This window comes from Grampus griseus (assembly GCF_964374135.1).
Source record: "Grampus griseus genome assembly, chromosome: 2".
Taxonomy (NCBI): Eukaryota; Metazoa; Chordata; class Mammalia; order Artiodactyla; family Delphinidae; genus Grampus; species Grampus griseus.
The window spans coordinates 144,693,535-144,980,510 of record NC_139018.1 but is presented as its reverse complement, the minus strand read 5'-3'; the positions used below and the strand labels follow the sequence as shown (position 1 = coordinate 144,980,510).

General features: G+C 49.2%; 3 protein-coding genes and 1 pseudogene across 7 annotated transcripts; 1 reads left to right on the top strand and 3 right to left on the bottom strand.

Annotated features, from left to right (window-relative positions):
• Positions 1-45,732: 45,732 nt before the first annotated feature.
• On the top strand, positions 45,733-68,265 carry MORF4L1 (mortality factor 4 like 1). Its single transcript, XM_082647365.1, has 12 exons — positions 45,733-45,971; positions 50,406-50,452; positions 52,182-52,249; positions 57,165-57,251; positions 58,056-58,136; positions 61,103-61,128; positions 61,613-61,701; positions 62,715-62,816; positions 63,990-64,078; positions 65,571-65,743; positions 66,024-66,108; positions 67,517-68,265. Exons 1-12 carry the CDS (start codon positions 45,932-45,934, stop codon positions 67,599-67,601), a joined length of 972 nt encoding a protein of 323 aa, XP_082503491.1. The 5' UTR covers positions 45,733-45,931; the 3' UTR covers positions 67,602-68,265.
• A 9,198-nt stretch (positions 68,266-77,463) lies between these two features.
• LOC309818409 (small ribosomal subunit protein uS10-like) lies at positions 77,464-80,150 on the bottom strand (annotated as a pseudogene). Its single transcript has one exon. The product of its transcript is annotated as a small ribosomal subunit protein uS10-like (transcript).
• A 237-nt stretch (positions 80,151-80,387) lies between these two features.
• On the bottom strand, positions 80,388-100,240 carry CTSH (cathepsin H). The gene is made up of 12 exons (XM_082647364.1): positions 100,108-100,240; positions 96,742-96,773; positions 95,958-96,063; positions 94,326-94,396; positions 93,640-93,744; positions 90,993-91,079; positions 90,174-90,229; positions 88,278-88,359; positions 86,931-86,999; positions 84,070-84,176; positions 82,133-82,258; positions 80,388-81,318 (listed from the first exon to the last, which is right to left on the bottom strand). Exons 1-12 carry the CDS (start codon positions 100,196-100,198, stop codon positions 81,243-81,245), a joined length of 1,008 nt encoding a protein of 335 aa, XP_082503490.1. The 5' UTR covers positions 100,199-100,240; the 3' UTR covers positions 80,388-81,242.
• A 9,358-nt stretch (positions 100,241-109,598) lies between these two features.
• Positions 109,599-212,947, bottom strand: RASGRF1 (Ras protein specific guanine nucleotide releasing factor 1; the record flags this gene model as incomplete). Of its 4 annotated transcripts, none has more annotated exons than XM_082647360.1 (27): positions 109,599-109,691; positions 112,349-112,417; positions 114,285-114,402; positions 120,563-120,642; positions 124,775-124,972; positions 128,097-128,181; positions 129,662-129,765; positions 133,452-133,512; positions 136,243-136,355; positions 136,777-136,883; positions 137,447-137,617; positions 139,262-139,387; positions 141,803-142,176; positions 144,664-144,912; positions 151,456-151,538; positions 153,916-154,052; positions 156,111-156,174; positions 160,125-160,285; positions 162,060-162,178; positions 166,128-166,237; positions 166,728-166,921; positions 169,431-169,510; positions 176,886-177,139; positions 179,695-179,787; positions 186,491-186,638; positions 194,892-194,998; positions 212,657-212,947. In XM_082647360.1, 27 exons carry the CDS (start codon positions 212,930-212,932, stop codon positions 109,599-109,601), a joined length of 3,774 nt encoding a protein of 1,257 aa, XP_082503486.1. The 4 variants fall into 4 exon arrangements, with proteins under 4 accessions (XP_082503486.1, XP_082503488.1, XP_082503489.1 ...); XM_082647362.1 differs by having other exon boundaries at positions 141,803-142,242; positions 212,657-212,932; XM_082647363.1 differs by having other exon boundaries at positions 139,262-139,450; positions 212,657-212,932.
• Positions 212,948-286,976: the final 74,029 nt, after the last annotated feature.

Below are 286,976 nucleotides of genomic sequence, written 5' to 3'. Positions count from 1 at the left end.
TGCTATACCACACAGTGTGTCAGACCCAGGCTCTGTCTGTGGCACCAGCCCATACTCAGCAGTGAATTCAGGAGTGGAGGGAGCTTGGCCTGAGTCATTGGGAGACAGGCTGGGACCTGGGACCTGGCACCCTTTGTTGCAATACTTGCGACAAATGTCTCCTCAAGCAACAAAATGCAAAGAAACTATAAGGGACTAAAAATAACTGCATGCATGTGCAGTTGGGCCAAATTATGGACAACAAGATACAAAGAGACCAAAAAACCCAACCACCACTTCTGAGGAGCAAAAGCAGGGCACTGTGCTTGCCCCCTGCACACAACACCACCAAAGGGGTGGGCAGACCACCTAAGCCAACCCTCCGGCCCAACCCCTGGACACACCCCTCTACCCTCACCCCATATAAGGAGCCAGCCCTTCCCCCGCCACCCCTGAGCAAGCAATGACACCTATTACTTGTTCCCGCTCCCCACGGCTGCAGTAGGGGTCCCAACAAAGCCTTGCCTGAATTCCTTGTCTGGCCTCTTATCAATTTCTATAGATTAAGGAGGCCAAGAACCCTGGTGGGTAACTATTCGGGAGGAGCCCACCCACAGGCCCCGAGACAGCAGAGGGCACTCTGGGTCCTGGCTGCAGGCTTCCGCTACCTTCTAGCTCTGCAGATGGGTCTCAGACCCCAATGGCCTAGGAATCCCATTCGTGGCCACCCGCCCGTCCTGGGTGCCTTGGCCTAGGCAGGGGTATAGAATGTGAGACACAGAAGACAGGGTCAGTCATGGGGCCAACTTTGGGAAGGATGAACCAGATCTCAAGGGGAAAAAGACCGAGGCTGAGCCTTCACGTTTGAACTGGGCTCCACATTGACCGTGCACAGCTTCTAAGCGCAGGAGAATTCCACTCTTCCCACCCTAGTCCCAGAGCAGCTTGCCCTCTCCGGCTGCCTCCTGTTCCTCGGGCCGGCGGGTCAGTAGGGAGATGGAAGCCGTGCCCCTTTCGGTCCCCTCAGCCTGGTCCTGGGTGGGGAGAGAGCAGTGGACGTCAGCACAGCCTCATCCAGGTGCTGAGTGTGTCTCCAGCAACCATCCCCCCAGGTGGTGTGGGTGCAGGCGGCCCTTGTCACCTCTCCTGGCACTCTGGCCCCGCTCCTCTGGTCCCTGCTGGGGTATGTGGCCGAGGTTGGTGGCTGCGTGGCTGGTACCCGGCCACTCCTGGCTCTGCCCATCTCCACGCCCCGCGGCACCAGCAGCATCATTCGCCATGTGTTTGCACGCACCTGACTCAGTGCTTCTGCCCCGAGGATTCTATCCCGCAAAGGCACTCAAAATCGGGGGAAGACAAATGACAAAGGTGTGCTTGTAACCAAAGAAACAACTACCGCTCGCTAAACAGCACAGGTTTCAGTCTAGGGTCGTCCACTCACACAACGGCCCGTGTCTGCCACCGGAAAGCAGGATTCTGCTTTTGATGTTGACTTTGATATGGGCAGAGTCAGCTCCCATGGGTGTCGAAGCGCTCGCCCGGGCATCCTTGTCCGGGCTCACGCGACCCCGACACCCGACAACACACGCTCTCTGCAGGCTGGTAGCTGCTGCCTCGGGGTATGGGTGTCCAGACCCCAACTCCCAGCATCACTGTTTTCTTTACCTAAATCAGGATTGCATCCCTTTTAAGTCTGCTTTCCACGTCCTTCTATCATACGTGTTTAAAATCCATTCACAACTTTCTCAAAACATCTCTTTGGGGAAAAGTGAGCCCAGGAAGAAAGTGTGAATGAGTCCTGTTTTTCCAAAAGACTCTGCATCTTCACCCTACAGGATGCAAAGTCATTTTCATGAGCTGCTTGGGAATTTCCTGTTTATTTACCCGGGCTTCCAGACAAACCCAGACTCCTGCCCCGCAAGGCAAGGCCAGCAGCCGATTTGGCCCGAGGAGCCGTCTGGGCCGGAGCTAAGAGTGACTCACCTCAAACCTTCCCACCCCAGTGACCCCTGCCCATGGCGGACCCCAGGCTGCTGCAGATGGAGGCGACGGGCACTCCTGGACCAGAAGGAAACCCCCGCAGGACGCCTTCCAGCAAGAGACGGGTGGCACCAGGATCTCAGCCTGCAACAGAGCAGGCCTGTTTCCCCCTCCTTAGGCCCCCGTGGGCAGAATTGTGGGGACAGCTCTGGAGGGAGAAAGGTTCCCCCGCCGCGGGCACGATGTGTGCACAGGAGACCCACAGACAGACCCACAGACACCTCCCCGATGCAGACACACTGCCAGGCACGGATAGGCACACACACACAGGCACTCGCTGTGCCCGGCCAAGGCCTCCTGTACACTCATTTCCTCTTCCTTCTGGGAGGCTGCATCAGAGCCCGGCTTGTGGCCGCCCTGCCGGGCCTGACACCGGCAGCGTTTGCTCTCGGGGGCCAGCAGGGCCGTCAAGATGCGCCAGCCTTACACCCACGTCCATGCTGTTCCCCACCTGCTGCTGCTCTCGTTGCAGAGGTCTCGGAGCCCTTTCTCAGACCCTGCTGCTCTGTTCTGCCCATCGGCCTATTTCTCAGACTTGAGTAGGCGAATTCCCACAGCTGGAAGGGAGTAGCCTCCGTGTTCCAGGGCTGCAGAGGCCAGGGAGGTCTGAGCGGTCAATGGTCCTTCTGAGCAGGGAGCCATGGGGCCCCTCAGCCAGTGCGGCCTGGGCTCCCCAAGCCTCCTGAGCCCCCAGCCCCGCCAAGCTTGCTCCGCCAGCAGGCCTGTCACCAGCCAAGCCCTCTGGTGATGGGTGACCAGGAGTGGTGGGTTCTCTGCCGTCCTTTCCTTTCTCCCTGATGTACTTCCCACTCAAGAGAAGGCCCCCGAATCAGGGCACTCGGGCACGAGGTCATGAAGTCTGGGTATGGAGTTTTCATGATGGTTTAACGTCAGCATAAGCGGGGAGAGCCCTTCTCCCACCTCTGTGCCCGGATAGTTGAAGGGGACACCTGTCCCTCAGGTCGCTAGGCTAGGGTTGCCAGAGAAACTCCTGGATGCCCACACCTCGCGCTGTGGACTCGATGTTTATGTAGCAACCCTGCCCCTCCCCCCACCCCCAATTCTTATGTTAAATCCTAATCTCCAAGGTGATGGTATGAGGAGGCGGGGCCTTTGGAAGGTGATTAGGTCATGAGGGTGGAGTCTTCATGAATGGGATTAGTGTCCTTTTAAAGAGACTCCAGAGAGCTAGGTGGCCCCTTCTGCCAGGTGAGGACCCAGGGAGAATTTGGCTGTCTATGAATCAGGAAGTGGGCTCTCACCACACAGGAATCTGCCAGCCCCTTGATGGTGGGGTTTCCCAGCCTCCAGAACTGTGAGAAATAAACGCCCGTTGTTTGTAAGCCACCCAGGCTATGGTACTCTCTTCTAGTAGCCTGAATGGACTCCTACACCAGTTGAATTTGAATGGAAAATCAATGGAAAATTGTTTTTAGTGTAAGTATGTTGTCAGTATTGCACAGGACATACTTATACTAAAAATTGTATTCATTGTTTATCAGAAATTCAAATTTAACTGGGCATCCTGTATTTTATTTTTTCTTTTGAAATCTGCCCACCCTACCCAGACCTTTCTGTCTGAGGCTCACTTTTCCTCCACGAAGCAGCTGACTGGGAGGTGTTGTGCGGGCCTCTTCCTGCAGGACCTCTGCCCTGCTGGGGGGTGGCTCTTGGTGGGTCCTCTCCCAGCATCAGTCCTCCCAGTCCTACTGGTCTTCATTCTGCCCAGCTTGCCTTCCCGCCCGCTCCCGCCCTGGGCTTCCTGGGCCTTGGCTCCAGTGCTCCTGAAAGGCACCCACCCCAGGTGTTCCATCTGCCCCTGGCCGGGCTTCTGGTTCCTTTACCCTCTCTGTGCTTCTCCCCCAGCAGAGGTTCACTGAGCACTTTCTCAGCTCCAGGCCAAGCCAAGGGGGAGAGCGGGGAGGGGAGTGGGGGGAGCAGGACCATAGGCCTTGCCCTCAGGAATCCGAGCGCCCGGGTTGAGTCTGGGCACCGGGAAGCCTTCCACGGCTGTGTTCCTGGTGATGAGCTGCCAGCAGATCTGGTTCCTGTTAAAGACCTGCTTCCGGGTTTGCAGACAGCTATCTATCTCCTTGCTGTGCCCCACAGGGCAGAGTGGGTGGGGGGGGGGGAAGAAGCAGCTCTCTGGCCTCTCCTTAAGGACACTAATCACATCACAAGCCTCCCCCCTCATGACCTAATCACCCCCAAAAGTGCCACCTCTAAACACCATCATATTGGGGCATAGAATTTCAACATATGAATTTTGAGGGGGATGCAAACATTCTGTCTATAACAGAAGGCAAAGACAAAGGATCCTTGCAACTATTAACCTGACCGCTTTTGGGGGACGGGGATCACCAACAAGCATTCCTCCCAGCCACGTTCTGCCCGGGGGCCCTCTGCCCTCTCCTTACCCACTGTTTTCACTGTCCACCATTCGGCATCCAGGGGTTCAGCACACCTGCAGCAGTGGGTGCCCGATGGCTTTCATCCATGGTCACAAAGCACTTGCCATGTGGCTACCAGAATCACAAACCGTGCAGCAGGGAATAATCACAAGCATTAACCAAGTGGGAAAGGGTCCTAGCTTTTTTGGAGGGTTCTTGGTGATGGAGAGGTGCCTTCAAAAAATATGCAAAGGGGGCTTCCCTGGTGGCGCAGTGGTTGAGAATCTGCCTGCCAATGCAGTGGACACAGGTTCGAGCCCTGGTCTGGGAAGATCCCACATGCCACGGAGCAACTGGGCCCGTGAGCCACAACTACTGAGCCTGCGCGTCTGGAGCCTGTGCTCCCAACAAGAGAGGCCGCGATAGTGAGAGGCCCGCGCACTGCGATGAAGAGTGGCCCCCGCTTGCCGCAACTAGAGAAAGCCCTTGCACAGAAACGAAGACCCAACACAGCCAAAAATAAATAAATAAATAAATTTAAAAATATATATATATATGCAAAGGGGCTCTAATCCTGAGACCATTAAAACCACTTTTAAAGCATTTTTCCTCTGGAGGCAGTGTTTTCTGATTATATCTATTGCATCTCTCTTTGAGGCATCCAGAAAGGGATTTTTTTCAACACATGGTATCAAAAAAATCTAACTGAAGGAGTGATTATTTTTAAATAACAAGTTGTTTTTGAAGTGGATGTGTTTGATATCATTATTCATTTCTATTTCTCAGCAGGGAATGAATGGATTAGGCATTTCCCTAACTGTTGTCGGTGGCAAAGAGACTGGGCTTTATTTCATCATAAACAAAATGTTGTGTTGAGTCCGAACTGCTGATTTAGTTACTGCTGGGTGCACCCTAGTCGGTTACATATTTCAGATCACGGATCACCAACTGTAGCAAAATCTAGACCTACAGAATCAATGGGTCAAGGCATTAGATTTGAAAGGAGAACTGGTTGGTTCACTAAAATCAATTTGCGGAGTATTTTGTCGTGTCCTCCCCCGCCCCACAGTGTAAAGGAAACAACACGATGAAAACCCTGTTGTGGAGCTCCTGACATCTCAGGAGAGCAGACTCTGCCTGGGGGACCATCCCTCACAGCCTGCCGGGAGCCTCAGGCCCCGCGTGGCGGCCCCGGCCACCAGGGGGCAGCGCTGGGCTGGCTGTGGCTCCAATGCACCCTGGCCTGGTCTGTCCCCGGAGAGGCAGGCGGGTTACCTTCCCTCTGCCCCAGAAGCAAACACAAAAATCACATGTAGTCTCCAGCTGGGCTGCGTATGAAGGGCAGGATTAATATGTTTACCACTGTAGAAGTTTAAAATGATTATTCAACAGATTAAGAGTTAGTCCCAGATCCAAAGGTCATGTTAGCCCCCGGTTTGGGTCAGTGTAATTTACATTTCCCAGGACCTTTAGTTTTCTTCTTTTACAGGCTTCAAATCTATCTACAGAAAACAAAAAGCAATTAAAAGCCCTCCAAGACTGAGTGGAAGGAAAAAAAATAACTCTCTGCATTTTCTTATCATAATATAGGTCTCTGTTTACAACTTAAAAGCAGCTTCGCCCACCCTAACTAAGGACAAAGCCAAAAGTCCTGCAAACGCAGCAAAGCCTTTTTTTATAAGCACAGGAGCCACCAACCATCAACCAAACACACCTCCAGACACAGTTTCCTTGACGTTAGTATTTGCTGTGACCAGAACATGTGGCATCCTCTGGCTCTGACATCCCGTTACTAACACTGCTGTTGGCCCACCTCACAGGGTGGACACAGTGACTGGACCTGTGTCGTGGTCATCACAGGACAGCAGACCTCTGACGGCACTGCACTTTATTGCATTTTTTGTTGAGCTAGTCCATACGCACTGTTTTCCCAACAGCATTTGCTAGCTTAGTGTCTCTGTCACATTTTGGTAATTCTGGCAATATTTCAAACTTTTTCATTATTATATTATTAGGATGACTTGTGGTCAGGGATCTTTGATGTTGCTATTGCTGAGGGCTCGGATTATGGTTAGCATTTTTTAGCAATAAAGTATATTTTTTTGTTTGTTTGTTTGTTTGTTTTGCTGTACGCGGGCCTCTCCCTGCTGTGGCCTCTCCCGTTGCAGATCACAGGCTCCGGACGCGCAGGCTCAGCAGCCATGGCTCACGGACCCAGCCGCTCCGCGGCATGTGGGATCTTCCCGGACCGGGGCACGAACCCGTGTCCCCTGCATCAGCAGGCGGACTCTCAACCACTGCGCCACCAGGGAAGCCCTAAAGTATTTTTTAAATTAAGGTATGTACATTGTTTTTTAAAGACACGTGCTATTGCACACTTAGTAGACTACAGTATATTGGGAACGTAACTTTTATTTTTTAATGATTTTTTAATTGAAGTATAGTTAATTACAACATTGTGTTAGTTTCAGGTGTACAACAAAGTGACTCAGTGTTTTATATATATACACATATATATATTCTCTCATATATTCATATATATGAATATATATTCATCTCGTATATATTCATATATATATCATATCTCATATATATTCATATATATATTCTCTCTCAGATTCTTTTCCATTATAGGTTATTACAAGATATTGAGTATAGTTCCCTGTGTTATACAGTAGGTCCTTGTTGTTTATTTATTTTACATATAGTAGTGTGTATATGTTAACCCCAAACTCCTAATTTATCCCTCCCCACTTTCCCCTTTGGTAATATTTCATTGTGTATATATATACCACTTCTTCTTTACCCATTCATCTGTCGATGGACATTTAGTTTGCTTCCATGACCTGGCTGTTGTAAATAGTGCTGCTATGAACATAGGGGTGCATGAATCTTTTCGAATTATGGTTTTCTCTGGACACATGTCCAGGAGTGGGATTGCTGGATCATACGGCAACTTTATTTTTAATTTTCTAAGGAACCTCCATACTGTATGGAGAACTCCATACTGTTCTCCATAATGACTGTATCAATTTACCTTCCCACCAACAGTGTAGGAGAGTTCCCTTTTCTCCACACCCTCTCCAGCATGGGAACATAACTTTGATATGCACTGGGAAACCAAAAAAATAATGTGACTCTCTTTGTTGCGATATTCACTTTTTTCTTTTTTTTGTGATGGTCGGGAACTGACCCCGCAATATCTCCGAGGTCTGCCTTAGACAGAAGCTTCCAGGTGGAGAAGGGAGAAACAGCAGGGGGACTCCAGGGCCAGCCATGGGTAACAGCAGCTGAGTGCTGCCCCTCAGGGTGGCAGCCTCCTCACCCACATTCACTTGTCCACACAACATCCTCTTGGGTCCAGCAACAAGATCTCTCCTTCCTCACAAATCCCAAAACCTCTGGAGCCTGCGGTGTAGACGAGCTGGCCCACCGGTCAGTGCCCGCTGGGTGCCCACCCCGGGAGGGTCCAGCGCTCACTCCAGCATTGCAGGCAGCAGCCTCTCTGCTCTTCCTGCTGTGCGTTGTGGTCCAGCCCTCCCCCAGGGGACCCTGTCTGCTCCAAAAGTGGACTTAGCTATCAGCTTTTGCGTTCACCTCCCCTGGCTGTGGTTCGGCCTGCACCATCCTGCCTGGGGATCTTTCCTTCTGTGGCGGGCATTAGGTGGCTTCCCCTCTTGTGTCACTGATCGTGGCTAGCTATTTTCCAAAAGAACAGGAGCCCCAATGGAAGCTAATCCTTGGACTGACAGGCAGGAAGCAGTTGGGCCCCTTGTGTGTTCACACCCATGCCGTCCTCTGAGTCGCTTGCTTGTCCTTGGGGCTCACTGTCCTCCCCTCCCCGGCCCCCTCCTCAGCCTGCCGGGCTCTCCAGAGGCAGAAGGCACGAGGCATGGCCACTCCCAACCCAGTTCCCGTAGTGAGCCCTCATCCCAGCAACTGCACTGCTTTTACTGAGATCTGGAAGTTCAAACATTCAGACCACACGTTTGGATCTGATGGATGTCGGGGCTCTGCCATGGTAGAGGGGGCCCCGGGAAGGCAGGACTGTCCCCATCCCTCTGCCAGAGTGCCTTGGCCACGACCCCAGGGCTCGTTCTAAGGCACCTGTCCTGCCAGAATGGGTCCGGGTGCCGGCCCTTGGTCGAAAGTGCAGACAGCACTGTACAAGTCATGTGTGTTCAGCTCGGACAGGAGGGGGACAGAGGGCAGGGACAGCTGAATGTAGTGCAGGGAGGGACATGCTGTCTTCCCGGGGGGCAGCCTGGGCCGGGGCGGGGACTTGCTTTTGGGGCCCACGTGCGGGGTGTGTGATTGACAGGTGGAGGTGAAGAGGCCAGAGAGGATAGTCTTCTTGGCCCCCTACCTCTAGGACTGACCAGCGCCACCAGCTGCTGGACACAGGCCTCCCTGAAACCCCCAGCTTCCCCTCTGTGGGCACGTCCGGGACAAGCACGGACCTTGGGGCCAATGGCGCTGTCTGCAGCCCCTGAGAGGTCCTCCTTACCCAGAGATCCCCGCTTGGAGCCGAGCTGAGCCCCAGTGCCGTGCTCCCAGCCGCTCCCTGGGAAATGCAGAGCACATAGTCACTCCCACGCCCTGGGAGGCTGCTTGCTGGGCTCACCTGGGCACACAGAGGGAGGCTCCTCTTCCATAAGGAGGGAAAAAGGGCCAGTCACACCCATGGACTGGGCCGCCTGGGCATCGAGGCAAATCAGACCAAAGTCCTGATGTCCAGGAGCCAAACACCCAAGCAAGGAGATGCACGTGCATGAGTCTGACCAGGGCAGAGGGCAGACGGAGCTCAGCCTCCAAGAGAAAGGGGGCAGGAGGTGGGGTCGAGAAGCAGGAGAGACAGATGGCTCGGGTCTGTACAAACACACCACGGGGCCTGCCCAGCCCCGCGCTTCTGCGCACGTGCCCGATGCAGGCTTGTAAAACCCTGTGTGCGCCGGGAGTCCACATCCACCCGGGCTGCTCCAGGGAGGGGCGTTGTTGGGAGGCCATGGGGGCTACTGCACGGGCTCCAGAAAAGATGGACAGGGTATGCTGGTGTCTCAGGTAACCAAAACCATTTGCTGGTGGGATTGGAAAACCATACGGCCTATTTGGAACACTGTTTGGAAATTTCTAATGAAGTGAAATATGCAGTCATTCTGTGAGCTGCCAATTTCGCTTCTTTTGTATGTAGCCAGAAGAAATGAAACCTTATGTCCACAAACTGCTCACAAAGGCTCATAGTGGCTTTACTCATAATAGCCCCAAACTGGAGGTAACCTGTCCATTAACAGGAAAATGGATACACAAGTCGTGGTACGGTCATACTGCCCTGCAATAAAAAGCTTACAAATGACTGATGCCCACACCAATATGGGTGAATCCCCAAAACCTGTGGAACAAATGAGAACTGGCACCAAACAGTACATCTTTTGATTCGCTTTGTACGTTTGTAAGGACAGAGCAAATCTAGAGCGGTCCGGATAAGAGCTGCTTTAGGGGGTGGGGTGCACTAGGTCGGGGGTGGGGTTTGCGTCTTTACTGTGCTGGTGGTGAGACTTCTGTCAAAACACACCCAACTGTATGTTTGATATTTGTGCCTTTGGCTGTACATAAAATACGTCTCACTAAAATTAATGTTATTAAAAATCACTTCTGGTTGGAAGGCAAAATTCCTTGCTTAAGTAGCCACACTATAGTTTCACAGCCGTTGATGGACTTGGCAGGTCTGAGCCACTTCACGGTTCTAGAGCCCCTTGGCTTGCCCTAGAAAGCCCTGCCGTGTCACCCAGCTGACACTGCACGTCCCCTGCAGACCTTCTCCAAGGGGCCTGAGACCTTTCCCAAGGGCCACTGTGACCGGGGACAGACAGACAGACGTGTTCTGACAAATGACTCTTCCCCTTTAACCACGGGGGATGGGGGATGGGGACACTTTGACAATTCAGGGTACTCAGCACTGGCTCTGGGTTATCACTCATTTCTGGTGACTTAAAAACAGCCCCGTGGGGCTTCCCTGGTGGCGCAGTGGTTGAGAGTCCGCCTGCCGATGCGGGGGACGTGGGTTCGTGCCCTGGTCCGGGAGGATCCCACATGCCGCGGAGCGGCTGGGCCCGTGAGCCATGGCTGCTGAGCCTGCGCGTCCGGAGCCTGTGCTCCGCAACGGGAGAGGCCACAACAGTGAGAGGCCCGCGTACCGCAAAAACAAACAAACAAACAGCCCTGTGGACCCACGGTCAAAGTGGGGGCTTGTGGAGGTCAGGGGATAAAAAGAGTTTTATCCCAAGTGTGGGTGTCCAGGGCACTGGTGGGTCTGTGGTCATCTCCCCAGTTCCCAATGCGCGGTTGGAGGGGTTATACTCGGCCGCTGGCTGAGCCTCCACGTCGGCTCTCCCCCCTTGGTGTGGACGCTACTTTGGTAGACATGGGACAAAAGTGAAAGTCCTGGCATTTCCCCTCCCTCCCAGGAGAATAAATCAAAGGTGATTAATTTTCATCCTGGGGGAATCGCAGCGATTCGTGGGGCTATCAATGACTTGAGTGCGTTCCTAAAGCATCCCCTTATCGTTCCACAGTGTGGGCGCTGATGGGCACCTTTGGTTCTCCCTGTCCATCTGCAAGGACCACCAGAAACAGTTTGTTCATGCCTGGGGGCGCCTGGGGCTTGTGCCACCTTCCTGCTGTCTGCCACAGCACAGCTGGCAGAGGCCTTGCAGAACGCCACGCTGGAGCCACCATTGACATCCTCGTGCAAATCACACCTGCCTTCCTGACACACAAAAGAGGGAGAAAACCCCCCACAAACATTCGGGGGCCCATCACCTTGACAAAGCTTCCGGGAGACCATGGAGTGTTTCAGGACAGCCCAATAAAGTGAAAGAGATGTCGTTATACCTAAAAAAGGAGGGACGACGTTTGCAGAAATTTTTTGGATTTCGAAGGCAACCTATCGGCCATTTGGCTGTGCCCTCCCAAAGCCTTTACCAACGAACCTGTAAGGCCACCAGGTATGAGTGGGGCTCCCGGACCTCATCTCCTAATAGACCCAGTGGCACTCAGTGTTCGTGACCAACAGCAATGCTGCAGAGAGCCCAGGGGGCAGACCATCGAGCCGAGTGCCAGGGTTCTGGACAAAGCCAGGCCCTCCTCTGCATGTGAGTATTCTCATCTCCAAGAAACAGCTCCTGGCTACCACTGGGTCCCGGTGGGGACTGAATGGCTGACGGGGACATCAGTGGACTGCAGACCTGAGCTCAGTGCATTATGGACTGGGTGTGATCTGTCCCGCCCTCCCGAGAAGTCGGGTCTACTCGGCTGCAAACTGTTAGCTCGTGGAGACGGTGCGTGAGAGCCTGAGACAACCCAGAAGGCGCACGTCAGTTGCATGAACAGATGGCTCAGACCCTGTGACACGTCCTCTTGCTTGTGGCCTCCTCTCTCCCTCAATCGACACCTTCTGGGAAGTTCCCAGTGACCAGATGGCCAAGGAGGCGTGCTTTCAGATGGTTCTCCATGATGCACTGGCTCCAGCTGAGAACAGGCTGAGGGCATGACAGCCCCAATGTCAAGTGTCCCTGGAAGACAGAGGGGAAGGGAAATCATCCCAGCGGACAGAGCTTGAGTAGAACAAATGGTTATCGCTTTTTTGGACTGAAAGGCAGCCGGAAGAATTAACCTACACCAGTGACTCTTCCCCTCCCCCCACCGCCTTGGGGATATTTGGCGATGTCTGGAGACGTTTTGATTGTCACATCTAGGGGGAGGGAGCTACTGGCATCCAGTGCATAGAGGTCAGCCAAGGACATTGCTGCACATCTTACAATACACACAGGACCGTCCCCTACAAAAAAGGATGATCTGGCCCTAAACTTCATTAGTGCCACAGTCAAGGAATCCCAATTCACACTGTTTTCCTTTGTCCATGGTACCAAGTAAACCGGGGAAACAAAGTAATGTATTTCATCCCCAAATCAGTCAACTGAACCAGTAAAAGAAAAAAAAAAGGGAAAGAAACAGAGGAACTACATTCACTTGCCAATGCATGTTGGAAGGAACCAAGCAAGTACACCTCAACACCCATCAGTTAAATGAGACCCACCGCTCAAAGCTGAGGGTTAGCAGGGTTCAGCCTCCGAGCGCAGACTCAGGGAAGTTCCCTGCAGCTCTAAGGGCTCCGTGGGTGGTGGAGCGTCTGGGGGCTTCCTCGGGGTGTTGAATGGTGACCGGCTCTGCCACGGCCCATCTCCAACCCTGCTCACGGTGGCTTTACTAGTTCTGATCATAAGTTAGTGGAGACAAACTGCTTGCTCCCACCCACCTGCCAAGTCATCACTCCAAGGCAGGTGTTTGGATTCCATTTCCGGCAAGTGGAAAGCACCGGACAGGCCGCAGGGCTCCTGCCTTGGAGAAAGGTATGCGAGGGCAAAGGGGATAGCCCTGGAAAGCCTGTCCTCTCCCCCACTGTCTGTCAGGGCAGCAATGAAAGGGACCTTGTTTATTTGGCAGTTCAAGCAAAGGGACACACACGTGTGGGCCCGCTCACTGTCTGCTGGGGGGTGCTACGAGGGAGCTCATATCCCCCTCCCCAAATGGGGAATCCTAAAACATGGCATCCAGAGAAATGATATCAAAGCCACGGAAGGGGGGCTTCCCTGGTGGCGCGTGGTTGAGAGTCCGCCTGCCGATGCAGGGGACACGGGTTCGTGCCCCGGTCCGGGAGGATCCCACGTGCCGCGGAGCGGCTGGGCCCGTGAGCCATGGCCGCTGAGCCTGCGTGTCCGGAGCCTGTGCTCCACAACGGGAGAGGCCACAACAGTGAGAGGCCCACGTACCGCAAAAAAAAAAAAAAAAAACCACGGAAGGGGATGAAGAGAAGGACAAAGGCTTTTAACCAGGCCACAGTAGGACAAGGGTTCTATAAGAAGCATGTAACAGTGTTTTGCCAACAACTCTTAGAGGAAAACACATTTGGCCAAATGATCTAGAAGTAAGGAGCAAGGTTAGGGAGTTGGGAAGGTCATCCCGCAAGGGCAGGAAGTCCAGAGGAGGAAGCGTCCCTCCCCCTTTGGTGGGCTGGAGGGTCTCCAGGTGCCCGGCGCTGAGGACGCTGTGTTGTTTGGCTCTGTGATGTCCAGGCTCTGCCCCTGCAGCACACACCCACCCATGACTGAGGGGGTGACCGGGGGCCTCCAACTTGGTCAATGCAGTCCCCTCTCACCTGTGTGACCAGCTCCCCTTCCCTGAAGGCCTGCTTTTGGTGACACAAGAACGGGTCCTGCTAGTGGTGACTCCCTTTTCTGGGCTGGGTCATCGGCGGCCACCGAGTTTGCTCTAGGAAGGAAGGCCTGTCTCCCTGGAGCCACTGCAAAGGCACAGCGTCCTCTCCAGAATGGTCCAGGCCCATGATGACCTCATGGAGGGGGCGTGATCACGAGAGCTGCCCTGGAGGAAACTGTCCCCACCTCAGCCTTTCCCAGAGGGCCCTCTGTAGACAGTGGAGTCCCTGTGACACCACTGTGAGGGAGGGCCCCGGGGCGGGCATTTACTGGGGAGACCTGCCACCATCAGGTCTGGTGCTCACTGCCACATCTGACTGCTGTGAACCACAGGCTGGAGAAGTAGCCAGGCTGCTGTATTAGCTACAATTCTCCCCATTTAGGGGTAAGAGTAGAATCTTGATTTGATAAAGGCTGAAACCGATATTTTTAGGCCTCTTAATAGCTATCAAATCATTGATTTCATTCTCTTTTTTCAACAAGTATTTATCCACCACCTAATATGTGTCAGGCGCTGTTGTAGGCACCAGGAGTACAGCAAAACATACCAAAATTCCTGCCTGAGTGGAGCTTACATTCTGTGGGGGCTGGAGGGAGGCATACAATGAATGAATAATTCACATGCGGCGTTCAGACGGTGATCAATGCACAAGAGGAACACGCACAGGGAGGCCGTGGGGAGGGTGGGATGTGTTGGCTTATTAAATAAAGAAGTCAGAGAGGGTCTCCTTGAGAGGTGACACTGGAACAGGTAGTGACTGGCAGGTAATGACGGATGAGCCACGTGGCTGAGGGTGTGTGTGTGTGTGGGTGGAGGACATTCCAGGCCAAAGGGCATGTGCAAAGGCCCTGAGGCAGGCCTGTGTGCCTGGGGCAGAGGTTGGAGAAGTACAGGGGTGGGAGTGCTCTTTGTAAGGAGCTGGCTCCACTAATTTAGCCTCTTTAAAATAAAGGGTTGCTTTGGTCTTGAGCATATTCAGCCTATTTTTAAAAAGCCGGTGGTACTCCTCATCTTATGTTAAAGAACTGTGTGTGTGTGTGTGTGTGTGTGTGTGTTCTTGAGATGCTCTCTTGGAGGAATAAAAAATGATCAGCAATGAACATCATTTTTTGTATACATAATTAGAGTTGGTGGGACTCCTTTTTTTTTTCAAGCATCAAAGAGCAAAAATGAAAATTTCAGCAAAATATTCTGCAAAATAAATGGAAACAGTAACATTGCTCACCTTGTTTGGAGATTCTGGCTTCCACGCTGTCCCTGTGGTGACATCTGTGTTAAGTCAGCGTGGGGGGGAGAGGGGGAGCATGGCATCTTGACACTGCACAGACTACACACGCACTTATTCCTGAGAGGTCCGTGCAGGGTAGCCCCCTCTCTCTTCTCTGCTGGGAGTGGAGTGCGGAGGAAGGACTGGTTTGGGGAAACAAAGCTACCCACATCACTGCAAACAGACCATTTCACACACTGCTGGGAGCAATCATGAAACTCTTCCCAAGCGGGGTGCCTAGGAGGTCTCCCTGCAGCCTCCGGGCCTCCTGGGGGGAGTATGGAGGCCCCTGGTCGTCATGAGTGCCCTGTGGGTCTCCCTGGGATGAAGCACCCTGGACACACCCCCGTGTCAGCAGACCCACTGGACCCTCGCTGGAGAGTGGACGTGGGGACGTGGCTGAAGCAAGAATGAAGCTGGGCACCCCTCACCGCCCTGGAGCCCCACACCAGAGCGGGCCAGTTCCAGCAGCAAAGAGTTTACAGTATAGTTAGGACTGAAGAGCAAGGTGGGACCCGGAGGTCTCCAGAGAGCCACCGCTTTAAGGCTTTTTGGAAGGGGGTGCCTGCTCCCTGGTGCCAGGGGTGCCAGCCACTGTGGGGCCCTTTCCCGGATGTGCCTGCGCTCAGGTGACAGCAGAACCAGACTCTGGACAGAGGCAGCATCCCAGTGGCCGAGGTCTGACAAGGCAGGGCCCGCTCGGCCACAGCACACGTTTTCTCCTTATTTATTAGAAGCATCGGGAGAAAAAAAAAAAAGAAGCACTCGAGGAACTTAATCTGTAAAGTCCACACCGCAAGGAGGAAAACCGAATCGTGTCCTAAAGAAAGAAACCCTCCGAAACGCACTTCGCTCTACTTCTCTTAGTAAACATAGAAAACACAGAGAATGGAACACATGGGTTTGACAAAGCCTTTTCTTTTCTTTCACAAATTTCCCACCACTGATGGATACAGCCCTTTTTTCTTAACTAACGTGAAATATATTTTCATCCGCTAAGTTTATTTCTGCAAAGTAGAGTAAATTGCAAAATAAGTTTGTTGTCGCTAAGGGAGGGGGTGAGAGCCACGTAACCACGACCCCACCCCACCCACCCCCGGAGACGGTGGGTGCTGCCCAGAGGATTTCACACCTCAAGGTGTGTCCCCTGCTATCTTGAGGCACTAAATTCCTGACTGTAAACTACCAGGATTAATAAATCAAATCGGTTTGGAAAACATGAAGTTTGTAAAGTAACAGATCCTAAATTTTCGGAACGCCACTGGAGCCACTGGGTGGTGATAGGGAAGAAAAAGTCCACAGTAACTTAGTGAATAGAAAGTATTCATTTAAGAGGAAAAATGGAGTACCCAAATCCAGGAACAGAAAACAAATCGAGCTTTCCACGGAAAAAGAAGAGACATTAACACTGTTCCACTTTCAGAGGGGATCTGAACCAACAGCACAAAGTGTTTCACCCCCACAGGCCAGCGGAGCCCCACTCCACCTAAAGGTAGCCCTCCAAGGAGACAACCCGGCGGCAATAAAAGGGTGCAAAATATTGCTCTGTGGCATATTCTGAAACTAATATAAAAATAATTTCTATAGTACAGTTTAAACTTGGCTTGTAAAATACCAACATAACAGCATAAAATCTACTAACACAATAACCTTAAAAACGCCTTCCTTTCACAATATATTATTTAAAAAAACATCATACACCCAGGTGACGCAGATGCAGGAAGTGTGAAGCAAATGACTGAAATAAACTCCACCGGAGTTTATAAGTATCTGGGATTCTTCTGGAAACTTGCTGTCACTTAGAGACATTCGACCTTCCCAGAAGGGGAAGTTTGGCCAGACCAGATTGGATGGGAAGGTCGCTCACAGGCAGGGCAGCTGCGCAGCCCACGTCCAGGACCTGCACCCTGGTGGGGCTCACAGCCTTTCTAGAATCGGGACTGGCCATCTTCCTTTTCCCCAGTGCCCCCAATCCACTTCCTTTACCCTGCTCCACAAAGGGCTCCACAAAGTCATAGAAGGACATTAGGGGACCTCTTGACCCACATGTGAAAAACACAGCAGTTTCTAATAGTTCTTGTGCAGCCTGATGAACTCATTTGGTCTGAGATGTCTGGCCAGGGACCAGGGCTAAAGAGCTCTTGTGAACATGCGGGGCCAGACCAGCATGTTTAACAGAACAGTGGGCTCGCTCAGTTTTTCACAGTGTTTAGAGGAAGGGTGGATCCAGACCTCTCGCAAGAGGAAACGGCTATTTGTAAACTACGTGGACGGAGGGCATCCTGTCTGATGGGAGCGACACCCACAGGCGCCCGCAGGTGAAGCAGCCAGTGACCAGGTGGAGAAACTGGGGCCCTTTCAGGCGGCCGGGGGAGGAGCCTGGTGGGGGCGGGGCCTGGATCTCAGGCCTTTATTTATGGCACATATGTCAGATGGGGGTGGGGCGGAGGTGACAAATTCAAGGCGCTAGAACAGGGCACTGTTGTTTTGTTTTGTTTTGACTTTATTTTTTGACTCTTTTTTTTTTTTTTGGCCGAGTGGCTTGTGGGATTTTAGTTCCCTGACCAGGGATTAAACCCCTGCCCTCAGCAGTGAGTGAGGAGTCCTAACCACTGGACCACCAGGGAATTCCCAGGTCACTGTTTTTTGATAATACCTAGGAGTTACACTGCCTGGTTTTGAAGGTTTTCCTTTTTCCTCTGGTACTACAAATGGACCATTTTTATTCTCAGTTTGCCTGCCTCCCTCCTTTCCTTCCTTCCTTCTTCCCTCCTTCCTTCCTTCCTTCCTCCCTCCCTCCCTTCCTTTCTTTTTTAACCTGGCAGAGAGCATGAGAAAGATAAATTTTGGAAATTTCTGCTTTCATGTTAAAAAATTAAAAAACACGAGATTACTTTCTGCCTCCTTGACTTCTTGTGCGTATGTGTTTGGCTTCTGAACGCACAGGGAAGCATTTTCCAGACTGGCCGTTGCACCTTCTGTGAGATGCAGGGCAGGAGCTGGAGTCTACACATGAAGCAGTATTTATTTCCTGTGACCTCACAGCTTTGGATGGCAAAGCAGTTGGTCAGCACGACGTGAAGAATCAGTCCAAAAAGCTGCCACAAACCGTCTTGAGGAGATATTTTTTAAAAACTACTTTTTTAAAACAGAAGAAACCCCAGTAATATGACGGACGTGAACGTTAGTAATTTCCACACATTGAAAGTATTATTTAGCATGAAAAGTAAAACTTTTGAAAAAATTTAAGATCCTATGTAATTAATAATTTTAAGGAAACACTTATGTAAAGCTTGAATAAATTACTGAAATAAATTACTGGAATAAATTACTAAAAACAAAAAGGAATTACTCACAGGAGATACTCAAATTAGTTTATTATAATTCTTCAAACAAGTAAAACAAAAAATCCCCTCCCCATTTTTTTGTTTGTTTTTGTTGTTTGTGTGTGTGTGTCTGTGTGTGTGTGTGTTTTCCATTTTTGCAGCTCTTTATGTCAGGGGGAAAGCATTCTTTCTGGAGAAGAAGCTGGCTCCAATGAAGACATGGTCTACCTCCTGTGTTTTCTGAAGATACAGCCACAGCGAAGCGAGGCGCCTTCTCCTCTCTTTCTTGGGATTATTAGAGGCAATTCTATGGTTTTAAACGATTCTTTTGCTAGTGAGGATTTTACCCATCGTATCTGTATTTCTTGGAAACAAGATCTTCCCTTAGTGAGGCAGGTTTAGCGCCTCAGTGCCCTTGGCCAAGAGCGGTGCTCTCCAGAGATAATCTTGGAAGGAAGACGCTGCATACTGCTGCTCAGAACAGAGTAACTAAGGACACTTTTTTTTTCTTAAGAAATGTAAGGAGGCAATAAAATAGGGACGTGATGGGGCTGCTCCTAATGTGTTCTGCAGCCACAGTCAGGGTTACCCCCACCCTGCGGAGGGGACCCCGATGGGAGCGGCGCCCCTCCACCTGGCTGATCCCAGACAGATGCGGATGGGGGGCGGGGTAGGGGTGGGCTTCCTTCCCGGGGGCCCTCAGCCCCTTCCCTCTGGAAAGAGGCGCAGGCCGGGTTTCAGGGAGGCCTAGTGGGGGATTACACAGTGACCGCAGGGTCAAGTTCTCGCCTCTCTCCTGGGGCTTCGATGGTCGCCTCCTACGGCGCGCTCCGGCCACGGTTCACTGCGGAAGTGTCTTTGAAGGGGAAATGTGAGAAGGGTGTCCTCTTTTCTCATATATGGGCAACTCCAAATAGTGAGTTGGGAACCTTGCCTTTGCGGCCCAAGGTGTCTTTGGAAAGCTTCTGTCGCCCGAGCTGCCCAGCACCGGGAGCGATCGCTACATCTCACCGCGCCCTGCGAGGTAGGTTGTCCGGTGCCCATCCCACAGACGCCCGCGGCTTTGAGGGCAGTGTGAATATCGCTCGAGCCGGGGGCTGTGGGAGGAGGTTGTGCTTATGAGGTGGAGCCGCGTATTCCTAAAGGGTCACAGAGACCACCAGGGCGCCAGCGGGCGGCCAAGAGTCCTGTCCTCCAGGGGCCCGGGAGGGGCACAGGTGGGAGGGAGCCCGAGGCAGAGCCGCCACCGCGGTCCCGGGGCCGCGCGTTCGCTTTGAAACCCTGGGTGGCACCGATCGCACGCAGGTGACCGCTACATGTAAGAGGTCAGTCGCCTGGTTAGAGAAAAAAGCCCCCGCCCCCCCCCCAAAGAGGCATGAAAAAAACCCACTCCCTTCTAAAAACAAAGGGGTGCAAATTTCCTTATTTCTCTTATTGAGGAACAAAAATACTCTTGCAATGGCAATTCAGTTTCCATAGGTACGAGGCAGGTGCTAGCTAGCACACCCACTTCCAACAGCATGGCTGTTTCCTATCCGTCTACTACCTGAGTGGCATCAGTGTAGGTTCAGGCACCATTAGGAACATTTGACCAAACACGTACACAGCACGTACTGAGGATCGCCAGCTTCCTGGTGGACCAGGGAGCGGAGGAGACACCTACAGCACTGAGAGGACAGCCCGGCCAGCGGGGCCGCGGCGCGCGCTCAGGGCCGGGCCGCGGGCGCCTAGCGCTGCCGCCGCCGCCGCTCCTCGCGGCAGCAGTACGAGCGGTAGTGCTCGGTCTCGGCGCGCCCGTAGAACGCGCACTTCTCTCGCTGGCGAGGCCGTCCGGGCCGCCCTCACCGTTCGAGCGCGCGGCCGGCGTGTCGGCGAACTCCAGGCCGTCGCGCGCCGAGCCGAAGCCGTTGGCGTAGGTCTAAGACTTGCACTCGGCAGCGCCCGCCGGCCCCGCCGCGCCGGGCAAGGCCCCTGGGAGGCGGGCGCCATCAACTCGATCGTGTTGACCGTGCGCAGGGCGGCGGCGCGCGCCGGGCTGTAGCTCAGCGACCACAGCTCGCGGCTCTGCCGCGGGTACAAGGCGCACGGCCGCAGCACGCCCACGGCCGCAGCACCCCTTGCCCCGCGCGCCTCACCGCCTCCACGTGGATAACGCTCTGGCGCCCCGGCGCCAGGGGGCTGCCCCCGGGGACCGGTCCGCTGGCGCCCGCGCGCCGCTGCTGCCGCCGCCGGGGCCCGTGGAGGCCGCGCCGCGCGGCGCCGCCCGTGCCCCCTCCGCCGACCGGGGTTCGGGCGCTCCTTGAGCTTGAGCACCAGCTGCGTGAGGGCCCGGCGAGGCGCGCTCGGGGCTCAGCCCGCCCTCGGCCTCAGGCCTCGGCCCCCTTGGCCGTGGAGGCGGCGGGGGCGTCGCGGCGCCGCTGCTCGGCGCTGAAGCGCTCCTGCGCGCTGGTCAGGTAGTAGCCGATCATCTCCTCGTGGAACTAGTGCCGGTGGCTGGTGAGCAGCTGGCCGGCTCAGATGAACTTGCGCTCGCCCTGCATGGCGGCGCGCAGGATGTGGAGGCTCAGCTTCACGTCCGTGCTGTACTTCCAGGCATCGCTGCGGGGCCCGCCGCCCTTGTCGGCTGGCGACGCGCCTGCTGCCTTGCCCGTGGGCGACGGCGTGGTGTTCTCCGAAGGCGACGTGGTGGCCGAGGCTCCCGACTCCTCGCTGCCCTTGCGCGCGCCTTGGCCGCCTTCTCCTTGCCGCGCTCGGGCGCGTCGCCGTGATTGCCGTTGGCTGACTTGGAGCGGCTCATCGGGCCGTGCACCAGGCCGCCCATGTTCTTCAGCTGGATGCCCACGGAGTCCGCGCGGGTCTTGTCCTTGTCCTTGCGCTGCTTCTCCTTCTCCTTGTCCTTGCCGTTCTTGCTGTTGGAGTTGCTGCACAGCTTGTCGCGGTCCGAGTCCAGCGAGTCGGTCAGGGACTACACGTCCTCCCCCGCCGAGGCCGTCGGGGACTCCGGCTGCGCCAGAGGGGCCAGCGAGGGAGAGGGAGGGCAGGGAAGGGAGGAGGTTAGAGCTGTCCCCTCGCGGCAGATGGAGGCAGACCCTGCCCCCGCAGTGTGGCCTCCGGCCTCACTGTCCCCAGCCCCAGTTGTGGCCCAGCCTGGGAGTCTCTTGATTCTCGAGCTAGAGCTGCTGCCTTCGGAGCCCTCGTGGAGGCTAGAAAAGAGCACCCACAGCCAAGTTATGACATACGCCACGCAGCTGGACTCTGGAGCCATCAGTAACAGAGGGTATCGGGACCTGCCTCAGGGAACCCTGTGAAGATTAAATACACGTAAAGGCTGAAGTCCGAAAGCACCCTGAGCAGTGCCAGCTTGTCCTGGGTACTGACTGTGTGCCGGGCACTGCCCTCCTTGCTTTCCTCGTGTCACTTAAAAAAATATTCGTTATGAGCCCCAGTTTATGGTTAAATAAACTGACGTCTGGGGAGGACCAATTATTTGTAAGTTGTTTTTTTTTTAAACAAATCCCTTTTCCTGGAACTTTACTACTGAGATCACAAAAAAATCAGTCCGATCCTTAGAGCGAATCCCTCTTAGCATCTGGAGGCAGGGCTCAGCATGGGTCCTCCCCGGGGGAGGGGGCCAAGTGGGGCACCAGCCCCTTTCTCACAGCCCTCCCTTCCTGGAGGGGAGAGAAGGAGAAGAGAAGGAGGGGGTGCCGAGGAGTCACGCCCTCGGTTCCCTGCCTTTTCCAAGGACCCACACACACTTTTATAATTAATTCCGCTCCGTGGCAGCACATCGTGTTCCGATCTCGGCAGAGAGAGTTTTGTGTTGTGACTTGCCTACGGTTTGTTTTCTGAGTGGGCGGGGTTTATTCCTCTCCTTCCCGAGAAAATAAGGGAAGAAAAACTCCCCTAGCCGGAGCGCGCGCCTACGTCCAGACTCGCAGGCACACGCGCACACAGGCCCGCGTTCCAGCCAGAGCCGGGGCGGCGGGGACCGCGGGCGGCGAGGACCGCGGGCGGGGCTGGGACCCGGCGCGGGGCGGCCCCCGTGAGGGAGGATGCACCCCGCCTGCCCGCCCCGAGCCGAGTGCGCCTGCCGGTCCGTCCTGGCGCGCTCCAGGCTCACCCGGGTCTCGGAGGGGATCCGGATCCACGTCACATTCATGTAGCTGTGCAGAAGGTTCAGCTTGGCTTCTAGCGACAGGATCAGGCTAGAGAGAGAGGAACACAGAGTGAGACGCGCCCCAGCTCGCCCGCGCGCACCCCGCCCGCCAGCGGCCGTCCTCGAGGAGCAGGGGCGCACGGCGCCCAGCCCCTTCCCGGGAAGCACGGGGACAGCCCGCCCCATAGGGCGTTGAGGGAGGGGGCACAGGGTAGGGTCTTATTGGGCCAGCTGGGCCCAATAAGTTATCGTTGTCGTCTTTCCCCCACTCCCAGCCCTTCCCTGGCGTCCACCGCAAAGTGCAGAGGCAGCAGCTTGTGCTCCGAATCCTTCAGGGGGATCACGGCTGGGACGCAAAAGAGAGAGACCCGTGCCAGGTGGCCCAAGGCGCGATGGGAGGCTCAAAGACCCCGCGACCCCCAGGGAGGACAGGAAAGGGCCCCTGAGACCAGGTGTCTCCGTGATTAAGGAAACCAAATGGGGGTGTACACAGGATATCTATGCCAGTAGGAACGTTAAGGCAAGAGGTTTCAAAACCATCACTAATAGTTTTTTTAAATTCCTCTTTATTGTGGACCCTGAAGAGCAGTTGGAGACATGACCTGGCCTAGACATGGGTCAAAAGGCAGGTGCCCTCCTTGGGCAGCAGACAAAACAAAGCTATTACTACTTCTGCCATTTCTGAGGAAGAATCCAGGCCAGACAGCACAGGGAGCAAGGTCACCTGGGAGGGGGCTTGGGGCCAGACCCACCCATCTCCTCCCAGAGGAGGAGAGCGAGGGCTGCCGGCCCATCTGCTCTTTCGGGAGTTCATGCAGCAAGTCTGTGTTGGTGTGGGACCCAGGGACCCCGTCGCCCTTGCCACAGAGAGCTCACATCCTGGACCAGACCAGGGACAGGATAAACAGGTGACATACAGCTCATGCCGTCAGGCGGTAATAGCGCCCTGAGGGTGAACAAGCAGGAGTCTGGCAAACCTTTCTGGGGTGGCCCAGTGAGCCTTCCGGGGAGGGAACGTGCAGGTAGACAAGGCGGTGAGGAGAGATGGGCCCCTCGCTGCACAGAGGGGTCGACTCATCAGAGTACCGCCTCTGCTCCGGGGAAGCCGGGACCACCGCAGAAAGGCTGAGGTGGAGGCGGGTGTCGACAGGTTTGTCTGGGATCTGCCGGGAGCTTCCGGGCCTGGTGGGATCGGCTCCCTGGTGACGTTGTTGATGTCAGGGGCAGAGAATGGGGAGACGGCTACCCCCCCATTTCTGCCCTCAGAGCAGCAGCCGCGTGGGGGCTGCACTAAGCACCCTTGCAGGCCCCACCTGAGGGTCAGGCCCCAGCAGAGCAGCACAGCCTGGGGCTCGGCCAGGCCAGCAGCTTGGTTGCTGGAGCCTGGCTTCCTGCCTCCGTGCCAGCGGCTGGTGGGGGGAGAATCGGGTGCTTCTGTGAGTGCTGCTGGGGCTGGTACGTGCGGGTGCAGGTCCTGGTGAGCCTCCACTCAGACCCTTCTGGGGCCTCCAGCAGGGGCTCTCGCCTCTGCTGTCCCTCCGGCTTAGGAGGGAGGTGTGGCCAGGCCCCCTTCTAGATGGGGAGGTAGGTTAGGAGCTGACAGCTCCCGGGTGGGCGCCTCCCTGTTTCAGGCCTATCCTTGACCCTGGAGTGCCTCTCTACTGTCCTGATCGAGCACGTGGGGCCTCCCACACGCTGTTTTCCTTTAGCACCAAGAGCCCCATCTTTGGGGACAGTGAGCCCCCAGGCACCAGTCCAGGATGCAGGGGGCCTTGCTCCTGCCCAAGGTTTACCTGACCTCCTCCTCACTCCTCCCCTGCCCCCACCTCCCAGGTGCTGGCTGTGAGGCTGGTGTCACTTCCCCATATTCATGGCAGGGGTACCATGGCAAAAACAGAAAGGCAGATCAATAAATAATAAATGCATAAAATCTAAGGTTGAATATCATTAAGAGTTGATTTTCTAATAAGAAATCAGAAACATTGACTCAGTGCTGCCCCCCAGTGTTGCTAAAGAGACACAAATAATCCTCTTCCTCCACCCCCGCTTTCCCAACGCCCCATACAAGGCAAATACAGCTTTGCTCAGGATTTTCCCTTTCATCTGGATGGGGCTGGGCGGCACTGTGCTCTGGTTTGAGAGGTCAGGGGCAGCTTGGTCTGCCTTGGCTTGCTCAGTCCTGCCTTTGTGTGGCTCTGACACACAGGCCACCCCTCCCAGGGCTGAGCTGCAGGGTAGTCATGCCCAGGGAGGGCTGCAGGATAGCTCAGGACCAGCCTCCCGTGGGCCATACCCAGGAGCTACTCCCATAGTTCCAAGAGTCACCACGACAACAGAGAGGGGTTGGCCCCGGCTTCCCACCCATGGGCGGGGGCAGGGGGTACAGGCTCCCTCTGTAGATAGGGCTTGGTAAAGGTGCTCACCCCAGGCCTCCAGGCACATGGCCAAACCAGAGTAACCAGGAAACGGACCCAAGGACTCTATTTTAAATAAGCATCCTCCGTGGGTCTTAAAATCAAGCAAATCTGGGAAACATTGTTCTAGAATAATGATCTGTTAGGGCCAGTTTCTGTGGGTGTAGTGATTTGGGGTCTGGCTCTCCACCTTCCCAGGGGACAGAGGCCTTAGGGGCGTCTGCCCAGGCCGGCTACATTTCCCAGTCCCCACCCTAGCGTTAGGAAAGAACACGTGCTGACTTGCGCCCGTGGGGCATGAGAGGAAGCCCTGGGCGAAGTGGTTAGGCGTGGGTGGCCCTTCTCCCCTACACCCCTTCCCACCGTGGTGGCTTCTGATGATGGTAGCCCTGGAAGGCATCAGGAGTGGGCTCCCGACCCCCCACTTGGAGGGGGCCTGCCTGTATTAGGAACACCCGTTTTAGACTTTATCTGCAGGAGAAGCAAACTTCTATCACATGAAGCCACTGTGATTTTGGTTTATTTGTTTCAGATAAACCAGCTAAAGTAGTACAGCTGTACAGCCCCCCTTAGCCTCCCTGCCAAAGGGCTGCTGGGAATTCCTACACTAAGTAGCTGGGCTGGAACGGACTTTCTGGGCTCCTCACCTGGACCCCCCCACCCCAATACACAAAGCCGAAGGCTGGAATCACCTGAAGGTGCTAGAGCCTGACCACCCAGCAGGCTCCTGGCAGCCTCTCAGCCTGGATGTCGGAAGGCATCTTGTATGCAGAGGGCACAGTTGTGGCCCGCTGGTCAGGGTTGAGGCTGCAGGGCCCAGGAGCCCCACCTGTAGCTGTACAACCTAGGGTGGCCTCGAGAACAGGCCCTCTGTGAGCCTCAGGTACTTCCGATGCTTCTGCCTGTCACTTTACACACTTACTTTTCCCTGTTGAAAACCTGGCCTCACCCAGTGAGAGGGGGAGTGATGCGGCGATTCGCCCTCTGGTGGCAAATGTCTGGAACAGCAAATGCTTTTCAAAATAAGCCTGCAAACTTTTTTCCCCCTTTGAAAAAACTCTCTCCTATCTTTTAACCTGGAAACATATAGGCATCATTTCAAACTAGCCTGGACAAGGGGTAACTGAAGCAGCATCCAGTTTTCAGTACTTATTTTCCAAAAAAGAATGGGGACCTCTGGTTTCTGTCTGGGATGTAGAAAGCTGAAGGAGCAACGTCCCACCGGTACAACAACAACAATCTAGACAAACTGCAGATTCACGACTCTCTTTTTTATTTAAATAAACTTATTTATTTATTTTGGCTGCGTTGGGTTTTCGTTGCTGCGTGCGGGCTTTTCTCTAGTTGCGGTGAGCGGGATCTACTCTTTGTTGCGGTGCGCGGGCTCTACGCGGGAGGGCCTCAGTAGTTGTGGCGTTTGGGTATCAGTAGTTGTAGCGCGCGGGCTCTAGAGTGCAGGCTCGGTAGTTGTGGCGCACGGGCTTAGTTGCTCCACAGCATGTGGGATCTTCCTGGACCAGGGCTCGAACCCGTGTCCCCTGAATTGGCAGGCGGATTCTTAACCACTGCGCCACCAGGGAAGTTCTGACAACTTTCCTTTAACCCATCCGAGAGCTGAAGTCACAGGCAACTGGCTAGCCCCAAATCGAAGGAAAAACAGGTGCCTTTGAGGAGGGATGGACATGAACTTAATAGGGGCAGACTCAGTTGGACCCCCTTAAGAAGAATTCAGCTAAAATTGGTAAAGGAAGGGTGTAGCCTAGTGAAAGAATACAGGACCCTGGGGGCCACAGACATAAGGGAAATTCACAAGCACTTACAGGCCCCTCTCCATGGGACCTGACCTGTGCTCACAAAAAGACTGGCCAGGGCTTCCCTGGTGGCACAGTGGTTGAGAGTCCGCCTGCCAATGCAGGGGACACGGGTTCGTGCCCCGGTCCGGGAAGATCCCACATGCCGCGGAGCGGCTGGGCCCGTGAGCCATGGCCGCTGAGCCTGCGCGTCCGGAGCCTGTGCTCCGCAACGGGAGAGGCCACAACAGTGAGAGGCCCGCGTACTGGGAAAAAAAAAAAAAATTGAAGTACAGTTAATTTACAATGTTTCAGGTGCACAGCAAAGAGATTCAGTTATACATACACATATATAGATCTATTCTTTTTCAGATGCTTTTCCACTATAGGTTATTGCAAGATATTGAACCTAGTAGTTCCCTGGGCTGTACAGTAGGGTCCTTGTCTTAGTTCTCATTTTTCAGAGGGGTAAGATGGCCTGATGCGTACTCTCTAAGAGTAGAATTTCACACCCACACCTGAAGTAGAGTAGAATTTCACACCCACACCTGATGTTCCCTCTGAAGTAGGTGACATACCTACTGCCCCGGCCTTAGATTCCCACATCCTGCAGAACCCTCCATGCCTCTGAAAACCAAGTCATACAGCTTACTCTCCGAGGGGAGCAAAACACAGACTTAAAAAAAAAAAAAAGAATGAAAAGAACTCCCACGTTTTCTCTGGGTTTCACTCAGTATTTCACCTTTTCCTTGAAGCTTAGTTTGGGGAGAGCAGAGGCTCCGGGGGGCTCGCTGTGTGCGAGCCTCAGTGGCAGGCGACCTCAGAACTCAGGCGCTGGATTGGGTGAGACCCCAGGCGGGACAGGTGTGCCCACCCCAGGCAGCACTTAGCGGGATGGGTGCTGGGGGTTTGCAGCACGAGGGGGAGCTGATGGGGGGCTGGAACTCGGTGTGGGGCCTCTAATCCCTGACTCTGAGACTTGGTGGACTTCTAACGGAAGGAAGGAGGCAGCACACACCACATCCGATTCCATTAGGCATCATGCGCTTTTTAAAGGCAAAGAATTAAAAGCTTGGCTTTAATTTTAAAGGGCAAATAAAATCTTACCCTCTCCCGATTAACTCTGAACTGCAGGTATTCACTATATGCACTAAAGATATGCTGAATTATGTGGTATAGACAATAGAATGAGCCTTCGAATGTCTAAAATAATATCTGAGCATCTCCCTCTGGTCTTTCTATTTTTTCCTGCAACAGACGTGATACTATCAACCAGAATGTTTAAATTCTATCACATGGATATTTACAATTTAATCATATTTTTTTCCTCCACAGTCAGCTAACAAAGACACCATAGAAGCATCTTTGCACATCTCAGTGGGAAAGAAAAACAAATGAAACCATCCGGGTTATTCTACAAAACCCCAGCAGGATCTGGGGGTGTTTTTGTAAGTGATGACAGGTGGGGACGTGGGTGGAAAGCAGCCCTGTTACTGTTAGTAGTTGTGTTGTGCAGGGTGGTAGCAATGACAGAGTCAGTTTAGGGGAACCAGTTGAAGCAGAAATGCAAGTGTGCACTTTCACTCTTACACGCAACTAACAATCACAGTGTACATACACTGCCTGTGTGACCACAAACGCACTTTCAAGTCTAAGTGCTGGTGTCTATCAAATGGGCACCCACGTCCTAGGGCACGGTCCAAGAACGGCAAGACAAGGCCCTGACTTTAGGGACATTATTCCTTAGCCGGGGTGATGACCTGGGTGGGCACCTTGTTCTAAAGCAGGGCCGAGAGTGGCAGGGGCCCCAGGGAGCGCTGAACCCATGTCCGGGAGGAAGGTCAAGGAGAGCCGAGGTGGAAGAGAGGCACACGGACCGTGATCCTATCACGAAATGCAGACACGTTAATACGGGAGTGCGTATTAACGATGACACCAGCACAACGGATCCTGGCTGGGAAGGGAAACAGCCCACGTGGAGCAGCTGGGTGGAGCCGGGGGTGTCATCATCCCCCAGCCCCACGGGGAACAGGCACTGTCCTGGTGCCTCACAAACAGAAAGTGAGCCTTAGAGGGTTGCTACACCATGGGGTTTGCATGTGAACCCTCCAATCCGGTCCTTTCCACCGAGCTGCGTCTCCCCTGCAGGGCTGCCCGTGGACACAAGACCCAGTCCTGGCAGATCTGTGGCCCCCCAGCTGCTGTTCCCAGGGGCCAGCCCACCATGCTTCTCCCATGTACGGGAAAGAGCCCGTCCTCCTGTTCCAGCCTGTTCCCTACAGGAGACCCTTCCAGAGCCCCCCATCCACATTCCCATCACAGGCAGTCAGGACCACAGTGATCACTCGTGGCCTCCGTGAACCACAGCTCCAGGGTGGGGGGAGAGGGTGTTCCCTCCACGTGCCTCTGTTAGAGCATCAGCTAGGGCGACGCCGGGAATCACGTGTCCAGCCATCAGCAAAGGCTGGTCCACTCTGCTCTCCCACCCAGGGACCTCTCACTCACTGGCTTTTCCACTTGCTCAGGCCTCTGTTGTCTTGTCCCATCACTGCCCTGGGCTCCTGCTTACTTCGCTACACACCTGCCCGTATCCCTAACCGGTGAGCATTCTGGTTCTAACCTGGGCTGTACCTTTTAGCAAACGGAGATCCAGTAAGTGTCAGGTGAGAGCGAAGTTGGAGGGGAGGAGGGGGCGGCACTGTCCACAAGGCCCAAATGCTTCCCAAATGCTCGCTTCCAAGATTTTAAAGAACTCCTCAAGGATCCAGGACGCGAGGGTCCGTGCACGTGGAAAGGGTCCAAGAGGCCACTGAGAGGGAAGAAAGCAAGACGGGTGGAAGACAGACACACTCATCAAACATTTAGGGGGTCAGAGCCCCTCAAGATCTGCTTCCTGCTCTGCACAATTCCAAAGACGGCAGCTCGGGACAAACAGGAATGCCAGTGGTGACTGACAGACGTGTGGATGGGGGATGCCCCAGGGATGAGCTTGACACTTGTGGTTGTACAGGTTGTCCTAAAAACAGGAAATCTAGAGGAGAGGGGCAGGACGAGGGCCCTGGTGGCCTGGGAGCAGGGTTTGGTGCTCAGAGAGCGTACATTTCAAGATCCCCTTTCATCTTCTCCACTGTAAGTCTTGAGAGTACCCACAGATGTCACACGGAGGGAAGATGAGGTGGAAGGGCACCGAGGCCCACCCTGGTGACAGCATCATAGTGGTGGAACCGGCGGAGGCCACACAGAATTCACAGCTGGGTGACTGGGGCGCCACAGGCTGTGAGCCCTGAAGCCAGCACACTCATTAGAGGGGGGGATCGGTCAGCAGCGCAGTCAAGACTCAGGCTCTGGGCCTGGCCCCACCTCCCAGCTACTTCTGTGACAGTGACTATACACATGCCACCACACGAAATCTCGGGATACGTTTCTGTGCAATTGGGATAATAAAATCCACCTAATGAAAGTTCTTAGGTGGGGTAAGTGAGGCAAGGAGACTACGTTTGTAAAGTTCTTATCACGCGGAAAGCTCTCAGTGTTAGGACCATTCGTGATAAGTTTTCGCTTACACCTAACTTTTATCACTTATGGTTGAAATCTAGATGGTAAGTGACACAACTGAGATTCAAAGCCAGGTCTGTCTTGATCAAAACCTAAGCTTCTGGGACCACAGCTCCCTTGAATCTGACCTTGTTTCAGCTCCTGGCTGCTGACCACCCTTGAAACCTCCCTCTCCCCTGCCCGCCCATCATGACATCATAACAGGACCTGCCCTCCTTCCTGGATCCCTCCATCCCCACCTCGCCAGTGTTTTCACCAGCTGGGTCCTCACTCTCTTCCCCACAGACTCTCCTGTGCTATGTGAAATTCTCATTCAGGTGTCACCCATGCCATCTCCTAAACACCAGCAGGCCACCAGGCCACAGAGAGGACACCAGAAGGCCTCTCTCCAATGTGACATCTTAACAGCCCCCTTGTCCTATGACTCTGAACACTCCATGTCCCCTCTTCTGGCTCCTTCACCTTTCCCTGCCCTTAAAGCACATGGATCCCCCCCACTTTGCTTCTTGTTCTCTTCTTCTCTTAATTTATACCCTCTTTTGAAGATTAAGTCCATCTCTATGGGAATACTCATCAATCTAGTTACAGTTTGTATCCTCAGCTTCCAGGCCAAATGTTCAACGATGACAGATGATAGTTGACTATCCAATCTCTATTCCCCTCTGATTCTAGATGCACAGAATTCTCACTGATTTGCAAGAGCAACTTGCACAGCTAGAAATACTCATGTTTCTCCTGCAGCCGACCTGAGTGTTTCCAGTGATGTCCCAGCAGTATTTCTCCAAGGATAGTATTTCTCGTAGGACAGTGTGACTGTCCGGAAGACCTCAACCCAAAGCCTTGAGAGATGGCGGCTGCCTGACAAATGTTTCCTTCCGGGCACTGCCTCGGTTCGTGACTGTCACACACAGCAGGTGACTGGGGTACCAGCAGGTACAGATTTTACCCTCTAGCACTGTTTACTGGTGACGTGCTTGTGCTTTAAACTTCTAATTTCATTTTATTTTTTATTGTCTTAAGGGGAACATCAAGTGGGGTTCAATTTCAAGTTAAACAGTGTATTTTGTTTTGTCTCTCGAAAGGGTATGTGGTGCTTTAGTTTAGCACTAAAGCATCCCATCCATGAAGGAAAATGACGAAGCAGTGATATTTGAGCCCACAGGAAGATGTGAAAGGGGAGCTGACTAAACTCAAGGGAAAAAAGAAAAAAAAAAAAGAGCTAAAATGATTTCAGAGATGAAGTTCAGTTATAAGGGAACAGAGAGAAAACAGGTACAGATGGCATAGTAAGGACCATAAAAATGAAAATTACTAAAGTGAGCAAAATGAAACAGAAATAAAGAAACAAAGGGTTATAGGGAAATGGTAGATAGAGCCTATAGGTGAAGCAATGCCACATACAGATCACTGGAGCCCCAAATAAGAAATCGAAAATAATGGAAAAGAAAAAAGAATTCAAAACTATGATTAACAATGAAAACTTTTTTAAAAAATAGGGAGGTGTTTTATTATTTCCTTATAATCAGGCAAGCTCCACAAAATAATACGCTAATGAAATTTGCGAAATGCCTTGGTAATAAAATTTCATGAAATTTTAAGACAAGGAAAAGCATTTGTCATGTGAAATCACATCACATTGGACAGGCACTGTGGTTCACATTTTGGGGGCTTGTGATTCCCTCTTCTGCTGATTCTCAAAAGAAGAAATTTAAAAAATACATAGTACGATGCACATATATTCCGCTTTATCTCATAATTTCAGAAAAAAATATGTGCACACAAATGGAAACACTAAAAACAATTAAAAATGAACAATCTCCTCATTATCCTTTCATTAATTAAGAAGAAACAAAAGGGCTTCCCTGGTGGCGCAGTGGTTGAGAGTCCGCCTGCCGATGCAGGGGACACGGGTTTGTGCTCCGGTCCGGGAAGATCCCACATGCCGCGGAGCGACTGGGCCCGTGAGCCATGGCCGCTGAGCCTGCGCGTCCGGAGCCTGTGCTCCGCAACGGGAGAGGCCACAACAGTGAGAGGCCCGCGTACCGCAAAAAAAAAAAAAAAAAAAAAAAGAAGAAGAAACAAAAATGGATAGCCATCACAGAGTGATCTTGGGTATCCAGTCAGGGAAAAGTGAGGGAAAGTCAGGAGCAGATGGGTTGGCAGTTTTAGGAGAGAAATCTAAGACCAGCAATAGAACTTCTGACATCAATACGTGATCCTACACATTGTGTATAAGGAAACTGTCCTAGTATAATCAATACCACGATATAGCCTTATAACATTATTATGTTTTAAAGATAAAGAGAATTATTTGACTATTTCAGCAAAAAGGAAAGACGATCAGGCTGGTAACATACTTCCTGGCAGCCCAATTCAATGCCTGAAGATAATGGGGCCATCTTTACAAGATACTGAAAGAATTAAAGAAGTGTGAGCTAAGAAATGTTTATACCCATCTAGGCTATTTCTTCATGAATAAGCTTACAGACAAACCACTTTAAATGTATATGAGCTTAGGAAATATTAGCCAAATGGATCTTTCTTGAGAAAACTACTAGATGAGTCCCAGCCGACCAAGAATGCATGGAGGTTTGGCAAAGGGAAATTAAGGCAGCAGTAAATGTATTTAACTGTACAGCTAGGCAAAAGCAAAGGTACAGATACAAATGACAGAGGAGAATGTCAGTATTCTGCCAAAACAAAAACGGTGCGATAAATGAAAATGGTAGAATGTAGAAAGTAGAATACACTTACAGATGCTTCGGCTGTACAAAATAGTATTTGAAGTTGGCAGATCAGATATAAATATGTGAACATATATAATAGTACAAAGGAAGACACTAAAAACGTATGAGTGATATACTACTAACTAAATTGGATGGTAGAAGAGAGAAAGGGGGGAAGAATAAGACATAAACTAGTTTTATTGAGGCAGATCATTGGAACCAACTCTAAGGAAAAGGGAAACAATGTTCATAGCAGCACTATTTACAATAGCCAAGACATGGAAGCAACCTATCCACTGACAGATGAATGGATAAAGATGTGGTATACATACACAATGGAATACTACTCAGCCATAGAAAAGAATGAAATAATGCCATTTGCAGCAATATGAATGGACCTAGAGATAGATTATTATACTAAGTGAAGTAAGTCAGACAAAGACAAATATGATATCCCTTATATGTGGAATCTAAAATATGACACAAATGAACTTATCTACGAAACAGAAATAGACTCACAGATACAGAAAACAAACTTATAGTTACCAAAGGGGAAAGGTGTGGGGGGGAGGGATAAATTAGTAGTTTCAGATTAACATATACACACTACTATATATGAAATAGATAAAAAACAAGGACCTACTGTATAGCACAGGGAAGTCTACTCAATATCTTGTAATAATGTATAATGGAAAAGAATCGGACAAAAATATATAATGTATTTATATATAATATAAATATATATAACTATTTATATATAAATATATATATATAACTGAATCACTTTCCTGTACACTTGAAACTAACACAATATTTTAAGTTAACTATACTTCAATAAAAATAGAAAGCTAATAAAATATAGTGAAAGTCATTTAAACGTTTATATATAAATAGAAAATATAATATGACAGAACTAAGACCAACCATATCTGTCATAGCAATAAATTTAAACGGGTTTCGTGCAGCTGTTTAAAAAACAAAGGATTTTCACACTACCTCAAAAAGCAAAGACCAACTTATGCTGTATATGGGAGATATATCTAGAGCAAAGTGATTCACAAAGGTTACAGCTAAAGGGGAGGAACCATGGTTCATCAGGTTTATTAGGCAAAGATAAAACTATAACAACAACAAAAGGCAATACAGGGGTAAAGATCTTATATTGAACAAAGCAGAATTTAAGGCAAAAGGCATTAAGTGAGATGAGGAGGCCATTTGATAATGCTGAAGGGTTCAGTCCACAGTGGAGATAGATTTATGCTTTTTATTTTCTGTATTTTTGAGGTCTTGCTGACATGGGAGAGATCGCCCTTCTCAGAACTCTGTCATCCTTAGTGATGGCAAGCATGGCTTTCATATGAAAAACAAGCCAATGCAGAGCCCACCCCCCCCAACCCCCTCCTCTGTCAGGCCCTCATGCTCTGGACCCATCACCCAAGGCCAGAGACAGCTCACTGCAGCCCTTCACGCTGGAGCCTGCTGCAGTGATTCATAGCAGCCAACCCTAAACCCACCTACCCTGCCTTGCCCACTCCTTCTTGCAGAAACCACAGTAAACCCTATGCCCTTGTGTCCCTCTCACTCCCTCTGCCTTCCGGCCAGAAGGTGCTTCTCTGGGTGGCCCTGTGTGCCATGCCTCCCGCCTCTAGGGAACTGGCGGTAAAACTTTCTTGCTTCATGACAGTCATTTCTGTGTGTGTGTCTTACCAGACCCGGTTAAAACAAATCCCAGGCACATATGAAAACAAGACATAAGAAATATGAATATACGCATATTAAATAAAAAGTAGAAACTTTATAAAGCAGAAATTACCACAAGATGCTAAGATAAACACACTGACATGGACATTCACAGAGGAATACCTGCTATGTATGGCAACAGACTCCAAACCCTTGAGGCCACCACAACAAAGGTTTGCTTTTTGCTCAGCCCACAACTCTGCTGTAGGTCAGCGAGCTCATGTCACACCTTCTCACTTCAGGATTCAGGCTGACAGAGCAGCTGCTCCTAAAACTGCCCATCAATGCAGCAGAGGCACAGAAAGCCCTGGAGCATCTCCCACTAAGGATCAAACAGTCTGGCTCAGAAGTGACACCTCATTTGTGTTCACAGCCCTGTGGCTGGAACTAGTCAAAGGGCCCATCCAACTGCAAGGGCCAGGACGGGCAATGCACCCATATCCCCACCAGGGGGAGGCAGAGAGCTGGACACAGTCTATGAACTGCATAAATACAACGGATGCAAAATTGACATACAGGAAAAACAGCCTTCATGTATAAACAAAAATAAGTTAAAAGACATAATGGAAGAGAATATTCCATTTAAAATGGCAACTAAAAGAAAAAAGCTTGGTGCTTTGTGACAGCCTGGAGGGGTGGGATAGGGAGGGGGGGAGGGAGGGAGACGCAAGAGGGAAGACATATGGGAACATATGTTTATGTATGACTGATTCACTTTGTTATAAAGCAGAAACTAACACACCATTGTAAAGCAATTATACCCCAATAAAGATGTTAAAAAAAAAGACACGTGCACCCCAATGTTCATTGCAGCACTATTTACAATAGCCAGGTCATGAAAGCAACCTAAATGCCCATTGACAGACGAATGGATAAAGAGGATGTGGTACATATATACAATGGAATATTACTCAGCCACGAAAAGGAACAAAATTGGGTCATTTGTAGAGAGGTGGATGGATCTAGACACTGTCATACAGAGTGAAGTAAGTCAGAAAGAGAAAAACAAATATCATATATTAACGCATATATGTGGAACCTAGAAAAATGGTACAGATGAATCGTTTTGCAGGGCAGAAATTGAGACACAGATGTAGAGAACAAACGTATGGACACCAAGGGGGGAAAGAGGTGGGTGGTGGTGGTGGTGGTGTGATGAATTGGGAGACTGGGATTGACATGCATACACTGATGTGTATAAAATGGATGACTAATAAGAGCCTGCTGTATAAAGAAATAAATTAAATTAAATTAAAAAAATTTTTTAAAAATGACTAACTTCTAACTTGAATGATCACCTATATTCTAGAAATACAATGTGAATGACTCAAATATCTACAAATGGGAAACACAGCTCTGGAGAATTATCTGGCAAGCCCTCCAGTGACTGGGAGCTATTTTTCTACACGAGAGCTGCAGGCTGTGACCAGAGAGGACCAAAATGATACTCTCAGGGGAGTGTAAGGAGTTTTAAAAATGCATAATTTGGGACTTCCCTGGTGGCACAGTGGTTAAGAATCCGCCTGCCAATGCAGGGGACACAGGTGCGATCCCTGGTCCAGGAAGATCCCACATGCTGCGAAGCACCTAAGCCCATGCACCGCAACTATTGAGCCTGTGCTCTAGAGCCCGTGAGCCACAGCTACTGAGTCCGCGCACCACAACTACAGAAGCCTGCGCACCTAGAGCCTGTGCTCCACAACAGGAGAAGCCACCGCAATGAGAAGCCCGCGCACCGCAGCAAAGAGTAGTCCCCACTCGCCACAACTAGAGAAAGCCTGAGCGCAGCAATGGAGACCCAACGCAGCCAAAAGTAAATAAATAAATAAATAAATTTATTAAAAAAAAAAAAAAAGTAGAATGGTGGTTACCAGGGGCTGAGGGGGAAAATAGGGAGTTGTTTAATGGGTACAGAGTTTCAATTTGGGAAGATGAAATAGTTCTGGGGATGGATGGTGGTGATGGTTGCACAACAGTGTGAATGTACTAATGCCACTGTACTGTGCACTTAAAAATGGTTAAAATAGTAAATTTTATGTTTATTTTACCATAATTAAAAAAAAAAGAAACACAGTATAGACTGGTATCCAATCCAGGATCGCCTATTGCATCTGATTATTATGGCCACTGTATCTCTTTTAATCTAGCAAAAGTCATTTTTTAAAAATACAGTGCTTACTTCTTAAGGATACAGGGCCGTTTGTCCTACAGAATTTCCCACTTTCTGATTTAGTGCTATTGCTTGCTTCCTTGCGCTGTCATTTGTCTAGTTCCTCATCCCTATTTCCTGTAAACTGGAAGTAATATCTAGTGGTTGATAGATCCACACAAAACATTTTTTGTCTAGAATAATAACCATTGATCTTGTGTACTTCAGGTTATGTCACCACTGAAGACACACAATCTTGTTGAAGATTAGTAAACCACTAGCAAAACTCAGATTAATTTCTCAGGATGATGACAGCCTGATACCTCCGTTTTACAGTTAGATGCCCACCCCTGCATCTAGGAAGTAACCATGTAGTGTTGCTTTGACCCTGTGTGACCCTTATCAACTATTAACGCAATGGTTTAACCTCGATGGCTAATCCTCGTTTTTTCGGTTCTTTTTCTTTTCTTATTTTTGGCCATGCCACGTGGCATGCGGGATCTTAGTTCCCCCACCAGGGCTGGAACCTGCAGCGGAAGTGCAGAATCTTAACCACTGGACCACCAGGGAAGTCCCCGGATAACCCTCGTTTATAATGGTTTGCCGATTTATGCTTTTTCTAATCCTACATTTTTTCCCCCACCCTATAAAGTAGAGCGCTCCCTCATCACCTGGGACTCTGGTTACTGGGAACTACAGTTCCTACTAGAAAAGCAGAATAAATCTTTAATTTTTTTTGTTTTGGTGGGGAAAGGTTTGAAATAATGGTCCCTTCCCACGCAGATGTGCTATCAGACTATGGGATAAATGTCTTTACCTTTTAGTTCTGTGTGTGAGCAAACGCCGTAATTAATTCAATTAATTTCTGAGACTGCTTTAGCTTTTTAATGATCTTCTATTATGTGAACAATGGGGCATGGATTGGTTCAACCACCGTCGTGTCACTGAAAAATGCCAGAAACCTCCAAGTCACGCGGGGGCCGCGGGAGGCCAGCCAGCTCTACAGCTGCGCTTTCGATTCGGATCTTCTGTAGAAGGGGGAGCGCGCTCTGCCAGCGGGGGTCTCGGGGTACACGGGAGGCACCCCAAGCCCACTGCCTTTCCCCCGGCTGGAGTGTGGGGTCGCCGGCATCAGCCTGCTTTACCGCTTGACCTCTAGAGGGCCATTGACACTATTAAACAGAAAGAGTTTTTGTGCACAGAATCAGAAGTGAAACACAGTTTTGAGAATAGTAAAAAACTTTCCCAAAAAATTATGAGAAAAAAATTAAATGCAAAATATGTCTTGGAACAAGTTTAAATAATCTTATTATTTGAAAAGACCTAGAAAAAGGATCATGTTTGACTGCCCAGCTAGCTTAGTCTGTAGAGCATGGGGCTTTTAATCTCAAGGTCCTGGGTTTGAGCCACCATTGGGTGGCAGCTCTTCATATCACCTGTAATAATTAACCTCAATTCAGAGAACCTTAGTTTTCAAGCAATTCAACACATAACTGACTTCAATCTGGAGTTTCGTATTTTCAAACAATTCAACACTTTAAAAACTACTAAGACTGAACAAGTTAAAAAAGGGAACAATAAAACTAGAAAACAATTTCATGTTATAATTACACAGTTAAAGGTTATCTGTGTAGAAAAATATCTGTTACTGAGTGGTCTATTTGAAGGGCAGTGGAATGCCAAAGGTTAGGATATATCAATAGAAGACATGAAAAATTAATGAAATTGTAGGGTTCATACATATTGCTGAAGTGATCTCTGATAAAATGTTTGAACTGTGTAATTTTAACTTTATGCTCTGCGATACTGAAAATTAGTTTGGAGATCAGCTCTGATTCACACTATACACATTAATTTCATATCCTTGAATTCCTCTAAGTAAATTAATTTACTTTGTGCCTTTGGGAAGGGCTAGTGATTATTACGGGCTGTTTAAACTACTGTAAGATTGTTTTAGTGATTAGCTAATCAGGTAGCTATTGTGAACAGACACAGGGCTTTCTTAATCCTTTTTTTCCTAAGTTAGTGATCCAGATTGAACATATTTCCTGCAGCAATTTTGGAGTCTCAAAACATATCTCATTCAATATCCTGTGATAAACCATAATGGAAAATAATATAAAAAAGAATGTATATATATGTATGTATAACTGAATCACTTTGCTGTACAGCAGAAATTAACACAACATTGTAAATCAACTATACTGCAATAAAAAAAAAAAACCATATCTCAAAGCAAGGGATTATCTTTTCCTTCATATGTTTTCCTAAATAAACTCAATTTCTTAGGGCAAAACTTTGCTTTTATGTTCACAGCTGCAAATTCTTTCCTTGTCTTAAATATTTTCCATCATTCCCAGCAATTCTCAAACATTCTCCAAATTACTGTATGTTATCACCATCAGTTCAAGATACAATTTCAGACTTTGGAAGAAACATATGGAAAAGTTTGCAATCGAAAATGAAGATTCTCTAAATACTGCTGTTATTACAAAGGAATACCTAATCTCTAGGTGATGGGAGGCGAAGTAGAATTTTTCAAAAGGCAAACTCTGTCAGAGAAAAAGCAAACTGGTAAATTGATGAGAAGTCAATGAAGATACATTTACTTTTAAATATACATCCATTTTAAGTTGAAGATCAGTGTTATGGGTTGAATTTACGACTCCCTGATATTCATATGTTGAAGTCTTAACCCCTAGTAATTCAGAATATGACCTTATTTGGAAGTAGTGTTGTTGCAGATGTAATTAATTAAGATGAGGTCATATCAGAGTAGAATGCACGCTTAATCCAACATGACTGGTGTCTTTATAAAAGAGGGAACTATGGACATAGGCATGCACCCAGAAATGTACATTTAGACACATGGGAGAATGCCATGTGAAACGAAGGCAGACATTGGGCTGATGAGTTTATAAGCCAAGGAGTGCTAAAGATTGCCAGCAAACAACCAAAAGCTAGGGGAAAATCCTAGAACAGATTCTCCCTTAGGGCCCTCAGAAAGAACCAACCCTACAAAAAGCTTGATCTTGGACTTCTACATTTGTTGTTTAAGCCACCCATTTTGTGGTATTTTGTTATGGTAGCCCCAGGAAACTAATGCAATCAGTGTTCTATTGGAGGTGATTTTTTTTTTTTTTTTTTTTTTTTTTGGTGGTACGCGGGCCTCTCACTGTTGTGGCTTCTCCCGTTGCGGAGCGCAGGCTCCAGACACGCAGCCCCAGCGGCCATGGCTCACAGGCCCAGCCGCTCCGAGGCATGTGGGATCTTCCCGGACCGGGGCACGAACCCGTGTCCCCTGCATCGGCAGGCGGACTCTCAACCACTGCGCCACCAGGGAAGCCCTGGAGGTGATTTTGATTTTAAATTTATTTTAGTATACCTATATTAAGTGTTGTCATCATCTTCCTTTCCTTTCCTACTTATATTAAGTGTTGTCATCATTTTCATTTCCTTTCCTTTCATTTCTGAAGCTGTAGGAAAAGCAATGGTTTGTTTACATGTGGACGTAAATTCAGCTCAAGTGAGGACATTATGATTACAGCTCCTTCAGATGTAACATTTAGAAATTAGCACAATCTCGAACTATATTTTCTTCTTATTGTTGGCTGGTGACTTATTATGTTGGCTACTGACTTATTACTATTTGTACTAAAAGAATATATTCAAAGATATACTAAGTTAAACACATTTTATTCTCCCATGGAACTCATATTTGGAGACTTTATATTCAACTATTCTATTAATAAATCATTTTAAGAAAGTGTGCTAATTCTCAGTCGTCCAGTTTCTTCAACAAGTAAATGGCAATAGAAAGAGGGAGACAGAGTGAACTCAATCAAATGAAATGCATGGACCGTGTTTGGATCCTGATTAGAATCAATCAATCATAAGATTACACTGTGACATAACACAATACAATCATGAGATTATATGAGACAACTCAGGGAATCTGAACACTGACTCAATACTTGAAGATACTACGGAATTATTTATTTTTAAATGTAATAATGGTACAGTGTTTTTAAAATGCCCTTATCTTTCAGAGATATGTACTCACTTGTTTAGAAATGAAATAGACATGATATTTGGAATTTGTGTGTATGTATTTTGGTGGGGAAGGAATAATTGGGTACCAAAGACACAAGACTGCCCATATGTTAGTAACTATGGAGGCTGAGTGTTGAGTACACACCATGATTCACTGTACAATTCACTTTGCTTTTGTATATAGTTTTAAGTTTCCATAAATTTAAATACTGTTTGATTATGCAAAATCCCAAAGTATCTTAACCTCCTTAGCCCAGTGATCAAATTTAGCATCACTAATGAGACAACCAGACATCATGTGCCTCCTGATGTGATGCAGTGAGAAGTGCAGAGCATCACCTATAAAATATTCTTGTCAAAAACATTCAACTTAGATCTAACCAAGTCTTTAGATGTGACTTAAGTTTATAGGAAATATAGGGAAAGAGAAATGAGTTAAGTAATACCACAAGTAAACAATCAGACAAATGCAGAATGTCAAAGATTCAAAAGAATCAGGGTTTTCAAAAAGCAAATGTAGCGAACGAATACTACCACCACTAACAATAAAGGGTATGTGTGTGGGTGGCCTGTTCTGTGCCAAGGGCTCCCCTCCCACTCCTGTGGCAGTCCAGTGAAGCCAATGAACTGTTTTTCCAGAATGTTTTTAAGTGTATAAAATAAAAAACAACAATATAGGATTATAAAGGAAAACAATTATATTGAAATACAGTTATCAAAATACCTTAAAATAGGGCTTCCCTGGTGGCGCAGTGGTTGAGAGTCTGCCTGCTGATGCAGGGGACACGGGTTCGTGCCCCGGTCCGGGAAGATCCCACGTGCCTCGGAGCGGCTGGGCCCGTGAGCCATGGCTGCTGAGCCTGCGCGTCTGGAGCCTGTGCTCCGCAACGGGAGAGGCCACAACAGTGAGAGGCCAGTGTACTGCAAAAAACAAAAACAAAACCAAAAAACTTTCAGATATACTATGGTCATGTACCTGCTTCATTTTTAAAAAAATAAATTTATTTTTTTATTTATGGCTGCATTGGGTCTTCATTGCTGCGTGCAGGCTTTCTTTAGTTGTGGCGAGTGGGGGCTACTCTTCGTTGCAGTGCGCGGGCTTCTCATTGCGGTCGCTTCTCTTATTGTGGCGCACAGGCTCTAGGCGTGCAGGCTTCAGTAGTTGTGGCACGTGGGTTCAGTAGTTGTGGCTCGCAGGCTCTAGAGCGCAGGCTCAGTAGTTGTGGCGCACAGGCTTAGTTGCTCCGCGGCATGTGGGATCTTCCTGGACCAGGGCCCGAATGTGTGTCCCCTGCATTGGCAGGCAGATTCTTAACCACTGTGCCACCAGGGAAGTCCCCATGCTTCATTTTTAATACATTAAATAAGATCTAGCAACAGGTCTAATAACTACAGTAATTTCAAAGTAATGACTGTAAATAATATCTCTAAGATATATGCAAGAACTAAAGTGATATGAAAACATCTTATTTTTATTGCGACAAAACCACAGGTGCTGCTGATATTTTCAAGGTTTGCTACCTTCATTTATAATGAAAGGAAATGCTAAATTTCACTTTGAATTTGATGAAACTAAAGATGTAATTTTTTTTCTCATCCAAGTTCATGGATCCTTTGATTGTATCCATGGACTCCTACCTTAAGAACTGCCTGTCTAGATTTTAAAAGACTTAAGAAATTTAACAACCAAACGCAATACATTGTCATTTAATGGATCCTATTTTGAAAAAACAATCAACAAGCAAACAAACATAAAAATATTTTAGGAACAAGTGAGGAAATGTGAAATGGGAATTATATGATTTTAGGGAATTATTGTTAATTGTGTTGGGTGTGATAATGGTATTGTGGTATGTAGGAGAATGACTTTCTATTTTGGAAGTACATACCGAAGAAATCAGGCATAATAGGTCCTGATGTCTTCACATACACACACACACAATACACACACATATATATGTATTATAAGGCAAATATGGGAAAATATTTACAATTGTTGAATCGAGATGATATGTAATATATTCTTTCTATTTTTCTATGTTTGAAGTTTTCATAAAATGCAAAATAAGGTGATTTTTAAAGATTTTTTTATGGTATAATATAGGTATGGTGAAGTGTATTACTCATAAGTGTACAACTTGATGAATTTTTACATTTGTAAACACCCAGGTAACCACACCAGATTAAGGTTATAGAACATTTCCAGCACCCTGAAGTTCCCTAATGCCCCTTTCCAGCCAATTCCCCCTTCTACCCCAGCAAACCACTATCTTGACTTCTGACACCATCGTTAAAGTATATTGTCTTTGGTGTCTGGCTTCCTTTGCACAACATGACTTCCTCTTATATTAAAACAAGTTTTTAGAGACTGATAATACCATGTTTGGCGTGGATACGGGAAAACAGGCCCTCTCTTTAATTGTTGGTTGAAATCTAAGTTGATGAAGCCTTTAATAAGTTTAAAATGCCCACAGTCTTTGACTCAGTAATTCTACATCTAGGGGCCTAAAAAAATAAAAACAATGGGCACAAAGGTTTAGTTTGAAAGACATACGTTTCTAACAGTATGAAAAACTGAAAGCAACCTAAATGTCCAGCAAGAATCAAGGTTAGGTAAATGTGGTCTATTTATACTGAAGTATGTCACGAACAATTAAAAATGTGAGGGCTTCCGTGGTGGTGCAGTGGTTGGGAGTCCGCCTGCCGATGCGGGGGACGTGGGTTCGTGCCCGGGTCCGGGAAGATTCCACATGCCGCGGAGCGGCTGGGCCGGTGAGCCATGGCCGCTGAGCCTGCGCGTCCGGAGCCTGTGCTCCGCAACGGGAGAGGCCACAACAGTGAGAGGCCCGTGTACCGCAAAAAACAAAACAAAAACAAAAACAGAAAAAAAAAAAAAGTGAGATAGACACATAAGTAATTGGAGTGACCTCTAAGCCATATTATGAAGTAAAAAAAGAAGACACAGAACAATATATACAGTCCATTTATAGTAAAAGGAAAAACAATTAGGGAGCATACAAAAATGTCCATGCAAAATGATGGGGAAGTAAATGAGGGAAAACAGAAGGATTCCTCAAGTTTTGCCCTGTATTTTATACCTCTGAATTGTTGCATCATCTACAACTCAAATATTCAGATATTACTTGCATAATTAAAACATAAAGGCAAAAAAATTAACTTTAATATAAATGGAGAAAGAACACAATGAGGGTGCTAGGATAAAGAAACTGCAAGGATACTCAAACAACTTACAATAGTAGTACCTTTGTGGGGGAAGGAGCAGATGAGGGACTGAAGTGGGAAAGGGACTTCTCACTATCTTCACTTTTTTTTGTTGTTGTTGTTAAAGCTTCATGCACACTATCTGATTCTTATCCTCAGAATAAGCCAATGAGGTACATTTTGCAGATAAGGAAAGAGCATAGAGAGATTAGCCAAGCCGTCCAATTTCTTTTGTTTGTTTTTGTTTTCTTTTTTTTTTTTTTTTCTGCACTGCACAGCATGCAGGATCTCAGTTCCCCCGACCACAGATCCAACTGGAGTCTTAACCACTGGACAGCCAGAGAAGTCTCACTATCTTCAGTTTTATATTAAAATTAATTTGAATTATTGAATTTTGAATTATTTAAAAATATTCTGTATTCAAAACGTTAAAAGAAGTATACTTCAGAGTTTTGGTGTGGTGATGGGGTCACAAAGAGGCCCTTGCCCCTTTCTTTGATATTCTAAGGAGTGGAACAGACCAGATGCTGTGCAGACAAATGAAGTGAGGGTTCTTTGTGGGTTTCTGTGGTCAAAGAAGGGCTTGTGTTCAGGCAAGACTGAAGGAGAAACTGGAGTCAGATAAATGGAGAGGGGTCTGGAATTCATGGGGTGCATAGCATGCTCAGGGGAGGGTTTAGAAAAGGCATGGAGACAAGCACAAAGCCTGGAGGACGGTGGGGGACTGTTTGTGGAAGGACTTCAAATGCCAAGCTAAGGACCTTGGGATTGATCATCCTTAACGTTTGCTGAGCGTCGATTCACTGTTCAGCGCTGCACTGAGCCTTTCCATGCAAGTCTCACAGTACACCGATGGAAAGGTGGTCTTATTCTCCCCATTTTGCAGGTGAGCAAACTACAGACTTTTTGAACAGGGGAACGACACGAGGAAATTCGTTTAAACTGTGTGTGTACTCAGTAACAGTTCAAAGACATCAGGTGACCAAAAAGTGCACACATAGGACAGGTGCAGAACCCCAGCGTGGGTATTACTTGGTATTATTCACGGTAGCCTCTTTGGGCGGCGGGCATAAGCACATCACCCCAAAAAGCCAGAGCTCGCCCCCACAGCCTGCCTAGTGTCTCCCTCTCCGTCCTCATTTCCGCAGGACCCAGGCTGGAGAAGGGGAGGTGCAGGACCCGACAGATGGCCGTCAGTCCCACCAAATAAACTGTCAGTGAGCTTGCTAAACAACGAAACTTCTAGACGCGGACTCCACTGCCTACCCCCCTTCTGGCCAGATTGCTGGCCGTGAAACTTTTCTAGGCGGAAACTACTCGAGATGCTACTGAAAGTAGGCTTCAGGAAGCAGCCTTTTCTCTCAGGCCATTTCAAAGCCCACATCATTGTGGCCCTGTACTGCCCGTGGGCCTCCGCAACTGGGCCTCTCCCATTCTTAAAGTGAGGCACTGCCTTCCCTTGCCCTCGCTCCAACAAACAAGCAAAATCAAATCCCGACTTTAAAAACCCCAGGCGGTCCTGGGGTAGGGGGTGGGAAGAGGCCGCCACCCCTCCCCCACACCGCGGCGCCTCAAGCGCCCGGGAACTACCAATCCCGGCGTGCCCCGGGGCGGCGCGGGCGCAGGGGCGCGTGCGCGGAGGGCAGCCGTTGGCTGGAGCGGCGGCTGCGCGGGTCGCGATGCTGTGAGGTCTGCGGCCGCTGGCAAATCGGGCCCAGGATGTAGAGTTGGCGGTGGCTGACGGCGCGTCTGACGCGCAGTTGGGTGGGGTAGAGAGTAGGGGGCGGTAGTCGGGGGTGGTGGGAGAAGGAGGAGGCGGCGGCGGCGGCGGCGGCGAATCACTTATAAATGGCGCCGAAGCAGGACCCGAAGCCTAAATTCCAGGAGGGTGAGTCTAAGCTCCTGGGGAAAAGGCATCTATCGGCGCAGGAGAGGGAGGCGGGCTCGGGGTGGTTGAGGTTTGGGGGCCGGGGGTGGCAAGGGCTGCGCCCAGAGGAGGCGGCGGACAGGGCTTTGTGCGGGGAAAGCGCATTGCGGCGGGTTATTTCGGTGCGTCATGAGGAGAAAATACCTTGTGAAGCGAAAGCGTTAGGCAGGCGTTAGAGTGGCAGAGGGAGCCATTGCCGCGTGGCAAAGCCTTAGTGCAGTGTTTGTTCTGAGGAAGAGGGCGCGGAGAAAGTAGCCTATTGTAGGGAGGCGACTGGAGCGCCATGGCGGCCGTCAGGGGAAGTGATGTGGCGTGGGGGAGGGGAGTCAGCGGCGGCGGTTTCGGGCGCCGGTGCGGAGCACCCCGGCCGCGTGGGCGGCCAACGCCTGGCGCTCTCGGGGGGCCTCGAGCCCGGAGGTGGTCGCGCTCGGTGGAGCCGCCGGGCTGCGGCTGGGGGGGTGGGCTTCGTGTCTCGGGGCGGGAGAACTGCGTTGTAAAATGGCTGCTGCAAGATGGCCGCGCCATCATGGCCGCCGGCGCCTGGGTCCCCGGCTCTCAGCCGCCGACGCCGCTTTAGGGCAGATACAGCGCCCCCTTCTTCGCCCGCTCCCGCGCGGGAACCGGTTCCCCGATGCTTACCCCAGGGAGGTGGGTGGGAACTGGAGAGAAAAAGCGCGAGCGTCTGGGTCGGCTTTGTGTTGCCGGCAGGCGTCTCTTTGCTTACCGAAAAGCCGAGTGCCAAGATCCTATGGGGATGTGACTGCGCTCTTGCTGTGCGGCTGCTTGTAAAGCAATAAATAAAAGCTACCTGAACGCGATATTATGTTTCCACCTAGAAGTCCCATTGCCTTGCTGTTATCTTTTAAGTACAGCAGTTGTTTGACCAATTGCAGCAATACTTGGTTAACTGATTTGAAAGTTGAGTTTTTATTGTCTTTGATCGACATGTCTCGGCCGACGGTAGAATCTGATTTCAACCGTCGAAGAAGACAGCTCTTTAATTTCCACAATTAACGTATCCAATCATTTATATTAAAGTGGAGGTTTAGGAGTAAACTAAAATAGAAGTAAAATTCTGTGAGGCAAGCAAGAACACTTTAAAATTCCCTTTCATTATTATGGATGTGTTAGTTACCGTAGATGTCGAGACGTCTGCAAAAAATTGTTGTAGCGATTTTCAAACTTTAATGTGCATTAGTCGTTTACACAAAACCCAAGTATATTGTAACTCTGTGGAATATTTAAGATGTTTCTAAACGTGTGTCTGCTGTGACTGACTCTTAATACCTGCTTTCTCTCACGCTGAGAAGCTGTGTGACTACCTTCTATGGATTGCCTTTTTCTTTTTTTAACCAGATATTTTGGAGCAGGGATTCTTAATCTAGGGTCAGTGTTTATAATTCAGAAGATCCGTGAACTTGAACGGGAAAAAGTGTTGGTTTCTATTGTCTAACTAAAATTTAGTATTTTTCCGTTGTGAATGTTAGAACCCCTCCCCCACAAAACAAGCAAAGCAAACAAAGAAACAAAAAACCGCAGTAGTATTAACTGGATGTTTTCATGTCCCAGCATTACAGTGGTGGGAGATACATTGAGACGAAATGTATGCTCGTCATTATTTCAGAGTTGTGGTAGTAATTGGATCAGTGGCTAAATGCTTATATCCATTAAGAAGCTCATATAAAACCATAGAACGTGATATTTTAAATGTTTTGGTAACTATTTCAATACAGTTGGTTTCTTTTGTAATACTGTTTTACGTGTTTGTAGAAAAATTCTGGGAATAGGCCCAAAGGCTTAACCAGACTGTGAAGGATCCATGGCACAAAAAATTAATCCCCACTGTAGGAAATGAAAGGAAGATCACCCAGGTGTGCGACAGTTAAGGTTGGCTTACTGGAGGAAGTGCTTTAGTTCTAAACTAGAGGGATGGTAAGAGTGATAACAGCGAAGGAGAATCCATGTGCTGCTATAGTGGTGAATTAGAGAAGAGTATGAACTAGTGTATCTGTAAGGTTTTGAAAGCTACCCAAGAGTCTCTGCACTTACCATTACCACCACTTTCCAGACATGTTTTCTACTCTTGTGTCGAAGTTGTAACCATCTTTAAGAAATTATAATTATTTATAAGACATTTTCAGAGAATATCTTGTAAGGAAAAACGAATATTCTGTTGGAACTCACAGAATTATAACACTGCAGAAGAATTGAGCTTCTGTAATGGTGGAAATACGAATGATCAGAAACAGTTTTTTTTCTAAATGGTTCTTTTAAACTTGGAAGTTATTTAATAATGGTGCAACATGTTATAAGCAGTTTTTAAGCACAGTGACTGTTTTGCACTCGACTTGGTCTTCCACTTGAAATGTTAAAGCATAAGGTAAAGAAAGCTATTGGGCAACTAGCCCATTGTCTGGGGGAGGACTTTTAGCTTGTTAGGAGACTGACTGATGCTGGAATTTGAGTAATGTTCCCAGTAAGCAAACGAGTGGGAGGATGGGGAATTGGAATCGCGTCACCCTTGGAATTTTAGAGCATTGGGCAAAATTACCTTTGTAGTTTGATACTAGAAAGGATTAAGAGTGAAGAAAGATTTAAAGAAAATACCTGAGACTGTGGTTTGCTCCTTACCCAATTAACAGTCCCCAGTTAACACTTCCATGAAAAAAATAGGCATTTGTTATCCTGGGTCATGCTCTTCAGCTTACTGTATATTTTTTCAACAGGATATTAGGGCCAGGTAGCTAGAATGGAGGTCAAAGGGTCTTAGCCTCAGTGCAATTGTCTTTGGAGGCAGCCACCAAAAGGAGGGAGAGGGGAGTGAGGCCATTTTCAGGGTGGCTTTAGAGAGTACCTGGAGTGTTAAATTTGGGTACACAGGTCTGATCTTTGGCGCTGCTCTTTAGGCCCTATACCTTATCTATATCCCCATGGTCTCATTCTTATCCACCGTATTCAGCAGTGGCTCCAGCCTGGCTTTCTGTTGCCCTCCAGACACATGTACTCAACTGCTTAGCAGATGGCTCCAGTTTGGATGTCCTGTAGGCACTGTAACTTACTCCAAAATTGATCAGAAACCTCTCCCCCCATTTCCTTTTCTCATTAATGCTCCCACCATGCTGGAAGTCAGTTTAAAGTGTTTCTACTTTGGCTTAGCTGTCCTCCTCACTGCTTTTGATTCATACCTATTTTCTGTTCTTATCCCTGACAGTTGGGAGAAGTCTTTGGTCTCCTTGTTTCTAGTCTCCACTTTTTCTGCATAGGCCTAGTAGCCTCAGGCAGTGGTTCCTCAGAGTGGACCACTGCACAAGAATTTGTCATGTTTCTTCTATGCTTTGGTACCAGTTGCTTTCCTCAGCATGGGCCCTTCCCTGTGACCTTCCCAAGTAGCTCATCAGTCACTCTTCTTACTGCTTATGAAGATAGTTAAAATAGGAAATCCAGTAAATTGTGCAAAACTGTTTGGTTACATGTCAGTGTCACCTATACTGCCCTGTAGTCTTTTCAGAAACGAGCTAGTAGGCTATTTTAATTTAATTTTAGAGCTGAAAGAGCTGACTCTGTTGGCATTTTTGTTACCTCTGGGCCTGTTGAAATCAAGTGGACCGAAAATAATGTGAGAAGTCTATTTCTTCTACAATCAAATGATATTTTAAGGTACTGCCAGGAATTGCCTGCCTGATTTGTCTGATGAGCAGGGGTGTCTTCCAGATCTTATTCCAGTCCCTAACATTTTATTTAGTCTTGCAAGTCTTAATGGTAGATGCAACACAGAGTGTAAGTTCCAAAGGTTAGAATTGTCTGGGTTTTTTTCTTTTCTTTTTTTTTTTTTTACTTTTTCCCATTGAAGCAGCCCAACACCCAGAACATCATTGAACACACTGAAGGCATGAACATAGTGGGACCTGTTTTTTTAAAAAAACAGCTGTGTCTGATGCATATAGAAATTTTTATGCACAGATTGTTTTTCTTAGTTTAATCAGTTTAAGACGGTTGGAAGCAGAGAAGGAATAGGTAGAGCATAAGGTCCTAAACTTAAGATGTCTTTAAATACCACATGTATCAGTACATTGAAAAATAAACCAATTCTGCCAGTAGATAGCTACAGTAGATTTAATTTGTTTAGCAGGTGATAGATGATTTGATGATTTAATAGATTGATATCCTGATTACTTTTTGTTGTTTACATCAGTTGCTAAGGTGTTTTTGTTGTATTGAAGTTTGATCTGAAGCGTTGATGGATGCATTGCCTTACCCACTTGCCTACTCTTTTGAGGAGTACCATGGTACAGGTGTGACGGCTCTCCATCACAACCAGATGTGCATATTCTTACATATGAAGATAAATCACAACTAACCCAGTACTTTTTTTTTTTGTCTTTTTTACTTTTACAGGTGAGAGAGTGCTGTGCTTCCATGGGCCTCTTCTTTATGAAGCAAAGGTATTAAACTTGTTTTCTCTTGAAAAGTTGGCTGAAATTACTGGTTGGATAATATCAGTTTTCAGTGGTTGGTAGCTTTAGTGAGAGCTACCTTTTTCATAGATTTTCATAGATTCATAGTTCCTCATCTTCTCCTTATGGATGTCTTACTGTTTTCTTAGTGGGTCTTATAAAGCATTGCTGTCTTGCCATTCATCTTACTGAGCTGCTAAAGGTCCAGTAGTTGGAAAGAGCATTTGAGGGGAAAGAGCATTTGAGTTGGAAAGAGCATTTGAGGGGAAAGATAGAATATTGACTATTTATGGGAGCAAAATAGCATTTTGTAGTTAATGACTTGTGAGAAAATACTGCCAAAGTTAACTTTATTTGCAAATATAATGTGCTGAGTAAGCACTGAGTAGTTACATTAAAGGTAAAAACTAACATTTAAGATGAGTACATTTAACTTACTTGTTGGATTGTTTGGCAAAGTCTGAATTGTGGAGGGGTTCCGGGGGGGTTCCCTTTCCCTTTTCTCTGTATCAGTGTTGTGCTCAGGTAATAAAAACTGATTTTCCATTTAGCCAAAGGTAAGTGGGATGATGCATTACGAAGTCAAAGGTGTTCTTAGTATTTTGTTTCTGGTAACTTTTTTAGCACAAATATTTAAGGTGTGTCAACTTCTTTTACAGTGGTAGTTTTTAAGAAATGAACAGTATGCTGAACAGTATAATATTTAAAGGCAATTTCAATGTATGTTCTAGGTGAATATGTCTCAGAAAATAAGACTAAAGTGTCAGTGTGACTAACCATTTTCACTACTTTTTACTTATTTTGAATACATAGTGGATGTATGTTTTTAAAGTTCTTAAATGGCTGAAACTGGATTCATGGAGATGGTCAAGAACTTTTTGTGTGTGCACGTATATCTTAATGGTATAATACCGCTGCAGCTTATAATATATTCTGAGTCCAAGTTTTTTTTTGTTGTATCAACTTCTGACAAACTACTGGACTGGCAGATTTTTCTGCTCTGGCAGCAGAAACACTCCAGTGAACAATTTTAAATGGTGATTGAAATAGCTTAAACTATTGTGGTTCTCTTGATTTGCATCTGATAAAAACTTAAATCCAGACAGCCCTCACTTTTTCATAGTTAATGACTTCTAATGATTGGATCCAATTTGTTTGGCTGCTTTTAAGAAGAACACAAGATGTTTTTCATCTGTCACTTTGCTAGTTGCTGATAATCTGCAGCAGAACAGCTATTGCCTTGTGTAAACTAATGAAATTTTTTAATGATTCAAATTATTCAAAATTATTTTTAATTCTTTAAAAGAATTTAATAATTCTTCAGCTGAATTTATTTTTGAAATAAATGTAGCTTTTGGCTAGTTGGACTTTGAGAAAGCACAAATACTGTTTTCATTAGCTGTTCTTGGATAGCTTATCTAGCCCAGTGATTTAAGGTTTTAGGGGGACCTTTTGTGCTTATGGTTCTTCAGATTTGTTGGACTGACTCCAACAAATTTTAAGACTGTTCGGCAGTTTTATAACTCTGAATACCTAAGTAGTCTGAAAGTTTAAATAATATTCTTTTAAAGAGTTGCATCTTATTATGTTCATTTTGGCCACCAGAGAGTTTAAGTGTAGAGTTTGTCTTTGAAAGATTGGTCACTTGAAAATTATCCGGGTAGTCTTTTTTATTTCCTTCAGTATTTCTAAGTGAACTTTTTCTTTTTTATTTCAGTGTGTAAAGGTTGCCATAAAGGATAAACAAGTGAAATACTTTATACATTACAGTGGTTGGAATAAAAAGTGAGTATTAGATCTTTAAAAGCAATGTTTTATTTATAATTAACAAGGTAGCTTTGTGTCGTAGACTGATAACAAGCATATGCTTCTTAATTTTTGCAGTTTTAATGTAAATACATGTTGAGGCAAAGGTGAACCATTTGTAGTGTGATGAAAATAGAATAGAAATTAGGGTATACAGCCTTTTTTTTTTTTTGCTGCACTGCGCAGCATGTGGAATCTTAGCTTAGTTCCCTGACCAGGGATCAAACCCACGCCGCCTGCACTGGAAGCTTGGAGTCTTAACTACTGGACCGCCAGGGAAGTCCCCTACAGCCATTTTATTTTACATTCTTGGAGTATTTCTTGTGTTCCGGTATAATGTCTAATAATAATTAGCCCAACTATTTTCTGGTTTTGGTACATTTTAAGACAGCTTGAGTTTTTTGCCTTAACACAAACTTAGTGATTACATATGGTATTTCAAGCAGTTATACTCAAAGCTAGTTGGCTTTTTCTACCTAGAAGCGGGGGGAGGAGGAAAAAGATTGCATGATTTGGAAGTATTAACCAGCTCATGTTTTGAACTTTAGAAGCATAATTAAATGCTAACAAAGTGAATTTGTGTGGTTCACTTTTTGGCATATGACCTAACAGAGGTACAGAAATTTAGTTACAGAACCTAATTTTGCACCCCAAAGAGTTAAAGCTTTTTTTTCTTTTTTAGAAGTGATATTGATGTTGCTGGGAGTGGACAGTGGTTATAGATTGAACACATTCTAGAATGTTTAGCCATTGGAGCTCTTTGTCAGTGATGGGTCCTTCTTCTTGGGGCCCATAAATATCACATTTGATAATTTAATTCATTTTTGGTGCTTGTAATTGAGTAGCGTATAATTTTTACTATGAGAGGATTTTAATTTTACTAATGGTGTTTTGTGCTTCAAAAATAGTACTGCCAGAAAGTGTAGTGCTTGAGGAGTTGTTTTCTAGCAGATTTTAAAGCTTTGTGTCACCTTAGCTATGGCTAAGTATGGCTACCTCTGGTAGCCATACTCTGGTAGCTCTCCAAGTGAGCACTGCCATCTGATTTGATGAATACTCTTGCTTTGGAAGGAGCTTTTCTCCTTGACATTTACTGACTCTGTGACTTTGTTCGTCTTTCATACAGTCCCATAGCCAGGTGACCAACCCAGTTAGTTTTATTTATTAGTTAGAAAATTTTATCACAAAATGGTTTTAGCTAAGAAGAAATACCAGACCCTTACATTTTCTTCCATTAGTATAATTGTAGAAAGGTAGAGATGTAAAAGGTGTAAAAGTGCATTCAACAAATGATTTTTTCCAGTTAATGATAATTAAAATATTTATAATAATAATATGTTGGTAATACAGTAACTCAGAGTGACCCTGTGGGCTTTTAATCCTTTGGTCTTTTTCTTTTTTTTTTTTTAATTTATTTTATTTATTTATCTTTGGCTGTGCTGGGTCTTTGTTGCTGTGCACGGGCCTTCCCTAGTTGTGGTGAGCGGGGGCCACTCTTCATTGTGGTGCACGGGCCTCCCACTGCAGTAGCCCCTCCTGCCGCAGAGCACGCGCTCCAGGCGTGCAGGCTTCAGTAGTTGCGGCGCATGGATCCAATTGCTCAGCGGCATTCGGGACCTTCCCGGACCAGGGCTCGAACCCGTGTTCCCTGCATTGGCAGGCGGATTGTTAACCACTGCGCCACCAGGGAAGTCCCTCCTTTGGTCTTAATAGAAGTAAATGTCTATGATTTTAAATGGGATTTCAGGATTAATGCTAAATTGAGGGTAATATCCAGGAAAGTTTATCTTCTGGATCCCAGTGTAGTTTATGGCTTTTTCTTCCCTGTTAAAAAAATGAAGTGTTTAAAACTGTATTGCAGTCTTTTACTAGACTTAATATGTTATATGTCAATATTCTGTTAACGTCAGGTAAAGTTGAGAGTATATCAAGATATAAAGAGAATCTCAGTTCTCTATAGGAAATAGAATATCTTATTTATGCATATCATGTATGGGAAGTCTATCCAGGAAATTAAAGAAAAGCAAATAGCAAATTCATGGAATAGATCTGACCCCATCCCCGTGTACACTGTAACTGTTTTAGGATTTCATCTTAATAGAGTGAAGACAGCTTTTGTGCTTAATTCTTTCATGTATAATATTTTCTATAAAATTACATGTAGGTATGTACAGTGTGAAGACTGGGTTTTAAGTGGCATTTGTAGCTTATAAGAAATTGTGGAAATACATAAAATGCTTGCATTTTCTGATAGTGTTGCTTGAAAATAAACCTTTGTTTCTTTTGTTACGTTATCTAGTAACAAATAAATGATAGGGTACACAGTTTTTTTGGTTTTTTGTTTGTCTCATTTTATATATTACTCCTTGTAAAAAGAATTAAGGAAAAAATAGCACTAAATATTGGAGATCTTTATATCTTTGTAGACATTGAGGAATATTAACAAGGATGTGTTTTTTGTAGTTGTTTTGGTGTATAGATGAATATAAGGAATTTTGAAATTTTTGATCTTTAATAAATATTTAGAGAAGCCTTTAAATCCATACAGAAAGGAGGAGGAGTTGCTCAAATACCCAGCAAGTATGTTATGTTTTTATTTAGTGCTGTGTAAGTAGTGCCATGGATCATTGTAACTTTGGGAATTAATGACAAGCTACCTTTAGAAAATTCTGAGATTCTTTTATGCTTGAGCTATGTGTAAAAATTTCTGGATATTTGGCCTTCAGTTACTACCCTAGTAGTGGTGTTCTTCAGAGCAAAAGATGTTGTCATTTCATTTTCATGTGGTTCAGCAAGGGTTTTCAGCTCCTGACATGTGAAGGAAACTCAAGAATTGGCTTTTAGATCAAGGTCCTTATTTAGATGCATTTTATATCGGGGGAAGGAATTTGCAAGGTTCTAAAATAGAACTTTGTGGTAAATAAAAATTTGCTAGCTCCCTTTAATTTAGAGAGAATTGCAACAGGTATAAGAATCAGATCCTCATTTTGAGTACAGTTCATAGGATACTGTACTTTCAGAAAAGCATACCACAAAAGCTCAATCTCCAAACTGGAATTTTCTTAAACTTCAGTAAATGTATACTTTTCAAAAGCACAATAGATAGTAAGATATTTCTAAATTCTCAAAAACCTTATTGGAATTTGTTGACACAGACATTTAAGTATTATATTTGTAAATAAATCTTAAAGCTTAAGCTAAATTCTACACCTAGTTACTGAGATTACTTTGTACTATGCTGTCTGTATCAGAAGTGCTGTGAGGCCCAGGCGCTCTGAAAAAACTTTGAAGACACGTGAGGATATTGTAGCACTTTTTCCTGTTCCTGAAGGAGCTCCCTCAGTACACCACCCCCTCCTGACCTCTAGGTAAATGCATGTTTTAAAGTTTTCTCTAGGAGATCATGTTGAGGATTGCTTTTTATTTTTTATTCTTCTTTTGGCTGTCTTACATAAGAGGTCAAAGGTGGGAAATTATTAAATAAAAGACTTTGAGGATACATCTTTTTGTGTCACTAAAGGAGCTCCATCAGCAGGAGGAAAAAATTTGCACAAAAAGTTCAGCATTCCCTAAGAAATACCTTATCTTTGTTTTCCCCTTTGGAAAAAAAGCCACATCAGAAATCCTGTTCTGAACAACAAGGTCCTACTATGGCACAGGGAACTATATTCAGTGTCCTCTGATAAACTATAATGGAAAAGAATAAGAAAGGAATGTAAATATACGTATTACTGGATCACTTTGCTGTATAGTAGAAGTGAACACAACATTGTAAATCAACTATACATCAATAAAATAAAATTTAAAAAAAGATCTTGTTTTGAAGGAGCTTTTCTAAGTGCCAGAAGGCCTTAGCAACTAGATATTTTAAGAGAGTGGTTGGTTCTATCTTTTGATGTTTAGAACACCAAGAATGGTTTTGCCTCGCAAGTTGGTGTATTCGTTTGTGAGTGATAACCATTGTAACACTTCAATTTACAGTCTTAGCTGAGCTGATCTAGATGGTATTCCGTATTGTAGACCTCCTAATATGTTTCTGACAGACCTTGAGTGTTTATTTTTTATGTCAAACTCTCAAGTGTTTTATATGTATTATTTAATTCTCATAACAATCCTACGAGATAGGTACTATTATCCTCATTTTACGGGTGAAACTAAGGCACAGAGAGTTCTGTAGTTCTGTATCCCAGGCAACCAGCCAGTTAGTTTTAGTTCTTTAAGAAGTCAGCTTATTATGGATTCCTGTGCCTCCTGGTTTTTTTGGAATTAAAGTTCTTTTAGGTACCTTTATTCTGTAAGGATAGTTGCTTAGGGGCTCTTATGTTAAATGCCATGCTTTTATGCCATTTAAAAAAACAATTTGAATAATCTCTTTTTGGACTCGCAGTTTAGATTTGGAATGTTGCTTCTGAGAATATGTTTATTGCCTTTAAAAAACTTTTATTTATTTATTCTTTGGCTGCACTGGATCTTAGTTGTGGCACATGGGATCTTTCATTGTGGCATGCGGGCTTCTCTAGTTGTGGTGCGTGGGCTCTGTAGTTGCAGCATGCGGGCTCTCTAGTTGTGGCGCACGTCTCAGTGGTTCTGGTGTGCAGACTTAGTTGCTGCGTGGCATGTGGGATCTTAGTTCCCTGACCAGGGATAGAACCTGCATCCCCTCCATTGGAAGGTGGTTTCTTAACTACTGGACCACGAGGGAAGTCCCTTTACTGCCTTTTCACAGAACAGATTTTCACTTTAGTTGAGAATGAACTTGTAATGCCAGTTCGTCAAATTAGTTCAGAGAAGTCTAAAGTCTTGCCTCTTGTATTTCTAAAAAAACATAGTGGGAGGACAGTCTGAGTAATAATGAAATAGTTTTGAATGATATTTTAACTTTTCTCTTTTTCAGTTGGGATGAATGGGTTCCAGAAAGCAGAGTACTCAAATACGTGGACACCAATTTGCAGAAACAACGAGAACTTCAAAAAGCCAATCAGTAAGTTTGTTTTGCAACATGAATATGAGGAGAAATGCCTGTAAGTTACTTTTTGGAAATGAAATCCACAATGGAAGTCATGTTGGCTGCCTGCCTTTAAAATGATCCTTGGGACCTGTCAGCTGCTGTGTTATGACTTTGACTTCAAGTGATCAGAAAAGCTTCTCCTGGGGAAAGGAAGTAGCATACATATCATTTCTGGAGTCTGTCCTTAGAGGTAGGTAGAAAATAGTGCAGGATGTTGTTGGAAATTTCTGAAGTTGCATACTCATTGTTACGGTCTTATCTCCTGGGCTGTTTGGAAGGTACACTTGGTGGGGGAGGAATAAGAAAGGAAGTGGGGGTTCCCCATTGTTATTCACCTCTGAAAGCACATTGAGAAAAGGAACCCTGAAAGACTGTGTGGTCTATAGAGTAATTGTTTTAATTTCAAAACTGAAATATTAAGAAAATGGAAATGATAAAATGGGATCAGATTAAAAAAACATTGGGATTGGTGAATTTTAAAACAAATGGAATTTTCAGTTATATGAGAATCTATTGTCACTTCTTACATTTATTTTAATTTTCGTAAGTATAGAAGAGCCGAATCTTAGGCCTTTTTACTGTTCTTCCTTTCTTGAATTGATTTTTGTAAATACATTATCTCTCTGTTGAACTCGTTAAATAAAAACTTTGTACCACAATATGTATAGGCTCGGGACTTCAATTTGAATATAAATTTCAGAATGGAATCAGGTGATCAATTTATTTTTCCACATAAATACTCATTTTAAGATGATTTTATTGAAATTATTTTTGAAGGGAGCAGTATGCAGAGGGGAAGATGAGAGGGGCTGCCCCTGGAAAGAAGACTTCTGGTCTGCAACAGAAAAATGTTGAAGTGTAAGAAGCTCTATCTTTGTTTTAATTTTACATACTGTTTGTGAAACTCAAACTTGACACACATTGTCTTCTGTTAGGATTTATTGAAAATGAAAACTGGAACATTGTTGTGATTGAAAAAATGCCAATGAGAACCCCCTTGGTGTTGGGTTGCTGAAAATACCTGTTAATTACATACTGATTCCTTAATTACATACTGAGTCCTTAGCAGTTTTTCTCCCCCCACCTTTCTTTTATTTAGTAAAGGAATATTTCCTTTATGTAGTAAAATATACATAACGTGAAAATTTACCACTTAACTCTTTTAAGTGTACAATTGGGTGGCATTAAGTACATTCACAACCCTCCTTCTTTTAAAATTTATTTATTTATTTATTTAGTTACTTACGTATTTACTTACTGCACCAGGCGGCATGTAGGATCTTAGTACCCTAACCAGGGATGAAACCCGCGCCCCCTGCAGTGGAAGTGTGAAGTTTTAACAGCTGGACCACCAGGGAAGTCCCTTACAATGCTTCTTTTAAGTTATATTAAATATGTATATATATAATGTGTTTTCTTTTACAAGTATAGTGTTGAATTATCAGGACACAAATTTTGAGATTGGAGGATAGATTGGCTTTTTCAGTAGTGCTAAATATGTGTATTAGTTTTAATTCCCCTTTTGAAACCCATGGTAACTGTGTGAGATGCTAAGGTTTCAAATCATCCCCTCTCCTCTCAACCCCCAAGAAAAAGAAAACCATTCCTTGTTAACGCTTAAGATTTAGAACATCTTGGTAATAAGCCTATGTGTGCAAGTCATATGCATACACACATTGGTGTGATAAGTTTATGTACCTGAAAGCCAGTGTGGGAATGGCAGCTTAATAAAAGAAAATAAAGAATCATAACTTTTATTAAAAGATCATTTTTTCTTGCCACTTGAATATTTTAAGAACAGATAGGTTTAATGAGTGGTCCGTCATGTGCTTCTTTTCAAAGGATCAAAAGTAACGTGCTCTAAAATATGATTTAAGAGAAGTATGTTTTCCTTGAGATTATATTCTGTTGCTTTTAGACCTAACTAGTCTGACTTTACTACCTAAAAATTAGGTGATAGTAATGAAGGTAATGATGCATTTTGAAATATTTGGGGTTTTAACCTTTTTGGGTGAGTCTTTTTCTCAAGGAGTCTTCCTTTTAATGGGAACGTTGACACTTTGATAAGATTGTAATCTGAGTACTTAGGAAGGCATCATGTAATTTTAAGTATTGTTTTGCCCTGGTAGAATAGAAGATCTATTTTAAAATAAAAATACTGAGTAATTAAACCTGGAGATTTATTTATTTTTAATTCTTGCATTTTGATTTGAGATTTTGATACAATTTTTAATATTTAATGTTTAGTTTTATACCTTACACCATCTTTAGTGTTTGGTAATTGTTCTGTAGCTTTCTCTGAATATACATAAACATGTATGCATCTGGTTGGAAAATATGAGAACCAGATTTACCTTTACTTTGTTGACATCTAGGTCCTTAAGGTTGGGCGCTTATTCTTTATAAACTAATAGTGAATATACGTGAATTTTGTTAGTGCTTTGGCTTCCAAGCATACTTTGGTTGTTCATTATTTAGTGGAATGACTTTTCTCAAGAATGACTTTGGGCTTGTTATTCTTTCAGGTACATTGAGTCTAACAGTTCATAATTTGATTATAACATTTAGCCCTGAGGCTTAGAAATAGGAAGTCAGACAACACCAGCAGTTTATTTATTGTATGAAATCCGTTGGCGTACTTTGAGAAAGTAGCTTGCATGTTTAATTAATACAAGCAAGAAGGTTGAAGCAAGAGTTTTTACACCACTGGTATTCATTGAAGTATAGTTTATAGATCTTTAGAGTTGAGCTCAGTTGTCAGTATTTTTTCTTTAATTCTTTGGTATAGACTGGGTAAGAGAGGAGTGTAAGGGCTCTTGGCTTCTCTTGGTCCGCACATGTTCTTGACATGTAAAAGTTCATGGTTTAATCTGACTCAGAAATACTGTCCAACAAATATTAGTGTTACAGAAGTTAACCTTAGAGAAGGAGGGAAAAACCTGTAATATCAGATGGCCAGATTTTTGTGTTTATAACCAAGATAAGTTAATTTTGAGTCATCAAATGAACCCCAAGCTCTAAATTAAATAACATTAATTAACATTCGTAAGTATTAAAGCTGTAGGTCGTTAACATTCGTAAGTATTAAAGCTGTAGAAAAGTAAAAATATTCAGGTGTTCTTTTATGGTCCCTCCAGGCAGAATCTATAATCGTGGGTTTGTAAACTGTTTTCCTTGTATTACAGAAATAATTATGTATACAATCAAAGTTAGTAATTTACTCTTTGTTAGTGTGTATATAAATAAACATGAGTTAAGTTGCTGTTAGAGATGATAACCAAGACATTAGCTTTGTTCTACGAATGGGAGAACAGAGTGTTTGGTGTGGTAGTGGAAGGAATATAGTTGAGACGAAATAAAGTGAAAGAATTTGGACCAGTGAGAGTGGAGTAATGGATTGGTCTGAAACATACAAATCTAAAATCAAATTATGCTGTACTAAAGTAATTGGGAGAAAATATTTTAACCTTTGGAGCTTTTTTTTGTTTGTGGAACTAATAATATTATCACGAAGTATATTTTTATCACTTAACATGCTATAAACTTACAAACGAATAACATAACCCTGGAAGGAAGTTTCCTGATGGGGTTTTGGTTTGGTTTTCTAGTATGTGGAGGGAGATATAGATTTAGCCAACTATCAGTAAAAGTCCTTGTGTCTGAGTAGTGAATGAGAATATGCAGGAAATAAGATCGCTGCCTGATCTTAGCAAACAAGGCAGTAGTATTTCTCTATGAACTTAACCTGGTAAAAGGAATTTAAACAGAGGCAATTTTACTAGCAATAATTATTTATCTTTCCTCTTTTTCTTCCCTCCTTTCAGGAAAACAAAAAAGAACAAACAGAAAAGTAAGAATATTAACTTTGTTTAAATTATTTTGCCTTTTATAACATTTGCATTTTGAATTCACTGTTAAATTTTTAAAGTTATGAAGTTTTAGAGTAAGCTTATGTTGATGGTCTCAAATATGAGTCACAGCAATGTTACAGAGTTAGGTACATAGTAGTAGAGAACTCATACTCTTTCTACCATGGAGAAGCCTGTAAGCGTTTATTATTTTCATGTTACTTAATGACTGATCCGGAGACAATAACATTTTAAAAATAAATGTAAGATGGTAATATTATTAAATGTCGCTTTGTACTAGATGTTTGGTAGAGCTGTTTATAAAAGTTGTATTTTTGGTAGGAATATGATTCTTTAATGTAGATTTAAGTAAAATCAATGTAATGGAAAAGTCAAAAGAGGGTATGTCATGAAACTAGTTTCCTTAACAGAGTTTCTCATTTATTAAGCTAAAAATACCCCTTCCTGACCCCCAAATTTTTATAGCACCTGGAAATGGAGATGGTGGCAGTACCAGTGAGACACCTCAGCCTCCTCGCAAGAAAAGGGCCCGCGTAGATCCTACTGTTGAAAACGTGAGTTTTTCCTTAAGTTTATGAATATATAGCATGTTAGAATTTTTAATCTTGTCATTTTACAACACAGTAAAAGTCATAGAACTTTGAGTGTCTCAAAAGCATTGCTAACATGGTTAACTACTGAAGTGAAAATACTTCCCTTTTTTGGATGAAGGATATATTTGTATACATCTTTATTTCACTTGTAGCACTAGATATGTTCCTGCTAGATTTTACCCCCAATTCATCATCAGGTGTTCATTGTGAAGCTCTGTGGTCACGTACACCACTAAATACTTCTTTGGTATTAGACTGAATAGACTTAGCTAGGTCACATTAAATGGTTTAGTGTGTCCCAAGATGATTTAGTAAAGCCACAAAAAGTGCCAGGAAAGCCTGTCAGTTCTGCATGTGTGTGTGGGTACAATAGTGTAGGATTCTTACATAAGTGATACAGTGTCTCGTTTCTAATTTAGTATGTTTATAATTTCCAAAGTTATGATTTTGAAAATAGGGGTTTTAAAACTTTAACCAATGTCGTTTACATTTCTGAAGCTGAGGTTAAAACAGTGGTATGTTCTAAAAATTAGGTATTTTTAGAAAGTTATTGAAGACAGATTAGAAGATAGTACATTTAATATTCTGTATTAAAGATGTAACTTTAAGATAGTCATGTTTGGGCTAGTCTTTGGAGGTATGACTATTCAAAATCAGTACATTTGAAAATACTAAGTTAAAATGCATCAAGTTGGAGTGGTCATTTATAGAGGAAAAGGAAATTTGCTAAAGAATATTTGTTTTCACATGAAAAGACATTGAATGGACTATCAAGATAAGATTCTTTCCTCCCAGGAGTTAGCTATATGATCTTTCCACTTATCAGTTTTGAAATGACAATTCCAGCAGTCCATTTGAGTAAATGATTATACCCAGAGGCTCTAAAGGTTCAGAAAAGCCTTTAGAAAACACTTGGAGCTGTTACGCAGCAAGAAAGGACAGATGTTTAATACTCTTCCTTTTTTTCTGTTTAGGAGGAAACATTCATGAACAGAGTTGAAGTTAAAGTAAAGATTCCTGAAGAACTAAAACCATGGCTTGTTGATGACTGGGACTTAATTACCCGGCAAAAACAGGTAATGAAAGCTACACAGATTGTAATCTATGTGATATGTTCTTGCTAGTGTAAAAAATTTTTTTCTAAAGGAAAAGCTTATAGACTTGAATATTGAAAGTATGATGAGTATTTTTTAACTCAGGGACAGAATAATTTGATCATCAGAAAGGACTTGGGATTAAAACGAAGTACATATATCAAAGTCCATGAGTTTATAATGATTTTTTTTTTAAAGGTCAAGATAACTCATTGTTGGCAGTTGCTAGGGCAGGAACACATTATTTTGAAAATCCATAAAAGCAAGCATGTTGTTTCCTGTCTTAACTATCATTGAAAATGGGATATTGTCTCATATGTTGCTGCTAATGGAATGTAATAGGAAGCACACAATACTGGCTGCATGGTATTTGTGACCTCTAAAAAGAACCTGAATCTGACAAGATCCTAGGTCTAATTACTTGTGTACAGGAGATAGGGACATTATGAGGTATGTATGTAACATCACAAGGGTAGTCATCAAAGTCCAGAATGAGGCACTCTACAGGACAAAAGAACCAATTTCTAAAATAGCACAAGCAGGGGTAGGGGAGAAGTAGGGACTGTGTGAGGATTACGAAACTTCATAGACATCAGTCATATACTGTACAGTAATGTGGACTTCGTTTGATTCTTGATTTGCCTCTGGAGCTAAACTGCTAAGTTTAGCTGAGTTTTACCACTTACTGAGTTGGGGCAAGTTACCCGGCCTTTTTGTGTTTTAGTGTTTACATTTAGTGGAATAATGGGTCCCAACCTCATAGTATTGATGTGAGGATGAAGAGAATATTCAGGTAAGTGCTTCAGACAGGATCTGGCACATAATACTATATAATACATGATGACTTGATAATATCACAGAGGTAAATTTATGTGCAAGTGTATTCCATATATAGTAATAGTGTAATGTGTCCAACAGATTGAGTCTTCAGAGCTGTGCTGTCCAGTATGGGAACCACTAGCCACTTTTGGCTATTGAAATTAAATAAAACTAAATTTTTAGTTAATCATATTAGCCATGCTTTAAGTGCTGAACAGTGCCCTTTTCTATTTTGTAATACTATTAGGTCATCTCTTATTGCGTTAAAGCTTTTCCAGTATACTTTTCCTTTGAAAAAGAAGATATTAGTATTCAAGTGTATTTTTGTTTTCATAGCTCTTTTATCTTCCTGCCAAGAAGAATGTGGATTCCATTCTAGAGGATTATGCAAATTACAAGAAATCTCGAGGAAACACAGATAATAAGTAAGAATATACATATCTTTGAAGTATACCCAAAGACATTTCAAACATTATTTCTAAATAAATTATCTGAAATGTGTACTTTAAAACAATACCATCAGGGGCTTCCCTGGTGGCGCAGTGGTTAAGAATACGCCTGCCAATGCAGGGGACACGGGTTTGATCCCTGGTCTGCGAAGATCCCACGTGCCACGGAGCAACTAGGCCCGTGCACCACAACTACTGAAGCCTGCGTGCCTAGAGCCCTGTGCTCCGCAACGAGAAGCCACAGCAATGAGAAGCCCGCGCACCACAACGGAGGGTAGGCCTCGCTCGCCTCAACTAGAGAAAGCCCGCGCGCAGCAACGAAGACACGACGCAGCCAAGAATAAAAAATAGAATAAATAAATTAAAAAAAAAAATCAGAAACTAGTGAAATAGAATTTCATTGCTTTAGGGAGTTTGGCTGGCAGATGTTTTCTTTTTTTGTTTTCTTTTTTTGAATCTTATTTTTTATACAGCAGGTTCTTATTAGTTATCTATTTTATACATAGTGGTGTATATATGTCAGTTCCAATCTCCCAATTCATCCCACCCCAGCCACTTCCCCCGCCTTGGTATCTATAGGTTTGTTCTCTACATCTGTGTCTCTGTTTCTGCCCTGCAAACCGGTTCATCTGTACCATTTTTCTAGGTTCCACATATATGTGTTAATATATTTGTATTTGACTTAACTTCACTCTGTATGACAGTCTCTAGATCCATCCACGTCTCTACAAGTGGCCCAATTTCGTTCGTTTTTATGGCCGAGTAATATTCCATTGTATATATGTACCACGTCCTCTTTATCCATTCGTCTGTTGATGGGCATTTAGGTTGCTTCCATGACTTGACTATTGTAAATAGTGCTGCAATGAACATTAGGGTGCATGTGTCTTTTTGAATTATGGTTTTCTCTGGGTATATGCCCAGTAGTGGGATTGCTGGATCATATGGTAGTTCTATTTTTAGTTTTTTAAGGAACCTCCATGCTGTTCTCCATAGTGGCTCTATCAATTTACATTCCCACCAATAGTGAAGAGGGTTCCCTTTTCTCCACACCCTCTCCAGCATTTGTTGTTTGTAGATTTTCTGATGATGCCCATTCTAACTGGTGTGAGGTGATAACCTTACTGTAGTTTGGTAAATGTTTTCTTAAAGGGCCAGATAAGTAAATGTTGCAGGTAAAATCGAAGCTATATCTAAGTACCTATATAACCATTTAAAATACAACTATTTGAAGATGTGAAAACCATCCCTAGCCTGAGGGCTATAGTTTGCTCACCACTGGTCTATTTTTGGAATTGATTTCTTGCCTTCTTATTAAATCTCTGTTTTAAAAATCTGTTCAGTAGAGGCTCAGGGTCATTAGTTTAACCTTTTAATTCGTTACCCTTAAGTTGGTTGACTTAATCTTCATCTCTCAATTCCTTTCAGTGACCTGCTTTGAAGGTAAATATTTTTATTCATTTATCAGGGAGTATGCTGTTAATGAAGTTGTGGCAGGGATCAAGGAATACTTCAATGTAATGTTGGGCACTCAGCTGCTCTACAAATTTGAGAGACCACAGTATGCTGAGATCCTCGCAGATCACCCTGATGCGCCCATGTCCCAGGTGTATGGAGCGCCACATCTACTGAGATTATTTGGTAATACTGCCATTTAGAAAACAATTTTACTTTTTTTCCTTTGAGCCTTTAATATTTTTGTCTTTCCTAATTTATATCAAGTGGTAACATAAAATAACATTTCAAAAATAATGATGTAATTCCAATTTGAACTTTTATGTAATACAGTAAAATCCAAAGTCGGTTTCTAAAATCATACTTTAAAGGAATCAGTGATTGTTGCATTTGCTCATGTAATTAAAATACATGCTTATAGTGCTACCTTGGATATAACTTTGACTAAATTCTTTTGTTTAAATAGTACGTATTGGAGCAATGTTGGCCTATACACCTCTGGATGAGAAGAGCCTTGCTTTATTACTGAATTATCTTCATGATTTTCTAAAGTAAGTCTAAAAATCAATGCTTGAAATAAAAACGTGAATTAGTCTACTGTACTGAAAATTACTCTGTGATAGATTGACATTATATAGATACTATTATAAAACTAAACAACAATGTGGTATTGGTACAAGAGTAGATACATTGTTAATGGAACAATGTAAGTGCAAATGTAAGCTCTTAAAGATGAAGGGAATGTATGTTACACATACATGTTAAAGGGCTGGTATCTTTAACACAAAGAAGAGTTCTTAATATGAAAAAGATGACCAAACCAGTGAAAAATAGACATTGGAAATTCACAGAAGTCTCAGTAAAAAGGCCATTAAAATGTGTTTAACATAATTAAAATATCTCTTGTCGGTTGGCTTATAATTTTGGAGAAATGGAGGAAAGGGCAATCCTGCTTTTTACAGCTTTTTGGAGGGCATTTTGGCAATGCATATAAAAATTTCAAATGTGCTTTTTACCCTTTGACCAGACAGTTAGGGTTCTGGGAACTTATCCTGTAGAAATACTTGAATGCACAAAGATTTCCAAGCATGTTTATTGCATTTGAAAAAGAAAATGGTGAAGAATTTTAAACCGTTATTAATAGATGAGGTAGGTCTAAATATATGAATCAAGAAAGATGTCCATGTTGTGTCAGTTTAAAAAAAATAAATTGCAGTAGAGTATGGTATGATTCCTCTGATTTGTAGAGAAACACTTTCAATCTTTGGAATAGATTTGGAAAAATAAGGATCATACTTAACAGTGAGTTGTTTCTTGGGCATAGTTTTGGGCGAGAAGGAGTTTTCCGTTGCTACTTTATATAGTTCTGTGTTTGAATTTTCTTAAAATGGCACCGTGTATTTTATAATAATTTTAAAACCAACGTGAACCTGGGAATCTAAACAGCTTTATAGTCTTTGCTTTACCAATGATGAATTAATATCCTTTCTCTACCCCCACTTCTTTATGAAATGAAAGTGCTCTACTACTGGACATTTCAGGTCCCTTTGATTTTTATGGTGTTAATTCCAAGTTTAAACTTGAGAAATACTGGTCAATTTCTGAATTTATATTTAATATGATTTCAGAGAGCTAAAGAAAACACCTAGATGTTATTCTTTTAGACTAACGACACCTGTTTCTTAAAGGTAGTCCAGGTGCTCAGGTTGGTATTCTGGTGACTCCTGTTCTTTGCTTATTTGAAATAAGGGGAGTAACTCTGGACTTCCATCCTTATTTGTGTTGTTGTCTGGTATATAACCCTATTTACCTGAGTTATAATTACATAGTTTTACTGTGAGGTTGTGATTATTTTAGTATATTTTAAAGTGCTTTGTGTGGCTTCTGTATATAATTAAGAAGAGATTAGTATCAAAATATGATTCTTTTTCATGCTTGTAATGAATATTTCATTTTTAGATACCTGGCAAAGAACTCTGCAACTTTGTTTAGTGCCAGCGATTATGAAGTGGCTCCTCCTGAGTACCATCGGAAAGCTGTGTGAGGCGCTTATACTCACTCTTGTTTGGATCTCTGTAAACACATTTTTGTTTCTTAGTCCTTCTCTTGTACAAATGATGTACTTTGGAAATGTTAGTGTATAACAGAAGTGATGTTTGTTTTCTGTTTGATTTTAAACAGAAAATAAAAGGGGTTACAGCTCCTTTTTTCTTTTCTTTTTTTTTTTTTTCATTTCATAGTTGCTACCAGTGTATTCAATGATGGACAACAGAGAGACGTACTGTAGAGTGTTTTATTGCTTAGTTGACAAAGCTGCTTTTGAATGCTGGTGGTTCTATTCCTTTGACACTACGCACTTTTATAATATGTGTTAATGCTATATGACAAAATGCTCTGATTCCTAGTGCCAAAGGTTCAATTCAGTGTGTATAACTGAACACACTCATCCATTTGTGCTCCCCCTTTTTTTTATGGTGCTTACAGTAAAGAGCCCATCCTTTGCAAGTCATCCATGTTGTTCCTTAGGCATTTTATCTTTGCTCAGATTGTCAAAGAATGGTGGCTTGTTTCATGGTTTTTGTATTTGTGTCTAATGCACGTTTTAACATGATAGACGCAATGCATTGTGTAGCTACAGTTTTCTGGAAAAGTCAATCTTTTAGAAATTGTTTTTCAGATCTTCAATAAATTTTTTCTTTAAATTTCAAGGAGCAGTGTGCTTGTGTGGATGCATCACAAAACATTTGTATGTTGTGTATTCCTTCTTGTATTTAGACAGTGATTTTTCAGGTGAGTGATTTTCTTGTTTGGCCTTTTATGGAATGAGAAGCTTGGCTTCATTATCTACCTTTAATCCACAGCAGCTTTGGTTTGCCCTCTTGAGTTCTGGCTAAAAAGTTAGAGGTTCACGTGACTATTTCTCTGCTTTTCATAGACTATTATTATTAATTTTGAGCATTGAGGGAGTTTTTTACCTGTGTGACAGCTAGCTTTCTGCTAATTGTTTACTTTGAGGTGTTTACCAACATTATTCACAATGCCTATAATTTGAGCTCCTTCCCCCAGTTTAAATGTAGGCCTCCTTGAGAGGTTTTGACCTGTGTTATCCCTCACCTTTGTACTGTGGAAGTTCTTGAAGTTAAAAGGCATCTCATCTCTGCTTCTAGGAGTACCCCCTGTGATTTCTTCTTTGTTCTCCCATACAGTCCATATATTCTTGTGAATGGTTATAAACATGAAATCGACTGGCCCAAGGCTGGGCTCAGATTTGGCTCTGTCCTCCCCTGGTCGTGACTGTCACTTCACTGTCTGAGCCTCGGTCTCTTCATCTGAGATAGGAAGGTTTGGTGATAGGTTGACACAACGTCTCAGACAATTGTTATGTGCTTTTTTTACAGATGAGTTGACATTGTGATCAGACAGAATAGCTCTCTGTTTACACTAGTTGTCGAGAGGAGAGACAGAAATCAGTCAGCTCTGGAATCTTCTTTCCTCCCCTTTTGTGGTTTGGCAAGAAGCTGGCTCAGCAGGTGTGACTTAGCTCAAAGAAAGAATAGGCTGAGACCGGAGGTTGAATTCCAGAGGTTCCCCCACTTGCTAACAAGGCCACCTTGTTGACCTGGAAGCACTGCTGTCACACAGATGCCTCGAGGTTCCTAGCCCCACCCCAAATACGTAGAGCATTATGGGGGCAGGTCCTGTGTCTGGCCCCGATGTGGCCACCCTCAGTGCCATTCCTGGTGGGTCAGGACAGCTTACAGGGTTGGCACCTCTGCTAGTTCTAGGTTTTCTCCCAGTAACTCGAGTGGGTTAGTGATGTGTGTGGGAGTCCAGAACCCATCTGTATGATGTGAGCTTTCTAACCGTTGCTTGCTCTCTAACCTCATATTTTCTTTTAGCCATTTGAGACTGCATTGTCCAGGGCAATGGTGAGATTCTCGGCCCTGCCCCCCAGAGATGTGGGTCAGCAGGCTCAACATGGGGTTCATAACTGCCGATTTTATTTATTTTAAAATTTTCTCAACTTTTTATTTCAAATTCAATCCCACAGAAAAGTTGCAAGAATAGTAGGATGAATACTTGGTTGTATACTCTTCACCTATAAGATTTACCTTTTGGGGCTCCTCTGGTGGTGCAGTGGTTGAGAGTCCGCCTGCTGATGCAGGGGACATGGGTTCATGCCCTGGTCCGGGAGGATCCCACATGCCACGGAGCGGCTGGGCCCGTGAGCCATGGCCGCTGGGCCTGTGCGTCCGGAGCCTGTGCTCCGCAACGGGAGAGGCCACAACAGTGAGAGGCCTGCGTACCGCAAAAAAAAAAAAAAAAAAAAAAAAGATTTACCTTTTGTTAATATTTTTGCCATATTTGTGTACACATGTTCTCTCTCTCTCCACACACTTTCATTTCTCTGAATCATTTGAAAGTAAGAATGTAATTGCATTTTTAACAATCTCAGTGCAAGATCCTATTTGAGAAAAACTAGACTAGAGATTCACTGTATAGTAATTTATTGGGGGCAGGGGAAGAGAAGGAGAGGGGTTAACAATATTTTCTGTCTGGAAATTAGGGCACTGTCACCTTTGAGAAAGATAAACCAGGTCAGGATCAAACTGATTTAGGAGCCAAATATTAAGCTAACTGATTGAACTCAAGAAAGGGTTTTCAATGGCTTGTTTGCAGTTAAGAATATTGAGAGCTTCCCTCCCTCCCTTATTCCTCTGTGGCAAACCCTAAGAATAAGTGAGAGGGGACAGATATATACACAGATAATTATGTAAATTTCTTAAACAGAGCTTTAAAAAAAAAACAAAACTCCTTGAATATGACTTTAAGGAGAAGCTTCCTTCTCCGGTTTGCTGTCTTTATCCATAGGATAGTAATAGGTGTTGCCAACTGGTTGACCCTCTTAAGGAGTTTGGGGAAGGAAAGTTGTTCCTCCCTCACCCCTCACTCACTTCCACATGACACAAGGTAGCTTCTTTCACATTTGTCTTGATTTGCTTAAAATGGCAAGAAGGTCGTTATTCCAGCTGGCTTTGGCCCTCTCTCAGACCCACCTGTAGAGTTCAGGTGGGTCTGAAGTTCACCATGTTCCCTGCTCCTGACCCCTGCTCCTCTGCATTTGTAGTGCAGGCTGGAATGTCCAGACTAGGGGTGCGGTGGGGCAGGCCAGTGGAGGTGGGGTGGCAAGAAGCGCCCTCCCTTGGCTGTGAGATCCAGCAATAAAGCAGAGGGATGTGATTAACAGCCCCAGATTAACAGCCCCAGAACTCTCATTACAAAAGATGTATGTGCTTTGTTGAAAGAAAGTCAAATAACCCAGAAGGCTGTTGGTGGTTCTTCCTCACATACATTCCAAGTTAAGTACTGTTAGCCTTGTGGTGCAGGTCCTTCCACACCTTTCCCTATGGACAGATGGACACGTCTTGAGTTCCACTGGGGCCAGGACAGAGGAAACAGAAACTCAGCCCCGTGGGGACCCAGAGGAAGGAGGACAGCACCTTCAACCGTCCTGCTGTCTTGATAAGCCAATTGTCAGATTGCCGTGCAGTGGGGTAGCCAGGCTGGGCTGGTCCCAGCAGCCTTTGGGGAGAATCAGATTGGGGAAAGCTGCAAAAACGAAACCGAAGTAAAATAGTCTCTATAAGTATTGCTTCTTTATATTGTAACATTTAGATACTGAGAATAATTAGAAAAGCAGGAATTGAAAATGAGGAAGAAATGAGAGATGAAGTGGGTGGTTTCAGAAGAACAGATGGATGTGTTTTGTGATGCAGCCTTGGGAGAGACTGGAGGGCAGCTGAGCCTGCGAGGATGTCTCCTGCCCTTGGGAGGGACTGGGGGATGGGATTCATGGGTGTTGTGCCTGGGAGTGATCAAAGTTAGACAGACCTCTTGAGGGTTTGGTGCTCCTTTATCTGATGTTCTCTGGCATGAAGTTATCCATGGGCAGAGCTGTGGCTCTGATCTGAGTTCATCCTGTGAGTCTAGCAGTGGTACCAGCATTGACGCCCTTACCCCACCCTACCCGCCTTGGTGAGCATGCACAGGAAAGACAACATACTCTCCACGATGTTCATGGCATAGGTGATAGCTCTGTGTTTTTATTCAAGGATGACATCATCCTACCTTTCCTGGTCCCAGAGCTGGAGACACAAAGATGCCCCCATGGGCGGGTTGGTCTGGGACCCTGGAGGTTCCTGGTATGACCTGTGTCACCAACTTGGGGCACACTCCTTCACTTTACTTTTCCAGGTGATGCTCAAAGCTTTATGTCCATAAGCAACAATTCTTATACCTCCCTCTAGATCACCCTTCCCCTGGATGTCAAAGAAATCCAGGGGTCAGTCCTTCCCAAGCTGGACTGGGACACCAGAAAATTAGATGTGCACACTAATTGACCGTGGTGACCACAGGTGTCGCTGGTGTAAGTGAAGGTTTCCTCATGGTCCATGGGCCTGCCCACTCTCTGGGGACACATGCACAGGGTTGTGAGAGCCCACTCTGGTGCCCTAGAACAACTTCTCTTGGCTGTCACATGTTCAGCCTTCCTTCCTCAGAGCAGGACATCTGCCAGGGTCCCTAAGTCCTCAGTGGCTTCCCTCAGCTGTTGCACGAACCTGTTGATTCTGAATTTGGGTCAGCCTCCAGGGCATCTGCCCTTCTCCAGGGGGAGTCACCTTAAGGGCCTTTCCTGCCAGGTGCCTGCTTCAGGGCCACCCCAGACTACCCCGATGGCTGCCCCAACTTCATCCTCTGGGTTCCTGTGCAAACGTCCGCCCTGAACTGTGGAATCCAGGGAGAGGCAATCTGCTGAACCACACACAGCAAGCCAGGTGGCTTGTTTATGTTTATCATCTTTCCCCAGAACAACTCGCTGCTTCTAGATTCACATAACCATGGAAGCCTAGTCAAAGGATTTTTCCCATAATAAACATCCATTCTCTGTTTCTAGCTTAAGACTCAAATTCTCTATCACTCTGCATTAGAATACTTAGTTTAAAATGTTTAAAAATATATATACCAAGAACTATAAAAAGAAAGTAAATATTACCCTTCAGATACCCCCTTGTATCAGCCAGGGTGCAAGAGAAAGGACACCTCAGTGGGGTAGTTTGAGGAGAGTTTAAGAAAGGGCTTATCTGCCAAGGAGGAGGGAAACCCCAGGCAGACATGGATAGTGCCCAGCTACCACCCATGGGCCCGCAGGGGCAAGGCCAGGTCTCTTAAGCGCATATTCAAATTACTTTCAAAGGTTTTAAGAATCCCAAGGATTCTAAATCCTCTTTGAAGAGGCGGCAGAGTGGAGGGGCTGAGAGCACAGACTTGCGTGCGAATGCTGACCTGGCCACTTACTGATTTTGTGATGTGCGGCACGTTGCTTAACCCGTCTTGTGCCTCAGTGTCCTCACCTGCATGTGGGGGTTATAGTAGTGTCTACTTCATAGGGGTGCTGTGAGGAGTGAATGCTGTACATGACCCAGGTGCATTGCCTGGCAAATGGAGCTTGTGAAATAAAACCAATAAAAAAATGTCACTGTATATGCAACAAGCTGATGTAACGTGCTGACTCCCAAGACGGGTGGGCCTTTTACCTTGCTCTTTGTTGCAGGCAGCAGACCAGTATTGTCCTTGGACTCTCAAGCCCCACAGGACTGTAGGGAAAGAATTCCTTTCTTACCACCTCTGCTCCCTTGGTGCCAGGCGCAGGTGCCTTGGACTTGGCAGGCCGGGGCGCCCTTGCTGGGCATCCCCTTAGGGGACTTGGCCTGCAGCCCTGACTCATTGGTAACGAGCCAGCAGAATCCCTCCCTCTCTGCCCTCCAGGGTGGCTGTTTCCTAGTCAGTCCCTGCAGACACAGCCTTCAGCTAAACTCATGTGCTTACTTGTTCTGTTGCCAGTTCATTTGCCTTTCTGAATGCTGTTTGAATGCTAAAAACAATTATTAAAAGTTTAAACTTCATTCTGAGTCAGAAAACTTCACTGAAGTAACTGCTGGTGGGAATCAGGTATACTTTCCATTCTGCTTAATTTTTAATACCAGCTTGGCATTTTTTTTTAATTTTTAGATTAAAAAATTAATTGAAGTATAGTTGATTTACAACATTTTGTTAGTTTCAGGTGTATAGCAAAGTGATTTGGCTATGCACATATATATATACATACATGTCTTTATTCTTTTTTTCTGATTCTTTTCCATTATAGTTTATTACAAGCTATTGAATATAGTTCCCTGTGCTGTCTTCAGAGAAGGCAGAAAGAAAACTCAGTTGGAAGCCTGTGAGTTTGTGAATGCAGCTCCTAGACCTGACTTGCCCCCCTGCCATGTGCCTTCCCTGCCTCCTAGGGCAGGACGGGGCAGATGTTGGGGGCTTTTTTTTTTTTTTTTAAGGCGTGCTGAGCAGCATGCGGGAACTTCCCTGATCAGGGATCAAACCCGTGCCACCTGCATTGGGAGTGCGTAGTCTTAACCACTGGACCGCCGGGGAAGTCCCACATGTTGTGGGCTTAATACACAATTGGTTCTGGACAAATGAGTAGAAGATAACCCTCTTTTCCTGAGCACTTTCTAAAGGCCAGATGTGGCACTGGCTCATACAAATGCCATGTAAGTTATGTCACTGTCACGAGCAGGCACGTTCTTGGGAGGAGATGCCTAGTTCACCTACAGTAATATTGATGGTGGCAAGGATAGGCCCTGATCTTCCACAATTAATGTGCCTTGATATTTTTAGGTCTTGAGTACAGACTTGTTTGTCTAAACATAGCCTACTGCATTCATCAGGATTGTTTTAGTTGCAACTCAAACTGGCTCAAATTAAAAAGGGAATTCATTGGCTCATGTAACTAAAAACTTTGTGGAAAAGCTTCAGGCATTAAGGTGCTTTGTGGTGCTTCAAAGCTTTAGGCATTGGTCCAGATGCTCAAGCAGTGTTCTCTGGAATAGCTCATCTCTTGACCCTACTTTCCTCCATTTTAGCTTCATTTCATTTTTGGCATTTCCACATTTCAGCAGAGTGGCCAAACAGAAGGCTACTGGTTATGTCTTACTAACTTAGCCACCCAGGGAAAGAGAGTCCCTTTTTTTTTTCTTTTCTCTTTTTTTTTAGCTTAAAACACCATACATTTATTACTGACAGTTTTGGAGGTCAGAAGTCACTCTCACTGAAACTATTGATAAAATCACTTGTCAGCAGGCTGCATTCATTCTGGAGCCCCAGGGGAGAATCTATGTCCACACCCTTTTTTAAAAAAATTGAAGTATAATTGACCTATGTTCTAACACCATGTTCCCAGTGTACAACATATTGATTTGATATTTCTATACATTACAAAATGATCACCAGAAGAGTCTTTTGATGCTTTCCACAAAATCCCTTGTTCATTGCCTCTGAGTGGCCCATCTTGAGCTATGTGCTGTTCCCTGGACCAATCACTGTGGCTGGGAGGATGAGGTGGTGTCACTGACAAGGCCTAGGTCACATGGTCCTGGGGGTGGGGGTGAGGGTATAGAGTCCCTCTAGTAAAACCTTAGGGATTAACGGGGGCAAGGTATGGCTTCCCAAAGAAAAACCCAATGCTTTACCCAAATAAAACATGATGGAGAGTTAGAGCTTACTAAACTGAAATTTTCTCTTTGGAATTTCTACAAATGTTTCTGTTTGATTTAAGCAAAACACACAGGAGCCTGTCACTCTCTGGGTTTCCCAGACTCACTGGTGTGGCATTTGCCTCCTCTTACCTCCCAGCCCCAACTTCCTGTCATACAGAGGCCCCTATACAGAGCTGTCCTGCAGTGCTCTTTGCCATTCCTGAGCTTTTGAACATGCTTTTGCCCTACGTGGATTGCCTTCCTTGTTCCTCATTAAGCCCATTCATCCCGTGAAACTTGGCTCAAAAGTCTCATCTGTGAAGCCCCTGGTTTCCTGGGGGCAGAGCCAGTGCCTAACTGTATGGGTAACATCCCATACCAATCCCTCACAACACACACACCTAGACTTTTAAAAAGGATATAATTTACATACCATAAAACTTAGCCTTTAAAAGTATACAACTGAATGAATTTCAGTATATTCACCAGGTTGTGCAAATATCACCACAATCTAATTCCAGAACATTTTTAAGACCCCCCAAAAGAAAGCCGAGACCCATAAGCAGTCACTCTCCATCCTCCCCTTCCTCAGCCAGTGGCAGTCACCAATCTACCTTCTGTTTCTGTTGATTTACCAGTTTGGGACATTTTGTGTAGATGGAATTACACAATACGTGATCTTTCATGTCCAGCTTCTTTCACTTGCACAATGTAATAGTGTTTCCGAAGTTTATACACGTCGTATCTCACCTTTTTATTGATATGTCTGAACAATATTCCACTGTATGAGTATACCACATTATCTTTTTGTCAGATGATGAACATGTGGTTATTTCCACACTTGGGTAATTATGCATAATGCTGCTATAAACATTAATGTACACGTTTCTGTGTGGACATATATTTTCAATTCTCTTGGGAGTGGAATTGCTGGGACATGATGGTAATACTGTTTTTAACTTTTGAGGAACCGCCAAACTATTCCAAAGTGACTGCAACATTTTACATTCTTGTCACTAGTGTATGAGGGCTCCAGTTTCTCCACATCCTCCAACACTTAATATTGTCCATCTCTTTGATTATAGCCATCCTAGTGGCTGTGAAGTGGTATCTCAGTGTGGTTTTGATTTGCATTTCCCTATTGAGTAATGACGTTGAATGTCTTTTCATGTACTTACTGGTGATTTGTACATCTTCTTTGGAGAAATGTCTATTCAAATCTTTTAACCATTTTAAAAATGGGTTATTTGTGTTCTTATTGTTGAGACGTAGTTTTTTAGTCTTAATACTCAATCCCTACCAGATACTTGATTTGCAAGTATTCTCTCCTATTCTGTGGGCTGTCTTTTCATTTTCTTCATGGTGTCCTTTGAAGCACAAAAGTCTTTAATAAAGTCCAGTTTATCTGTTTTTCCTTCTGTTGCCTGTGCTTTTAGTATCATATTTAAGAAACCATTGCCAAATCCAAGATCATGGAGATTTGCCCCTTGTAAGAGTTTTATAGTTTAGCTCCTACATTTAGGTCTATGAACCATTTTCAGTTCATTTTTATATGTGGTGTTAGGTAAGGGTCCAGCTTCATTCTTTTGCCTGAGGATATCCAGTTGTCCCCGCACCATTTGTTAAAAAGATTATTTTTTTCCCATTGAACTGTCTTGGCACCCTTGTTGAAAACTAACCACAAATGTATAGGTCTCTTTCTGGACTCTCAATTCTGTCCCATTGATCTGTGCCTATCCTTATGTCAGTACGACAATGTCTTTATTTTATTGTAGCTTTGTAGTAAGTTTCAAAATTGGGATAAGTGAGACCTCCAAATTTGCTTCTCCTTTTTGAGATTGTTTTGGCTATTCTGGGTCTCTAGCATTTCCATGGGAATTTTAGCTTGTCAATTTCTGCAAAGAAGCCAGGTGGGATTTTAATAGGGATTGTGTTGAATCTGTAGGTCAGTTTTGGGAGTATTGCCATCTGAACAATATTAAGTCTTTAAATCCACGAACATAGGATGTTTTTCAATTTATTTAGATCATTTTTAATTTCTTTCAATAATGTTTTATAGTTTTCATTGTACAAGTCTTACACATCTTTTGTTAAATCCTTTCCTAAGTTTTTTATTCTTGTTGATTCTGTTGTAAATTGGATTGTTCATTGCTAGTGTATAGAAATGCAGTTGGCTTTGTGTGTTCATCTTATATCCTTCAACATTGCTGAAGTTGTTTATTAACTTCAGTAGTTTCTGTGTTGTGTATGTGAATTCCATAGGATTTTTTTTTCTTCTTTTTTTAAACAACATAATTTCTCAAAATAATTGATTTAAGCATATGCAGTGGTGAGTTCAACCCTTGACTCCTGGCTCAGTACTGGTGAAAGTAATCAGCTTAACCATCTCAGAAGGACTGTGCCAAGTCAGTGAGCTGCTTGTGGATCCTCATCTGAAAACAGTCTCATATCTTAGAAACTTCACCACAAGGAGTTTTTCTTGTAGTGATGCTTAGAGTCTTGGTAGGCATCTGAACTGGTCCTTTCACTTTGAGATTCTTTGCCTTTGCACCACTGATGAAGACAGCACACACCTTCTCCAAAGATTTTACACTGTGACTGGTCAGGGTAATGCTAATTCGGTGAATTGCCACCTCTGGTTCCGTGGGTGTCTTTCCGGTATCTTTAAAAGCCGCGGCTGTGTCACGGCTTCCTGAAAGACTGTTCCTCAGGGAGATGGAACAGCACAGCTGTGAATCAGGAGCAGAAGTGGGCAGTCCAGGGCTCCACTGGGGCTGCGGCTGTGTCTGCATCTTCCTCCAAGAGCAGGATTTTCTAGATACAAGATCATGTCATCTGCAAACAGAGATGGTTTTACTTCTTCCTTTCCATTCTGGATGCTTTGATTTCTTTTTTTGCCTAAATGCCCCAGGTAGGACTTCTGATACAACCGTGCATAGGAGTGATGCTGTGGGTTTTTCATAGCTGCCCTTTATCAGGTTGAAGTTGTTCCCTTCTATTCCTAGTTTGTTGACTGTTTTGTCATGAAGGGGTAGTGGTGTTTCTTTTTCCAAATGCTTTTTCTGTGTCTGTTGAGATACAGTTTTTGTTCTTTATTAATATACCATATTCTATTAATATGGTATATTACATTGATTTTCTTATGTGGAACCAAATTTTTATTCCTGGGATAAACCCACGGTGTGTAGTCTTCGTTATATGTTGCTGGATTTGGTTTGCCTGCAGCATTGTATTGAGGATTTCTGCATCTATATTGATAAGGAACATTGATCTGTGGTTTTCCTGTGATACATTTCTTTTTCATCTTTGGACCTTATATTTTGTTGTTGTTGTTTTATTTTTTACTTTGTTGTTTTTTCCCCCAGCATGGGAGCTCCTTAGGGCCAAAGATGAGTACCGTAAACCTCAGACCTCTAGACCTCAGCACAGGGCCTATGTGGAGGGGTCAAGAGATGGTGACTGAGACAAATGAGGCAGCTTCTGCCCTGTACCAGACTGTCTTCTGGATCCTTGGAGTTCAAGTGCATTTGGAATGTTTTCATCCCAGTTGGATAGAACCTTGCCTGGATAGAACCTTAAATCCAAACAGCACCAAGGCATGGGTCATTTTTCCTGTTTCACAACAGTCATGCCCACGGGGATGCCAGGAGCATCTTTGTATTCTCCCAGGAGCCTGGTGTAAGAGGGGAGTTGCAAACAGCTGACACTCAGTAGTTGTTTGGTAACTGAAGGAGAGGGTGGGAATTGGCCTTTGCAAGCCCCCTTTGTAGGAGATCCATGATCACCTTGTGGGTTTGAGGGCTGCAGACATCCTGGGAGCTTGTGGAGAGAAAGCCTGCATCCAGGTCCAAGCCCATAATCTGTAATGAGCTAGGAAACCCCCCAGATGAGGTTAATTTTGAAAATGGTAATTTGAATTTCTCTGTAACCTCATCCAGAATCTTTCTCTAAAATGAATGACTTAATAAAAATATGATTATTAATAACACGGTTATATTGGTTCATTAATTTCAACAAATATTACGTACTATTGCAAGATAGTAATAATAGAGAAAACTGGGTGTGGGATATATGGAAACTCTTTGTATTATCTTCACAATAATTCTGTAAATCTAAAACTTAAAAAATTTTTAAACTTTACTTAAATGATATAATGCTGAGTGAAGATTCAGGTTAAGCTGTTTTTCCAAATACTGTCCAATTTCCTAGCTCCTTTTATTGAATAGTAGAAATTGATTTGTGTCTGCTACTTATGTATAGAATTCTCATAATCTGGGTGTTAGTCTACTCTTAACTGATACACTCTTTTAAGTGTTGACATTTTATACATTTTGATATGTGAAAAAATCCATTTTCATTACTCAGTTATAAAATCCATCTTGGGCTTTTTCTCCCCCAGGTAAATAGAAAGTATCAAAAAATTATATTGGGATTTTAGATGGAAATGTACCAAACCTGTATTTTTATTTTGGGCTAGAATCAATTTATTTATGTTAATCGTTCAAATTCAAGAATATGGTATGCTTCTCAATTTATTCAAGTCTTCCTTTACAGCTTTTAGTAATTTAATCATTTTATTCATGTAGGACGTGTGTGTGTGTGTGTGTGTGTGTGTGTGTGGTTATTCCTGGCTACTAGTTTTGTTGCTACAGTGTAAAATACTTTTCTTCTGAGTTTTGTTGAAGGATTTTGATTGTTTTGTGTCTGGTAAGCAGCCACTCTCTGAACTCTTTTCATTAGTTCTGAGTTTTGACGTATATCCTCTTGAATGTTTTCAGCCACATTAGTATACCGTCCGCACATATTAATGTGGTTTATTCCTCACCACAGCAGCCAGACCTTCCAGATTAATGTTAAGCAACTGTACTGATCTTGGGCCTATTTGTTCCCTGTCTGCCTTTAATGGAACTCCTTTTATACCACTGCCCCCGGGTTTGGGGATCTTTATTGTATTAAGGAATTATGCTTTTATTTCATTTAGTGTTTTTTAAAAATCTTGAGTAGATTAACTAGAATAAAATAGATTGAATTTCATCCGATTACTGTTTATTAAGGTGATTGGCTTTTGTCTTGACTTACTGTTGTGGTGTCTTATGTTACTAGACTTTTGTAACAGATTAAACCACACTTGCATTGTCTAAATAGGGCTTGTCATGAAAATAACAAGTCTCAAGCTGTTAGCTCTCCAGGAGGCCCAAATGACATGAAAGATTTTCTTATTAGGTACATCTGTGAACTGTAGGACCAACAGCACCAACTCGTGCCACAGACCCTACTCCCTGGAGCCCAGAGGCATCGGGAAGCAGCAGAGACTCCACGGCCACCCTCTGGATGGAGACCCCATTTTCTCAAGAGAAGGAATGGTGGAGGTGGCGGGAGCATCAGGGGAGGAAGAGATGGGGGCAGTCCCGGGCGGAGGGGCAGGGCAGTAGGAGCAGGAAGCTGGGATGGGGGAGGCCCCGTGGAGAAGTACAGGCTTCCTGGCTGGTGTCGTGGGTTTGAATCCTGGCTCTGCCAGGGCCTGGCACACTAGCTCCTCTTTCCCCATGTGGGGACGAAGAGTCAAGATCTCAAATGAAACCTGTTCTTCCTCCCGGGTCCCGCCTCTGGGAGACAGTGGCACCAGCACCCACGCCGTCCTCCCAGCCAGACAGCCGGCCACCCCTTGGTGCCTCCCTCTTAGGAGGCCAGGGCCCGGAGGCAGGCCCAGGCCCCAGCACACAGCCTGACTCGGGGAGGTGCTCACTGAAGGTTTATTCAATAAAGACCACAGAAAAGACTGTCAGTGGAGCTTCCTCCAAATGGGAAAAGCAGCCCTTCTGGGAAGAAAACATTCTTGGTCCATGTGGCGCTGAGTCAGTTAAAAATCATGCTTAAGGCACATGGCTGGTGGTGACCTCTGTGTCAGAAGACCTGCGTGGGCTTGTTGCTCCATGGAATTCTTCCTCGTCGTTTTCTTTGGGTTTCTAGGCTCAGGGCCCTGGTGGGGGGTCTCCCACCGCTCACTTCCTCCAGGGCAGGGTTTTAGGCCCCAGGCTGCCCGGTCCTCCCTCCATCCACCAACCAGTCGCTGCTGCTGCTGCAGCCCCGGCTCACACCAGGGGGATGGGGTAGGAGGCGCAGGCTGCCAGGCCGCACATGTTCTTCCCGCGCTCCAAGAGGAAGTACCTGCACAGAGGGAGGGGCTGAGGCGTGGCTGGCGGCTTCCTCTCCACAGGCCCTTCTGGAACCAAGGTCTGACTCCAGGGATTAGGCCCTCTGAACTTGCTCACAAAACAGCAGTACTGGGTTTATCTGACCACCAGGAAATCTCTGACCTGTGAGTAACTTCTCCTTCCCTCCACCTGGCTGCCCCCTGAACTCTCTTCCTTATTCTGTCCATATCTAACTTGTCCCAGAGTTTGCTGAGGGCCCCGTTCTTAGCTCTGCCTAGGCCCTCATGTAGTTATTTAATCACCACTGGGACCCCTCGGGTAACAGATGAAAACCCCCTTTTCAGGTGAGGACACGGAGTCTTAGAGAAGAGACAGGGACAAAGTCCCATCAAGGTATGTACCCAGGCCACCTGATTCCAGCCCCATTCTAGAAGGAGGGGCTGTCAGCCATCAGGTAAACTTGGTGCTTGGATTTCTCACCCACAGGCCCTCCCAGGTGCTGGCTTAGTCCCAGCAGCGTCCTGTGTTGTGAACTGTTTCCTAGTGGTGGTCATAGAACCTCCTGAGCCAAATGGACTCCTGTTCCGGACACAGAGTCATCAAAGTCTGGGGTCCAGGATGGGAGAGGGGCTGCTGGAGGCTTCTTGGGGGGTGTGAGGGTTACATCCTCACACTCCCCTCTTCCTGGCCTGGGCTAAAGGCTCTGTTTAGCAGCCCCTTCTTGGAAGCCACATTTGAGGTGGAGGAGACCCCCTGCACACTCCGAGGGCCCCCAGACCCGAGCAGTCATGCCCCGTCCCAGCACACGGGACCTGGAAGCTGCTTACCCCTTCATTCCCCACTGGGGACCCCAAGAGTTCTTCACGATCCAATAGGGTATCCCATTTTCTTCTCCATACCCAACAGCCAGGACTGCGTGGTTTACTTTATCTGGAGTTTTATGACAGGAAGTACTGGAAAGTGAAAATGAAAGAGGCTTGAAATATGGAAAATATGTGGGACTTCTGTGGCGGTCCAGGGGTTAGGACTCTGCTTCCACTGCAGGGGACGTGGGTTGGATCCCTGGTAGGGGAACTAAGATCCGGCCTGCCGTGCAGCACAGCCAAAGGAAAAAAAAAAAAAGGTGAGTCGATCACATCCAAGAAGTGAATTAGAGCAAGGTTTCCCAAAGCGGGGACTGGGAGGCAGTTAAGGTGGTGAATTAACTCTCGTTTAGTCACAGGGAAAGAGAAGTATTCTCTTCAGCCCCTTGGGTTCTTCTCACCCAAAGGAGCGAGATTTAGCGTGGTGCTGGCCCAGCTCTGACACCTGACGCTTTCCGATGCCTCTTTCATAACAAGGAGAGAGCAGCCCTCCTGCTGCACCTTCTGAGGGCAACAGTGTCCGGCTGGAGTTTCACATGGCATTGCTTTGTTGCCACTGTATGTAATTTTAAGATTACCTTGTATTTGGGACAATTACACAGGTTTCTCATTTTAGCTAGTGAACTGGTTCTCATGAGGAAATTCTGAAAATTTCAAGAGGACAAACTGCAGTGGTCGTGTGATCACTGAGCCGACGTGTAACTGAGTTGTTGGTACGTGCCAGGCCCAGGGACGAGGTGCGAGACACCAGCAGCGTGCAAAACTCTGCTCCTGGATTTAGGACGCCTCCTTCGACAGGGAGGATGGCAGAGAGGCTACTTCCATACAGTGGACCGAGGGCTGTGACGCCTGGGGGGCTGACAGGAGCCCGAGGAAGGGGATCCAACCAGGTGGGAACGGGGTGGGGCAGGGGCAAGGCTTCCCTGGGGAGGCAGGGGACTCGCATAAAACTATGAGCTCTTCAGTGGGGCAGGGGCACGGGGTGGAACAGGGAGGACGCGGGTGGCTTTGACGGGAGATGAGCTTGGAGAAAGAAGGACCAGATCACGAGGGTTTCCCTGGCCGAGCTAAGACACGAGATGGGGAGATGCTGGAGGATGGAAAAGTTGGAGTGGTGAGAAGGGTGTTCCCGAAGGCTGACTCTGGCTCCGAGTGGAGGACGGACCAGCGGTGAGGGCACAAGGACAGAGCAGGAAGGAGGCAACGGTGGGCACAGACACGGGGAGGGAGCGGAGGGCACGATTCTGAGCAGTGTTAATGGGGCAGCGTCTGGTGAGGGACGGAAACATGCAGGATCTCAGGTTTCCACGGGCCATCCAGCTTGATGCTGCGGCGAGGCCCTTAGATCTGTGGGTCTAACACCCGGCAGAGACCAGGCTGGCGGATGGAGACTTGGAATTTCTCAGCAAACAGCTGGCCGTGGAGTTCAAGGAGTGTGTGAGAAGAGGGCAGAGCGCTGAGGAGAAAGCCCTGGAGGACACCTGCACTTCGGAATGGCCAGATGACAAGGGGCCATGAAGGAGATGCTACCGGAAGTGGCCGAACTCATATTGCAAAACAGGCAAGAGGCCTGGGTGAGACGACACCAGTGTTAGAGAACTCGGGCTTCCTGAAAAACCCTGCGGTGGAGGCTTCAGCACGGGATTCTGGTGTCTGAGAGCAGCCATTTCCTATTTCACATCTTCAAATTTCTGAACACAGGTTTTCATCACGAGAGGCAGCTCTTCTGCTGAGGAAGGGTGAGCTCTGGGCTCAGATGAGGGCCGGGACCCCAGCCCTGACCAGCCATGTGACCGCCTCTCCTCCTCCCACTTGGGGACCGTGGATCCTGACCTTCAGGGCTGCAGGCTGATGCACTGGCGGAAGGTGCGAAATGCCCACCCAGCCCCTCCCCGGCTCACCTGGAGTAGACACCCTTTTTGTACATCAGAAAGTCATCAATCACCTCGAAGGCAAAGCTCACAGGGTTGTACAGGGCCACCGCCTCCACCATCGCCTCCTCGTCGTTCTGTGGACAGAGGGGCCGACAGGTGGACACACGTGGCCTCTGCCACCTCCCCACCCCACTTGTGAAATATGGCCCTTTGCCCCAAAGTAGGGGACAGAGGCTCAAAGCGATGATTCTGAGGAGGGAAGAGAAGTCTGTTTTAGGCCAAAAAGCTGCCGCCAAGGGGGAGCTGCCCTTCCTTACAGCAGAGCCAAGCCCTGGGTATTGGGGGCTGGTATGGGGGCCCCTGCCCTCTTGCGCCTGAATGGCCGGGATCCTTGGGGTTTTTTATTTGGCTTGTGGGCCCCTCCTCCCAAATCCTGGCTCCCCTGTGACCTCCCTCGGCTTTGCTGGGCTGGACCGTGCGCTCCTCTCTCTCCCCCTCCCTGCTCTGCTCCGAGGGAATCCTGCACCCTTCTGGGTCAGGCCCAGGGTACAGCATGGACTCATTCACTCGCTCACTCACAGCCACATGCCAAGGCCCTCCCATGGACCAGGGGGTGCAGAGATGGGTGTGACTCCCCCACTCCCACCCGCAGGAACCCCTGCACCCACAACGCCAGTCTAAGGAGCTTTTTTTGGTAGAACTCAGGGGTTAGAAGTCCATGAGCAGATAAGGCCCAGACGGTGGTAGAAATGTGTGTGTGTGCCCGAGGAGGATGCATCCCCATCCAGTGGGGAAGGTGGCATGAGGAAGTCAGAGGCTTCCTGGAGGCTGCGGCTTTGGAACAGAGCTGCAGAGACTGGGCGAGAGCAGCAGTTGCAATCACCGGGGGAGCTTTACAAAATCCCAGTGCCCAGGCTGCGCCCCAGACGATTACATCAGCATCTCCAGGGTGGGTCCCATGCAGCAGGATTTCTTAAAGCATCCCTGCTGGGACCCACTGGGTTAGCGTGAGCTGAGGCCATTCCCCTGGCTGGAGACTTAGGGAGTTGAAATGAGGGTGAGCTGAGGCCAGGGCTCTGCTGAGGGAGGGTCAGGCTGGAGGGGCTGGGGCACCAGCCCTTCCTCCGTCCTGCCTCCCTGGAGGGGCAGGCAGTGACACGGCTGCAAAGAGCAAACGGCTGCCTGATAAGCAAGCCGCTCCCTTCCCTGTGCTCAGAAAAGGCCTCGTGAGCACAGACAGGTCAGGGCAGATGAGACCAGGAAGGCACGGAGGCCTGCTCGCCTAGAGGGGGAGCATGTCGTGGAGTTGCCGTTCCTGTGGCCATCCCTCGGCCCTGCCAAGGAGGGCCAGACGCCAGTGCTGGCCTGCTCTTAGGGCCCTGCAGGTGCCATGGGCAAGGCTCTCCTGGGCACCAGGCAAAAGGGATACCTTTGAGCTCCCGGTTCACTGCCTAATGGGATACGAATGGGCCAGAGTCGGTCAGCCCTTGGTGAGTGTATCTAAGAGAAACTGGCTCTTGTTTTTTTTTTTTTGGTGGTACGCGCCCTCTCACTGTTGTGGCCTCTCCCGTTGCGGAGCACAGGCTCCGGACGCGCAGGCTCAGTGGCCATGGCTCACGGGCCCAGCCGCTCCGCGGCATGTGGGATCTTCCCGGACCGGTGCACGAACTCGCGTCCCCTGCATCGGCAGGCGGACTCTCAACCACTGCGCCACCAGGGAAGCCCACTGGCTCTTGTTTGAAGATAAATCTACCATAGTCAGAAATATCCCAAATACAGGGTGTAGATTTTGGAATGACATGGTTTCCGTTCAAATCCAGCTTCCACTTCTAGCTTTGTGGCCTTGGGCATGTTACTTAACCACTCTGAACCTTTCTTCACCTATAAAATGAAGGTGATAATGACATTTATCTCCTAGGGCTGTCTTGGTAATACATGCTAAGTGGTTGGTATAGCTCCTGTCAGCACTCCATAAATTTCATTACTGTTGCTGACTGCATGGCGCCTGCTTTAATTAAATGGTAGCTACTGTCATTACACAGTCATCATGTTTGTGATTTACGCACACATTTGTGGGCACACACCCTCAGCCTACTGCTCTCATCAGCACACGTCACACCTACACACACCCGTGGAAATATTCTTTCACTCTTTATGCATGTTCGCCCGTGCTTGCAAACATGCAAACAGTGGAGTCACGAGGGCTGTTCACACTTATTCCAGCTCCCTCTCGGACAGAGTACGGTTTGTACTGTACTGAAGTTATGGACTTCCCCGTCTACTTGAGGTTAGGTGTGGCTGTGTAACTTGTTTTGGCTTTAAGAGCCAATGCATAATTTACCACTCTTTCCGTCTGCCTGGGTCCTGGAGTGAAGCCAATGACACAGAGAACAGCCCTGCTTAAACCAAGGGACACGCCACACGAATGAGACATAAAATCTGATTGTTTTAAGCCATCCAGAGTCTGGAGCTGTTCCTGCAGCATAACCTGGTTTATCCTGACTGACACACATTCATACTCCGTGCATTCACATTCCATCTCTCACACACATACCCGACATCACACACATCCTCACATCCTCTTTGGTAGGATGGGGATTAAGTTTTGCATTTTACAGACAAGAAAACTGAAACACAAGATGGAAGAGTTGTACAGACCCAGGTCAGAACCAGAGCACCCGAATGCTAGTCTCTTGCTCTTTCCCTCCTGTCTTCCATCCTGCCCCCGTCATGGTGATTGAGATTCAAGGATAATCAAAACTCTTGAATCAAAGTGATGTGCTGCTCAGAAAGGCTGCCCTGCAGTGCCCATTGGCCATCTGACGGCAGTGGAGACTGGCCTCCTGAGCAGAACACATTCCCTATCCGAGAGAAGGATCAGTACTCACCATTGTGATGTTGGCCACATCCTTGACAAAAGCAATGGCCTTACTGGGCTGGAACTTGCACTCACCATCCTGTTCAGGGTGGCAAAGGTCATGGGACACAGGTTAGGGATGCTCGGCCCCGGGCTGAGACTTCAGGCCTCCCCTATGCAATTTGATAACATTTATAAAGCAAAAGCTACAGGTCCCAGGGCCTGGGTGATGAGGCCACTTGTGAGGGAACTAGAGGCCTCCTTGCCCTCAAGGACCTCACAGTCTAGTGGGAGGAAAGGGTCCTGTGCTGGCTTTGGCAGAGGTGGGCTCGCATGGCACCTGCTGGGAGCACAAGGAAGGGGCCAGTCTCAGCCCAAGGAACTTCACCTGCAAGAGGCAGGCACAGAGGACACACGGAGGGAAGATCAAACCCTTCTGAGGCGGGAGAGACGGTCAGGATGACAAGAAGGCAGGACCTGACGTTTAGGAACCAGCAAGTTGGGGGTGGGTGGGAGCATAAGGCTTGTGAAGGGGAGAGTGAAGTAAAAGCCAAGACTGGGAAGACAGATCTGTGCGACGTGGGGGGAGGGCAGGCCTCGAAAGACAGGCCGAAGAGTCTGGAGTTTCTCTTGCAGGCCCTGAGGAGCCTTTGAAGAGTTCTGAACAAGGCAGGGTGTGGTCAGAGCTGAGTCTCAGAGGCCACTCTGGCAGCCCCTGGGTGGGTGGGTGGGGGGCCAAGGAGAGGGCACCCACAGTGATCTAGGGTGAAGGGAAGCCAAGGTCCGAGTGCAGGCAGGGACACAGAATGGACCAAAGGAGCAGATGCGAGAAGGTCTAAGATGGTCAGAAGGCTGACTGAGGTGAGGTCTGGGTCAGGGAGCCGCCCCAAGAATGGACCACTGGCCGCCAAGACATTTTAGGGAAGGGTGGTCCTCCCATCGCCGAGAGGGGAGATACAGGAGGAATCCCGGGTTTGTGGGACAGTCGAGGTGCCCAGCCGTGCAAAGGCGGGGTTGAGGTGATGGCAGGGGAGGCCCTGGACAAAGTGGGTGTGGGCCCAGGAGTGCTGTCCGCACGAATGGGGAGGGAAGAAGCCAACAGACGGCGTCCCGGTGCACTCACGGCAGGGCGGGGCAGCCTGACGGTGCTGCCACACACAGGGCGGTAAGAGGCCCCCCCGGCTGGCTGACAGCTGGAGCTTGGGCAAGTAGAGGAGGGGAAAAAGTGAGCTGCAAGAGACAATTCTGAGAATCCGGGTGGAAGTGGGGAGTCCTCCAGGGGGGTGCAGGGGAAGAGATGTGTTCTGAGGCTGGGACAAGAACGGAGATGGGGAGCATTGCAGATCAAGAAGACGGAGCCCAGGCTGCCCAGAGTTACCTGGCCCTTGTAGGGGTAGGTGTCTTCACCCATGATGCCCTTGTTGTACCGGATGTACTCGAAGGCCTGGCTGGGGAGACCCCTGCAAGAAGCATACACAGCTGTGCCTACCTGAGACTGGCCCCGATGGAGGCGGGGCCTGCAGGGGCTGGAGCTTGGAGACGTTTGCCCTGGCAGGGCTGGGAGGCCGTGGTTGGGGCATGTCCCAGGGGCAGAGAAGTCTCCGAGGGGCTAGCAATGCCACCCTGTTTGCCCGGCCTCAGGATACAGCTCAACAGACTCAGAAGAGGCTATCAAGGAGGGTCCAAGGTCCAGCCACACGTGCTTCCGTGGGACAGAGACCTCTGGAAGCCAGGCCCCTCGCTCTGTCAGGAAAAGGACCCGACAGGATCTGCCCAGCTGTCGTTGCCACCACCGTGCCCACTGGGCCCCGCCTGGGCAGGTGCTCTGCAAACGTGACTTTCCAACCCCTCAGAACCCCGGGAGGTAGCTGCTGTTACTTCTTGAAGCTCAGACAGGCTGAACAACTTGCCCAGGGCCCCAGAGCTACAGCCAGGATCTGCTTCCAAAGGTGGATCTTCCACCTCGTGTTGCCTCCTGGAGTAAAGAAGACTCAACAGCTATCCAGCCACGACTCCCCATCAATCGCCTGTCCCTTCTGGGTTTTGTCCAGAGCATCTGTCACCACCCCACCTACGGCACAGCTAGAACATCAGCTGCTGTATCCCTCGTGCCTACATACAGGGCAGGTGCTGTCGTACTTGCTGAATGAACGAAAAAATGAAGTAAACCAAAGCAAACATCCCTCGGAAAAATGGTGGGGCCCCAGGATGCCCTTTCAGACCTGTGACGGGTGGTGTTTATAAGTTGCAAAGAGGAAAGAGACCAAAAAGCCATGAGGCTAACCATGATATGATGGTGGACCAGCAACTAGGCCGTGGCTTCACCCCCGACTCCCAGACGCAGCCCGAGCGTGGAGGCCCTCGTGCTGGCTCTGTCAGAGCAGGTGGAGCACCGGGCCTTCCCAGGACTCGCCCGAGAGAGGGATGGGCCGCAGGTAGGCGAGCGGAGGCGAGGCTGGGAGCGTGCCCTAGGGGAGCACGAGGGCCTGGCTTTACACACGTATGTTCTGGGAAAGCCGCTCATCCCGAGGAAAGGTCTCAGAGCACGTGAGGAGGAGATGAGGGCTGGAGACACAGAGAAACGTGGGTAAATCCCTAAGAACCCGTGGGTCGGGGGAATTCCCTGGCGGTCCAGTGGTTAAGACTCAGTGCTTTCACTGGACTCGGGTTTGATCCCTGGTCGGGGCACTAAGATCCTGCAAGCCATGTGGTATGGCCAAAAAAATAAATAATAATAAAAAAAGGGCCAGGAAAGCAGGCCCAGCAGAGACGCAGCCTTTATGCCTGAACCCTGCACCACATCTACAGGAAAGCTCCTCGACGCGGCCTGCCAAGCTGGGGTGGCTAGAGCTTTAGAGAACCTGTGGAAAGGCCAACCAGACACCTGTGTGTGGATCTTGGTTTTGGAGGATGATGTGCTTCTTATTCTATTAATTCTTTCGGCCACTCGCCAGAGGCCTTGGTGGCCAGTGAGGCCAAGTGTGCTGTGGGGTGAAATCCGGGTGACACCAGGGAACGAGGGTGGATCTTGGAACCAGCCAGGCCTGGGCTTGCATTACAGCTCTGCCCGTTCCAGCTGAGGGACCTTGGGCGTGTTAGGTGACCTTCCCCCTCCACAAGCGGGGCCGATTTTGCTCCCACCGAGGGCAGAGGCTGTGGCAGTGCCCGGCCCGTACGAGGCCCGACAGAAGTGACCCCGGGAAATGAGCAGGGGCTTTGCCCCCCCAACCCCCACCCCCCACCCCACCCCCCCCCACCCCGGTCAGGGCCGTACCCTTGGCAGCCGTGATTGTTGAAGTTCTGGGCGCAGTCCACCAGCTGCTGCTCGGCCTGGAGGGAGGAACGCACGCCCGGTGAGCTGGGTGCCTCCAGCGCCCTGCCTCCCGAGTGACCCACGCCTGCGGCCCCGCCCGCCCGGGGCCCAAGGGCACCAGATGCTAAGCTCCCGGAGAGCAAGGGCTGTCTCCCCAGCAGCCGGCCCCTGTCGGGGAGAAGCTCAGCGACGGCCTGGCAGCCAAGCGGGCAGGTGAGAGGACACGGGGGGCCCTGGAGGTGTGCACGTACGTGTGGCTCCTGGGGTCCCGTGGTGGCAGATGGGAGGGGGAGGGGACAGGCCTTCCCTCAAGCCGGTTCCTGGCGGCCCTCACCAGCCTTGCCGGCCCCTCTTCCCCACACAGGAGGCAGCGGCTGGGCAGTCACCCCTCACTCCAGGGGCTCAGGGGTCCCTGCTCGCTCTTCCCTGCCTGAAGGTGACCAGCTTGAGAGGGGCCACAGCTCCTACAGGGCTGCCTCCCAGGCAGGCTCTGCTCTCGGAAGGCCCCAGGTGGCCACACCGAGGAACACCCCGACCCACCCAGGGATGAGCCCTTGGGCCATCTCCTCAACAAGCCTCATTCCTTCTGAAGTGTCAGCTGAGGTCTGCACGCTGCATGTCCGTGAGGCTGGGACACCTGAAGTCCAACTGAAATGGCACTGTCAGCAAAAGCCACAAAGAAGCCTGACGGCCCAGGTCTGGTCCTCCGAATCAGGCCTTGGAGCGAAGCGGTGACCCCTCTCCCGCATCCCTCCCCCAGCACCATGGCTGATTGCTCACCAAAGAGGGCAGCCTCCCAGTTGCTATGGCGACAGCAGACTCCAGGGCCCCGGTGGTGGAGAAGGTCCAGCAACTGCCACAGCTGCCCTAGAGGCCAAGGGGAGGGGGAGGGAGGTCAGGGGCCAGGACCCCGCGGGCTCCCGTGACTTCAGCTGACAAAGCCCTGGCCCACACTGTCCACGCTGACCCTCACGAGGCCCGCTAGGCCGGCATCCTTCTCCCCGTGTTGCAGACGAGAAGGCCGAGGCTCGCACAGGGGAAGCAGCAGCCGCCACCGCTGATGAGTGCCCATGCACTCCCAGTCCTGGCCCCCCGCTACCAACCCCCACCGGCCTACACGCCAGAGCCCTCCCTCCCGACCCCACTCTGTGCTCTTCTGTTCCTCGGAATCTTTTTTTGGCATGCGGGATCTTAGTTCCTTGACCAGGGATGGAACCCACGCCCCGGCAGTGGAAGCGCAGGGTCTTAACCACTCGACCGCCAGGGAAGTCCCTCTACTTCTGAATCTTATGCTGATTCCTCTTCTTCCCACTGTCTTCCAACAGAAGGCCTCGCCAGAGTCCTGTTTCTAGAAGCTTCTCTATCACCTTTCCACCTCCAATCTCACCCACAGTCCCAACTGTTAAACTGACAACTCCCCAAACGCTCAGCCCTCACCTCCACCCAGGCCCAGACACCCTGTCTCCCAGATGATCCCACCCGTATACGCCCCAAACCCCTCAGACTCTGCGTGTCCTGACCCACCCGTCCATCTCCCCGTCCTCTGCCACGGTCACTGCCGCTGCCCAGCCACCTTCCTCCCGGCGCCTCCCGAGGGCTCAGAGTCGGGCGCTGGAACCTGCCAGCCTGGTTCAAATCATAGCTCTGCCCCACACCCACCGTGCGACCTGGGCGAGCTGCTGCCCACTCTGACCCTCGGTCTCATCATTTGTAACATGGGAACAGCCATGCTTCCCTCACAGGGCTGTTTGTCAGAGGGGTAGATGAGATCCTGCCCGTCGTGCAGTTACCCCACGGGCTCCGTAATATTAGCTGTTGTTTGTGTTTTTCTCTCAGCCGCATCTTGGTCTCTGTTCTGCCCCTTGCTGGTTCAGTCTTCCATATTTTACTTCTGAAACTTCTCCTAAGATTCCCGTCCTCGCTGTCCTTGTTGAGTCCTCACTGCTGTCTCCCTGGAAAGAGCCTTCACCCTACCCCGGGCTCCAGTTCTTCCTCTCAAAGCCTTCCCTCGGCAGGGAGGGAGGGCCTGGTCAGAGCGTCTCTGGCTGGTCAGAGGCTGGGCTTGGCCGCCACTGCAGGAGGCAGGGCAGGGCCGAGTGGCCAGCACTGGCCTTGAGCAGAGACCTGGATGGAAGGGCCCTCTGTCGTCTGCTTGCCTTGTACCTTCAGCGCTTCCTCCTCTGTAAAGTGAGAAACCCTCAAGGCTGCTGAGCTAATGTCAGATCCGGTCTCCGTATCTGTAACCGCATGGTGTCTACAGTGAGAGACCACACACACCCATGAGGGTAATCGCCTTGTTCTGGCCCCTCCACCCCGGGGCTCCGTCCTGCCCGAGGGTCAGTTAACACAAGGACCCGGAACGTTCTTGGCAGACTTCCCCTTCTCACCTGCCCACAGGGTGAGCAGGTTTCGGGCTTCCACATTTAACGCTTGTTGCTTTGAACGGTCGTGGAATTCTCAGATGGTCTAAAAGCTGCCTTTGGGGCTTGGGGCAGAGGGCTGACTTCATTCTACCCCTCCGACTGCTGGGAGGGGAGACTTGTCTCGGCTTCCGGATGCTGGTTTAAACGTCTAGATCACTAGGCAGGTTCTGGGAACCCAGTGAGCCTGGGAGGATTTGGAGCTATGCCATGTGGCTTTAAGGAAAGGGAGAAAATGTTTCTCATGGAGAGTTTCAGTGGAAAGCAAAGTGCTTCCAGGAGGGAAACCTTCACCTGTATTTCCTGGGATCGAGAGGTCGGCATCTTCCTGAAGAAGGCCAGTGCACTGTTACTTCCAGGGGACAGCAAGGGGTGGGTCCAGACTCTCCAGGACAGAGCAATGTGCTGGGACCCTCCAGCCAGCGGCCGGGTTCTCACCTCTGTAAGTGCAGGGAAGACGCCGCCACTCCCCTTGCCAGGCATGCTGTGCCCTGCGGGGGTGCTCCTGAGAACAGGTCTGAAACGCTGGGATCCATTCTGTTCACTAACCACCTGCAGCTCCCTTGTGGGAAAGCAGCCAGCCAGGGAGGAGCTGGGCCCTGGTGCCTCGTGCAGCGTATGGAGGACGGGGAAGAAAAGATGTGTGGGCAGTAGGAACGGGGTCCCGGTGTGCAGTTACTAAAGGGCACAGAGAACGTGATGTTTTGGGTGACTGTAGAAGAGACCTAGGGCCAACGGGGAACTTTACACAGTGGGGTGGAACAAGGGGGATGGGTAAACTTCAGCCCAGTGAAGAAATACACTTTTATCCCCCAGAGCCAGCCATAAAAACAATGACCTCCCAGCCTTTCAGAGGAAGGCAGCTAGAGAGATGATGAGAAAAAAAATAGAGTTGGGGATATACTCTCTGTGTTTTGGGATTCTTCTGAGTTTTTCTTCCTGGCATACTGCCTGAGAATGTGGCCATTTGGCGTGTGTGGGGGGAAAGGTGGGATTGTCATGCATACCTGATTTTTCACTGGTGAGACAAAATTTCCTTTTTTCCGCCAGTCCATGGAGGGTGGGTAGGGACCAGTACCCCGAAGGTAGTTACCTTTGGTGGCTGAGCAATTCTGAAACAACGAATTACATTTTTTTTCAGGGGGAAGAAGAGAAACCGTTTTGATGGAAAAGTATGTAATTAAAGTGGAATCACCAAGAGAGAATAAGAAAGACTGTAGCTGTCAGAACCATCCCACCTCCACCCATTGGTTCCAAACGCTAAATGACAGGTCCTTCTGGGAGCCCAGATTGGGGGTAGTTAGGACAGGGTAGGCGGATTTAGCAAATAAAAATACAGTTCACTCAGTTAAACTTGAATTTCAGGTAAATGACGAATAAGTCTGTAGTGTCTGTCCTGTGCAATGTTTAGGGTATACTTATGCTAAAATACTATTTGTTGTTTATCCGAAATTCAGTTTTAAGGGGCAACTATATTTTCTCCAGCAACTCTAAGTTTGGGGTCTGCATGAGGCCATGAGCATGGACTGACGAACTGCTGGGAGCTGACACGTCTGGATCCCCCAAGAACCTGGGGGCCCCCCAGCTGCAGCTGGGGAGGGGCCGAACCGCTCTGGAAGCAGAGCGGGCTATGAGCTGATTCCAAAGGTTTGAGCGAAAAGACTCAGACTTGGTCACAATGAATAACACCCACCTGAGGTTCTGACCAAAGATAATTGCGTTTTAATTCAGCAAAGCTCATGTCTGAAAACTGGTTCAGTCCCACTGAAAAAGAGAAGGAAAAACCATAAACGAACAAAAAAACACAACAAAAAAGAGGAGCTCAGTAAGTCACTAATAAAGAGAAAAAATAATGAAACCCCACATTCACATGTGTCCGATTTATAGCCCCCTGCAACTTGGCTCCTTTAAATTTTTAAATGTCATGTACAGTTGACCCTTTCAAAAAAATTTTTTTTTTAATTTATTTTTTAGTGAAGTATAGTTGATTTTACAGTTGACCCTTGAACCGCATGGTTTGAACTGGGCAGATGCACTTACACACAGATTTTTTTCAGTAGTAAATACTGCAGTGCAACATGATCCCAGGTTGGTTGGATCCTTGGATGCAGAACCGTGGAGACAGAGGAACTGGGTATACAGAGAAACCGTGTATATGGAGGGCAGACTGTAAATTATACTCAGATTCTCAGCGGTGCAGAGGGTCAGTGCCTCTAACCCCGCATTGTTCAACTGTAATTCAATATATCAAGGTCAACTTCACTTGCTTCAGAATTCCCTGGGGAGCTTGCCTTCTCTTTCTTTTTCTTTCCTTTTTTTTTGTAATATTTGTTTATTTATTTTGGCTGCGCCAGGTTTTAGCTGTGGCATACGGGATCATTGCTGCGGCATGTGGGATCTTTTAGTTGCAGCATGAGGACTCTTAGCTGTGGCATGCATGCGGGATCTAGTTCCCTGACTAGGGATTGAACCCGGGTCCCCTGCATTGGGAGCACAGAGTCTTACCCACTGGACCACCAGGGAAGTCCCATGGGGGAGTTTTTCCACAGTACAAATGTCTGGGCTGCACCCTGGAGATGCAGATGTAATGGGTCTGGGGTGGGGCCTGGGCACCCATATTTTTAGATACCCCATCAGTGAGTCTGGTGAATGGCAGGGTACAGAACCAGCACACCTGCGCCAACTGCCTGCCCACCTGCCACCTCCTTCAGTCTTCCTAACCCGCGAGGGGAGCGTTATCCTCTCTACTTTACAGTCAAGTAAAACTTCAGAGCGGGGTCACACGTCAATACTGGGCAGAAGTGAGATTCAAGCTGTGGTTTCCTTCCACCTCATGCTTTTGCCCACAACACCAACGTGGCTGACACTGCCGTCATTTCTGAGCCCTCAGTATACACGCAGTGTGTGTGTGTTTCTAGTGAAACTAACCCGGAGGGAAGGCAGATGTCCTAAGAGGCTGCTCGAGTCCAGGGCACATCTCTAAAGAGGCTGCCCCGACAGCAATCCAGGGGCTTAGCATCTGGGCTGGACCCACAGATGGCAGGAACAGGGCAGGGCTTCTGTACACCTCCCGTAAACTTCACAACCATCCAGGGGTACCAGCATCGTCCTAAAGCTACAACCCCTTGAATCTCAGAAAATAATGGCGGAGCCAGAATCTGAGGTCAGCCAAGCCCAGCTTCAGAGCCTGGCTTGCTGCTCCGTCCATCCCAAGCCCCTAGTGGGCCCTTTAATCAGTGGCGCCGCTCATTGATTTCCTTCCCCATCTGAGATGCTCCCTCCTGCCATGGGCGAGAAGCCCGCAGGAAAGGTGTCCCCACGGTACTTTTGAATGTGTGGTTCCCGGCGTTGTGGGCATTGATCTTCCTCCAGTTGCTGACAAACGCCTGCAGCCTGTGGTGGTACTCCTCCGAGCTGTATTTCTTTTGGTGCTGAAACAAAACACATGAGCAATAAGTCACAGAAACAGGATGCAGCTCACCAGAGGGAGACAGTTTTGTTTTCTAAAAGGAGGATTGCAGGTTTTCTTTCTGCCACGATTCTCAGGCCAAATCTGTATCACAGGCAGGACACTGCCCTGGGTCTCTGTGGTGAAAGTCAGGAAGTTACAAAGCAACCCCCCCCCCCAACCCCGCCCGCCCCGCTGCCTCTGGGGACCTGTGGCCAGAATGAAGCCCATGCAGCTGCCAGAGAGTCAGCCAAGAGACGAAGAGGCCCTGGTGAAGGACCTGCCAAGTGCAGGTCACCTCTGGACGCCGCAACTGGTACTAGGTCAAGTTAATGGCAGACATCACCATGTTTCAAAAATACGCACACTAGCGTTTTCCAACTGATTTTGCAGCAAACACACAATGTGACGTGAATACAAAATACAGAAATGAATCTCAAGGCTTGAAAGACTGCTAGCCAACTTCATCACTGGGGACCACTGTTTGGAAGGAATTCACTTAACTGAATCGTTCCCAGCGTTTGACCGATTCCCAGTTGGGAAAGACCCAGGGAGATGGGGTTGGAAAATCCCTCTTCATTATCTCAAATCAAGCACAGTTTCGTTTGATAACAGGAAACTTAGTGAAGTGAAGAACTTCAGAAAGAAGTTGGACACTGACCTGCAACATCCATGACTTAAAGTGAAACTTCTCTGCAAAAAGAAAAAAGAAAAAAAAAATTAGGCCTGGGTGTCTCGCAGTAATGTCTATAGCCAAGTAGGGCACATCAGAACTGATTTGCATTTTAGGGAACTGGGCTAAATTTAAGCAGCCAAAATGGTGTTATCTAATGCTGAACGTGAAGAGGAACTCAAACTCTTACCGCTTTTGTACTCCAAATTAATTTTGAAAAACTACATGCCATTAACCTATGGTATTAAAAGTCAGGATAAGTGGTGGTCCTTAGTGGGGGTACAGAGGGGGCTTCTGGGGTGCTGGTGATGTTCTATGTCTTCATCTGGGTGCTGGTTTCACGAGTATGTTTAGATTATGGAAATTCATTAAAATGCATATTTAATGATTTGTGCCTTTTTCTGCGCTATACTTCAGGAAGAAGTTAATTTCAAAACCTATATATCCCAAGTGTGGGCAAAATTTTGTTAAAGGGACAGATGGTAAATATGTTAGACTTCGCTGTCTCTACAGTCTGTTACAACTACTCAACTCTGCCCTTGTGTGTGAAAACGAAGGGGTGTGACTGTTTCAATAAAACTTTATTTACAAAAAACGGGCTGGCCAGTCATTTGTAGACCCCTGCTATATCCACCCTTGTACATTTTTAAGCTATCTAAAAACTGCACTTCAAATGTTCATAGCTGCAAAGGATGTATTCCAGCTTATTGTAAAGAATGACATATAAAAATAAGACTGTTACATCATTCTTTTAAAGCTGGCCAAAAAGATCCATGATACCATCATGATTTGATATCCACCATCAGTAACATGAACAAGCCCTGCTATAAGAGCTGGATATTTCAGATAGTTTCTTTTTCTCCTTGAACTCCCATCTCCACCCACATCTCACAGAATTTTACCCTAAGGGAGTATCTGTTTATACTTGGTCGCTCTAGCATCCTTTTATGCAACACCAAGAACAGAAAGTATAAATTTAAATTACTGTTACTCCCTGTGACCCATGTGCCTCTGACTATTATAAAAATTTATTCTGGATTAAGTCATCATCATCACCATCATTATTAACACTGATTAAAACATGTCAAATATACCTTATGAAAAGTATTTCTTAAACATAAAAAGTAAACTTGTATCGGAAAGGCATCTCTTAATGAGGTAAATTAAACTTTACTAACAACGCCCCTCTCCATGGATTTATATATTCATGGGTGAATATTACCGAGTTTCTTGAATGGGTTAGCATTAATTCTGGTCTTTGCCTCAGCCCTTTAAAAGGCTTGAGAAATTCTGCTCAAATAAACAGGATTGTTCATTGCTTATTGCTTCTGGGAACAGAAGGCAATTTTTAGAGCAATGTCACTCAATTCCTTGCACTCCTTCCTACGCCCCAAATCACATGGTGCTCTATTACGCAACATTACTTCTAGGACCCCAGCAGCTGATACTTTGGTGAGGTCCTCTCTTCTCTTGGAAGTAAAGGGTTTGGAAATCGATTCCCTGTCTGTGCCGGTATCACTTGGAACTTTTTTGTGTTTCCCCACTGATCCACACCCCACAGTCTGAAGATCACTGTTGTATGGAATTTAGGATCTCCCCTTGTGGGTCACAGATCTGTTCCGGAAAGCAAGTGATAGCCATTTTCCCTGGGGAAGAAATGCACATTTCCCCAATATATGCCCTGCGTGGGGTTTTAGAGGATTGCAAATCCTAGTTAAGGCCCTGCTACAGCGGATGGCTTCAGAGTAAGACAGATTTAAGGCAGATGGAGTTTGGGACAACTGACCAGTGTTTGCCTCCAGAGGTTTCAAAAGCAACAAGCAGCTGTGAAAACCCAGTATTAGTTCTCATTCGCTGGAGGTCAGCGGAAGAAAAAGCCAGAGATGATCTTGGGCGAGAAAGATCTCTGGTGACCCTTCACCCCAACCTCAGATAGATCCATTTCAATCCATTGTGACTTTTGGAAGAAAGCACACATCCTTTATGTACCGCCCTGTCTCGGGGACCACGTGGGAGTGTCTAGAACAGGGATTAGCCTGTTTTTGTATGGCCCACGAGCTAAAAGTGTTCACACTTTTGAATGGTTTTTTAAAAATGACATTTTGTAGCACCTTAAAATCATTTGAATTCAAATTTCAGTGTCCATAAGTAAAAGTTTCCGGGAATGCAACCCGCTTATTCATTTGCACACTGCCTAGGGCTGCTTTCAACACAGGTAGCTGCTACAGAGCCTGTGTGGTTCACAACGCCTGAAATATTTACTGTCTGGCCCTTTACCTAAGGAAAAGTTTGCCAAGCCCTGCTTTGGTGTTAAGACGGCTTCCAGCACCAGCCCTCCTCCTCCACGCAGGACACAGCCAGGGTAAAGCAAAGCCCTGGCTTGAGGGCAGCTGGGTTTTCCTTAGGTTGGGACTGAGCTGGAGCTGGGCGTCCTCCCAGGTCTGCAAGACTGGGGGACTTCCTTGGACAAATGGGTCGGGAGGAATAAGGCAAGATTCTGGTCGAAAAGATTCAGCCCCAGTGATCTCTGTCCCATCCCCAGGCTGCTCTTTGGCTACAATTCTTTGTCCTCAGGGTGAGGGGCTGGTGGTCTGCTGAGGTCAGAGCCTGTGGGCAGTGGGCAGAGGCTGAGGGTGGGGAGTGGCAGGGCAGGAGGGAGGCTGCAGGGGCGAGCCTTCAGCCGGGGGAGGTGGCTGGACCCCCAGCAATAGAAGGGGTGTAAGAGCAGCATGAAGCTGGGCCACTCACAGCCCACCTGGCCATAAAGGGGAGCCCTGGGGCTGGACCTTACCACCCTGAGCCCTTGGAACAAACACCCTCAGTCTTCAGGGGCTAAAACTGCTATTGCTCTAAGTGCAAGTCACTCCTCCAAACAGCCCGTCCAGCCCATTGTACAGACAGGCTCTCAAGGCACCTCTGGGGATCCCCTATGTGCAAGTCCCTGGAAGCTACTAGGAAAGGCTGGAAAGTCCCTGCTTGCCTCCGGCACGGGCAGATCAACGTCCTCTAAGTCTCCAGATGGCGGGTGGAGGGCAGAAGGGGCCGCAGACCGCTGTGGCGTACTAGTCTCTGCAGCGCCCCGAGCAAGGGGGACCCTGGGCACCTAGCCACCCGCTCCTCTGCTCACGCGAGACGCCCGCCCTCCAAACCTCCCCCTCCTCCCGCCCCCCTCCCCCCTCCCCGTCACACAGGTCACCCTGGCTGGATCCCCTGTTACCGACCCGCAGAGCTCTTGAGCCTCGGGCCTGGGAAATGCGCTGCCCGGCTGCTCCCGAGCCCAGAGTCACCACCCGCCCAAGGTCCCCAGAGTCTCCGACCTGCCGGGCCCCTTTCCGGGGGCGCTCGTCCCCGTACCTAGGGAGCTCACTGCCAGGTCGGCGGCGCCGCAGGAGGTGGGGCCCAGGAGCCAGGCTCCGGCGCAGAGCAGCGGCAGGATGGCCCACATCGTGGCGGTGGCTGCGACTCGGCCGGCGCACTGGCTCCGGAGGCCGCGGGGCAGGCAGCCAAAAGCCGCCTCGGGGCGGGGGAGGGCGCGAGGGGCGGGGCCGGGCGGGAGTGGGGGGGCGGGGGGAGGAGGCGGGAGGCGGGGGGAGGAGGCGGGAGGCGGGGGGAGGAGGCAGGAGGCGGCGGGACCCTGCAGGACTGCCCGGAGCGCCAGGCTCGTGGGAGTGGAGCACCTTCGACCTCCCGTCCTGGCCACATCACTCCCCTTTCTCCTTCTCTGCAAGGAAGGGCAGAGGAGAGTTGGGCCGCTCCGTGCGGCGGGGTCCTAGATCTGCCGGTCTGTCAGGACTGGCAGGCACTATGGGCGAGGGTGGTGCCTGTCCCCACCCCAGAGCCCCCATCTCCCATCCTCATTAATCACATTCCCCTGGTTGTCCCTTGAGCCTTGGGATGAACTTAAACTAGAGGAAGTAGATAGCAGTTTTTATGAGCTTGTTCCACCCCTAGCCCCACCCGCCCCCCAAGAAAGTCTAAAGTCTTTCTGCTGAGACAGTCCTATTAGTAGCTGTAGAGCCATTTTTTCTTTTTTGCAAATCTGAAAAAGGAAGAATATGATTTATAAGAGTCTGGGTGTGAGATAAATAAAACAATGAACATCTCCAATGAAGGAAACATGCACAGGGGTTGCTTCAAGGGAGAGGAGAGGATGATCAGACCTGCCTGCAGCACCCAGTGGGACCAGGTTCTTCACTTAGGTCATCACCCTGCCAAGTGGCAGGTTGTGGACCTGCCATTTTACAAATGGGGAAACTGAGGCTCCGAGAGTTGATGGTAACGTTCCCAGTAAGCGTGCAGAGGGAGTCTGAACCCAGGTTTGACCTACTGCACTTGCTCACCCTGCTCCTTTGCAGCCCGAGGCATTTCGGTGTGGTCAGAGCCTGTTAGGGCTGGCCTGTCAGATCTGAGCTGTCTTATGTCTCCCTCCCTCAGACAGGAGGAAACCTAGTTCTCACCCAGACTCTGCCTGTGAGGCTCCTGGGGAAGCAGATTCCTGGAGTTCTGTCTTGGGATTTGACTAGCAGGTCTGGGTATGGCTCTGGAATCGGCACTTACAGGGCTTCAGGGTGACCTCTCAGGGTGGGCCCTGAATCTGCATGAAGGTTAGCAGTGCCAGCAGACACTGTCTTTTCAGATAAAGCAGATCTTTGTCAGTTTATAAATCAGCCCCTGTCTGGATGCCCCTTGGGTGTGCTTTGAGGCAAATGTCTGAGAAAAGACCCTGCATGGTTGCTATTTGGAAAGTTAAGTCCCTGGCTTTGGGATAAAGGTGTCCAGCCTCTGTGATGGCCTATCCTTCAGGTGTGCAGGAACCACCTCATCTTTCTGCCCATCTGAGCCACCTGGAGAGTGGCAGGACCGAAGGCCCTAGTATTAGACCTCAGACCCCAAACTCATTCCCTGTGCTGGGTCTCCAGTGACCCTCCTTTGTGGTTCATTCCAAAAGGCCTGAGATATGAAAGGCACTGGCCTGGTCAGTTATAGACTAATGTTTGGTTCTAGTCCTACTACAGATTCACCATGTGACCTAAGCCAGTGGTTCGCCCCCACAGGACCTCAGTTTCCTCATCTGCAGAATGGGAGTAGGTTAATGCCTACCAGAGTGGTTAAACATAGTTTTACAGTTTAGTTATAGGTAAAACACTGGACCCAAGCACGGCACCGTAAGAGTGACTCACCCCAAATACGGGCTCAGCCTTGGGCTCTCTCTCCATCGTTTGCTCCCTGCAACCACTTTCTTGGTGAGTTCATCTACTCCTATGGCTCCAGCCGGGCGTCACCTCTGTGAGGGTTTCTTTGCGGTCTTGGTCCTCTGTATTCCCACAGAGGGGAGGTTGAGGACTGGTGCTGGACACAGAGTGCCGAGCCAGGAATGGTGGGCAGAATTCTAGTTTCCATCGCTCAGTTCTTTGATCGAACACAATCTACAGGCTGCTGGGCAGGGACTTTGCAGGTGGAATTAGGCTTCAAATCAGCTGATTTGGGGGGATTATCCTGTATTAGCTGAGAGGTCCTGATATAATCACAGTGGCCATTCAGAGCAGAAGAGGAAAGCGGGAGGCTCAGAGAGATGAGGCAGAGGGAGGTCAGAGCTCTTTGAACCACGAGAAGGACTCTACCCACCATGGCTGGCTTTGACGGGGACCCTGAGCCAAGGACTGTGAGTGGCCTCTGGAAGCTGAGAATGACCCCAGCCCACGGCCAGTAAGGAAACGGAGACCTCAACCCCACAACCACATGGAGCTGAATTCCGCCAACGACCTCAATCAGCTTGGAAGCAGATTCGTCCTGCGGCATCCGCCGGAAAGGAAGGCAGGCTTGCTGACCCCTTGCTTTCAGCTGTGTGAGACCTGGAGCAGAGGAACCAGCCAAATCCACGTGGACTTTTTTTTTTTTTCGGGCACACCACGTGGCAAACAGGATCTTAGCTCCCCGAGCAGGGGACGAACCTGTGCCCCCTGCAGTGGAAGCATGGGGGTCTTAACAGCTGGACTGCCGGGCAAGTCCCTCCACGTGGACTTCCGACCTCTCTACCTGTGAGGTAATAGATTTGCATTGTTTTAAGCCTCTTAAGTTTGTAGTAATCTGGTCGGCAGCAATAGCAAACCAGTACATCAGGTGAGATGCTCGAGCTGACTGGTGTCTCTGGTGATAGAGGGCCGGGCCTGGTCTCGGGCTCCTGTGCCCCATTTTTGCACTTCTGGAGTCTGGGGAGGGCAAGAGGGGAGAGCAGGTCTTATCCTCCACACCCAGGAGTCATTATCTCCTCTAGGGATGTGTTAGACTCAGTGCCGAGCGCTTTCCATGAATGAACTTTCTTAATTCTATTGATGTTTTCCCCCGTGACATAGATGAGGTGACTGAGACACTTAAGTAACTCATCTGTGTTCCCACAACTAATCAGTAAGAGAGCTGGGGTTTGAACCCCTGGCTAACTGAGTCCAGAGTTCTCCACAGGAGTGGGCAGCTGCTCCACGGAAGCAGGTGAATGAAGCTGAGCCTGGAGGCCTGCCTGCCTTCCTGATTGTCCAGGCCTAGAGTTCCCTGACACATCAGCAGAACTCAGGCATCCAACCAACCCCAACCGCAGCTCCTGGAATCCTCAGTCAGCACCTCCTTCTTACTGTTCTAGGAATTATTGCCCACCCCACCTCCACTGATCCTTTTTCTTTAGGCCAAATCTGCTGGTCATTCCCCTCTTCCCCTCAGAACGTTATCCCCTCCCCAGCTATTACCTACGGATTTAACTGGTTTCCCAGATCACTTGTCAGAGTCAGCATCCCGGCAGGAAAACTGGGCCCCTCACCAGACTTATTTTATTTCTGCCCTCTACCTCTAGCATCTTGTAATAATAATAATAATTGCCGTAATAATGTAAAATTTACAATAACTACCATTTACAGGGATTTTGTTCTTTAATGCTCATAACAGCCCTGTGAAGGTTCTTTGAGAATGCACACAGCCACGTTCTTGATAAAGAAATTAGATTTGGAGAAGTTAAGTAGGTCTGCTGGTAGGTGATGGAGCTCTTTTCACACCCACATGCTGATTTTACATAGTAGGTAAGCAGAGGTCTGGTTAAGTGGTTTGGGTGGATGACGGTCTGTAAGGATGCAGAAGTGGATGAATGGATGGAAGTAGGGATGGATGGATATACGGGAAAATGGCTTTATGGTTGAAAGACTAAATGGATGCTTGGTTGGAAAGAAGGAAGGATGGATGGATGGATGGATGAATGGGATGGATGGGTGGGGGCTTCCCTGGTGGCGCAGTGGTTGAGTCCACCTGCCGATGCAGGGGACACGGGTTCGCGCCCCGGTCCGGGAGGATCCCACATGCCGCGGAGCGGCTGGGCCCGTGAGCCGTGGCTGCTGGGCCTGCGTGTCCAGAGCCTGTGCTCCGCAACGGGAGAGGCCACAACAGTGAGAGGCCAGCGTACCGCAAAAAAATAATCATAATCATAATCATAATAATTAAAAAAAAATAAATGGAGGCAGGGTCAGAAGAAGCCTCACTGACGGATGGATGGATGGATTGGATGGATAGATGGGGATGGGTGGAAGGATGAATCAGTGGATATAGAGATGAGTGACCAGAGAGTTTGTAGAGTGGGAAAGGTAACGAATGCATGAGGTGTATGAGTCTGCATCAAAGAGCAACTTCGGTCGGATCGTAATATGAAGTTGGACCTCTTGCTAGCTCCGTTGCTGATGAGGAGACATCCTGTTTAGCTATCTTGATTATTTCCCTTGCCCTGAGTCAGAGAAGTCAGCCTGACAATGTCCTCCAACTGCATGAGAAGGCGTTGTTTGTCCCCTAAGAAGTCAGGGAACATGGGAACCACCACTGGTTTTGTTTTAAGCCCTGAAGATGCTGTATTCACATCCAAGAAAGTGTGAAGGCTTGCAGAAAAGTCCAGAAGCTGTGTTTCATTATGGCCAGGATTGGGGTGAAGCCAGTGAGGTTATGTTGAGCAAGTATAGGGTTTTATCCTGTCATTGTTTTGTTTCTTCATGTGTGATATTTTGTTCATCATAGGGTTTTGCATTAATTTTTGTTATTTTAAAATACTGCATTAAAATATTATGCAATAAAAATATCATGACTGAGTTTTTTGGCCCTCCCTTAAATGTTGCACCTGAGAGGGTATGTCTCATTTCTTTCACCCTCGTCCTGGCCCTATGACAGAGCACCAGTTTCTGGACTTTTCTGTAAGCCCCTGTACTCCTGTGCAGGGGAAACTTATCCCTGTTCGGTTTGCTTCACTCTTGCATCTGCGGGAGGCAGGAACTCAGGGGCTGGAGCCCAGAGCGTGTCTGCCTCCAGGGCCTCCTTCAGTCACTTGTTGTTCACACATTCTCCCCGTCTACACTCCTTTGTTTTCACTTAAGACCTTCTATGATATATCCCTACTCTGTTTGCAGCGTCCACTGCCACTGCACTCCTCACCAGTCCACAGGTGAGCTCCCTGTTCTGGGCACAGCCCTACCTCCACCCCCCTCCTCCTGCCTTGTCCTCTTGCCTCCACAGAAACCTCCTCTTCCTGATCTCCTGAATTAATCATCTGCATCACACACTGTTATGCTTCATCCTCTACTATTTTGGAGAGTGTTCTGCAGAGCTCGTTGATTTTCAGCAAGTTTGCACCCTTTTGGCCATTAGTCTGAGTGGTCAGTACTCATGCCATACTGGTGGTTAAATATTTTGAAAATCAGGTTTCCTGTATCTTGCCCTCCTCTGTGAAATGGAGGTAAAAATACCCAGGAGCTCGAGCTCAGACACAGAGCCTGACACGCTGCAAGTTGGACAGAAACGGTAGCAGTAGCAGTCGCTGTTGTTATTTATTGAGTCAGACGATAAAACGCTGGTGGCTTTAAAGGTGATATGTGAGGGGCTTTGGATCCTGGCTGAGAGAGGTTTGCAGGTGCTGTACTCCCCTCCTGATGAGGTTTCCGGGTGCCGTGAGAGGGCTGGAGAGAAGCAAGAATGGGTGTACGGGTTTGTGGGTGGACACGAGGCTTGGCGGGAACCAAAGAGAAAGCACAGCAGTTGGGGCCGTGGGGAGGCTCCAGAGCTGGAAGGCGAGCAGCCGGTTTGCCAGGACCCTGTCCTGTGTGAGCAGGACATACCTGACTTCCCTTGCCGGCAATAAGAAATGGGCCTGGACTGTCTCTGGGCCACGAGTCACTTGATCTGAGTGTGGGTAGTAATTGCACACTGAACATACATTATGGCGTATGCTGTGATCAGTGCCGATAAGGGGCTGTCTGAATGAAAATAGAGTCAGGTTGGGCCAGAGGGAGTCTGTCTGATTTCACCATCAAGCCCTGCTGTGGTACCTCTGGTGACTCCCCGGCCAGCCACTCAGGGACCCCGGCAGGCCCCTCCCACCTGCCACCTGCCTGGTCCCCTCTCTCCCTGGACGCCTCACCAGACTTGCTCAGCCATCGCTCGGACTGTCCCTCATCTGAGACACCCAGGCCCCCCACTCTTTGCTCAGCTAGAAACCTTGGGTTTCTAGCCCTTCAAGGCCCAGTTTGGGACAGTGCCTCTAAGAAGCTCTCTCTGAACAACCCCCTGCCCCCCTTTCTTTTTTTACTGTTTTTTTTTTTATTTCAAATGAAGTGAAATCAATATAGTATACAACTAACCATTTTAAAACATATAATTCAGAGTTATCCCGTTAACTGATATAATTTCTGATCATATCTGGAGCACTTTTTAATGAGCAGACAGTTACATTCAGTTCTTTCTGTCTTTTTTTTTTCTTTTGAGGTGAAATTCACATAACATGAATTAACTATTTTATTTATTTTTATTTTTTAATTTTTGGCCACACCACGTGGAATGCAGGATCTTAGTTCCCCAACCAGGGATGGAACCCGTGGCCCCTGCGGTGGAAGCGTGGAGTCTTAACCACTGGACCACCAGGGAAGTCCCATGAATTAACCATTTTAAAGTGTAGAATTCAGAGACATTTAATACCTACACAACACTGTGCAACATTGTGCAGTACCTCTCTCTAGTTTCAAAACTTTTTTTTTTTTTTGCGGTACGCGGGCCTCTCACCGTTGTGGCCTCTCCCGTTGCAGAGCACAGGCTCCGGACGCGCAGGCTCAGCGGCCATGGCTCAAGGGCTCAGTCGCTCCGTGGCATGTGGGATCTTCCCAGACCAGGGCACAAACCTGTGTCCCCTGCATCGGCAGGCGGACTCTCAACCACTGCGCCACCAGGGAAGCCCCACGCCAGATCTTTAGTTGCTGGTACGTGGGATCTTTTAGTTGTGGCATGTGGGATCTAGTTCCCTGACCAGGGATAGAACCCGGGCCTCCTGCATTGGGAGCACAGAGTCTTAACCACCAGGGAAGTCCCAAGGCAGGGACCTTGACTGCATTGTTCATGGCTAAGTCCACAGTGCCTAAGATGACCTGAAACAGTCAGGGCTCTACAGATAGCTCATGGTTAGCAAGTGCTTGTCCCGTGCTCATCACCTCAGGGTAGCAGCTTGTAGCAGCACACTGAATCCTCCCAGCAACCTTAACTGCTTTTCTGTGTCTGAAGAAAACAAGCAGTCATGGAGCCTGTTGGCTGCAGCTCCCAGGGAAAAGGGTCTTGCCTCCCAGCGGGCCTCATGCCCGTCACTGAGGGTCGTGTTCTGGGCCCACCCTTCATGGGTGGTTGTGAGGAGGGGTCTGGGGAGGACCAGGGTGCCTTCCCTGGGGCCACGCCTATACTAGCTCTTCCCCAAACAAGTGTATTCTTTCATGCTTCTGGGATTTCGCTGGTCTCCCTGCCCGGCATGTCCTCCCCGCCACCTTCTTCTGGAAAATCATCCCTACTTATCCCACACCATCTTTACACCTCTGTAGAGCTTTTTCCAATCCCCCCACCACTGTCCTTTCCTCCGTGGTGTCCCCAAGGCACTTCCTGCACCATCCCGTGACAGCGTGGCTCAAACGGTCTCTCTAGTAGCTTAAAGGTGGCTGCACATTCTTTGTGGCTCTTCCCATCAAGAGGAGGTGCTTGATTCTCTTCCCCTTGTGACCAGGCTGGCCTTGGTGACGTGCTTGTCCAATAGAACACTGTGGGTGTGGTGTTCTGGGAATTCTGAGCCTAGGTCAGAAGAAGCCTTGCAGCTTCTGCCTGAGTCTCTAGGAAGGCTGCTCTTCAGACCCAGCTGCCATACTGTGAGAAGCCCAAGCCACGTGGAGAGGACGCTCCGGTTGACAGCCCCAGCTCAGCCCCCAGCTAAGGGAGAGCACCATCTTGGACACCCCGTCCAGTCGAGCCTTCAGATGACTCCAGCCTCACCTGCTCTGTGACCGGCACCTCACAAGGGACTCCAAGCAAGAACCACCAGCTGGGCCCAGTCAACTCACAGAACTGTGAAAGATTGTTTTCAGCCATCACATTAAGTTTTGGAGGTATTTGTTCCTGCTGCAATAGAGAACATCAACAGTCTCCCTCATCAGATTCTGAGTACCCCCCAAAAGCAGGGATTCTGCCCGTATCGCTCCAGATCTCTGGTCTGAGCCCAGGGCCTGATAAGGACCAAGTGCTCAGCAAATATCCCTTGCGTGAATCAATGAAACCCGTCAAAATTCCGCCGTTCACCCTGAGATAGAATAGATTTATTAGCAAGAGGTAATCAGGAAACATATATTTTTACAAAAATGGAAATTTCTTTTTTTTTCCAAACAAGCTGTAAGTTGAAATATTGTAGGACTTGAAATAGAATTCTCATACCACTAGGTATTGCTTACAGCAAAAGTTGTCTGTTTGTCAGAGTGGAGCATGCCTGCCACTTCAGAGTTAACCTGTGTTTTCTATACTGTACAATGTAAAAAATAGATGGTAATATTCACAGAATAAGCACTACGGTACTATATTCCTGCTAGAAGGCATTTAGACAGGACTACAGTATATGCAATAAAAACACTTGGTTATTGATTTCCTAATTCTACAGTGTGGTACTATTTTTTTCACAAGGCATACAGACTTGGAGCAACTCAACGTAAGCTTGTAGTGACCGTTAGGCAGCTCATAGAGGAAAAGTGACATTTTTGTGTGTTCCCGACTCGCAGTGAATGCTGGGCAGCCGTCGGCAGAAGTCGACATGACTTTGTGTCGTGATTCTGTTTTCCTCAGGAAGTTCCAGGGCCTTGTCCAGGGTTATCGAGACTGCTAGTCACGCTACCTGGTTTTATTCTCAGAGCCAGGAGCGACGTAGTGCCTGAACGAGGTGGTGGCCTCAGTGTCGCAGGGCGTGGTTCTCAGCGGACAGGACTCCTTTCCCTCCAGGTCACTGAGAGACATGGAGTTTTGAGACCTGCGATTTTGGCTGAAAAAGCTGCTTTGGAAATTGGCATCACCGTCAGCGGGAAGATTTGTCGATGACTGGACTTCAGGGTACGGTTCCCCCTCCCGCCTCCCCCCTACCCCCCACCCTGTTATAACAGCTACATGGAACATGCCAGAGGATGCTGTGTGGCCAGCTCAACCCAGGGGCCTAGGCTGGGGACGGACAGAAGCAGGACTGGTGCCAAAGATTCGTGTATGCACGGATTCTGTTTTCCCTTTGGGGGAAAGTGAGGGGCTGGGAAGAACAGACTAAGAGTACAGTTGTTTCAAAGAAACAGGCACTGCAGGAAACGAGGGATGGGGTGCGTGGACCAAGTCCTAACCGGTGCAGAGATTCATATTTTGGTTCTACAGGAATCTAAGAACAAGAACGGATTTGTATTCTTGGAGAAGCACATACTAAAGAAGAAAACCCAGAGAAACCAAACGACTATGTACAGTATCATATAGCATGTGTCCATGGCGGTGGGCTGGGTACAGCTTCAGGTGGGGAGTTTTGGTTCTATTCGGAGAGAACACTTGTAGAGACTTTCTTCGTCCATTACAAAAGATTGGTCCAGTAAATATTGGGTTACCTGAGAAAAGGAAAAGAGAAAAAGGAATGGCAGGGCGATGGGACCTCCATAATACTACGTGGACGTCGGGTGTCTCCCGGGAATCAGGCACTAGGGTGGAGGCGGGGAGGGGTGTCAGGCTTGCACATGAGGCAAAGATGCATTAAGCAGTGTTGTTTCTTAGTATTATTTTTTGCCTTTTTTGTCTTCACAGTAATATAAAATCACATATAGTCAAAATTACTCTTGACCACCGTTTCTTTGGTTGAACATTAGGTGAAATATTTGGGGCTCATATTAAAAAAACATCTCTATCTACATATCTAAAACGTTAATTGTAGCATCTAGGTAGTGGATGTACGGGTGTTCACAATTCTTTCAATGTTTCTGTATGTTGGAAAAACGTAGTTAAACACCAGGTTTTGTAATACCGAGAGAGATTCACCCGAGAGAAGACAGTGGAAACTGAAGCCGTCTAAGGAGGCTTTCGTCTCATGAGGCTCACTCCAGGGCAAAATCTCAGAGTGGAAAATCAGGAACAGTCACCTCGTGGACTCAATCACTCTCCTTCCTCCTCCCTCCCCACCTCACACTGCTCTCAAGTGTTTTGCTGGATTCCTGTGTGTTCAGTGTACGATGAGAGATCAGAGCCCAGATCTCATAGGCAAACCCCACCCGCCCTTCGAAAAGCATCTTCCCAGGCTCATTGACTTGTCAGTTGTTTGGAGCCGGAGGTTCATGTTTTTCCACAGAAACTCAGAGCAGAAAGAAGAAAACACATTATATTTCTTAGCACGTAATTGGGAATCATCTGAGCTGCTTGAGAAAAATCAAGTCTTTGTTGCGAGCGTCTTTGCTAATGGACCCTCTGCTACTGTGAGGGACGGAACCGGCTTCCTGCGACGCTGATCACCAGTCACAGATGAAATGATTATTGTGTCTGATGAGTGGCTCTCGCCCAGCACCTCTAGGAAGACAATCTCAGCTACCACGGTCTAGATTAACTCATAGCCACTGATAAAGATGTGGCGATTTTATAGCCATGTGAAATAGACCAGACTTTTATAAATAGCTAGCAGCTTCCTGTGAACAGCCCTTTCTAGAGCACAAAATCTCAACCCTCCCAAACACTCTGGGAATCAGCAGACTGGTTAGTTAGTTTCCTCCGTCATGAGCATCTGTTTCCCTAAAAATTTTGCTTTAGCGGGAGACTGGCAGCAAATCCCACCACTGCAAAGCTGTTAAGGAAAAGAGTCTGAAGGGCAGTAACATGTATTTGTATTGCATATGGAGCTCGAGGGCTAGTTTAAGAAGGGGCCAAGGCCTAATACAGTGCCTGGCACACAGTACATGCTCAGTAAATACTTGAGCGAATGAGCGAACAAGGAAAAAGTGGCACCATTGGTTCACCCACTGATTTTTCTTCTCTTTGTGGCTGTCAGCTATAAGACAGATAGTGAGTTCTCGGAACATGGCAGGAACAGGGCAAGTCTATCACAAAGGAAGGTAGAAGGGAAAAGTACTAAGAGCTTGATTTTCTGGTATGTTCAGGAGTGTGTCTGGAGCTGGATATCTTTTGTGAACTTCAAACTAGGAGGTTAAGAAGCTGGATGGAAAGCAAGTACATCTCTGGGCAGCGTAAAAAAGTCATAGGATTCGGAGCCAGAGTCTGGATTAGCAAGTCCCAGTTATTTTAACTGTAAAATGGGGCTAACGGCACAGGGTTTGAGTAGTGAAATGAGACTAACATGCCAACCTCTCTCCATACAGCCCCACCACCTTTTAAAAAATGCGTATTAATCCAGTCCTGTAAGCTCCTTTCAGGGCTTCCCACTCTCCTTAGGACACGGCTCCAGATCCTTCTAGAAGCCCACAGTCTCACCTGGTTCAGGCTTGTCTGAGGCTACTCATAGCTGCTGTCTGCGGTCTCTGTGCTTCTCAGATGGGCCCTGTCCCCCAACCCCAGTACAGGCCCCTGGATTCACACTCTCACAGCACCCTCTGATTCCCGAATGTACAAGGTGTTTTCTCCCCCACCTTGCCTATAGCAACAAAAGACTGAAACAACCTAAATGTCCATCAGTATAGAGGATCGAATAAATACCTGAATTTCTCTGCAGCCGTAAGGAAGAAGGAGAATGCCTCTGCCTCAACAGGAAATATCTCCAAGATATGTTATTAAGGGAAAAAAGAATGATGCTGGAGCAATGTATAGTATGCTACAGTATACATTATAGTAAAAAAAAAGTTGGGGTGTGTTTGCATACACACACAAAAAATGGATGATACGGTTGGCTTTGGGAGGGGAACTTGGAGGCTGGGGGACTTTTTGCTGTGTGCCCTTTCTAGCTGTGAATTTTGAAACTGGTGAGCAGTTCGAAAAGATGTGATAAACACTGCCTCTCCTGCCTCAGGGGAGGTCAGACATGATTATAAACCATCCCATGGCAGGTAAAAATCAGACAGGAGCTGAAAGATTAGCACAAGCGCAGTCCAAAGGAGGGGGAACTCGGGGCGGGTCAGGGGACAGGGGACAAGAAGGGTTTCCTAAAAGAGAGGGCCCAGGGAACTCCGGGGCAGAAAGTGGTTGGGTGTGGAGCGGAAAAGGCAGGGAGGAAGGCAGTGCAGCCAGAGCCCTTGTGAAAAAGCGGAAGTGACCGAAAAAGCTGCCGGCTTACCTTTGCCTGGTGCTCTATCTTGTACGCAGTTTGTTGAAACTGGCGAATCTCTCGGATGATATGGGATATCTGCGGGAAGGAAGGAGGGGTTTGGAAGACAGTTTTCTCTTAGTACCCCCTCCCCCAACCCCCCCTCCCCCCAACCCATGCCACACAACAGAAGGGACATCCACAGACATGTCTGCAGTCAGTCTCTTAATTCACCTCCTGGGAGACCCCACTGAGGCAGCGAGAGTTTCTTTAAACCAGACACCTGCCTCAAAGGCTGACACTTGGTAAGAATCTATACATCTACAGGTTACAAGTTATGATATAGAGTATTTGTCCTTCTCTGACTTATTTCACTAAGTATAATACCCTCTAGGTCCATCCACGTTGTTGCAAATGGCAGAATTTCATGCAATTGATTTATTTATTGAACTATAGTTGATGTACAATATTATATGTTACCAGGTGCACAATATAGTGATTCACAATTTTTGAAGGTTATACTCCACTTATAGCTGTTATAAAATATTGGCTATATTCCCCGTGTTGTACAACATAACCTTGTATCTTATTTTATACATAATATTGGGTTGGCGAAAAAGTTCGTTAGGTTTCAAGTAAAGACACATTTTTCATTTTTACCAAGAACTTTACTGAACAACGTATTCAGTAACCGAACGAACTTTTTGGCCAAAGCAATAGTTTGTACCTCTTAGAATTTCCTTCTTTTTTATGGCTGAATAACATTCCTCTTTCTCCATGTGTGTGTGTGTGTGTGTGTGTGTGTGTGTGTGTGTGTGTGTGTATACACCACATCTTCTTTATGCAGTCACATAATCTATAAAAATACTGCATTACTATGTCATATACCTGAAACTATCACAATATTGTAAAGGAACTATACTTCAATAAAAAAGATGCATATTCTGAAAGGTAAAAAGTGTATTTAGTAGGGTCACATGATAGATGATGAAGAAAGAATTGTTTTAAAGACTCAGAGATAATACAGTAAAAGAAAATTACCCATCATTTTCTCTGAGTAATGAAAATAAATGAGTGATTTTTGTTGCTAAAAAAAAAAAAGAATCTATAGGTTAATTATACTATGTGATTAAGAGAAAAACATATCATTTGATCAGTGGTGCTGGCTTATCCAACATCCTAAAACAGCCCCCCTCAATTCCAGCAACAGCTAAAGGCCTCTGCCACTTTCTACGTGCCCACCACGTGCAAGACCACACCAAGGAGCTCCCCCATCCTGTTCCCAGGTCAGTGCTGCCAACTTGCCTTTGACAGAGAAACCTTACCTATTGAACAAAATCTCAGGAGGAACCCCATGACACAGAACCGATACAAATAGAGGCTCTCTAGTTGGAGTGAGAAGACGAGAAGGTTGGCTGGAAAGCAGGCTCCCTGCTGGAAGGATCCTCATCTCCCCTCTCAGGGTCTAGACTCCTCTGGGGAAACTGGAAACCTACTTGCTTAGGAGGTGCTGCAGAAATGACTTTGCTGCGGCCACATAACGCAAGTGCTTATCTGAACAGTAATGGATGGGGTGCGAATAAAGGGGCAGGCTTTGGAGTCTGACAGACTTGGGCCCCAGACCCGGCTCTGCCTTTTCCTTAGGGGTGACCTTGGGCTGGTCATTGATGACTCCAAGCCTCAGCCTGCTCACCTATAAGGTGGAGAATAATAAGAGCACCCACCCCTCAGACTGTGGGCGTTAAAGGAGGAGATGCAGGTAGAGCTGGCTCCGGGCCTGCCAGATGCTAGCTGCTCGTTTGAGGAAGTGACTGTTCTTACTGGAGAAGCTGGGTTCAGGCTCCCCAGTGCGTGTGCCGTGTCCAGTCGGCCAGGACTGCCGGGCACAGCTCGGGTGAGCCCGGGGCTTGGGTCTGGGTTTTGATGTTCCCCCCACCCCTGCCCCGCTCTGCTGTGGGGAACGCACCATTCTCATCTTGGAGAAGTTGACCAGGCCGTCCTCCGTGTAGTTGGGCGTCCCCTCTTCGATGAAGGCCAGGTCAGTGAGGTACATCCCCAGGTAAGGGACACAGGGTGGGTCACAACTTTGAAGCAAATGGCGTTAACAGAAGTTTTTCACTTAAAAGCTCGAGCCTCTACCAAGAACAGAACACCCCGCATGCATCTCTCGCTTTGCTGGAGGGAAAGGGATTTCTATTCGCCGAGAGTCATAGCAGCTCTTGGGGCTCGGACTGCCAGCTGGGTGTGAGGGTCAGTCCTCCGGGGTGGTGGGGGTGACATGGTGCCTGCTGGGGCCTGGGGCGTCTCAATCAATCACCCCTCCCACCCCAAGCCAGAAGGCCCTCCTCTACCTCTCCGCTCTCCCTCCCAGATGGAGCCCTGGGGCTTGGCCGCCAGCCCCCTCCCAGCTCGCCTTTCCTTTCTGTCTCTCCCCTGAAACTCTCCATCCCGATCCCGCCCTAGAATCACATCCTGGGGGGCTTCACAGCACCGTGCCCTTTCCTGCCAGTCACCACCAGCCACCCCACCGAGCCCCTTGTCTCTTTCTTTCCCCAAGACTTCTCTCCCTTTACTTCTTCCCCACTGGGATCTCTGCCCACCCAAGCACTGGGCTGCCAGCTCAGGGAACCCTTGCCCTCTGAGATCACCATCCTGGATTCGGCTTCTGGGCGGGGGCGCTGGGTGAGACGGCTCCCAGGACCGGTGGCTCCTGGGGGATGGCTTTCGTGGGGATGGTACTCAGCAGTATGGGCCGGACCTCTCTGATCTGTGGCTCTGAAGCAGGGGCTTCTGTTACTGTTCCTGCACAACTTGTTCTGGTGCCTCTGGGTGGGGTGCTAGGTTAAGGGGGTGACTCTGTGATGGGTCCAGTGGTCACTCTCCTCTGGCAGAGCTCCAGATAGTTCACCCAGGGGACTCCTCAAACAGTATTCCGGAGCCTTCTCTCAGCTCAGCACACAGGTACAGGGACCCGCCTTTCTAGCCCATCTCACCTTTGTCTCCTTGTGACAGTCCTGCCACTCCAGAGGAAGGGGAGGCAGGGAGGATGGTAGAGCAAGAACAGAAACCTGGCCTCTGTCCCTTGCCTGCTTGCTGTGTGACCCTAGGCCAGTTCTTTCCCTCTCTGGTCCTCAGGTTCCCCTCGTACCAGAGAACTGATGTTAGCTAAGACAAGTTTAAGTGATTTGAGAGTTGATTTTAGGTGATGCCCAGACACTGTTTAAATAAATTGATTCATATGATAAGAAACATTAGATTTTCACTCCCACCCCCGCCCCACTGCTCAAGGAGAGAGCTCATTTGGTGACAGCATAGCTTTGACACTTTCTAACACGTGCCGTTTTCCTCTTTTTTTCTTTTTGAACAAATAGTAACAGGTCTCACTCAGGAAACACCAGGATCTGGCCAGAATTTAATAATATTATTTTGATTTCACTGTATTTATTTTTTATGGTAACCTGTGTATTTATGGCAAATATGCTGGTTTCCCATTTGCTGTATAGAGTTTTCCTTCTTATTTAAATGTATTTCTGGGAAATAGTGAGTTAATTTAAAGGAGACCATTAAGTAAATGCAAATATAGCTGACACATGGATACGGCAAAGTCTTGAAGGAGGTGGATGCTTGGAGTTTGGGAAACAGTGAGCAGGAGAAATGTTTTTTGAACTGTCGGTCTTCACCCTTTCATGGGTGTTAAAACCAATTTGGTGAGTGTTGACCAGATTTTTTTTAAATTAAAAAAAAGAGAGAATAGATGATATCTGGGTTCATTTCATGGACTAAAATTGCTTTGTGAAATTTTTGTTGCTGTTATGCATATATGCATTTGTATATAGGGTCACACTGTCAAATGCAATTTTTTTTTTTTTTTTACTGTGAGTTGTGAAAAAGAAAAAAAAGCAAGAATCATACTGGTCACTGGCAGACCTCTCTGGGTCCTTCTGGCCATTATAGTCCATGACTTCTACATGCCTGGCTTTTCACTTCCTTTCCGTCAAACTCCAAGTCTGGAGCACAGGCTGGTGGATCTGACGGAGAAAGAGTTCAAAGGTCTGAGCAGCCGCTCTGGAGCTGGACGGCTGAGGCATTGTGCTGACCGGCAGGTTCTGGGGGGCGCCGCGCTCCCCCTGCCCTTAATGGGAACCAGGTAGCCCGCAGAGCTCAAAGGACCTCTTATCTCAGATAGAGGCAGAAGGGGAGACTGGGTGCTGCTCACTGCCTGTGAATGACTGAAGGACGCAGGGTGTTTCCGGATGCCTCACAGGGGCTCTGACCACCCAGACCAGTGAAAAAAGTCTGGGAGTCCTTTGGTCTCCCAGGGAGGTGGATCTCCCTGAGGTGTTTACTGGGGTTTCTGATCCAGTTGTGGAAAGGTGATGGACGGGCAATTTAGTCACGGCAAGTGGCACTGCCAGCCCCAGCACCAAACTCTGTTCCTGTTTCCTACCTTCACGGTGAGGGGTCCAGGGAACACCACTCTTAATTCAACCATGTACACACACACATGCACACACACGCACACCCAACCAACCCAAATCCAGAGCCACGTAGGTAAATATATGGGGCTGTCGGAGTGGCCAGTGTAGGGGGCGGTGGGGACAGGTGTGGGGCACACGGGGCTGGTGGAGGGCCCCCAAAAGGCCCCACTGCATGGAGACAGACCGTGCTGAGCATCTGAGCGAGCAGGGGAGCACGGTAGGGGCTTCGTGTAGACAAAACACCCAACCTATGGCTAGCTCTGAACTTTCCGTGTGGGCATCTGGCCCCTGTCAGGAGGGATCCAGCCTTGCCCTGGATCAGGGCGGGGCCAACAAGGCTGAAACTGTGTGTGGGGGAGCGCTTCCTCTTTCGGCAGAGCCCCGCCATGCCTGTGTCTGACGTTTCAGGGAGAGAAAGAAAAGTGCCCCGTCCCCCATCCTAAAAGCTGCTCCTGGCGTTCCGGGCAGGCCTAGACGGGGTGACACCTGACAGCTGGATCTTGTCTGTGGTTGTTTGGGGCCCCCGCACTTGATGTTTCTACCAAGAAATTCCTGCTGATGTCAAGGGGGATGAAAGAAATTAACTGGTACTGGCGACAAAGCGAGATGCAGCTGCCCGAGGGGCGCTCCACCTGACCCCAGGAAACGGGCGGTGACGGCACGGGTCAGCCCTCTCCTTCAGCCCGTCGCAGCCGTGGGACGGGCTGCCCTCCCTTACAGGTCTCAGTCTGGCATGGGGTGCAGGGAAATCAGGTACTCAGGTTATGGAAAAAAAAAATTTTTTTTTTCTTTTTTTTTTTTGGCAATGTGTGGGCAGTGTGGGTGGGACTCGGGGTCCAGTCTTGCTTTCTGCCTCCTGGATACTCCCTGCTCTGTTGTCTCATTAGCAAGAGACTGGGCTTTGCTCTGGGGCCACAGACAGAAAATAAAGATGGAGCCCCTGAGACTCTGGAACTCCAGGACTCTGGATCCATCATATCCACGTAGATAGACGGATGTTCCCCCCGTTTGGAGGTGGCTGCGTGGTGACCTGCTGGTCCGCTGGCAGACTCGCCCCTCCAGAGCTGTTCCCATCCTCCACTGACGGGAATAGACGGGAAGGGCTTTTATGGCAGCAGCTAGCAGTGAGAGCCCGGCCCCTGTGTTCCTTCCGTGGGCATCCTATTCAAGCTAAAGACAAAGGTGCAGATGAGCCCGTCAGAGACGGACGGGCAAAACTGGAACTGGCCCCCAAAGAGCTGGTGACCGCATTTTACTGCCGAACGTAGTTAGCCCTCAGCCACATGTTGTTGGCTGGAGCTGTGGGAAGGTTCTGGTCCCTGGGTGGCTGAGAGGAGGGGACAGTCTCATGGGTTGGACCAGGGTGTGGTTTGGGGAATGAGAAGGGTAGATAACGTTCATCTGGGGGCGCCCGGGCAGGGGACGGAAGCACTGTAGGTGGGCCAGGGGATATTTAAGAGAGTGGCTGGGGACGGGAGGCAGGATTTGGCGGTAAAGGGAAAAGGTCACGTGCTAGCCCGGCTGCTGGCACAGGCTGAATGATATAATGACAGGCGAAAAAGGATGCCCAAGACCTCATAATGGGTCTGAGGACTTACGCGGTGGGGTCCGTCACGGGCTCCTTGTCTGGGGGGGTCACCAGCTGTGCCCACCACCTCACTGCACTCCCTCCGGCCTGTCCCCTGCCTGGTGAGACGACCCCCAAACCCTGACACAACACCGCTCTAAGTATAAACCTTAGTGCCTCCGAAGAAAGAGTGCAGACTCGTTTGCCCCAATCTGTCCTTCCCCTGCCTGGCTTGGCCTATATCTCCATAAGGCAGGAACCCGGTTTGCATAAAGGTCTTAGCGCCCAGATGCCCAAAGGCCACCTCCGCCCCGTGTGGCAGGGAGCAGAGGCGTCTGGGAGAGGCACTTACATAGGCCCACGGGTAACCTGAAAGAGGGAAGACAGTCAGCATGGGGACTCGGACAGAATGGGGGACCACGGACGCAGTGGAGGCAGCGGCGGCGGTGGACGAGGAAGCCATGTGAAGGAGGCTGATGGAGCAGAGCACCCTGCGGGCGGACGGACAGGTTGGTGAATGCACGGGGGGGGCAGCTCCCCGCAAGCACAGTCCACGGGGGCTCCACAGAGCCCAGGCGGAGGAGAGACGGCCGGACAGCACAGATGGGTGGAACATCTGTCTGAGGACACAAATAAAGTGGAGATGGTCAAGGCAATGGCACACGGAGCCGGCACAAGGGACAGACCAGGTACGGCAGGAAGAAAACGAGAAAGGCAGACGGGGGCTGGCAGGGCAGGTGTGTGGTGTGTCAGAGCCACCGGTGAGGCTGGACGTGCTGGGTGGTCGCGGACTTCAGTGGCCTTGTACTGGCAGTGAGCACGTGATCCCTCGCGGAAGGGAGGAAAGGCATTCCCGGGCTCTATAAGGAGCCGGGACCCTAGGGGTCTCCCAGGGTCTCTCCAAAGTCCAGCAAGTAGCCAGCCAGGCAGGGAGAGAGAGGGTGAGGGCCAGCCCAACGGGGCACACGTTCAAGTGCCCGAGGGGAACACAGTGGCAGAGACTAGTGGAGAAACCCCAAGTGCGCGTCTAACCAGAGTGAGCAAACCCACGTTTCACGTGCGTACGTGGCCACAGCATGTACCAACGGGCCGAGTCACCGCTGCCCTGGGAGAGCTGGCCTGGACCCTCATGGGAGGTAACCTCGGGCAAACCGTGGAGCACTGGCCTGGGAGGCCAGCCTGGGTCGAGGCCCGGCTCTGTCACCATGGCCCCAAATCCTTGGGCCAGCCACTAGTTCCTGTGTCCTTGTCTGGAGAAACATCATGGGAGAATCTGTCTCACAACAGTGGTTCTCAACGGGGGCGATTTTGCCTCCCTGAGGATAGCTGACCATGTCTGGAGACCTTCTCAGTTGTCATAACGGGGGGGGGGGGGGGCGGGGGCGGGGCGGACACTGGCATTTCACGGGTAGAGGCCAGGGATGCTGCGAAACACCCTTCTATGCACAGGATAGTCCCCACGACAAAAACTGTCCTGGTCTAGGGACCTCCCTGGTGGTCCAGTGGTTAAGACTCTGCACTTTCACTGCAGCGGGCGCAGGCTTGAACCCTAGCTGGGGAACTAAGATCCCACATTCCGCGTGGTGTGGCAAAAAAACCCCCCACAAAATCCTGGTCTAAAGGACAAGAAGGCCGAGGTTGAGAAGGCCCACCTCCCAGGCAGTGTTAATGGGGCTGCACACACCATGGCCAGGCAGGGCACAAACTTTGCAAACTGTAAGGTGTAAATTACTGGTAAAACCGTATTTCTTCGATTCCAAGATGCCATTGTGTGTAAAAGGCACTCTTGTCTTGATGACTAATTATCCAGTACAAAAAGGAAACACAATCATACGAAATAAATACACTGACTGTGAGATGTATCCTGATGTCAGAAATGGTAAAATGTAAAAGAAAACGTGCATTTTGGAATCAAGGAATCCGGCACCACTATTATCATCATCCCAGCTACCGCACGTCTCAAGACTGTTCCTGTGCCTCTCCTGGGAAATGCCCTGACACCTTGGAATTTCTCTGGTAGAAGATGGAGGACAAAGCTGACCTGCCCTGGGGGTCTGGGATGTGTAGGGGTCGGTCTTGTGGGTAGACAGATGGACAGACAGACAGACCTCCTGCTCCAGCCAGGGGTGGCACGTGAATGCCTCTGCAGTGTGGTTCTCCAATTTAAAAAATAACGGTGACAAAATGACACACACTTACTTTTTCAGAGCTTCTCTCAGATTCTTAAATCTGCCCTCTGACGACACAAGCTTTTGGAGCTTATCAATCAAAGTTTTTGTCTAGAAGGAATTAGAAGCATTTACTAGCACACAGCACACAGCAAGCCCCGCGACTCTGGCCCACACTCCGGGGCTTTGCTTTGCCTCCTCGAGATAGGGCACGGGGATCTGGGGACTTCCTGGGTCTGGGGACTTGACCCTGGACTCCTGAGGAGGCAGACACGGATTTTTGTTTTGCTTGCCCGTGTTCATGCATCTTTCAGAAACATGGGAGTAGGGTCAGGAGGGTCCCAGTGTCAGGGTCCTGAGAGCTGGGTGGTTGGGAAGGACTTGGCGGGGGTAACTCCAGGGACCTGGACCCGATACAGTGCATGGCCGATGCATCATCATCACGATCTTTCTAATGACTGTCCCCAAAAGATGTGACCATCTTCTCATACCTTCACTTTGCTATATCAGGAGCACCACCCAGATTTAAGAATCAAGAAAAAAAGATGGCAGGTGAACTGATCATCAAAGGAGAAAAGACTTTGATGGAGAAGAGGAAACCCTGCAGCAAAGGGTCCCATCCGCCAAATGACCAGGCCAGGCCCTGCCGACGTGTCAGGCCGGAGCAACTTGGGTGGCTGGAGTTTGTCTTAAGGGACCAGCTGTGTGCCACAGAGCATGTCCTGGGTGGAGCCTGGCTCTGTGCTTCTCCTGCATGACCTGGGGAAACCCCTTCACCTCTAGGTCCTCAGCGCCCTCATTCATAAAACGGGGAGATGACTAGTGACCACCTTTCCAGCTCTAATCCTCAGAATCCAGAATGTGGTTGAGAAACCGGGCCAGAGACCAGCTGTGCATCTTATTACCAGAGGGGCTAGTCAGCCTGGAGGGGACGCTGGCCACAGAGGCCAAGTACACCCCTGATCGTCGGGTCTAATTTTTATCTGAGAAACCTGCCTGCGGAAGACGACAAGCTAAATCTTCCTTCTGATGGAAGAAGAGGTTGGTGTGCACTCTTCAAGGAGAAAGGATGGCGGAGCACACCCATCTGCTCGGTCCCTCCTATCAATCCAAAGTCTTGCCGCCTGGTTTGGACTGACCCCGCTCAAAGCAAACATTTATTCTGGATCTGGTGAAAGAGCCGCAGGCCAGGATGGAACGAGCCCCACCAAGCCAAGGGCAGGTGATTCTGCTTTCACCTGCGATGACCCTTCTCAGACGCCCAGGCCAACCTCCACCCCAGGCTCTCAACGGCCCTCCTGCACTTCATCTCTTTCCAGAGCTGTGCTCTTGCCTCCTCTTCTTTCCCCTCCACCTGCAGAGACATGAGATGCTGCAGCTTGAGGCCAGATGTGGGGTCTGAGTGACCAGAGCCCTCAGTGGACTCTGTCGCCCACCCTCAGCACGCCCGTGGGCAAGGTAGCGCTCCACTCACTTTGCTAGGTTTTGACCTTCGTATCTGGAAAACGGGAGGGTAGGTCCAGGTGTTCCTTAAGGGCAATACTTGTTCAGACAGTCCAGAATTGTGGGTGACATAAAAGCTACACAGCCACGTAGCATCACCACGCTTAGAGACCATGAAAAGGTACAAAGGATATTCTGGTGGGTGGGGTTTTTGCATACACTTGGGGCCAATTCGTGGCTCTGAGGTGGGCACACTTTGATTTCTTCCGCACCTGCATGCTTACTTGAGGTGTGTGTCTGCTCCTCTTCCGGTTATTGCTCTCTGTCCAGGAAGGAGATGTGTATCCTGGGAGGCCACTGGATTTTCCCAGCTGCTGCTTAGAAAGTGTGTTCTGACTTGAAGCAGCTCAAGCACCTTCTGGTCATGCCAGGAGCTTCCATCCTTTGAGGCTCACTGGGCTAGCAGGCCCCCTGGGGCCTTGGGCATCTCTGCTGGAGTATGGACACCAGGGAGCCGAAATATGGGAGCACTTGGAACACGTCTCTGAAACCAGAGACCAAGCAAGGAGCCTGCCTTGGAAATAGTGTCAGGACGAAAGATGATTATATATGGCCTCGTAAATACCATCCTTTCCTGTTCACCAAACAAGACTTCTGGATGGCCAAGGCTGCTCCTTCCAAAGAAGCCAAAAAGTATAGTTAGTCAAAGAGAGGCTTATGTCTCTACTGAAATCCAACCATTCCAGGGAGAGGAAGCACATATAACTGCATTAGTCATCTGCATCATCCTATAGAGATGCATCATCTGATCCTTTCCCGAGGGAAAGTTTTTATTTTCAAAGAGGATGGGAAGAGAGGTTGGAAGAAGAAAGGGGAGGCACCGGACATCCCAAACTAATTCTGACTCTTGCCGAGGCTAGACTGGACTTGGACACAGGCTCTTCTGCTTTGGGCTGGCACATGGAAGGGAATGATAAAAAAAAAAAACTAGCTGCAGAAATGTGGCCATCTTGGCCTATGGGATACCTGCAGAGGGACAGTGAACTGTTCCTGGTTGGTGTTGACCAGGCCACGGCCATGGCTACCCAGAAGCTCTTGGAGCCGGGCACTATGCACACGGACAACTATAGCGCAAACTGAAGGGCTGGGGGAAGCCAGTGTGGTCCAGTCTGCCATAGAGGGTGCAGGCCTAGATGTGTTTTCAGAGGCATCTTTGATTTTTGGACCAGGCTGGCTGGCCCTAGGTCTTGAATGACATCCCGGAAGGCAGGACAGATCACACACCTTGACCTCTAACTGCTCTCCATTTGCACTCTCCTCAGAGAATGGAAGACTTCAGGATGGTCAAGGCAGTTCCCTGCCAACTCTATGACAAGGGTGACGCTGGGGAATGAAGCCAAGAAATTCCCACACCCCCAGAAATGGGGTAGGAAAATGGAGCCTGGTCTGTGGGCTTCTAGAAAAGATGACATCATTCTGATGGAATAGGGCAGGAGAAGAAAGATGCTGACCTGAAATGGGTCCCTCAGACTCTGCCCATAGCCACGTCTGAACCTCGACAGGCCGACCAGCCTAGATGACTTAGAGGTTCTGTGGCAGCCTTGCTCAACCCGACTTCAGGAGTTTATGACACTGTGTGCCACGTGTGGCCAGATGTGCCTGCTCACCTGAGCTCCCGCACTTCCAGCCTCTGTTCTTTCTAGAAGCCGGCTCACAAGAGAGACATCTTCTGGTTTTCGTCCTGACCTTGGCATCTCTGTGTGCTAAGCAAGAGGCCCAGCCTCATTGGATGGAAGGGGTACTTTGCAGTCCTGCTGGAATCTGGAGCTGCAGTGATTGGCTGGCAGAGGAAGGGCAGCAGAGATGTCCCAGGGCTGTCCTGAGATTGGCTGCTTATCTAAGTAGGAGGGACTTATGGACCTGCTGCCTGCCTGGGGAGTAGAATCATGCCCTGCCATTGGCACGAGGAGAGTAGTGAGGGGCAGGGGAGAAACAGAACAATGAGGGGGGTAAGTCCAGAACGGTCCAGATGGGACAGGCCCCTTGGAGACCCTGGGCCCCACACAGCCCACCTGGCTGTAGGACCAGAGACACTATAACCAAGTTACTGGTGCCTTTGGAGGTTTACCCTGTCCCTTGGTGGTCACTGTCCAGCTTTCTGCCAACATGCAGGCTGGGGCAGGGACATCCAGTGTACCCAGAAAGGAGGTGGCCTAAGTGTCCCGTTGTGCTCTCCTTTCAGGAGATCTGCCTCCTCGTGACCCCAGGGCAAGGAGCTTTGTTCCTGAGGAAGATTCCACCTTATGGTTTTTCAGAATCAGGTTCTGAGTGAATAAAGATCAAGCCCATATTTAAGATCACACACTATCTAATGGGTAACAGGGACAAGTTAACCCTCTGGGGGCCAGAAGGGCTGGTGAAATCAACATCCGAGGAAAGGACTTGCAGGATCATCTGGCCACCATCTCGGTAACCTGCAGATCTGGACTGAGATCCCCAAGAAGTCACCAGTCTTTTGTCCCAACTCAAGGAAAAGAGTGTTGGGACCAATAATCATTGTCCTATATCCCACTTTGGCATATTGATTATTCCAGTGGGAATTAAAGTCCCACAAGGTCCTAGTGCCACATCCGTTGGCCTCACATCTGGTCCCAGGTGAAATAGGAGGAGAGGTTCTCTGTTTTACCTGGGAGTACTGGCCCTCACCCTGTCCTTCATCCACCTATGGATGGTGGCCCTCTGGTCTCTCCGCCCCAGCCCCAGCCCAGACCATCAGGCCAAGCTGGCTTCCTGCCCGCACCTGCTTAGAGACTTTGAGCCATGTCTTTTTCAGCCGGAAGATTGCGCTCCGGTTCATGGATGAGGTGATCTCCAGAACAGCATTGTAGTTGTGTAAGCATCGGCATATGTCAGCCACGGCCACCCACTTCTCAATGGCGCTCACCCTCGCATTGATGTCCTCATTGCGGATGATTTCTGAAGCAATCAAGTTACTGATCTTTAAGCCCATGCAATAAGATAAGAAAAAAGTAAAAGGAGTAAGTATTGTTAAGATGATAAATCACCATTATTTGCAGATTAAATGATTGTCTGTTTGAAAATTCCTGGAAGAATGAATTGGAAAACTGCCAGAACAACCAACAGAGCTCATTAGGGTAGCTGGTTAAAGACTCAATATACAAAAATAATTTTTTTTTTATATATTAGCAATACCAATTAGAAAATACAATGAAAAAAGATACCATCTTCAAAATACCAGTGGGAATCTGTAAATTACCTGGGACCTGTAATGAGAACTATGTAGGATGCTACATGAAAAATAAATAAAAATACCTTTTATTACCAAAGGTAATAAAAGAATTGATTAATGAAGGAAAAGATTAGATTCCAAAATGGAAAGGTAAATATGTCTTTTTTCAAAACTAATGTACAAGTTTAATGCAATCCAATAAAACACGCAATGGGAGTTATCTTGAAAACTTGACAAAGTAATTCTGAAGTTTATCCAGAAGAACAGAGAGTTAAGAAGAGCCAAGCTCTGAGGGAAACTCCCACCATACAACTAAAGCTTGGATAGGACACACACTTTGGGGCATCCCTGGTCTCACATATCCAAGGACTACTCTACCCCTGCACAGCAAACAATCACATACACACAAACAAACTAAATGTGGACTGGACCTGGAGCAGCCAGGGGGTAGGAAGCTGGGGCCAAAACATCAGGGAGCTACAACCACAAGGAACTGGGGCAGCAGGAAATACTGGACCTCCCTGTACATTTCTTTGCAATTTCCTATGAATCAATAATTTTTTAAAAATAAAAAGTACAAAAAACACGACTTGTTATTAAAAAAAATAAAGGTGATTAAAGGACAGTTACCAATGAATATAAATTGTAGGGCTTTACCACCCAGAAATATTCTTCTTTAGAAAAATTTCTAAGGGATGCATATAAAGAAGAATGAATTATAAAACTATTTAAGAAGGGAAAACTACTGAAGAGAATTCGGGAGGAATGGTAGTACAAATTAGCACACATATTATAAACCTTAATTAAATTGAAGTAGTATTTTTTTTTCCATAAAGAAAACACTGAATTCAAAACAGTTTTACATATGTTATATAACTTTTTTAAAGGAATAGAGTAGTCAAATCTTCCAGAGAAGAGAGAAAAAAGGAATACCTGTCAACTTATTCTATGAAGCCAGTACAATCTTGATACCAAATCCAGATACAGAAAATACAAGAAGGAAAAATTACACATCCATTTGTTTAATATAACATGAATATTTTAGATTTGTCCATGGAACACAAGAATGGTTGAATATTAGAGAAAACTCTGTAACTGTCATTCATCACATCAACAGATTTAAAGGAGAAAAATCATACGACCATCTCAATAGATGCAGAAAAATTTTTGATAAAATGCAGTATTCATTTATAGTAAAAACCACTATGAGCAAACAAGGAATAAGAAAAAGAATTTCTTTAACTTGATAAAGAAACAAACATTATCCTAAGCAGGGAAATATTAGAAGCATTCTCTTTAAAACCAAGAACAAGATTCACTGTCACCATTTCTGTTGAACACTGTCATAAAGGGCCAGGTCTGGAGGCACCCAGGATGCAAGCGCATGCACTCAAGGGTGAACAGTCCCTTAAATTTTGCCCCCTGAGCACCTCGTTCAACTTACCCTAGTTCTAGCACTGATACTGGAGATCCTAGCCGGTACCAATCAATAAGATAAAGAATTAAAGACAACAGGACTGGGAAACAGCAAAAACAAAAGCAAACCAAACCCTGTGTCAGGGAGAGATTAAGAAACAGAGTTTCAGGCCGTGAATATCACCTTCAAAGAGGTACACATGCTGTGTACCTGAAAACAAAGGAAGGTGGATTTTAACAGAGATGGCCAAATACCAGGTAGTGATGAGGGTAGCCCTCTGGAGGTGGGTTGTGGGGGTTCAAAGCAGGCTCTCCTGCTGATGACTGGGGGTGAACTTTAACTTCCTTGAGCCTCGGTTTCTTCATCCATAACAGAGAATTAAACAAAAATGAGAATAACAGGATTAAATGAGATGATGCTTACGAAACCCTTGGCGTAGTGCTTGGCACATGGTCAACATTCAATAAATGCTCACTTCATATTCTCACCTTTTACTTACGTGATTCCTGGGCACACACTGGGGGAGGGGGTGGGGGGGGGGAGAGGGAGGGACTTTTTATTTTTGGCCGCGCGGTGCAGCATGTGGGATCTTAGCTCCCCGACCGGGGATGGAACCCACGTCCCCTGCATTGGAAGTGTGGAGTCCTAACCACTGGACCACCAGGGAAGTCCCCGGAGAGGGACTGTTTTTGCTGCCTGGTGCTGTGGTTGGACTTTTGGGTCAGGCGTCGTCCGACTCAGGCCTTGTGTGTGTTTCCTGGGGCCTCGCCCACATCCATCGCTTCCTCTCTCCTGCTATACATCCTGCTCTCCATTCTACGGCTGTGTTCCCTGTCGGGCTCCTCCCCTGAGCTGCAATACCTGGGTCCTCCTTGTTTCCTCCAGGCTGCCGAGGACCTTCCCAGGATGAAGGTCCACCCCCGGCTGTGCGTGACATGATGCGGCCTTGACCAGGCGGTCAGGACAAGTGGACTCATATGCCTCCACTTCCGGCCGTCAAAAGCTTTTGTGTTGATGGTTAAATTCATCAACAGAGGAATGAAGATGCTGAGTGCAAATGCCCTCAAGGCTGTCACAAGGCTGGGGGTAGACGGGTCCCTGCGGCTGCAGGGGTTGGAGCTTGGGCAAATGCGGGGAAGTTGCCGGGAGAGATTTCTTCCTTCTGGCTGGGGCCGTAGAGCAGAGGAAGGCCACGAGCTACCAGACACTGGTCAGGAGACCTCAGGTGTCTGCCCTGCAGAGGCTCGGTTTCTTTGTATCTAAAGTGTGATAACAGCCTCCATCTTTTAGGATGGGCGTGAGCTTTAAATGAAATTATCATGCCCATGAATCACAGAGCTGGAGAGGACCCAGGTGGTCTGGTTCTAGCCAGGTGTACAGCCCGTTCAGAGGGTCTCACCGAAGAGAAACCTGCAGAGAAAGGCACTGCACCCGCTCCCCCACCCCCATACTCACATCATTGAAATGCTTAGTGGTTTTCATGATATAAGGGGTCCTTTCATTCTTTTCCAGTTTCATCCATCCTTGTCCGAAGAACTCCCTGTAGGAAGAAAGGGAGAAACCCAGGGTGGATGAGGTTAGGTTTGCCTTGCTGATTTCTTTGCTTTGAGTTCTCTGCTTTTTGAAGTTGTCATTTCTGGGGAGTAACTTTCTGCAGAGCCCTCGAGTGGAAGGGACCCTGGGGTCAGGTCTAGCTCTGCCTCGTACCAGCTGTGTGGCTTTGGGTAAGCCCTTGATATCTCAGGGCCTCAGTGTCCTCATCTGTGAAACGGGAATAGTGACAATACTTTTCTTACAGGGTTATTGTGAGGCTGAAATGAGATATGGTGCGATGGGCACATCAGATCTTGTTTTGGATCTTGTTTCTGAATGGGAGAGCTCCCGTTTTAAAGTCCCCTTGCAGAAGCTGGTCTGTAGAACAGGGAGGACAGAAGCCCACAAAAAAGGGCCAGATGGAAGTACAAAGGAGCTTGCAAGCCAAGCCAGCAGCGTGCTCTGGTAATGGTGACCTCATGGGACCATAGACCATCCAGGCCTCCAGGAGAAGCTCCTTATTTGATAGTGACTGTGAGAGTGACCTGGACAGTTCCATGGGCAGGAGGGAGCAATAACTACTGTCAGAAATAACTGCTGTCTCTACATGCAGGAGATGCGGCAGGTTTCTAAACTGTCGACACTCTCTGTCTCGGTGAGGTAGTGCCCCAGTCAGTGGGGGCCTCTGTGTGTGCCAGGTGGGGCTACCTTTCTGGAAAGCAGAGATCAAAAGTCCTACAATGATTCATAACCTCAGAAGCGGTGATTCCAATTTCAGGAAACTATTCTAGGACAATTGTCAGAAATTCAGAGACATATTTAGTTACAGGGAGGTTTACCCCAGCTTTAAATATAAAAGTGAAAACTGGGAACAAGCCCATGGCTTAGTGCACTGCTGGAGAATACTGTGCACTTATTAAAAACGGTGTCTTTACAGATACCATTTTGGTGTACCGTTAGGCGAATAAAGGGTGGTACAAAATTATGTAGGTGGTATAGTTACAATGAACAGCTGGGGGTGATTGACTACAGGCCAGAGCAGGTAACAACCAGGCCTTGGGGCTGCTTCAAAGTCCAGAGAGTCCCCCCAGAGTCTGCTCCTGCACATGCATACACACCGACACACACTCATGCGTGTGTGCACATTTGCTCACATGTACGTGTGTGCACATACGTGAACACATACTCCTTTTCTAGACCTCCAGGAAAGGAGCACCGAATTAGAGACGCTTCTGGAAAAGTGTGTGTGTGTGTGCGCGTGCACGCGGGCACGCGCGTGTAGCTGGCAGGTAAGGACGGAACTTGGGGACAGGAAAGGGGATGGGATCCTCTCTCATCCCTGCCGGCACATGCATTTTTGTTGCAAGCTGTGGAGGATCGATCCATGCAGCTCTGGAAATCTACTGCGCATGCTTCAGGGATGGGAATTCAGCCAAAGACGGTGCCCGAGGAGGAAGGGTGGGGTGTCTGAACCTGCACCCACTCACTCATAAGGGATCTTCTTGAAGACCAGGTGGTCCAACAGGGTCAGCTGCTCCGCGATCTCCAGGGCTGAGTGGTTTTCAAAGGGCTCGGCCTTCACGCCTTCAGCCTGAGAGGAGCAAGGTCCCAGTTAGGCCCATGAGGGACACCTTCTGGCTTTTTGGCCACTTCTTGGAGGGCATCTCCACCTCGATTCTGGTGAGTGGGTGGGTGGGGCGTGACTGGGGAGGCCCCCCGCCGGCAGACCTGCCGAGGGGAGATGAGGACGGGATGGAGGGGACTGGGAGTCACTGTCTGTGGTGCCCCATGTGTGTGTGTGTATACGTGCACGTGCAGGCCTGTGCTGTGCTTCAGGGTCACTCGTTTGGTCATCACTTGCCCCCAGAGCATGGACGAGACGACAGAGGCACCCAGAGACTAATAACTAGCCCACGGCAATCAGCCAGAAACAGGCCGACTGAGACCCGAACCCAGGCCGTCCGACTCCAGGCTGTGATCCGTCTCTCCCTTCAGGTCCTGTCTGGGTCCACAACTGGCTCCGTAAAATTTCTTTTTTTTTCTTTTTTTTTTTTTTTGGCTATGCTGCATGGTGTGAAGCTTGTAGGATTTGTGGGATCTTAGTTCCCCAAGTGGGATTGAACCTGGGCCCTCGGCAGTGAGAGCGTGTAGCCCTAACCACTGGACCGCCAGGGAATTCCCCATAAAATTTCCTTTTAACCTTCATTAGCAGAGAAGAACTCACCGGTGTGAGTGCCTCCTGGGACAGTGCCCCCGTCCTGCGCCCAGAAGACAACTGTCTGCCTTAGCCCTGGGTACCATGCCGCCGCCCCCAGGGCCACCATGGACACCACCTTTAAAGGTGACCACTACCTGAGCCCCCAATCAGGGGAAATCCTCAGCAAGCACTGGCGAGGGGGCCGGTGTCCCCACGGCAGGGATTAGACAAGAGGAGGCCCAGGGCACAAAGGCCTCTGGAAAGTCTGCTGGATCTGGGAGAGGCTGGAGGGAGCTAGAGAAAATAGGGGGAGGGGACAACTGTGCAGTCTTGGGAAGAGAGTCAGGACCAAGGACGCCCCTGTTCTCCCCCTTGGGGCCAACAGGGCTGCGAGGGAGGAGAGGGGCCAGCTACCCTGCCCAGAGCGCCCGGCCAGCCGGCGGAGCCCCTGGAAGCTGCACTGATCACAAGGAAAGTGGGGTGACCCCGAATCAAGGGAACAAGCCCCCCCCTCCTGGACGGAGTCTCTCCCTCCCACTTCTCGGCAAACAGTCATCCAGAACTGCCCTGCCAGGTCCCCGCGAGACACCAGAGACAGAAAGACCAGAAAACACGTCCCTGGCTTCAGGAGCTCCAGTCACAGGACCAGAGCAGGGACAGAGTGTGGGAAAGCCGAGGAAAGGGCTCCTACTCCAGCCTCTGCGTGGTGTGTGTGTGTGGTGTGTGTGTGTGGTGTGTGTGTGGTGGTGTGTGGTGTGTGTGGTGTGTGTGTGGTGTGTGTGTGTGGTGTGTGTGGTGTGTGTGTGGTGTGTGTGTGTGTGGTGTGTGTGTGTGGTGGTGTGTGGTGGTGTGTGGTGTGTGTGTGGTGTGTGTGTGTTGGTGTGTGGTGGTGTGTGGTGTGTGTGGTGTGTGTGTGTGGTGTGTGTGCATGTGTGTGTGTGTGGTGAGGGTCCATGCATCCCCCGACACAGTCACCCTGGGCCAGGAATGCTCTGTGCAGAAGCCCAGATGCAGGAGCCCGGGTGTGAGGGACACGATGCCAACAGGGGAGGACAAGTTCTCAGGAAGGCAGCGGGGACGTGGGGACGAGAGCAGCAGGTGCCTCCTGGGACACCGTGTTGGGGGTCAGGAGGCTCATGGGGAGGAGCCCCCAGCCTCTGAAGCAGGGGCGGCAGGCGGGGAGCTCAGCCCGCTCCTGAAGGCCCAGGATGGCTGAACTGTCAGGACCAAGGGCCAGGCTGGGCCTGGGGAGTGGCCTGCAAGCCAGGGTGGGGTGGCCCAGTGGCCGGGGGCACTGAGCGTTGTGGAGAGGCACAGAGGAGGAGCGCTGGGCAAGGAGGAGGGGCGGCTCCCCCTGCTTCCTCCTGGCGTGGCCAGGTGAGGGCTGAGCCTGGCAGCAGAGGCTTGGAAAGTTGTCACAGCAGGAAGCCTTCTGCTCTCTGGTGAGGCCGTGGGGCCTCCTCCACACTGGACGTGCCCCTTGCAGGCCCTCTGGCCTCTGCGAACCAGGTCAGGGCCGGGGGCTGTTCGGCGGGCAGTGCTTTGTTCTGGAAGAGCCTCAGCTCTTCATGAAGGAACAAGAGGCCCTCAGGCTCTTGAGGGGCAAACATTCCAGTCGGGCCCCTACTGGGAAACAAGAGCAGAGTGTAGCTGCTCCCCTGAGCTTCCCTGCGGGGGGCACATGTGGCTTCCTGGGGTGCCAGTCCTGCAGTGCTGCTCTCAGGGGCCAGGGGCAGGCAGGGTGCCAGTGTTCCATGGATGGCCTCACCCGACCCCGAGCAGGGAGAACGAGCTCCAGGAGTCAGGAGAGGGGACAAGAGGGGAGCAGCGGGCTCAGAACCCAGAGGCCCAAGTCCTCACGCTGGCTACTTGGGACAGAATGGACGTCACTCGTCCAGCTTGAGAAGCAAGCCAGCGGGGGCCGAGGGGCCCGCACGGGCTCCACCTCCGGGGAGGTTGGAGTTGGCTTTGAGCTTCGTTGGCTGCAGTGGTGGATGGCAGGGGCCTGGGGCTCTGGGGCGGCTCGTGGTGGCACGTCATCAACCTGGAAATAAAAGTGGGCCCAGCCAGGCCCTGGAAGCCCACAGACCATCGTCCCCTTCCACCGCATGGAACGCTACTGTGAGCTCTGCCCAGGGTCATTTCTAGGCAGGTGGCCAACTGCATCCTGTCCCCTCCAGGTGAGGCAGTGTGGCGTGTGCAGTGAGTTCTGAGTGCGAACACCAGCTCCGTCACTTAGCATAACCTGGGCTGGGTCGCTCCCCCTACCCCTGCCTCAGCTGCCTCCTCCGGAAGGTGGGGATAATGATATAAACTTGCAGCACTATTGATAAGCGTGTTTAAGGCACTAGCACAGCTCCAGCGCAGAGGGGCAGCTCATACACTGAAGGCTTGACTTCCTACCCTCCTCCTTCCAGGGACAATGCGACCAGAGAGAGTTGAGGGGTCAGGGGAGGGATGGGAGACAGAGGATGAAGAAAATGGAGGTGGTGGTGTTATGGGTTGAATTCCCCACCACCCAAAAAAAGATATGCTGAAGTCCTAAACCCTGGTACCTGTGACTGTGACCTTATTCGGAAATAAGGTCTTTATAGATGTGCTCAGGTAAGATGAGGTCATTAAGAGTGGGCCTAATCCAGTATGACTGGTGTCTTTATAAGAAGGGGAAGTTTGGACACAGGGACAGACATACACGGAGGGAAGAGGATGCAGGGACACCCAGGGAGAAGATGGTCATGTGATTATGGAGACAGAGATGGGAGATTCACTGCCACAAGCCAAGCAATGACCAGGGCTACCAGACGCCGGAAGAGGCCCAGAAGGGTCCTTCCCTAGAACCTTTGGATGGAGCACGGCCCCAGCGACACCTTAATTTCAGACTTCGGGCCTCCAGCACTATGAGAGAATAAAATTCTGTTATTTTAAGTCACCAGTCTGGGGTATTTGTTAGGGCAGCTCTAGGAAACCAATACAGGGGGTGACTGAACTCCATCAAGGGGTCGTTGGGTGGGGATCCCGGGAGCCGGAAGGCCAGGGAAGGACAGACTTGGCCAGCGAGCAAGGGGGCAGGCCTGGCTCACCGTCTGTGTGAGCTCCTCCAGCGTGATCTGGCTGTCCCCCGGGTCATCCTGGGTCAGAGTCCTATGGGACGAGAAAGCACAATGAGCCCCATGTGCTCAGTCCCCCCAGCCTTTGGGGCAGCACCACCCCCACCCTATCGTGCAAGGCCCCACGGTCTCGGCGCCCCCCATCTCTCTGTCTGTGCTCTGCCATTTCGTGCGCCAGGAGCCCCCTTTCCCCTTTCTTGTCACTGACTTCTTCTTTTTTTTTTTTGCAGTACGCGGGCCTCCCACTGTTGTGGCCTCTCCCGTCGTGGAGCACAGGCTCCGGACGCGCAGGCTCAGCGGCCATGGCTCACGGGCCCAGCCGCTCCGCGGCATGCAGGATCCTCCCGGACGGGGGCACAAACCCACATCCCCCGCATCGGCAGGCGGACCCCCAACCACTGCGCCACCAGGGAAGCCCGTCACTGACTTCCTGATGGGCTGTCTTCAGGATTCAGCTCCCTGGCTGGGCAAGGTCCCCACCTAGGGCTCCCTCAGCCCCGGGACTTCCTGTGGTCTCAGCCTCAGGCTCCCCATGTTGAAACGGCTGTGTATGTGCCTGTCCCCCCCCCCCCCCGCCACCTCTAGACCCGCCAGGAGCCCCTGAGGGCAGAGTGATGTCCGATTTGTCCCTGTAGCTCTGGTACCCGGCACGGGGCTGGGCATGTGGTCCGTGCTCCTGCGTGCCTGTGGGATGATGGGGGGAAGGAGGGGAAGGAGCTTCAGGACTGGAGGATCAGAGAGGCCAGGAGGGGCTGGGAAGCCGCCCAAACGGGAGAGACGGAGGATGGTGGGAGACAGCAGTGTGGGGGCCAAAGGCCCGGAGGTGGGACGCCGCTGATGGGCTGCTGAGTACAGTCGAGTGGGTCCCAAGCAGTGGTGGGGAATGAGGGTGGACCCTCGGAGTCAGGTCAAAGTGCTGCGCCCTCGTTCCGACAGCAATCGTGAATCCCAGGGATGGGCCTGAGAGCCAAGCTGGGGCTGGGGGTACGCTCAGGAGGCTGCGGGGCCTGGTTGAGTCACTGGCGCTCTCCCTCCAAGGAAGCAGTGGCTCAGAGGAATCTCACCTGCAGACCTACAGCTGGGGCTCGGTGGGTCCACCGTCCACACCAGGGCTGCACAGCCGGCTCGTTCCCCTGCACCCCGGCAGCATCCCACACAAGCTCCCTGACCGAGGGGGACTTTGGCCGATAGGCTCAGGGTCCTGGCACAGCCCTGCAAGCCTCCCGGGAACCAGGAAGAGGTGCCTGGGGGACCTGGTGGCTGACTCTGTGCATGTGTGTGTGCGCGTATGCATACGTGTGTGTGCGTGTGTGTCTAGGGGGCAGGTACTGAAGGCAGGGAGGTGTGGAAGAGATTCTAGGACGCTGAGCCTGCAGGAACGACGGGGCCTGCAGCACGGGCCTTGGGAAAGCAAAGCGGATGGTCTGGCTGGAGGAAGACTGCAGACTGGGTTGTCGGCAGGAAAGTGGCTGCAAGTCTGGGTCAGAGACCGTGACGGCAGGACAGAGAGGGGCAGCCGGAGCCAGGCAAGAGGTGGGGAGGTGAGGCCTGACCGCGAGCCCATGCACCTGGGCAGGGCCGGAGGGCAGCCTGAGTCAGCAGGATGGGAGCGGAGGGTGGACTGGGGCCTGCGCCCGACACCCCTGAAAGACCTGCAGAGGCATCAGCATGACCTCACCACAGCCTCACCACAGCCCTGGAAGTGGGTGTTGTTCGTCCATTTTATTTTTTTTTTCTGCGGTACGCGGACCTCTCATTGCTGTGGCCTCTCCCGTTGCGGAGTAACAGGCTCCGGACGCGCAGGCTCAGCGGCCATGGCTCACGGGCCCAGCTGCTCCCCGGCATGTGGGATCTTCCCGGACCGGGGCACGAACCCGTGTCCCCTGCATTGGCAGGTGGACTCTCAACTACTGTGCCACCAGGGAAGCCCTGTTTGCCCATTTTACAGAGGAGAAAAACGAGGTTCAGAGAAGGGGCTTGCCCAAGGTCACACAGCGAGTCACTGTCTGAGCCAGCAGGGCTTGGATGTGGGGCCACCTGACCCCTGACCTCCATCAGGAGAGGCAGTCTGGGGCAGGAGGAAAAAGGACAGGTTTGGGGACAATTTAACTCAATTCAACAGACATTCCCTGAGCACCTAGAAACAGGGGCTTGCCGGTGCTGTTCAACAGAACCCTCCTCAACGATGGGAATGTTCTTTATGCTGCCCAGTACGGAGGTACCAGCCACCTGTGGCTCGTGTGACCAAGGAGCTGAATTTTATTAATTTATTTTTTTTTAATGATATTCTTTTTTTTTTTTTTTTTTTGGTCTGGGTGGCATGTGGGATCTTCCCTGACAAGGGTTGGAACCCAAGTCCCCTGCAGTGAAAGTTTGGAGTCCTAACCACTGGACCGCCAGAAAGTCCCAGAACTGAATGTTAAATTTTATTTAATTTTAATTAATTGAGATTTCACACCTATATGTCGCTAGTGGCTACCACGCAGGACGGCAATGGGCTAGACAGGTGTTCGCAGTGGGTGTGGATGGAGAAGCAGACACCCTTCTTGCCTCAAGGGGCTCAAGGCCTGACGGGGGCAGGCAGAGGGGAGAACTGCACATGGATAGCCCACTCGAGAGCCTGGCTGCCCCGAGATCCTCCCAGCACACCTGCCTGAGGCAGTCCTTCGGCCTGGGACTGTCCCTCCTCGCCTCCCTGCCTCTGGCCAGCCGTCCGGAGGCCGAGCGCAGGGCCGCATCCCAGCAGGCCGACCTCAGCCCTTACCTGATGATGTTGGCTGCAGCCTTCCGCTCCTGGGTCAGGAGCTCCGGGTCGTGCATGACCTCCTCCAGGAAGCTGATCACCTTGCATTTGAGCTCGTCGTTGGTCTCAAAGTCCTGGGGGGAAGAAGGGAGGGCGGCTGTGGCTACTGTTCCCGCTGCCCTGGGGTGGTCCCAGCCCGGCCACAGGAGGAGACTGAGGGTTCGGCTCCTGCCCACGGCAGGCTGCCCGCCTCACTCCCCTCTTCCCTAGCTGCCTGGCCGGGCGTCAGTGGAACCTCCAGACCCAGAGGTAGAAGGCACTGGGCAAGATCAAGGACCATCCCTTGATCTTGACCGCTACACCCCTGGGCCAGGCTCTGGGAGGTATCCCTGCTGTAGACAGAGGTGGAGAGCAGAGGCCCCTCGTCCCCTGGAATGTCCTAGGTCCCCCTGTAGGGGATCTGAGCAGGCCCTCCCGAGAACATCAGGGTGGCTGGCTCCTGGGGTCAGTGGCCTCCGGTTCCCAGCAGCCCGCCCCGGGGTTAGTCCCACCCACCTGAGAGTGCTTGGAGACCCAGTGGCGGAGCACATTCAGGACGCGATTGGTGGCCGCTCTGCGGATCACAAACTCCTTGTCTCCGTTCCTCTGGTCGGGGGGAAAGCCTGGCGGCACATGTGGCAGAGGCAAGAGTGGGGACGCGAGGATAAGAAACAGCACTGGCCTCTAGTCCAGACTCAGACCCCAGATCTGGGGAAGTCGGGCTGCCCCGCATGGCTGCTGGCGGGTGGGCTATGGGCAGGGGATGAGAAAATATGCGACAACCATCCCAGGTTCTGACCGGTGAGACTGGATGTCACGACTTCTCTGTGGACGCAGTCCGTACACACCCGCCCCTCCCGGACCTTGGCACCTTTCAGGGGCTGCTGGAGGCGTCTGGCAGCCTTTCCAGACAGGGCCACACTGGATCAGAGCCCTCCGGGACCCCTTCTCTGCAGGACCAATGTCGTGGCAGTGGGAGGCGGTGGGGATGGCCGAGCTTCCCGTGGGCAGTGGGCTTGACTCCGAGCAGAGGTTTGGAGTAGCAGAGGGGGTGGGTGGGGAGGAAGGGGCCTCCAGACAGGAGGCTCGGCACACAACAAGCCTGGGGCAGCAGTCGCTCCACATTCGAAGGCGGACAAGCCCCTGGGGCCACGCTGTTGTCACCAGCCGTGAGCGATCCCCGTACCTGCGCTAGCCAGGGACATCCTCCGGTACTTCTCCTTGTTTGGGGCGCCCTCATTGGCGCCTGCAGTTGCTATAGCAAAGGCAGAGGCTGCTGACAGGGCGCTGCGGTTACTGTCCAGCTCGCGACAGGAGGTCATGACAACTCCATTGTTATAAGAGAAGAGTGGGAACTCTGTGGAGAGCACGGAACCACTCGTCAGTTCTTCCTGGTCCAGCCCTCGGCTCAGGAAACCAGGGGTCCTGAGGCTAGAAGGGGCCCAAGACGGGCTGGCTGTGCTCACTGCACCCACGGCTTGTCAGGCGGTGGCAGCGGGGTCTGTTCCCCTGCTGGGGTCCCCGGGAAGGGACACGCTCATGCCATGCCATGTCACCCCAGGGCTGCCTCAGAGTAGGGAAAGCCCCTGCCCCCCTCTGTTTCTCCTGCTGAGTTGAGAAGGTCCCACCAACCGTCCACCCCTTCCATCCCTCTGCAGCTCCAAACCCTTTACCTCTTAGGCCCAGCTGGGCACAGCCCTGCTTGAGGACAGCATTGTGAGTTTTCTTCCCTTTCAGTCTATTTGGAATGAACACATAACCTGTCCAGTGTCTGACATGGATAACTCATACTGACGGTCTCCCTGGCACGGTGGGGTGGAAAGAGCACCGCACTCTGAGTCTTCGCCCCCTGTACTAGCTGTGTGGCCTTGGGTAAATTACCTAACCTCTCTGAGTCAAAATAATCTCTGGATAATAGGGATATTAACACCTGCTTCAAAAGATGGATGTAAAGATGAAAGGAGTTAACACAGATGAAAGTACTTAGTATTGTGTGAAAAGCTGTATCTTATGGAAAAACCCAAATGAATTTTTTGGCCGACCCAATATATATGCCATGGAATATCAATGCAATTAATAATAATCATTATTTTTTTAGCAGTAATAGTAGCAGAATCTCACTCCAGAAACCTTAAGCTTCAGCTTGTAAGTCTCTGGAGAGCAATCCATCCTTAGGAGAAAGTAACAGCACTTATGCAGTGAGGCGCAAATGACTGACTTTAAAACTCAAAGCTGATTTCTGGAATCTGGCTGTCTGTGAGATCTGCTTCCGTGTACCTGAGGGGCTGTGGTAGGCCTGCAGTGTGTCTGGGCAGTTTCTCTCTGCAGGTGGGTGACCCTGTGACTTACTGGGTCTCCTCAGAGGGCCTGGGGGGTTGGGGGAGTTCGGGGTTCAGGCTGCACCTTGTATGTGGGACCAGGGGCTTCCATAAGCTTATGCCTCACCTTTGGGTACCTCAGAGCCCCCCTGTATGTGGGGAAGTGCTTAACGGGAACCAGAGACCCAGCGGCTCCCCGAGAACCCTCCAGGGTCATGAGTCTGAGACTTGGGTGGGCATCACCACAACCTCTCGGAGACTTTCCCCTTAGATGAAAAAACAGGAATGTCCCGGCCCCGCTGCAAGGTGTCGGATGTTATTAAAGAGTCTGGCCCAGAGCCTGACATGTAGCAGCAGCTCAGGAAACACCTTCTGAACCTGGATCTTTCCATGAATGAGGCCAAATGCTGGGCCTTCCTGCCCATCTGCGTTGGGTGGGTTAGGTAGTCTTGTCTGAGGTCAGGGGAGTGATTCTGCTGAGTTGAAAAGCAGGATTTACCAGCCAGTGTTGCAGCCCCCCGGGGTCGTGAAGTGCAGCTGGGTTCCTGCACTTAGGAGTCACTCATAAAACAGCAGGCGTGACCCCCACTGGCCTTTCCTCAGCCTGACCCGCCACCTTCTCCCCACCTGGATGGTACATGTCCTCTGGAATTGACCTGTGGTTTCGGGTCGGTGGATTGTACCTGAGGAATTTTTGCTTTTGACCGATTTTGGTGTTGTTGGCGATTTGGTTGGTGATGTCTCAGTGTCACCTTCGTCACTCTGGTTTTGATCGTTATCTGACTCTTCCCTCATGGAGACTTCTGAGCCTGGGAGAAAAGAAGGAAACAATTTGATGTTTCTCAAATCGTCCATGACTTTTACATGCCGGTCTAGAATCTAATGAGGCAAACGGAGTAGGTTTGGCATATACCTGTTGAGGACAGTTTAACATCTTCATTTGCCACGGGGCCCCATCAGACCTTTTACTTGCTGATGGACCTGTCAATCTCCAAGGTGGCTTTTGCTCTGCCAGGGCTCCTCAAACCTTAATGGGCACACCTGGGGATCTTGTTAGAATACAGATTCTGGTTCAGAGGTCTGGGGTGGGGCCCGGGAGGGGTGATGCCCGCGAGGCTGGTCCACGGACCACACTTTGGGTAGCAAGGTACTACCCCACGCCCCGCTTTTTTGGTGTCCGTGTGAAGCATCTTAGTTAGGGTGACCGTCCAGGATATAAAATCCTGCTTTATACCTCTTGTCCCACGCACCCGGTCACTATCAAAAGTGTCCTGGCTTGGACAGTCCCCCTGAATCTTCGGAGACTCATGGTTTTCACACTTCGGGGAAAGCAGATGAATTATATCAAAAGTCCAGCTCTGGCGTGGTGAGATCTTGGTCGAAAACTCTTCACCTCTCTGGTCCTCAGTTTCCCCAACTAGAAAGTAAGTGGAGTTACACCTGACCTTTGTGAGAAGCCAAAGAAAGCTATAGGTCTCCTGTTTAGAAAAGAATGTCCATATGTGTGCATGCACACACACACACACACACACACACACACACACACACACACACACACACAAACTCTGGTGCACAGTTAGACAGGTTCAGGGTCACCTGGATCACTGGTCAAGAAGCCCGGTACGAGGGGCTTCCCTGGTGGCACAGTGGTTAAAAATCCACCTGCCAATGCAAGGGACACGGGTTCGATCCCTGGTCTGGGAAGATCCTACATGCCGCGGAGCAACTAAGCCTGTGCACCACAACTACTGAGTCTGCGCTCTAGAGCCCGCAAGCCACAACTACTGAGCCTGTGCCCTAGAGCCCACGAGCCACAACTACTGAGCCCGTGTGCCACAACTACTGAAGCCCGCACGCCTAGAGCCTGTGCTCCGCAACAAGAGAAGCCATGACAATGAGAAGCCCGTGCACCGCAACGAAGAGTAGCCCCTGCTCGCCGCAACTGGAGAAAGCCCAAGTGCAGCAACGAAGACTCAGTGCAGCCAAAAAATCAATAAATAAAATAAATAAATTTTTTTTAAAAAAAGAAAAAAGTGTGAGATGAGATGAGATGACTTCTCAGGACCGTCTCACATCACATCTTGTCACGCATCAGGCCTGGACTCACTGCAGGCTGTGGCAGATGGAGTTCTGGCCCCTTGACGTTGCCCTGCCAGGGGCTCCGTCCTCCGCTCCTGCGGGACGGCATCTGGGGCTCTCTGGTCGGCTGTTACACTGGTTACTGACTTTCGGCTGCGCCTGTCCCCTATTTACTGTATGCGCCACAGTAAATGTCACTTGGTACCGGAAGCTCCTGGGGGCTTGACCCCTCCCCGGCTTTGCCGTCTGCTGGTCGTCCTGCTGACTTCCCTCTTCTCAACTCAGAGGACAGAACTTCCGACCATCTTAAAATGTTTTTCAAAGGCCTCCTCCTCGAAGGCTGGGGCTTCCATCCAGCCCAGGGTTGTGTGTTCGTGTGTGTACACGCCTGTGTGTATGTATGCACATGTGTGCTAACCAAGACAAGGCTGGCGTCACCCAGGATGTGGGCTGACCCAGCCTAAGACACAGTCAGACAAGCCTCCCAGCAAATGCCATTCTAGAATGGGTGGGCTTCTGAGAGCAGGGAGGGCCGAGCCTGCCCGGCACCACCTCCGGCCACTGCCCCACACCCGGTGTTCCAGGTGTGCTGAGTTTCCCGGTGTTGCCTGAACACACAACACTTTTCCTTGCTTCTCAGTCTTGCCCACTCCATTCCCTTTGTCTAGAATGTTCTCCCTTCCTCCTGGTGACAAATCTAGATCTAACAGGTCCTCCAGGAAGCCTTCTCAGGCTCTCCCGACGGCGTCCCCACTCCGTGCTCGGGGTTCCTCAAGCACCCCTCTAACACCACATGCGTCAGGCGCCCCTGTTTCCGTGTCTGGTCCTGTTCCTCAGCCACACCGTGAACCCCGGCCTGCAGGAGCCCCATCTGATGCCCTCTTCTCTCCTAGGCCCTGACTGGGGCCTGGCCCAGGACACGTCCACTGCAGAGACGGACAGATACAAGGATGCAAGAGGAAGCTGTCATCAGGGCAGCGGGAGGGACACTCATCCCACTTCCTGGGCATCTCTGCCTGCCCCTCCCCGACCCAGGCTCTGCACTGCCACCACCATCTGGCCAGGACCCCCCAGCCTCCCGGTGGGGCTGGGCCGGCTCAGTGGGCCCGTGAGCAAGGGGCGGCTTGGCCCTCACATCCACTCACTCTGTTTGCTGGGAGCGGAGGATTCTTCGGGCTTCTCAGTGCTCATATCGCCCTCATCTGGAATCTTGCTGGCGAAGCTGCTGGACACGTACAGCTTGCTGGTGTCCAGTGTGGCCTTGCTGAAGGGCGACATGGCCGAGTACATGCTGGTGTAGCCGTTGGAGTTGCAGCTGAGGGCGGCCAGGTCCAGGGCCTTGCCGCCCGTGATGATGGGGATGTTTAGGGAGAGCTTCCGCCGGCGGCTCGGGGATGATGTCTTGGTGATGGACAGGGGTGGGGGTGAGGAGAACTTGCGGGTGGCGCGTGGCGACTTGGGGGGGTCGCCGTACAGGAGCTTGTTGTTCTGGCCACTGGCGAACAAGAGCTCCAATGACCTGGGGGGAGGGCCAGGGAGGGGATGAAAACAAACGGTCAGTGTAGGCCTGGCTGCCGGTCCAGGCCTGGGGGTCCCCCGTCTCCTGGGGGGTCAGCGGGGCAGCAACGGCTCCCTCATCCTCATGCTCCCTGACCGCCGGGCTGGTCCTCTGAGTGGGCAGGTTTGAGAGGAGGCCACGCCAAAGGGGCCGGGTAGTTCAATGGGCTGTGGCCAGGTGTCTATAGGCCCAAGTGTCCTGTTCCGGGAGGGGGGCAGGGACTGTGGTGGCGCGGTAGGCCTGCCTGATGCTCCCTCTTTGTATCCCTCTGGCCAGCAGCAGCAGCTGACCCGTGACGCTGCGGGTCTTCCTGACCTGCAGGCTTCTGAGAAACCTCTCTCTGTCCCCCGCACGGGCTCGGTGTCACCAGCACCTCTGACGTCCTCCTCACCCAGGTCCAGAGAGTTTATGGATGAAGCTGAGACTCAGAGATGGGAAATGACTCATTTGATGCCTCCTGACGCTAAACCCAGTGTCCTTTCCACCCCACCTGGGCGCTTGGTCAGCCTCAGGTGTAAACTTGGGGGGCGGGAGGCTCCCAGCAGCCCTGACCACGCTCCTACCGCCTGCAGGCAGGGCCCACAGCTCAGGGCCGGGTTGGGAACAGGTGATATATACATGATAACACAAACAGCAGCTCGTGTGCATGGAATGCATTCAGCATGGGACAGACCTCATCTCTTAATCCTCACGGTTGCCCCAGGGGGAAGGTGCTGGTGTTCCCATTTCACAGACAGGAAACAGGCTCAGAGAGGTGAAGGGGTTTGGTCAAGGCGGTACGGCTGAACCTGCCTCTTCCCACTACAGGCTCTGCCTGCTGGGTGGAATCCCAGGGGGTTCCCAGGTTCCGGCGGGGGGGGGGGGGGCGGGGCGGGTGACCTGCTGGATCCCTCAGGAATGACCTCGATTGCTTTTCAGGCGTGACTCCATCCCGGATGGGGCAGTTTTTCCTGCTCTCTCAGAGCCCTGGGAAGACGGCTGCTGAGGTTTAGCAGGTGAACTGCAGCACTGGGGGGGAGGGGGACACGGAGGGGCTGGGGGAGGGGACGGAGGTGTACTCTGGGCAGCTGGCCTGCGCGGGCAGCAGAAGCGTGGGGCAGGGCGGGGCGGGGGGATGGTTGCCCGGCCCCCAGGCGGCCCTGGGAGTTGGTGTTGTAGAGACGAGGACCCAGCCCCAGTCTCACCCGCGGGGGTGGGTGGGTGGGGGGTGGGGGAGGACTTAGCGGCATCCAGGCAGAAAAGGAAAGCACCAGTTGGCCTTCCTCCTTTCCTGGCAGGCCCCTCCTGGAGCGGTGAGGTTGATCAGGGTCCCTGAACTTGACCAACTGCTGGGTAGCCTCAGACAGGTCCTTCATTCCTCTGTGCCTCACTTTCCCCTCTGCTGGGTGAGAATTGAAAGCTACCTTCCTCACCCATCTCAAACTGGGCTGCGGGTTTGACCTGCCCCCGTGGTGCCTCGCTGGTACTACCCTTGGCTGGGCAATCATCTGGCGAGATGGGGGTAAAGGTCTTTGTTCACTAAGCTGGGTCCCCAGCAGCTGGACTGGTAAATGTTAAAGTTCTGAGGCTGGCTCTTTGGGCTGGCCCCGGGTCTCGGCCAGTCTAGCACCTGACCCTGTCGTGTGGGATGTGCCTGCCCTTAGAATTCTAACCTGGCAGGGACCCTGGGTTCACAGTGACCCCACCAGGCCCCTCAAAGCTTGGCCGGGCTGGGGGTGGGCAGCTGAAGGCTGGTTAAAGCTGGGATGTGAGGAGGACAGGTGGGAAAGGAATGCAAGGGGGGCACCTCCGCCCTGCCTGTCACCCAGACTCAGACAGGGGTGGCCGTGTGGGCTCAACGAGACCAGGGCCCTGGGTTCAAGTCCCCACTTTGCCACAGACTTCCAGGAGCCCTGGGGCAAGCCTCTTGACCTTTCTGGTCCCAGTTGGCCCCCCACAGGGCTGAGCTGTGACAACACAGATGGAAAAGATGGTCTTGAAGCCAAGGCTCAGGTGGCCAGCCCTCCACAGGTGGAAAACCACCCCAAGTGTGCAAAAAGTGACTCTCTTCTTCAGAGCAGGACGTGGTCGCAGCAGAGAGGGGATAAGATTCTCTCTCTGTCTCTTTCTCTCTCTCCCTTCTTCCCTTGACTCCGCCCCTCCTCTTTTTTTCCTTTCTTAAATGGGGAAGGTGGGGAAACCCTGTCCTGTGGAGGAGACGACCCTCCCCCCCCCAAACTCTACCCCACCCCAGGAGCCGGGGGTGGGAGATGGAGAAAGCTGGGTTCGAGAAGCAGCGTCAGGCAGGTCAGCCCTCCCCGACCTCTTTGCAAACGGCGGGCTTGGTTCCTGGGGCAGGGGGGCGGGGCCTCATCCCCCCAGCTCAGGTTCCAGCCCGCTGCCGAGCTCGATCTCCCTCCTGGGCCCAGAAGCTGTGCGGGTCGGCCTGGGAGGAGGAGGCCTGCCCACCTGGCGGGGATGGCACTGATGGGTTTCCTGTAGATGGTGATGAGCTTATCCAGGACCACGACGGCGGTGGTGAAGACGCGATAGGAGTGCAGGAAGGTGTTGAGGAAGTCGATGCTCAGGAAGCGCAGGTCCGTCAGCCTCTCCAACAGCCGCTCCACGCTGGCGTACCGGATCTGCAGCACTTTGCAGGAGTTCATGGTTTTGCTGAAGCGAATGTCCACGTCATCACAATATAAGGAGGCGTCGGACCTGAGGAGGGAGGAGGGACCGAGAAGGCACTTGGGTCTGAAGGTGTCTGAGTCCGTGGCTGTCTCCCCGACCGGGCTGCGAGCTCCCCGAGGGCTGGACCACGGCACACCCATCACTGTCTCCCCAGCGCACCAACAGCCAAGGATGGAGGGACGGATGAAGGACGGGGTGGCTTGTGACGGGAACAAGGAAAGCTCTGGAAGACTGACGTTGAGGAAAAATGGGCTGCAACTTCTTTTTCCCAGTAATACCTGAAGACCTGACATTATAAAACTCTTAGAAATGCTGGATGAAATATAACAAACTTAAAAATAATGTGCTGCCACGTTCACAAGCTATGAAGAAAGTCCGTTCACACAAAAGCATGGACACACATATTCAGAGCAGCATTATTCATAATTGCCCCAAAGTGGAAACAACCCAAATGTCTATGAACGGATGAAAGGATAAACAGAATGTGATCTACCCATACAATGGAATACTATTCAGCCATAAAAAGGGATGGAATACTGATATATGCTACAACATGGATGACTCCTGAGAACATGCTAGGTGAAAGAACCTAGTCACAAAGGTCCACACATTGTAGGATTTCATTTATATGAAATATCCGGAAGAGCCAAATCTATAGACACAGAAAGTAGAGTGGTGGGTGCCAGGGGGTAGAAATAGGGGGGAACTGGAAGTGGCTGCTAATACGCATGGGTTTCTTTTTGGGGTGATGGAAATATTCTGGAATTAGACAGTGGTGATGGTTGCACAACACAGTGAATATAGTAAAATCCACTGAATGGTACACTTTCAAATTGGTGAGTTTTATGTTATATGAATTATATCTCAATAAAAAAAAACAACAATTAGGGGCAAAAAATATACGGGAAATTTCCAGGGGCCAAAAATGAAGAGAAATTTGGAAACCAGTTGATGCTTTAGCTGCCTCTAGGGCATCTGTTGCTCTTGGAAACCAAGCGCCTTGGTTTCAACAGAGTAGACCAGGCCTGGGCCTGCGGGTGGAGGGAGTTGGAGTGAGACCCCCATGGAAAGCTGGGACCCTTGAAGGGTTATAGGCTCAGTGAAAGGGGGCCTAGAAAAATCTACCCACCAGGAAAGGAAGATTGCAAGTTTTCTGTTTTAGCCCAGGCTGTGAGGGGGGAAGCATGGGGAGAGTGTCAAGCTCCCTTGAGAGTGTATTATTTGCCCTTCCAGTGGTTTTGGAAGACAAATACCTACTATCTTTGTGGTCTGGGAAGCCCAAAGAGTATTAGTGTAGTCACAGGATGTAATGCTCCTGGGGCAACTGGTGGAAAAAATGCAAGACCTTTCAGGAAGAGCATCTGTCAACCAGGCTCTACAAGACATTCAAAGATAAACCCCCCACTGAAAATGAGCTCACAATCCAAAATTAAAAACTACATGAGCAAGTGTCAGCAGATATGATGAATAGCTTAATTCAATCCCCAAAGGTCTAATTTTTTTTCTAAGTCTAAAAGTCTTACACATTTTTGTTACTAGTGGCTCCTGCTGCCAGCAATCTGCTGACATCTCTCCTCCCTTAGTTATGAAGAGCTACACCTCCGGCCCCTGTGCCAAGGCAGGGCAGAATCCTTAGCAGTTTATTCAACCTTCTCAGTCTTTGTAGAGGGAGGTCATCTCCTCCTTGACCTCACCTCGGCTGCTTCTTAAAGTATTAGGTCAATTAACATAGCCTGCGTCACATCAGCTGGACTAAAAGGGAAACCCTCAGGGCTGAGCAGTCATCCTGGATTAGATCTATCAAAGTCCTTCATCTCTGGCCAAAGTGATTTTTGCATCGGGTGAGGGTATAACCCAAGCCAGAGCAATCCAAGTCCTTTTCTGGGACCTTCTAAATTGGATCTGGTGGCAGCAAGTCCCATTCCTCTCAGGCTGCCAACACGTGAGGACAGGCGTCTGGTGGTCAACCAGACCATAGTGGGCTGAGGACCTGAGGGCTGAGCTGGATCTAAACATCCACAGGTCTCTCTTCTTTCAGTTTGAAAAGAGACAATCCTGAAGAAACAGGAATGATTCCTTCTAAGGTAGCTTTGCTGCAAGACACAGAACATTTTAGAAAACACCTGTTTTATTTTTCACCAAGATTCAGGAGAATATATATTGCATTGACCGAACCACAAGAAGCAACCAGGAAGAGGAAATCATCTGAGACCGGAAAGATTTCTTGGAAACGAAAGACAAGAGTGTTGAATCAGAGGACATGAATGCAAGTAACAGCAGATGAGAGACTCAGAAAATCAAATGAGTGACACAAGAAGCCAACTTGAGAAATTTTCCCAGAATGCAGAGAAGGTGGAGAGGTTCAAGTGAGGAGAGAGAATGTAAGCGGCATGGAATAGACAGACAGGGATCCAGCCAGTTGACTACAAACCTCTAAAGGAAGAAGAAAAGTTGCAGAGAAGCAAAACTGAAAGACAGTGGGCAGGAGAAAGTACTTGCAGATGGGAAGGACACAGTGGCATCATCCCTGGAGAGCTGCCCTCGGCCCTTGGGTGAAAGGACTCCCTTAACTCAAGCCAGGTCCCCACCATGGGACTGCACCTTCTAGAAGGACAGTGCAACTCCTCACACACCATGGATCCCGAAGCGTCCAGCCTAGACCTGACATCCTCAGTGGTGATTATTGGACCCCTCTGGCAAGGGTTTGCTCCTAGCACCTTCTTTTTGGGCTCCTTCTGCCGCTGGAGTGGAGTAGAGAAAGTGAGAAAAGCCCTACCTTTCCTTTTTTTTCCAAGGGTTAATGGAATTTTTTAAAAAGATTTATTTTTATTTAATTTATTTATTTATTGTTTTTTTTTTTTGTTGTTTTTTTCAGTACCATGTAGCATGCGGGATCTTAGTTTTCCGACCGGGGATCGAACCCGAGCCCCCTTGCATTGGGAGTGGGGAGTCTTAACCACTGGACCACCAGGGAAGTCCCAAGCCCTCCTTTTTCTATCAACCTCCCTTGCCCCCTTCTTCTCTGTCGCAAGCCTCACAATCATTGTTGGTGATGGTGCCTCTGGCAACTCCAATGTTACGTAAACCTATTCTGGACTTTAGTTGCCCTATCTGTAAAATGGGACGGCACAATAAAGCAGTGATAAAAACAGCTTTCATCCTGGATACCAGTTCTGCCAGACTGGGAGTAACTGCCTGGGGCTGTGTTGACCATTACAGGCTCAGCCTTAAAGACTGCCGTGACCCATTAGTAATGTCTGCCACGGATTCCGGATTCTGATCCAAATGGCTGGCTCGTGTGTTAGATATTTACCAGCCCTGCTAGAAGGAGTTTTCGGTCCCTCACAACACAAGCATCTCTTGACTGTAAATTCAGGCCTGCCTCTCTCTTTGCTCTCCCAATAATTTTTTTTTTTTTGAGATTTTTTTTTTTTTGACGTGGACCATTTTTAAAGTCTTTATTAAAATTTGTTACAATATTGCTTCTGTTTTACGTTTTGGTTTTTTGGCTGCGAGGCATGTGGGATCTTAGCTCCCTGACCAGGGATCGAACCCATATCCGCTGCACTGGAAGGCGAAGTCTTAACCACTGGACCTCCAGGGAAGCCCCCCAATACTTCTTGATGAAACTCCAAGCGGCATTCCTGTCTCCCAGGCATCGAGAGGCCTGGGCTTGATTGGAAAGGGCTTCCCTCTTCTTCCTTCTGCAGGGGGAGTGCCCCGCCTTCAGTCTACCTGTCCTTGAGGTCACATGTTGGGGCAGAGCCTCAGGACCCAGGGCAGATGGAATGAGACTTCTTGGATCTTTGGGCTGCTGGTGGTTGATGACCTTCATTCTCTGGGACCTTCCTTTCAAACGCTGCCACTAGCATCTACCCACCAGAGGGCCAGGATGCAGTGTGTCGGGAGGGTAGCAGGAATACTCAGGGTGCATGGGACTAAATGTTTCTTTGTATTGCAAACCAAAAATCAGGACGCTCTTAATTCAGTCTGACAACAGGGTGGGGTATCTGAAATGGGAACCATGCCAGAAACTCAGAGGCTTACGGGGAACACATCTAGGGAATGTCCCCCCAGCCACAGACCCTCCAGCTATACCACTGATGCCTTTTTCCAGGCAGGCTCTCTGTTGCCACTCTATCCCTGGCCACCAGGGGGCGCCCGTCACCGCCTTGGGTGCAACGCTAACACCTACAGACGAAAACCCCACTCCTCACCTGTCACGTTACTATTATCTGACTCCTGCCCACCTCTTCAGCCCGCTGTATTGTTTAAGAAAATACAGGTGTGCTATAAAAAATAAGAGAAACAAAAAAGGAGGACAGACGAAGGAGCAAACAGCTTGTGAGCCATGGCAGGCATATATATACACTAAGGAAAGCATTCATGCGCCAGATGTAAATAGGAGGGGTGGAAGGACCAAGCGTGCACTTAATATATTCAAGCTACACTTAATATTCATGAGGCATAGCGTACACTCAATATTCATGTCTTAAGTCAGCCACCCGCTGGCGACATCCATTCTGACCCTCTACCCTCTGTCCCAGAACTATAGATAAACCTGTAGCTCTTCTTCAGTCTAACTGGTGAGCTGCCACTGTGGCCAGACATACTTGCCCCGACTTCTCAGACAGAGCAAGCGTGTGCCCTTGGATCCACTGATCAAGCTTCAACTCTGGTCCTTGTAGCTGCTCTATCAGCAAGGAAGGTAGATGGGGCAGGGAGAGAGGCTGGACAATGGCCACGGTGAAACTAGCTCATGCAACTACGTGTAACAGGCACTAACCTACTATCCCTTCTCTTTCCCCTGGTTTCTCACTAAGTGTTTAAAATTGATTCACTAGACTGTGTGGTTAAGCATCTTAATTGGGTCTGCGAGTCTTTCTGTTCCAAGACCTCTGGGAGGGTTTATCTGGTAGTGAACTTGGAGGCCACAATTGCATTAAGGTTATTTCCCACAGGACATACCACTCTCCCAACCCTGCAGCCCCATGGAACGTTTTATCATTCCCCAAACACACCATGTGCTTCGCTGCCTCTGTGTCTTTGCACATGCTGTTCCCTCTTCCCAGGATGCCCTTCCAGCTCCTCCATTTAGCAAACCCTAACTTATCCTTTGAGGTCAGTTCTGATATCCTCTTCTTGGGAAAGTCTTCCCCAGTTGTGCCAGGTGAACGAGTCACTCATTCTCTGAACCCTCGTTCGTAGCATCATACAAATTCTATTCTGTAGCACCCGCTAGCGTTTTACGAGTTCTATGTGTCTCTTTCTCTCACTAAATGGAGAACTCCCTGAGGACGGAGGCCACGTCTGCTCATCTCTGCTCCCTGGCGCCCTCGCAGTGGGACGCTGCCCATGGGCTACTCCTGCCAAGGAGGCCACGCTTAAGTCTGGGAGCCGACAGGTCCTTGGAGTTGTCACTTTGACCTGGATATTCCATTCCCTTTATCACCATCATAGTTTAAAATGCTGTTATTTTTTCTTTCACGGGTGAGTTTATTTTGGTTTCATCTGCTCACTTTTACTGCCTCAATACGCACTCTTTGCAGAAGATAAGTAGGTACCCACTATACATTTAACCATCATTCTACATGTGGTTTTTTAAATTCATCGTTGAAACAAATCCAGGAGGTAGGCAGGTGGGTGTTATCATCTCCCAATAACAGGTGAGAGACCCAAGCTCAGACATGTTAAGTGACTTGTCCATAGTCATACACAGAGCAGAAGCTGTGGGCCAGGGCTCGTGCCTTCAAGTCCAGACCTTCCTTCTGGGCTCCAGCACCTTCGGCTGTTAAACAATGTAGCCATGGGGTGGGGTGGGGCTACTCCTCATAAACTCAGCCGGATGCTTGAAAGCTCTGGCGTACACGACCCTGCCTGGGCTAGCTCCTAGCTGCTGGCGTGCTCGCTTCATCAGGCCTGCTGTCGAAACGGGGTGGGTGGGACCTTTCACACCCTCACTACATAACGGCCTGCAGTTCCCCCGAGTGTGCACTTCAAGTAGCAAAGAGGCAGTGGGTCCCCAAGGTTTGCTTTGGGCAGGACAACACGCCTGGGGTCGGTTAGCTGGGTCCTGGCGTATGCCAGGTGGGCAGAGCAGCTGGGAATTCAGCGGTTCACATGGAGGCCAGGGAACCAGAGGGCCACCTGGGGGGCACCGTGAGGGGGTCAGGCGAGCAGATGCTGGAGGAGAAGCAGGGCTGGTGCAGGCCAGCAGGCTGCGCTGCCCGGCGGGGCTCAGAGAGCTGAGCTCAGCAGGATGGCAGCCCCCTCGCCCTTCCTCCCTGGCATTGCCCAAACAAAAGAAAAATAGTTATTAAAAAAAACAGAGTGCATGAAATGTCATTCCTGATGTTCTACTTTAAACAGCCTAATACGAAAATCCACATTTTCAAGACAAACAACTACAAAAGCTAAACCAAAGCCATCAACCAAATAGAAGTTAACTGAACTCAAACACCTAACGCGCCCCAGAGATGAACCCCGGCATCTTCCGAGCCCCTCGTGGTCACTGTGTGGCCCTCGGTCTCTGGAGCTCAGCCCGGACAAGAGGGGGCTCAGGGCACTTACTTGATCATCTGCGGCACAGTGACCTTGGAATTTTCCTCAAATGCGTTCATCATGAGGCCATTGCACCGGATGTTATCCACGCACTGGAATCAGAGAGAAGACCCCCAGGTCAGAGCCTCCGTCTCCGTTCCGAGACCCAGGCCCAGCGGGGGTTCTGCCGAGCGAGGCTTCGCAGGCCCCGGCCTGACGCAGGGTCAAAGGGCGTTGTCCAGGCAAGGGCAGGGTCAACGCACAGCATCCCTCGGGTTCTGATGCGAAGTCAAGTCCCCAGCTCGGTGACCTTTTGGGGATGTACTCGACTTCCCTGGGCCTTAGTTTCCCTACCTGCGAAATGGGGATAATCATTCCTACCTCCTCGGGGTGTTTGCAAAAATGGAAGTGTCCGACCCTGGCCACTCTGTGGCTGACCTCTGAGGTCCAGCACGGAGGACAAGATCAGATCCACAGTGACCTGGGGCCTCTGTCCTGGGAGGCCGGCTCAGCGGGTGCCGTCCTGCCCACCCCCGTCCTCTGCTCACCACAGTGCCCACATCCTGAAGCCACAGACGGTTTTCCATAGTAAAAATCCTGCCTGGGGGTGGCAAGGCTGCCAGCACTAAGGGAGGAGATTGTACATTTTACTCAGCCTCTGAAAAAAATTCAAAATCCAAATCTTTCTTTGAATAAACAGTATACACCCAAACAAAAAGAAAAGACTCAGAGATACATCACTTTTTCCTTCTCATTGCCCCCTGCTCCAAGCTCTCACATTTCTGCCAAGTGAGGGTCTCTCCTTGGCCCGGGCTACGGGGTCACATCACAGTATCTTCTGGTTTTGAGGATATGTACGTGCGGGCAGGGGCCAAGGTCACCGGGAAGTGAGAGCAGAGAGGCGGGCACAGTGGGTCAGGGCCAGGACCCCTAGTTTTTCGCAGGCCCCAGAGGAAGGCTTGTGTCAGTGGCCCTTCCCAGCCCACTTTCTCCAGCTGCACACTCTGAGACTCTCTTTAGCTCTGGTTCCATTGGCAACCCTGCAACGCAGGGTGCCTGGCCACCGATCAGAGCTGCCTGGAGGCATCAGTGGGCCTGGGGGGCCCTGACGCCTGGTGGTATCAGCAATGCAGCCCTCAAGAGGACACAGGCCCGGGGGGTACCCTCCAGGCGAGCAGCCCTGAGCCTTTGATGGCTCCCTGAGGACTAGAAAAGGCCATGCTCGAGGCTTCCAGTTTTTCGGTTTTCTCCGGGGCACGCTGGTTGTTTGTTTTTATTTTGTTTTTTGTTTTTTTTTTGTGGTACGCGGGCCTCTCACTGTTGTGGCCTCTCCCGTTGCGGAGCACAGGCTTCGGACGTGCAGGCTCAGCGGCCATGGCTCACGGGCCCAGCTGCTCCGCGGCATGTGGGATCCCCCAGGAGCCGGGGCACGAACCCGTGTCCCCTGCATCGGCAGGCGGACTCTCAACCACTGCGCCACCAGGGAAGCCCTCAGGCTGGTTGCTTGAAGCTGGGAGGGCAAGACTGAGAAAGAGCAGACGTCTGCTACTAGTTGTCCTCACCCTGCCACACTGCGGGGCGGCGCGCTGGGCAGGCAGGGCAGCCCAGGTGTGAGGCCTAAAAATGAGGGGCAGGGAGTGAGTGGGGGGACTGCCCTGAAATACAGTAAAGGCTCTGCCCCCCAGTTCTCCATAAACACAGCTCCCAGGCCCCCTCCCCCGAAAGGGGGACATCTCCAGCCTCGCTGCCCCCTTCCTCCCGCCATCAGCTGCTCTCCTAATACTCTCCTCCACTGTGCAGAGAGCAGGCGGTCCGGAGAGGTTCCTGTGCTCCTGGGACGGGGCTGGGCTGACCCATTGCAGGCCCTGGCTGGGCCCAAGGAGAGGCCTGTCCTGGGCCAGCAGCCCGGTGCTGCCGACAGCCTCTTTCCAGACTCAGACCTCTGCCCTGGTCCTGCAAGTGACCTCAGCCCTCTGGGTCTGCTTTCTGGTCCCTGGGAGGTCTGTGCTTCCTGTGACTCTCCCAGTGGGGCCCTAACGCTGGTGCAGGCAAACCTTCCCTCCTGCAGAGCGGACTCCGGGCTTTGCGGGCCCTTTGCTTTCTCTCCTGGCTCTGCTACATCCAGCACCCTTGGGTCACGGTGCTCAGACTTTTCTGTGGTACCAATGGCCTGGGGCGTGTGCCGAAACGTAGGTTCCCAGGCCTCGTGCCAGAGACTTGGATGTAGTAAATCTGCAGGGGACCAGAGGGGAGCCCAGGAATCTGGAGTTTTAAAAACTGCCCTAGGGATGATCCAGATGCAAGGGGCTCCCAGACCACACTCTACGGGGGGCCCAGGGGACTCTGCGAGCTGGACAGCTAGCTGGGCTCAGCCTTGGTTGGCAGAGATACTCACGTCTTTTCCATTAGAACCCTGTAGCTGCCTCCCGCCCCCCACCAGCTTCGGCATGAAGGGACCACCTGCTTTCAAGGACAAGTGATGCCGCTCACCTGGCTGATGTCACTGGTCCACGCCGCCTTCTCCTGTCTGGATGAGGCCACGAGGATGACTGTGAAGGGCGGGGAATCCTTTGGTTCCACCCCGATCTTAAAATCCAAGTGGTCTATGTCTTGGCCGGATCCTTTGGCTTCCAGGTGCAAAACACGGAGTTAGTCGAATGAGTGTGGGCCTTTCTGAGTTGGAAAATGACTGCACGATACCTGCCTCGCCCCACTGGTGACAGCAGCAGTAGGGCACCAGGCCACTTGCTAGTTTCAGAACATCTTTTTTTTTTCTTAAGGTGAGGAATCCCCACTTCAAAGATGGAGAAACTAAGACCTAGAGCGCAGAATAGCTTACAACCACACAGGGACAGCTCCGATGCCGCGTTGGAAGAGCCTTTCGGAATCACCAGTCGGCTCTACCCTCATTAGGCCAACGGGGAGCTGAGGTCTCCGGGGAGGACTTTATAAGACCCCCAGCCGGGCAGCGGCTAAGCAAGGTCTAGAACTGGCCTCACAGCTGGGCCCTCCAGCTACGCCAAGGTGATACAGGGGCCAGGAGGAGAACTTTAGATCCTAAGCTTTTATGGACCCAGCTGGACATTTAGCTCAGTTGAGAGCTCCCCAAAGCCAAAGTAAATTCTAGGTATTTTTATTACTGCTCTTAACCCGAAGGATTCCTTGAACTCTTTATTTGGCAAGACTAAGATCACAGTTCAGAGATTCCTTGCAACATGGCCACATTCATCAGGGGTCCCCTGAATAGGGTGGAATGTTGTGGAAGGCCTGCTACAGCTCTGGTCTCTGCTTGCTGGCTGTGTGACCTTGGGGTGATACCCTTCCCGCTCTGGGCTTCAGACGTCCTCCTGTACAAGCAGAGTGGGACGTGACGGCTCTGAGGTCCCCGACCCTTCCAGTGCTGACACTCGAGAATGTGAGGGCACTGGAGAGCCCGCTCCGTGTGGTGACTCGAGGATGGGATGACGCTGGCTCCTCGTAAGTGGGGTGTCTGTGTGTTGAGTGGGGGATGCATGGGGCCACGCCTCTCTCCCTTTCCTGGCCCTGGCGGGAAAAGGGCTTTGGGGACTGACAGTTCCACTTGAATCGGGACCAGCTGTGGCCAAGACTGAAGATCATGCTGGTAAGAGCTCCAGGTAAATTGCTGCACATGTATTTTTGCCTTGGTGGGGGAGGTGGGGGGGCGCTTGGCTCCGTCCCCAGTGGAGGGTCACGAAGGGTGCGCGCGCGCACGTGTGTGTGTGTGTGTGTGTGTGTGTGTGTGTGTGTGTGTGTGTGTGTGTGTGTGTGTGTGTGTGTGTGTGTGTGTACTACGCTCCCAGCCCCCAGCAAACCCTGAGCCCGAGCCCAAGCCATGCTGGGACTGGGATCTGGGGTCCTTCAGACACAGCCCTGCTTCGAGGAGCCCCACCTTGGGGAAAGGCAAGGACGGACAGTCCAGCTGGTGCACCCCCAGGGGAGGGCCTCCAGAGCCTTGCTGGGGGGCCAGTGAAGGAGGGAGACGAGGGCCAACTTTGGTCCAATCAAGAGACAGTAGTGACCCTACCCCTTCACCTAAAATAATAAGCCCATCCCCCAATTCTGATTCCCCGGGGAGAGAGATCCCATGGACACCCCTACACGGCGGCTTTCCGAGCACCTGGGCACCACCTTCCCCCAGCTCCCCGCCCAGCCCCTTCTGGTTTGCTGGGGCCCCACTCACATGCTCCCTTCTCCCCAAGTCTTGCCTCCGGTCCTGGTCACTCCAACACCACTGCGGGGGACCGTTCCCCTGCACTCCCTCTGGTGGTGGCACGTGTGTCCCTGCACACCCTACCCGTTTCCACTGGAGGACAGAGACAGGCCCGGTGCCTCCCCGGCCTCTTCCTCGTGGCCCAGTGAGCCACTGTGCATGTAGCAAATTGATGCGTGAAGGAGGGGTGCTCACTGAGAAGTGTGACCGCCAAACCCAACGGCACCGAGTCCAGGGACCCAAGGAGCTTGGAAGGAACCAGGAAGGGGGAGGAGGCTGTCACCTGCAGGGCCAGAGAGCTCCTTCTCTAAAGACCCAGGACCAGCCTCTCCGGGTCCAGCATCCTCCCTCTCTCCCAAGAAAAAAAACCAATGCCCGGGTCCAACCTTTCAGGGGGGAGTGTGTGCGCGTCTGTGTGAGCACACGCAGGCTTGCACGTGACTTGCACACTTACCTTCTTCCTCCGTGCTTTCTGGCTCCTCCAATAAAGTGCAGTCAATGAGGGATATGACTCCATTCTGAAAAAGAGCAGGGGCCACCTTGAATCAAAGCGAGAGATGTGCTAGTTTCGGAGTTCCAGAATATCGGGGTGAGGAGTGAGCACCCACATAGGCGCACATATGTGTGTGGACATTACATGCCAAGTGGCTATTTTGGTTTTCAAGTTGAAGAACTTTATCTCCATATAGGAAGCCCAGTGAAGTGGCTCAAATGGGATTGCTCAGAGACGCCTTCCCCAAAGGAGGGCCAAGGTCGGGCTGGGGGTGGAGGGGCTAGAACCTGGCTTGCACGGCCTTTTCTTGCCCTACAGCGGCTCTGAGGCATCACCTGGTAGCCCTAAGTCTGAAGTTTGAACTCCCTCATTCTAGGCTAAACCCTGCATGTTACCAGTAGGGAAACAGGACCAATTCACAGACCTGTCTCAGGTATTATTCCGCTTTTACAGATGAAGAAATGAAATCAGGGAGTTAAGCGTCTTGCCCAAGGTCACCTGGTAGGTAAGTGGCAGAGTCTGGAAAGAGCCTCATGGGCCTGTTCCCAGCTCAAGGTCAGTGGCTGGCTTTTAATTATTAGGAATGTCTGGAAAAACGCCTCTTAGCCTTGAGTGTCTGAGCATCTTTTAGGTGTGAGATCCCTTGGTCCTGTAGTGAGAAATGAAAGTTACCACCACTGTGCTGGTTGCAAAGCATGTGCACGAATTCTCTGATACCCCATCCTTCAAAAGGTGAAGGCTACTTCCCTTCCTCTTGCGTGTTAACTGGACTTAGTGACTTGCTTCTCATTAAGAGAATAAAGCAGGAGTGATGGTGTTCAGCTTTGGGGTCTGCAGCCTCCTGCTTGCTCTCTTGTTGTTTCTTGGACCACTTGTTCTGGGGGAAGCCAGCTGCCGTGTCATGAGGAGAGGGCTACAGATGAGGGACGAGGCCTCCTGCCAACAGCCATGTGTGGGAGCCACGCTGGAAAAGGATCCCGGCCCCAGTCGAGCCTCAGATGACTGCAGCCCCAGCTGCCACCTTGACTGCAACCTCATAAGAAACCCTGGGCCACATATGTCCACCCAGCTAAGTTGTCCTGACTTCCTAACGTGCAGAAACTGTTTGAGACAACAAATGTTTGTTTTAAGCCACTCCAGGGGACTTCCCTGGTGGTCCAGTGGTTAAGACTCCACACTTCCACTGCAGGGGGCGTGGGTTCAATCCCTGGTCCGGGAACTAAGATCCCACATGCTGTATGTGGTGCGGCCAAAAAAAAAAAAAAGGCACTCCATTTGGGGGACAGCAACAGATAAATAACATAATAACTGACAATAACAGAAACCTGCCCAGGTGGCTAATCTATACATGAAAATGTCTGCAAGGCAGGCTGCCACCTGGAAGGCAGAGGGGGACCTGGAGAAAGTATCAAGAGTGGGCCCCCGAATCCTGCATTCTGCTTCTTGTTTGGTTCTTTGGTGGCCCTGGGGGAGCCCCCCAGGCCTTGTTGGGCCTTAACCTGACCACTGATGTCACTGGGCTGGGTAATCTCCAAAGCCCATCTAGCTCTAACCTTCTCTTACTTTAAGTCCCAAAAAATTCTTACGGTAGTTTTAGATCTTGGGGAGTTGTAGCAGGTCCCTTTTAGGAGGACTGAAGGCATTCGATTTCCAACGGCAGTATTTAACAAGAAGTGGTTTGAATTTTAGCTTTGGTTTCAGAACACAGACTCTGGAGTCAGACTGCCTGGGTTCAAATCCCTGCTCTGCCACTTGTTGGCTGTTTCTAGAAGCCTCAGTTCCCTTATTTATACAATAGGGAAAGTAACAGTTATCTGCCTCCGTGGGTTGTTCTGTGAATTAAATATACATGATGTATTTGGGCTAGTGCCTGGCTCATAGTAACCATCATGCAAAGGCTTGCTATTATTATTATTAGTACAAGTTCATACTACATAATTAAGAGTGACAACGACTATTACCTGTTGAGCACTTACTATGTACCAGGCATGGGGCCATGTGTTTTGCATCCAATTCCTCACTTAAGTCTCATAGCACTCCCATGAAGTAGGTATTTTCACTCCCATTTAAAAAAAATAAATTTATTTATTTATTTTATTTTTGGCTATGTTGGGTCTTCGTTGCTGCATGCGGGCTTTCTCTAGTTGCGGCGAGCGGGGGCTACTCTTCGTTGCGGTGTGCAGGCTTCTCATTGCGGTGGCTTCTCGTGTTGTGGAGCACGGGCTCTAGACACGTGGGCTTCAGTAGTTGTGGCATGCAGGCTCAGGACTTGTGGCTCGCGGGCTCTAGAGTGCAGGCTCAGTTGTTGCGGCGCACGGGCTTAGTTGCTCCGTGGCACGTGGGATCTTCCTGGACCAGGGCTCGAACCCGTGTCCCCTGCATTGGCAGGCAGATTCTTAAGCACTGCGCCACCAGGGAAGCCGTTCACTCCCATTTTGCAGGTAAGTAAACTGAGGCTTGGTGAGGTCACCCACTGGTAAGTGGCAGGGCTAGAATTTGAGTAGCTCTCAGATTCCATGCTCTTTACCAATATGCTAAGAGACTTTGAAAACTCAAACAAACAAATAAACAACCCCCCAAACCAAAAGAAGATAAAACTAACAAACATAAAAGCACGTGCTTTCAGACTAAAAAGCCGTCTTGAAGTCTCCAGTTCAACCTGCCCCTACTGACCCCCACCTGCTGGGGCAACTGTCCCCCCAGCCTAGACAGAGATCTTCCCAGGAGAAACTCCAGAGCTAGTAAATAATGAAGGCTTTCCTTGATACATAATTTGGTTGAAACTGGAGTCTTCAGTGTTTGTAAATTAATTGCCCCTTGTGCAGCCGACCAACTAATGCGTTGACATGTTAACATAAGCAGTATATTCCCTGAAGCCACTGCCTGATCAATTAGCTCTGCAGGAGGTTACGGGCCAGGCATCCAGGGTCTGGAAGAATGGTTTCCCTGATGCTCTGGCTTAATTAAGGGCACCTTCTGGCCCTTTCCAGGCCACAGCGCGTTCAGATTTAAAATCTTCAGCAGCGAGCTTCCACGGGATGGACGCAGTGCCGGGGAGACTGTCGCTTACAGAGGCAAGGGCTTCATACTTCCCAGAGCAGATTTACCGGCACCTGCCTGCATCTGTGCACGCCTCTGCTGAGGACAGTCATCCCTGTTTTGCAGATGAGGAAGTGAGGTGTGAACAGGCGCGGGATGTTTCCAGGGTCACACATATGTAGCAGACAGAGGTGGGACCGGATCGTGAGCTCACAGCAGCGGGATAAGCCGTGTGCTGTGCCGGGGAGCAGGAGATTCTGCCGGGGGTGCAGAGTCTTGTGCTGGCAGAGTGAGTGCCCAAAGGCGTCAAGAGGGGGCGCTGTCTGAGCTCTGTTTTTTTTTTTGTTTTGTTTTGTTTTTTGCGGTACGCGGGCCTCTCCCGTTGCGGAGCACAGGCTCCGGACGCGCAGGCTCAGCGGCCATGGCTCACGGGCCCAGCCGCTCTGCGGCATGTGGGATCTTCCCGGACCGGGGCACAAACCCGTGTCCCCTGCATCGGCAGGCGGACTCCCAACCACTGTGCCACCAGGGAAGCCCTCTGAGCTCTTTTTGGCTGGAAATGAGACAAAGGCTCTGGCTGCTGCTCTGCCCTCAGCCAGGTGCCACCATCCTCCCCGGCCCCTTAGATACACGTACACGGGCCTTTGAAGGTCTTGTCTGGACCCCCTGGCTCCTCTGCCCCAGCCTCCAACTCTGGGGGCTCCTTGAGGGGTCTTCGTGCTCGCTTTCCCATTTCCCACGATTTCTCCAGTAGAAAATCCGTCAGTGGCCTTCTCATTCCAAGCCGCCAGTCAGACCGGGGCGCGTGCGTGCACACTCACGCGTCTCTGACACCCTGGTCCACCCTGGGCCCCGCGGTCAGGGTCAGTCGGGACCCCTAGGGTAAAGGCGGTGTCTGACCTCCAGCCCCAGCAGCTTCGCTCCCGCCGCCCCTACCTTGGTCAGGTGAAGCTTCCCACCAGAGCCTCTGGTACAGATGATCAGATGCTTAGAAAACAGGAAGCACTGTCGCTCACCCTCTTTCTTTAGGGACAGAGACCCCAGGCGCCCCCTGGTGATCTTGCCCTTTTCAGACATGGGCACCTGGATGAGGGAGCCTGCGGATGGAGGAGAGAGAGCCTGAGTGCATCCACCGGAATGACCCTCCGCCTCTGACCTGGCTTTGAGGCTGCAGGTGGGGTTGCGATGCCAGCAGCCAGGGCAGTGGGACAAGGCAATCCTAGTTCTTGGTAGCAAACACGCACCTTGGACCCTCCCTCCAGCCCCTCCTCAGGGCCGGGTGGTGGGGTTTGGGGGGTGGAGAATGACGAGAGAAGCTCCATGCAGGACCTTTGACCTCCCAGCCAGGGCCAGTGTCTTGGAAAGCAAAGGAACCCCAAAGGACATGGCCCATGAGGTGAGAATGCAGGGCTGGGCTGAGGTCTGGGGGTGGCAGGAGGTTGAACAAGCAGGGAGCTGGCTCTGGCCCAGAGGGATGAACAAGATCCACTGGGCACCTGCTGTCACATGCAGCCACCGCAGACGTGACCGACTGGTCACAGCACGCTCTGCTGCAGAGCCCAGTGCCGCCTCTTCGGGAAGCCCTCCCTGACTCTCCCCAGCCCTGCTCTGGGCCACCATCTGCCTCCTGCCCACGTTCATCACTGCACAGAACCCTTTCCTGTATCCTGACTCCCTCTCCCCTGCACAGTCAATTCTGGAGGGCGGGGCAGAGTCTATTCTCTGGGCGTCCCTGGAGACCTGAATTGGCCTGGCATGAATAGGGCAGGTGTCCTTGGTGGTGGCAGCACGACTGAATAAATGAGAAAGGGCTTGCTGGGTTCCCCTGTCTGATCTTCCCCACCCTCAGGAGGGGAAGAACTGCTTTGGCTCAGGGTGGTGGAGCAGATTCCTGGTCTCTGGGGACACTGCTGACCCCAAGATAGGTCATTCTTCCGGCCACCTCCAGCTTGGGCACAGCACAGCTCAGGGGGGCTGGGAGTCAGGCTAGGCTGGCTCTGGGCTCAGCAGGTCCCAGGGTGGGCCTGTGGGAAGGACACAGGGGCTCAGAACAAACTCCACATTGAGGATACCCAGGCCAAGGGCAGCGGGGGCCAGAGGCAGCTGCACAGGCCAGCAGGAGGTGCTGGGAAGCTCTTCATCTAGTCAGAGAACCCCAACTCGACGGAAGGAAGGCGGGAGGTCCATCCCGAGGTGGAGTCACCTCTAGGGCACGCGAGCACAAGCTGAGTTTCCCATAGGACATGGAATCTGAACCTTCAAGGCATCGCAGCTCTGACATCCCCGAGTTGGACGTCAGTCCCCTGGGCCACAGAGAGCCTCTCCTGCCCCTCTCAATAGGGCTGTGACCCTCAAAACTGTCCCCAAGGTCAGCTGAGGCCCAAGGGTGAAGGGAACCCTACCCAGGACCACTGGGACCACGGCCTCCCCCAAGAGGCGCAGGATGCCGAGCAAAGGACAGAGGGACTGACCCACGCCAGCTCCATCTCGGACCCTGAAAATGCGTGTGATTCATGGGGCCAATTGGAATCTGTCCTCATCCTCCGCCCCCTACTCCCTCCCCAAAAGGACATGTCAATGTTTTACTATGATGTACAATAGACAAACCAAGACCATCTGGGAAGAATTATGTTTACATCTGGAGAGAAGGAAACTGTGAAAACCAATAATACCAGCATCGATATCTATAGATACCGACATGCACATGTAGCTGTCGCATTCCCCCCGCAGGCCCGGAATACTCTGCGATCACGCTTGCAGGTTTTGGCACGCAGCGGCCCAACCCACTGGTGGCGTCCTGAGTGCCGCGTGCCTCTCGCTGCTGGGGCCAGCCTGGTGGTGGGTGGGAGAGGCGGGGCACACGGGCCATACCTTGTCTCACAAAGGTCTGGCTGGTGTCCAGGAGGATTTCACAGCCTTCAATGATCATGCGCTCAATGGCCAGGTTTTTCCGGATGTTCTCTGTCTCACTCACTTCGTCGTGCATTATCCTGTGGGGACAGGAAACGACAATCAGAGACAGGCTACCCTCACCTCCCAGGGTGCAGGGAATGCTGGGTCTCTGGCTAGACCTCGGAAGAAAGCCTGGATTCTCACGGGGAACCTGTTGTCATGAAAGGGGAGAGAGCGCCGCATCTCTTGAGTGCCCGCTGTGTGTGTGCACTTTACAGGCGTGATCTCATTTTACCCTCTGACAGCCCAAGGAGGCTGAGAAGCAGGTCTGTCTGATTTTAAAAAGGCTGAACCGGGGACTTCCCTGGTGGCGCAGTGGTTAAGACTCCACGCTCCCAAGGCAGAGGGTCCCGGGTTCAATCCCTAGTTGGGAAACTAGATCCCACATGCGTGCTGCAGCTAATACCCAACCAAATAAATAAATAAATAAAATAAAAACTTTTAAAAAATTGGCACGTGATTACCAATAATGATTGTGAAGCTGAAATAAACTTAAAAAAAAAAGTCTGGGGCTTCCCTGGTGGCGCAGTGGTTGAGGGTCCGCCTGCCAATGCAGGGGGACACGGGTTCGTGCTCCGGTCCGGGAAGATCCCCCATGCCGTGGAGCGGCTGGGCCCATGAGCCATGGCCATTGAGCCTGCGCGCCCGGAGCCTGTGCTCCGCAACGGGAGAGGCCACAACAGTGAGAGGCCCGCGTACCGCAAAAAAAAAAAAAAAAAAAAAAAAAAGTCTGAACCACATGGAAGAGAGACAGCAGAACTGGAGGAAGATAGGAGTAGAGGGGACAACCTTTGTTCATTACCCTGCCCCTCATCCCACTATTGGCCTTATTTCCATCCAAAGTACGAACCAAGCTCATTCCTGCCTCGGGGCAATTAGTACTTGCTGTTTCTTCCCCCTACACACTCTTTAAAGGGTTGTTTCCTTAATGTTTGGGTTCTGGAATGGCTTATTTTCGGAGCACCTGGCAATCCAGCTGGCTCAGGGGAAGACTGACTTCAGTTTACTTCTATAGGCTCTGGCACGACCGGGAAGTAAGCAGGACACAGCTTGCCCCTTCATCTGAGAATACAGACAACTTTTTGTCCTTGTTCTGACTGCTGCAACACCTCTCCTCTCCAGGAGGTGGCACTGTTTAACTGTTTTTGTTTTTGTTTTTGTTTTAAAGAGCGTTGGTGGGAAAAGGTAGGTGTGAACTGCCAACTTTGCTAAGACCCTGGATGGGTCTCCAGGAGTCTTAGGAAAGTTGTGAATCTTTTTTTTTTTTTTTTGGAGAGGGTCTGGAAAAAGTACCCCAGCTACTCTAAGGAAAGCACAAAGCCTCCTATTTGTCTGCTGATGCATGAAATTCCACAATTAAGACCACTAAGAGAGCTGATTAATGTGTGTGTGGCTTACAGAGTTCTCTCACAGTCATTATCCAGTTTAAACCCTCCAACAATGAGAGATGACACTGGTGGAGCTGGAGCTGTGATTACTGGAATCAACACGATGCTGAACAAATTACTCAATCCTTCTAATCCTTACTTTCCCCATCTGTAGACTGTTGGGGTGAGGATGGAAAATAATGCATTTCATGGGCTGACCTCATGCCTGGCACATGACAGGGGCTGGAATAAAGGGTGGTGATCATTGCCATTATCAGGGCTGCAAAAATGGTATTGTTAAAAAAACATAGGTGGTATACTGTAACTCGTTATTTCTTCTGGGTATCAGACTGGGGCATCGAGATGCGGTCTCTGCTTAGGAGCCACGGCTCTCCACCCACATGCCCCTCCTCCCACCCAGGCCCCAGCGATGCTCTTCTCAGAAGCCCAGGCCTTAGCCTTCTTCTGGAAAAGACATGGGACAGGGAGGCACCTTTCAGGGCATCTGCAGTTCCACGGATAGGGATTCATTTTTGGAAGTAGTCCAAGGCAATCAGGACCCTCTCTCTTGATGAGGGTGGGGACTTTGCTGAGGCTAGATTTGCTAAAATAGAAGGGGGTGATTCCAAAGTAGCAAAACTAGTTTTGCCGTTAGACATGGATAAACTTCAGCTGCTCAGGGTCAGTGGCCCCAGGCTGGGATTTGTGCTGGAGGGGCCGCCACTGCACACGCGGCCGGGGGTGCTGGGCGGGGCTCCAGGAAGGCAGCCCGGGGTTCCGGGGCCTGAGGCTCCTGGGGGAACCGGAAGTGAGGACCTGGGTTATCAGTGAGCCCAGGAGTTAGGGGCTCCGGAGACAAAGTGGGACAAAGGCCAGTCCCGAGGGGAGAGGGGTGCAGGGTTCTGAGCACTGCCAGGGAGGGCTTGGTTGCTGGCTTCCTGTCAGGGCTGGAGTTTTCCTCAGGGCCCAGGGGAGGGCGCCAGGAGGAAGAAAGGGCCCTTGTCACGTGATGGGAAAACCCTTTTCTGTGCCGCTCGGGCTGGGTTCAGGGCCAGGTGCAGGTGATCAGGGGGACAAAAGAAAAGCAGGCTGTACACCCAGGACCCGGGGTGGGGGAGGGGAGGGGATTGGGGTGCTGCCTGCACACCTGCCTGCACTGGGACAGGGCATCCCGCGGTGTCGAGGAACTCACAGCCTCATGGGGGTCCCAAGTCTTCTGCTTGGGGAAGAGTAAGCAGGATCTGGCTCCCTGGGGTATGAGAGAACTGGGGTCTACGCCCTGTGATGGTTTTGTTTGTCTGCAGTCACGCCCTGATTACATCTCCTCCCTAATCCTGCGCTCTGGGGCCTGTGCCCTGCCCTGGTCCTCCCTCTGTCCAGCCGGGAGCCATGGCCTCACCGGCTGCCACTCGTTGGACCTGGGCAGCCTTTTAGGGCTCTGAATGGCCGCAGGGCCCCGGGCAGGGCTGAGGGCTGAACCCCACACCCTGCAGACCCATCCTCCTTTGCAGCTCCTGGCCTCCTCTCTCTGACCACAAGGCCCCTCCTTACCTCTTGGCCTGCACCGGTGGAGGCCCCAGGCTCAGCCCTTGGTTCATACCTCATTCCCACCTAAACTCACTCCCTTGGTGATCTCACCAGCCTTGTGACTCTAAATACCATCTCCAAGCTGATGATCTGGTATATCTTGGCTCCCTGAACTCCAGACTCAAACACCGACTCCCTTTTTGTCATTTCCACCGCTGTTGGCCATCTCAGGTCCAACACACTCCCAAGTAAAACTCCAACGCGGCGAGGAAGACGCCCGCCTCCAAACCTGCCCCTCTGGCGCCTTCTCCATCTTGCACAATGGCAATGCATCCTTCTGGCTGCTCGGCAGAAAACTCTGGAATCACCCTCGACTCTCATTTTCTCTCTCTCTCCTCACCTCTCATCCATCAGAAACTCTTGGAGGTTCCACCTTCAGAAAACTCCAGAGTCCTCACCTCCACGGCCACCCCCTGGTGTGGCCGTGTCCCCTGTTGCCTGGACTGTGGCAGTGCCTCCCTCCAGTCCTTTAGCTCCTGCCCGTGCAGCGAGGAATTCCTTGGGCTTCGGGGAGTGAGGGAGGACAGGGGAGGGCCTTGACTAGGGGGGGCTGCGGCCTCTGACGGTGGCCCAACCATGGCCTGTCCCCCGACGGACACTGCCTGCTGCTGAACGGAGCCTGGGGCACATGAAAGCCCGACACCCAGGACCCCTGGGGCTCCTAAAGCCACCGGTTTTGACACATGGACACTGGAGAACCGAGGAAATGGGCAGAGAGTGCCTGCGAGTCCTGGGCAGATCCCTGACCTGGGAGATGGGCCCACTAAGTGCCCAGGGCCCTTCCTCGGACCCCATCTGTACGAGGGACAGCGTACATCGCATCCTGTCTCACTGGGTGCCCACCTGGGCTGGAGCTGTAAACCCCTCAGACTGCTCCTGGGGACCCGGCTTCCAGGTGGGACAAGCTGTGGGTGCCCCCACCTCGGAATCCTAACCGGAGCACGAGCTTTTCCCATCTGGGGCTCGGCAAACCCCGGGTGGGGGCACCCTCAGCCTGGGCCTGCCCACCGGCTGGGACCCCCGCGGGGCTCACCTGGACAGCTCCTCCAGTTTGGACTTGGCGTAGTCCAGGCTGTTGCGCTCCACGTGCTCGTGAGGGGTGTGGGCCAGGAGCTCGTGCAGCGTCAGGATGTACCTGGGGATCTGCAGTGGGGAGAGGCGGGGACAGGGCCAGAGGGCCAGAGAGACAGAGGCAGGGAGAGAGAGACAGCGATGAAGCAAGAGAGACGGAGAGACAGAGCAGGGTAGACAGATGGGGGGGTGGGGGGGCAGAGAAGGGGGCTCTCAGCTCCGAGGACCCCCATGAGCGGGGCTGAGGAAGGACACCCACTGCACTTCTGATCCCAGACTCTCTCAACTTGGAGGCTCTTCCAGGGTCTTGTCTGGGACGAGAGCCCAGAGCTTGAGGTTCTGCCCCGCAGAAGGCAGGACCTGGAGATGGACTCAGGACCAGGAGCTGCCCCTCACTTCCTGCACAGCCTCCCCCAGCCAGGGTCGGCGGAGGGTCCTAACCCCGTTCGTTCTCCAGGCCACCGGAGGTTTGCACGGCCGTGGCCCTCGGCACTCCGCGCCCCGGCCCCCAGTCGGCCGCAGCCCTCCCGCGCATGCGCCCTGGCAGGCGGGGCGGGCACACCTGGAACATGGGGTAGGTGAGGAAGGTCTCCAGCGTCCTCTCCTCGCAGTCGGGCTTGGCCTCGTAGTGCTTCAGCAGCTTGTCGAAGTCGCGGTTCTGCTTGCAGTGCGCCAGGATCTGCAGGCTGTACTGGTGGTTGCGGACGAACTCCTGGTAGATGTTGAGCATGGGCAGCAGGATGTCGAACAGGTCGGCTGGAAGGAGGCGGGACTCAGCGGGCAGCGGGGGCGCCCTCGGCTCCCCCAGCCCCACCCGGGGAGGTCGGGGCGCGGCTCAAAGCCCCACCGGAGTCGTCGGAGATGACTCTGGCACCACTGCCCTCTCCTAGGCCAGACAGGGTGGCCCCAGGCATTGAGACCACAGCAGATTCACAGGTTTTTGAGGTTTTTCTGTCTAGTCTGACACCTGTGTACCGGAGGTCAGAGAAAGGAGGTATAGAGGGTGCTGCGGTGTGTCCCCCGGAACCCCTGGTGGACCCAGGCACTTGCTCCCCAGCTGCCACCAGTGCGGGTGGCTCTCAGCTGGGTTCGCCCTTGCTGGGAACTGCTCTCAGCTGAAGGAAGCTGCCTTGCACAAGCTGGAGCCCAATGACAGGTCCAGGTCGGGGGGTGAAGGCCGGCCCCTGCCTCGATGGGGGACGTCCCTGAAGGGCCACCTCAGTTCCCGAGCTTCCCTGGGGCTGGCTGAGACCCCTGTTGCAAATGCTTTGTAGTCCGCTCCCCCCAGTGCCCTGGCTCTGCCAGGCTGTTATGCTGAGGGGTCCCCAGGGGCCCCCCTCCCAGAGTGTCCCACCTGTGACTGTGACCTGTCAGAGTCAGGAGCTGGCCTGGAACCAGGCTTTCCAACTCCCCCATTCCAGCGCTTTCCACCCCATGATATGCTTTCCTGAGTCTCTGTCCCTTCACCTGTTGTCCCCTTTGTCCCTCTGTCCCTGTCTTTCCAGACCTCCCCAGCTCTGCAGCCCCTGGCTCAGTGAGGTGGACCCCCTGCTCAACCCTCCGTCTGTCTCAACCTCCTGGGTATCTAACATCCTGTCCTTCTAGCTCCCCAAAGCCCAAACCTGCCTTTCAACACTTGATGGGATGGGATGGACCCTCTAAAACCTCTGCTTAGTAACCCCATTAAAAAGAAAGACAATGCAACTAGAAATGATCATACAAAGTGAAGGAAGTCAGAAAGAGGAGACAAATACCATATGATATCACTTATATGTGGAATCTAAAACACGACACAAAGGAACTTATCTACGAAACAGAAACAGACTCACAGACATAGAGAACAGAATTCTGGTTGCCAAGGGGGAGGGGAGGTGGGGGAGGGATGAAGGGGAGGTTGGGGTCAGCAGATGTAAGCTTTTGTATATAGAACGGATAAACAACAAGGTCCTACTGTATAGCACAGAGAACTATATTCAGTATCCTATGATAAACCGTAATGGAAAAGAATATTAAAAAAAAGAATGTATATGTATGTATAACTGAATCACTTTGCTATACAGCAGAAATTAACACAACATTGTAAATCAACCATACTTCAATAAAATTAAATTAAAAAAAAAGAAAGACAAGCTTTCCTTGGAACAAACTCTAAGTGGGAGCTCTTACGTAGGGCATCCAACTACCCAGTGGACAACCTCTTTAGCTGTATGACTACAGAAAGTGCAGCCTGTGTCTTTCTAGGGCTGCTTCTTATTTTGACCTTGGAGAAAAACAAAATGGTGCCACTGCCCCTGGAAGTCTCCTGGCCCGTGGGCAGAGGAGCCTTTTCAGCCTCAGCTGTCCTTTCACCTCCCTGAGCCTGTTCTCTCGACCCCAGAGTGGAAGTGACACCAACACTCACCTTTTCCCATTGAATTAAGTGAAAGGAAGATGGTACCCAGTGTGGGAGGGGTGGGATGTGGGACGCACTCCTGTACATTGCTCCCAGGAGTGAGGGCTTGGAGAGCAAGGTGACGACGTGTACACGGCGGGGAGTCCATCCCCATTGTTTCAGTAATTCTACTTCTGGGCACCTGTCTCAGGGGAATGCTCTCTAACATGGAGACAACTTCACACGCAGGGATGATTATTTTTAGTAGCAAAAGGTAGAACAACTTTAAGAGTCGACGAAGGGAGATGGCTACACAGATGGTGGCAGACTCACGGGGCACTGGAACATTATACAGCCATCAAAAAGCATACTTTCAGCTTGAGAAAACACTTATGCAATTATGTTAAGTAAAAAAAAAAGAAAAACCCACAGCAAGATTCAAATTCTATATTCAGTATGTTTGCAATTATGTAAAATGGAAAAAAAAAAAAACAACCCCAAGATCTATGCATAGGAAAAAAAATTGGAAGGAAACACACCGGAGTGTTTACAGTAGTTATCTTTGGGAAGCAGAAACGTTGATATTTTTAAATGTTTCCTACTTTTCTGGATTCTCAGATTTTCTCAGATGGGTACCTATATATTATTTTTAAAAGGGAAAAGCAGATAAGAAACTAAAAATATATCACTTCCTCCTAGAAATGTAGCTTTTGCCAACTTCTCTTTCCTCTTCTGCTCCCTCTGAGGGATTCTGTGAGTTTTTAAGGGGCCGCTCTGTTACATTCGGGAAGGACAAAAGTACCACCAGCCAGGAGGTGTGGCCCCTGCACAGGGACTTCTCAGGTGGGGATGGGGGCGGAGGGGCAGGAGACCTCTGCCAGGGCTGCTACTCACCGAGGACCAGAGTGGGCCAGCTGGAGATGCGGGCCTTCAGGCCTTGGTAAAAGATCTGGTGCAAAAACATGATGGTCTCGCTGGAAGAGAAAGCACAGGGTAAGCTCCGGCCAGGAGTTCCTCTCCTTCCAGGTGTCCCCTCCCCCAAAGTTCAGTAGAGCTGAGGGGCACCAGGGGAGAGGGCAGGGGCTGTCACTGCCTGTGGGACTATAGCAGCAAACCTTCTCAGGTGAGACCCCACGAGAAACCTCATCAGTGGGATGGACCCTACAGTCTACGGGGCCTAACGCAAAACAAACACGCCGGCCCCTGGTTAACCAATGATTAGGAATTTCAGGATGGTGACAGCAGAGCCTCAAATTAAGCACGGTTTTTCTAAGCATGCAGTCAAATGCCCGTGAAGCTGGCCGAGGAGGGGGCACTCCGGCTGCTGGCTTCCCTGGCCCCCTCAAGTCCCCACTGGCTCTGTCATTGGGTGCTGTCCCCTCTCCCAGGAGTTCGTGTCCTGAAGGCAAACCCCCATCCTGGGGTCTCACACTCTCAGGACAAGGGCAGGGAGTGGAAGGCGCTGGGTGGGCGCAGAGACGCCCCTGAGCTGTGAGACACAGGAAGCCAATGGGGGCCTGGGACCTCATGTTCACGGTGGGCCTGGGAGGCACGGGGCTCCCTGACCCCAGAGGAGTTTGAAACGCCCTGAGCACCCCACTCTGCAGAGAAAACAGGGTGGGTGGGGAGAAAAAGGGTGTGAAAAAGAAAAGAAGGGAGGGCTGCAAGAGAGAAAGGGGTGAGGGAGGTGAGAGGTGGTGGTGCGGAGAGAGAACAGAACACGGCACCTACGGCTGAAGAGCAGAGCCTATAACCCCATCACACCCGCAGGATGTGCAGAAGGGCTGGAACCGGTAGGGCCTTTAACAAGTATCTAAGTAGCAGAAACACTCCCGAGTTCTCATTCCTGAGAGTGGCTCCTCTCATTACTGTGAATTAACTGTCATCTCCCTAAAGTCCCAAAAGAACAGGCCCCCCGAGGTGTGGTGACACCGTGATTTCTGGACTAGGGGCCCTGCCTGATGGCTGAAGTCATTTGCAGTTTTCAGGTAACAAGTCTGTGACAGATTCACCCTTGACGGGGCTGGTTTCTTCCTGTCTGTGGCCCCTGAACTAGTTACTGAATAGATAAACAGGTACTGTACCAATGTGAAGAACTTTAGTCGCCCACACGGGAAGACCCTTAGAAAACTTCAAAAGAGACCCGTCCAGGGGTGCGTGAAAGTGCACAGAAGGGAGAACGTGGGCCCTGATGCGGGGCAGGGTGGAGGTAGGAGGACTTTCAGGGGCTCCTGGGGAGCTGAGAGGCTCCGGATGCCCCCGAGCACCGGCCACAGCAAGACTCAGGGCCCCGTTCCCGGGCAGCTCCCACAGACGGCTGCAGGATGCACTGTGCAGGGTTCACGGCATGGACTTGTAGGGTAGCACGTTAGGAACATCATAAGCTGGGACTATAAAAATATAACAGATGAAACCTCCGTTTTTAAAGTGCTATAAACTGTGAGGATTTCACTTGTCCTCCTACTACGCAGAAACGACCACTGTTACCTATCTGATAAGAAAAAAAGAATCTCATTTTGATTCGATTTGCTTTACAAAATCATTGTGAGTGGGTTGGTTGAACATTTCTCCTTTGTACTGGCCATTTGAATTGCTTCTTTGGGGAACTGCCAAGTCATGTCCATTTACTAGTTTCACTTTTATTAATTTAAAATAACTCTCCATATTAAGTGTATAATCTTAACATATACATTGCAGATATTTTTTTGCTCAGCTACTTGCCCAACTATTTGTGTTTGGTGTTTTTGGAAGGTTTTCCATTTTGCCCTGTGAGATTTTCTTTCTGTGTTTTTGCTTCAGGCATCATGTCTTTTCCCACTCTTAGACTGCATGCACACTCACCTATATTTTATTTTACTCTTTCATTTTTACACATAAATACTTACCTAGAGTTTACTTTGGTGTAGGATGTGAGTCAGGGATATAAACGTTAATCTTTCTTTCAGTTTGTAGCCAATTGCCCCATTTTATTTATCAGATACTGCAGCTGCTTCCACTGCTTTGCTAAGCTGCCTTTTTTGTTACTAAATTCTCATACATGCGTTAGTCTGTTTCTGGACTCTGTATTTTATTTTGATGGACTACTGGCCTGTTCTGGCAATAGTCTCACGCTGTTTTCATTACTTTTAATATATTTATGGGCCTATAATACATTTTAATTAATGTAGGAAATGTTTCTTTCATTGTTTTTTTCAGAACATTATTATCTATTTACATGCATTTTACTCCTTCAGTTGAACATTAAAATCACTCTGCTAGGCTGCACTTCGATTGGAATTATATTGAGTGTATAGCATGATTTGGCTGAAATGACGTCTTTACGACATGGAATCTTGCCATATAGAATACTGGCCCACTTTCTGTTTCTGTACAGCCTGTAAGCTTAGAAGGACTTTTTATAATTTTAAACAGTTGAAAAAAAATCCAAAGAATATTTTACGATAAGTAAAAATTAGATGAAATTCACACTTTAGTGTCCATAAGTCAAGGTTTATTGGAACACAGCAACACCCATTCATTTAGGATTGCCTAAGACCACCTAGTTTTGACAGAGACCCTCTGGCCCACAAGGCCTAAAATATTTACTATCTGACCCTTGACAGAAGAAGTTTGCTGATCCCTAGTCTATGTGAATGTTGTCCCTGAGTTGTGCAGTGCACAGCCGGGGCAACTATATTCTATGGCCCCGCACACTTATAGTCCAGCAGGGAATCTATGCACAGAAGAAATCATTATTTAAGTGCAATGAATGCTACAAAAGGGGCAGCACGGGGGCCCTGGAAGCACACAACAAGGGAACATAAGCCAGCGGTGACAAGGGGCACGGGGGTGGTCAGGGACATCCAAGGAAAGACATGAAAAAAAGAGTAGGAGACAGCTGTCATAAGGAAAATAGGAATGACAGTAGGGTGGGAAGAATTCTAGGGAGAGGAAGTGACTTGTCTGCTTTGGGAAGTGCTCATTTTGCCTGGTTCCCTTCTTGAGCCCAGAAAGGAGTGTGACTTGCCCAAGGCTGGTCCTAGGTACACAGGGCTTGGCCCGTGGAGGGCAGAACCAGGCCTCTTTACTCCAGCCTCACCCTGTGCCTGTCCCTCCTCACTCCCCGGGCCATGCAGACAAGACGAATCGATGGCAGCACACGCCCCCACTGAGCCTCATCATTCTTCTCCACCCAGGACTCCAGGCAACCTCTGCCAATCAGTCAGAGCGGGCATCAAGATAGGAACCATCTGTCCCCCAGGCGGGATGCCGCTCATCACGGGGCAGTGCCTGTGGTTCCCAGCACACGTTGCTGGCTGGGCATGGTTTTTATTAAAGGGAAATAGCCCAAGAGTATATGCTCATTGTTTCAGTTAAACATAACCTGGTGCACACGTTTCCTTCAAAGATTCCCCCCGCAGCATTCAGGAAGCACACAATTAACCCCCTCCCCAGCTCTGCAGCGTCCTCCGTGAATCTGCCAACCTGGAGAGAGGCCTCTCTCTTCTCAAGGACTTCTTTTAAAGAACGCCAGCAAATGAAATCACCAAATTGGCATCAGGTGTCTAATGTGACTGTACGTTTCAGCCTAAATGCAAATCCAAGGGAAAGCTATATGCAGAAATGCCTTCTAGTGAGTGGGCTGGCAGCCTCCGCCCTTGACCTGTGACACATACAGACTCTGTGCTGTGGTCCGAGGCAGGGAGACCTGGACGGTTCATGTCCCGGATCCGGCCTCCACAGCACCTACACGGTAAGAGGGAAGGCTGGGCTCACGTACAATCGAAAGTTCTCGACAGTGCAGGCGTGGGCAGGAGTACGTGCTGAGACCTGGGCTGTGATGAGCAGGCATGGGGGTAAGGAGGATGGGGGTCGGTGAAGATTCCAGCCCATTATTTAACAGGGCAGCAGGGGGGAAGCACAGGCCTTCACATAAAACAGAACTGGGTTGAAATCACAGCCCACCCGAACCCTGAGCACACCCCGTCACCTCTCTGATCTCTGGTACCGGCCTCATGGGGCGTCTCTGAGGATTGGAAATTACGTAGGCCAAGTGCTTACAGAGAGCCTGGCACCAAGCAGGCCCCATAAAACACCGTCTTAACGTGGTGAGTGTAGTCCGAAACATTCAGTCACGCAAAGTGCTGTGCAGGGTTGCTATACAGTTAATGAAAAAAAAATTTCAGCCGTTCTTTGTGTTCACAAAAAGCACAGAGGTTAAGACAGTGAAGCTTATGCTCTTATGTACCCAGTGGATCATATAGTGAGGGGTGAATGATTAGAAGGCAGTAATTTTCTAGCTCTTCCTGCCCCACCCTGGGCCCCGGGGGAAGGAAAGAATTCTGACCTGCTCCCGATTGAGAACAGGGGCCAGGGGGTGGAGAGAAGCCAGTCACCTCAGATTGGCATCCATTGGTAGGATCATTGGTTCTTCTTACTTAATATTGTAAGAAAATACGGTAAAACATATTTGATTAATTTTCAATGTTGAACCAATCTTGCATTCCTGGGATAAATTCCACTTGGTCATGATGTATTATCCTTTTCATATATTTCTGGATTCGATTTTATAATATTTTGCATCTATGATCACGAGCAATAGGGGTCTGTAGTGTTCTTTCCCCATAATGTCTTTTTCTGATTTCGGTATTAGAGTCATGCTGGCCTCACAGAATGAGTTGAGAAGTGCTCCCTCCACATTAGATTTGAATTCAGTTTCTCACAGGGTGCATCATAGTGAAGCTTTCTTGTTGTAATAATGTCTAGCTCTTATGAGCACTTGGGCTATGCTGGGCTCTGTACTAGATGCTTTACGTGAGCTCTCATCTGATTCTCCAACACCTACAAGAGGCAGGTCCCATTCCCTGGTCAGTGTTTCCGAGGACCGCTAGAGTCCATATTCTGGAGGCCTTAAAGATTGATCAGGCTGGGGCTATTTTGACCAGGATCAATGAGACTGCTAAGATGGGAAACAGTCAACCTTGGGCACATTGTGGAAAAGGAGAAACAGGGCTTGCAGGGGCTTAGAAGGACACCAGCAAAAGAGGGGACTTTCTTCCCTCCTGTTTATTCTGTTAAAGGCATCTGATCTGATCCATGCAGTGACTAACAGACAAAAATATAAAACCACGTTGTGATTTTCTTCAAACAACTTTTGAACACATTCTGTGAGTTGGTCTGAATACTCTTAACCAAAGATTACAGGCGAAAAGAATTCCATTGAATGCAGTGTAACACAATGATGCAAAGATTAAATAAATACAAAAGGGCACCTTTATCTCTTAGTGGTTATGATACACGGTCACCAAAAGTTTGCAACTGTGGCCTAAAATGCAAGGAAAGCACAAACAACCTAGAACTATTACAATGCTTGCTGAAGTATTTCTCAGGCAGGTCCGTGGCCGAGCCTCCAATACAGGCAGTCCCCTGCGGTTACCTCAAGCCTCTCATTTCCGTGTGCTCTGGGACCTGCAGCAGCAGTTGCCCCTACAGACTTGCTGGAAATGCAATCCCTATGCTCTACTCCAGACCTACAGACTGAGAAGCTCGGGGTGAGGCCCAGCGTTCACGCTCGAGAAGCTGTGACTCCAGCTGAGCTGTCTGGAGTTTATTCAGGAAGAAACAGCCAAATTCCAGGTCATTGAGTTTAAAAGACCCAACTGTAGTTTCTGGAGAAAATCTTACCTGACTTCACAAAACAATAATACCTATTTTCTTTGTTTTAATAAAGAAATCAAAGCATTTATTTACTCTCTAAAAACTGTGTTTGAAATGTATATTAAAAAGCAACCTTGGGCTTCCCTGCTGGCGCAGTGGTTGAGAGTCCGCCTGCCGATGCAGGGGACACGGGTTCGTGCCCTGGTCCGGGAAGATCCCACATGCCGCGGAGCGGCTGGGCCCGTGGGCCATGGCCGCTGAGCCTGCGCGTCTGGAGCCTGTGCTCCGCAACGGGAGAGGCCACAACAGTGAGAGGCCCGCGTACCGCAAAAAAAAAAAAAAAAAAAAAGCAACCTTGTAAGGCCCAGTGATTCAGTTTCTAGAAGGTCTAATGAGGCTGAAAGCCACTCCCCTCCCCCTGCTCCTCACCTCCACCATGTCCCCATACTCCGACACCTCATCCACATCCATGGTGTCAGCATCCCAATGTCCCTGTCCTTGTCCTTCTCCCAGTGACTTTCAGCATCTCCGGCTCAACCTCTCAGAATCAGACCCACGTCCACTGCCTCTACCCCATCTCCTTCCGGGTGTCCCACAGGTCCCTAAACCCGTCACAGCACACTGGCAGGTAAAGGGGAAGAGCAGGGCACAGGGGAGGTGACCCTGGGTCCCAAACACCTCTGCAGAGGGCGTGGATGAGGGCCAGCTGCAATTAGTGAAATGACTGGAATGATGGATACTTTAAAAGAAATGCAGCTGAATGAACAACCTGGAGCACACAGTGATTTACTTTAATTCCTGATCGAGAATCATTTGTAACTAGCACTCTGTTGATAGGTTTTCATATTTGTTGCTTTTACCTAGTTTACCCAATTTTCATGCCTACCAAAAAGCTCATTTAAACCATTTCCTAAGACTTTTAAAAAGAGGTTGACAGCAGAAGGGCAGCCATCAGCTCAGCCTTGCTTTCGTAAGATATGTGGGTAGTGTGATACACAGCCCCACGCTAAGGGGACTCAGGATTCTAAAACTTTAGCCCTGGCTTCTAGATCGTTACGACGGTGATATGAAGGTAGAAGAGTGGAACCCATGTGGTTTTCTGTAGCTTGATTTATAACTTGTAAACATTTAAACCAGGGTTTCTCAACCTTGGCACGATTAGTTTTGGTGGAAGAATTCTCTGCTGTGGGAGACTGCTCTGCGCACGGTAGGATGTTCAGCAGCTTCCCTGACTTCTACCCACCAGATGCCAGTTGCAAACCCTCCCCTGCAGCCCCGCCAAGTTTCGACAATCAAAAATGTCTCCCGTATATACACTAATATGTATACAATGGATAACTCATAAAAACCTGCTGTATAAAAAAGTAAATAAAATAAAATTCAAAAAAAAATTTGCCTCCCAGGGATTGATCCTTCTGAAGCAAAAAATAAATTAAAAAAAAAACATGTCTCCCAGCATTGCCCCAGTTGAACCGCTAGTTTAGACATACACTACGTGGGCCTCTGTCTGTATTCCCGCCTGCAGTAGCTGGGGCACTGGCTTCTCGTCATGGGACCTCGGGCAGCTTCCTTCCTCTCTGGGTCTCAGTTTCCTCCTCTGCATTTGGTGGGGACTAGTCAAGGGCTCGTGTCCAAGTTCAGCGCCGGCTAGGCTCCCTCTTCCCGCCCCAGCCAAGGGCTCCGGGAGGGGGCGCTGAGCTTCAGGGTGCTCACCTGTTCAGGAAGATGCTGCTGACGTCGTCGTGCGTGATGGGAGGCTTCTTGGAGCTGGCGGCCATCCGCAGGGGGCGCAGGAAGTTGTTGACAAGGATGTGCAGCTGCTGCACGTACTCGGCCTCGGCCTCCAGCATGCTGAACACTACCTGGTTCCTCTTCCGCATGCTGTCGGCGTGCGGCGACCGGATGTAGTCCTGGATGATGGTCTTCCACTTGCGCCGGCACAGCCAGCCCCGCAGGAAGCTCTGCACCTGGGCGCCGAGACCAGCGGGAGGGTCTCCCGTTAGCCTCAGCTGCTCTGGTCCTTCCAGGCTGTGAGCGCCCCAAGGGCAGGGGCCAAGGCCCTGCTGTCCCCCACGCCGGGCACGTAGGGAAAAGAGCTGAGGCAAAAGATCAGGCCTGGTGCTTCTGCCTGCGTGGTGCTGGGCAAGCCCTCTGGTTCCTCTAAGCCCGTTTCCCATCTGTGCCACGGGGCTAATGAGATGACGGCTGGACTCAAAGTGAGGTCCCTGCACGGGAGCATCAGCATCTCCCCAGAACTTGTTCGAAATGCAAACCCCCAGGTCCTGCCCCGGCCCTCTGCATTTAAACCACATCCCCCAGGTTGCTTTGGCAACATCCTCCGAAGGAGGAAAAGTGTGGCCCTGAGTCCCCATCACGGGAGGGGGCTTGAGCACAGAGGGTTGCCAGGCTGTGCTGGGCATGGCTCACACCTCTTCTTGCCTAATGACTGGCCTGAAAGCCCAGAAGTTTCAATGAAAGCTCGTCTGGATAGAGGGCGATTATCAAATTCAGTGCGGCAAATTAGTTAATCTCATGCTTGGGCCTCATCGGCGCCCGCCTGGAGCCTCTCCTCTACCTCCGCGGGGAAATGAACACAGACACTTGACTTGCCCAACTTGGAGTCGGGCTGCTTGGCCTGGCCTCGTTCTGGCAAGAACTTGGGAAGGGCCTCAATTCACAGACACAGAGAACTGTTTTAAGATATGCACGCTTCCCACCAAGGCACCATGCAGCTCCCCACCATCCCTGCTGCTGAGCTGTGTGCAAGCTCAGGGGCTGCACAGGGAGGGCCCCAGGGCCCCAGGAGCAAGGGTGCTGGGCGGTGCTGGGGTGGGGGCACCTGGAGATCCAGGGGCCACCTGCCAAGGCACTCATCAAAATATTATCGGCTGCAAAGGGCACTGGCCATGCACAGCAGATGCAACCATCCGGGTGCAGACCTTTGGCCAGGGACGTCTGCCCTGGGGAGGAGAGGCCTGGCCTCAGCATGACAGATCTCCTTGAAGAGAGAAACCTCTTCCGGATAAAGGAGGGCCTTGCTCTGAGGCCCCAGGAGGGTGAAAACAAAAGGAGGGAGGTGCATTTCAAGTGGTACTTAAAAAAATGTTCCAACCAGAATGGCTTTGCAAAACGGGCCGGGAAGCCCAGTGGGGCCATGGCAGAGAAGGCAGGCCAGTGCATCCCTGCCTGGGCGGGACTTGGCTCAGACCCCAGGTGACACTGGTGGCAAATCCCAGTGTCCATGGGGGCCTGGCAGGTCCTATAGATCCTGAAGCCGGCTGGGTGGGCACTAATGGGAGAGCACCTGGCCTAGGGCCAGCAGTCACCATGTGCAGGAGGTGGGCCCGGGCTGTGAGACCTTCTGCTTTTCCAAGAGATCGTGTGTCCCAGTGACCAAGGATGTGGGCTCTGGAGCTTGGTGGCCAAGGTTTAAATGTCACTCTGCAAATACTTAGCTGTGTGACCTGGGGAAGTCACTTTGCCTTTCTGTGCCTCAGCAACCCCACATGTGAAACGCAGATAATAATAAAACCTCAGAGGGCTTTTAGTTAGGAACAGATTAATCTGCATAAATCTCCTAGAATAGTGTCTGGCACATGGAAAGTGCGTAATGAATGTTAGCTCTTCCTATTTTTGAGAAACCAGAAATACATATTTTTATGTGAAATGTTTAGCTTTTAAAGCACTGGCAACAAATTAAAAAGGGAAAAAAGAAACACCGTGTGGGCTAAGAACCCCAAACATGCTGGTAGGCTGAACTTGGCCTGTGGGATGCCAGTTTGCAGTTTTCTGGTCTGGATGGCGCTGGTGTCCTTTTACGCTCTCAACAAGGAGGATTTTCTGGTTTCGTGTGTTTTTCTTACGGTGAGTCAGGCTCCCCTGCTTCAAGTCTGGCAAGCTGCACACACAGACCATACTCTTCCTCTCCACATGCCCCTCCATGGGGTGGCCTATGGTGCTGGTCATTCTCTCTGCCACCGGGCAGCTTTCTCATACCTTCTGAGATGTTCCTCCTAGCCTCTAATAGTGTAAAACCAGTGGGGCCAGCTAAGGGGTGTCACAGAGGCCGGCTCCCATGCTGACGTCTGCCGGGGATGAAAGGAGGAGGTGTTTGCAGGACAGTAGCTGGGGGGAGGGCGGGCATGCAGGGCTGTGACAGTGGACGTGTGGCCTGGGGTCTCATTGAGGCTGCCCAGGGTTGTGAGGAAAGCTCTCGGCTGTGAGTCTCACAGCCTGGGTTCCTGCCCTGGCTCTATCTACTCTTTCATCTCTTGAGCCTTAGTTCTCCTATCTGTCAAATGGGCTGAACCACCCTACCTCACAGAGACAACCAGAAAACATGGCTCGACGAGGTGCTGGTCTGGGGCGAGGGGCTGTTGATTCTGCCTTTGGAGCGGAGGTGGGAGTGGCACGCCCGGGAGCAGTGGGACAGTAGGTGGACACTGCAGACCCTGGGCTGTGCCAGGGGGCTCTCTAAAAGAGGACCAAGGCAGATTTGCCAGCCCCGAGAGATGGTACAGACCTTCTTGATTTTCTTGATGTCACTGTCTTCGTCGTTGGGTGTGACAGTCTGGGTGGACTGGATGCGCTCATTGTCCTTGAGCAGGGATGCGATCTGCAATGGAAACACAGGTCAGCTGCAGGGGCCGAGCGGCACCAGCTGGTGGAAGCCCCACCCCTCCGGCTGCCACCAGGCGTGGTGTGGTGAGTGAGCGCCCTGCCACGTGCTCCCCAAGGACCAGTGGTACTGCAGCTCATGTCCTTTGCTCTGTGGGAGGTTTCGAGCCAGAAGTCGGTGAGTGAGCACCGGACTGGGACCCTGTCCACCCGGGTCCAGGGCAGCTGGGCTCTGACTCCGAGTGACCCTGGGCGAGGTACTCTCTGGGCTGCAGGCAACCCATCTGTAATCTAGGAGCTTTGGTCCAAATCTGTGATTCTCTTCCTTATTCCCTAAACCATCAGTCCCTTTACTTTCGAATTTTTACTGTGGTAAAATATATATAACATAAAATTTACCATTTTAACCAATTTTAAGTGCATAGTTCAGTGGCGTCAAGTACATTCACATTGTTGTGCAACCGTCACCACCATCCGTCTCCAGAACTTTCTCAACTCCCCGAGCTCTGTACTCATTAAACAATAATGAGTTTAATGAGTTTAATAATGAGTTTAATGACTTCTCTGGCGGTCCGTTGGTGAAGGCTCTGCGCTTCCACTGCAGGGGGTGTGGGTCTGATCCCTGGTCAGGGAACTAAGATCCCGCATGCCACACAGTGCAGCCTAAACAAAACAAAACACACTGACTCCCCATCCCTCCTCCCTCAGCCCCTGGCACCCGCCCTTCTACTTTCTGTCTCTATGAATTTGACTCCTCTAGGGACCTCGCCTAAGTGGAATCAGACAGTATTTGTCTTTCTGTGGCTGGCTTATTTCACCAGCATAACATCCTCAAGGTTCACCCATGTCACAGCATGTGTCAGACTTTCCTTCTTTTTTAAGGCTGAGTAACATCCATTGTATGTACAGACCCCATGTTGCCGTCCATTCATCCATCAGTGGGCACTTGGGTAGTCCCATTATTTTTTTCAAACAAAACCATCCTGGAGCCCCAGCAGGACTTCAGATGAAAGCGCTGCTGGCTTGGCTGTCCTGTCCTGGGACAGCCCTGAAGCACTTCTCTGACTTGGAGCCCTCTTTGGAGCACAACCTGGAAACTGCTGGCCTAGAAAAATGGAAGAGCCCTGGAAACGAACGTTTGAGCTGATCTAAGAATCTCCATTTGCCAGATCTCGGGATCAGAGAGGTCGGCCCAGCTGCAAGAATAAGACCAACGGGGTGGTGACCGGGAGAAGGGGTGCCTTTAGCCATACTGTGGCTGGAGCCTCTGGCACTGCTCAGGTGGACGGGCCTGTGGTGTAGCCCCTGGGTGGGTTCCTTCCTGCCACCCCCGAGTCCGCAAGTCTCTGCTGGGGGTCCTCCACAAGGCTCCCACGGCCTGCGGACTTTCCCGGGAAAATGCAGGCAATGCCTATGTATTCCATCGCGGCTGTGAGCTCTGTGGGCGAAGGACCACCCCGTTTCATTCATTCCTGGGCTCCCGGTCCTTAGCATTCGGCTGGCACTCAACGTATATTTGTTGGCTACGTAAGTAAGTAAGTTAAAGAAGGATCAGAGCAGGGACCCCCCTGGCTGGGAGTCCAGTGGTTGGGACTCCACGCTTCCATTTCAGGGGGCACGAGTTCCCTCCCTGGTCAGGGAACTAAGATCCCACGTGCCGCATAGCTCGGCAAAAAAATAAATAAATAAAAAATAATAAAAGAGGTTTCATTAAAAAAATTTTTTCCCAAAAGGATCAGAAAAGCAGCAGCAACAAAAACTTCAACCACAGGAAAACACTGCAGTCATCAAGCCCCACACGTCTAAAGATAGCAGCTCAGGGGAATCCACAAACACTGCCACAAAGCCAGAGCCCCTCGATCCTCTTCAGAGCACGTGGCTTTGTCCCCTCAAGGCCACTTGCTGAAGTGCAGAATGAATGGGCTCTCACAATTGAGCGAATTGAGCACTTTGAAAGCAAGATGGAAGAGTTACCCACTCTCCACTTGCGGGTTGCTAAAATTACCCTGGCCTGTGCTTGGAGAGCGGCTGAAAATATCTGAGAAATATTCAGCACCGACATGGGCTTTTCTTTTTTCTCTCCCCCCCACCTTTTCTCTCCATTCTCTGGGAACATCTGCACATTAAAATAAAGGCTGATTCTTTGATCTGTATTCTAAAGGCCTAAGGAACGTGCGCGCGCGCGCACACACACACACACACACACACACACACAGGCAGGCTACTGGAGAGCTCAGAGATGCAAGGATGCCCAGTCAATGCCCACCTTTGGTCTGATGTTGTCACCTCCTTGCCAGTCTGCTTTCTTTGCCAGTTTTGAGATTTGCACACGGAAACCTTTTTTTTCTTTTGGATGGCAGTGTGTGTGTGTGTGTGTGTGTGTGTGTGTGTGTGTGTGTGTGTGGTCTGTATTTAAAACTGGCGCTTGTCTCAGAGAGAGGCATTCCAGGACATCTACTCAGCAGGGACCAGGGCAAAAAATAGATGCAATTAGGTCAGGTACTATGCTACGTGCACAGGCAGTGCCAGCAGCCTTGGAGTCTTTGTTTAAGGATCAGGCTTGGTGGGCAAAGCTCTAGAGGGTTGTGAGCCTGGGGACCCTGCAGAAGTCTTGGGCTACAGCCCATCCCTGCCAGGAGCCAGTGTCAGGTGAGCTCACGGAGGCAGCCTTTCTCTTACCCTGGCAGGTCTCTTCTGGAGATGGATTTGACTTGGACCCTGGTTTGCTTGCTGGATGTTCAGGGTCTGCTCAGCTGACCCCTGTCAATGAAGGCCATACAGAGTGGGGACTTTGGCTCACACCCAACTTGCCAGCTAGAGTCCAGCTCCAGCTGTCTGACCTGGCTCAAAGCCTGGTGTCTCCGCTGGCCCCCGCCCACTGGCCACCCATGGTCTGGCCCCCTTGACCCATCAGAGGAAAACCCTGCTTGCCACACCCCTTTGAGGCATAGCGCCTGGGCTTCTGCCCCATCCTACTCCCCCCTCTGGAGACAGTGTCTTTCATCCAGAATGCATTTCGTCAGTGCAGTCATTGATAGTGGAATTAATCCAGGTTCTTTCCTTTTTGTTAGCCTCCAAGGTTTTACTAACGATCTCCGTAGCTCTTGCTTTTCCTGCAGGTCTCTGTAGCTCTTGCCATGCAGCTCAGTTCTTTCTCCCTCCTTCTTGATCTCTTCTGGTCTCCTCCAAGCCCAGTGGGTGCCCATCTCTGTCTGCCTTTGTGCCAACACCGCCACCAGATCCAGATGCAGTCTTTGGGTTGGGTACTGGTGAGACACTGTCTACCTTTGTGCCAACACCGCCAGCGGATCCTGATGCAGTCTTTGGGTTGGGTACTGGTGAGACACTGTCTGCCTTTGTGCCAACACCGCCAGCGGGTCCTGATGCAGTCTTTGGGTTGGGTACTGGTGAGACACTGTCTACCTTTGTGCCAACACCGCCAGCGGATCCTGATGCAGGCTTTGGGTTGGGTACTGGTGAGACACAGCTCGCCACTGGGTAAGGTGGATGAGTCAGATCCCTTCCCGGGAGTATCTTCCAGCCTGAGAAGGGGGTCAGACCCCCAGAGAGGCAATTTATAATCGGACGAGGAGAGGCCAGAAGCGAGGTATGTACCTACTGCAATGGGAAGGTCTCACCATGAAAGCGGCAAGGGCTACCTGGAAGGAGTTTTGAAGGACAAAGAGTCCAACAGGTGGGCTACAGGATGGAGGGAATTTGAGAGGGGGTGTGTGAACAAAGGCACAGGTATGACAGGGTGTTGTGTGCCAGGGCGGCGGGGGTGAGGATGGCAAGGGGGAGATGGGAAGCGGGACTCAAGGCATGCAGGGTGGGCCCTGGAGAGGGGGCCTGGGGAGGGGCTGCATGGGAGGGGTCACGGCCGTCCTTTCTTACTTCTCCCAGAGTAGTCCCCTCACTGACCTAGTTTATGAAGTGGGGTACCATGTTGAAGTTTGTTTGCAAAACCAATCCCATGGCTAAATTTTTTTTTCAATGTTTTTAGTTCTTTTATTTATTTATTTATTTATTTAATTTCTTTTTGGCTGTGTTGGGTCTTTGCTGCTGCATGTGGGCTTTCTCTAATTGTGGCTAGCGGGGGCTACTCTTTTTTGCAGTGTGCGGGCTTCTCATCGCGGTGGCTTCTCTCGTTGCGGAGCACAGGCTCTAGAGCGCAGGTTCAGTAGTTGTGGCACACAGACTTAGCTGCTCCACGACATGTGGGATCTTCCCAGACCAGGGCTCGAACCCGTGTCCCCTGCATCGGCAGGCGGATTCTTAACCCCTGCGCCACCAGGGAAGCCCTAAATTTTTATTTAAACCCTGAACTAAAGATCTTTTCCATTTCTTCCAGTGTCAGCCGCCCAGGATCCTGAGTGCTTCCAAGCCAATAAAATATTACGACTACCTCTAAACTCCTATTTTGCCCTTTAGGGCCTGTCTTCACTCTCCAAATTTACTTCCCATCATAAATGGGAGGAAAACAGCTATTAAAACAATGAAATGGGGGAATTCCCTGGCGGTCCAGCGGTTAGGACTCCGCGTTTCCACTGCAGGGGTCGCTGGTTCCGTCCCTGGCCGGGGAACTAAGATCCCGCAAGCCGCATAAAGCGGCCAAAAAAACCCCAACCAACCAACCAACAAAACAATGAAATGGTCCAAACTGAGCATTCTAGAGGTGGGGGGGGGGATTCTTCTCAGAGGTAGACATTCCCTTTGTTTTAGATGGTCGTTAGAGCCTCTGGGTTGTGAAAGATGAAGCCTAACGGGGCTGTTTAGATGGGAGAAAAGAGACTAAGACAGAGGTGGATAGTTACGCCTGGTAACGCTTTCTGCAGACTTTTGTTTGGATGTGCTCTCCTGTCACTTCCAGGGCTAGGGGTGGGGGCTACAGGGTTGGGAGTAGAAACAGGGCTGGATTCCTGGATGTGTGACCCGTACAGGGCTCCAGGCTTAGAAGGGACCAATGCTTGCTTTAAAGCTCTGCTGCCGCTGCTTTGAGATTCTTAAGGGCCCTGCATTTTTATTTTGCACCAGGTCCTGCACATTAGGAAAAAAGATGTAGACAATGGGGTATCGGTAAATGCTTCATGACCAGCTCTCTGAAAGAAAACCTCTGACTGGTAGCACCTGCCAGTTTCCATGGTGTGGGCATTCCTACCTCAGCCCATTTGAAGCTACCAAAGGTTGAATAACTAGCTTGCAAAATTCTTGAAAACGTAACAATTGGTTCTTGCAAAGGTGATAGACAGCTGTTGCTGTCTTGAAATTCTTAAGAATCTTCTCTTTGAATTTGCGTTTTATGAGTGAGTCTGATGGGACCATGGGGCACACCCCAGGGGCTTGGAGCCTCAGCTCATGCGTGTTCCTGTCTCCCTGCCTATTCCTTATACCCCGGCATCCTGGGACCCAGGCCTCTGCAACCCTCTGTCTGGGTGACAACGGGTCAAGTCAGCCCAGCAGACACATCTCACTGTCCGCCTCCACCCTCTGCAGGGCCTGGTGTAGGTACAGAGAAGGTGGGTCCTGTGCATACCTGTGGTGTCACAGGGCAGGGCGAGGAGACAACTGTGCTGCCCGGGCTGATACTGCCTGGGGCATTAAGTGGGTCCCTTGCCCACCTGAATCTAGGTACTGAGTGTATCATGGCACAGAGGTTAGGGGGGTTGGCGGTTGAAGTCGTCGGTGGCCTGCCCACGATGGGCGGAGGCCGTGGCGAGTGGGAAGGGGAGACTGACTTCCCCCACCCTGGCCGGGGCCTTGCATTTTCACCTTGCATCGGGCCCTGCAAAGTATGCAGCTAACTCCGATTGCAGGGATCTGTGTTTTCATATGCCCCTCCTCGGCTCAGAGTCGCAGACCTTGTGTGAGGGAGCCAGATGGTTCTGAGCGCGCTGGTGAAGTGAGGGGGTGAGAGGCGATCAGATCACTGCGTGGCGGCGTGCACAGCTGGGAAGGCGTGTCTAAGGGCTGACAGCCAGCGCTTCCCATGCTTTAATGTATTGGGTTGGCCGAAGAGTTTGTTCGGGATTTTCCGCCGATGTTATGGAAAAACCTGAACGAACTCTTTGGCCAACCCATAAATGAGAATCTCCCGGGATGTGGTTAAAGTGCAGGTTCTGATTTGGGAGATCTGGGTGGGGCCCTAGGTTCTGCATTTCTAATGGGCTGCTGTTTCATGGACCACACTTTGAGTGGTGAAGTTCTGGAAGGCTTAACCTAGCAACGGCTCAGCCTCCGGACAGTTGTGACAGGCAGAGGGAAGGGACCGCCTTGGAGCTGAGCCCAAGCCACAGTCTAAGGACCTACCAGCCACCCTCTGGCCCTGCCCTCACCCCCTCCGCCCATGTGGCTGTCAGCAGAGTAACCAGGAACTCGCCCATAAATGATCTCACTTGATCCTCACAACCTCGTCAGCTAGGGAGAAACAGCCTGTTTTAAGGATGGAGGTGCAGAGAGGCTGGAGGACTTGCTCCAGGTTGCAGTTGGTAAGTGGCAGAGGTGGGCTTCGACCCCAGATCTGACCCCAGGACCTTCCCACTCTGCCAGCATCACTGACTTTAAGTTTGGAAGCTGGCACAGCCGTGGCTGGAGCGGGTCCCTCTTGCCCATCACGTGTCTCCCTGACCCTGCGGGAGCCCGGGTTTGAGGTCTGAGGCCCGGGCCCCCCGCCAGCCTCCTCCGCTCCCCAGGTGGTCGGTCACCTCTGCCTTCAGCCGTTCAATCTCAATCTCCCCATCCTCGATCTGCTGCCGCAGCTGCTTGGCCACCGTCTTCTCGGTCTCCACGATCTGCAGCAGGTGCAAGTACTTCTGCATCAATGCCTCGTGCTCCGTGGCCAGGGTCCGGTAGCTGTGGACAGAGGAACACGGCAGGTAAGCCACGGCCTCCTGGCCCCCTGGAGATCCAACCAGAAGTGGGGCTCCCCACAGACTGCACTTAGGAGAAGGTCCTGACTGCCAGACACAGTGCCCGAGGCCTTAACCTGGCCGCTGTGCTGCTACTGATGGCTCTGGCCCCTTCCCCAGCTCCCGGCTCACACTCTGACGTCTGGTTCCTCCACCTGGTCTTGTTCTCACCTTGCCCGACCGCCCTCACCCTCTGGGCCTTTGCGCAGACAGATCTTCTGTCTGAAACATGCCTCCTCCCTCCTCTCCCTGGGCTAGCTCCATCCTCTTTCCCAGAGTAGGTCCTAGTTGAAATGTCATTTCCCAGAAGTCTTCCCTCCCCTCTCCCGCCATAATGTGTAGGGTGTTCCTGCAGTACTCCCGGGGTGCTATTACCATAGCGCTGGCCAGACTGATTGGGGGTGTCCGGTTATTTTTGTTTCCTCAGGAGACCCTGCCTTCTCTGATGGCAGGGACTATGCCTGTGCTGCTTACTCCTGTCTGCCCAGGGCCTAGCCCAGTGAACATTTATTGCATGGATGCAACTGAGTGAATGGACGACACACAGAGGCGAGTCAGGCACAGACATTGCACTGGCTGGGAGACATCTGAAGAACCTGTGCAGTATACCTGGGTGCCAACTCATGCACCAAAGGCTGTTAGTGCTGTAGGAATCAGAAGAGGGGCCAGGCCAGCAACAAGGACCTGTAATCAGGGAAGACTTCCTGGAGGCGGAGCACTCTCTCCCACCAGAATCGGAATCTAGGTCTTTGGATTCCAAACCCAGTGCTCTGGGCGCATGCCCATCCAAGGGCAGCCTCAGGTGGAAGGCCTGTGCTGGGGGTAATTAGCAATGGGGCTGGGTGTTTAGGTGGGGCCAGATCAGAGAGTACCCCAAAGGATCAGAGGGTAGAAGACGTGGTCCCAGCCTTTGTGTAAATGAACACATCTCAGATTTGCAGAGCATCACGACGAGGGGGAGGGCAGGCAGGTGGGACTTGGAAGATGAGCTGGGCCGGGGGCTGCCCAAGGTCACAGGCCTGGCTTCTCCCTGATACCCACAACACCTGCATTTGAAGGTGTCAGAGCTGGGGAGAAACCCGATTCTATAAATGGGGTCCAGTCTCAGAGGGCAGAGAGGCTGTGAAAGGGAAGCTCACCATTCCAGGGAGGGGTGCCCACCGGGGCAGGGGCAGGAGACTTGCAAGGCACAGATTCGGAGGGCAGGGTTATTGGTCTCTGGGAGCGTCTGCAACGAAGTCTGGGGGCCGAGGTCTCCAGTCCTCCCTCTCCCTGGCCCCCATCTTTCCTCTCCCTTTTTGCTTCAGCCCAGGACCACCAGATAGGATCTCATAAGATTCCCCTCTGCCCGCATCCTGGGCTCCTCCTCGCGCTCACCCTCGTCTTCCTTCCTGTGTCCCCCTCTCGGCAGTGGGCAGCCCCCTGTTTCCCACCTTCCAACCTCAGCGGGGCCTTGAAACATTTCTGGTGTCCCTGCCAGCTCCCCACCCACCCCAGAGCTTCGGCCCCCTTCAACCTCATTCCTCACCACCCCCCACCCCCACCCCCAGTCCTCTGCAGGCGGTCCTGCTCTGACATCACAGCCTGCATGATGTGCAGTGCTGTTCCGTCACTTCCCGCCAGACCCACGGCACGCCCACCCCCATCCTGTCTCAAGGGCAGCATCCCTGCTCGGACCTAATCTGCCTGGCTCAGCCCCAGCTCCCACACCCACTAGCTGAGGAACCTCGGAGAGGTCACGCAGCCTCTCTGTGCCTCAGTTTGCTCATCCATACAATGGGGATGATGACAGTCCACACCCTGCAGAGTTGCCGTGAGGATGAAATCTGTGGACACACACGAAGCTCTGTGCGGTGTGCCAGTGCCGTGGTAACTACCATCTCCCTCCCCACCACATCCCTAGCCCCTGACCCCTCCTCAGGATTTCTGTGCATCAGATTCTGCCTAACAGCTCCACTGGCTTTTTCTCCTCAGCATATGCGAAGCCTCAAGTCACTCCCCACTTAGGATGAGGATGTGCCCTCGCCCTCCTCCACCCTCCCCTGAACTCCTGCCCCTCTTTTCCACCTTCAAGGTGAGGCTTGTTGGAAGAGCAGCCGCACCCATCATCCCCATGTTCCCTCTTCCCCATTCACCCCTCAGCCCTCTGCGGGCTGGCGTTTGGCCCCAGCACCCACAGGAACTGGGTCCCTCTCTGGGGTCACCAACCATCTCCCACTTAAATGGAGGGGACACTTTTCAGTCTGGAATCTACTGACATGACCTTCCAGGTACCCTGGATGTGGCTAGTCAGGGGGGTGCCAGTTTAGGGACACTGGCTCTCGTCACAGACTCAGAAGCTGTGTTACACAAGTTCTTTAAGTCCCTGTGACCCTCATGGCAAAATGGGACAAGGATAGCTTCCCTACAAACCCCCAGGTTTGAGGTGAAGAGGTCAGGAGGCAGAGGGTGGGAAACAGCTTTGCTCTATGAAAGGGGCTGTGTAGCAAAGTGGTAGGCAGTGGTCCCCTGATGGTGTCAGAGAAGGAGGCTGCCCAGCTGTGCCCCGAAGGTGGGAGGGTGCGGCAGGGCAGGGAGAGAATTCTTCGGTCTGCAGTACTACTTGGTTAAAATGAGGATTTTTGTGCATCTCTTATTATAATGAATTTAAACCAGAATGATCAGGTTTTAATGTCTTCCCAACTTCCCAAGAGGCTTAATTGTCTTTACTTGCAAAGGAACTTCAACCGAGAGCATGAAGGAATCCATTTTCACACCACCTCGTCTCTCCTCGCTCCAGGGGGTATGAAAATGCAGAGCCTTCAGTAGCTTGTGTTTAGCGATGGCACTCGCCCTGGTGCTTCAAAATGGGGAGCCAGAGTCTCATCTGCAGGACAATTTGGTCTGTTTGCACCTCCCTTTCTTCCCTTCACCGGCCCTCTCTGCCTGCCTCCCTCCCTCCCCACTCCGGCTCCCCCTGTTCTTCCTTCTTCTCCTTCCCCTCCCCCCTCTCATCAATACACCTCTTTGTGCAGCACTGTCTCTTTTTTAAATTTTTATTGAGTACAGTTGCTTTACAATGTTGTGTTAGTTTCTTGCTCAACAGCAAAGTGAATCAGCTATACGTATACATAGATCCCCACTTTTTTAGAGTTCCTTCCCATGTAGGTCGCCACAGAGAATTGAGTAGAGTTCCCTGTGCTCTATAGCAGGTCCTCATTAGTTATCTATTTTATACGTAGTATCAATAGTGTATATGTGTCAATCCCAATCTCCCGGTTCTTCCTACCCCCCTTCTCCCCTTGGTATCCATACATTCGTTCTCTACGTCTGTGTCTATTCCTGCCTTGCAAAGAGGTTCATCTGTACCATTTTTCTAGATTCCACATATATGCGTTCATATACGATATTTGTTTTTCTCTGTCTGACTTACTTCACTCTGTATGACAGTCTCTAGGTCCATCCACATCTCTGTGCAACACTGTCTTTATAGATGCACAGATTCGCAGGGCTGGAAGGATACTCAGGAATCACGAAAGGCCAACCGCCTCATTTTATAAATGAAGAAACTGAGGCCCAGAGCGGGGAAGTGAGTTGCCCCCAAATAACAGTCAAGGAGCGTCATAGGTGGAGTCGGAATCGGGCTCCAGTCCCTGAAGAGGACTCCCACGTGGCTGTCTGGTTTGCATCTAGTTCTCCTCGCTGAGATGCAGGCCACAAGCCACACTCGGTGTTACATTTTATACATTGCTGTACATACGCATACCACAGGGGCATCCCAGAATACTAGACTATTATGCATATGGTGGGAGAGTACATTGTGTCTCTATACCTATTCATACGCTACAGTGCTTATTTTTGTATATACCATGTATCTACTATGTATATGGAAATAAAAACTAAATTAGGTACATGCAAGCATACCTACTACTCAACATTGCTGTGGAAGAGAGCCGGTCTCTCCCTTGACACACACACGTGCACACACTCTCATGGTGCACACGATCTGAGGTTAAATAACGCTCAGAGCATATCGTCTGTCCTTTGGTCACACAGCCGGCTGCCTAGGGAAGGGCCTGTGGCTTCTGTTGGCCCAGGAGGTGCCTGACAAGCTGCACCTGAGCCAGACTGGCTGGTGACAACTATTCTAGGGAAGGGGACTCTGTTTCCCTAATTGGTGACCATCACTGTGACCCCCGTCCCAGCCCTATAGGCCCAAAGGAGGACGTTCCTCTGAGGCCAGTGGGTTGACTCAGACCCCTGGGCTTGACCAGGGAAGACAAACCATGTCCAACTGGCACGTCCCCCTGGCTTCCTAAAGGATGGTGAGTTCCGAGAGGTTTTTGTTCAAAGGTAGGTGGTGTCGGGCTTCCCTGGTGGCGCAGTGGTTGGGAGTCCGCCTGCCGATGCCGGGGACGCGGGTTCGTGCCCCGGTCCGGGAAGATCCCACATGCCGCGGAGCTGCTGGGCCCGTGAGCCACGGCCGCTGAGCCTGCACGTCCGGAGCCTGTACTCCACAGCGGGAGAGGCCGCAACAGTGAGAGGCCTGCGTACCGCAAAAAAAAAAAAAACCCAAAAAACCCCCATATGATTAGGATTTTATGGGCTACTTGGAACCAATTTCCAGTTCAGTGAGTTGCTTAAAGAATCATTGTCCCCTCTCTGTGGCAGACAGAATTCTAAGGTAGCCCCAAGTTTCCTGCCCTGGTTTCGAAGCCCTGCATAATCTCTGGGATGATGACTACGATGCGTTTTATTCCTCTTACTGGGCTATACTATACGGCATAGCTGACCTTAACACAGGGAGATTCTCTAGGTGGGCCTGACCCAATCACACGAGCCTTTGAAAATGGAGAGTTTTCTCTGGCTGGTTACAGAAGGGGAGGTCAGAGATTTGGGGCTGGAGAAGGGTTTGGTGAGCCGTTGTTGGCTTAAGGATGGCGGGGACCACAGGGCAAGGAAGGCAGGACCTCGTGGAGCTGAGAGCCATCCCTAGCTGACGGCTAGCAGGGAAACAGGGACACCAGTCCTACAAGGAACTGACTTTTGCCAACGACAGGAGTGAGCTTGGAAGCAGAGATTTCTCCAGAACCTCGAGGTAAGAGCCCCGCTTGACTGACTCCTTGATTTCAGCCCATGGGCCTCTGTGCAGAGACCACAGCCGAGCCCAGACTTCCGACCTACAAAACTGAGCAATGGGTGTGGTTTTAAGCTGCTAAGTTTGTGGGTTTTTTTTTTCGGCCGCACCACAATGGCGTGTGGGATTTTAGTTCCCTGACCGGGGACTGAACCCACGCCCCCTGCAGTGGGAGCATGGAGTCTTAACCCCTGGACCTCCAGGGAAGTCCCTTAAGCTGCTAAGTTTGTCATCATTTGTTCTGTAGCAGCAGAGAACTAAAACACTCTAATAGATAGAATCTATTTTAAAAATTTGAGGATTAATGCCCATATAATGGAAAGCACAGACCTTAAATAAACAGTTTGATCCGTGTAGATAAATGCATACACCCTAATCGAGATAAAGGAAATTCCCACCACCCCAGGGAGCTCCCTCGTGCCCCTTCCCTGTCAACCCCCATCCCACAAGCAGCTACTGTTTTGATTTCTATCACCACAGTTGAGTTCTGCCTGTTTTAGACTTTCATATAACAGGAATCAGGCAGCATGTGCTACTTTGTGTCTGGCTCTTTTTACGCAGCCTATCGACTTTGAAATTCATCTGTTTTGTTACATTATTTATGTATATATATATATATATATAATATATATTTTAATAGATCTTTATTGGAGTATAATTGCTTCACAATACTGTGTTAGTTTCTGTTGTACAGCAAAGTGAACCAGCCATATGCATACATATGTCCCCATATCCCCTCCCTCTTGAGCCTCCCTCCCATTGGGTTCCTTTTTATTACTGAGCGGCATTCCATCGCATGGATGTATTAAGATTCCTTTCTACATCTGTCTGTTGATAGACACCTTGGTTATTTCTAGTTTTGGGACTATTGTGCAAAAAGCTGCTAAGGACATTTGCATACACGATTTTTTGTAGATGTTTTTCGTTTCTCTTAGATGAATACTAAGAAGTGTAACTGCTGGGTCACAGAGTAGGTGTATGTTTCACTTTTAAAGGAAATGCCTAACAATTTTTCAAAGTGGTTGAACCACTTTATGCTCCCACTAGCATCATGTGATTTATGGTTACTCCACCCCCTCTCCAATTTTGCTACTGTCATTTTTTTTCAATTCAGCCCTTGTAGATTCTACAGGTAGTGGTATCTCATTGTCTCTAGAAAATTTTGGTGTGAATTGATTTTCGAAGTCAAGGTAGTCCTGGTTATCCAGAATATACACCAAAGTAGAATTCTATAATACCTCAACACTTACAAAGCCCCGCCACATAAATCATTTCATTTGCTTCTCAAAACAGCCCTGCTATTGGTTCTAGTTTAGTGCTGGGAGCCTGAGGTCCAGCTGCTTTCCCTGAATCTGGGTTCTTCCTGCTTGATTCCATTCTCCACAATGCCAGCAATTTCCACTCCAAATCACAGCTCTGATCATCCTGGTGTAAAAGCTTTGATGGCCTCCCACGGTTCACAGAGGAGAGCTCAAACATCTCAGCTGGGTATTCAAGATCGTTCTGATCTGGTTCCAGTCCAATGTCCAACCTCACCAACCTTCTGACACCCGAACTTTGTCTCTTCATTTTTCTTGGAATTGTCTTTCCTAGATCACTGCCTTTATTTAAGGCTTTTTGGGGGCTGGTGGAGGGGCTGACGTGCCCATAGCATGACATGCCCTATTTCCAGATCCCCCAGATTCCCCCATTTCCCTGAAGATGTCTCCTGTGGTGCCTTGTACTTAACACGGCCTTCATGCACCGGAGCTGTTTGTACATCTGTCTAGTGTCTTCCTGACTAGGCTGGGGTAGCCCTGGGGGAATACCTGTGTTGCATCCATCCCTGTCTGCCCAGTACCACACTCAGAGCCTGACTCTGTTGCTTCATAGGTGAGAACCTAGTCTCCATTAGCTAGACTGGACACTCCTTGAGGATAGGGATGGAGGTGGCTTGACCTCAGGGTCAAGGTCAGTGCTATAGCCATAATAAATGGTTTCTGGTCAGCTGGCTTGATCCAAGGCTCAAGGAAGGGCTCTGGCATCCATCTAGCTATATCCATCTTCACCTGATGGATCCATCATCTACCCATCAACATTCACCTACCCATCATTGATTTCTCATCCATCCATCCATCCGTCCTTCACATATACTTTCAACACTCATCCATTTATCATTCATTTACCCTCTACTGATCCATCATTCACCTTCCACATATAAACTCAACATCCAACCTCTATCCATTCATTCATCTTTGCATTCTTCCCATCTACACTGCTGAGAACTTGTCTATACCTTTATAAGGCCCTGGGGATGCAAAGAATCCTACTTAGTCCCTGCCCCGAGGAGCTTACACTTTACTGGAGAGTAGACACAGGAACACACCATTATCCACTCAGCCAGAAAGATCTACTGCTCAAAGGGGTGAGTCTGGGTGTCTGGGTGTCCATCCCACCTGACAGTACTTAGCTTTGCCAGGGGATTGTTAGCTTGGGGGCCACACCCTAGCCCACAAGCCCATCATTTCCCCAAGACCCAGGAAGACTCAATGCAGCTTGGAGCCCCCATTTCCTCTGCAGCATACACTCTCCTTTTGCTTTTCTCCCCACCTGGCCCAGTGAATCCCTCCAGAGAGGGGTACACATCGTTGGGAATGAAGGGACGAGCAGGTCTAGAATCCCTGAACATCCGAGCTCAGAGAGGTTTACAGAATTTCAGTTTACAGATGAGAAAACCAAGGCCCAGAGAAAAGACAGGACTAGTCCATTCCTGCAGCATCCGGGCTAGAACCCTGGTGGTCTTAGCCTTTGGTGGCTATAAAGCCCTGTAATCCCACCAAATTGTACTCAGTTCTCCTAGTATGAAAAAAAGGAGCTCATCTGGTTGAAGGGGGCAGGAGGCTATAACGCTGCACCTCAGGGCCCTTGGTTCCCTGTGCACCCCAGGGAGGCACGTCCCAGAGCTCCGGGGCTCTAAGGGCGGGCCTGTCAAGATGCCCTTCTTACAGCTTCCATCCTCCCCCCATCTCCTCCTCCTCCATGCCTTCCCCTCCTGGGGTTTGAGTCTGCTCAGGACGGGGCCTTTGGGTGGGCGAGACATACCTGGCGTGAGCGATGGCTGCCACCCACTCGTCACAATCCCTGGCGTCCTCTGTCCTCAGCTCCAAGGCTTTCTGGTTCTCGTGGCTGAAGTTAACCGTGAAATAGTGCTGCACCAAGAAGAAGACAGCTCCGATTACCAGGGCGATCGGCACGGAACCGGCAGCGTCTCCCATTAACGCTCTGGCTGTTCTGCAAAGTGCTCATTGCCACATCTGCTAGGCAAGGATTCATTATTTGTGATCATCGGAACGCCATTCTGTTTAGCGGTTTCAAACTCTCTATTAAGGCAGGCTTTGTACCATGTAACAGAACCTACGCTTAGGCTATTGTAAGAAGGAAGCAAACCCCACAAAGTCCTATTTACCAACAAACTGCAAAAAAGCCACTTTTAAACCATCAGGTATGCCGGGAGAAAGGCAGAGAAAACACACCAAGAGAACATCCCCTTTTGGGACCTGGTATCAATTCAGGGCAGCATGCATTTAATTCACTCCACACAAATGTTTCAACACACTCTTCTAGGTCCTGGAGTTAGAGCAATGAACAGATAGACCCGAGCAGAGCCCACTGGAAGCCAGCTCGTGTTGGGTGCAGTGACCGACTTAGAGCTGCTCAAACGTGGGGTCTGCTGCCCGAGCTCCCAGGGAAGCAGAGGAGCCAACGAGAGACACACATCTGTAATATCGTTCTATGAATGAATACGTGTAAAGCTCTTAGAACAATGCCCGAAATCTAGTAAGTACAAGTGTTTGCTATAATGAACACAGTGCAACGATCATTACTGTCATGGAGGTAAGAAAAAAGGGCCCAGAGAGAGCCAGCCACTGATTCAGCCCAGGGAAAGCAGAAGGCCTTCCCAGAGGATGAGGCGTTGGTTGGTCCAGGTTTTATTTCAGTTGATGGAATCGAGAGCGCACGGCGTGCTTGCGGGTAGGAGGGGCCGTGCGGTGGGGTTAAGGATGCCAGGGAGGAGGCTGGGCAGGGGGCGGGGCCTGGGTGGTGGAGCTGAGTGGCGGGATGGGGTGGAGGAGAGTAGAAAGCCCAGGTTTCCGGCTGGAGCAACTAGGTGGGTGGGGATGCCATAGACTGGGGGAGGCATGGGCAGGATAAAGGGCAGGTGTCGGGGGTCAGGGGTGGGGGGTGGACATGCAGACCCTGTGTGCCTGTAGGCCACGTCTCTGCGGGCTGCAGACAGGGGTCGGGGGTGTCAGCCTCGGGGCGGAGAGGAAAGCTGGCTCAGCCAGAGAGAAGGGTGCACAGGCAAAGTGCTGGGGGCCCCACCTGCGGAGGCCTCTGGGTCTGGTCCTGGTGAAACTAGGAGGAGAGAGGCAGGCAGTGAGGTGCAGAGAGGGCCCCCGAGGCCTGCCCATTCAGAAGATGCACCGCAGGCCGCGGTGCGGTCTTGTGTCAGTGGGCGCTGTCCCTTGTCCCTCCGTCCCTCGGGGCCCAGGCAGCAGGGAACAGCAGGATGGAGCACGTAAACTTGTTTTTAGCTTCCGCTGACATGACTGTCTTTCTGTTAATTGTCGTTCTTGGTGGCAGCCAGAAGTGTGTGTGTGTGTGTGTGTGTGTGTGTGTGTGTGTGTTTTGCAGAGTCAATGTCTTTCACTTCTTTCCTAGGAAGCAGGTAACTGGCTGTCCGCCCCCTGCGAGGGAGCAGGTGAAAGCCCGAGCTGCCGTGGCCACCTATGCACTTTCCCCATCTCTCGAGAGGTGGTGAACACGCAGATGCTTGTTTCCCATGATCTCATTTATTCCCATATTCACCAGGTGGAACAGGTCTTATTACCTGTTTACTGCAGAGAAACCTGAGGTGCAGAAAAGTGAAGCCGCTTGCCTGAGCCCACATGGCTGGAAAGAAGAGAAGCCGGAATAACACACCTTCCCTGGGTACCTACTGTCCACTCAGATCTTGGAGCTCCACTGCCAGCAACTGCCTGAGGATCTCACAAGGCTGGTGGTCTAGCAGGTGAATGGGGTGTTTCTGGGGGTTCTGGGGAAATGCTATCAATAGCCATCATTTCTAGGGATGAACAGTGACCCTGGGTACCATCAGAGCTCTTGAGACAGCCCCATCACCTCAGCTGGTGTTGGATCAGAGCTCTGACAGACCCCAGGTCACCCTTGAAAGCTGAACCACCCCTGGGCTTTCCCAGAGTTACAAGGATGTGCCGAGGCCAGAGGTGAACCACTGCAGAGCGGCAGAGTGGACACCGGGCTCAAACTGGGGCCACTAGAGCGGCTGTGATGAGACCAGGACCACACCTTGGGCATTCTGCCCCAACCAGAACCCCCTCAAAGCTTCTCGGAGTCTGGCGGACTCACTGACAACAATACGTGGGCCTCAGCATGACCATGGGACAAGAGCTTAGCCATGTTTGCCAAAACGATGTGACCATATGGGTTCATGTGGGTGCTGGCTGGACCCCTCTGCAGAACAGAAGCACTGTTCTGGAGTCAGCCCTGGGGCACTCTAGAACTCTCCAGTCAAGACAGAGCCACATCTGAGGCCTCCCTGGGACATTGATCAGGACTCACACACTATATGTGATCAAGGATGTGGGATAAATTCAGAAATAAACCCAGGGGCCTCCTCCAGGAACCCACATTTCAAATGTGGAATCCTGACAGGCCCAACTAGAGTTGTTGGAACATATCTGGAAATCCAACAGAAGCAGAAACCACCAATGGACCATCCCTGGCTTCATTAAAGAAGAAGCAAGACTTGGTGAAATTACTCCTGGAGCCTCACCAGGGCTGCAGGGATGGGCCCAGAGCTCCACCTGGGGCCTCCACAGAGCTTCCCTGGACCTGAAGTGAGAGATGGATACCTTGACTTGGGGCTCCACCAGGAGTCCCAAGATGGACCCCGAAACCCTCTAAGCATCAAAATCAGACCCCTAGAACGATCCCAAACGACTCCAGGAGCCGTACCAGGTTCAGGGCAGAGCCTGGGGCTTCACCTGGGCTGTTAAGTATCTCCGCCAGCGGGTCTCAACCCTGACTATACATTGGGCTCTGCTGTCACTAGTCTGGGTGTGGCCTGTGCGCCCCTTGGTGATCCTAATGTGTGGTCAAGGTGGAGAGCCACTCGCTGGTCTAGACCTTCACCTGAGGCCTCAGCAGGTTAAGAGGGATTGATCCAGAAACTACACCTGGGACTACCAAACTCCTAGGAAGGGACTCAGACATCACACCTGGGGTTGTGCCGAGACCAGAGTCATGTTCAGGTCCTTATCTTGGCTGGAGGAAACGTTCTAGAAGCATACCTGTGGCCTCATCTGGGTTCGAGGTACTAGACTTAGAACTGGGGCCTCACCAGGCTGCGATCCTGGGCTTCAGCTCATGCCTGGTCCCCAGGATGCCCTCTCTCTGCCCTGTATCACCTGACCACTAACTGAATGCTGCTGCCCCATGCCTGCGTGGGCTGGATCTATGCCCCCTCCTGCCTCAGGATGGGCCTTTGTTTCCAAAGTCCCAAGTGCCTGTATGGTAATAAACTTCTATCTAGCACAGCTAAAGCAGACCTGAGCCTCTGCGGGCTGGGGAGGTAGGCTTGGAACCCTGCCTGCTTGGCCTTCCCCTTGCCTCCTGCCTGTCCCAGTCGGCTGGCCGGGCTGCGGCACCTCCACAGGACAGAGAACATTGGGAAACCACTGACAGGTACGGTGACCAACCATCCCAGTTTGCCTGGGACCGAGGTGTTTCCGCGGGTACAGGACTTTCAGCGCTAAGACCAAGGCAGTTCCGAGCAAACCGGTGTGCTTGGTCACCCTACAAAAGGTGGAGGAGGTGGAAGTCCCAGCAGCCGGGTCTGGGTCTGGCTCTGTTGCTCAGAGCCAGGGATTCTGGGCAACCTCTGCATCTCCCTCTGGCCAATGGGCATGACACTAACTCTCGCCTTGGTCAGCTACACACAATTGGCCTCAATCATGAAAAATCAAGTTCTCTCCACCTTTAACTCTCTACCTGAATGATATCTCATTCGTGAATTCAACCCATATTTTTCAGTCCCCACTGTAACCCAGACACTGTCCACCTCATGGTAATCAATGACACACACGAAAGCCCACGATGCTGAATGCTTTCTGCAAGGCACGGGCACTCCACACCATCGGGTCTTAGCGTATCTCTTTCCTGCTCCTTCTAGACTGTCAAATGTGCTGCCCCCGTCCTTCCCCATCAAAGCCATTATCAGCTTGTAGTGATTTTTTTTTCCCGCTTTTGGGACGTCATGTGGCATGCGGGATCTTCATGCCCCGACCAGGGATGGAACCTGCGCCCCCTGCAATGGAAGCTCAGAGTCTTAACCACTGGACCGTCAAGGAAGTCCTGTAATGCCTTTCTACTGTCTTTCCTACCACAGCAGAGAGTCTCAATCTGGGGTGCACATTAGGGATACCTGGGAATCTAAGAAAACACGGATGCTTGAGCCCCCTACTCAGACACATTAAAGCAGATTGTGGGAGAAGGGGAACAGGGAGAGGACACGGTTCAGGCACTGGTATTTTTCAAAGCCCCCCAGTTGGTTGCAATGTTCACCCAGTGCTGGGAACCCCTAAGAGGGAGCAATGTCTGCAGCAGAAGCACCTCTTCCCCTCCCCCCATCCCCCCATGTTCTCCTAGAGATGCACGGTCCTGGAGCCGATACCTGGCGCAGCCATAGACACTATGCAGCCAGGAGTTCCCAGTTATTTGGAAGTGACGCAGACAGACCAAATGAATGAGCTGTGTGTGCTGAACTCTAAGTACAAATGACAAAGAAGGCAGTGGAAGTGTCTCAGAGAAAAGCGGAGATGGGAGACCTGGTAACTAGAGTGGGAGTTGGGGAAGGTGGGGCGGAGAGACATGGTTCCTGGTCCAGGCCTTGGAGACCCAGACACATGGTTTCTCCTTGGGTTCCATTAATTATCACTGTAACTATTCCAAGAGTCCTCCTTAAGCAAAAACCTTAAGCTGCTTTGAATAGGCTCCTGTTCCTTTCAAATAAATGATTCCTGACCAGGAATATCCCCAGAGCCTGGCACTGTTCCTCGGCCTGGGCATGGAATAGCCTTCATTCCTTGAATGGGTGACTGAATGCATTTTTCAGCATGGCATGGGAGCCCGGCTTATTCATTAATTGATTAACAGCAAAAGCCGTAAAGCAGGTGGCATTGAATCTGCTTCTCAGGCCTGGGCAGTGAGCTGGCTGGAAGGGTGTGGGCACTGGCTTTTCATGAACGAGGCTTATATCTCTTCAGGGAGAGGAGGCCCACTCACCTCATAAAGGCACTGAACAGTCCTGCAATGTAGGACCTTCTTCCAGAACTTATCCCACCACGGAACCCTTTTGTTTTCATTTTTGGGAAGATCTACCAACATTCCAGAAAACCAGTGTTCCGGGGACTTTGGGACCCTGGAGTTGTGGCACATACCAGGCTTTGGAGTCGCCTGGGTTTAAATTTATTATTTAGCTTCGGTGTCTCCAGCGTGTCTCTTCACTTCTGTGGACTTGTTTTCTCTTTCACAAAAAGGGGAGGCTCTTACCCATCTCACAGGGTTCTGTAAACAGATGATGTTGTCAAAGCTCCTGGTTCATAAAAGGGCTCATGATGGTTTTTAAAGTAACTGAATCATTTGCAAAGTCCAAGAGATGGGTCTAATCAACCTATCAGTGGACAATTACTAGGAAAACCACATACATGTGCATTCACATGCCCGTGTACAAACAGCGTTCCCCCTAACATTCATGTTCGTCGGAATCTGTCAAGAAGACCTTAGGTGAAAATACGTGGAATCTAAAAAAAATGGTATAAATGAACCTATTTACAAAACAGAAACAGAGTCACAGATGTAGGAAACAAACTTACGGTTACAAGGGGGGACAGGTTGCGGGGGGGATAAATTGGGAGACTGGGATTGACATATACACACTACTATGTATAAAACAGATAACCAACAAGGACCTACTGTATAGCACAGGGAACTCTACCCAATACTCTGTAATGACCTATAAGGAAAAAGAATCTAAAAAAGAGTGGATATATGTATATGTGTAACTGACTCACTTTGCTGTACACCTGAAACTAACACAACATTGTAAATGAATTCTACTCGAACACAAATTTAAGAAAAAGACCTTCTTTGAAAATAGGGTCTTTACAGATGTAATCCAGGTAAGATGAAGTCATACCAGATTCATAAGAAGAGGCCTTAATATATAAAAAGAGGGAAATGTGGACACAGGCACACAGGGGAGAAAGCCATGTGAAGAGGGAGGCAGAGACTGGAGAGATGCGTCTACAAGGCGAGGAACACCGAGGACTGCTGGCAGCCATCAGGAGCTACAAGAGGCAAGGAAAGATTCTTCCCTCCAGACTTCAGAGGGACCAGGGCCCTGCAGGCATCTTGGTTTCAGACTTCTAGCCTCTGGAGCTGTGACAGAATAAATTCCTGTTGTTTTAAACTAACCCCCCTCAAAAAAACAAAACCAAACCAGTCCATATGCACGTGCACACACCCAGGAGGCATGGGAGAGGCTTAGGAACTGGAGTCATAGCTGTGCCAAGATCAAAGGATGACGGCGAATCAGCAATTCGGGGCATTCCTTCCATCACCTTCGGCTCCCATTTCTTTCTCATTTCTGATATTCAGTTGGTCACCAGGGTCTCTGCTCTGGATATCTCTGGAACTCTGCCTTCTGCCAAACTCACTGCTTGCTTCCAGGCTCCCTCATCTCCCACCCGGGCCATTGTCCCCTGTGGTCTCCCTGCCCCCGGTCTTGCCCCCTTCTGATTCATCCTGTTTGACCAGAATCCAGACCCACTGTCCTGTCTGGCCCCCTGCTTGCTGTCTCCTCCAAGAGGGAGGTGGGCTGGGGTCAGCTGCAGGATGGATGCCATCACTCTCAGTCAACCCCACCCCTTCCACTTAGTAGGTCCACTCTGGTGGCCTGGTCAGGCAGGGTCAGCTTCTCCCCCACTGGGTCCTGGCTCCTTCCTCCTGGTCCATCTTTGGGACCACAGTCCCAGCTGGTCCTGGCCTGGCAGTCCTCTCTGCCCGACGCTCCCGAAGTCCCAGTGCAGAGGGGACGGTGCCAGAACCTGAAGGGGCCTCAGCGGTGTGTGTGTGTGTGTGTGTGTGTGTGTGTGTGTGTGTGTGTGTGTGTGTGTGTGTGTGTGTGTGTGTGTGTGTGTGTGTGTGTGTGTGTATGCTCTGGCTGGAGTCCATCTCTCCCACTATAAGGGGCTATCCATCCAGGCTCCCCATCACCTGAGGTCCCTGTCCACCTCTCACCGCTGAGATCCCAGGGGAAGCCTGTCTGCTCTCTGGCTCTCGCAGGAGAGATCCCGCTCTTACCTGGGCCAGGCCACCCTGGGAGTGTGTTCTGCCCTCTCTCAGGGCTTCTGCAGCACCGTGCACAGTTCTCAGCGTTGCTCCCTCCCCGCTCTGGCTGCACCAGCCTCATGCTGGCCACACAGCGGGGCTTCACTGGGCACAGTATGTCCCAAATGGCCCTGCTCAACAGAAGTGTTGGCTTCGAGCAGCCCCACTGGTGCTCCCACACCAATCCAGAAAAGACCCACCTATCCTGCCCTATGGCTGTGGCCCCACCTATCCTGCCCTATGGCTGTGGCTCAGCTGGTATGGCTCCGCACAGGGTCTGGACACCCCACTTCATGACATTCTTGCCCCCTGCTCTGAGTGGCCTCGCTTCACCGACCTCTGCCTCTGGGTTCTCAAGTCTTGGCCTTCCCAGGGCCTGGTTACTGCACCGTGACCTCTGCTCTGACCCGGGGATGAGCGCCTGTCTCAGACCCCCATCTCCTATGGGCTCCTGAGAGTCCCAGGGCTGAGAGCTGCTGCCGGGGACCGACCTCCTAGACACCTTATCACTCGCTTGCTTCTACTCCCTGCCTGCCCCCTGGGGACAGGAACAGAGGTGGGAGGAGAGACAGGAATGTCAGAGCTGAAGAGCCCAGTGAAAGTCCCTCCCTCCCAGAGTCAGCCTTGAACTAGGCAGTGCTTGACCGGTGGCCTGGGGGACTGTGTCATCCTCCAAGCTTCTGCGGCTGAATGGTCTGTGTTTCCATGTACATTACTCCAGACCCCATGAGCCACAGCCACAGATGTCATGCTTGGCTGGTCCTGCACGAACACCATTCAATCTGTCATCACAAGTCAACAAGCCTGCCCTTCCCCCTCCCACCAACAGCCTCTCTAGACGTTTGCTGAAAGAAGGAATGAATTCCAGTCTGGACATGTCTGCCTTTCACCTTCTGTTAGAAATGACCTATGCACAAAGGTGTTTATTAATTGCAGCTCTGTTTGTAATTAAAAAAAGACTATAAATTACCCAAATGTCCCTCGAGAGATTAGCTAAATAAACTATAGCACATCCACACAGTGGAATACTATGCAGCTGTAAAAAAGATGAGGACAATCCATATACTTATAGAGAACGATCTCCACAACATAGTGAGAAAAACAGGTGTAGAATAGTGTTTGTAGTATGCTACCACTTGTACAATTATACAGATGTGCATATATATGGCCATAGAGCTATACATCTTTGCATATATTTGCATATATAATGCATACATTTGCATATATAATGTCTCTGGAAGAATGCATAAGCAACTGGTAACATCAAAATCCTTTGGAGAGGAGAACTGGATTGCCGGGGTCAGTAGCAGAAACGAGCATTGTCAACGTACACTTCTTTGTAACTTCTGAATGTCGAACCATGGTAATATATTACCAATTCTAAAATTTTATCTACCTACTTATTTATTTTTGGCCATGCCACGTGGCATGTGGGGATCTTAGTTCCCTGACCAGGGATCAAACCTGTGCCCCTGGCATTGACAGCATGGAGTTTTAAACACTGGATCTCCAAGGAAGTCCCAATTCTAAAATTTTAAAATAAAAGGCAGTGGCTGTTTGAGAGGCCCAGCCGGCCATCCACTCCCCAGGTTCTCCAACCTGCACCCTGCACTCCTGGTCACCAGGACACTCCTCTTTCGGACCCCAGCGGTCCAGCGTACCGGAGAGTGATCTCCACCAAACATGCTTAGCCTGCCCTGAGAGCCCACGGGAGCCACTGATGGGGTGGGCCCCTGTTCTTGCAGTGATTCTGCCCTGGAGATCGTCATCACTTCCCCACTGGTCCCCCTTATGAAAGCCCCTGGATATACAAGTGCTCATGCTTGAGGAACTGCACCATGTCTTTCCAGGAGGCAATGGGTGTCCCATAACCAGCTTGTTTCCCTTTTCTGTCCAGGCTACCAGGAAGTTCTCAGATGTAATTACTTACTTGCCTCTCCTCACCTGTGCCCACACCGTACGGGCTCTCCTTTTGGAACACCAGCCCTTCCCCCAGGTCCCCAAAGCCTGTGGATCTGACCAGAGGTGAGGGGAGCCCAGGTGACAACCAGTGTGGCCGGAGGGCAGGTAAGGCCCCTTGCGGGAGAAAGAGGATAGAAGGGCAGCGGCAGGCTCGGGGCAAGGTGAGTGGGCACGCAGAGAATGCTGCATGATTGCCTAGGTGCTTCCAAACTACTTCACTCATTTCTTGAGTGTGGCTAAGAGTCTAAGAGAATTAAATAAAGTTGGTTATATTTTATTCATATAGTCTGACAGAGGAAAAGTCAATCTAGATCAAGCTTGTCTGAATTTCTAGATGGGTTTCTGGAATACTGGCTAAGCTTGCTAAAAATTCATTCATTCACTCTTCTAAAATGAATTTTATTTTAAGGTCTGAGTTAGATTTTCCAAGTTGAAAAAAAAATCAAAATTCAACTAGGAAGTATCTTCTTGAAAATAATTCTCTCTTTTTTTCAGGGCAAAGAGGTTGCATTAGCCTTGCTGGATTAGTAAGATCTGGTCTTTAAGTATAAATTGCTGAATTTAAAGTCGGCCTGGATGTCCACTGACCTGAACAATCTAGAACAAGGAGGACTGACATTTATTAGCAGTGACAGCTCGGGGTCTGGCACAACAGACACTCAGGTATCTGTTGGGAGATAAGCTCCCTCTATCTGAGCTTCATCTGCCAAAGGGGGATTCTCTCTCCCCTGTGTAGAACTGCAGTAACAGCAGCGTTACTTTGGTGGTTACCGGAAATGCTAAGCCTGAAAAGGACTTTGTAAGCTGCAAAGGTGCTCTATCTGAGCGGTGGCTGGAGGAGAAGGTATGGTAGGACAGCACCTGGTGCTTTCACAGGATGAGAACTTGACACTCCCTGCCGTTGCCCACCGAGCCCGGGAGGTGGGAAGCCCCAGAGGCTGTGGGGTGCATCCTGGGATGGTTTTTGTAGCACAGCGCAAGCCCAGGTTTCAGTGACATGGTGACGCAGTGACCGGCTGGGATGGGAGTGGAGGGGGGACCTTCAGTGCTCGGCACTCCCCAGATTCAGGCCTCTTTTACTGCTCAGTTCCACAGCCTCCTCTGACCTGACCTCCTGCCTCCAGATGGGTCGTCCTTCTGTCTCTTCTCACCCTGCCGTGATCTCTCCAGCACAGAGATCACAGCAGTTCGTCTCTAGCGGAGAGACCTGTGCTGGCTCCCCACTGCGCTCTGTAGCCTGCACACAGGCTTTAGGGGCCAGCTCTGCCTACCCTGCAACCTACATTTCCTGTCCTACTTGTCCCTTTCTTGGCGGAGTCTCCCTGATGCCCCCAGGCGGGAAGGAGATGCCCCTGTAAGCGTGAGCACAGATTCTGCTTTCTGTCATTAAACCCATCAAGACGGCGCCTTTGCCTTTCTCCTCAGTTACTCGAGTGTGTGTGTGTGTGTGTGTGTGTGTGTGTGTGTGTGTGTGTGTGTGTGTGTGTGTGTGTGAGTGATCAGATCTGCATTTTGGAAAGTGGTCTGGCTGCGGAGAGGCACGGGGATGGCGGGACGCAGCGGATGTAGGGAGACGGTTCTCCCAGCATCTCTAGAGCCCTGCTTTCAGGCACGTGGTGGGTCTGCACGTCCCCACCACCGCTGAACTGAAGCCACATGACCTGCCTTGTGGTCACGTGGTCAGCATGGGTCACTTCCGGGGGGCACTTTAAGAGCCAGGGAGAGATCTGCCGCATTCTCTGCCCTTGGCTGTGGTGACTGTGGAGGCAAGTGTCAGGATGAATCTCCATCAGGCTGGGTCCCTGAGTGATCACAATGAGCAGTGCCCTCCTGCCAACCGCATGGGACCTAAAGCATGAGCAAGAAATAAGCCTCTGTCATGTTCATGGAGATCTGGGGCTTGGTTGTTACTGCAGCATGACGCCACTCATGCTGACCAGTACACCTGTTAGGAGGCCCCCACCTAAGTCCAGACAAGAGATGATGGCTGTCTGGACTAGAGCCTTGGAGGAAGAGAGGGACAAGAGTGGATGGTCTGAGAGAGATTTAGGAGGTGAAATCCATGGGGCTGGGTGAAGGTGTGGCTGCCAGGGTTGAAGGAAACTCCTGCAGCCATTTTTTCTCTTTCAGGGGCATGCTTGCTCAGACATTCTCAGAAACCCATAGGCTATTTGAGATAAGATTTACCATCCTACTTTTATATCCAGGGTCAGGGCTCCGTGTTGACTCACTTCAAACCTGCCAGAGACCCAGGTGATCTGGGTCATTGCTTCATGCAGAAGGAACCTTGTCCTAAAGGTGAAAGCTGAAGCCACAACAGCTACCATGAATTGATCGGACCTACGGCGCTACGCTAGGGCTTTCCAAATAGCATCAAGTACCACACTCAGAACAGGGCTGCCGGGTAGGCTGTGTTACGGTTTCCACCTCACAGATGGGGAAACTGACGCTCAGAGAGCAATAAGACCTTCCCTAGGTAGGAGGTGACAGAGCCAGGATCCAAAGCCAGTCTGTGTGGCTCGAAACCCACAACTTTTACCTAAGGCTGCGTCATTGCCAGAGACAGAGAAACCCCTCAGTGAATGAGCTGGGAGTCGAGGCTGCGCCCTCCTCTCCGAGCAGCGGATGATGGGCAGTGGGGGAGTCCGAGGCTCCCAGCTGCTCCCTGCACGACAGCCGCCTTTACGGAGGTGTTTGGGCGTTGGCAGTGTTCTGGGCCCCCCTCAAGTGCACGCGTCACCAACTCTCCTGCATAAACATCGGGGGCTGAGTCCTGTTCTTGGCTCTGTACACATGGGCGCCGGCTCCAGGCTCCCACGGATTCCAGGGAAACGGGACTGCAGGGTGTGGATGCCTGCCTTGGGGTGTTTATCCTTGACTCCTGGGATTCGAGGTGCAAGGTTCCAACCCAAGCAGAAACAAAAGCTGCTTCACAGATGTCACCAGAGAGGCAGTGGCATCATTTCGCTTGCTGCTAATTCTCTCTCTCCCTCATTTGTCATTTATCTCGGCAGAGGATGGTAAACTCACACAGTCCCTCAGCCCAAGTCTTTATGCTGTGCTTGTGCCTGGAAAGCTCAGGTTTTAGAGTCAGGTAGACCTGGGTTCACATGCCAGCTTTGCCACGTATGCTCTCCGTAACCTTGAACAAGTTGCTTGCCATCTCTGAGCCTCAGTTTGGTCATCTCAAAAATGGGTTACCAGGTATAACCTCACAGGGCTGTTGGGACGATGAGGGGAGGTATTGTACGTAAAACATGTACTCTGACTCTTACTTCTAAGGGGAAGGAAGACCCTTCACAAACCACCAGCCAAATACATCAATTAATCCCGACCTGATGAGCGATGTGGATGAAGGAGAGAGGGTTGTCCCTGCCTGTGATGGGGGACCTGGGGCTCCTCTAGCTCCTGCGGTGAGGGGAGGCCCTCAGGAGGTGACTTTTAGGCTAAGACCTAAAGGGAGGTCTTAGGAGGAGGAGAAGTTGGTCACTAAAGGCTGGGGGGAGTCGGGGATCATTCCAGGCACAGGGAGCAGCTGCTGCAGAAGCCTTGAGGTGGGAAAGAGGAGGCAGGTGTAGGGTGAGGAAGGAGGGGGATGGGAGGATGGGGCAGAGTTAGCAAGGCAGGCAGAGGCCGGAGCCCGCTGGCTCCTCCAGGTCATGTTGGAGAATCTGCATTTTTTCCTAAAGGCAGTGAGAGCCAGTGACACTTTCAGTGGCTTAGCACATGGTCAGGTGTGCCCTTTAGAAGCTCACTCTGGTGGCTTGCTGTGTGGCAGGGGACTGGCGTGGGGCGAGATGGGACCATGTGAGCGAGTTCAGCACATCAACCCTGACGCTGTGAGCTCCTGAACCAAGGCAGGGGCAGGGAGAGAGTCCGGACTCCTTAGGATGGAGAATTCCTCGCACTTGGTGTTTACTGCGGGAGTGAGTCTAGGGAGAGTGCCCTACTCCACCGTGAGCCCTTTGAAGACAAGGATTAAGTTTGATTTTTCTCTGTATCCACAAGACCCAGCATGGGCTTCACACCGAGAGCCAAAATGTTTACGGCACGCACAAATGGCAGTGAGATTTTAGGGTAGGCTTGTGTGTGTACCGTCTGCTTCTGACCTTCATCCCACTGTCGCCAAGCAGAGGGGCAGGGACCTGGTACTTCCTTGTCCCAATTAAGGTGTCCTTACTGAGCTGCTTCAACCTCATTTCAGTGCTAGAAATATCTGGGGGCTGGGGTGGGGAGATGGGCACCCCACACACTTACCCCTGGGGTCCCACACCTGCCGGGCTGGGCCTGGTCTGGAACCGTGGGGCAGCCCTGCTGGCCCTTCCATAGGTGCAAGGATCGTGGGCTGAGTTGCTGGTACCACGTGTGTGCATGACGTCCCTGTGTCCCTGTGTCTGGGGCGGGGGTTGCTTTTCGAGTACACTTATTCCCCTACATTCACGTTTGTGTTTTTCTGATTGGCCCAGAGGGCTGAACGTGCTACAGCAACAGGCAGGCAGGCTTTGTGGTGAAGACGGCGCAGCTGCACAGAAAGCCAGAGAGCCTTTCAGTGGCTGCCTTGCTGGGTGGCGCTGGTGAGATTGTTTCCTCATCTGTAAACCGGGCACACTCATGGCTTTAGGGCTGTTGTGAACAGGTATCCACCAGGCCAACCAGAAATGTGTCCTGTGAATGAGGACCAGGAGAGGGACTTCCTCTTGTCTCCAGGGAAAGCCACCCACTGGGTGGATAACAGGTGCTAATGGGCACCGCCAGCTTCCGGAACCTCTGCCCACATCAGTGCTGAGGTTCCGGCTGAAGGGATCTGTGTCCCTTCTGTTTTACAGGAATCAGGAAGAGTCTGGGCGGGGTGGGGGGGGGGCGGTAAGGGGAGTGCTGGGGTTGGTTTGGTCAAGTCCACCACTGAGAAGCTGGGTCTGGAAGCTCTGTTTCGGGGGGCTGGGAGTGAGGGTGGGAAAAGCCAGTGTGGGGTGACTCCATGCCTGAGCAGAGCAAGAACCCCAAGGGTCAATCTCTGAACCCAAATTCGAAGTCCAGGGCCTCTGGGCCTTCAGTGTGTGGGCTGTAGGGTCAGAGGTGAGGAGGTCAGGGCTGAGCAAGCAGGGCTCAGGCCAGCGTGTAGAGGGGTGCTTGCAACTGTCAGTCAGCACAGGAGCGCGGCTGTGCCCCTCCGATCTCAGGAGGACTCGGGATTCCAGGCCAGAGCTACCACAGACGCCGTCAGAGCAGTGTAGAAGCAGCCAGAGGATAGCACATCACGTTAGGATGGGCCTGGGCTCCCAGAGCACCCTGAGAGCCCTTCCTATTACAGCATCTTCACAGTGTAAGGTGACCATCCTATCCTACTAGAGCCTCTTCACGGTGTAAGGTACCATCTTTATCTGTGTTCATCTTCCCTGGGGGCCGGGGACTGTGACATCCAGCTTCCTGGGCCTATGACCCCACGCTGGGCCTGGACTGGTACACAGTCAGTCCTCAGGACATGAAATGTGGAATTGACAAGCGACACCAGTAAATTCAGCTCAATTAGTCTCCTGAGCACATACTGTGTGCTTCGTCCCTGACTCATCCCTGTCATTCGGGTGGTTCCCAGCCAAAACCTGGTTTCTATTTCTTGAGAAACCATCTCTGGCCCCTCCAGATGGAAGCTGCCTGCTCAGGCCTGGATAAAAATGACATCCTGCTAAAACCAAGTCTTCACTAGATGTTGGCCAGTCCAAACTGATAGCCTCTTTGAGGCCTCCTAACATGGGTTCTCTGCCACATGCCCAGCAGGTTTTGAATCAAGGTTTCCTGTGGTTTACAAGGCAAACCCAGTCACAGAATGGCTTGGAGCTGGGCCTCTCATGAGGGTGCTCTGTGGGTGCTACGGGGGCTCCCCCTCAAGGAGAAACATGGAGCAGCTGCAGAGGCCGTCAATTTTACTCAAAGGTTTAGAAAAGAAAAAGATAGAAGTTTTTATAGACACGTGCAGACCAAAGGAACGGGATCTACTTTTCCATACGAGCCAAACTCTCGGTCTGGAGTCAAATGGAACATCTCTATAAGTGTACGGAACAAAGCACACATCTTTAACAGAAATTTGCACCTGAGCTGGGCAGCACCAGACCATCCCCTATTATTCCCAACCCTCTGCTGTTCTCTTGTGCCAGGAGGGCTACTCTTGGGACCACATTTGAGGATCTCTGACTGTTGGTGTTCTGGGGAAACGGCTCAGACCACACGTGCACATGGTCAAGTGGTTTTGCACTCCTGTCCCTCCCCTAATCCACTGCTAGCAAGATTCAACACCCAAGCCAAGAGGTGAATGATCTGGAATCAACGCTAAGATCTCATTTTCAGGAATTCTTAGACATTGGGTGAATTCTAGGTCTGACTCTGCCACTGAATCAGAAACAGGTAGGTAGTTTCTTCCCAACCTGCTCTTCAGTTTCCCTATCTGTAAAATGGGAGTGGGCTGTACAATCTCTCTGAGGTTCCTTTCAGCTTCAACATTTTATGTCAGACCTCTATTCCTTGTCCAGGTGGGTATAATTCAGATTCAATTAACATTTATCATGTCAAACTAAAATGGACTGTGAGCACACTTCCATAAATATTATTTGTGTTCTCAAAACCCCAGAAACATAGGTGTTATTACCTCCATTTCGCTTACAAAACAGCGGCTCAGAGAAGTTTAGTGTGTTAACTGAGGTCACACAGCCAGGAAGTTGCAGAGCTGTGATTCAGTCTCAGGCCTGTTTCTGGCTTTGCGTCCAAGGGGCTGAGAGCACACACTGTGTGCCCAACAACTCAGCTTCCTTCAGCCCTCTCTCCCTGCCTGCCCGGGAGCTCAGCTCTGTGCTCTGGGGTAGGGGGCCGAGGATGGGCGCCAGTTGGGGCTATAGGCCACTGGTAGTACAGGTGGACTTTGGCCAACAGGTGTTGATAATGTGCCGGAAGGCTGGCAAAGGGCAGGTTATCAAGGGCTGAGAGGGCATCTCTGGCCTAGCCTGGGTCTGGGTCTCCCAGGTGTCTTCCAGGCCCCATTTGTGCCTTTAACTTAAGAAGCTGCCTACTCTTTGCTTTGCTTTGCCATCTGGGAGCCCCTACCTGCCACATGGCTTGCCATCCCCAGAGACCCACCCTCACATATTCCTGTCCACCTTTCTCAGCCTTCGAAATCATCTCACAGTACCTCTGGGCTGAGGGCAGGGAAGGAAGAGATGTGCTGCGGGGACTGAGCTCAGATCTGTCTCGACCATTAGGAGGGCGACTTCAAGGATGCTTTTATTTCAGCCAATTCAATCACCACCAGTCTGCCTGCAGTAATGGCTTTTGAGCCCTCGGTTATCTTCTCAGAACCTTAAGGTGGCCTCAACTCCTGGCATGACACTGGGCAAGTAAATTCCTCTCTTTTGGCCTCAGTGACCTCATCTAGGCAATAACCAGCTGGTTGGGTCCCCATGGATCGCAGGTCCTCCCAGCGGTGACATGTTAGCATCCACTATCTTTGACTTTACCTTCCCAGAGGAGGGGAACAGACTAGATGCCTTTGGAGAGTGCATCAAGCTTAAAAATTGCACTCGCGCTGTCTGGTGCTCTCACTCGGCACCCGCAGGTGCCAATCCATCCCTCCACACCAAAGGCACACCCGCGCCCCGCCCAGGCCCCCCGGTAGATCCGAGCCTGGCCTTTTAGCCTCGCAACTCCGGAAACGCTAGAGCAGCGCTAGAGCCGCGACTGCGGCGGTGGCGGAGGCGCAGGGGGCGGAGGAGGAGAGATGCGCCCACTTGTCCCGCGGCCTCCGCAGCGGCCCTGGCGCCAGCCCCGGCGCATCAGAAAGGTCCCTGGAACCCTTCGGTTTGTTGCTTGCGCCCGGGGCCGGCTGGGAGTGCGCCACCGGTCGATGGCACCTCACCGACCCCTGCGGCCTCGCAGCCTCCCAACTTGGCAGAGAGAGCGCAGGCTCTTCTTCGCTCCCAGCCGCGGTGAGGTAGGGGCCGCGGCGCTCGCACGCCTCCGTCTCGCCCTTCCCGTGCCTAAGCGCGGGGAATTACACCTCCCCGGTCCGGGGCTCTCCCGGGTGGGAGTGGAGGTGGGAGCACCATTTCTGGCTGGATGTGGGTCTACATTCATTGCTTACGTCTCCCGCGGGAGCCCATCTCTCTCCGCGCCTCATCCCCTTCCGCGTCTCCGCGTCTTGCCCGCTCTGCGCCCGCCTCCCACCGAGCTCGCCGGGTGAAGGGCAGCCGCAGCCCACACCCGCTCCCTGTCCGCAGTCCCTGCCCCCTCTGGCCACCGCGGGGTCACCGCCCGCTTAGGCCAACCCTCCCTTCTCGCCGAGGGCGCCGAGTAGAGGGACTAAAGTTCGGGCGCCTTCGGCCGGCGTAAGGGCCTGCGCCCCGAGGGCCGCGGCCCGGGCGCTGGGAGGTCAGACGCGGCGCTGGCCTCACCTGTTTCTCCAGAGGCTCCTTGGCCGAGAGCGTAGGCTTGGGGGAGGGCGCGCGGTCGCAGACGCAGCCCTCCAGCAGGTAGAGCCCCGAGGGCCGCGAGCTCGAGTCGCTCTCGAAGTAGAAGAGCAGGTTCTGCAGCAGCGCGAACCACTTGGTTTGCCATTTTGTGTTGTCCGAACTCCGCTTGCTCAGGTAGCCCTTGCGCGTGCCGTCCTTGCGCGCCAGCAGTCCCAGGGACGCGACGTGGCCATCGTTCAGCCGGATCCCCTTCTGCATGGTGCTCGGAGGCCAGCTAGACTCCACGCGCTTACATTTTCTCCGCGCGGCACCCGGCAGCCCCTGTCCGTGCGGCGCGCTGCCTCTCTCAGGCGCTCGCTCGCTCCTTCTCGCTCTCCCCTCCCCCCAAATTTCTACAGTCCGGGATCTGGCGCCGAGCCGCGGCTGCTGGAATCCAGATGTACCATTCCCCTCCAGAACCTCTTCCCCGTTTCGCAGAGCCCCCGGGCCCTGGAGATGCTTCCCGACCCTCCCCTGGCGCCGGGCAAACTGAGGGACTGGCGAGCTGCGCGCTGGCGAGGGGCAGGCGGAGTCATGTGACGCCGATCCCTCGAAGAGCCCGCTTTAGCAGCGCGGACAGGGACACACGCACGCAGCCCGCCGAGGCGCAGAGCCGCGAGCAGGCTGCACCTTGGCGCCTCCTCCCCCTCCCCGGACACACAGACGCACACGCATAAACAAATCCTGTCCTCCCTCCCCTGATATCCTCTTCTCCCCTTCAGGTGTTAAAAAGCAAATCGGATCAATTTTCGTTTAACCCAGTGGAACACCAGAGGCTCGCCATCCCGGGAGTTTGCGTCTTTGCGCCCCGCCGCGGCGCACTGTAGACCTTGGGTTAAGTCCCATTTGTCATTTTCTCCTCCAAAGGCTTCCTCCTGGTACTTTATTTTTCTAATCCGTGGTGGATGGAGGAAGGTGGATGGCGAAACAGAGCTGAAAGAGCTTTCAGTTCTAATATTTGCGTAATCGGCCAGGTCACATTCATTTCAGCATCCAGCCCCACTTCTGGTGGCTTCCCCAGCGACCTAAGGACAATACAGACGGAGATGTGGAGGGGGAGGTGAGCGTTTATTTTATTTTATTTTGAATGTTGCCATAATTACGGGCGCCACCCCCTGCGCCCTGAGGTCTGGCCGGCGAGCCGCTGCTGGGAGTTTTCTGCAAATACCCTCCAAAGCCTGAAGGCGGGCTTCAAACGCAGGCGCCAGGGACCATGGGAGCCTTCAAATAGCTGCGCTGGCGCAATGATACCTTAATGATAGATTTTCCATTCTTATTTTTAGCTCCCATTCGCCTACACAGTTACACGGCATTTATCCGAGAACGTCACAGCGCCCGCCTGCTGCACCGGGAGGGCGCGCGGGCCGCCGGGCAGCCGGGGCGCTGGAGCGGGGAGCGCGCACCGCCGCCTGCCGCAGAGGGCAGCGGCCTCGCTCGGGCCGGGAGCGGCGCCCAGCCCGGCCTGGCCTGTTTGCAGCGAGGATAGGCGGCCGCGTAGCCCTCAAGAGGAAGGAAGAAAGGACACCATTTTTCAGAACCTGCGGGGCCCCCTCCTCCCCCACGGGCAACATGCACACACCCTGGTCTGGAGCGAGGGAAGGGCCTGGGAATCAGGTAGCCCTGGGAAGGCCCAGGGAAGTCCACGGAGAGACACCCGGCTGTGGCTGAACTGGACCTGCCCCGGTCCTGGGCACGATGGTGCAAGCCTGCCTTTTTTAGGTGGGGACAGTTCCGAGGGAGAGATTGACAGTGTTAACCTTACTCTTCCCTCTCGGTTCCCACGCTCTGGGCTTGGGAACTGTCTAAGGACGCGGTGAGGCTGATTTTTCTTCGCGAATAATGAAAGCAAAGAAGGGAGATGGCTAAGCTTCTTTATTTAGTCTCGATTTTCCCAAGGAGGTCCCTATACCGTGACCACCTTTACTTCTCTTTTGCCCTCTTTATGGAAGCAGAGTTTCCAGAAGTGAGGTTCCTAATCCAGGCTCTCTTCGTGTAAACTTTTCTATTAGGAAGCCTGATACAGAGGCCAAGGAAGCGTCAGGGAAGGGACACTGTTCTGAGTGCTTCAGATCCGCTAAGTTGTTTAATCCTCACACAATTCTATGGAGTAGTGTCCACCCCTCCCCCCCGACGCCTCATCAGCGCCATTGTACAGAAACGGGAAACGGAGGTGTGGAGGGGTTGAGTGACTTGTGCAGAGTCACTCAGCTGGAAAGTGGCAGGGGCGGGATTTGAACTTGGTAGCCTGTCCCCACTGGAATTCCTTCATTACTTCACTCATTCACTCATTCAGTTAGATACACCTCATCCCACCAGTGTTCACTGAGCCCCTAGTCTGTGCCAGGGCTTAGGCTGGGCCACTGGGGACATGGTGATAAACAAAACACAGTCCCTGCTTTCTGGAGCTTAGACCAGCCCAAGGGTTCCTTCTGTATAGGGCCCTTGGCAGGAGGGAAACCATTTTCCCCTGGGTTTGGGGAAGAGGTGTAAATCAGGAAAAGAACTGAATCCACTTCCGTGGACCTCAACCTTGGTGCACTTAGAGTCCCTGGAAAGATTCGTTAAATATCTTTGTTCAGGCTGCACCCCAGATGGGTAAGTCAGAACCTCTGAGAGTGGGACATGGGCATCAGTACTTAGAAGGCTCCCCAGGTGATTTGAACGCACAACCAAGGCTGAGAACCACGGATCTGAAGCTTGGATGAAGAAAATCCCCTCTCAACCTCCTCCCTCCCCACGGCTGGCACTGAGTCGGCCAAACGGCCCCCTCTTGCTGGTTTTGGAGTTCCTGGTGGGAACTCCAGGAATTCCTGGTGGGTCGGGCCACGCTGGGTGGTTGGGCTTGGCTCAAAGTATCCAGGTCAGAGAGAGGAGGGGACAGCAGCCCTGGCACTTTGATTATGTCCATCTGAGCTCCATTCATATTGCTTGCTCTCCAATCTCTGTCAGCAGAAGCCTGAGCAGAGCCTGTGAATGGGCCCTCAGGTCATTCCCCTGGTCTCCAGCCAGAGGGCCCTTGGAAGGCCCTCAGGGGAGTTGGTTAAGGAGACATCGTTTACCAGGCTGGCTCCAGCTTGTGTTGGGGTGGGGGTGCCAGGAAGCAGGTAGGCATGTCTTGCCATAGCGGGCAGAGGTGGGCACGTCTAGCTATCATGTGTGTTGTCTACCAGGCCAGAGACCAGCTCTTCCCTGAAGGTGGAGAAGAGGTCCATGTGAGCATCACAAAGTGCATCCGGGCTTTGCCTTGTTTCACTGCATCCTCCCAATAAGGCTTTTGGACAAGGGTTAATAACCCCATTTCACAGATGGAGAAACTGAGGCTGGAGAGTGGAAGCCATCTGGTCCTGGACAACACATGAAAAGGTGCTTAACATCACTAATTATTAAAGAAATGCAAATCAAAACTACAATGAGGTATCACCTCATACCGGTCAGAATGGCCATCATCAAAAAAATCTACAAACAATAAATGCTAGAGAGGGTGTGGAGAAAAGGGAACCCTCCTTCCTGCACTGTTGGTGGGAACGTAAATTGATACAGCCACTATGGAGAACAGTATGGAGGTTCCTTAGAAAACTAAAAATAGAACTACCATATGACCCAGCAATCCCACTGCTGGGCATATACCCAGAGAAAACCATAATTCAAAAAGACACATGTGGGGCTTCCCTGGTGGCGCAGTGGTTAAGAATCCGCCTGCCAATGCAGGGGACACGGATTCAAGCTCTGATCCGGGAAGATCCCACATGCTGCGGAGCAACTAAGCCCATGTGCCACAGATACTGAGCCCGTGAGCCACAACTACTGAAGCCCGTGTGCCTAGAGCCTGTGCTCCGCAACAAGAGAAGCCACCACAATGAGAAGCCCGTGCACAGCAATGAAGAGTAGCCCCCACTCGCTGCAACCAGAAAAAAGCCCGCACGCAGCAATGAAGACCCAATGCAGCCAAAAATAAAAATAAATAAAATAAAATAAAAATTTTAAAAAAGACACATGCACCCCAATGTTTATCGCAGCACTATTTACAATAGCCAGGACATGGAAGCAACCTAAATGTCCATCAACAGAGGAATGGATAAAGATGTGGTACCTATATACAATGGAATATTACTCAGCCGTAGAAAGGAACGAAATTGGGTCATTTGTAGAGACGTGGACGGACCTAGAGTCTGTCATACAGAGTGAAGTAAGTCAGAAAGGGAAAAACAAATACCGTACATTAACGTATGTATGTGGAATCTAGAAAAATGGTACAGATGAACCTATTTGCAAAACAGATGTAGAGACACAGACGTAGAGAACAAACCTATGGTTACCAAGGGGGGAGGGGGGAGTGGGAGGAACTGAGAGATTGGGATTGACATATATACACTATTGATACTATGTGTAAAATAGATAACTAATGAGAACCTACTGTATAGTACAGCGAACTCTACTCAGTGCTCTGTGGCGACCTAAATGGGAAGGAAATCTAAAAAAGGAGGGGATATATGTACATGTATAGCTGATTCACTTTGCTGTACAGCAGAAACTAACACAACATTGTAAAGAAACTATACTCCAATAAAAATTAATTTAAAAATGAAAAAAACTGATCATCATAAGACCAAGTGCTACCTGTTACTAATAGGGTTAGCTTGTTTTTCCCCTGAATCATAGCTTTGTACAAATCCATAAATGTGGATGTAATATCATTTCCTGGATATTTCTCGAGACTTGTCTTACGGCCCAGTATGTAGTAAATATTTGTAAATGCTTAAAAAAAAAAGAGTGGAAGCAACGTTCGCAGAGTCTTACAGGGAGGAGCTGTGATGGGGTGTCCTGACTGCTCGACCAGAGGACTTTCCTCTCTGGGTCTCCCAACTTCCAGCTCTCTGGGCTGAGGTCTCTGCAGATAAGGAAACAAGAAGGAGGATTAAGGAGTATTTTGGTGGGTTTGATATCTGCATTTAGAAATGGCCAGCTAATGACAAGGACATCACTTAGTCCAAATTCCTATTAAGTCTTTTTTTAACTTTTATTGGAGTATCGTTGCTTTACAGTGTTGTGTTAGTTTCTGCCGCACTGCAAATTGAATCAGCTATGGATGAATTGGGAGATTGGGATCGACATATATACACTACTATGTATAAAATAGATAACTAATGAGAACCTACTGTATAACCCAGGGAACTCTACTCAGTGCTCTGTGGTGACTTAAATGGTTAGGAAATCCTAAGACGTCTTCATGGGGGGATTTCCGCCAGCCTTCAGACTAGAGGTCAGCTTGGGCATTTGTTGACATGGGTGTTGTGTGGGTCTGACCTGCCTTTAGGCCCTGGGAAGCGAGGATCTCCGGGCGGTGTGTGCGTGTGTGTCTGTTGTGTGTGTGGAAATATCTGAGTGGTGTGATGTGCACGTGAGAGGTGTATGTATGGTGTGTGTGTAACATTTAGAGGACCTTTGGTTTTTTGACAACATACTCTGAAAGAAAAATGTAGCTTTCACATCACTTAAAACAATGAAGCATTAAGTTTGTGGAGTCAGAGGACTTTTGGAAATGGAAGCTTTGTGGGTAGGGGCTCACTACTCCAACTTTGGGCTTAATTGGTTAGCTTTGCCCCAGGATCCACATGCAGATGTCAGGGGTTTATACCTTTACTTTCTGGCCAGTGAAAATAGCCATATTATACCATCGGATTATAAGTGTAATGCAGGCTTTTTGTAAAGTATTAAGGCATTATAGAAAATAAAGAGAGAACTCCTCCATTGATTTTTTTTTTTTTTTGCTATTTAACGTCCTTGACTTTTCTCTTTGCTAATATATTTACCACAATAGGCTTCTATAACACACGCTATTTTATAATCTCAATCTCTCTCTTACTCTCTATTTACTTAACAGTATGTGAGGACATCTTCTCATATTACTACAAATTGTAATCAACAGAGTCTTTATGATTGGGCATTTAGGTTGTTTTCAAGTCATAGTTTTTGGAATAATGCTGCAATTAATATCTTTGTATATACATTTCCCTCCCTTAGGCTAAATTCCTGAAAGTGACATTTCTAGGTTAAAAGAACATATGTTTGAAACATTAGTACCTATTAGTAGATTTCCAAAGAGAGCTTTTATTCTTTACATGGCTGTCCCTAGGGATGAGACTGTCCATTTCTCCATTTCTTTGTCAATCTTGGATATTGATATTATCCATCTCCTAAATATTTGCCTGTTTTGAAAGAACAGAAATGATATTCCTTTCTTGTATTGATTTTCATTTTTTAAATTGCTGTGAGGTTAGACTTTTTTAATGTTTATAATTATTTACATTCCTTTTGGGAATTTCTTGTTAATATATATTTTTTTCAGTTGCGTTTATATTTTTCACGTACATTTATCACAGTGCTTTATGTATGAGGGATATTAACCAGCAGTTTTTATGTGTTGCAAATAATTTTCACAGTCTGTTGCTTGTCTTTAATGCTCTATATCTATATCTATATATTGTATATGTCTTTATTTGGATTGTAAGAAATTTTAAAACTTGGGTGTAAACACCTTTTTCTTTATGGTTTCTGATTTTAGATTCCCTACCCTCTTGTGCCAGTTCCTTCAAGATTGAAACATATTTGCCCATATTTTCTTCTTCAATTTTATAATTTTATTTTTTTCCATTTATACTTTGAACTCATTTGGTGTTTGAGTGAGGTTGGGATCGGCTTATTATTAATTTTTCCCACATATCTGGCAAGTTGATCTAATACCCTTGATTGGATAATCCAAACTCTACCACTGATTGGAAGTAGCATCTTTATCATATACCAAATTCTTGTCAATACTTGGGACTATTTCAAGATGCTGCTTTTTGTCCCATTGTTCTGTCTGTCTGTTCTTAATACCAGTGATTTTTGTTTGTTACTGCTTTACCAACCATTTTGAAATCTGGCCATAGAGAAACACCCTCCTCATGTTTCTTTTTTACAGTGCTCCTAAATATTCTTTTGTATTTATTCTTCAAGATTAATTTACTACTCATTTTGTCAAGTTCCAGAAAAGTCTCAGAGATTTTCTCTGGAATGACATTGAAAACATCTATTCATTTAGGAAGAATAAATACTTTTACAATGTTTTGTCTTCTTATTCAAGAAAAAAGTACATCACTCCAATTTTTTGTCCTTCAAAATCTTCGGATAGAATTTTATGTGTTTCTTTTTTATGTATATATCTTGCACATTTCTTGTTTAATTTATTTGTGGGTATTTTATATTTTTTGGTTGCTAATGAAAATATGAACTTTTTTCCTATTTTTAAAAAAGACATTGTTGGTATATAAGAAAGCTATTTCTATTTATTTATTTTGTAGGCTGCTGTCCTGAATTCTTCTAGTTTTCAAAAATCTAATTTTTAAACTAGAAGACAATTGGAATAGATTTCCCAATATTTAGGCATTCTTGTATTTCTTAGATAAAACCCACCTGGCCATGGTGGATTTTTACATTATCACTGGTTTACTTGGCTTGTTTATCTCTCCTGAGTTAATCTTGGTAATTTAAGCTTCCAAGACCATTTATTTATATTTTCCAATTTATTACATAGATCTGAACCAAACATTTGCTTACAAGTTTGCTAATTTTCTCCATCTATGTTACTTCTCTATTATAGGTGCTGATTTTGTGTTTGTATGTTATCTGATTTTTCTTGCAAATGTTTTAACTATATTATTATTAAGACTTTAAATTTATTTGTTAATTCTATCCTTTTCTGGCTCATTAATATACACTTATATCTTTATTAAATTTATCCTCCCACTTTCTTTAGATTTGTTGTTTTCTCCTAACTTCTTGAATGCTTAATTTATTTATCTGAATGCTTAATTTATTTATTTTTATTATTTCTTGCTTAGTAGCTATTTAAGATTATGCCTTTTCTTTATATATATATATATTTAAATTTATTTTATTTTATTTTATTTATTTTTGGCTGCGTCGGGTCTCCGTTGCTGTGTGCGGGCTTTTCTCTAGTTGCGGCGAGCAGGAGCTACTCTTTGTTGTGGTGCGCGGGCTTCTCATCGTGGTGGCTTCTCTTGTTGTGGAGCACAGGCTTTAGGCACGTGGGCTTCAGTAGTTGCAGCACGTGAGCTCAATAGTTGTGGCTCACGGGCTCTAGAGCACAGGCTCGGTAGTTGTGGAGCACGGGCTTTGTTGCTCCGCGGCATGTGGGATCTTCCTGGACCAGGGCTTGAACCTGTGTCCCCTGCATCGGCAGGCGGATTCTTAACCACTGCACCACCAGGGAAGCCCACACCTTTTCTTTCAAGTGCAGACTTTTTCTGGATCCACTAGGACTGCTATATAAATTCCTGATTATCACTCCATTAAAATATTCTGAAGTTAGTTTAGTTTTTAGGCAGATACTTTTCAAAGTTTAATTGAAGACTCTCTGAACTTCCAAGTAGATGTTTTGCTTGCTTTGACATATTTCTGGTTCTATTATATCGTGCTTAGAGAACGTGGTCAGTATTATTTCTACATTCTGAAGTTTCTCACTGTTTTTATTGTGCCCTGTATATGGTCAATTTAGTGATTGTTCTATGGCCCCTGGGAAAGAAGATACATATTCTGTTCACAGAGTATGGAGTTTGACAGATATCTAGCAGCTTAATTTAATAAGTTATATTTCAGGACAAATCTCTAATTCTGGTCTCTGTTCAGGGCAGCTGGCAGCTGTGCACAGAAGTTACAGCTGTTGGCACGGTTGTGAGCACCAGGGCTGAAAAAGCCAATATTCCTTTCTAACTCAGTCCAGTGTCCCTGTGGCTCAGGGACTTGCTAACATCCAGAGCTCAGTAGCAGACCAGGAAGCAAACATAAAGGGCCTCTGAGTAGCCAAAGGGAAAACCAGAGCTCCAAGACTCTGATTTAACCAGAGACAAGCCCCCTGGGCCATCGTCCATCACCTCTGCATATACGCTGTATACTGCCTTCTGGTGAACTTGGCTGTTAGGCTTCTTAGCCCGTCGAGAATCAGGAGCAAAAATTTGGCCTGTGTGTGAGCTGAGCATATGGTTGTCCATCCATTAAGTAAAGCAGATCTCAGCCCTCCACGAGCACAGAGTACAGTGCGGCAGTCCGACCACCAGTGTAAGAAGCTCGTGCCCGGGCATCTCCCATTTGCCACTTCACACCTGCTCTCCACTCTTCCTCGGCCTGCTCTGTGCCCCGGGAGGCTGGCATCAGTCTTTGGTCTCAATCCCGTCAAGGGCTTCTGGTTTGGTTGCAGTGGGGAGTGAGGTTGGTGTAGCAGCCCTGCTGTCAGTGGTGCTCTCCACTCAGCCCTGCCTCTGGGTTCCAGTGACAGCTCCCTCCCCTCCCAGCTGCTCAGACCTGGGGTGGTACTTACTCCAGGGTGGAGCTTTCTCTCTGGTTTCCCTCCTCCCAGCCAAAACCTTTGGACAGAGTCCCTTTTATATAAAAGAGTCCCTTTTATATCCTCTCTCAAATTACCCAGTTTGAATGTTCTCTCTGTTTCCTGCTGGACCCTAACTGATTCAGAGCTGATAGGAAACCTAAGAAGAATTCAATCCAACCTCCTCATCTTTTTTTTTTTTTTTGCGGTACGCGGGCCTCTCACCGTTGTGGCCTCTCCCGTTGCGGAGCACAGGCTCCGGATGCGCAGGCTCAGCGGCCATGGCCTATGGGCCCAGCCGCTCCGCGGCATGTGGGATCTTCCTGGACCGGGGCACGAACCCACGTCCCATGCATCGGCAGGTGGACTCTCAACCACCGCACCACCAGGGAAGCCCTGCCTCATCTTTTGATTGGGAGAGTGACATGCTCAAGATCACACAGATAGTCCATGGCTGGCTAGAACCAGAATCCAGGTCTCTGGGATCTTAGTTTACCATTCTCGCCTCTCCAGTATTCTTTCTTTGGATCAAATTTTGTGACATACAGAGGGCTAGGGCTGACTTATAACCATGGAGGAGTATGAACAATAAGTCAAGGATTTACCACCCCCTGCACTGGAATCAGGCCCAGCTAATCTGATCTTTTGATTGAATCATTTTGGAGGAGTGGGAGGGGAGGAGGCATATGTGCTCTGCTTCTCATTTTGATCCAATTTTCTTTCAATAGTCTTTTTTAAAAAATCTTAATTTTCTACTTTTTGTAATAAAAAAGTTTCTATAGTAAAGAAATAAGAAAGGGACAGGAAAAGAGGTTTGAGAAATGCCTTCGGTTAAAAACTGGTGCTTAAAAGAGTAGGCACATCTTCTGCTATTTAGAGAGTGTATCTTTCCATGTGCTACAGTTCTAGAATGTTCTATATTGTTCTGGAAGAGAGATTTTACTGAGTTATTAGATGAGAAATTGTTCCAAGCTTCCATTATTGATTCTTTGGGGTAGCTTTGTGCAGAGTCCAAAGTAGGAAAGGATTTTAAGAAATGGAATTCAGAGTGGTTTAAAAATCAATCCAGTGTCATTAGGCTCTTTTCGTATTTTAATTAAAGAAAGAAAAACGAAGAAGGGAATTCCTTGTTATAACTGAGGCAACCAAATTGGATAATCATTTGATAACTTTTCAGGATGTCCCCACCCTTTCGAATAGGTTGGCAAGTGAAAAAGGCAAATATACATTCAAATAAGTGCTTTTTTGCTATCAGTTGATATTAAAATGGGATTTTTCTCCTTAGCATGTTAATATGATAGATTATTGATAGGCTAGATTATTAATATGGTTGGTTGACTTTCAAGTGTTGAACCTACCTTGCGTCATTGGAAGAAACCCTTTTTAGTCCTGGCATGTAATTATTGTTATATACTGCTGAATTTTCGTTGTTAATATTTTAAGAATTTTTGTATCTCTATTCATGAAGGAGATCTGTAGTTTTCATTCTCTGAATTGTATTTGTCTGACTTTGGTATAAGGGTAATTTTGGTCTTAGAAAATGAATTGGGAAGTGTTCTGTTTTTTAGAAGAGATTGTATAGAACTGGTGTTAATTCTTATTTGAACAATTCAACATAGTACTGGAAGTCCTAGATCGCCCAAAGGCAAGAAAAGGAAATAAAAGGCATACAGATCAGAAAGGAAAAACTAAAACTATACCTATTTGCAGATGACATGATGGTCTACATGGACTGTCCCAAGGAATCTACAAAGAAAAAAAATCTCAGAACTAATAAGTGAGGACATCAAGGTCACAGGATACAAGAGCAACTTAAAAAAATCAACTGTATTTCTGTAAAATAGCAATAAATACATGAAAAACAAAATTAAAAATACAGTGTCATTTACAATTGCTCCAAAAAAGAGAGATGCTTAGTGTATTAGTCTGGAGAACCAGGAAAGCTGGTGGTATAATTCAGTCCGAATTCAAAGGCCTGAGAACCAGGGGAGCCAATGTCCAAGGGCAGGAGACGACGGATGTCCAAGCTCAGGCAGAGATCAAATTTGCCTTTCCTCTACCTTTTTGTTCTATTCAGGCCCTCAACAGATTGGATGACACCCGCCAGCACTGGTGAGGGCAGTCTATCTTCTTCACTCAGTCTACTGGTTCAAAATGCTAAGCTCTTCCAGAAACGCTCTCACAGACACAGCCAGAAACAATGTTTCCCCGGCTATCTGGGCATCCCTTAGCCCAGTCAAGTTGACACATCACACTTAGGTATAAGTCTAACAAAATATGTACAGGACTTGTATACTTAAAACAGCAGAAGCTGATGAAAGAAATCAAAGAATATCTAAATATCAATAAATGAAGACATGCTATATTCCTGGGTTGGAAGTTTTAGCATTATTAAGCTGTCACTTCTCCCCAGATTGATATACAGGTTTAACACAATTCCTATCAAAGCTCCAGCAAGACTTTTTGTAGTAGAGACAAGATCATTCTAAAATTTATACAGAAAGACAAAGGATCTAGAATAGCTAAAACAATTCAAAAGAAGAAGGAGGGGGAGGGGGAGGGGGAGAAGAGGAGGATGAAGGGGAAGAGAGTGAGAGGAATCAGTCCACCCAATTTCAAGACATTATATAACTGAGTGATATTGGTGCTGAGATAGTCACATAGACTAGTGGAACAGAAGAATCCAGAAACAGACCCAAACAAGTACAATCAACTGATTTTTGAGAAAGATGTCAAAGCAATTCAATGGACGAAGAATCGTCTTTTCAACAAAGGTGCTGGGGCAATTGTATATCCATAGGCAAAAATATACACCTCAATTGAAACCTCACACTGTGTACAAAAGTTCAACTCAAAATGGATCATAGATAATTGTAAAATATAAACCTATGAAACTTTTAAAAGAAAACATAGGATAAAATAAGGTATAGGGCTTGGTAGAGAGTTCTTACCTATGACAAGAAAAGAATGATCTATTAAAGAAAAAAAAGTCAATAAATTGGACTGCATCAAAATTGAAAATGGCTCTGTCAAGAAAATAAAAGATAAATGCCAGACGGGGAGAAAATATTTGCAAACCACATATCTGACAGATGATTCATATCTAGAATATGTATTTCAAAAAACCTCTCAAAACTCAGTAGTAAAACAACAAACAATACAATTAGAAAATAGACAAAAACCATGAAGAGATAGTTCACTGAAGACGGAGGAGGGCATACGGATGACAAATAAGCACATGAAAAGATGTTTAAAGTCACTAGCCATTAGGGAAATGCAAATTAAAACCTTGATGAGCTATCACAACACATCCATTAGAAGAGGTAAAAGAAAAAAGAGGAACGATACCAAATGCCCGCAAGGATGTGGAGAAACTGGATCTTTCATACATTGCTGGTGGGAACGCACAATGTTACAGCTGCTCCGGAAGAGAATTTGCCGGTTTCTCACAAAACTATACATGTGCTCACCCGACAACCCAGAAACCACACTCCTGGACACTTAACCCCAGAAATGAAAACGTATGTCCACATAAACTGTACAGAGATGCTTATGGTAGCTTTATTGCAACAGCCAAAAACAGGAAACACGTGGAACGTTCTTCAATAGGTGAATAACTAGCTGTGATAAATTCGTACCATGGAGTACTACTCAGAAAGAAAAGCAATAAACTATGGATGTAGCCAACAACCCAAATGAACTTCAAGGACACTATGCTGAATGGAAAAAGCCAATCTCAAAAGTCGCATGCTATATGATTTCATTATATAATGCTCTCAAAGTAACAAAACTATAGAGATAGGAATCAGATTAGTGTTTGCCTTGTTTTGTGAATAAGAGGTAGCAGGAGAGAAGTCTTTGTGGTGGTGAAATAGTTCTATGTCTTGATTATAGTGGTGGTGACACAAATCTACATGTGCTAAAATGGCACAGAACTATACACACACTATACCAATGTCAATTTCCTGGTTTTGATATCGTAAGATAGTTATGCAAGATATAACCATTGGGGGAAACTGGGTGAAGGCTATACCAACCTCTTCATACTATTAATATTTTTCAACTTCCTGTGAGTCTATAATTATTTTGAAATAAAAAATGTAAAATATTTACGTACAAGAGAAAAACAGTCTCTGACCCACCATAAATGTTTCTAAGTCTGTTGTTTATGCCTTTAGGGCCTTGGCTTTAAAAAATTGATTCAAATTTTATTTTATAAATTCAAATTTATAACATTTTCTTATTACGGATTACAGATACAGAGGTTATATTGCTTCTCTCTAGTGTGTTAAAATTTGTTGTGTAACATATTACAAGTTGCATGATACTTTTTTACTATAGGTTTTTCAAAGCTGTTATTTCTGTTTAATGATATAATGAATGTACACAGTTTAAAAAGTTAGTAGTATCCCACCTCTCTCCATGTCCTTAGTTCCATTCCCCCGAGGCAACTACCCTCAAATCCTCTGACTTCTTTCCCCTACATTTACCATGTCTCTAAATAATACGTTTACATGGATATTATCTCATTTATCAGTTATAGACATTGGTTCATGTTTTGTTGTGGTAGATGTGTACTGAGCTCTCCTACAACCCTCCCGTTGTTTGTCCTGGAGTTAACAATTGCCTTGTTTTTCATTTGCCTGCTTTTCTCCCTACCAATGTCTACAGGTTTCTCATACGCTCTCTCTCCTGGTTGCTCTTTAGGACAACTGGATACAGTTTCCTGGGACTTCTCCTTATTGCTCTTCTGGATTGAATCCCTTGCTTTCTGGATCCTGTGTGTTCCTCTTTCTTGTTTTACATTTGCTACCTAAACAAAAGGTGTGTGGGAGGTATAACATGTGAGGTATTGGGTGTCTCAAAGTGTCTTTAATCTGCTGTCCCTCGACTGATCGTTTGGCTGGGAATAGACTTTTAGATTGAAAATGATTTTCTTGCAAAATCTTGAAGGTCCTGAGAAGGATGAAAGGAGATCTTGTGTGTAAAGCTCTTTGCCAATGCAGTCATATAGAAATGTGTGACAGTCTTCTTTACTATATTGGTATCCTTCCTGTGGTCCACACCACATTCTACTGGGCGTATTTGAATACTTGTTTCATTTTCTCTCGTAAGCTGAGAAACGTGAAGGTATAAGCCCTTGAGAGTCAGAAGGACTCAGCCATCTCTTTGTTGCTGTATGAATTTGTATCCCCACGGTCATATGCAAGAACCATCCCGCTATTTTATTTTTGTAAATCAAATTAAATATGGCTGTGAGCTCCCAGTCACCATGGTTGAGTCATTGCCTGGAGCACCCCCTCCTTAGGGTGAGCAAGGACGGTTTACACAAACCAGAAACTTCAGCAAAGCTTGTGTTCTTCAGTCCCATATGGTCACTGTTGGAGTCTCAAGTTCAAGTCCAAATGTTTCATTCCAAGGAAGGGTGGCTCCTCTTCCTTCAGGCCGAGCCAGGCTCTGAGATCTTTTGCAATAGTTCACGAGGTCTTCAGAGCTTGGGTTTCAGTCCCTGGCACCCATGGGCCACCCTGTAAAGGGTCTCGCCCCCTCCTGGGGATCTGCGTGGAGGTGGGCGCATGTTGCCGTGTCATTGGTGTGCTGTGGTAGGCTTGTACTGGCTTGTGAGAGCCGACTGTTTGCTCCCCTCTTCCCAGCTTCCTATGCAGTGACATGAAGCTGGTGGCCTGACGTCAGTCATGGTGGAAATATTTACACCACAGAAATCGGTCAACAGTGCAAATCAAGACCCATCCCCACTGCCCTAAGGCCGGTCGTTAGCTTCACCAGCATAGCACTACCCCTCCCAACACCACTTGGCTCCCTATCTCAGGGAGACCTGGGTCTCTCAGAGGGTTGAGCCTCTTCCTGTCCATCCCAGACCCCCTGCCCATGCCAGACAAGCCAGCTCTTTGTGCCCAGAGCCTAGTCTTGACAAATTAAAAGCCTCTCTTCGTTCCCCTGGGGCAGACCTCATGGAGAGCTCTGCGGGCTCTCTTGAGAGAAGAAAGGGGAGATTCCTCTCATTTTGTTTTCTGCAGCTTCCTCTTTCAGATGAGTCTGCAATCTCATAAAACACCACCAATTTGCTCATTTTAAAAATCCTGCCACATTCGAAGTCCTCCCCACAGTGCCTGGCACTGTGCTCTGATCCGAGCAGAGTGAATGGATAGTGGATGGAGGGAAGTTCAACCTTCATCGCTCATGGTCAGCTGGGCAATGCTCTTGACACCTCCCCACCCCCGCAGTGCACACTCCCCCTGGGTCCTAGGCACCCCCCTTGCTGCAGCTCTGCCCTGACCTCTTGGCTTCTGTAGCTCTTTATGTAAGCAAGTACTAAATGTTCCATCTGGGAGGCTGGCTCCAAGGAATTTCTCATTTTCAGATATTTATGCTTTAAACCGAAGACCAAATATTGCTGGTTCCTGTCTCCTGTCTCTTCACGGCATCATTAGTAGTTTTCAAGAGCTGCATTCTGTAAGTGAATCTGCCAGCTTGTCACTGGTGAGTTCTAAGTTACCAGTGACACTTGAAGCAATGCCCAGAATAACTTCAGCCAGCCAGCAATGCATAACCAGGGAGACAGAAGCTCAGACACATGAATTTATGGAGAACAGTGGGGATCTCATCTATAAAACCCCAGTAATAGCTGGTATCCTTCTCCAAGGAGATAAGAAAACTATTGTTGCTTCCAACTACCTTCTCAGCACTCCTGTGATGGAGGAGTGCTTTCATGTTGCATGGGTACCCTGAGATGGAGGACATTATTAAAACTTAAAGAAAATTAAGTAATATATAAATGAGAGTCGCTTAAGTGAATATTTACAAAGGGAAGTAGTGAATCATTTATTCATCCGTTCATTTATTCAGCAGGCTTCCATGAGCACCTATGTGCCAGGCTTTTTACCAAGATGGAGACTGATACAACAGTTAATGAAACAGGACTCCACTATCAAAGAGCCCTTATTCTGGTAGAAGAAGCAGTTAAGCAAATTATTTCAGTGTTATATGTGCAAGGCCGCCATGTACGGTTGTTCAGGTGCTTCACTGCACAAACGTGCTCAGCTGAAGGGGCAAGTAGGACCTGAAATCTAGTCCTCGGTCTGCTTGCTGGGCCTTTGTCCTCGTGAGGAGCTGGGTCTGACTGAAGAAGGGGTACATTTTTCTAGTGGTGAAAAACATATATAGGTAAGCCCTGGTCTGGCCACAGGACCCTAGCCCCACATTTTTATAGCATTATCTTCTGTAAACCATTCCAGATGCTAATCGTAACTAGATGTCCTGATAATCAACAGCAACCACCTGATCTGGGTTCTAGATTTTACTCTGTCTATATTTCACCCTGTCCCTGTGCTTCTTCCCCTCCCTGGACCTCAGTCTCCTCTCTGCAGTGTAGGGGTGGACAGGATGGGTGTAAAGACCCTTCTTGCATCAGCAGTCTAGTTGAGTACCGTTCCTTGCAGAGCACCTGCCAGGCGATGGTTCCTGCCTTTACACCTGGGGGCTGGATATAGGCAGAGAGAAATGTCAGTAAAGGCAGGGTATTCTAAAGGGGGACCTCTGCTAACACGAGTCTGGGGCTTGAAACAAGACAGAAGGGCTGCCTGAGCTCCAGGGTCCAAAGGGTGGACTAGCTCATGCCCCGATGCTGGAGGCCATCCTGGTGGCAGGGCGACTGGAAGTGTAGGCCAGTTAGAGGGCTTGAGGGGTGGTGACTGGCAGAAGGAGATCAGCAGGTGGTCTGGGGCAGACTCCAGCTTGGGGGTTCCAGAGGCTTCCTGATTTTTTCAGCAGGGCAAAGGTCAGACTAAGAAGTCGGCATCAAAGCAGGGACTGGGTCAGCACGGACACAGGGGCCCTGGGGACATTCAGCCCAGCGTTCCCTGAGTCTGTCTAACAACGATGCGTCTCACAGGGGTCGGGTACCAGCTGCGCCTGCCAGGACCCAAAGAGGCCAAGGACAGAAGGGAGGGATGGGAAATGCCCATGACTGAGGCAGAGAGAGAGTGGTGTTGCGAGCAGAACTTGGGGCAGGGACAGCCAGACACCTGAGCTCAAACCCCAGCCCTAGCACTCTGCAGTTGGGTGACTTTTTGGACAAATTAGTATTTTTAAAAAATATTTATTTATTTTGGCTGCGCTGGGTCTTAGTTGTGGCACGCAGGATCTTTAGTTGCAGCATGTGGGGGTCTAGTTCCCTGACCGGGGGTCAAATCTGGGCCCCCTGTGTTGGGAGCGCAGAGTCTTACCCACTGGACCACCAGAGAAGTCCCTGGACAAATTATTAACCCTCTCTGAAGCTTCGGTTTCCTCATCCATAGAATGAACACGACAGTCTTGGCTTTGCAGGGTGGCTGTGAACACGAGCGGTGTTGGACACGGAGACCTAGCACAGGGCCTGGCTCGGAGTAGATTTGTCTTAAATGACGGCTTCTATTCATCTGAGCAAAATTATGCCGGAGCACAGTACAGGCATGACTAGCGAACAGCTTTCTGCCCGGCAAAAGGGAACATTCCACCTGTCCCCCAGCCTATTAACACGCCTCCCTCTGCCGCACACCTGGATGAAGGGACACAACGTCTAGCTTCTGTGACTCCTTCCTTTACTAGAAAGAATTCTAAGCGAGCCCATCACCAAGTTTGTCTTCTAAAGACTGTGACGAGCTGTATCCAGGGTAGCTGGAGATGGGATTTCTATTTTGGTTGTCAACAGTATCAAATAGATACTTGGAGCAGGCTGTCAAATCAGAATTGGACAGAGAGGACAGGAGATTCGTACAGAGGCAGGGATCTCGTAGCTTTGTGAGGGGCACATTCAGAACACCGCTGTGCACCAGCACGTCCGGGGGTCGACAAAACCGACACTCTGGGACTTTCCGAAAGAGAGTGCCTTTAATGACAAGAGAGAACACGTGGCTGTCACAGTGATCAGAACCTTGGGAGGAGTGAAGCCCAGTCCCGCACCCTGTACCATGTAGAAAGCCTCTCTCATTTGATTCTCCTGCCAACCCCGTGGGGGAGATGTTGCCCCCATTCTGTAGACGGAGAAACTGAGGCTCAGAGAGGATGATAACAGACAAGTCAGGGCAGTACAGTGAGGAAGGGGATGACACCAGGACCCGAACCCAGGAACCTGCTGCTAATGGTGGGATCGTTTCTACAGAGGCACATTGTGAAGCCCTGGGGTCTGCGTCTTGCAAAGTTTCAGCTGTGGGGGAACAAAGCTAACAAGGCAGGTCTGGGTTTGTCCCCTCTGTTTTTGTTTCTATTTGTTATATTTTCTATTTTTTGACCCAGTATGGGAACATTAAACCCCCATGTGCTGGTACCTACTGAAGACTCTGCACAGCCTTCCCTGCACCCCCCAGAGGGGCTGAGACACCTCACTATACTCTCAGAGGCCCCTGTGGTGTCCTTGCGCAGCCCGCACCACGGGTGGAGTGACTTCACGCTTTGTGGAGTGATGAGTGTAACGCCTTCCTCACTGGACTTTAAGCTCCCTGAAGGCAGACCATGTCTCTCTGATTTACCCCAGTGCTTAGAGTGATGGCTGGCACATAGAGGTCGCTGAGCCAAAGACGACAGCTTCCATTTGGAAGAGGAATGGAATTTGGTCCAGAGGAGATGGGTGGCAGCCACTCCAGATGGAGAGGCGAGCCTGGGTGGGAGAAAGGTCCGGGCTGAGTGTTCACCCTATCCACACCCTCTCAGTATGGAAAGCACAGGACCTTACACAGAGTAGGTAGCATATAATGATTGATGGAAGGAAGGAGGGAAGAAAGGAAGGAAGGAAAGTCACAGCAAACTCTGTTCAGGGTTCTCTGTTCCAATTAGCTTCTTTGCATGGCTGGTGTGGGTGTTATCGGCTCAAGCATACATGGTTTGAGGGGCAAGAATGCAGAGAACGTACAAGGGGCCCCCAGGCATTATGTATTATTTATTTATTTTTAACTCATTTATTTATTTTTGGCCGCGTTGTGTCTTGGTTGCTGTGTGTGGGCTTTCTCTAGTTGCAGGGAGTGGGGGCTACTCTTTGTTGTGGTGTGCGGGCTTCTCATTGCAGTGGCTTCTCTTGTTGTGGAGCACGGGCTCTAGGTGCGCGGGCTTCAGTAGTTATGGCACGTGCGCTCAGTAGTTGTGGCTCGCAGGCTCTAGAGCGCAGGGTCCGTAGTTGTGGCTCACAGGCTTAGTTGCTCTGCGGCATGTGGGATCTTCCCAGACCAGGGCTCGAATCTGTGTCCCCTGTATTGTCAGGCAGATTCTTAACCACTGCGCCACCAGGGAAACCCCCATGTATTATTTATAAATATTCCGTTATCCTAATTAGGAGAACTCCTGGGCTCTGGGCCTGGGTCACTTGGGATCCCAGGGGTCAAAGATTGGACGCTGGCTTAGGGGTGGGGTGGGAGGAACTGGGAGACTGGGATTGACATATACATGATTGATACTATATAGAATAGACAACTGATGGGAACATACTGTCTCACACAGGGAACTCTACCTAATGCACTGTGGTGACCTAAAAGTGAGGGAAGTCCAAAAGGGAGGGGATATCTGTACCTGTACGGCTGATTCATTTTGTTGTGCAGTGGAGGCTAACACGACATTGTAAAGCAACCATACTCCAATAAAAAATAATTTAGAAAAAAGATTGGACACTGGCTTAGACTGACGGGAATGGTGATTGCATATCTAAGCTCACCCCGTGGGGATCTGAGCTATTTGAGACTCCCTTGCCTCCAATCTGAACTGGGCCAGTGCCTGGGGCGTGGCTTGGCTGAATCTGCAGAAGGGGATATGGAGTGATTACACTGACATGAGGCTTCTTGAGTATACCCTGTTAGGGCAGGATGCCTTAAAGTGTGAGCAGCCAGGGAATCAGACTCTTACTGATGGTAAGGAGAATGATGAAGTGGATCAGTGCTATCAAATGTGTGACCTAGAGTAAATGGTAGGTTTTTCTCCAATTCCTTTCCTGTCACAGGACCTTTGCACATGCTCTTCCCATCTCTGCCCCCCCCTTTCCTTTTTTCTGATGATTGGCTCCTTTTTTGTCCAACTGGCCTCAGCTTATTTGTCTTTCCTTAGAGGGGCTTTCTGTGACCACTCTATTATTAAACAGAAGTCCCCATTTCCCTTATTCTCTTTCTCAGACCCTTATTTGTTGCTTTCATTATATGTATTAGAATTTGTAATCATTTTACTTATTTGTCTGTTTACTTGTATTTTCAAAAATTTATTTTCCCCAGTAGATTGTAAGCTCCATGAGGACAAGACTCATGCTTGTCTTGTCACCATTGCCTTTCCTCCTCCACCCACCCCAGTGCCTGGCAAAAAGTAGATAGCCATCAGTATTGGTACGATGTTTGATTGATTGAATGAAAGATTATGTAACTGATCAAGATTGCCCTTGAACTTTGGCTTCCAGGAAATTCAGAGCTAAATTTGTAATGCAGCTTTAGTAAATGTCTGGGTCCTTAAGATGAGCATTTCTGTGTGCTTAATTTTGTATCTGACTTCACCTCCCTCAGTGGATCTTTTTTGTATTGACCCATGTAACTGATGCTTATCATTTATGGTAAGAATCACACTTTCCCTCATGATTGAAAGCAAACACGATGTACATTGCAGGCTAGGCAACATTATCTTTGTATAATTTCCAGAAAACAGAACAGTATAAACAAGAGCAATAGCGCTATGGCAAATGGTGTTTTCTCTTCATCGGAACTGTCCTTCAGCAAGAACTCTCAGGTTAGGCCCTGATACCCTAGAGGCTCAGGGCTGGCAGGGGAGCCCTGTGACAAGTGAGGGTTCTGCCACGAGCGGACAAGGGCTATGGCTATTCTGCATAGGACTTTTGTGGATATTAAGAAAAGGTGCCCTTGTGGGTGGATGCAACACTGTGCAAAGGCAAAAAGGTTGGCAAATGGAGAGTTGGCTGTATTTCAATCCCCCACCCCCACCTCAACCCCTTGGTTCAATGTCTTTGTGCAGTAAACAACCTGAACCACTGTACATGGTGGCCCTGAATGGAAAGGTCTTGAAGGCTGTTCCTCTTGCCTTGGTAGTTGGACTGCTTCCTTTAGGGCCTGCCCAGCAGACAGGACTTCCTATAGTCTGTCATTGCTTCTCTCAATCATATTAGAGCCTGCTCAGCCCTTTGGAAAACATGGCTGGGAGGGGACAAAGGGCATAGGCAGAAAGCAACTGTTTTTCAGATGTCTAGTATGCGCCAGCCACTGGGCCAGGTGCTGGGTATATAAAGGTGAGTACAAACTGGTTCCTTCCTCACAGTCTGATGAAAGGAACAGACAAGCAAATAAAACAGGAACAAATTCTCACAATGAAATGAGTGCAAAGATGTGGGAGCAGAGGGGAGCACATGACACTCCCACAGGAGTCATGAACAGCTTCTCACAGAACATACTCTATGACTTGGGCCTTGGAGGGGTTTCCAGGCCAGCGAAGCAAGGGAGAGGCATTCCAGGTAGGGGAAGAGCCAGTGCAAAGGCACAGTGCCCTGAGTCTGCATGACGGGGCTGAGGAACAGAGGCTGCTAAGGATGCAGTAAATGTCCTTCTCCCACCCACCCAACTCACCCATCTCAGTGTCACCTTTTCTGTGATACCTTCCTTTGCTTCCCTGAGACTCTTCCCTTACGTTTCTGACGTGCACACGCTCGTGTCTTGTAGCACCTGGCATCTCGTACTGCAGTCATGTACACCCCTGCTCTCTCACTAGAGCCTGAGCTCCCTGGGCGCTGGGGCAACTCCTGCTTATCCTATGTGTCCTCTCTTCTCACACAATGCCAGGCACAGGTCAAGGGTTGGAGAAAGGTTTTGTTAAGTGAATGAATGAACCGTGTGCCTGAAGCAGAGACAGTGCGGTGAAGCGGGTTTGAAAATAAGGCTAAAGAGAAATGCCAGGGCTTGTAGTGCCACGCAAGGGGGTCTGGAAGACAGGCATCAGCAGCCCTCACCCATTTTGGCTGGAGGACGACCTCAGGGTCAGAGTCACACCTGTTCTGCAATGGGTATTCAATCTGGCAGGCAGATTTTGGCAGCAGGACACACAGGGGGCCTCTGACCCTCTGGATCTACATAGGTGCCTGAGTGCACAGGGGAGGGTCCCAGGGAAGCGCTCCCTGGAGGTGGGAGAAGCCCAGGGCTGCCTCACTAGGGTGTCTTTGAGTCTAGATAACAAACAAACAATACTGCCTTGTATTATCTCGGTTGATAAAACGTCCATAAGTAAGAGAGCTTTCAGGCTAATACGACTCAAAAATATAATCATATTATTGAGGTTCCTCCCATCTCTCTGCCTCAGCCTCCTCCAATCATTGTTGACCCTTATGATTCCAAGACGGCGGCAGCAGCTCCAGGAATCACCCAGGCCCATCAGTGCTCATTGGTAGAGAAGAGCCACGCCTTCTGGGAGTCTCCTTCCCAGGAGCAAAGACTCCTTTCCCAGAACTCCCTGAGCAGACCTCCCCTCACATCTCATTGGCCAGAATTGGCTCACATGCTCACTCCTACACCAATCACTAGCAAGAGACTGGGAGCTCTGTGATTGGCTTAGACTCACCACTCCAGTTTACCGGCCCTGCAGCGGGTGGTGCGGTGGAGCCGTGGATACCCAGTCACAGAGGACAGGGACCCAACTTCCAGACCTTAAGGTGGGGTGTGTGTGTGTGTGTGTGCAAGGTTAAGCAGCGACCCCTCCAGGGGGTTCAGGGAAGGGCATCTTCCAGGAGAACCTTAACTGCATTAGAGGAGCGGGTAGCATCCTAGGATGGTTCCAGAGGGAAGAAAGGCTTCCCCTGCTGGGCTCCAGTGCTACATTAGCCGCTGGCACAGTGAGGTCCTGGCCGTGCTGGAGGCTTGATGACTTAGCAGTCTGGTCATCGAGGGGGCAGGTGTGGCTGAGGCCTGGTCTGTAGGAGGGAGGCTGTGAGGGCGCGGGAAACTGCACGGCCTGTTTCACTCAGCCCACACACCACACACGCGCAAACCCATACACGCACACGGCCTTGCCGTTTACAATCGTAAACTCCTCCTCTTTGCCCGAGCAACGAAGGAAAAGCCTGGTTCTTATTCAGAGAAATACAGAGGAGTTAACTGTATCTTACTACCCTTTTTACATCTTCAACTGGACATCTCAAAATCCCCCAGTGCCCAGCCGCTGGAATAGCTGGGGACTGACTGGGCCCCTGTTTCTCCATGCTGGTCTTTCCAGCAGGGTGGCAGGGCTTTTTACATGACGGCTAGCTTCCAAGAGGACAAAAGAGTAGAAGGTACAAGCTTTTTAAAGTCTGGGTGCAGAAGTTCTGGAGTATCCCTCCCCCGCCCCGCTCCCGGTCAAAGCAAGGCATAAGGCCAGCCCAGAATCAAAGGAGAGGAGAAATAGACTTCATCTCTTGATGGGAGGAATGGCGCGTGCACACAAGGATGAGATAGATTATCGGTGACCGTCTTGGAAAACAAAAGCTCTTTATACAGAATTGGTGAGCCGGAGAGCAGGGGCTCAAGCCTATGCCTGTATAATGCCAGGTCCACCTCTCCACATCCCTGATCAGATCATGGACTTTTCCAGCTGGGAATGACTCTTGAGATCATGCAGTGGCCCACAGCCCTCAATGTCTTAACCTGGGGTTCCTCAGAAGCACACCCTGAGGCCCAATTTGAGTATCAGTGGCTTATTTGGGAAGAAGCCCTGATAGGTAAGTGGAGGAGTAAGACGGGGAAAGGATGGGAACCATTAAATAAACAGATGACATTGTGGCATCTAGAGCTCAATCTTCCCGGGGGACTTCTGGGAGGTGGTGTGGAGTGCCCTTAAGGGGCAGGAAGCTGGGGTATTCATCCTCCCATTGCCTACTCTGGTGCCTAGATCTCATCCCAGACTCATGGAACTGGTGCTTTGGGGCTGGTTCAGGACACCTTCATTCACTCCCAGTTCTAGAGGCTTCTTATTGGCTAGAGAGGCCATACTGGTGCTTACCCTGGAGCCACATGCCACAAGCTGGCTGAGCTCTTTAGCAGATGATAAAACTCCAGACTTTTCCGGGATAACAAGTAGTTCCTTCTGCTTGTATCCCTGGGCTGTCCTTGCCTGGCTGTAAGATCTATAATTAGAACTTGTGGTAGACTGGTACTTTGGTGGCTGCCAAAGAACTATGCCTCCCAGTACAGAAAGTCCCCTACATACGAATGAGTTCCATTCCGAAAGCACATTTGTAAGTCCAATTTGTTTGTAAGTCCGACAAAGTTAGCCTAGGTCCCCAACTAACACAATCGGCTCTATAGTACCTTACCGTAATAGGTTTAAAATATTTTTCACACAAATACTACATAAAACACAAAGAAACACACACAAAAAGTAAACAATTTGACTCTTACAGTGCAGTACCTTGAAAAGTACGGTAGTAGAGTACAACAGCTGGCATCCAGGGGCTGGCATGGAGTGAACAGGCAAGAAGAGTTACTGACTGGAGGAGGGAGAGGAGGTGGGAGATGGTAGAGCTGAAGGATCGTCAGCAACAGGAGACGGAGGACGAGCTGCGACGTCACTCACGCCTGACGTGGATGGCACAGGTTCTGGTTCCTCACTGGATTCAGTTCTATCTACCCTCTTGAAAACAAACGGTCCAGTGATGTCTGGATAGCAGCTCTTTTTTTCTCATCATAGATGACGCGGTAGCACTGGATTGCATTCTGAATGGCTGCTGCAACCTTTGTATACCATTCTGCGTTCAGGTCCTGTGCCTCAAAAATTAATGGTGCCTCCTCAAATACAGAAAATCCCCTTGCCATTTCCCGTGTCATGAATCTCCTCAGTTCTTCAGTTACTTCTTCCTCTTGTCTCTCTTTGGCCTTTCTCTGGGCACATTCGCGTCTTTGAAAGTTTGCAACTTGAAGGTTCATACGTAGGAGACTTACTGTACTCATATCCTGGTGTGGTCCCTTCCCACATCGATTCTGAGCTTGGTTGTGTCACTTGCTTTAGCCAGTGGGACATCAGCAGCCGTGGTGCACACAGAGGCTTGATAAGTAAATGCTTTTCTTCTTGCAGCCCAGCTGCAATGCTGTAAGGGAGTCCAAGCCATCCTGCTGGAGGGAGAGATCATATGAAGAAACCAGCACATGGAGAGAGAAAAAAGCCACCCGGAGTAGCACCGGGCCATTGGACAGGTGAGTGAGGCCTTTTTGTACTTTCCTAGTCAGCCCAGTCACCAATGCAAGGATAGTACATGAGCAGAAGAACCACCCGTCTATGCTGTATCTGAACCCCTGACCCTCAGAATCTCAAGCAAACAAGGATGTTTTTGTTTTACGCCACCAAGTTTTGGCATAAAACTTAGTGGCGTACCGTACCGCATACCATAAGCATCTTTATGGCTTCTGAAATTTACTGACTCTGTCCCCCCTTCCTCTGTAAGTCGAGGGGATACTTACCCAAAGACACTCAACACTCAGCTCGAGGAATTGGGGAATGAGGGCAACCAACACCGCCTGTTTCGGGGCTTGGTAGGGGTGGCAGAGAGGTAAGTGCCTCTCCCCTGGGAGGGCATTCCCCTGCTGAAAGGCCCCGGCAAGCCTTGTAGCAGCATGTCTGATGGTGCTGCCCTGCAGTGCCGCCCACAAATGCCACCGAGTGTCTCAGCAAGCAGTGAGGTGAGTTCCCTGCCTCGCTCTGGAGTGCTGACTTCTCACCCAAGAACGAGAATGGGATGCCCAACTCTGTGAGCCTGGCCCAGGCCAGGGCACAGGGAGCCCTGAGTCATAGGCCAGCTCAAGATCCCTCCCCCAACCTGTCTGAGCTGGAAACCCCACCTCTTCAGGAGGCTCGGCTGGACCCAGGTGCTGCTAACAATCTTGTCTCAGAGCCAGCTCAGAAAAGACACAGACGCCGCTGAAATCCCACGGCTGCATCACAACAGAAGCAGAATGCAGTATTAGAGACTAATCATCCTGTGGGATTTCTCAGTGAGTTCCTTTGTTATTGGTGTGCAAAAGTCATCACCAAATGGAAATGTCATGTCTGAGTGACGGGTTTTGCATCCAGTGGTGAAGGCATACCCAAAGTACAAGGGAAAAAAACTTAATTCCCATAAAAACGAGCAAAGTCACTAATGAAAATCTCTCCCTATCCAAATTAAAATCATCAACGAAATAAATCCCCCCAACTGATGAATGTACCCAGTTCAAATTTTATTAATAAAACCTAATTTGTTTTCCCAATTTTATGGATTAAATTCCCCAGTTATGTTATTTATTCCCACCACCTTTTCTTCTTGAATCACAAAATAAATGTCAATTTCAAAAGTTAGATGGTGAATATTCATCTCTCTGCCTAGAATCTTGTGGGTGGGAAGCTTTCTTCCTGATTTAGAAGGGGAAAAAAACCACAATTTAGATATGAAGTATACATAAAGGAAAAAGAAATGGGAAAATTATTATAAAATAGTCTTTTTTTTCTTTTATTCCCTTTTTATCCCCATTCCCCACTCTCATTACCTTCTTCCCCACAGGAGACCATTCTAGTATATTTAATGTGCATTGCTTTTTATGTATGTATCTTGTAAGTGTGCACTGTCGTTGGGTACATATGTTTTTTTTGTTTTTTGTTGTTTGTTTTTTGCGGTATGCGGGCCTCTCACTATTGTGGCCTCTCCCATTGCGGAGCACAGGCTCCGGACGCGCAGGTTCAGCGGCCACGGCTCACGGGCCCAGCCGCTCCGCGGCATGTGGGATCCTCCCGGACCGGGGCACGAACCCGCGTCCCCTGCATCGGCAGGCGGACTCCCAACCACTGCGCCACCAGGGAAGCCCTACATGTGTATTTTTAATTGTTGTTACTGGTGTTTGTTTCTTTCTTATTTTCATTCGCTCTGTGTTTCTAAGATCTATCTATGTAGTTATATGAACAACTGACCTTTCGATTTTAACTGCTGTAGAACATTCCATGATGTGCATCCGCCACATTCCACCTTTTCATTCTGCCAGGGATGGACACCTTGTTGACCTCCAACCCCTGGCCACTTTAAACAACACTATACTAAGCATCCTTGTTCATGTCCCTTTACAGACTTTATAAAACAAATGTTCACGCATCTTATTCACAAATCGCCGTGTGTGTCCACATGCCTTTAAATGAGGTGCAAAAAGAATCCAGTAAACATCCAGATTTATAAAGCTGAATTTAGATTTCCTCAATTCTTTCTTTATTTTCATAATGAAAATGTTCAAAAAGCTGTTAACATTATGACTTTGAAAACATAAAGAATCACTTGTTCTTAAATTTATTTTTTATTTTTTTGGCCACGTCGACGGCTTACAGTTCCCCGACCAGGGACTGAACCCGGGCCTCCTGCAGTGGAAGCGTGGAGTCCTAACCATTGGACCGCCTGGGAAGTCCCACAAAGAATCTCTTTAGAAACAGATTATTTCCTAATCAGTAATAGCCTGTGAAGAAAAACAAAGCACGTTAAAAAAATCAGATCTGTTGTATTCATTTAAAGCAAACACACGCTCACAGTAAAATCTCCCAAGATTTGTACAGTGAGTCCACTTTTTTCCAGTTGAGCCGTATTACAGTTTTTCGGAAGTGCTGCTAAATCACAAGCGAATGGATGAGACAGGTGCATGTGGTCTCTGTTTCCGCACAGCCTGCTTCTGTGACAACAGCATTCTTGTCCTCTTTTCAATTTTAACTCCTACTTGAAAGGGAAAAAGTCAGACACATCTCTAGATGCAGCAGGGGTCTCAACCTGCCCTCTGTCCCTCTGCGAAGTTACAACTCTTACACTGTGAATATCTCTTACATGTCAAAATGTCCAACCGATTCAAAAGATGGATTTTTCAACATACTCTTCCATCTTGTCCAGGCCTGACATTTTTGGTCCATATTCCCCTTCGGATCTGGTAGCTCCCTACTTAGTGGCAGTTCGCAGCCCAAGCTGGAGACCTGCCTGCTTGTGAGTTGGTGGCCATTTCCTGGTCATCTCCATGGGTGGACAGTTTTTTCCCTCAAGTTTAGCGGGTCTCTGTTTGTTCTGGGACCCAGCTCCAGCTCTCTTAAAGGAGTCCAGTGGGGCAAGGGACTTGCATATCTTGAATCCTTCTCTGTGAATGAATCCTTCTCCAGCTCCCCTTTGGACATGGAGCCTTTGTGACTCCCGCAGTTACAGACTTCGGCAAAAATAGCTTTTCGGAGGTTCCTGAGCCCTCCATAACTGCTGGGAGAGTGAATAATCTAAGCTGTGGTTTGGTCACCCGTCTTGCCTCTCAGTGCACGTGAAGACCCTCGAATCCTCTTTTAAACAGATGTGCAAGGATAGTCAGGAAACTTTAGGGATGGTTAATAAAGAAGGAAGCTTTCCCACCCAGATACTAAAGTGCATCAAGTTGTGACAGCTGAAACAGTTTAGACCTGGCACACAGAATGGTACATGAGTAGAATGGAAGAGAAAGTCTCGACATAGAGCAAGAACCTGGAGGAACTTAGCATATGAAGATGACAGCATCTCAGACCAGTGATGGAAGATTGGGTGATCCAAGACACAGTGTTAGGAGTCCTGGTTAATCATTTTTTGGGGAAAAAAAGTTAGATCCCTACCTCACACCAGAAGATGAAACATCTAAATGTTAAAAAAATAGAAAGGGGGGCTTCCCTGATGGCGTAGGGGATAAGAATCCACCTGCCAACACAGGGGACACGGGTTTGAGCCCTGGTCCGGGAAGATCCCACATGCCACAGAGCAGCAAATCCCGTGCGCCACAACTACTGAAGCCCGCGTGCCTAGAGCCCATGCTCTGCAACAAGAGAAGCCACTGCAATGAGAAGCCCGTGCACCGCAACAAAGAGTAGCCCCCGCTCACCACAACTAGAGAAAGCCCGCGCGCAGCAACGAAGACCCAATGCGGCCAAAAATAAATAATAAAATAAAATAAATAAATTTATTTTTTTTAAAAAAAGAAAGAGGGTAGGAGAAAGAAGTCATCAGTAGATTAGAGAATACTGGCGACTATTTATACAACCCCAGAATAAGGAAAGTTCTATAAGCACAGCAACAAAGGCAAACACCGTACAGGAAATATTGATAGATTTCACCAAAAACAAAAAGGAGACACTTTTCTGTCTATAAACCCATCAAAAACAAAACTTAAAGGCAGGGGCTTCCCTGGCGGCACAGTGGTTGAGAGTCCGCCTGCCGATGCAGGGGACACGGGTTCGTGCCCCGGTCCAGGAAGATCCTACATGCCGCGCAGCGGCTGGGCCCGTGAACCATGGCCGCTGAGCCTGTGCGTCCGGAGCCTGTGCTCCGCAACGGGAGAGGCCACAACAGTGAGAGGCCCGCATACCGGAAAAAAAAAAAAGAAAAGAAAACTTAAAGGCAAAATAGAACTGGGGGAAATATTTATAGCATATACGCCAAGTTGTTAATATCAGTAGAGTAAGAATTGTCACAGACCAATAGGAATAAAGATGAGACGGATGATGAGCCCCAGAGAAGACACCATTGCTTGAGGAAAGTTGCCAGCGGCCTGGTAATATGTTGATCACATCAGACCCCTTCTTCGCCTAAAGGGACAGCAATTTGTGCTTTTTAGATTTTTACCTACGGCGGATAAGGGTTTGCCTGCCCTGTCTACAGTATGTCTGCCAGCACTCCCGTCTGTGGACTGGCAGAACTGGCATGATATTCTGAATGACATGGGCTCAGCGTGAGTGACTCATTTTTCGGAAGAAAGGAGGGTTGACAGTGGCACACACAATGGGTTCCACTGGTCTTCCTCCACACCCCATCAGCTGGAAGGAGCCAGCCTAATGTAACAGTGGAGCGCTCTGTCCAAGTCTTAGCCGAAGTGCTGGCTCTGGGACAACACCCTGCAGTGCTGGCAGGACGAGCTCCAGGATGCAACATGAACTGATGAGCTGTTTGCAGAGCTGTGTCGCCAGTAGCTAGAATACACAGATCTGGCAGGAAAGGAGAGGCTGCTGTTTTCTTTCTTTGTGGCTTCCATGGCTGTGGACACTGTCATTGCCATTATCTTTATAAGGACTGTCATTCCTTGTTTTCACAAGTGCCAGAGCCAGCACTGCAGCCTGTGCGTCCCCTTCCTCCTATGTAGCGCTGGGATGCTGCAGCTCGCCAGGGCGTCTCACCACCACACTTAGCACCAGAATTCAGACCCTTGTTGCCCCCCGCCCAGTGAGAGATCCAACTCCAGGATCCCAGCCCGAGGGTCTGCTTCCTAGGGCTACTCCTGGTGCCGAACATCCTAGTTTGGGTTCCCCACCAAGAAGACTCTTGAGACTAGACTGTGAGAGTGAGAAGTGAATCTGGGAGTGATTCCAGGAAATACCAGCAGGGGAGCGAGAAGGTAAGACAGGGAAGGGAAGGGAGTCCATACGATGTGTGTTAATGACCACAGGTCACCACTGCGGGCAGTGGGAGATGATGTGGAACAGGCCTCAGAATTGCTCCAGTCTCACTGGAGGGGGCCTCATGGCTGGGGTAGTTATCTACCCGCTCCTATTCATCGCTAGTCAAGACTGTCCCTGAGGTGCCCACTCCTCAGCGCCTCCGACCTTCTTGGAGAGTGAGCTGAACGTGTTTCCCCAGCCTTTGGGCAGGGAGTCTCTGGGGCTGGAGGTTAGAAGCCGCCCAAGTACACGGGACAGTGATTGTTAAGGTGATATGACATGTCTGACTTGGGGTGTGTGTAATTGACCCTAATGACCACGAGGTACTGGGGCTGCTGCTCTACTGTGGGGACAGTGGGGAGCAGGTCTGGAGCCCAGAGAATTCACTGGAGTTTCATAGTGTTTCCAAGCCTGGTGATAACGGTGAGTGGGGAGTTTCAGCGACCAGCATCCCACCAGGGCAAGGCAGTTAAGGGCTCAGACCCTTCAGTGAAGAGCTGGGTCTCCCCAACAGGTAGGCAGCATAGACCAGCATGCTGGCTGAGGGCGAGGGAAATCTAGATTGACCGGTAGAGGAGGAAGATTACGGCTTCAGGACCAGCTGCATTATATCTCGGGAGAGACCATGGTTGGCCACCACGTTGAAGGGGTCTCTGTGAGGAAGTGACCTTGCGGGAGGATTTGCGTGGATCTGAGTAGTACGAGGGCAGCCTGGATGCTATGCCCGTCGTGTATCACTTCAGATCTTCTCAGCCCCAGCCTCGTCTCCTACTCCATCCCCGCTGTGGCAGGCAGTTCCACACTGGCTTGACCAGTTTCATGAAGGTAATGCTTCTTGCTTCTTGCTTCCTGCCTCAGGCCCAGGAAACCCAAGGATCCTGCTCGGGACTCATACGTGTGTAACCTGGGTGATCAAGACAAGTTGTCTCTCACGATCAGTGGGGGACAGAGCCAATGGCTACAGGCTTCTCTGATCTCCGAGGAAGATCGTTCTGGATGCATTTCATCGGCTCCTCAGAAGGCCCCATGGGACTGAGCGCTGTTGCCCACATAGGTGGCCAGCTTGATAATACATCCTTGGATCAGCTCTCCCCTCTCCCCCATTTTACTTCCACCGTCCTTCACTTCTGTTTCTTGGGATTAATTCCCAAATAGACTATCTTCATGGAAGCTTTGGGGGGAATCCAGGCTAAGATACTTAAGGCCCCGTGCACTTATGGAATTAAGCTTCCATTACAAGTCATTTCTGTGTTCCTTCCTTTTATCCATATGAATCTGATTGATGAATGGTTACAACATCAAAACTCAATATCTTCCCAAACTCCTCCCCAGACCTCAGGCAAGCTGTCCACTTTGCGGCTCCATCATTGTTTACCCTGACGTTCCTCTGCACATGGGTGTTCTCAATATCATTACGTAGAGTGGTGATCCTCCAGCGAGGGAAAATAGTGCTAGTTTATTGTTCACAGTTAATTCTCTGTGGGACTTTGACATTTCTGCCTGTCTTACAAGCTGAGGCTTCTCTGTTTGCTCCAGGCTGTTGTTTTTCAATGATATCTACACAGTGAATGGCCTTGGAAGAGAAAGACTGTGTTTGCCTCTGGAGCAAAGGGCAGGCATATTTACTGCCAATTAAAAAAGATTCGGGTTCCCTAAGTTCAGGGTTCCTGTCCTCAAATGCAGGTGTTACGTGGCATTCTTTCTGTCACCTAGACCTCTTTATGTCATCCTGTGGAAGCAAAAAATCCAACCAAGCAAAAACCCCCACTGTCTCTCTGGCTGTTGCGATTACTATGAGTCCCAAAGTCCTTCGCTCTGACCCAGGAGACCTGTGTCTTGTGCCAGCATCCACAGAACCGTGACAGGCTAACTTGGTAGATTGCAAGTAGGATCAAATCTTAGACAGTTCTTCACGGCTCTTGATGTGTGCTGTTTTAGTCTTTACCGAGACCCTAAATCCACCTAGTTAAACTCCCACTGTGTTCTTCCCTCAGCCTTCTGTTGCTGCAAGAATTCCTGTAGCGGTCACTCAGCCACTGTTTACTGAGGCCCTTCCGTGCGCCCGGCGCTCTTCTAAGGCCAGGACTAACTGAAACAGACAAAATCCTCACCCCCCTTGTGACTTACATTCTAGTGAAGCCCTCATCTGTGCTATTGGCTTTCTCTCTTTGTTTTGTCCGTCTCTCTCTAGATAACGTGAACCTAAATTCACCAACGACACTCCAGTGAAACGGGTTTCTTCTCCGAATTTACTCTCACATCAGTATGCCAGCTCCTTCCATTCTGAGAGCGAGATCCTAGATTCTGTTCCTTACTCAGCCACCAGCTCTGTGACCTCGGACATGTCCCTTTTGCTTTCACAAGTCCTCAGGTCCTAATGGGTGCAATGAGGTGTATCCTGCTGAGCGGCTGGAGGGGCTGGAGGAGGCCCTGTGTGTACAATCACCACATTTCTGTGCAACACACGGGGACCCTTCAGTCGTTCTCCCCATCCCAACCCTAGTCCAGTCCTCAGTAAGGACTGGTTAGAGAGACGGAACCCAAGCGCTTCTAATTTTCAGGGTTTCTCTCATTTCTGACTCATGGTTGCTCAGACCTCACGTTGTGTCTGCCCTCCTTTTCCACCCTGATTGCCACAGTCTCCTCAGCTTATTCCTCCCATAATATGGTGCAAAAACGAACAACTCCACACACAGAACATGGCTTCCCGCACTGAGCAGCAGCTCCAGACACTTCATCACCAAGTAGATTAGAATAACACTAACTTTTGCTACCATAGCAACTGCTGTTGGTTGCGCAATAGCCGACTTTTCAAAGCTACTTAAAAATGCTCAAACTGTTTTGCATAAAGTGGATTTACATCACCAAGAGTAGTGGCTTTCCTTTCCCCTTGAGAGTCTTCTTTAAGAAATTGAAAATTTTCCCCCTCAGAAGAATTTCATAATTTAGTTTTAAAAGAACCATTTTAAAACAAAGTTTTGCCAATAGTTTCTTCATGCCCTTGTAAAGACAAATACAAATTAAAAATAAGAGGCTTACGCCTCCCTGTTGAAGCAAGAGGAGACTTCTCCCCTTCCCTTTTCTTAGAGCATTTAATTTACTTTGGAAACTTGTAATTGTTCCTCTGTCTCTTTGAAATGTATGCAAATCTTTTTAAAAAGCTAAATAAGCCTCTTGCCAGGTTTATGAGCAGGAATGTCTTTCTCAGGGACCTGGGAACCATCTCTTTGAAACGCCAGGCTTGAGGAAGATGGTGCCCTTATCTCCCTGTTTCTCTGGGAGGACAGAAGCCTCCAAGCTGCAAAACTACCTCCTGTCATAAAGGTAGGAGAAGTTAATTTTTCCTTTGGATAAATCCGGTTAACACAGGGGGTTACCCCAACTACCAAGTGAATTCATCTTAAGTTAAGATGAATTACGTGTGACCAATGATGCTGTCAAGTCTTTTTTACTTGAGGGCTAGTTATTGTTTATCTTTAGACCATGTATGTAATTGGTTGTATCTGCTCGGCCGTATAAAAGGACGAGATTCCTTTCTGTCTTTGCTATCTCCTAGCGGATTGCCTGAGAGGCGCATCGCATTCTGGTTTAATGCTTATTCAATAATAAAATTGTTTTCTTTCTTTTCTACCTCGATGGAGAGGTTTCCTGGGTTGGGAGGAGAATTTGTTTTTAATTCTATTTCCCCAACGCCCACCAGAACCAAACATTTAAAACAGCACTCATGGAGTATATCATTATGAGGTTTTGTTAAAAGCTCTGGAGGAAGTTGCCAGGGAATTATAGGAGGAGAAGGAAACTGTATCCAGCTTTCCCTTCATTTACTCTGCCCCAAGGAAGGTGAGGCTTCCGTTCAGAATCAGCCCTGGAAGCGGTCCTCCGATAACAGCCTTGGGAGATTCTGGAGTTCCGGACCAGATAATAGTGGAGGGTCTTTTCCTTTGCTTTTTTAGGAAAACAAAGAATCAACACCTAGACCTGAGATGCTAAGTCTGCAACCCATCTCACAAGTTAGGGAACACCTAGGTACCAGTCACAACTCCAGGGGGCGCCATTCCCACTGTCGCCTGTGTGGATGACACCCCTGGGGTCTTGCGGTGCCAGCCTGCACCTCTCTATATTGTGGCCGTGTCCCTTAAAGAGTTTATTTCAGAAACCCTGGGTTCAGTTCATCTATAACCGCCTACTGCCACTGCCTGAGAAGGATCCAGGGAGAAGTCCAGACAGAAAACTCCAACATCCCAAGAATTGATTCTGCTTCTTTTGTCTCCAGCTGACATTTTTCTTCTCTTCTTTCCTTCCTTTCTTTTCCTAACCTCTCTCTGGTAGAATACAAGATCTTAAAGAGCAGCAGCTTCCTCTTCCTGTTTACTCCTGAGCCCCCAGCATGCAGCAGTGCTTGGCATGCAATAGACCCTCAACAGGCGAGACCAGCACGCTTGTTTTCTTGTTTCCTTCATTGCCATTTAGCACTATCTTCTCCAAGTTTTGAAAGAGACTTTTGTATTTCTGAGCTCAGCTTCCTGCCTGGCCTCCAAGCCCCTCAGATATTTCAGGTGGAGTCTTTTCACATTGAGCTGTTGGTCCATTCTGACTTTTATAAACACTGAATAGAATTACATTAAATCTTTGAAAAAAAAATCTAATCTAAGGTAATCTCATGTTTCAGATTTCCCACGTTTCCCACTTTTCAGATGTCTCCTGGTGGAAGCATCTTTTCTCAAGCTTTGGGAAACTTGAGGACCTGTGACATTATGGAACCAGGAACTTAAGCCAGTGAGGCTTTTCCCAAGGGACGTATTGAGAACTGAGCTGCCCTGAGCTGTTGACATTTAGACAAAAAGCAGAGAAGGGGCGGCAAGGAGAGTCCAGAAGCAGGGATATGCACCTGGGCTGATGTCAGAGCCTGGTCCAGACCCCAAGTTACAGGCCTGCCGAAAGACTGGAGAGAGCGGGGTTGAGAGGTTTTGAACATACAGGATTGCATTCCAAATACATCCTCAGGCAAGAGAAGTAAGATGCCAGAAACTCATATTAGGAAGCAAAAGAACTTCGAAAAGCTATAACGCTGTGGGGGAATTTTAAACATTCACATTTCCTAAACTAGTCTTTCTTCTGAGAAATGACTTGTCTTTCAAAACCATATGGCAGGAGCACACTCAACGTATAATAAAATCCTTGGTTTTGGTAATTATGATGAAGCTGTCGCAGTGTTAAATGATGCCACCTGATGGATTGTGAACACGCAAGTGCCACCATCAGCAATAGCTGGGAGTTTATTATTTTTAACAATCTCTGAAGGCCTGAGAAGGAATGAAGCAAGTGCCAACGGTTGCTCTTGGCCAGCTTACGGCTCAGAGAAGAAAGAGGGAATGAGGAGGAGGGCGAGGAGGAGGAGAAACAGGATAAAGAGAAGAAAATAATATGGAGAGGGGGCAGAAGAGAATCTATTTTTTTCTTTTGATAAAAGTCATTATACTGTCAACAGAAGGTACTTTAAGTAGAGACTTGATTTTTCATGGAGCAGACACAGTTTGCGTGAAGAGACGGTCATCTGTTGAGTGCCACCTCCTGGTACAATCCCCTTTTGGAGCTAAGGGGTCAACACCAAGCTCATGGCGGGGGGGCAGAAGAGTGGCAGGGGCAGGGAGGGCCATGACAGAGGGGGGTAAGCTTCAGTGGGTGAACATATTTATTTATAAGAAGTGATCCCCCTTTTCCTATCACCCCAGACTGTATACACACATTCAGGAGTCTGTCCTTCAGGGGAAAAAGAAATACAGTGGAGGGGCAGACCCCCTCTTGGTCTCACTTGCTGCTCCCTTGCAGTGGACTCAATAACCCTCGCTTTCTACCCTCACTTCTGGCTTGGTAAATTCTTTTACCACACGCGTTGCTGACGCCATTGCCGAACTCTGTGGCATTTTGGTGGTCCATACGGGGAGGCCTCTCTCTCCTCTCTCTGCCCTTTCCGATCCGTCTTCCAACACGTAGCGATCGGCCTGCTGACTCAGGGCAATTGAAGGTCCCCGAGTCAATTGAAGGTACTCCTTGGTGGGACCCAAAGGCCTCTGGGATAGGACTCCGACTCCCTAAGGGGTACATTCTGGAAATGGTCTTTTCTCCTCTCCAACACTGCCCACGGCCTGAGGTCCCTGGAGACTAGGGATTGTGCGTCCTGGACTAGGCGACTCTTTGGCAGACCGGAAACCTGGTCCCGTACCGACCAACCGTCCCTGCCTAATGGGGTGGCAGTGTCCTTTGGCCCTGGCCTTGGGACTCCTAACTTCCACACCTGGCGCAGTAGGCAGCGGCAGCTTGTCCAGGGCGAATCCAGTCACACTGTGAGATCCCCTTTCTCTTTCCACCCTCCCTTGAGGACCATCCATCCTGATCCGCCAACATCTCCAGATATTAATACTTCAAATGAGTTGCCACAAAACTGACTTCATTCCATCAAGCTACAAATGGTGACAAGATAAGGATTCCAACCCCTAGCATCAACACAGCTGGCTACTCTTGAACAGTGCTCCCAAAATTTCTATTCACACACACTCACATAGCCCCACGGCTAATCAGCAAAGCTAACCGGGACCCCATGTCGCTGCTTCTCAGCAGGAAGTAGCCCAAGATGATGTCATCACCTAGATGTCAATGATTTGACTTTGCTGATCTGTCAGGGGAGAAATGTGGAGCTTAACAATAGAACAGCCATCTTAGGCTGGGGAGGTCCTTTCGAGATAAGACAATCCCACCCTCCCCTAATGGAAAATTACCAGCAGTTACAAACAGTCAGCATGCCAGGAAGATTGAGCAACGACACACCCAGACCTAACTACCGTATGGGTGGAACATTAACCCAAGGGTGACCAGAAGGGACCATAAAAGAAGCCCAGTGTCTCTCCCCCAGGCACAAACCCTCTTTTGATCTCGCCTGCTGCTCCCTTGCGGTGTACTCAATAAATCTCACTTTCTACCATCAAAAAAAAAAAAAGAAAGAAAAAAGAAAAATACACTGGAGGGCTCTCTCTAAAGAAATTGAGTGGCTCTGAGCCAAGAACATCCCATCTGGTGTGTGTAGGAGTCACCCTTGTAGATCACCAACTGGTTTCCTGCTTGTTACCCTAAGCTAACAAGGCCACCGGAATGCATAGAACTCTCTCTCAGCTTTCTTATTGTTTCATCTTTGCATATGAAAAATAAGGACCATCATGCATTTGAAGAAATCCTCCAGAATGAAAGAGAGAGACCAAAGAAACAGAAAAAAATGACCCTAGAAAAAAATAGATTAATTTGGGGGAACAAAAGGGAACTTAAAAAAAAACAACACACACCTTGAATTAGAATCCATAGAGACTCTAGAAGATATATTCATTAACCAAGAACAGAATCCCATGAAAAAGTAATGGTTAGGGAAAAAGAAAGCACTTAGAAATTAAGAATGATATCACTAAAAGAAAGTTCAAAAGAAGAGATGGAAGATAAACATGAAGAAATACTTTAGGAGGTTGAATAAAAAGACAAATAGAAGGAAAAGATGAGGGAATCAATTGAGGAGGGTCAATATCTGAATAATTGGAATTCCAGAAACCTAGAACAGAGAAAACAGAGAGACAGAAATAATAAAAAATAATGCAAGATTATTTCCCTGAGCTGAGGGCACACCAAGTGACAAGAACAAGGAAAGAAGACCACTACCTAGCCATACTGTTGTGACATGTCAGGCCACTAAGAAGAGCTTAAAAAACTCCAGAAATAATGCATGTTATCTCAAGAAGAACAAGAGTTAGATTAGCAGTGGCTTTCTCATCTACAGCACTGGATTCTGGACAAATAGAACAACGCCTTCCAAGTTTTGAGGGAAAATTACTATTATTAAACATTTTAAAATGTATTAATCCATTTAAAAATAATAAACCCATTATATGTTAACATAAATGACATTTTAATTAAAAATAACATTTTTGAAATCTTTTTAATGTCTGGTTTAGTAGAAGACAGCTGGAGTCTCATATCTGCTTCTGCCGTCAGTCTGTGTGATTTCTTGTTTTGGTTGAGGGAAACGATTTTAACCTAGAGTTCTATACCCAGCCAAACTGAAATTAGAAGGTAATATTAAGATATTTTCAGACAATCAGGGACCCTGAAATGTTACTTCCTATATCCATTTTTTTGGGGGGAAGCTATTTGAGAATGTGCTTCAGCAAAGCCAAAGAGTAAACCAAAGAATCCAAAGACCTGGGGTTCAGGAAACTTAGGAAATCAACCCAGAAAAGCAGTGAAGAGAAAGTCAGAGGGAGGTTGCGCAGACTGCTCTGTGAGACAGATCCTTGGGGAAAAGGGTGACTTGAAAGGATAGGTGATATTATGGAGCATGTGGAAAAAAATGGAAATATTGATAATAGAAAATGGAGAATAATATAAACTGATAAACTTCAGGAGAAACAAATAGGTGTGAAAGAGCAGTAATCCTCACTCAACAGTGAATGATTGTCCTAGAACCACAAGAATGCAAACACTGCTTTTTTTTTTTTTACCTCTTTATTGGAGTATAATTGCTTTACAATGGTGTGTTAGTTTCTGCTGTATAACAAAGTGAATCAGCTATACGTATACGTATATCCCCATATCTCCTCCCTCTTGCGTCTCCCTCCCACCGTCCCTATCCCACCCCTCTAGGTGGTCACAAAGCACCGAGCTGATCTCCCTGTGCTACGCAGCTGCTTCCCACTAGCTATTTTAATTTGGTAGGCAAACACTGCTTATTGAATTTCAGCACTTAGTTACATCCTGTAGACAAAGTAAAGACGACTTAATTTTTGTTTCAGAACAGGATGCTCCTGCTACTGGTGTTAAAACGCAAAGGTAAAAGTACAACTGGCAAAAATAGAAACACAGAAGGAGGGGAAAATATCGGTAGCTGAAGGGAAGCAAGGGTTACTGAGCTTCTCATCTTAGAAAGGGGAAGGAACTGATGGAAAAGGAAATACAGCATCCTTTTGTCGCTCACATTTACAAAAGTAACCAAAAGAGGATCCCTAACTAGTGCTGTGGCTATCGAGACGTTGGGGAAGGGTGAAGGGAAGGGAGAGGTTTTAGACAGCCACATCCTCATCTGATATAGCAAAAACTCAACCATGCAATCCATTGATAAATCAAGAAATAGTGGTGGAAACCGATTATATCGCGAAATGGAGTTAAATGCCAGATCAGCTAAAAATATAGAGATGGGAAGAGGAAAGGCAGGAGATCGCTGCCTCTATTAACTGTGTTTTAAAATCAATTGAAGGACAAAAGAAAAAGAAAGAAATAGGTTTGTGTGGTCCAGGCCACCAATATACATGATCAAATCGACCTCATTCATTCTTGTCTTGTGTTTGTGATATTGAAGTAGGGGAGGTAGAAATTAGAATCTGGTCTGGTCTCTTTCAACCTACATATCGAATTTGGACCACAATGCGCCAGAAGAGCCTTCACTGATCATGGTATGCAAATGAAGACCCATCCTTTTCCACATAACATTGTTCTTCCATATTGAATCCTATCTCCATAGGAGGACTGACAAATCTTCTCTATTATCAACCATAACTTAATCTGCTTTCAGTGGAGGGCTGTGGAGGTCCCAGTAGTCAGAGGTGAAATGGGGTAGAAGACAGCGTTCCCTCTTACAGTGGCTTCCGTGGTGACCATGACTCCCAAGGAGAGACTCTGAGAAAAGTCTTGATCTGTCACCTGCCACCATCTTGGTGAATGCATTGGAAGATCGATCCAGATGCTAAAGAAAAGCCAGTGCATCAGATCGAGCACTGGAATCAAAACTGAGATTTAGCTGCAGCTTCTGATATTCAGAAGGGGGAAGAAAGGCACCAAGGAAGCAGGCTTTAAGGGACCCCTTCTAACCAAAAGAGGGCGATTCTAAGTCAGGTGACCGACCACATTAAGAATAACCAACCTGGTGTACCAGATGTAAATGGAGGCCTGAATGCCAAAAAAGTCTCAAATTCTCTGACTGGAAGAAATGTCCCGTTATCATTTTGTAAAGAGCAGGGACTCTCTAAACCAAACGTGTTCATCATGGAGTTCATTCAATAGTGGTTTATTTAGAGCCAACTTAAGATTTGGGGGAAGGGGCTTCCCTGGTGGCGCAGTGGTTGAGAGTCCGCCTGCCGATGCAGGAGACACGGGTTTGTGCCCCGGTCCGGGAAGATCCCACATGCCGCGGAGCGGCTGGGCCCGTGAGCCATGGCCGCTGAGCCTGCGCATCCGGAGCCTGTGCTCCGCAATGGGAGAGGCCACAATAGTGAGAGGCCTGCGTACCACGAAAAAAATAAAAAAGAGAGAGATTTGGGGAAGAAGGAAGAGAGATATCTTGGTCTCGATTGCATTTATCCATGAAATAGTCTGTAGACTTCTGGGAGTTGATCTCTATAACTCCTAAAGATATAGGATTTTGGCAGTTGTCCGATTAAATTTCCAGATGTGGATTTCTTGGCTAAAAATGCAGTTTGATGATGGTAGTGGGCATTGACCACATTTTATGGATTCTTGTAACATTTTGAGCCACGTTGCTACATTCAGAGAATTTCCAGCCTTACAAGTCCCATCTTCTTCCCTAAATGAGAACCTTGAAAACTTATTTCCCCGGCTTGCTTGGTGTCTGACACACACACACATGACCTCATATATATTAATCAGACTCGTCTACTTGAGGCTCTATTTGGAAAGAGAGGAAGGTGAGGAAGAGGCTCTGGGTATCCATTTTGCCGATGCAGGTGCTGGCGAGACACCTGACTTTCGGAGGTGGGGTGACTGCAGGGTGGAGTGTCCACAGTGGGACAGTGGAGGTGGCAGCAGTGAGGGAGGCTTCATCCACAAGACAGCTTTGTGGTGTGGTTTTGTTCATTGATCTGGAAATCTTAGGCTCCAGGCTCAGCTTTCCCAACAGGTCAGAGAGCAATGCACCATCCTTTGATGAACTCCTTTGCTCTTCAGTCAGCTACACACAGTCTCTGTTGCTTGCAGCCAGGAACCCTGATCACTACGGTTGTCTGTGCTGATCAAAAGAACCAGGTAACTGCCAGACTGCTCTGTCAAATGAGAGCATATCCATCCAACAGAAGTATGGTTAGTTTATGTACTTACGAACATATTTGTTTTGTACAGACACCCATGTATGATTAAGGGTGGGTGGGGAAATTGGTCTCTTACGGACATGAATGAAGTTTGAACTCCAGTTTTAGAGACAGTGCCCCAAAGTTTAATACGCTGACATTTTATTTAGTTTTCAAACAGAGTGCTAACTAACTTTGACTCTGACTTATTATGGCAGGAATGGCTGACAATATAATTATTGATTGTGCCTCTCAGTCATCTTATATTGTACAAAAAGTAGATCTTTATTCCTCATTGAACTTCTGGAGTGTGGGTGGGTTTTCCTGCTTCCATGTGATTATGAAGGAACTGAGGTTTGGATATCTTAGAAAATGTTTTCATTGTATTATTTTCAAGTGCACTTAAATCAAGTTGTTCTTTAAAAATTTCAGAAGAAATTCAGCTTCAACATGAGAATGCACCAGAAGTCTATTTACTAAAGGTCAGTTCAGTCCAAGTTTTCTGGAAGGATTATTTTTAAGTGACAGAAATGACAAGAGAGGGCTTCAGACTCAAAGACCATAACTTGGCAGGATTTCTATTGTGGGAATGCCAGCTCAAAGGAGACACTAGAAAACAATTTTTCTGGCAGAAGATCAGAATTTTAAACGAGTTTGTGTGATTTAATACCCACAAACTGGCAAAGTGGGTCTGTGATGGCTTAAACCCAAAGGAAACTCCCAGGACCCCTTAGTCATCCAACAGGAAATAGGCTTCTAGGGCAGTATATTCTTCAGAAGGGAAATATCTCCCCAATCTCTGATGTCATGGAGAATAATGGACAAGAGATTTTCTCAGTGTGCAAAATTGGGGGCACCCATAGTGATAGAGCAAGAAATTCACCCCATGGCTAGACATTGGAGCCCTTGTAACCCTTGTGTAGAGGATGTGGCCTACACTCTTGTTTGGGGACTGTGCTTCCTGGTTTCCCCTTTTTCCTTTTCTCAACAGGTGTATGTGTGTGTGTGTGTGTGTACCACTATTTCTCCACCATTGTATACTGTGTTTAGGGATGGTTAAATGTGTCATTTAATCATAGGTTGTGTGACCATTAGGAGCCACATCCAGATCTGACTGCGGGAAATGCACAAGCGTTTATATGTATTTGATGTATGTAGGATAGTTGCCTTGTGTTAGGTGGGCATTTAAAGACAATATGCAGAGGAAGAAATGTGTGTATATGTGCACGTATGTGTGTGTTCACCTGTTGGGCGTTCAACGGGTGTAGGTAGGAGACTGCTTGAGTTTCTGACTACTCAGCACAATTTTCCACATCCTTTCTCTGATAAAAGTAGTTCACTTTTTCTTTGGAAAACTCTCTCTACCTCAAACTCTGTTGTTTTTATGGGATTGTTTTTTTGGCTGTGCCACACGGCTTGCGGGATGTTAGTTCCCCGACCAGGGATTGAACCCAGGCCATGGCAGTGAAAGCATGGGGGCCTAACCACTGAACCGCCAGGGAAATCCCTGATGGGATTGTTAATCATGGTGACTAATATTATTTTGGCTGCAGAGTTGGGGCACATGACCCAGGCCTCTACCATGAAGCGTAACCATGCTCTGGACCACGGTGACTGTTTTAAAGATGAGCATTTGACCCAAATTGGGCTTCCAGAGCCCCAGCTGAGATTTTTCAGCTAATGGAGAAGACTGTCTCTTTTCTACGAGGCTTGGATGATGTGAGCCTGCAGATGCCAGTGGCCAAACAGCCTGCCACATGCAGAGAACATGACTCACTCGTACAACAGCTAGTATTCGGTGAGTACTTACTATGTACCAGGTGCTGCTCAAAGTGCTGGATATACTTTCTCTCATTTAATCTATGCGACAACTCTATGAAATAGGTTTCATTATGTCCTCATTTTGAGAACGTTGAGACAAAGAGGGGTTAAGTAACGTATCACTTACATTCATGATGGAACAAGGGTTCGTATTCAGAAAGTCTGACTTTGTAGCTTGTACGCTACATTGTTATGCTGTACTGCATGGCTAAGATAAGCAGAGAAAAGCCAAGCAGAGAGAAAGAACGGGGAGAGGGAGAGGGCAAAAGAACCCTGATGATACGATTTGAGGAAGCCAGGACAGAGAGCCAAAAGATGGAGAGAAATGAAGCAGTAAATCCAGCTGTGTTGAAGCCAGCTGTACTTCAGGGCTTTGCAGGTACTGAGCGCATGTTTCTCGTTAGGGCTTTCAGTGAGTTTGAGTTGGGTTTATGTCACTTGTAACTGGAGGCGTTTGAACCTGTACAACTATATGTTATATTCTGTAGCCTTGGTGTCCCATAGAAGGAACCGTTCTGCATCTGGGATGTCTGATACAGGAGCCGCTAGCCACGTGAGGCTATTGAATCATTAAAATGTGCCTAATGCCCTGGGGAACTGAAGTTTTCGTTTTATTTCAGTTTAATAAATTAAAAGTTAAATAGCTAGTAGGTACTGTATTGGACAGCATAGATCTTGAGGACACAGCTAAAGCTCTTCTCGGAGTCCTACATTCCTAAACATGAAGGGGTGAGAATTGGTTATGACAACCCAAGAAGTTGGGAAAATAATGAAAAAACAAATGTAAGGAAAAGAAATGAAAGATTTATAAAAATGAAAACCAATTACTGGCTCAGAAAATAGGACACCAGAACATAAATCCAAGAGCTAGATAAATTGAAATAAAAATATACACATAATGAAATTGGTAAATCACTAGCCAACCTACACAAGACAAGAAGGAAGGGAAAGCACAAATATATAAATTTGGAAATAAGAATGGAAAAATAATCAGAGATACGGAGGAAATTAAATAAGTTTTAAGAAAATGCTTTACTTATCTTTATGTAAACAAATATGAAAAAACTGGATTATTCTCTTGGACAGCGTAACTTTCCAAAATTGGTTGTATTATAGATAGAACTGAAGCCAACCAATGGATTGTCAAGGAGTGAAGTGAGAAATTTGCCAAAGAGCTGCCCCCTCCCCGGTCTGCCCAGCTGAGACAGTTAAACAGCCTCATAGCATTCTAGTCAAAGAAATTTAATCACCCCCCCATTGCTGGGCATTTATGACTTTGCAAGTGTTTTTCATACAGAGTTTGAGGACTTCAAAAGAAGCGTTACAGCTTTTGCTTTAAGCCAGCATGATATGGATTTCAAATCCAAAGAAGCATAAAAAAGAACAATAGAGATGAACTTCACATATGAAGAGCAATACAAAATCCTAATCAAATAATAGCAAATGGAAACAATGAAAAGAAAGGGGACTTCCCTGGCGGTCCAATGGTTAAGACTTCGCTTTCCAATGCAGGGGGTGTGGGTTCGATCCCTGGTCGGGGAGTTAAGATCCCTCATGCCTGGCAGTCAAAAAACCAAAACATAAAACAGAAGCAGTACTGTAACAAATTCAATAAAGACTTTAAAAGAAAAAAGGTCCACATCAAAAAAATCTTTAAAAAAAGAAAAAGAACCATAACCAAGAGGGGCTCACTCCAGAAGTTAAAGATAATTCAATATTAGGCAGTGTTTTCTTGTACTTCATTTATTATCATTTTTGATTTTTAAAACAGATTTATGAAATGGGAACTGGGAAAACTCTTAACAATACAGGTATTTCCTCAATAAAACAAATATATATCTCACGCCAAAGTCAGTATTATTCTTAATGAAGGAAACCCATTTTTTTTGTTGTTTTGTTTTATTAATTTGGCCACACTGAACAGCATGCGGGATCTTAGTTCCCCAAGCAGGGATCGAACCCAGGTCCTGGCAGTGAGAGTACCGAATCCTAACCACTGGACCACCAGGGAAGTCCCTGATGGAAACCCATTAACATGATTAAAGTCAGGAACAAGATAAGGATGTCCACGGTCACCAATGTTATCTGATAGTTTTTCCAGAGTATGAACCATTAAGAAAAGAAATGAGTATAAAAATTGTAGGGGAGGGGGAAGGATAAACTGGGACGAAGTGAGAGAGTGGCAATGACTTATATACACTACCAAATGTAAAATAGATAGCTAGTGGGAAGCAGCTGCGTGGCACAGGGAGATCAGCTTGGTGCTTTGTGTCCACCTAGAGGGGGGGGCTAGGGAGGGTGGGAGGGAGACGTAAGAGGGAGGAGCTATGGGGATATATGTATACGTATAACTGATTCACTTTGTTATACAGCAGAAGCTAACACACCATTGTAAAACAATTATACTCTAATAAAGATGATTTTAAAAATTGTAAAGGAAGAGACAACATTGATATTATTTCCAAATGCTACGGTTATGTAACTGGAAAACCCAAGGAATCAACTGAAAAAAACTACTAGAAACAGTATGAGAATTCAGTAAGGCTGCTGGTTCCCAACTCAATATACAAAAATTGGTAACTTTCTTAAATAAAATAACACTTTACTAGTTAATATAATGGCATAGAAACATGAATATATGCACAATCACATTCATATTTAATGAAATCGAATGAAAACAAGGACTTTTTTCATTTATCAGGTTGATAAGGTTAAAACATGGATCGTATTTAAAAGTGCAGGGAATTAGACATTCTAATACAATATTGGTGACAGTGTAAAATTGGTGCAACTTTTTTGTAGGCAATTAAACCTTATCTAGCATCATAAAAATATACACACCCTTTGACCCAACTATTCCACATCTAGGAATTTATCCAACATATAACTTTCATATACACATATGCACAAATGCATATATACAAGGGTGTTTATTTTAGCATGGTGTGAGATGCCAAAAGATTTGTAAGGTCAGGAGTTTCCAGCAAAGGGGCAGTGATGAAATATATTTGGAATAGAATACTATATGGCTGTTGAAAAGAATAAAGTAGACCTGTGGGTACAGATCTTGAACAATCTCCAATATATATTTTAAGAGAAAAAACCCATGAGAGATTGAGCAACGCCCGTAGTGTGCTCCCATTTGTGCCAAGAAAAGAAACGATATATTAACAGTAACTTCTGGAAGGATAAAATAAAATAAGTAAAACCCTATTAACAGGTGACCAGAAGCTCCGCCATGGAGGAAGATTTGCTCTTTCATAACGTTTGATGTTTTGCCATGGGTATGTGTTAACTTTTCAATTGAGATGGCCAGTATCAACCTGTGAATGAATCCAATATCCATCTATTCATCCACCTGTCCATTCATATAGCATGTATTGAGCTTCTGATCCTTCTCCTCCATGCTTCTGTACCAGGTACCATGCTAGACCCGGAGGTAATAAGACATGCATGTTCTGGTTTCTTCCTTTATAAAGATTTAACCCTCTCAACTAGGGTTTTGCCACTCAAAGTGTGGGCCGTGGACCAAAAGCATTAGCATCATCTGGGAGCCTGTTAGAAATGCAGCATCTTGGACCTCATCCCAGACCTGCCTTTGTGTCAGACTCGGCATTTTAACAAAGTCCCCAGGGCATTCTTAGTATGGTTTGAAAGCGCTGTTCTAGGGATCATCCCCAAATACTGCATTGTCGCTCGTACAGATATGGTTTCTGGACTAGAAGAGAGAGGGCGTAGCTACAGCTGCTGGGGACATGCTGACTGTACTCATAGGAGTAGGGGGAAAGAGGTTAAATGCCCACAGTCCAAATTGTACTATAACTTCACATTAATTTTTGCCCTGCCTTTTCTCTCAGGAGTTAACCACAAAATAGCTTTGCTGTGCTGTCGCTATGGCAACAGGGTCTAATAGCGCGTTTACTCTTTTCCCATTGCAGTAGCCTCCGGACTGGTCTCTGTGCCTCCAGCCAAGCCTGTTTTCTGTTAATCAAAGTTGAAATCAAACACGTGGCAACAGGGGCAATCACAGTCCCTGTGTGACACAGCAGGTGCAGTAACTGCCTAACTTTGCATTAATTTAGGGTTCTTCATTTTATGCTCGGTTGAGCCCTGAATTCAGAGCATAGTCGCCCCTTCCCACCGAGAGAAATCTAGCTTCCTTGACAATCATGTATTTTCCACTTTTAAGTTTCTATAGTACTTTTTTGCTGTATATCGTAAAAAATTAGAAAATGCAAATCAGTAAAGAAATACACAATCTCTCCAGGTTCACACATGTGTCTCATTTTTAGTGACTGTGCATTATTCCATTATTGGGTAAAATGACACGGTGCATGTGAAGCCCTTGGTGCTCGGCCCAGCACATGGGGAGGCTACGAATCATGGCATTTTCATCCTTTCTTCTCCCAGGGGACGAGGCAGGTCCTGGGCACACACCTTCCCTTGCAGTTCTAATGGCTTCTATTCATCTCTAGCATTGCAGCCTTCCGAAGGGCTTTCCTAGGTATTCCTGGTGTAGGCACAAACTCACAACTGACCTTGTCCAAAGGACAGTGCCTGGAAAGGCAAGCGCCAGGCACCCCATAAAGGGAGCACCGACCCTGTAGACTGGGTCATACCTCAGTTCTTAAAAGGCCTTCTCTGTGGCTGCCTCTTCTTTGCTTGTTTGTTTTGAAACAAAGATCTAGAGGATTAGGGGACAAGGATGCCACGTAGACCAGTTCCTTGACCTCTAGCAAGACTAACCCATTTCACGGATGTGGTAACTGTGGTCCACGCCCAGGCTCGCATGGCCAGCAAGGGTCACTGTGACATCGTGGCTGTTGAGCCTCATCCTAACCCAGGCTCTAGCTTGCAGGCTGTGGGGAGTCAGCGGTAGAAACAGCTGGGCAGAGTTCCAGCTCCAGCTCCAGCATCTGGGGTTCAGGGGAAGTCCCTGTGCACAGATATATGTGGTGTGGAGTGCGGCCCTTCAGAGCGGGGTTCTGGTATTGTGCTGACCCACCTGTATAATGTCGGGCAAGTTAATTAACCTCTGCAGTCTGCAAAATGGGTTCAACATAGTACCTACCTCACAGGGTTTTTGTGAGGATGAAGGGAGATGATCAAGGACTCGGGGAGGCTGTTTACAGTCTGCTAGTCGAGAGCTGTGCACACCTGCAGCACTCACCCTTGGAGGAGAAGCTTTTGGGCTGGATGGTGGGGAAGGAGTCAACCTTGCCCAGCCTCTGGACCTCCCCGCAGCCGGAGCATTGAGATGGAACAGGGTGGAGGCCCCACCCTACATAGGGCTCAGCTCAGGCCCTGGGTTGGGGGCGTTAAGGGGACTGCAGGGTCAGGGCAGTGATGGGGCTATGGGGGCGGGGAGTGGCACCTGGCAGGCCTTGGAAACTGAGCTCCGTGAAGGATTTTATCCCCCCGCCCCATATCCCTGCCCCAAAAGAACAGCAGCCTTTCAGAGGAGGGTCTTTAAGGCACTGTTCTGCCCACCTGGCAGCCCTGGGCGAGTCAGCAGTGGAGTCCTGGGCATCCGGACAGTCCAGGCCGAGGGAGGGGGAGAAATGGAGTAGCACCCTCACAGCCCACTGTACCACGGGCAGTGGGGGCAACTCACTTTTTACTATAAACTCTTTTAAAAAGTCTTCTCTTGCTTCCCTGTTCCCAATCACTCTGTTTCCTTCCCCAGGGACAACCTGTGTTACCAGTTTCTTGTTTATCCTTCAAGGGAAGTTGTACATATCTATGTGCAAATCCACTACATATGTCTTCTTATTCTGCATGGCTGGATTCTACCGTATATACTGTTTTGCACCTTGTTCTTCAGTTAGTGTGTCCGGGAGATTATTCTGTATCAGCACAGTCAAAGCTCTTTCTTTTTTAGATGGATGTATCATCATTTAATAACGTCTTTACAAAACAGAAATAGAGTCACAGATGTAGAAAAGAAACTTATGGTTACTGGGGGGGAAGGAGGGGGAGGGATAAATTGGGAGATTGGGATTGACATATACACACTACTATATATAAAATACATAAGTAATCAGGATCTACTGTATAGCACAGGAAAGTCTACTCAATACCCTGTAACGGCCTATTTGGGAAAAGAATCTTAAAAAGAGTATATATATGTATATGTATAACTGATTCACTTTGCTGTACACCTGAAACTAACACAACATTGTAAATCAACTCTACTCCAATTAAGAAAAAAGAAAAAAAGATAAAACAGTCTCCAATTGATGGACTTCTAGGAAGTGTTCCATCTTTTGTTCTTACAAACAACAACATGACTTTGTACTTTTGTAATTTGGCATGTGTGTAAGTATTTCTGAGGGAGAACGTCCTAGAAGTGGAATTTTAGGCTGAAAGGGTGTATATCTTTATACTAGTGATGGATATCGCCTCTCTTCCAGAATTCATTACGATTCATTCTTCTGTCAACAATTTAGGAGAACTCCTGTTTCTCTTACCCTCACCAAGACAGTATCAATCATTTTGCTTCTTGGCAAAAAAATAGTTTATCATGTACATTTAATTTGAGGTTAAGTATATTTTCATAGGTTCAAGAAACATTTGTGTTTTCTGAAATCTGTTTATATCCTTTGTCCACTTTCTTATTTGTTTGCTGGTCTTTTTTATCCCAGACTGATTTGTAGAGCTTTTTATCCATTGGGATAATTAGCCCTTTGTCTGTAATACGTGTTGCAAATACTGTATTTTTCCTAGATTGCATTTTGATTTTGTTTATGGTAGTGTTTGCAATGTTACTTTTACTACCAAGTTATTAGACTTTCCCTCCCTTGCTTTCCCCTTTCTCCCTCCCCGCCTCCTTCCCAGCTTCTGAGTTTGTTATACTTAGAAAGTCCTTTCCCATTCTGAGATAATAACAAAAATTCCCCATTACTATGCTTCAGAAATGTCAGGTTAATAGGCACAAGGAAGTCAGTTTCTTTGAAACTGACCAACAAAAGGACCTCTGGTATGAATGACAGAGAAAAGAGAAATTTCAACTTTTAAAGCCAGAACATGGAGGCGGGTGCAGTCTGGGCAAAGACGGTACGCAGCAATCCAGAGATCCCAGCCAAGATTAGCCTGACTCCCCCGTACAGGTGCCCAGATTTTGCCCCAGTTCCAGGCTCCCTCACACTGAGGACCTGAGGCCCATGTTGCCAACAAGTGTCAGCATCTTTACCTGTAAAATGGGAACGTCATTACCTGTCCCACCTTGCCTGCCTTGCTGGGTGGCTGTGCAGAGCAAGTGAGACGGATGAGCATGAAAAGGCCCTCAAAGCTGTCAAGTCCGTTATACAGGCACATCGCCCTCCTTAGTTATCCAGGAAAAATATGTCCAGCCGGATCAACACCAACGGCTCCACCATCCTCAAAAGTATCGTGGCTGGAAAACTCCAAGTCATCTTTCACTCCCTTTTCCCCACCTCGTCGACATCCAAGGAGTTGCCAAGACTCTTTGATTCTAATTTCTAAAATTTCTAAAATTTCTCTTGCATGTGTCTTCTCTTTTCTACTTTAACCATCACTGCCATCGTTCTGCATTCACCATTTCTTGGCTCAAAATAGTTGTTCTCAGCGTCTGCTTGTCACTGGTCCTTTTCTTCCCCCAGTCTTCTGCTCCCAGACCTGGGCCCTGGCTTGTCCGTGGAAGGACACTGGCCACACCTGCTTGGAGCCAGTTAATATGAATATGGAGGGAGACCATGCGATTGCATTCCCAGCAGCCGCCCCCTTTTCCCCTGCTTACAGACCTCAGTTTAGTGCAGTAGCAGGTGGACAGGGCCAGGTTATACCCCAGGGGCGTGACTCTTTACTATTTTAAGCCAATCGTGGTGATGGTAATTCCATACCCCTTGTCATCGGTGATTGGCTTAGGAATGGGCCTGGGACACAATTCTGGCTAATGAGATGTGACAAGAAGACTACCAGGGGAATTCTGGGAAAGATTTTCTTGCTCTGAAAGGTGAGCGATAAGAAGTGCTGTTCTGCTGCTGGTCTGCATGTGATGCCTGGAGCTGTGACAGACATTTTGAGACCAGGATGGGAGAGAGAAAAGCCACCTCAAGCTGTTGATGGCAGAAAAGAAAAAGGGAAAGAATCTGGGTGCATGATAATGTTGAACTGCTGAACGAATCAAGTTCAATTTCCCTGCCTCTGGGCTTCTTCCATGAGAGAGTAAACGTGTGGAATGTTCTGTATTGGATTTCTGTGACTTGTAGCCATAAGTGGTCTCACTGCTAAAAAAAATACCACGATGACATCTATTGATATAACAGGTGGCCTGGCTGGGGCAGAGCTGCCACGTGGCTACCCCTGGCACTGGGGACACCTTGTTCTCCAAAGATCTGTTTGCTGGGGGCCTTGCTGGAGAGAGTGTGGGACCAGGAGCTGGAAGTCATGTTCATGAAGGATGTTGGGAAACCCTGAGGGCAAGCTGCTTCAGGGCCCAGCAGGCAGGGAAAAGTGGTAGCAGGGGGGATGGGTTAGGAGGCTCTGCAGGAGTCCAGGTGGGGAGCAGAAAGAGGCCTGGCCCAGGACAGTGGCTGGGGGGCAAGGAGGGGGCTGGCTGGCTCTTCCTGTGGGAAGGGAGGAGGAGAGAAGAGCTCACCAAGGGCCTCAGCGGTGAGTGACCACAGAGCCTGGATCCCGCACTCGGCAAGCTGGGAGTGACACATCCCGACATGCCCTTTGGCTCCTTGGCGACGTCAGGTTGCTGGGGCCAGAGTGGGTCGTGGGAGGTGTCACATGGGCCAGCAGACCCGGGAGCAGGACAGAGCCCTGACTCCCGCCCTTGGTTTGGAGGTGGACGTGGGAACAAGTAACAGATCCGGGAGATGGGCCTTGGGTCTGCGGCAAGTGGTGAGTTTCTGCTGGAAGCAGGGGTGGTGGTGGCAGTGGTGGGCGGGGTCTGCAGGAAGTGTCTCGCCTGCATTTTGCACCCACCAGTGCTTGCCAGTAGGGGAGTCATGGTACCTCTAGCGTGCACAGCAGTGCCTGCCGCCAGGAGAGGGCAGCATTGCTGTTTTGTGCACACACCCAGGGATCTGGGCATCCAGCAGGGAAAGTCCACAGATCTGCAGCCTGGACTTGCTTCCTAACCGCCACCTGGAATTTCCTGAGACCACACAAAGCCTTTCCATGTTTGTTTCCGCCTTGCCCACTCTGACAGGCGTGTTCAGATGCAGTGGAAATCTAGCCCTAGTGTTGGTGACAGGGGGGCACCTGTAGCTGGATTCTGTTGCCGTAGCAACTAAGTAGGGAAAACTGCCCCAGAGCTCAGGGGCTGATTAGACCACAGAGCCAGCCTACTTCCCTCTATCCTCATGTCTTCCGGGGCACTGTCGTGTGAAAGTGTCCAGGATGACCCAGGAATTTTCTGAGAGGAAAGTTACGTGGATGGGATATTTGACCAAAAAATATTTTCCCCATTCCCTTCCTCATATATACCTGCCACGACCAGCCACAAATGCAGTTTCGCGTCTCCTCGTCAACTCGCAGCAGCCACCAGAAAGGCAACCCCACTTCCTGTTGACACACAGAGTTATGGAGAATAAAGTATGTTTGTTTCAGAACATTATTCAGAGCGGTCTGAAAAATTTACCGCGGCTCCACCCTGTGACCTAACATTGGACTTGGGAATGGCTTAGTCATCTCAGGCTGCCGTAACAAAATACCACAGACTGGGTGGCTTTAAAATAAAAAAAAATAAACATTTATTTCTCTGGAGACGGGGAAGTCCAAGATCAAGGTGCTGGCTGATTCAGTTTCTCGTGAGGACTCTTATTTCTGGTTTGCAGATGACCACCTCCTCGCAGTGTGCACACACGGCCTTTCCTCGGTGTGTGTGAAGAGAGAAGGAGCGAGCTCTCTGGTGTATTTCCTTCTTAGGACACTAGTCCCACCACGAGGGTTCTACCCTCATGACCTCATCTAACCCTGTGACCACAGCTCCAAATACTATTACATTTGGCTTTAGAGCTACCACAGGTGAATTTTGGGAAGATACAAACATTCAGTCCGTAATGTGGGGTTACACAAATTGAAAGTGACCCTTCAATACCTAAAAGGAAACATTTATTTTTTTCATTCATTCATTCAATAATTTTTTTTGAGTGCCGGACTCTATTCAATGTCCTAGGGATAGAGTAGTGCAAAAAACAGACAAAAATTCCCGTGCCATAATGCTTACCTTATTAGTGGCAAGAGATGGGAAAGTTAATAAGTAAGCAAGTAATTATGTGATGGGCGGGTGGGTGACAAGTGCAATCAGAAAAGCATAAGGTGGGGGAGAAGGACAGGGATGGTAGAGGGAGATTTGCTCTTTTTATGGAATGATCAAGGAAGGCCTGTTGGAAAGGGGCATTGGAACAGGTTTAACGGCTATAGAATGACTCTTGCAGGCTTTCTACTACAGAGAGCATCCCTGACTGAGGGCCACAGTTAACTAAGCTTTGAAATCCGCTGCTGCATTGGTGTGAAGGTTACGTCTCCCACAGCTGCTTCCTGCCAATGACTGCCCTCTCCTGGGAGACAGGGACCCACTGTCAGCAAACCTTGGCTCGGGGATTTTGCTGAAACTTCCTGAGACTATGCCAAATTCTAGGACCCTTCCATTCTGCCTTCTTTCTTCTCTCCTGTCCTTCCCTTGGGGTCAGACTTGTGTCACCATCAGGCCACAACCCCAGTCTTTCCCTGCTCCATCCTTATTTCCCATCATAAAGGCATTTCCCTCAATAAAAACCTCGCATGATTCCATCTCAGCATTTGCTTCTTAGAAGACCAGGAGTCACACAGGTTTGGAGGAAGTTAGAGCGTAAAAGCCAAGTGACGGCTGAGGGAAAAGTGTTCCAGCCTGAAGGAATGGAGGCTGTCAGTGGCCCTGAGGCAGGATTTGATTTGACCCTATGCACATGCTAATAAGTTAACCTGTTATCATTTCAGGGAATGCCTGCAGAAGACACGAGACTCCTGGGTCAGAGACAAAGGACTTTAGTACTCACGAACCAGCAACACATTCCATTGGTCAAAACCAGTCAATAGGACAGTCCAGATTCAAGGGGAGGGAAGAGGGACTCCTCCTCCTAGTGGGAGGAGCTGCAAAATCAGTTGCAAAGAGGCCTGGGTAGCAGGAGGGGAATCACTGCAGCTGGTTTTCCAGACAACTGCCACAATAATGACAGGAAACAGGTGATTCAGGACCTTGAGGACAGAGAAAATTCCCCCAGTGATCAACCCAGGCCTCCCGGGAGGCTTAAGTCTTTAACCTTTCCTACCTCTTACTCAGACCTGACCACCCACCCTGCCAAGGGCCAGCTGCTGCCACCCTGTGGGTCCTGGAGAGAACACAGCCACCACCTTTCCGGCTGGCCTGGGAAGCAGGGCTGAAAGAGATCATGTGAGCCTTCCGGTTTTTCACATGCTGTTTGGGTGATGGAGGGAGCTGGGAGGGGTGGGGACAGCGGGGAATAACTCGCTAGGCCTGCTCTCACCCCCACCATAATTACTCTCCCGCTCACTCCCAACACTTGCCCTGCCACCGGGGTCCGGCTCGCCACCGAAATAGGAAAGCAATCTGTGCAGAATGTGCCACTGTTGGAAGTTTCTCTCTCATCATTAACTAATTTGCTGTGCTTTGCCTTGGCCCTTGTTATCTATAACCATGGTAACAACTCAAAGAGCTGTACACACATTTATTTTGGACTGTTGAAGCCCAAGCAGAGTCTATTTCTGGCTCTTGGCTTCGGAGAGGCTGGGTGGGTCTGGAGGCCTGGGGTTGGGGGTCCCACCCTCGGTCCTGTGCCTGTCCTTGTGTGACCTCTAGATGGAACTCCTCCTCTGGGGCCTCAGTTTCGTGGTCAGCGGTCTCTGCGTGTCCTGTGTGTACTTAGGATCTAGAGGGAGAGTTGCCTGGCCCAGCCGGGAGCTGGCTACGAATGTGGGGACGTAGGCAGTGGTGCGTGGTTGCCGCAGCTGGTGGTCCCCTGTCTCTGCTAATTTGGTGTCCTCACTATATAATTATCCTGTGAGATTCCCTGACTGAAGACAACTTTTTAAAATATCCTTCCCAGCTCCCACCACTCATTGCCCAGATTCGTGAATGGGGAAAGTGGGTGTTTGTAGCTTTTGGCGGAGAACGAGGGATGTTATGCAACCTGCCCGTCTCTGAACTTCCCCGGCAACATCCCCACTCTGGGGTTCAGGAAGGAGGAATAGGGCTTTTCGGGATGGGAGGGTGTGGGTTTTGACCTCTCTGGGCCTCAGTTTTCTCATCTGTCAAGTGGGGGAGAAAAGTATCTTCCTTATGGGGTGATGTGAAAAGACAGCACACTGTGCCTTCCGACCACAGAGTGTGATGGGAATGTGGGCTGTCTCCCTATTCATGTGACCTTAGGCTGGTGCCTTCACTCCTCTGAGCCTCAATTTTCCTAGCTCTAAGTGGGCTCAATCATAGGTGTCTAACAGGGAGCTTGTGGGGTTAAAAGAAATCCTGCCCAAAAATGCCTGGCCTGGTATCAGTCCTCAGCGATTGGTATTTATTGTGATCGTCAGCGTAGGTACAGTATCCTGTTTCACCCTGCAGGATCCTTGCAGATCTGGGTGTGTCTTCCTGCTGGCTGTGGGCTGGGTTGCCAGCCCCATAAGATGCGGCCAGAGCCGGTAACTAATGGACCTGTCAGCTCAGTTCAGAGCACTTCTTGGAGCTCCCCAGAGGCAGGTGCAGATGCCACATAGATGAGCCACGTTCCCCTGATGCACTCCTGACATTTCCGGAGAGCCTTCCCCCGCCCACCTGGGTCAGTGGTCAGACTGAGTCACAGCCCCTCCCGGCAGGTCCCGGCTGCCCACTGCCCCGGGGCGCAGAGGAGGAGGAAGCTGGACAGAGTCAACCCACTGATAGGCAACTCTTTCTCTACATTTATATTCTAAAACTTCAGACGTTTTTTAAAAAATTATTTACTTATTTAGGCTTCGTTGCTGTGCGCAGGCTTTCTTTAGTTGCAGAGAGCGGGGGCTACTCTTGGCTGCGGTGCACAGGCTTCTCATTGCAGTGGCTTCTCTTGTTGCGGAGCACGGGCTCTAGGTGCACGGGCTTAGTAGTCGCGGCTCGCGGGCTCAGTAGTTGTGGCTCGTGGGCTCTAGAGCGCAGGCTCAGTAGTTGTGGAGCATGGGCTTAGTTGCTCCGCGGCACTTGGGATCTTCCCGGACCAGGGCTCGAACCCGTGTCCCCTGCATTGGCAGGCAGATTCTTAACCACTGCACCACCAAGGAATCCCTAGAATTTGTTTTTTATTTAGCATGCGTATTGGTTGTTATTCTAAGAGACAGCAGGTACTTAGAATGCTCTGACCATCACTGATCTACTGCACATGTCAACACATGTTGATTTAAACACAGAAGAAGGTCTGGAAAGAACCCCCAGAGTGTAAGAGTTGTTACCTCTGGGGCAGCGAGTGGGGGTGGACGGAGCACCTCCTGCTTCATAGACAGAAGGAAGGGGTGGGGTTAGCAACGATGTTTACTAACGTCGTTTGAGTGCGCGTTCTTCTGTATGTTTTACGTTTAAAAATTAAAAGAAAAAAAAAAGGGGGGCTTCCCTGGTGGTGCAGTGGTTGAGAGTCCGCCTGCCGATGCAGGGGACACGGGTTCATGCCCCGGTCTGGGAGGATCCCACATGCCGCGGAGCGGCTGGGCCCGTGAGCCATGGCCGCTGAGCCTGCGCGTCCGGAGCCTGTGCTCCGCAGCGGGAGGGGGCACGGCAGTGAGAGACCCGCGTACCACAAAAAAAAAAAAAAAAAAGATGGGTTGTTTTGGAATTGGAAATAAATTTTCAAAATTTAAGAAGAGATATTGAAAACTCTTTTCAGGAGGAGGCACACCTCTATTATCTTTGACGGTTTCGACTGGACTCATCTTCAACCTCGCCCTGAGGCCGTTTCCCATGCCTCTTCTCATTTCACACCTGAGACCGTGCAGCCTCTGTCCCGGGGCCTTTGCGTGCAGCATCTGACTCACACCTGTTTCAGTTCTCTGGGGCAGGTCTTTCTCTTGCCCTCGGACATGCAAGCAAGGCAGGTTCAGAGCGTGACTCTCGGCCACCCTGCCTCCTCACGAAGGCCAGACTGAACGCAGGCTTCCTGAAGCCTTACGTGCCTGCCATACACGCAGCCTTTCTGAGGAAAGACCCTCTGCTGTGCAGACCCCTGGGCTGGCCACCCCTGTCCCCACTCCAGAGAAAATTTGAGGAGTGGACTGGTGGGAGGTGACGCTTCCTGTTTCGGGGGATTATCTCCCCTTGGACCTGAGGGAGGTCTAGCCAGTGTTCTGTTTTGGGGGGACCTCCAGAGCAGAGGGGCCACGCCTGTCCCCGATCCCCAGGATTTTCAGCATTCACGCAGGTCGGCGTCAGAGTGTTTGCCTTTTCACACCGAGGTTAGCAATTTTTAAAAGCAGAGACTGAAAGTCTGCGTTCTGGTTGTGTGCACTGCCAGGACGGGACCAGAGCAGGGCAGTCACAGGTCTCTCCTCGGTGGCAGAAGGTATGTAGATATGCTGACTTGCTTTGGCGGAGTCTCAGCGGAGGGTTTGAAGCTTGCCTCTGCTACTTGTTGGCTCTGGGACCTTGAGTAAGTTACCGTAATTATCTGAGCCTCAGTTTCCATATCTACCAAAGAGGGATATAAAATACCTCACAGAATTGAGAGAGGCCTCCATTACCTGAGATCGAGGCTAGAGGCTGCTCCAGGTAATGAATATTGATAATAAAGGTCAGGAGACAGATCACGAGCAGTAGGATAGGGAAATGTTCTGTGCAAGGCAGTGAGGCTAAAACGTAAGCGTTTATCAGCGCTGCTGCCTGTGTGTGAGAGAAAGCGCAGCCCTCCCCACCCCAGATTATTACGGGGAAGGGGGCCAAGTGTTGTGGGATCTGACTCTAACTCTGCCACTTACCTGCTGGGTGACCTTGGGTGGGTTCCTTGCCCTCTCTGGGCCCCAGAGCCGAGCCTCTCCATGGAAGGTGCCCACGTCCACTGTGTTCCGAGGTGTTTCTTTCCAGACCATCGCTACTGACCCTTCTCTCCTTGTGTAGGAGGGCTATTGTGTCTGGGGGGAAGGAGGGGGCAGCCCACCCTTCTCTCTCCCCAGCTCCTCTTCACTCCGACCTGCTGCATTTCTGAGCCAACCCAGCACCAGACACCCCTTAGCCCACCGCCCTGGCTGTGGGTGCCCCAGACTTGAGTCGTTCCTGGGATCACACTGACCTCAGAGCCCGGGACCCCACGTGGACCAGCTCACAGGCCTGAGGTTCAACTTTTGGATCCCCCGTTTCAGTTTGGGTCCCTCACTCTGCCTCTGGGATCCTTTGGGATTACACCCTGCTCTGGACCCCTAGCGCCGCACCCTCTTCTGCCAGCCGGCTGCCCCGTGGGCTCCTGAGGACAGGAACCACCTCTTCTGGAATTAGGCAGACGTGGTTTTGCTTCCCCTGGCACCGTGCTGGGCTGGCAGGTGACCCCTCTCTCCTGGGACCACCTTGGAGGGGTTCACTGCTCCCTTGCCAAAGGTCGATCTCCACTGCCCCCCATTTTCCCTCTTTGGTCTCCGGCTGTGGGCTGCCATGGGCCTGGCATGCCTTTCCCCTGAGCCCCTCCCCGGCCCTGAGCCCACAGGGCTCCACAGGGCGGACTTGGGGACAGGGGAAGCCGCCAGCCCCTGTCCCAGCGGCTGGCTTTGGCTTTCGGTTTTCCCTTCACTCTAGGCAGCCTCTGCTCCTTCACGCTCCTCCCTTTAGCTGTTCAGGATTGGGTGCCACCAGCCAGGCCCAGCTCTGGTCCCAGGAATGCACTTCCACCAGCACCTGTGGTACCAGCTCATCCCGCCACACCAGGGCGTTGGCAGGAAGGTGGGGGTGACATGGAGGCCACACGTCCTCCCGGGTTCTGCAGCGCCGAGTGAAGCCGCTGAGCCCAGACGGCAACCCCCAGCCCAGAGGCCGTGCAAGGCTGGGGTCAAGGTGAGCCTCACTGCCCACTCCTTCCCCCAAAGTTGTGTGTAAGCAGATGTCAGATCCCCAGGCCGGGCAGCAGAGGGTGGGGGCAGAAGCTGACATGGCAGGGAGTTTGCGCTGAGAACACAATCTCAGCTCATCAGCAGTGGAGACGCCCAAGGTCTTCTGACTCCCTGCCCAGGGCTCTCCCACACTGCACCACAAGCACTGTTTGGAAGTGACCGATAGCTGGCTGTATCCGGCAAATCTTCATCAAGTCCACCCCAGGCGTGGCTACTGGGAGATTTCAATTCTCTGAGCTGTCCTAGTGCCCGGCCTTGGGCTGTTTCCTCTGGCACTGTGTGGGGCAGGCAGGTGACTGTGCTGGGACTCACCTCTGCAATGGGTCAGCTGCCCTTTCTCTAAACTATAGCCCGGCCACAGAGCCAGCAACAGACATAAAAGAAGAAATCCAATAAGCCGGGTAATGGTGGAAATTAATAGTGGTAATTAATTGCTAAGAGCACGCAGAGACCATGGCAACCACGGTTGGATGACAAAGGCACAAACCTTATTTCCTTTTGTGGGCTGCGCTCCAAAAGGCTCCATTTCTTTGTAAACAACCTACACTAGCTTTGTGAAGATGCAAAGCGCCCTGGGTCTGAGGCCCCACCTTGAGTAGAAAAACACTGACTTTGGAGTCAGCCTTGATTCTGAGCCCCATCTCCCTTGCTCTCCCTTGCTGTGCCATCTTGGGGAATTCGCTGTACTTCTCTGAGCCTGTTTCTCCACCTATAAAATGGGGAGAACAAATCCCAGTTGACAGAGCTTCTGAAGAGTCAACAGGTGATAAGTGTGAGAGAGGGATGGGCTTGGGGGCCAGCCTGCCTGAGTTCAGTTCTGGTACCATCATCTACTAGCTGTGTGACCTTGGGGCAAGTCATCAACCATTCTGAGCCTCAGTGGTCTCATTTGTAAAATGGGGATAATAATAACAGTACCCATATCAAAGGGGAGAGGGATACAGGAGTGCAATGAACCTTGGGGTCCAAAACAGCTTCCTGGAGCTGGAGAACAGTTTTATGGCAGATTGAATTTTAGTATAGCTTCTGATTCTAATACTAAATTATAATACTATTTATGATAACTAACATTTGTTGGGTACTTGTTATTCACTGCAGCTTTATACATATCTCATTCACTCTTTACTACAACTCTGTGATTACCCCCATTTTGTAATGTTATTTATCTATTTGTTTCTTTATTTATGTATTGCTGCGTTGGGTCTTCGTTTCTGAAATCTGAAGGAGGGCTAAGGGTGATACCAAGGCTCGAGATCCAGGGTGTGTTCTTTGGACCAGAACAGTGTCAGCATCACCTGTTAGATGATGCTGTTAAGGGCTGGAGAGAAATGCAGAATCTCAGGCTGCCCCAGACCTACCGAATCGGAATCTGCTTCACAAAATTCCAAGGGATATGTGTGCACGTTACCATCTGAGAAGCCTCAACCTGGGGTGAATTCCACATTCTCTTGCTTCAGATGGGTTAAAAATCATGGCAACTGGAACTTCACACAGGGCCCCTGATCACACGGGCTCCTTCAAGGCCATCATGGACTCTACCTGTCCTGTGATCTGACCCAATCAATTCCCCACCCCAGACCCCCAACCTGGAGACACCCCTCCTGACTGACCACCACATGGTGACTCCCCCTCCCACCCCCACCCAGGGAAATTAAGCGTCAATTATCAGGAAATTAGTTGTCAGTAATGCTCTTCCTATACTTTCTCATGGGGCGGGGATAGAAGCTTCTGGGATGAGGTCCCCAGAGAGCTGAGCACGTCTGATTTCATGACTCACAAAGCTGAAGATGCGTGCTTCCCAAAGGACACACTAGCCCTCTCCCCTTCCCCTACGCAGCCCAGCACCTGGAAAGGGGTGTCTCTTGAGCTGGGAGATGTCAAAGGGGACCCCGCTAGAGATGAATTATGCTGCTGTGCCCCTGAGCCTCAGATAATTTTGAATACATGGGACGAATGGTCTCAAGGTATACATGATTGAAGTCTTTTTCACCATCCATTTTCTTTTCTTTTTTTTTTTTTTTTTTTGCGATACGCGGGCCTCTCACTGTTGTGGCCTCTCCCGTTGCGGAGCACAGGCTCCGGACGCGCAGGCTCAGTGGCCATGGCTCACGGGCCCAGCCGCTCCGCGGCAGGTGGGGTCATCCCGGACCAGGGCACGAACCCGTGTCCCCTGCATCGGCAGGCGGACTCTCAACCACTGCACCAGCAGGGAAGCCCTCACCATCCATTTTCTTTAATGCTGATAACTTACTCATTGTGTGACCCCAGTGGTTTCTAGTAGGTGACGTCCTCTTGGGTTTAGCAGAGAACCAGAAGTCAAGATATTTTTGTCGACTGAGATTGCACAATGTTCTGAAAGGGCCCTGTGGCCTGAAGGTGGAGAGCACTGGGGGGGGTTGGGGGGGGAAGGACAGCGGCCCCACAGTTGAGGGGGGCCCCCTGAGGGTGGGTGGTCCCGATCCTCTGAAACTGTCTCAACGCAGGGGTCCCATGACAACTGATAGGATCGTCTAGACGGCACTGGGCCCAGCTCTTATGGCCCTGGAGGGTGACTCGTGGCATCTGGGCCTTGTTAACCAGTTTACATGAGTCATCTGACTGCCTCCCAGGGATGTGAGGGCTGAATCCAAGAGCCAAAGGTGGCAAAGGGTCTGCTGGACCATAAAGCACCCTCCCCACATAACATGGTGTCGCTTCGTGCCGCCAGCAGGTTCTCTGCTTCCTGTTGGCTGAGCCATTGCCCGTGAGAGCAGCGCTGCCCAAGTGGGGGTCGCTTCCCATGCCTGAAGAGGGGGAGAGCAGAAATAACTCGAGATGGTGTTGGATTCAGAACACTTCTCAAATTCTGCTGTCAAAGAGCGGTTATTTTCCAGTCCTCGTGGCATCGGAGGAGCCACCTGACACATTCCCATTGTGATGCATCCCCTGGCCCTGTACTCTGGGGTCAGGAAACCAAGAGCGCTGGCACGGCTGCCAGGGGGATGTTCCTGGAAGGCCCCCGACACGGAGGCAGCTTGCAGTGACTTAATTCTACGTCAGATTGATAGTGAGCCTTACTAGCACAAACTAAATGTACCCCCAACTCAAGTTCTCCTTGGTTTGAACCCCCAAAGGTACGCTTCAGTCCTTGCAAGGTGGGCTCGGGATGTTTTGAGGAATCTAAACATATTTTTTAAGATTTGGAAGAGGAACTCAAACACGGATACAAGATACAAAAGTTTTATTTAACAATTTAATAAAACTCAAATACACCATTTTAACTGTAGTTTGAAAAGACATTTTGGAATGTTTCCATAAAACAACTGAGAAATCACAGACTCCTGATTTGTACATATAGGAAGGTATCCTTCTTTTGACATCATTCAATTAGTTAATTAAAGAACGGAGAGAATATTCAAATAAAAATAAATGGAATATGGAACAAAACCTTTAAAGATGAACAACAAAATGAACAGAAATCATTCTGGCATTGGGGAGTGAATTAAAGCATATAATTCATTAAGATGAAGAGATGAATTTTCAGGCCATGAATTAGTTCTTGGACGTTTTGATCATCCAATTAATGAAGAGGAGCAATCATATGAAAATATTTGGGAAAGATTTAAATTTCTTTCTGATTTGGAATAAATAGTGACATTGACAAAGATAATGTGAACCTTACAATATGTGTTACCAAAATCTATCGATAACAAAGTTGTTAATGGGAACCATCAATCTAAAGAGAATTTAAGGCCCATACATATGCTGTTTATAAGAGACCCACTTCAGACCTAGGGACACATACAGACTGAAAGTGAGGGGATGGAAAAAGATATTCCATGCAAATGGACATCAAAAGAAAGCTGGAGTAGCAATTCTCATATCAAACAAAATAGACTTTAAAGACTATTGGGCTTCCCTGGTGGCGCAGTGGTTAAGAATCCACCGGCCAATGCAGGGGACAAGGGTTCGGGCCCTGGTCCGGGAAGATCCCACATGCCGTGGAACAACTAGGCCCGTGAGCCACAAGTACTGAGCCTGTGCTCTAGAGCCCGCAAGCCACAACTACTGAAGCCCACGTGCCTAGAGCCCATGCTCTGCAACAAGAGAAGCCACTGCAATGAGAAGCCCGTGCTCTGCAATGAAAGAGTGGCCCCCACTCGCCACAACTAGAGAAAGCCCACACACAGCAACGAAGACCCAACACAGCCATAAATAAATAAATAAATAAGTAAATAAATTAAAAAAACAAAAAAAACCCTGAAACCATATCCTCTAAGATCAGGAACAAGACAAGGTTGCCCACTCTCACCACTATTATTCAACATAGTTTTGGAAGTTTTAGCCACAGCAATCAGAGAAGAAAAAGAAATAAAAGGAATCTAAATCAGAAAAGAAGAAGTAAAACTGTCACTGTTTGCAGATGACATGATACTATACATAGAGAATCCTAAAGATGCTACCAGAAAATTACTAGAGCTAATCAATGAATTTGGTAGAGTAGCAGGATACAAAATTAGTGCACAGAAATCTCTTGCATTCCTATACACTAATGATGAAAAATGTGAAAGAGAAATTAAGGCAACACTCCCATTTATCATTGCAACAAAAAGAATAAAGTACCTAGGAATAAACCTACCTAAGGAGACAAAAGACCTGTGGAAAACTCTAAGACACTGATGAAAGAAATTATAGATGATATAAACAGATGGAGAGATATACCATGTTCTTGGTTTGGAAGAATCAACATTGTGAAAATGACTATACTACCCAATACAATCTACAGATTCAATGAAATCCCTATCAAACTACCACTGGCATTTTCCACGGAACTAGAACAAAAAATTTCACAATTTGTATGGAAACACAAAAGACCCCGAATAGCCAAAGCAATCTTGAGAACGAAAAACGGAACTGGAGGAATCAGGCTCCCAGAGTGCAGACTATACTACAGTACTGTACTGGCACGAAAACAGAAATATAGATCAATGGAACAGGATAGAAAGCCCAGAGATAAACCCACACACATATGGTCACCTCATATTTGATAAAGGAGGCAAGAGTATAGAATGGAGAAAAGACAACCTCTTCAATAAGTGGTGCTGGGAAAACTGGACAGCTACATGTAAAAGAATGAAATTAGAACACTCCATACACCATATACAAAAATAAGCTCAAAATGGATTAACGATCTAAATGTAAGGCCAGACACTATCAAACTCTCAGAGGAAAACATAGGCAGAACACTCTATGACATAAATCACAGCAAGATCCTTTTTGACCCACCTCCTAGAGAAACGGAAATAAAAACAAAAATAAACAAATGGGACCTAATGAAACTGAAAAGCTTTTGCACAGCAAAGGAAACCATGAAAGAGACAAAAAGACAACCCTCAGAATCGGAGAAAATATTTGCAAACAAAGTAACTGACAAAGGATTAATCTCCAAAATATACAAGCAGCTCATGCAGCTCAGTATCAAAAAAACAAACAACCCAATCCCAAAATGGGCAGAAGACCTAAACAGACATTTCTCCAAAGAAGACATACAGATTGCCAACAAACACATGAAAAGGTGCTCAACATCACTAATCATTAGAGAAATGCAAATCAAAACTACAATGAGATATCACCTCACACCGGTCAGAATGGCCATCATCAAAAAAATCTACAAACAATAAATGCTGGAGAGGACGTGAAGAAAAGGGAACCCTCTTGCACTGTTGGTGGGAATGTAAATTGATACAGCCACTATGGAGAACAGTATGGAGGTTCCTTAAAAACTACAAATAGAACTACCATATGACCCAGCAATCCCACTACTGGGCATATACACTGAGAAAACCATAATTCAAAAAGAGTCATGTACCACAATGTTCACTGCAGCTCTATTTACAATAGCCAGGACACAGATTCGTCGCCAGATGAATGGATAAAGATTATGTGGCACATACATACAATGGAATATTACTCAGCCATACAAAGAAATGAAACTGAATTATTTGTAATGAGGTGGATGGACCTAGAATCTGTCATACAGAGTGAAGTAAGTCAGAAGAGAAAAACAAATACCATATGCTAACACATATATATGGAATCTAAAAAGAAAAAAGGTTCTGATGAACCTAGGAGCAGGACAAGGAATAAAGATGCAGACGTAGAGAATGGACTTGAGGCCACGGGGAGGGGGAAGGGTAAGCTGGGACGAAGTGAGAGAGTGGCATGGACATATATACACTACCAAATGTAAAATAGATAGCTAGTGGGAAGCAGCTGCATAGCACAGGGAGATCAGCTCGGTGCTTTGTGACCACCTAGAGGGGTGGGAGACACAAGAGGGAGGGGATATGGGGATATATGTATGCATATAGCTGATTCACTTTGTTATACAGCAGAAACTAACACAACACTGTAAAGCAATTATACTCCAATAAAGATGTTTAAAAAAATAAAATAAAATAATAAAGAGAATTTAAGGGACTTCCCTGCTATCCTTGATAGTTTTCCCAAATAGGTAACAATCCTAAAATTTTATTTGACTTTGCAAATAATAAGTTGTGACATTATCAAACGACAAAAAACTTTTTTTCTTATCCACCATGCTGGAGGAAAGACTGATTTATCTCTATATTCTCCCTACCAAAAAAATTGATCTCATCAACTTATTGTCCTATGCAGAGGCTGTCAAAGATTATGCAGGCAGAAGTATTTTAAAGATGTCAGACATTCTGTTAATAAAAATACTGTGTTCTGATTTTTGTGACGTTGGTAGTATTTTCCAGCTTCAAAAAATCACAATTTGTTGTGATTACTTTTCTCGTTCTAAATCAATGTTAGATTTTTTACTCAAATTTGGTTTTGTATTCTACTTAAGAGGCTTCCCACTTCCCCCTGCCAGAAACACACACACACACACACACACACACACACACACACACACACACACCCCTGTATGATCTTCAGGTCCCACGAAAACTGGAAGTGCCTAAACTTATCCTTCCTGATTCCACGCCAGTCTCTAGGCCTTCCCTGAGTCCCCAGGAGAGGAAATGCCCTCTGCTCTGGGTTTCCACAGGACCACGGAGGACCCTCTATTATTGCCCCTCACCTAGTTTAGTATTTATGTGCTTCTCCCTTCCCCAAGGGCAAGAGCTGCATCTTATAGGTGTTTCTAGCTGCACCCAGCACAGGCCTGGCCCTGAACAGACACTTAAAAATGTGAGCGTTGGGGGGTGAGGGCGCCCCTCTGAGTCAATGGGGATAGTTCTTGGTGCTCAGAGCATCTGCACCCTGCACACTTCCTCCTTCAGGAGGCCCCCCTCTGGTTTTCCAGGAACTTTCATATAGTTTTTCTCTTCTCTCCTTGCTCTCTGGAAAAGATTGGATACTCGTTCACTCTGGAATTCAAATATCTGACTGATGTCTGACTTTAGATTAAAACGTGTGCCTTTCCAGAGACTTTAGCCCCAAGTACTGACACTCTTAGTGGTGGACTTGCAGGCATGGTGAGTTGGGGAGGCGTGTGGGGCTTGGGTAGCTTTCTGCCCGATTCAGGCCTCAAGCTTCCGGGAGTCCATGTCTGTTAGTGGTTGACTGATGTCAAGAAGAGCATGGCTGGGATTTCCCTGGCGGTCCAGTGGTTAGGACTTTGTGCTTCCATTGCAGGGGACACGGGTTCAATCCCTGGTCCGGGAACTAAAATCCTGCATGCTGTGCAGCACGGCCCAAAAACCAAACAAACAAAAAACAAACAAACAAACAAAAGAGTATGGCTGGGGATGGCCAGGTGGGAGGGAGGGAAGGAAGAACTGAGCACGTGCGGAGGGGTGGGGAGACATCCTCACGGGGCAGGGCAGTTACTGGACCACAGGTATAAGCCTTCCATTTCTCGAGTTCCTCTGGAGAAACTGGGAGTCCAAAACAATTCCATCCCTGAGTATATGTGCCTTATTTTTTCTCTCTTAAACAGATCATTTGAGCCTCAGTTTCCTCATCTGTAACACGGGGAGGTAATTCTTACAGTGCTGAACCTTGGGAGAAGCGGATTAAAGAACAGACATGACGTCGCTGAGCAAGCACAGTGACAAGCCCTGGGGCGTAGCAGGTGCTCATGTAACCTGCATTGCGGATGCTGTTGACCCAGCACTGGCCTCAGGTCAGGACACCTGCCTGCTCTGAGTCCCAGCTCTGCCCCGGCTGGCTGGGTGCCTCCCCAGAATTTTTCCAGATTATCAGAGGGCCGCATGCCTTTGCCAGTTTGGAAACTATTAAAGGTCTGAAGCCACATAGATTCTTGGAGTGAAGTTGTGGAATTCCTGGGCCGTAGCCATCCTCAGCGTCCACCGAAACCAGGGTTTTGCAAACTGTTTTAGCCACAGAACCCTTTGTTCACATGAAATTTTATGTAGTAGCCCAGTATATGAAACAGGTACAATGGGGCTGGTCTGGTGGCAGCACAAGGCGAGGGGCTCAGAGGCCTGTTCCCTGTTCGCTTAGTCTGGAGGTCTGGGGACAGCCTTGTTCCCCCAATCCTGTTCCGCATGAAACCCAAGTTTCCATCGTGGAAACTGATTCTAGTCGAAATGCCTTTTGGGACTGGAAGGGGAAGACTGTATATCATAAAGGAGGAAGATAATGTCTCAGAATAACTCGAGGAGTCCTTTGCTTTCTCTTGGCCTCAGTTTACCCATCTGTAATCAGGAGGGGTAGGTAGGTGGAGCACCTCTGATTTTCCAGGGTGTTTGTCTGTAACTCCAGTCTAACACATGGCACAGGCGCCACCTAGTGGTGAGGAAGGGCTCTGGCAGCTGGCGAGATGCCCAGCTATTTCCCCAGGTGTAGGAGGCATAGGTGAGGTTGTATGCAGATGACCCCACCTTTTGGCCAGGATGGCATCTCTCTGGATACAGGTATTAAGAGGCACGGCGAGAAATCTGCTCCCTGGTTCTGCCACTATACCCTGTGTGACCTTGGCTGCCCAATCTACAAGCCGAAGGGCTCGAATCAAGTTCTTAATGTGGGATCTATGGATCTGTGGTGCGGGATTTTGGGAAATGTAAAGAAAATTTTGTACGAATAGGCAGTTATGTGTGAGTGAGGGTCTAGTTCTTTAACTGCTTTCTGAAGGAGTCCCTTAGGTCTAGATGAACTCCAAGGGCACCCAGGGTTCAGGAATTCCGGGATCTCCCCCTTTGGAAGGTACACACGTTCCAACAACTTAGATGGCTGACATTCGGCAGACCCATCCCGTTTACCAGTTTATGTGGAGAAATACTAAGGAAGCCAAAGATAAATGGAAAGCAAAAGCCCCCTAGGTAAGTCCCAGCAACCAAGGATAGGCAGCTCTGGCCCCAGTGGCCTGAGGTTGGGAGCTGAGCTTTGGAGCTCTGCAAACCTCTGCTAGCTAGGGGCACTGTCTGGGCTTTCCCACCCCTGATGGGACCTCCGTGGTCCCTGGGCAACTTCAAAGGTAGGGACTGACAACTGGTACAACTGGAGGACTGTAGTCCTAACGGTCCAGCTCTTTCTAGGCCATGGTGATGGGCTTCTTGTCTCAGGTTTCACTCAACTCCCTTCACCCCCAAAGCCCCCTTTTATGACTGGGCAAAGAACTTTATTCACCTTTGTTTCAAACTTGATTCCCAGGCTTCTTCAGCTTAATTAGCTGTGAAGAATGGATTGTGTACAAGCAATAACTCTCTGCTACGTGTCCCACTCTGGCTCCTTCTGCAAAATATGAAGCAGAAGGTGGAAGGCATTTGCCATTGAGTGTGCTCTGTGGCCGGCACTGTGCTAAGCATTTTACTATAATGAGTTCATCTGATCCTCACAGTGGCCCTGGGAAGTAGGATATTCCCGTTACACAGTCGCACACTTTGAGCTTGGCCAAAAAGATCGTTCAGGTTTTTCCGTAAGATGTTCCGTAAGATGTGACTTGTCCCAAATCATACAACTAGTAGATGGGCTGGGGTCTTAATCACGTCTTGTGGTCAGCACACGCTGGGCTTTTAGGACTGAAGGGGAGTGGCATTCCCGAAGGTGACTCATGCCTCACTTAGAGCTAGGGTGCTGGTGGGGTTGCCCGGCAGTGAGATTAAGCACTGGCCCAGCTCCCAGGACCAACTGCCAACCCGTCAGCCTAGAATTGCCCACTGACTCTGCTGGGATGTCTCATTTCCTGGGATTGTGATGGTGACGGAGGATCTGACCCAGACATTCCCCAGACCACACCCTGCTCTGCTCCACTGCTGGGTTTGGGAGTCCACCCATGCAGAAGCCCACACCTCCTCTTCGCTCCCTCTGGGGCTTTCAGACTGCCCCTCCCTGCAACAGGCCACACCTGCCTGACACCGGCTCTCTCTGTGCTCCCAGCCCCACGAGCGGTGACAGCTGCCACCCCTCACCTGGCTCACTCCCCAAGCCAGGCTTCTGCACCTGGGGGCTTCCTGGCCAACATGCAAAACGATCAGACTTTCAGACGTCACGCTTCTCTTTATAGACAAAGCCTGAGGGACTCAGAGTCACGTGGGTGCCTTGCTTTCCTGTCTAGAACAGGGCCTCCGTGTCGGCTTTCCACCACTTCAACAGAGACTACCCGTCCCTGCGCCCCCCACTTCCCCTCCCACCCATTGATTTAATGAGGGAGATACTCACTTAGTGATGGTTGGAGCCCAAGCGATTTGCCAAAGATAGCTAGCTGGTAAGTGACGGAGCTGGGATTTGAGCCCAGGGAGACTCAGTTCGGGGAATCTGTGCTCCATCACGAGGCTGTGCTGTTGTCCAGGTCAGAGGCTCACGGATCCCGACTTCGTCGTCCAGCTTGTTGAGTTCTGTACTCAACTTCATGGCGTTTGCAAATTAGGTCAGCTTACCTTCCACCCCTTCCCCCCAAGTCACGGCTGAAGTCTGGTGAGTGGCTCCGACTGCCTTCCAGGTGACAACTTCCTGTCATCAATAGTCTTTGGGTATTAGAGTTGTCCAGTTGGTTTCCAGTTCACCTGGAAGGATGTACATCACCCCAACGTCTTCATAAGTTTGTCACATTATGTGCCTCCCTGAAATCTGGATGAAAAGCATCTCCAGCCAATTCCCAACTAATCTATTAAATCAAGGGAAGGAATTGAGTCTGTGATCATCTCTTTTCAGTAAGATCCTTTTCTTTCTTGGAATTTTCTCCTGACTTCCAATTCACTTCCTCCACTCCTGTCCCTCTGTTAATGACCCCTTGGCTGTCACAGGTTTAGAATCTTGGTCTGCACTTGCTCAAACCATATGAATTTGGGTGGGGTATGGTGAGGCCTGATGCAGAGCAAAAGAAACCAGAAAGGGGTGTACAGTTTTATAATTTTATACCCAGTTCCCTGAGGAGAACACTGCATGCCACATAGGGCCGCCCAAAGGAAGCACGGGGCTGGTTATGAGGCAGAGGGAGAGACCGGAGCTGTGGGCAAGTGCCTTTATGGTGGTTTCCTTGGGAAGGAGTGAGAGGCCAGGCAGGGTGAGCAAGCTTGCGATTGGCTCTGTTTGAAAGTGGCGACCCCGTGAAGTTCATGTTCGCTGTGACTATCAGAGCACGGGGTGTGGGACTATCTAAAGTCTGCAGGTGTTTTGGGGTGAGCCAGGATTTACTTGGGGACAGCTCGTGGCCATTTTGCGGATGTTAAAGATCAATTTGCAGAAACGAAGAGTCTGCAACACCCCTCCACCCCAGGACCCTGCCGAGACACAGCCCAAATCTGCCGGTCTTGCTTTCGAGTCGTCTGGGGTCTGACCCCACGTGGCGATCAGGGGAAGGAATGGTCATCAATTGGGCTGAGGAACTCAAATCTGTGCAGGTTCTCCAGGCTCGCCAGCCATGGGGCTGGGGGTGGAGGCCTCTTCCTTCAAGGTGGGACCTCCCCTTCCCACGGCGAGGCTTTGAGCTACTTGTCTGTTAAGAAGAGGACCAGCCTTGGCCTCCTAACAGTTCTTGCAACTTGTTTGTGAAGCGGGACGGGGTTCCTGATTCCTAACCCAGTCTCCTGATCACACAGGTGAGGGCTAATAGTTACCAGCTGCATCAGAGTTCCCCCTTGCAGGCAGTGAGAGGGGGTGCCTGTGTGGGTGACAGACAAGGCAGGCGATCTGCATTGCAGATCACTGTTGAAAAACACGGGGAGGGTGTAGCTTCATGTGAGTAATGTGTTCTGAAGGGTGAGGCAGCTTTGAAGCTGCTGCTGGGGACGGGCAGTGATTATGAAAAGCAGCGGTGGGCTGAGCCAATGCTTTTGATGTTACTTAGCTCTTCATTCGGACAGGGGCCCGAACTAGAGGGGCTGGGAGCTGAGAGGACTGAGCGTCCCTGGTAACCACATCCTAATGGGAAGGTGGGAGTCAGGGGGCAGATGGAGAAGGCAAAGCTGCCGGATCTTTCTCCATCTTTCCCACCCTGAGCCCAGGGAGGGAAAGGTGAGGTGTGATGTCACAGCGCCCATCTGGAAGGGGTCTTAGCAACCCCCTGTGCTGGCATCCTCGGGCGGAGGGCTAGCGTCCCCAGCACGGACTCCCTATAGCCTTGAAGACCGGACACCAGAGAAACACAGCCCAAGGAGGCTCTAGGAAGAGAGTTAAAGTAAGTTTTCCAACCAAGGTTGGGTTAACTAGGTATAGGAACCCTTGAGTTTAGTCCTGTTTGACTCTCACAATCACTAGATATCTCTAGTCCCTTATTTTTAAATTTCAGATGACTCTATTTACACTTCTTTTTTGTGAATAGAAACATATACTCTATAATTTTATTGACAACTTTATTATTCTGGGAGAAAAAAATTTGAACATGCCTTGCCTCTACCTACTCGGGGTCGCCATACTTTTTCTGCAAAGAGCTGGATGGTAGCTATCTTAGGCTTTGTGGGCCATAGAATCTCCACTGCAACTGTGAACTCTGCCTTTGCCACATGAAAGCGGCCCTAGACGATGTTTACACAGGTGAGCCTGCTGCGTCTAGCTGGCATCACCACGTTCCTGAAATCGAAGCACGTGTCGGGTGGCCGTTCCCAACAGTGACCAGCAGGCGGATGCTGCCTGGGTTCCTGTGATCAGAAGGTCAAGGCCTCGGGCAGGCTTGGTTGCAAAGGATGCTGGGATTGTGTCGTGGTATCTGCCGCTGGTCCAGGAAGGGAGGGTAGCAGGTGCAGGCTAGGTATTTGCAGATCTGCGGGGCAGCTCCATGTTGGGGAGAGTGAGGGGGATTACGAAGAACACAGGCTTCGAGGCTGTGGAATGTGGGAAACAGGAGAGGAGACATGTTTATTAGGACCAGGACCCCTAATTTCCCAAGTGGTGCAGAAACCAGTCTGTGCCTCTGATGAGACTTTACTAAACATTTGGGAGGGTCGTGATTTGATAGAACAGTCTCCCTGCCCATCTCTCAGCCTGCCTCATGCAGTGGGGCCCACTTACACCTCTCTGAGAGGGTTGTGAGCCTGCCTGCGCTACCAGAAACCTGGTCCCAGGCTGATGACAGCAGAAATGTTCACTCCCTGCATCAGAAACCCCACCCAGTCTCAGCTTCCCTCATGACCCCAACAGGCAGATGACATCAGAACACAGCAGTGCAGGATCTGCACGCTTCCAAATGCCGTGAGGGTCTTAGTTCTGAATAGCTTTCTGTGCAGAACACGTGACTGGACACTCCAGGTTGAATTTTCCCATATCAGGCCCTACTTTCCTATTTATAGAGGTGCCTCTAACATGGGGCAAAGGTGGTGTTTTCCCCCTGGATCTCAGCCTCAGAATGCCTGATACCAAATCTTCACAGAAGCACACATGCGCTTCTCAAGAATCAGTAATGGGGGACTTCCCTGGTGGCTCAGTGGTTAGGAATCCGCCTGCCAATGCAGGGGACATGGGTTCGAGCCCTGGTCTGGGAAGATCCCACATGCTGCGGAACAACTAGGACGATGCGCCACAACTACCGAGCCCTGCACACCACAGCTACTGAAGCCTGCGCGCCTAGAGCCCGTGCTCTGCAACAAGAGAAGCCACCGCAATGAGAAGCCCGCGCACCACAACGAAGAGTAGCCCCTGCTCGCCGCAACTAGAGGAAGCCCGCACGCAGCAACGAAGACCCAACGCAGCCAAAAATAAATTTAAAAAAAAAAAAAGTCAGCAACGGTATGCAAGCTCAGGGCGGCAGAAATCCATAGTGAAAAACAGGCTCGTGGGAAGAACCAAGTCTGTAGAGCAGATGCTGACCTGACCGTGAACTACATGTGATCTTATCTTACAGAATTCTTAGCATCTTAACTGAAAGCAGTGGTTTTTCACTGGAGCTGCACAGTACACTTGTCTGGGAAACTCTGAAAACTACTGCTGCCTGAGCCACGCTCTGGAGCGATAAAGTCAGAAGCTCTCAGAGGGGTCTGGGAGCTGGCATTGTCCCCAGAGTTCCCAGATGATTCTAATGTGTAGCCTGAGTTAAGAA

Bases quoted from the DNA above. Each gene is read 5' to 3' on its own strand.
- CTSH (XM_082647364.1), bottom strand. From the start codon at position 100,198: ATGTGGGCCATCCTGCCGCTGCTCTGCGCCGGAGCCTGGCTCCTGGGC. The intron at 94,397-95,957 runs GTACCGTGGGGA...TCTCTTTTTCAG, and splicing joins CGGGAACCACACATTCAAAA to TGGGACTGAACCAGTTTTCA. The intron at 91,080-93,639 runs GTATGCATGACA...CTTGGCCTCTAG, and splicing joins TCTCACCAGTGAAAAATCAG to GGCAGCTGTGGCAGTTGCTG.
- MORF4L1 (XM_082647365.1), top strand. From the start codon at position 45,932: ATGGCGCCGAAGCAGGACCCGAAGCCTAAATTCCAGGAGG. The intron at 50,453-52,181 runs GTATTAAACTTG...TTTTTATTTCAG, and splicing joins CTCTTCTTTATGAAGCAAAG to TGTGTAAAGGTTGCCATAAA. The intron at 64,079-65,570 runs GTAAGAATATAC...TTCATTTATCAG, and splicing joins CGAGGAAACACAGATAATAA to GGAGTATGCTGTTAATGAAG.